Source organism: Triturus cristatus, chromosome 2_2, assembly GCF_964204655.1.
Source record: "Triturus cristatus chromosome 2_2, aTriCri1.1, whole genome shotgun sequence".
Taxonomy (NCBI): domain Eukaryota; kingdom Metazoa; phylum Chordata; class Amphibia; order Caudata; family Salamandridae; genus Triturus; species Triturus cristatus.
In genome coordinates this window covers 214188806-214477163 of record NC_140582.1, presented here as the reverse complement: position 1 = coordinate 214477163, position 288358 = coordinate 214188806, and the positions used below count along the sequence as shown (strand labels likewise).

General features: G+C 46.5%; 1 long non-coding RNA gene across 1 annotated transcript; it reads right to left on the bottom strand.

Annotated features, from left to right (window-relative positions):
- Positions 1 to 90066: 90066 nt before the first annotated feature.
- On the bottom strand, positions 90067 to 222433 carry LOC146862051 (uncharacterized). The gene is made up of 3 exons (XR_014978366.1): positions 221032 to 222433; positions 94811 to 95081; positions 90067 to 91987 (listed from the first exon to the last, which is right to left on the bottom strand). It is a non-coding gene; the product is annotated as an uncharacterized LOC146862051 (long non-coding RNA).
- Between the last annotated feature and the right edge of the window lie 65925 nt (positions 222434 to 288358).

Genomic DNA, 288358 nt, shown 5'->3' with positions numbered 1-288358 from the left:
CTGTCTGTCACCTACCGACAGACAGCAAGGTAATCCGTCGAGGTGTCTGGGTGCTCCCCTTATATACTAAACTTTGGGCTGCTTCGCACGCAACTCTTACCCAAAAATAAACCTCGTCTGCAGAATTGCACCAGACATGTCGTCATCTACCACTTAATGCTGACAATAAACTAGGTGAAAAGGTCAGTTTCTCAGGCCAATCGCTTGTCGTAAATTACACAGAACAAGCAGAAACTATAAGCAGACATTGTACGCGAAGCAGAAAATACAAACAGATATTGTGCTCGAATCGAATATATACATACATAAATCCTCTCAACTTAAGCTCTGCGGTTGCCACTTCCTGAAATGCGGGAAACCTGCCCAGGAAACAAGTGCTATGCCAGGATGCAGCTTACTGTATGTTGAAGTGTCAAGAGGATGCTGAACTTTTGGTACTGACCGGGTAGGGTGGGGGCTACCAGTTTGGAGGCAGAAGGCCTTGCAGAAAGAGGAACTGAATCTGCGTTGGGTCAGAGTTGGGTCAGACCTGCCATCAGCCTGCGATGCACAAAAATGGCAGAGCTACGGTCAATTTAACAAAGGCCTATATAACATATAAAAGGGCCTACACAGTACGGGCAAGTGGGAGGGATGTCTCAGGACAACTATATGGGACAATCAGTCCCTTTCTCATTTCCCTCCTCTTGTTCATCTTTAATGAACACCATTCGTACAGCATACTTAGCTGGCGGTGGGGGCAGTGGCCATGTGGCGTCACGAGGAGAAAGCCCTCCATCACTCCTGTTCGGGCCTGCCTCTATTTCTCCCTGTGATTCCCCTTTATCCCCAGCCATTATCTCATACGGGTGTACTAAGTCTTTCCTCGAGGGAAGTGGGGGGCTACCAGGCACCTGGGGCTGATAACACCTACTAAGGGAAGCTTGTGACGCGTTGGACCCAGGGATGGTGAGCTCTACTATGTTCAGCCTAGTCACTTCTTCCCCATCCCCCTGTTCAGTGCGTATTCCAGTGTACACCCCTGAGCTCGCGTAGTTCATACCAATTACCGTAGAACTGAATCTTTTCACACAATGTATTAGAATCTGTACACCAAAACACAACAGCAACAGCACACAAATTATAGGCATCATAAATTTTAGTACAGCAGACAGCCATGAAGGCATCCAGTCAAAACTGAACAAATTATCAAAAACGTCTGCTTCAGCACCTCCTTCCTCATGCATCTGTCTCCCCAAAGTGTCCAAGTCCTCGATGGCCTTTGTAAGTGTTCCGTTGTCCGCATCATTAGCCAAAATGAAAGTACAGCAGGACTTCCCCACTCTTGCACATACACCACCACTCATCGCAGTCAGCTGATCTAGAACATATCTGTGCTCTAGAACCATAAGTCTCAGAGGTCTCAGTTCTTCTTTCACGGCGTTGAACCCATCACGGGTGTTGTTGACGAGCTGCATCAGTTCGTATCGCGTCACTTGGAGCCAGCGAGCATTGGATTTTGTCTGGAACATGGGGACAGCGCCCCCGAAGAATAGTTCAGCTTCGTTGAAAAGGAGGAATTCTTGTGGAACCTCGTGAAATGGACCATTTGAGAAGTATTTCTGAAGGCTCCTTTTTCGGTGGTGGAGCAGGGTGACATCACCTGTCATTGGGTGGGTATGGATGCGGGAAATGTTCGATGCTGGTACAACCAGGTGTAGTTCATGCATCATGACCATAGAACAGAGTCCTTTCCAGTGGGGTGGCAGCTGCAGATAAATGTGTTCACCGCAGGCCCAATAGATGTCCATGAGGCTGGAGGTGCCGTACTGAAGGTCCGAATTAAAAATTGTGCTGCTGCAGTTTGTGTTGCGGCCCACAGAGATCGTTCCATTACCTAGGAAACAAAGGAGAGGAGACTTTAGCTTGTATGCTTTCTTTGGTTGGTATCTTGTACCCTCATTGAAAGTGTATCTTCTAGTCTCTTGTGCCCATATCTCAGCGCACTCCTCCCCTATTTTCTCATCAATACGATGTATGTCATCTTCCTCCACAATGGCATCCCCTAAGGAGGCTGCCTTACATACCAAGTCATGTGGGCCATTCCACCTGCCGTTAAAATAAATGTTGGCCTGCAGGCGCAATATTGGCCTCCACTGACAAGGGCACTGGGAATCATTATGGTTGGCTTGGCGATGCACCGGTGAGTGACATTTTGACGGGGGTGTTGGGAAGGCGAAGTACCCTAGTCTCCTAAACTGGTATCTCCAGACCTCTAACAGGCCGATGGGCATTTCCATAGCACGGTAAGCCCCTATCCTCCTTTCATACTCTGATGGATTTGTTACCACTGTAAATGTAACGTATTTGTCATCCCACTCTGTAGCATTCACAAACACACCATCTATTGTGGCTGAGTGGAGCTGTATCTGACCATGTATGCGACAAAGAAACAGATGTAGGAGACATTTGGCAGTGGGTGGTGGCACTTCTCTGGGAAATATCAACTTGTCTGCGCCTACAGCATGAGGGATGTGAGAGCACACAAAGCAGGATTCATTCGTGACCTTCCTCCCGACCTCCCTCATGTCTCTATACCACATGTTGTCAAACAGTGCATTGTGAACCCCATTATCCTCTGACATTTTATCAGCGTGCTGAGAGTGGAAACCAGGCATGAAATGCTGGTCATAGGTGTACACAACTGTGTCCTGAAGTTTACTAACCCAGTCTGCTACTGGCGGGGCCACTGCTTGCTTGCGAGTGATACGTGGCGAATACCTGGCAGGTGCCTTTATACCTCTGACAATTAATTCACTCCCAACACTTCGCTTATTCTGGCAGGCCTTTTTATGAGTATCTGGCACATGGGCATTCAGGGTGATATCCAGTACCATATCCCATTCTGTTGGGTTAGCAGGGGGTGTGGAAGGTGCCAGAGTGGGCGGTGCATAGGTGTCAGGAAGTGTCTCAGACTGGGGTTGTCCTAGGGTAGATCTAACATTGCTAGCTGTACCTCCCCTTCTCTCTGGATAAACCACAACCCAATCAAATGCAATTACTGCAATTAAAAATGCAACAAAGAGAAAACCGATTACTGTACATATCTTTTTCAGTGAAAGTTCGGTATGCGAGGAACGTCTGTTACTGTGTCTCAGTCCATAGATGGCCATGCGATCTTCATACTCCTTCTCTTGGATAGACCATGGAAACATGATGCCCTCCTCTTGTCCATAGTTCAGGCCTGGGATGGTGCCGGGTGGATCCTCACGTGGCTCCGATGTATCCATGCCTTCCTTTCGGCTATTCGGACTGCAGTGGGTGAAGAGTCTATGACCTGGTATGGTCCTTCAAATTTAGGATCTTTCCACTTCCGGACTTGTTTCTTTACGAAGATTTTTGTCCCAGGGCAAATAGGTGGAAGTTCATCAGAAATAGAGCCCTTGTTCTGCGTCCTTGATATCTGAATAGAAAGGAACTTTGCAGTACGAGTTAGTGCACACAAGTAATCAAACAGTTCAGCTTTCACAATCTCAGAAGACATTTCAGTGTCTACTTTAGGTCTGGTGGAGGGAACAACCACATTCATTGATCTGCCCGTGACAAGCTGGTGAGGTGTAAGGTGATGGTCAGAACTGGGAGCGTTTCTGAGTGTGAACAGAGCAATGGGAAGGCAATAGAGCCATTTATTTCCAATTGTGGCACTTATCTTACTGATTTTGGCTTTGAGCAGGCCGTTAAGGCGCTCACAAATACCATTGCTTTGTGGATGATAGGCTGACGTCAATTTATGTTTTTTTCCTAACATTGAGGTAATTATGGCCAAGATATCATTTGAAAAATGGCGGCCATTGTCACTTCGAATAGCATCCGGTAATCCCCAGCGACATATGACCTCACGAAGCAAAAAAGTAGCTGCGGCCTTTGCGTCACAATGGACACATGGTCCAGCTTCAATCCACCTTGAAAATGGGCATACCACTACAATGAGGTACCTGTAATTGTTGCATCTGTCAATCATGTCTATGTAATCAATGTGGAGTTCTCTAAAGGGACCTTTGGGCCTTGGTATTGTTGAGGCAACTGTCTTCATAGTTGGGTTAGGTGAATATTGTTGACAAATGAGGCACTGATGAACGAAGAGTTGTATCTGCTCATATGCATTGGGGATGAACCATTCTGTCTGCAAAGTTGTGGACATGATATCACGAGGGACATGTGCCGGAAGGTGTAATTGAGTTAGTGCTACTTGTAATAGTGCCTGTGGCATAACTGGCTTCCCTGTCATTGTCTGTCTGTAAATGAAATCTGAGACATCTTGTTGCACTCCTCTCTTCTTCCACAGCTCTTTCTCTTCAGGAGGGGCACTCTCCTGTATTTCTCGTAGGTGTAGTTGTGCAATGATATCATATTGCTGTGTGTCATCTATAGTGTATGGAAGTGTTGGATCAGTGGTATCTGAGAGCAGCGACTCACCTATGTCATCTACTGTACTTTGTGTATCTACCTGTACTATGACGGATGCATCTTGAGCAAACAGGATGGGGGCACAGGTATTTTGCTCTGTCACTTGAGATGGTTCAGGTCGGGGCCCTCTGGCAGCTGCTTTCGCAGCCCAATCCGCCATGGCATTTCCTCTGGAAACGAAATCTTGGCCATTTGTGTGTGCAGTACACTTTACTACAGCCACTTCTACTGGTAATGTTAATGAATCTATTAGTTCCTCAAGTAACTGTTTGTGCATTACAGGTGTGCCATCAGTTTTAAGGAAGCCACGCCTTTTCCATCTCAGAATGCTGGAATGTGTTGTTGTGGTGACATATGCAGAATCTGAGTATACAGTAATCCTTTTATCAGCTCCATGTTTGAGGGCTGCAATCAAAGCTATCAACTCTGCTGCCTGTGCTGAATAATGTGATGGCAATGTTATTTGCTGTACGATGTCTAGTGAGTCAGAGGAGTCATTCTGTTGTGCTCTGACCACTGCAGCTCCTGTGTATCTTATGCCTGTCTCTTGATCAATGGTAGAGGAACCGTCAACAAAGTAAATTACACTATCTGGCAATGGGTCTTCTTTCGCTGTTCCTGACTCATCTGGACAATATGTGGCACAGTCATGACTGTCATCATCAGTGGTGGCAATGGGATGAACAAAGAACGTGGCAGGATTCACAGTATGACATTTACCAACCTTCAAAGATGGTAATGACAGTATGACTTCATATCCTGACACTCTTTGTGTGGTGAGAGTTGTTTTAGCTTTTTGTATCACTGCGAATACTGCATGCTCAGTGTACAGTGTCAGAGGGGACCCCATGACTATGGGGGTGCTTTTCTCAACAGCAAATGCTGCGGTTGATAAGGCCTGCTCACAAGGATAATGGCCTTTCATTACCGAGTCTAACATGCCACTGAAGTATGCGATGGGTTTGTGGCCCATGGGGTACTTCTGGGTGAGGACTGCTGTCATGACCTGTCCATTACAGTGAGTGAATAGATAGAACTCTTTTGTGTAGTCAGGAGAGCCTAACACAGGTGCGTTTGTAATCTCATCTTTCAATTTGGCAAAGGCTGATGTCATTTCAGGTGTCCAGTCAATCTTATTATGCCTGTCTTTGGCCGTTTTGACAGCTGCCAGGAGTGGTGCAGTAATGGTGGAATAGTCAAAAACCCATTGTCTAACGTAGTTCACTAGTCCTAGGAGCTTTTGCATGTCCTTAACTGACTGGGGTTCTGGAGTGCTTCTTATTGCCTCTACTCTTCCTGGGGTAACTCTTCTCCCTGATGCTGAGATCAGCTGTCCTAGGTACTGTACTTCCTCCTGACAGTATTGGAGTTTCTGTTTGTCTACTTTGTATCCTCTCTGTGCCAATGTTGTAAGCAGAGCAACTGTATCCCGTCGGCACTGTTGCTCAGTGGTGCTACAGAGGAGTATGTCATCGACATATTGTAGCAAGGTGCTGTCACATTGGAAATTTGACAAGTCATCTTTGACAACTCTGTTGAACACACTGGGGGACTCACAGTACCCCTGGGGTAATCTTTTATATGTGAATTGCCTACCTTGGAACGAGAAAGCAAATAAGAACTGGCTGTCTATGTGTAGAGGGACACTAAAAAATGCATTTTTCAGGTCAATGACGGAAAAATATTTAGTGTCAGGTGGGATGTTGGTAAGTATCACTGAAGGGTCTGGGACGATGGGAAACTCTGGGATCACTATGCTGTTAATTGAGCGTAGGTCATGCACTAATCTCCATTGATTAGTCTTCTGTTTCCTCACCGGAAAAAGGCACGTGTTACATGGCGAGATACAGGGGTATATCACACCTTGATGTAGCAGCGCTTGTATGGTAGGGGCAATTCCCTCCTCTGCTTCCCTAGACAAAGGGTACTGGCGCACTCTGGGTAGAAGGGCACCTGGTTTCAGTGTCACTCTGAATGGTGCAGCTGATATAACGAGCCCCACATCATTGGGACCTGTTGTCCAAAGAATGCTTGGTACCTGAGCTAAGTCTGAGTCACGGGTAGCATCGAATACTTCGGGCGGAGTTGGAGTTCTAATCTCAACTGTCACTGACAAAGGTACTGGATTTTGGTAAATAATCTCCACTTTGGAATATTCCTCAGGATCTCCAAATAGTTGGTGATCTGAAATATTCCTTACTTGATGTCCAGGTTCAATGAAAATGACACAGGCCCATGTGTGGGCATTGTCGTCTAGTGCTAAGAAAGCTCCATACGTGGGTGTTATTTCAAGGCAGTGTATTCCTAGGATCATATTTTTGTCAGGCACAGGCATGTTCTGTGACTGGGGACGAAAAAGGAATTCCTTGGGAAGTTGGACACTGCGCCCATTCATCTCTGGTGTATTGGCAACAACAATGTGTACCGCTGTGGAGAATGCTTGCTCATCCATTGGGCGGGCTCTTATCTCATCTCTCAGGGAGGAATCCACAGTGACAGCCATCATCCTGCACATTGATGTACCAGGAATGGAACAAGTCATTGTACCGTTCTCTTTAAATCTAATTGTCATATTTAATTTGGCCATGAGGTCTCATCCCAAGAGATTGACTGGGGACTGTGTTGAGTAGAGCAGGCGTTGCTGAATACATTTACCTCCTATTTCCATTGGTACTGGTTTGGTAAAAGGGACCCTTATTATTGCCCCAGAGAAACCCTGTGTGTCTGCGCTCTGGTTGGAGATGGGCAGTGCTCCTTCCCTAATGCAGGAAAACGTAGCACCTGTGTCAACCATAAAACTATACGTTTTGTTGTTTATCGTGACATACACAACTGGGTCCTCTCTGATATTTGTGAGGCACGATAACACGGGACACACTAGAGTTGTCTGTGGGCTGTCCTAACTTGAATATCCTCCAGCCTGGTACTGCTGGATGGTGCCCTGTGAAAAGGGATTGGTGGTGGGCAGTATCGTGGCTCCCTGAGGCACAGGAGCTTGCGTCTGTGGCACCATTTGGTACACAGGCATCTGTGGCTGAAGTAGCTGTGGCTGTGCTTGTTGGATCTGGGGCTGCACTTGGGCCATCACAGGTGTCTGTAATTGTACCTGTTGCAGCATTGGCTGCTGTGCTGGGGAAGGATAGGAATATACTGCTTGAGGCGGCAGCGGCTGCTGCTGCTGGTAGTATTGTACTGGCACTTGAGCTTGTTGTGGATTTCCTCTACTTACTGACCTCCCCTCATCCCGCATTTTGGTATGGCATTCCCTTATAAGGTGTCCTGGTCGCTGACAGTAGTAGCACAGTCGTGCTCCTGGCTGTGGCGCAGGTCTTTGGAAGCCTAATCCTCTACCTCTCCCCCGCATCCCAGTATTTGCATACCTCATTTGCTCATTACCATAATACTGCTGTTGTTGCTCATTGGTGTATGCCTGTTGTTGCACACTATTATTGAAGGGCTGTGCCTGTAGGTTTGGTGCAGCTACTTGTGTGTTACCTCCTAGTGCAGTCTGGGCATCTTGTGGGAAATTAGTAACAGCAGTCATCTGACTCACTGGTGAAGCCACCATCATTGTATCAGGGGTCTCCCTTTTCTTAAGTTTTTGCTGCACTAATTTAGCTGCTGCATTTTCAATAGCTAATAACCTTTTCTTCTCCTGTTCCTGCTCCTTTTTGCAAAAATGAATGATGTGGTGTTGTATCTCTGGCCATGGTTTGCACTCCATGGCTACTATTCCATCTAATTTGTCCTGTACAGCAGTGGGCAGTCCCTTTTTTACTGTGTGGTAGAAGAACCTACAATTACCCCCTGTTACATCCCATTTTTCTCCCAATTCCTGATGCCATTTCTCCTTCATTCGTGAAATGTACTGTGCTGGATCTTCATTGCTTTGCATTGTCTGTGACATCAAAGAGCCAATGTCAGGAACGTCAGGAAACTTCCTACGCAATTCATTCCATAGGGGTGATCTAATCTTATTGAAGGGGTTACCATCACACCGTGTATTAGTAGTAGATAGTCTTGTGTCAATGCGTGTGAACATGTCCTCTGCATCCTCTCCAATCAAGGAGGTGAGCAGACTTTTTACATCTCCAATAGCCAATGGAACACCTGCAGTGTGTTTCTCAAAGGCCTGTATCCATTTTCCAGCACCCTCTGTGAGAGGTGGGAGTTGTTTCTTTAAATTGTCCTTGTCCATTAGTGACCAAGGAACATAGAGGGGGGGATCTTTAACATTTTTAAATAACAGGGGTAGCTGGCGTGTCACCCCTGTGGGCCTTGTGTTGTCATATCTACGTGAGTATTTCTGCCAAACTCTTAGGCCCTTGCTCATATAATCGTAATCCCAATCGTCATCTCCTGCCCCCTGCAGAATACATTCTTCAGCTGTGGCCATTTCTTCTGGATCAAATAACCCATCCCGAGGCCAGACATTCATTTGAGGTGCATTAGCTTCTGTCCAACCTGCTAAATTATCTGAGAATGGATTGACATAATAGTCAGTCCCTTCCCCAAGTATCACTATCTCATTTGGCGTCAGACCGTTGGTCATTGACGGTACTGGCCTGTTAGGGGCCATGTGATGCAGAGTCCTAGATCTTGTTGTTCTTAGCGTTGCAGTACCTGATACATCATAATCTTGTGGGATGTCATCAGGTCGCCCATGGCTACCTTGCACTGCAAGTCTCTCTCTCTCTGTCCTTCTCTGCCTTCTCCATCTTGTTTCTGCCCGTTCGAGCACACTTGGTAGATCAAGTTTATCAAGGTCCATCTGTTGTGCATCTGGCCTGCGTGGTGTGACTACTGGTGGCACTACCTGAGGTATGTGTATAGATGGGGGCGTGACAATTGTTGACAGAGCTTGCGGTGTGCTTGGGTTGATCATCAGAGGAGCTGCTGGGTTACTCTGAGGTGGGGCTGGGGCTATGCTTTGGACCTCCTGATGGAAGTCTATCCATGGCTCCTGCTGTGGGGGGATCATTGGGACCCCACCACTACGTGAACCCACCGGGCCTGCAGCTCCAGCCAATTCACTTAGTGTTGGTGGCTGCCTTCTTCTAAATTGGCCTAAGCCACCCATTAGTTCAGTGAGTTGATCCTCTACCCTGTCCACTTGTAATGATAACCGCTGTATTGTTGCGGGGTGGCCAGTGGGACTCCCTGAATGTTGCTCGTGTGACGTGTCCCCTGATTCTCTATCTGTTCTTTGGTGTAAGTTGTGCTCTGTTCTCCATCTACTAATGTCCGCCTCAGTGATTATTTCTGGGCGAGATTGTTCACTATCTCTGTTTCCTCCATTGAATTGTAGCAAGTACTCTTCCTCTTGCTTGGGACCTGTGTTAAGGGGTCGCCACCCGTTATGGTGTGCCTGTGTATTGCTGTGCTGCTGGCCAGGGGAGAGGAATTGTCCATAGTGTCTAGTCCTTGTCTCTAAGGGCTCGCCAATTTCATTGACAAATGTAGGCGCTGTACGGTTAGGCCTAGGAAACGGCAAGTGGGAGCTGTGCTGTGAATCACCAGAGGCTCCATCACTCTCTGAGCCCTCTTCCTGCTGGTGAGCTGCAGAGTTGGGTGCTGGTGTCAATTTTATTGTGAATAGCGCGTCAATCTGACCTGGCATTCCTGATGTTGCACACTGCACCCCTGGGCTTTGGGAGCTTAGGGTTATCTGGCCCTGCGCACTCCCTGGCATGCTGTTTGGTGAATCTTCTGAGGGATCTGAAGCAGAAATATCCTCATGTCCTACAGCTGCCTGATCATTTAAATTAGGCTCTAGGTCAGCCTTAACAACTCGCTCTGTATACATGCCATCTGCGTCATAGGCTGGTGGCGGTGCGGTAGGTACTGGGGCCTTTTCATCATTGTCCTTAAAGACTCTCCACAGAGCCAGGGTTTCTTTACGTTTATCTAGCTTGTTCCCAGAGTACTTCCCTTCCAGGAATGTTTGAGCATGATCTAGTACTGCCTTATCGAAGGTACCCTCTTTTGGCCAAGGGTGTAGCATAGTCTGTGTGAGCTTGTGCAGCTCTCCACAATGTTTTCTTATTCGTTTCCCCTGAGTAGTAAAGTTATTTATCACGTGTTCTAGTGGTGTTGCCATTATTCTCTAGCGTTGTGTGTATTCAGAAATAACAGTATACCTCCACTGGGTGTCACTTATCAACCTCACCTGCCACAGATTTGTTGTTATTTATTACCTAGGGTATTGTGTGGGTTGGCTTATTTCTGACCACAAATAAACAATGTTATTCTCTTGGTAACAGGCGGTTTTGTAAGTATCCCCACAGTAATGGGTAGTGCGTTATAGAAGGGCGTCCCTGTAACTGCTCTATGATACTTAATGAGGGCTGCTGCTGCAGCTGCACATGCAGCTGCTGGGCGTGATGCTCACAAACCAGGGGTAAGTTGGGGTCGTTAAGTGCCTGCAGCAATATCCTGTGCTGTTCACAGCCTAATGCGTCGCTAGTGATTTGTGACCCTTCCTGTTGTTCCAGGTGGCTGGTGCCTGGAGGAGACGGTGTGAATAGAGGGGATGGTGTAAGTGGTTCCTGGTAAGCGAGATCAGGGCTCCCCAGCTGGGTTAATACCATGGAGGAGTCTCTAGCAGCACATGGCGTCGGAGGGGACACTAGTGGCGGCTGCAGCGGTGTATCTGGAGCGTCTTCCACAGAGGGGGTGCTTTGTGGCAGCTCAAGTACAGGGTCTGGGTTCAGGGTAGTGGGTCTACAGGTTGGCACTGGGAGGCGCAGCTGCACTAGGTGTAGTGAAGATACCTTTACCTCAGTGCCATGTGCTAGTGTGACTCCCAGCAACTTCCACGCTCTGGCTATCAAGGCACTTTGTCGCCTCCCAAAGGTTGCTATAGTCTGTTCGTCAGGATTGTGCACCGCTATTATTCTGTCATTTAGTATGTGCAGAACTATCCCAACTGACTGATGTTCACTATTGCTCATCTGTATCCCTTAGTACTCTATATTTATATATATATATACTGCTCTCCTTATGTGTCAGTAGTCAGGGTGATCATATATTAGCTCGTTCCCCAATGCCTCTTTAATGGTTAAATAAAATGCCTCTTTAATATCCCGCTTATCTGGACCGTTATAGACTCCTTCTGGTGAGAAGTCAGGAAACTGCAGGGCACCAGGATGTTCACCAAGGCAGTAAAGAAGGACCTTGCTTCGCAGGGGGTTACGGGGCCAGGAGCTGGTGATCTCAGTCAGTGTTTCTAATCCTGGCACTAGCATAGAAATTTGCACATATATGGTGTCTGCGGTTTTATAAGTTCTGTAACCAAATATTCTATTCATCTGTGTACCTATGCTGTACCTCAAACCTTAGTGACACCTAATTAATGTTAGCAGCACTAGAAATGATCAATGGTTTGGGAAAAAAAAGGCAGCACTAAACAATATACTTATAACAATTGTGGCGCAAAAACATTTTAAATAAAAAACACAAAACTTTCAATAAAACGAAAACCACTACGGTTATCAGTGGCAGATCAATACATGTGGGAGTACAAAAAAACAGTTACATTCCTCCCTAGTTATTGAATCTCACTAACAAACCAATCTTCTGCATTTGGCAGTGATCTTCTGTTACAATGGTAACCCTACCTAGCAGGTCTTATCCTAATAAAACGATACAGACCAGTCAACATCAATTTAACATAACCATCATGTTCTTATACATTCAATATACAGCTGCATATCATAAAACATATCATCAAAAAACAAATAACAAATAACTGTGCACGTAAATAATATGGCCTTACTAAAATCAGCTTCTGTGTCAGCCAGTGACCCTTACTGTAGTGCCCATATAAGCACCAACCACAATAAAGTGCTACTATCACACTTAATAAACCTCTGTATGCATCATTAAACAATATCCGAAATCATACAATCCTGAAAGTCTACGTGTGGTTCAAGAAAGAAGCAAGTCGGGCACGTTTAGAGGGTTTCTATTTTCAAACAATGACTGCATACTTTGCCCTCTGAAGGACAAAAAAAACACGTGCTCCCTATTACAATGGTGCACACACAAAAGGGAAACTGACACACAAATACCCAAAAACACTTAAACATAATATCCAAAAACCATCCCGGGGAACCTCTTATAATCCTCATCAATCAGGCGATATTCGCTGTCCAGTAGCTAAGTGGTCACGAAATATCCAGCCTCTTTCCTACCTTGTACTGATGTAGGAGAGCCTCCACTGTATCCAATCAGAGGAGCACTTTTTTATTGCTGAAAGAATACAATAGTAAATCGAACCTTTCCTTCTCTTCTACCAGGCTGATCCCTGACCCCCTGATAAAGAGGCGCTCTCTGTTTCACTATATACAGAGAGACCCAACAGCAAGCTATTAAAATATGAGTAGACTGCAGACATACACAGTCTCTCCCTTATCCACTTCTTATTCTTATTCTTTTTTTTTTGTCTTTCTCTATATGTCTGTTTTCCATACAAAAAAAATAAATGTAATGAACCAAAGAAAAAATGAAGCTAAATGAGCCCGTGAAAGACGCAAGACGCAGCCTTTCCCTCCGGGCACTCAAGGCAAAAACAATAGCACACACATCTATATATAACAAAAAGGAAACAATAAACCAACAACTTCCTGACCGTACTGTCCAGCTCAGAATTCCATGCCGCACACACAAGCCTCCCCAGTTAAAAAATGTCCTTAGCGAGACCAACCAGACAGGAGACAGGAAAGAACTGAGAGCCGAGAAAAACACAGAAGCCTCACAAGCGCTCCTTTCATAAACTGTCACCAAAGCGTTACCTCACGTCAGGTAGCATAATACTCACCCGAGTGCTTGTACTCAAAGGCTTCGGCCAGAAAGGAGTCACGTGTGCTCAGTCTGCGTCCCCTCGAACCCAGCCGTTACTGCCCCCGTCTGCTGGCACTGCCAATCCGAGTCACAGCACCAAAATGTCGGAGGGAGGATTTATTACAGGACAAGGAAGCTAGGGGCGGTATTCAGAGCCCCGGGAGCCACCACAGAACTGAGCAGGAGAGTGAGTCAGGGACAAAAGGGGCACCTTAATTTGAGCAGGGGTGCCTGGGAATGCTTACTCTAAAACTGAAGAAAACAGACATGTGAGACATGGAATTTGAGGTAGATCACAATAGCAGTTTAATGAGAAGATGCAATTTCAAAGAAACTGCGAGACAAAGACATAAAAATACAAAATACAAAATTCAAATGTCACATCTCCATTCTCTCCATATCAGATTGTCTGAGAGGAAGAAAACACAGTGTATAAACGCATCAGTGTATGAGATCTCTATCACCAAGGTACTCTCATATTTACTCTAGAGCAAGCATTCCTGCAATTTTGAATAAAATGAATACATTGTGATCAGAAATAAAGAGAACAATAACTAAACATAACAGAACATTTCATGTAGGTAAAATACAACACAATGCTAAGCAGGCGCAAAAGCAAACACAAGAGCCTCTATGTGCTCTTGGGGAAGACCTACGGAATCTGTCTGTCACCTACCGACAGACAGCAAGGTAATCCGTCGAGGTGTCTGGGTGCTCCCCTTATATACTAAACTTTGGGCTGCTTCGCACGCAACTCTTGCCCAAAAATAAACCTCGTCTGCAGAATTGCACCAGACATGTCGTCATCTACCACTTAATGCTGACAATGAACTAGGTGAAAAGGTCAGTTTCTCAGGCCAATCGCTTGTCGTAAATTACACAGAACAAGCAGAAACTGTAAGCAGACATTGTACGCGAAGCAGAAAATACAAACAGATATTGTGCTCGAATCGAATATATACATACATAAATCCTCTCAACTTAAGCTCTGCGGTTGCCACTTCCTGAAATGCGGGAAACCTGCCCAGGAAACAAGTGCTATGCCAGGATGCAGCTTACTGTATGTTGAAGTGTCAAGAGGATGCTGAACTTTTGGTACCGACCGGGTAGGGTGGGGGCTACCAGTTTGGAGGCAGAAGGCCTTGCAGAAAGAGGAACTGAATCTGCGTTGGGTCAGAGTTGGGTCAGACCTGCCATCAGCCTGCGATGCACAAAAATGGCAGAGCTACGGTCAATTTAACAAAGGCCTATATAACATATAAAAGGGCCTACACAGCACGGGCAAGTGGGAGGGATGTCTCAGGACAACTATATGGGACAATCAGTCCCTTTCTCAACGGCAGCTGGGTATCCTTTCAAGTGGCATGATAGGTTTGCAACCGAAGCATTACAAGCTACGTGAAGCATAATATCCTGACAAATTAGAGACCCAAAATAACAAATTCTCATAGTCTGAACCGCTGAGAAAGACTTCATTGTCCCCATTTCTGCATCCAAATCTATGAGGTAATTCCAAAGATTCATGTATGTATTCCCTACCCAATGCTTCATACCTGCCTTCTTGATGGTACTGTAGGCAATATTGAAATTGGAATGTTGTGACTGGCCATGTAATATGGCCATCGATTAACCCTTCTGTAGAAGATGACTCAGCTACGGTGAAATGTAATTGGTCTAATTTTTCAATGTGCAGCATTGTATACTTTGCATCTCTTTGTGCCATTGTTGTCTGCCTTTCTGTTAGATTATAAGCTAAAAACAGAGACGTACTGTTGATATATCACCAGGGCACATGACCAGAGCGCAATGATTGTAGAGTCCAGCTTCATAATAGAATGTATCGCAACTGCAATTGCCCATGTTGTAGAATGGATGAATCCTGTTCTATTATATCTATCGCAGAAGACACAATGTTGCCCAGTGAAAAATTCATGGTTGTTAGTGTGGTCATGCCATTGTCGACCACTGCCTAAAGTCTTTTCTAGGTTAACCCTGTCAATTTCACGCAATCTCTCCGCAGCCTCCTATTGAGAGATTTTCCATTCTTTGTTGTAAAGAGTGTATAAGAAGCGCTTACAACATGGTTTCCCGGGACCTAACAAAAAATCCCTTAGATCCATGCCATCTGAAAGTAACAACACGTGTTGTTTCACCTGAGACAGTGTAAAGGTTCTCAGCCAGTCTAGGCATAACTTCCCTGCACTGTAGGATGTCACCACGCCTGGATGTTCTCGTTGTACATAGCGTCGGTCGGGTCTATGGATACTAAACCTTTCGGTGGTACCCTTGAATCTTAAGTGACACCTATTTGTTTTGATAGGCCAAACCAACCATCACTTCCAATTGGGGTCTGATGAATTGTGTGAACCATCATGCAGAATGTCATTCAGTGTATCCTCACTATGTTGTGTGTAATTTTGCCATCCTTCGAAGTGTGTAAGTGCAGGAATCCGAGGTGTGTTCAAGTCCTTGATCTTGGCTAGTCCAAGACAAGAAGCCTGTTGCACTGTGTTGTTCAGGAAGATAATTTTCTGTGGTATGAGGGACACTCTAAATAATGGCTCAGTTCCCTGAACTTGCCAATCTTTAGTCGCCCAGACAGATTTTGTGTCTATGGAGTCCCTCCAGAAGTCGAAACCTTTTAAAGACAGCTGGGAAATGAAGGAAGCAGAGTATATCTGTTTCGTATTAGGGAGCATATTTTTCTTTGCAGGTGTAGGTGCAACCTTATAATAGTATGAGGTCGGGTCTGAAGTATTAAACCCAGAAAAATAAGCAAACTTCAGTGCAAATGTTTGTGAACTACCTTTCAGTGGTGTTGGGCAATGTTCCCATTGATGGTAAGTAAAAACATTACGTGGGATACTTGCTTTGTGCAAGAAATTATAACCATAATGTTGGTAACAGTACATGATATCAAAATCAGATGTATCATTATATAATTCATTTTTAGAGAATGCAGCAGATTGTTCTAAATCAGACAGCATACTATTCACAGTTTCAAAGTCTCCATCATCAGAGAATGTACTGGAGGTGATGATATAATTCAAAAACATTTTAAACACATATGGTATTTTTAAAAGTTCAGTGGGACCAAATACATCATATGAAACCATATCCCAAACGATTCCTTCAAGCATCAGAACTGCTGTAATGTTCACAAAGGACAGGTCTCTTATGTTTGCCTGGATTCGATTCTCTGTTCGCCAGACGTGCATGGAGGGATCGTGCACAGCGAATATTTAGCTAGAACAGTATCAGATCATAATCCGTTGTTGTGGTCGCTGAATTTGCTGCGGGGTCGCCCCGCTATTCCCACATGGCGAGTAACGCCAGATGCATTGGAAGATCCAGTGTTCCGGACATACACAGGAAATTTGACAGTGTGTAGGCAAGATGGCGGCCGCATAGCTGCGGTCAGCAGCAGCCGGTCGCAAGGAGGGTAAAGAATGAAGAATGAAGCCTGAAAATCGGCGTGGAGGCAAGGATGTCCGTATCTGCAATGTGAATAAGCCTTGAACAAGCTTTGAAATACCAATACGGAGTGATGATTCTCTTGGTTTCCTGCCGGGGGTTAGACGGAGCTTGCATTCGCGTATTGGCTGCCACGGCTGTCCGTGTCTTCCGCTGCTGGCGTGCACCGGCGATTGGTGGGTGGACGCCGAGAAGGCATCAGAGCAGAGCAGTCTTTCGTCCGGAGCGGCTGAGTCGAATCGGAGCGAGGGACCGCAATTACGATCAAGACTGGCGCTCTGGTATCGGGAGCCCCCTCATGACAAGAAGAAGAGCCCGGCCGGCAAATTCAGCTGTTATGCCCCCAAAACAGAGTAATTCGAAGACGGCGGCAATGAAAAAGAAAACCGGAGTGGAAATGGCGACGCAGGAGGAAACAAATGTACCGGAGCAGTCTCAATCTCTTTCTGCAAGGAAGAAGGACCTTGCTGGTAAAACTCATCAGGTTACTGCTGCCACCGCTGCCAATGCCTCAATTGCTGAAATGTTTTTGAAATGCGGTAAGGAGAAAGGGGTAAAAAGCTGTCCGTTGGAATCCCGCGGGGAGGTGCAGGGGCCTATTATTATAGCAGACTGTACAGAAGATATAGGGGAGCAGGCTCTGGAAATCCCCCTACCCGATAGTAGGAGTGGGCTAACGGCTATTCCAGTTGTGGCTACTGCACCTCCGGTAGGGATAATATCTGAAGATGGCGACGCTATGGTCATTAAGGCTGGAGTCAATTCTAATATGAGCCAACAGTTCAGAAGTGCTGATAAGGGGAGTGCTCAGCTTGAGAATGGTGAGGTTCAGGGGAGTGGCGGCTGCCCTCCAGTCGTGGTTGAGACTGTCCCAGGGGGCACGCAGCGGGACTTGGTTGAAAAGGTCCCTAGTGAATGCTTTTTTTCGGTGTCTGAGAATGCGGAGTGGTCGGATGAGGATCACAGCTCTCCTTTGGAGGGTAGCATGCAAGGCACGGACAGTGATATAGAGCAAGAATCCCCTATTTCAGTGGTTAGGCCAGGGGCGGCCTCCAAGACCCAGACCAACTGCGAGCTCAGCTGGGATCATCCACTGACCACGCCACTGCAAGGGAACGCCGCAGCGGAAGTCTCTCAGGTGGCACTTCTGGAGTCTATACACCAGGAAATTATTTCTCATCGAGAGGAGACTCGCCAAGATAGCAGGAAGTCACAAGCTGCCCTGAGGAAAATGCAGGGGGCTGTGAGGAGGCTGTCAAAGGCCAGCTCGACATTGGGTGACAGAGTCACAAATTTGGAAGAGAGGATTGTGTCAACGGATGCCCAGGCCTCAGATGCAGTAAATAAAGTGGATGCCCATTGTTCACAGGTGTCTGATATCCAATGGAAACTTGAGGATATGGAAAACAGACTCAGACGGAACAACCTTAGGGTCCTGGGGATCCCGGAGGGCGCCGAAGGGTCGGATATTAGAGAGTTTATCATTAAACTTTTTGATCAAGAATTTCCGGAGCTTGCTAGCTGGAACTGGCGCTGTGAGATCCAGAGGGTACACCGTACCCCCTTTAAGATTCATGGAAATGCGAGAGTAGGGGATAAGCCTAGGGCAATCCTGATATTTTTGGGAAATTTTTTATTGCGGCAGTTAATTGCTGAGAAAGCGAGACCTGATGCAAGGAGGTCCTGTGAAGGGGTGTCTTTCTTCGTGCGCCCAGATTTCTGCCATGCTACGGTAGAAAGGAGATGGAGACTGCGTCAGCTTATCAAACCCTTCCAGGAAAAGAAACTACAAGTGTTTTTGATAAACCCTGCTCAGCTAAAAGTCATTATGGAAGGGAAGACTTTGTACTTTACTTCTGAGATAAAGGTGAAAGAGCTCCTTGACTCTTTGGGAAATTAGGCACCCGCGTGTCCAAGTGGTTCGGTTTGGGTCTCCTTTGTGTGTTAGGAATCTCATATGTGGCTATATATTGCCAGTTTCCTTGTTCCTTTCTATTCCTATTTTTTTTTTCCTTTTCCCCACCCGGTTTTTGGCTTATAGGTTTGTAGGTTTTCAGGATGTTACGGTATTTTATGGTGTTTTATCTATCCCTCACTTGCGACCACTGCATACATCACATGCACAGACTAGGTCTGAGCGCCTCGTCTAGGGGGGGGTGTAGGGGAGGGTGTAGGGGGGGTTGGGGAGTGTGTGGGGGGTGGTATGGGGTTGGGGTGGAAAAAACAAAAAGAGTTGTTTTGGTGTTGCAGGAAGATAATTGCAATGATATGTGCTGTTCTAGTGGTGCTCTTTCTGCTTATCCTGTTAATTTACTGCTATGTTCCTGGATATCTTTTTAGGTGGTTTCGATATGGCAAGGGTGCTAAGAAAATTGTATTATTATGAACATTAAAATCTGCACTGTTAATGTTAGTGGATTGAATGACTGGAAGAAGCGCCAAAGGCTGGAGTATTTTGTTAAATATAACAGGGTAGATGTAATCTGCTTGCAGGAGACCCATCTGCCTTGGGCTAAACGAAATTTGCTTAGCATAAGAGGGTTTGATCTGATAGCTTGCTCTTCTCAGACCTCTACGACCAGGGGAGTAGCTATATTGGGTAGAACATTTTTAGGGGGGGCGAAGAGGGTCAAATGTGATAAATTTGGTCGCTGGGTCATTGCAGAACTATGGTTTGGATACACAATTTGCTCGATTTATGGGTCAAACTGTGACGACCCGGATATTTTTGACTATCTCGAGGAAGAGTTAGCAGGTTGGCTGACCCCTTTGATAGTTTGCGGTGACCTAAATATATCTAATGATTGGAATAGCATATCTAAATATACAGGAAGGAAACCGAGGGTGTTTCGAGCTTTGTCATCTCTTATAAGATCTCATGGGTTAAACGATGTTTGGGGTGAAAAGGAGCCACAGGATCCTGGTTATACATACTTTTCGAACCCGTATCAAAAATATTCTAAATTAGATTATTTCTTTATTTCACAGTCCGAACTGAATAAGGTTAACATTAAGAAACTTCCTAGAACAATTTCAGACCATAATCCTCTTATTCTATTATGCAGAATAAATGTTACAGAGAAAAAGCATACTAATTGGACCTTTGAAAGAAGGCTATTATCAGATAAAAGGTTTTTGGAACATATTAAAAAATGGTCAGGGGAGTTCTTTGATGCAAATCGATATAGTACCTCAAGGAATGGCGTTTGGGAAGTTTTTAAGGCAGCCTTTAGGGGGGAAACCATAAGTTGTTCAGCAAGACTAAGGAAACTGGATATGGCAGAGGTTGGTAGGCTTATGGCTGATTTAGCAATAGCGGAGGAGTTGCATATTAGGAGATTGGTAGTGGAAGGGATGGGTCGGAGAGCCTAAGAAGCATGGTGGTTATTAAAGCCGATTTGCAAAAATTGGTCACACAAAAGGCGGTTGGTGATTATCAGGCCTCAAGGGCTTAGCGATATGAGACTGGGGAACAGGCAGGTAGGGTCCTGGCATTACGTATTAGACAGGATAGAACCAGAAATGTCATCACGAATATACAAGAGGATGGTAAGTTATATTCAGACTCCAAGGATATTTTAAAAGTATTCAAAAACCTTTATCAAAAATTATATGATGACGAGAGCCATCAAGCTCAACCACAAGATCAATTTAGGGTGGAGTATGGTGATGTGGGCCTCCGGCTCAATATACTATCAAAAGAGGAGTTGGACAGGGATCTTACGGCTAGTGAGATTAAGGACGCCCTTCGTGAATTAGCTGCAGGGAAAGCGACTGGCCCGATGGAATCCCCTTAGAGGTGTATAAAATCTTGGAACCGGAATTACTCCCTATTTTGTTAGATCTCTTTAATGGTATTCTCTGTACAGGTGTTATCCCGGACTCTTGGAAGGAGACTAACATAATTATTTTTCATAAAAAGGGTAAGCCAAAGGAGAATCCTGGGTCCTATAGGCCTATATCACTTATTAACGCAGATACTAAATTATATTAAAAAATTTGGGCTAAAAGGCTGGGGGGGATCATTGGTGGTCTTGTTTCCCCCTGGCAGCATGGGTTTGTGCCCGGGCGGGGCACTACGGATCACATTCGTCGAGCTATAGCTCTATTTGATGCCCATGCTGCCAGGGGGAGGGAGATGGCCATGATCCTCCTCGACGCAGAGAAAGCATTTGATCGTGTAGTTTGGGGATATCTGTGGGGCATTCTTGTAGCAAGGGGTTTTGGCCCCAAGGTTATTATGGCTCTCCAAGCTATGTATAGAGATCCGGTGGCCAGGGTGTCGGTAATGGGAGAGAGCTCGGACAAGATATTGATCAAGAGAGGAACGCGCCAGGGATGCCCCTGTTCTCCAATACTTTTTGCATTATATATCGACCCCCTGATCCAAAGAATTTTAGGTAGCCCTCGGATTAGCCCTGTTATATCTAATGGCCATATAACAAAATTGCTAGCATATGCAGATGATCTGGCGATCCTTACTACCGATCCACATCAGGCAATTTCTGCATTAGTGGAGTTAGCCAAGGACTTCGGTAGTAGATCCGGCTATCTGCTTAATGAGGGGAAAACCCAGATTATTTGTACCAAAAATATTATTAAGTTAGATAATAGATATGTAGATTCGGCAGTTTATTTGGGGGTCAGTATTAATGCTGCTGTTGATAAGATCATTACAGATAATTACTGTCCTCTTATGGTATCGATGGAAGCAGAGCTAAAAAGGCTAGACGTTTTACACCTTTCCCTGGTGGGAAGGGTAAACGTCCTTAAAATGACATTTTTTCCAAAGATCCTTTATCTGTTCCGTGCTATCCCTCTTTTGCTAGAGGAGAAAATTCTAAAAAATCTGGAAGTAATATTTAATAGGTTCATTTGGCAGTACGGGAAAACTAGACGCTCTATGAAGTTTATGTCTCTCCCGTTTGATAGAGGTGGTATGGCCCTTCCAAACCTTCGACTATATCACTTATCTTGTCTCTTGGCGCATATGTCAATTTTGTTTCAACGAGTTCCTAGACCAGTACCGACTCAGGGAGATAGCTCGGACCTCCGTACTATCTTTGAGCTTCTATTTGGGAAGAACACCGTAGGGTTACTCCTGAGGGAGGTTGATAGGAGATACTATAAGAAGGCTAAGATTAAGATAGCGAGCGGGGTGTGGGGGACTTGGAAAGCGACCCAAAAGTTATTGGAGATCCCTAAGTTTAATTCCTATCTCCTCCTTTGGAATTCTAACCTGTTTCCATTTCTGGGTATGAATAAAATCAGTCTGCTTTGGATTGAAAAAGGAATTAGATCTATAGGGGATATTTTGGAGGGGGGGGGAGGCTGTTGGTTTTGAAACACTCCAGAGTAAATTTGGGATCCCCTCTAGCCACTGGTTTCTGTATGGACAAGTAGTCCAATCAATGAGGGCTTTTAGACCAAGAATGTTGGCAACTACATGCTTCCCTTTGGTGGACTATCTAGGGAATGGTGGAAATAAAATAAAAATTATTTATAGTCATTTAATGGAGGGAATTCAGGATGATATAGAGAAAGCTGAATCTACACTAGCAGCTAAAGTAGGTGATCCCGATGTGGACCTAGATTTTGCTCTGAGTCTAAATAAGAAACTATTGCGCTCATCTAATCTACAGGCCCAGCACTATAAAACGCTATTTAATCTGTACCTTACTCCGGCAAAGTTGTTTGCTTGGGGTGTGGTGCTGAACGATAAATGCCCTAGATGCTCTAAAGGCCCAGCGGATCTAAAACACATTTTTCACCAGTGTGAAAAGCTGTCTGCAATTTTGAGGGAAATATCAAGTTTTTTGGAGGGGTTATTAAAATGCAGAATCCCTATTTCTCCTACACTGGTGTTAACGGGAGTTGATAGGAAAATGAAATTGGGAAGCACTGCGGAAGCTCTGGTTTTTATTTCTATTGCAGTGCTGCGTATTCTTATCTCTGCTGGCTGGAAAGATCCTACTCCCCCTACCTTTCAGATGTGGATGGCAAGGTTGCTCGGGGTACATAATATAGAGTCCTGTTTATACGAATTAAAGAGCAATAAAGTAAGGGAAATGGGGAGAAACATTTGGGCCCCACTAGCTAGCTGGAGATATCCTAGTTCTTAATTTTCTTTTTCTTTTTTTTTTTTTGTCTAGTAGTTTAATGTCTGATCACGAATGATGTAATCAGTTTGTTTTTTCTTTGGATAAATAACGTAATGTATTTTGTATATATTTTTGTATGACACCAGATAACTCAATAAAAAAAAAAAAAAAAAGGAAGATTCAGTGTTCCGGGATACAATAGGCACTGCGATTGAGGATTATTTTAGGAACAATACTGGGACTGCGTCGAGCCAACTTGTTGAATGGGACGCTTTTAAGTCGGTGATCAGAGGGCGTTGCATAGGGGAAGTGGTGGGAGTGCAGAGGGTATTGCTGCAGGATGTACAAAGTGATAAACATAGACTTAGGGATGCAGAGAAAGAGAGACTGGAACGACCTGATAAGCAGGATGACCTCCTCACGGCTCGCGAGGACCTAGCCGTACAAATAGAAAACCTACGCTGTTTTGATTATAAGGCTTACACTGCTCGGGCGCATCCCGAACAGGACAAATCTGGAGCATTGCTGGCATGGCTGGCCAACCCAGCGCATAGAGGGCTGTGGATATTAGAGCTGAGGGGGCAAGGGGATGACGTATTCCATAGGCAGCGCGACAATACTCAGTGCTTAACCTGAGTAAGCTTGGCCTAGGGGATCCCAGTGATGAGGGCTTTTTGACTGAAGTGGAACTTACCAAGATTGAGGAAGAGGCGGCAGAGGAACTTGACAGAGATATCAAGGTGGGGGAGGTGCGCAGCGCCATCAAACACATGGCTAGGAACAAAACACCGGGGACTGATGGGCACCCAGTGGAATTTTACTCTGAATACGCGGACGCCCTGGTCCCGCGCTTGGTAGAATTGTATAATAGTGCGAGACAAGAAGGTTCCCTCCCTGCCTCCACGAGAGAGGCGGTAATTGTCCCCCTTCTGAAACCGGGCAAACCTGCCTGGGATCGAACCTCCTACAGGCCTCTTGCCATGCTCAGCTTGAATTACAAGATACTGAGTCCTGTATTAGCTAGTTGATTGCTGACCCATATGCCGACCTTAATTCACGTGGACCAGGACGGATTTTTTTCAGTCTCGGAACACAGCGATGAACATTCATAAACTCTTGCGTATCCTGGGGCGGATACTTATTGCAAAGAAGACGCCTGTATCTTTACGGTCAATATTGAGAAGGCCTTTGATAGCCTGGAATGGCCGTACCTTTTTAAAGTTCTGAGGGCGTTCGGCTTGGGGAACCGCTTTGTGGAATGGACGGCGATCTTGTATAATAATTCCACTGCCAGGGTCAGAACAGGGGACTGATTTCCGATGCTTGTAAGTTGGGACGAGGCACGAGGCAGGATGTCCGCTGTCCCCTTTGTTGTTTTCCCTGGCGTTGGAGCCTATGGCTGTCCATGCCAGGACGGGTCGGTACTATCAAGGGCTTCTAGTGGAGGGGCAATTGCAGCATATAGCGCTCTATGCAGATGACCTGCTTTTGTTCCTGGCCAACTCTGGAGATGCGCTCCGGGGAGCAAAGGAATTGCTAGGCACGTTAGGGAGGATTGCGGGGCTCCGTGTGAACTGGACCAAATCGTGCCTGTTCCCCGCCAGCCCTGGTAGGGATGGTACGCAGAGCGCGGAGGGGGTTCTGTGTGAGACTAGATGCTTGCCTTATCTATGGACCCGGATTTACCGCGACCCTGTAGATCTTCTGGAGGCTAACATAGGGCGGGCGGTGCGCAGTGTTAAGAGCTGCTTTGAATTTTGGGGCACTTTCCCACTGTCTGTGGCAGGTAGAGTTGCACTGGTGAAGATGGTTACATTACCCAGGCTTCTCTATTTCTTTGGGACGCTCCCCACTTGGATCCCGCACAAGACCTTTACACAGCTCAATGCATTGATTACTGGGTTCTTACGGGGTAATGGGAGGCAGAGAGTGGCCCTTGTCACTATGCAGACACCTAGGGCGGAAGGGGGCTTTGCTTTACCTGACCTTGAGACCTATTATCACGCAGCACAGCTCCATTGGTTCACGAAGTGGGTGGCGAGACAACTCCGGCATGCGGAGAACCTGGGTGGGCCTGACCCAAGTTTGAATCTGCTGTCTCCGGTATTGCTGCGATTGCCTCTGAGAGATAGACCAATCCCCCTGACTTGCAAACGGTGCAGCAGTGCTGGAACCGCCTGGCTAGACGGGCGCGGATACGAACTCCTTATGCGCCCGAGATTCCATTACAGATGTGTGAGGTGCTGCCCCACGGGGGCGATTGGTGCAAGTTGCGCCTGTGGGAGGACACAGGGAGCATTACTATTGGAGATTTGTTTGAAGATGGCAACCTATTACCCTTTAATGATCTACTGGAGCGACATGACCTTCCACGGGGCGACTTCCTTTTCCAGGCCGCTCTGACAGCAGCCATTAGAAAGCACTGGCGAGAGGGGATGGTGGAACCTAATACGTTTTTGGCCTGTCAGTAGGTAGTGATGGCAACGCGGACTTTTAAAGCGGTTAGTTGCCTCTATAGGCGGATCGCGCAAGACTTGTGACAACCCACCTTACTCCTTAAATGGGAAGCAGACTTGGGTGAGGCCATTGAGGAGAAACCATGGGGAGAGCTCGTAGAACATGCTTGGAAGAGCACTAGGAATGCGCGCTTTCAATTAATTCAATTACATGGACATATTTAACCCCGGGCAAGATTAATGATTATTTGGGGGTCTCGTCCACCTGCCCGAGGTGTAACCTGGAGGGAGCAGGGTTTCTTCACATGTTTTGGGAATGTCCACATTTGGGAGAGTATTGGAGAGGGGTGACGGTTGGACTGGCGACAGTGACGGAGAGAGATAGCCTTGACACCTGGCTGTTGCTTGTTACATTGGTTCCCGCACACTGCCAAGACCAAAGTTACTAGTAAGTTAATTGATCTGGGGTTGGTGTTGGCAAAGAGGAAGCTCACCACTCATTGGAAAGCAAAAAATTGCCCCAACCTGCTGCGATGGAATAGGGAACTAGTGAAATGGGCGGAGAGTGAGGGGAACTGCAGACTGCGCATGGCTAAGCGTACTGGGAATGAAAAGACGATGGAAATGCCGCGAGCATGGGTGGCATTGGTGGATCTAGTGAAACACTTCAGCGAGAACGCCGATGGTACTCATGAAGAGAGGGGCGCTGCACTGGGCGACTGAGCCTGGAAGTTCTTGACAATCCTGTGATTGGCGCAGGGTCTGGGAAGAGCTTGCTGAGGGCTTCTTTCACTCCTTTCCAGGATATTACCCCCTGGGATTCGGGACATAGGGGGCATGGAGCAGGGTGGATTCATCTGATGTGCATTTCATGAGTCAGTGGCATGCTTGGGGGGTGGGGCGGGTGGCGGGAGTTTTTACGGCGAGTTGGGGGGAGGGGGCTGGGTGGCCATGCTACGAAGAACCCTGATGAGACGCTCTTTATGATGGGACGCCCTGAGTTACATACTACGCTAAGCACGAGGAGGGAGGCGGGGTGATGGAAGAGCATTCAAGTTGTCTCCCCGACAGGAGAAATTAATACTGGATAGGGATTATGGGCCTTAAGACTGTAAGAGGTGGGGTTAGCTGCACTGGATTTCGTTTGCACTTCTTGATCATTTGTAATGCCATCCGGGCTGGTTACTGTGTCTTCTTTTTGAAAACCAATAAAACTTTTGTTTAAAAAACAAAAACAAAGGACAGGTCTCTTCGTTCAAGATGAGATGATGTATGTGGTTTCAGGACCAAGTTCACATGTTGTACGATGAGGCATTCTGGGATATAATGTCCTTTAGGAGCAAGAAAAAGACAGTCACTACACCTATCCAAAGGACTAAGAAAAGTAGACCAATTGCCATCCAGAGCTGTAGCCTGGGCGAAACAAAGTTAGCCTTTTTCAGCCAAAGGTAGGGCCCGATTCACAGAACTAACTTAAGACAAAATCCTAAACTTACTACCATTTTGGTATTCACAGAAGGCACTTACTCATTTTGGTATTCACAGAAGGCACTTACTAATTTCGGTATTCACAGAAGTTAGGAGTCCTAACTTTAGGACTCCTAAATGCCTTCTGTGAATACCGAAAGTCTTAAAGTTAGGATTTTTCTCAGTTTAGGAGTAATAAAGTTAGGACTCCTAACTTTAGGACTCCTAAATGCCTTCTGTGAATACCGAAAGTCTTAAAGTTAGGATTTTTCTCAGTTTAGGAGTAGTAAAGTTAGGACTCCTAACTTTAGGACTCCTAAATGCCTTCTGTGAATACCGAAAGACTTAAAGTTAGGATTTTTCTCAGTTTAGGAGTAGTAAAGTTACTTGGTAGAGTAGAATCTTCAAATGTTATTAGTCTTTCTGTCTGAACTTCCTGCATGGTAGCAAGAGGAGATTGGCAGCTACCCAGGAGCCCACACGGCCTGCTATTCAGTATCCGCCTCATAGTGTGGTTTGATCAGATCAATGGAGACAAATCTCTTTTCTTTCTTTCCGGCAAGAGGCGTTAGAAGTACTGTTCTTGTTCGTTCGACAGCCAGGCCAGGCGCTCTGTAAGATATCCCAAATTCATTTTTGTCCACAATCTTTTCTCTGACCAGGTCCCCGATCTTCGGGACCCAGGCAGATCTTGCCGAAACAGTGGCGGTGCGTTTAACTTGGACGTTGCTTTGTAGTGCTCGGAATTCATTGAGTTCCTGCAAAACAGCCAAACGATCATTGATGTCAAATGCTTTTTAATCCACCACTGTGCGCCACAATTGAGGTCCGTTAGCCACATTCTCATCCCAAACAGGACCTCATGGAGTACGGCCTCCTAGGGAACTTCTTGGCATGTTATTAAGTGCCCTCTGGACCCCGAATAGGTAGTTGATCCAACTACCACCCGAGCCTAATACCCTTGCTGTTAAGGATTGCTTTAAGTCCTGGTTTTTCCCCTCCACAATCGAATTTCCCTCGGGATGATACGGATGCAACACCCAGACATCGCATGGCTTCTTTGAAGCCCGAGAGCTAAATGCAGGGCCACGGTCAGAATGTAATGTGAAAATTGCGTATGTCCCTATGAAAACTCACAGATCCTTTATATCAATTCGAGTATCAGCTGGGTGCTGGGGCCAAACCCATAGGAATCTAGAGCACGAATCCACTGCCACCAAGATGTACTTGTAAGTCCAATCAGATTGTAAGGGGCCCAGTAGTCCAAATAGACACATGCAAGATGTCTGTCTGATATCAATAGTGGTGTTTGTGGTGGACGTTGCCACGGTAGAGCTCTGTATCTGCTGACAAATGTCGCACTTCAGGACAAAGCCCTTGGTAAGACCTGGTTACCAATAATGTTATTTCAGCAATTAAACCTTAGCAGTGATACCTGCGTGTGCTGAGCCCAGACCCTTGTGTGCAGCTAGTATTAATCCTAATCTGCAATCCATGTTTGGTATTACTCTATCCCCCACCCTGGAATTTGAACATACAGTATGGTTTGCGCATCTAACTTATAGGAGTACTTGAGTGGTAAACCTTTTGGCAAGGCTGAGCTGTTATTACGTGTAGTGTTGATAGCTACCATTATCTGTCCATCTATCATCGTGCTAGAACAAGTGATTGCAGCAATGGTAGCAGTTCGCACTGTCACCTTGGCGGCTTCATCAGCCAATAAATTCCGTTCAACATGCACGCCAATATGCTGATTGTAGGAAGGTGGAATCTGACTGCATGGTTGCCCACATTTTTTTCCTGGTGTTTTGCTGGTTTTCGACTTAGTTTGGCTGGGATCCTGCTATTCAGGACCCCAGCCTATCTGCTTTCCCCTTTAAATTGATTACCTGTACTTTAGGTACACTCCAGATTGGATTCTGGGGTACCCTTATGAGTCCCTAGTATATGGTATACTATAAACCCAGGGCATAGGTACCCCAGAGGCCTACCAGGGGCTGCAGCATATATTGTGCCAGTCCTGGGAAGCCATTTAAAATGACACAACAGGTCTGCTACAGCAGCCCGTGTAAGGTGGTGTATGTACCCCTTACTGAGATATAGGTTCCCTATATCTCTCCATATCACTGCACATATAAACCTATCAGTCACCGCTATGGCAGGCCTTAACAATCCTGAAGGCAGGTTGCTGGGTTTTGTGTGAGAGGGTGCAACTGCATGAGCAGAGCCTCTCTGCAGCCTTAAGAACCCTTATTCCGGGGTTGTTTGTGATGCAGCCAAACCATATACTCTTAAGTGCATTATAATCTCGGGTAAATGCTAACTTTAAAACGGCTGCATGGAAACATGTTGTGTTTGGTGTTGTCCCTCCTTCTGCTCCTGTCTGACCCCTTTTTTAGCCTCTTTCTGCTCTTTTTCCACCTTTATTTGCCTCTTTCTGCTCCTTAGTGTCCTTTATTTTGCCTCTTACTGCTCCTTACTGACCTTTATACTTCTTTCAATTAATTTCAATCTTTATTTCGGTCAATTAAGATCATAAAAGACAATTTACAATAAGAAAAAGACACTCGACCTACCATTAAAAAAATACAAAATATCGATATATAAAATTAATATACAATCATTATAAAAATCCAAACATTAAACATTTTCAGATGATTTGCTAAAAAGCCTAAAAATTCATATTAGTATAAAAAGGCATAAAATGAGTCTGTAATACAATTTGCATTTCTAAGCTGGAAAAATGACCTTGGGATCCGCAACAATTGGTGGCACGAAAGATCAGGTACAGTGTTTATCAAAGGTGCACCAATTTTATACAGAGAGCGTGTGTTTGAGAATAGTAATAACGGATAACTCCACCTTGTGATATAATGACGACCATATGCCGGTATGATACTAGCCTACCCATTTCTACATCATTTATCTTCCTTCACAAACTTTAGTTTGGATATGCTTAGATAGGCATGACAACCTTTGTTGTGTTTCTTTCCCGGATTGACCACGTCCAACTCAAGAATTTGGCAACAGCTATTACACATGGTGCACTAGTGTCGGTCAGCAGTATCCTCATTGCTATAACACTGCTCCTAACCCCCATGTTCTTACATAGTGGGCGCAACCATTTTTCCGTGGTGCCTTGTATGCTGGACAGACAAATAATATATGCTAATAACTTTCCTCATATTCCAGACACAACTTACACATACTGTCATTTTCACTATGCCAATTGCGTGTAAATGCATTTCCAGGCAATGAGCCTACCCGAAATTGAAAACATAGACGTCTATTCCTTGGTTTAGTAATGGCATCCCAGTAATGCTCATATTGTGGGCAGGGCTTAAACTCTAAAAATGTACCTGTCAGTAATGTTGCCTCTGAGGTCATTATATTATTATTCATAATAATGCTGGTTGTTAGAATCCGGGGTCTCTGGTTGGCGCAGGTATGCACTTGCGACAAGCAGGGACCTTTTCCTCTAAGTCAGGGCAAAGGAATACTCGTGAAAAATAACCCCTGCTCACCCTCTAGGTAACGTGGCGCGAGCAGTCAGGCTAAATCCCAGAGTACATTAGGTTAAGCATTTAAGGCGTCCCACAATAACCACCAACCCACCACACAGAGACACAAGACTGTATTTATAAAAATAAAGGCTCTTTATATAAAGGTTCTTTACTCAAGCCGTACGGGCCGTACCTTCGTAGGTACGCGTCGTACAAGTCCGGTACACCTCTTGCTACTCCTCACGCTTCCCGCGTGAGCACTTGTACTCGGACTCAAGCCGTACGGGCCGTACCTTCGTAGGTACGCGTCGTACAAGTCCGGTACGCCTCTTGCGACTCCTCACGCTTCCCGCGTGAGCAGCGTCTATATCTTCAACGCTGTACGGGCCGTACAGGTGCAGGGACGTGCCGTACGGGCTTGGTGTGAACCGCACAAAGGCTCACGCTTCCCGCGTGAGAAGCGTAGCGGGACGACAGCGCCGTACGGTCCGTATAAAGCAAAGTACGCGTCGTACAGAGGCGCTTGGGCTCACAGTACCTTATTTCTTGGGGGCAAAGTTTGTGGCGGCCTCAGCAGTCCGTAGAAGGGCGTCCCGCGTCGCGTTGCAGTCCCACTTGGTCAGTGGACGGCGATGCTTCGTGGGGCGCCTCAGGACGTCACGGCACACCTCGGAGGTTGGAAGCAGGAGGGGCAGCTCGGGGGTGATTTTTCAGCGCACAGCGCTGTCGCGTCGGCCAGGATCGGCGAACCAGGGTGGCGTCGGTCTTTGCAGTGATCTCCACGGCCAAGGGGTCGCAGAGGCTCGGCGCTTGGAGCCAGACAGTCTCTCCTCACGTTGCGAGCTCCGGCTCGAGGGGGCAGCTGTTTACTTTGTTTAAGCCAGGCAGTGCAGGCCTTCACGGTGCTCACAGCAGCACGGTCGATCAGAGGTCACGTTGTTCAGCGAGACGGGGGCACACAGGTTCTCTGGGGTCAGCGTTGGCAATCCACCCACAGCTGCTTCCTTTTCTTCCAGGGAGGGGTAGCGCCCACTGTTCCTGGGGCGCAGTTCAGGGGGCAAGTTCACAAGCAAGCCCTTGGAGATTGTTTTTAAAGCACAAGTTGAATTCAAAGTCTTTCTCAGTCTTTTCTTCCTCTCCTTCAGCAGCAAGGCACCCACCACAGGCCAGTCTCTCAGGCTTAGAGACAGTACTCCTCCATGCAGCTTTCCCAGGTCCTTCTCTTCGGGCAGAGGTTCTTCTTGGCGCAAACAGGATCTGATTTCTTAGGAGCAGGGCTCCTTCTTTTATAGCAAGTTTCTTTTGTTCTTTGTCGCCAGGGGGCCTGTGCCTGGCTCAGTCCGGTTCTGGAGCACTTTGTTGTGGTGACTCTGCTCTTTCCTTTCAGCGCAGAGGGCAGAGACATCAGCCGCTCCACAGGGGGCGGAGCCAGCATTGTGATGGCAGAGCATAGGTCTATTCAGAGTCAAGGTGTACTCCTCCCACCCATCCTGGTGTAATCTCTTTACCCACCACCTGGCAGCCAGCCTGTCTCCTGGAATTCCCCAGCCCTGCCCCTCACTGAAACTAGGCAGCACACACACACACAGCAGAGGCGGACTGAAATGGCTAAGCAAGTAAATACTAACTTTCTAAAAGTAGTATTTACAAACACAGGATATTAAAATAAACTTTACTAAAAGAAGTATTTTATTATTCTGAGTTCTGGCATACTAAACTTGACTTTCTACCATGCTCTCTGAATGCGCTGGGATTACAGCGTGTAGTAATTCCAGCAGCCCATTCTGGCCTATGGAGAGCAGGTAGTCTTCAATAGTGAAAAACGAAAATGGCTGTAATTCACTATTAGGGCATGCCACACACATCAGGGCATGTCCTACCTTATACCTACAATGCACCCTGCCATTGGGCCTACCAGAGGGGTGACTAATATGTAGTTAAGTGAAGGTTTGGGGACTGGCAAGTAGGTGCACTTGCGCAATCAACATGACAGTACCAGACTGCACGCAGGTTCTGCAGTGGCAGACCTTAGACACATTGTGCTAGGCCGCTTCTGTGGGTGGCACAACCAGTGCTGCAAGCCCACCAGCAGTATTTGCATTTACAAGCCCTGGCACTCCTGGTGCACTTTACTAGGGGCTGATAGTAAACCAAATAAGCCAATCATGGAAACCAATCAATGTATACATTTTACCATAGGGAGAGCATATGCACCTTAGCACTGATCAGCAGTGGTAAGGTGCCCAGAGTCATAAAACACCCAACAACAGGTCAGAAAAAATACTGGAGGAAGGCAAAAAGTTTAGGGATGACCCTGCAAAAAGGGCCAAGTCCAACACTGGTTCTCTGGGTCTTCCCATAAATGTCGCAATCCCATACTAACCAGTGTAGTTTTTATATTTTGTAGCCACTTGATCTTGCATGAGGTATTGCTGGACTTGGCCCTTCTGGCAAGTTCACCCCTAGAACTTTTTGCATTATCTTAGCCTTTTTCCTATGTTGTACTAGTGGTTTCAGGCCTCAAGGCGCTTTCACACTGTGTCCCAGTGGAAAGGGCGTGCGCCCTGTGTATGTTTTAGTGAGACTGACCTGCCCTCCCATAGGAATGCATGGGGGATCTGAGTGACCGTGTTAAGTCCTGATGTGAGAGGAGTGCAGGGTCGAGTTTGGTATGTGCAAACTCGTGAGAGTGAATGCTGCGCAATGATGTGTGCGGCGTTACGGTGTCTCGTGTAGAAGTGCCACTTCTAGACGCTGGCATAAATGTGCAGTGACTGTCTGGCTAGCGATTGGCTAGTGTGTCTGGCTCCAGGAGTCAGGATGGTCTGCCCCGGTGGTGAATGGAGAGAGCTGCATGTTGATGGCAGGGAGGAGTACACCTGGGACCTGAATAGGGCTGGGCTTTCCCCACACAATGCTGGCTCCACCCCCTGTGGTGCGTCTAATGTCACTGGCCTGTCCTGTGAATAGGGAGAGGGGCTGAGCAAAACAAAGTGCTCAGGAACCAGTTGCATCTGGTTCGCCCTTTCCCTGCACCTTTGGAGACAAAGGATTCTGTGTATAAAAGAGGGGCTGTGACCCCATGAAAATGTTCTTGTGTTCTGACTTGAATCTACCAGGGGCGTGCTGCTGCTGGGGCCCAGGGGAAGGCTTGCCTCCCTGGGCCCTGCCCAGCCCCTGGATGCCCTGGATGCTGGAGGTCTTTTCTTTGCTGGGAGCTTGGTGCTCCATTTCTTTTCCCCAAGGAACTTAACCCTAGCACCTGGGGAAGCGCTATCTTTCCTCCCAAGAGGGAAGAACATGTGGGCCTTGGCAGCGCTGGGCTGCGATCTCCTTGGAGGGAATCCCCAGCATAGGGATTCCCCCGCATCGTGTCCTTTTGCGGGTGCCCACCCCGCATGGCCGCCTATTGTTGTATCTTAATCGTGGGAGCCCACCCCGCTTATTGACCGTCTAGCGCGGGTGCCCACCCCGCTCTGATGCCGTGCCGTGGTGACTCTGGAGGAGCGGTGGGTGCCCACCCCGCGTCCTGGCCGCCTTTTCTAAATTTCTTTATTTACGTTGCGGGTGCCCACCCCGTTTATTTCTTTTACGTTGCGGGTGTCCACCCCGCGATTTGCCTGTTGTCAAAATCCCTGCCGCGGCCTGAGCCGCAATGAAATCTCTTCCGAGTCGCTGCCCAACGCGACCCGGAAGGCAGGAGAGATTGCGTCCCTGTGGGCGGGGCTTCCAAGAGGGAAGAGAAGCCCCGCGAGTGAGAAGGGATCGCGGCTGATGTGAGGAAGAGGCTGCCCCCGCCATGCACCGAGAGCGCGAGAGTCCCCGAGGAGCGGGGGCTCTCCAGTGCATGCCGCGAGGGGGAAGCCCAAGCCCCGAGGGAAGAGGAGAGGTCCCGTGCACCGGCCGGACCAAGACTGCCCGCAGGGAGTAGAGTCCTACCTTCGCCCCAGCCGGTGAGTGACGAGGGCTGGGGGGGAAGAGGGGACCGAGGCACCAATGCCGGTACCTACTGCCTGAGCAGCCCCACATGGCAGAGGGCCGCACAATCGGGGGCGTCTGTCATTTTAGGAGCCAGCCTGCTCCCACGATGGCCATAATTGTTTTAGACGGGCCCGAGGGGCCCAGCCTTGCTCAAGTTGGTTCTTAGAGCCTAGATGGCTCCAACGTTTGGCGCATATTAATTTCAGGAGCCCCGTGTGGCTCCACATTACTGGGGACATGTTGTTGTAGAGCCTAGGTGGCTCCAACGTTTTGGCATTATTTCAAGGGCCATTGAGAGCCCCTGCCTCATGTGACTTCCCAGCTGCACAGCACTTAGTGCCAGCTGCAGCGTTTAGGCCCTGTTCTTGTCCCCAGCTGCCCAGCAAGTAGTGGGCAGCTGCTACGTTTAGGTTCTGGCGCAACCTGGACCCTAATGTGATTTAGGTGTTATGGCGATTTATATACTAATGCGTTGGGTGTTAGGAAATGTACTGTGTGTAGTATGTTTTGCACACCCTGTGTTTTATGCCTCTAGATATGATTTCTGCATAGGAGGTTGTTTTACCTGTTTAGGTTGATGTTAGGGAGATTATACTTCCCTGTGTGATGTACGCCCCTAGTATAGTTATACTTAGGAGGTAGGGTCTAATGCTTTAGACTTGTGAGGGATTGCATAATGTGTTTATGCCCCTGTGATGTATGCAGGATAGGTTTTATACCTGATTCTATTATGATAATGCTGAGGTCATTATTGCGCCAGTAGTTACTGGTTGTGCTCTACAGTGATAATTTGTGTTACAGTTGGTATATGTTCTACATTTACAATTGGTGATTTGTGCTAATTCTGACAGTGGTCCATGTGGCCCTGTCTTGTGTAAATAGTCCCCTGTAAAATTCTGCCCAATGCCTGTTGGCACAGTGTAAATTATGTGATTATCATCTAATGTGTTTATTATAATACAAAGGCTATTTTTTATATATAACCTTGTGTGGAGTTTCTTTTGTGGTGGGCCTAGGGTGTTGTTGGTGTGTGCGCGCGCAAATGCTTTACACATTGCCTCCGGGATAAACCTGACTGCTCGTGCCAAGCTACCAAGGGGGTGAGCAGGGGGTTATCTTTGGCGTGTAACTCCCCAGCCCTGACTTAGAGTGGTGGTTTCTGCCTGGCTTTGGCGCAAGCCCTAGCCAACCAGAAATCCCATTTCTAACAGGTATCTAAGGCCCAAACATCTTTTAGAGCAGCTACATTCTGCGATAACTCAGGAATAGTCCATAGTCTCTGCCAGTAAGCAATTGGACGAAACTTGGCAACCTCATCCATTCTGCTACAACCTAAGTCATAGAAGACTGGCCTTAATGGAGGGCTCTGTGGTAGACCAATACCACTTCCCACAAATGTATTCTGTGCTAAAACTAATGGCTTTAAATCATTAAAGCCCCAGAGTTCGGCACCATATGTTACAGAGGCTATATCTTTGGTGTAGTAGATCTTGAGTAACGGATGCATGTGTTGGGTGTATGAGGTCTTATATTCCTTCAGCAAAGTACCAGCTAGATCACAATGCTTTAGGGCCATGGTATCTATTTGGGGGTTCCAGTTGAGTTTGTTCCCCAACGTAATCCCCAGATAATTGAAAACATCAGTTTGCTCCAAAAGTTCACCATTTAAAGACACCCTACCCTTCATTGCTCTGTGTTTGTGAAGGGCCAAAAATGTTGTTTTATCTGCATTTATCACCAACCCACGATCTTTACAAAACCCCTCAAACTTATTAAGGCCCTCTGTAAACCACTCTGAGTCGTAGAAATGATTAAGGTATCGTCCGTGCGTCGGGTGGAAAATTAGAAAAATAATCTACAACCCCATTAATAAACAATGAAAATAGGGTCGGTGCCAAAACGCACACTTGACGCACCCCTTTAGATACTGGAAATGGATTTGTTTTATTACCCTGTGTACTCCAACGTACCTGGGCATAATTTCCTGCATGTAGAAGCTCCACAACAGATAGTAATTCTGCAGGCATACCCATATCCTTGCAGAGCCTCCAAAGTTTACTTTGAGATGCCAAGTCGAAAGCAGATTTTAGGTCCACAAAGGCTGCATAAATAGATAAATAGTACCACCAACCAGCACAACAACACGCCAATTATTCAGAACAAACCGAAAGACCTGATCCATCGTGCTAACATTAGTACGAAAACCTGCCTGTAGTGAGGTTAGTATATTTTTCTCAATGATCCAATCTCATATCCTATTTAATACCATTCTACCCATAATGTTTTGGATAGTGTCTTTGAGAATGATTGGTCTGTAGCAAGATATTATACTCTTGCCAGATTACTTTATCATTCTTGAACAGATCTGCCGGTACGCCGCCAGGACCAAGTGCTCTACCATTAGCAACTGATCCCAGAGCTATATCAACTTCCCCTATATCAAAACTCAATGCTGTGTCAGAAGACAAAGTGGTGTATACATCCTCAATTTCGTCCCCTGCCTCTAAAGCAAATTGTGTTGCAAAATGGGAGACCCACATCTCCGGGGCTACATGATTATGGGGCGCTGGAGCTTGCCCTCTTCCCCATTTTACCTGCTGCCAAAAAGACTGGGGGCCCGATTCACAGAACTAACTTAAGACAAAATCCTAAACTTACTACCATTTTGGTATTCACAGAAGGTACTTACTCATTTTGGTATTCACAGAAGGCACTTACTCATTTCGGTATTCACAGAAGTTAGGAGTCCTAACTTTAGGACTCCTAAATGCCTTCTGTAAATACCGAAAGTCTTAAAGTTAAAATTTTTCTCAGTTTAGGAGTAGTAAAGTTAGACTGCAGCCCTTATATCTATGAGTGTTTGTTCGCTAGACACTACTTTGTCCATTTTACCCTCCTCATGCTGCTACAAAGCTGAACCTCTCTAATTGAATGAAGCAGTGATGGAATTATTGTCTGCATTGGGCCCAAAGTTTTCATCTTTAGTGAGAGAGGGTTGTGGTCACTTTCAGGTCCCTCCAAAACCTCCATATCGCAAAATAGGGACCATTGTTCTAAGTTAATGAGTATATAATCAATCCGACTTGTACTCACACCGTTGTTATAAGTGTTGGCTCCATGCTTGTCGGAAGGTGAACGGCCATTTACTGCTCTAAGCCTCCCTCCATATACAATGCCTTAAGGTGGAGGGCTGCCTCAGTCCATCGCTTAATGGGGGTTAGCTCAAAGTCAAAGTCAAAGTTTTGCTTTATTCGGTTAAAATTTAAAACCATCAAAGCACAAAACAGCAAACAAAATAGAGGAAAATGCATTACAGAAAAATTATTAACACAAATAATAAATACAAAACAGATTGGCGCAATGTACAATAAAATAACACTTAGAGAATTCATTCCTATAGCTAAAAACGTGGTAAAATTTCATAATGACCTTAAAAAGCATTTCATCTACGACAACGTAGTGGGCACAATAATCATTATCAGGTAACTATGTCAACTGGGCCCTATTTCTGACTCTCAGGGCACCCACTATAAAGCAGGCAACCCCAAAGCAAATCAATGGAGATTCCAACATTTGTAAATAAGCCAAGGCAGGCCTAACTTGCTTAAATTGGCAATTTTTTAAAATCGGCAAGATATATTTTTTCCGCTGTACAGAGTAAAATTTACAGAAAAATATCATGTGCAACAAATTTTGTTCAGAAATATTATCACAGGGACAGGGCCCCAGAGTTCCCTCTTTAAAAAATCCTTTTGGGTATGCCAAGAGCCAGGGAAGCAAACCATGCTTAAATCTTATTAGCAAAAACATATGGAAAGGTTTATTAATGTAGGTTAGGTAGGGCTGAATCTTGTTCCCTAAACTCAACATCACAAACCTCCTCACTGTCGGTTTCCCCAGCTCATCACTTTCTCTTGACAACATTACTCTTGACAAAAATTGGGTCTTGATAGCTTTAATTTGCTCTTTACTAATCACACAAGGACTAGAGAACAATTCCGAACACCCTATTGAAGTCAATTTATTTTTTTTTTTTTTTTTTTTATTTATTTATTTTTTTTGAAACCGTTTATTGCAGTTTATAGAAGTTACAGGTATGGGCCTACAACCACCCGGCCGGCCGCTAGAGCATCAAAAGCATATTACATACATACAGCAAAAAGAAAAAATTTTTTCTCAGCGGCGCACAGTAGGAAAACAGGAGTGATCAATGGTGCAGGTCTCCAAGCTCCATGCCCACAGTACGGTTCCATTTTCTCAATACAAAACAACATAAACAAACCACAACCGCAAGGCAACCCTCGATCCAAAGTGACAACACGTGCTCCATAAGTGGGGGATCCACACCAGCGGCAAAATTCCGAGGAGGGGGACGGGAGTAGATCAGGGACTGGGGGACCGCGCGCCCGCGGCCAAGGGAGGGGCGCCATCTAGGGAGACGGAGCCGGCGAGACCGCCGGTAGCAGCGGCGGCTCACAAATACCCCCGCGGTAGGCGTTCCAGGGGCCCCAAAGTTTCATCCACGCCCCAGGTTTACCCCTCGCCACATACACCACCTTTTCACGAAACATACACCAATCCATATGCTCCTTCCAGGCCGACACCGCAGGGGGCCTCTGGGATCCCCACAATTGGGCAATATCACGCTTGGCTATCATGTATCCCAGAGTCACCCACCGCGTCTGCGGTACCGAGTAGTCATTTGGTTCCCAGACATTCAGCAAGCATCTCCTCGCTTCAGGCAGCAGCGTGACCCGCGTAACCATTCGTAGAACCTCATGCACACCACGCCAGAATCGCTCCACCTTCGGGCACTCCCACAATATATGCATGAAAGTTGCCAACGCACCACAGCCACGCTTACACATTCCATCACCGGCAAAACCCATACGTAAAAGCCTTGGCCCCGTCACGTAGACCCGGTGAAGGATCTTGAGCTGGACGAAACGAAGGCGAGCCGGGATGGCCACCTCTTTCGGAGAGGCCACCGCGGAAATCCAATCCTCGTCGTCCAGCTCCAGCCCGTCGGCAACCCAGGCCTCGCGGAGACTAGTCAGCAGACACGATCTATCGTTAATCAGTTTTTTATATATGAGGGAGATCGTGCTGTCCGGGACATGGCCATCTAGCACTCTGTCCTCCAGGGGGGAAGACTCCGGGATAGATGCAACATCCGTGAAGACGGAGCCCAGCGCATGGCGGACCTGTAGGTACCGAAAGTACTCACCGCCCTGCAGCTGAAACTCCGCCTGCAGCGTCTCAAAAGTTTTGAATCCCCCCCTCGTCCAGAGATCTCCCACCGTGCTGATTCCGATCGTGTCCCACTTCTCGAAGCCCTTCGACGTCCACAGGGAGCCCAACCTCTCAGATGCATACAGCGGAGACGCTCGGGTCAAACGGTCCTTCCACCCCATAGCTGCATTAGCCGCGTGCCAGACACGCACCATGACACGCGTCGGTCCCGTCAAACGGGAGTCGGGCGTGCCAGAGTAGAGCGCTCGATTATAATCGCCACCGGGCAGAAGCGTCCGGTCCATCTCGAATGCCGGGTTCAAGGCGGGCCCGTAAAGGCCATGATTAATTGCAGCTAGTTGGGAGGCCCAGTAATACCGTTTGATGTCCGGGAGGGCGACTCCTCCGTCATACCACGGGAGCGTCAATTTAGCCAGAGCAATACGCGGCCTCCCATCCCAGAACAGGCGCCGCTGGAGGCCCTCCACCTCGCGAAAGTAGCTTGCTGGGACCAAGTCCATGGTATTCTGGAGGGCGTAGAGGAAGCGCGGCAGGGACATCATTTTAAATAAGGCCGCTCGGCCGAGCGGCGAGAGCGGCAGACGCCGCCAGCGCACCACGTCCTCCCTCAGACGCTGGAGGGGGGGCAGCAAGTTCCGCTCATAGCGGGCCTCCGGGTCGAGAGTGATATATATACCCAGGTACCGGAACCCCTGGGAGGCAATCTGGATCGGACAGTCCCGTGGCAGGACCGGGGCCTCCCCGGAGAGCACATAGACACAGGATTTCGCCCAGTTGATGACCAGGCCTGAGTTGCGACCGAAGGAACGCAAAACATCAACCAGGACGATCAGTGACTTGCGCGGGGAGGCAAGATACAAGAGGATATCGTCAGCATAGAGAGACACGCGGTCCTCATGCTCGGGGGTCCAGCGGAGACCACGGATAGAAGGATGCCACCGCAGCCATTCCGCCAGGGGCTCCATGGCCAGGGCGAACAGGAGAGGCGACAGGGGACAACCCTGTCGCGTGCCCCGCCCCAGCGCGAATGGGGCAGATACTCGCCCATTCACCACCACCTGCGCCAGCGGGCCCGAATAGAGCAATTTGACCCAGCTGACGAAACCCGGGCCGAACCCAAACTTCGCCAGCATCGCCCAAATATATGGCCATTCGAGCGTATCAAACGCCATGGTGGCGTCCAAGGACGCCAAGACGGCCGGCTCCCGCACAAATGGGACACGCGCGAGCACCCCGTGCAAGCGCCGCAGATTAAGCGCCGTGTTGCGGTGCGGTATAAAGCCCGATTGGTCTTGGTGGACCAAGTCGCCCACCACGCCAACCAACCGGTTGGCCAACACCTTGGCGAGGATTTTGGGCTCCGCGTTCAAAAGCGAAATCGGCCGGTAGGATGTGACCCGTTCACGGGGCCTCCCCTCCTTGGGGATCACCACAATTGTAGCCAGACGCTGGTCCGGCGGGAGGGAGCCCCGCGAGTGGGCCGCAAGGAACATCGCGCGCAGGTGGGGCGCCAACACATCCGGGCGCAACTTGTATAGCTCAATGGGAATACCATTGGGGCCCATGGCCTTGCCGGATGCAACCGAGCGAATAGCCGAGGCAATTTCGTCCGAGGTGGGAGGGGCGTCCAGCGAATCCCTGTCCTCCACCGTAAGGGAGGGCAGTGCGATGTCCCGAAGCAAGGCCTGGGAATCTTCCTCCGAGCAGGGAGAAACCGGGGAGTAGACCTCGCGGAAATAATCCGCGAAGCAGGAGACAATGGCGTCCGGCTCAGTGACGCACACACCATCCACGCTCTCAATCAAAGGCACCACGCGGCTCGCTCTCTCCCTCTTGTCTAACCACGCAATCAATTTGCCAGCCTTGTCCCCCACATCATACAATCGCCCCTGCTGCTCTCTACTGAGGCCCCTGGCCGCCTCCGCGACGAGGGCCCGATAGGCCGCCTGCTTTAAATGCAAAACATGCAACTTGGCGTCTGTTACCCCGCTCCCCAGGTCACCCTCCAGTTCTGCAATCTCGGCCTCAACCCGGGTCACCTCCTCCCGCTCGCGCCGCCGGGCATTGGAAATAAAGGAGAGGGCCTCCCCTCTAAGAACCACCTTGAAAGCCTCCCACAGGGAGATGGCAGACGGGACCGACCCCACATTCTCATCGAAATAGCGCTGTAAGGATTTGATCAAGTCGGCACGAATGGTGGGGTCGCGCAAATACCATGCATTGATCGGGGCCACTCTGCCATCCCCCCTCGGGAAGACATCGAAATGCAACAACAATGGGGAGTGGTCTGAGATACCCCGTGCCAAATGGCGCACCTCCCCCACCCTCCCTGCATGGGCCGCCGGGACAAGGATGTAATCAAGCCGCGAGAGGCTACCATGGGCCCCCGAGTGGAAGGTGTACTGTTGCAATACGGGATGCTTTAAGCGCCAGCAATCCACCAGGCCCAGCGTGTCTAAAAGGCCGGGCAGCCACGCCTGTGCCCGGGGGAGGTCCCTAGGGGGATGGCGATCCATAGACCCAGAGGCAACCGCGTTAAAGTCCCCTCCAACCACCAACAGGCCACCCGGAAGGTCCAGAAGGAGGCGCCCCAGGTCCGCAAATGTAGTGGCTTGTAACCCAGGCGGGACGTACACTGATATGAAGATGAACACTCTACCCTCCATTCGTCCCACCAGAACAGTGTAACGTCCCCTCTCATCATGGCGCACCTCGTCAATCTCCAACGGGAGCGAGTTCTTGACCATAATACCCACCCCCCGCGAGCCCGAAGTGAAGCCGGAGTGGGCCGCTAAACGATATCCCCGCCGATTCATTGCATTGAAGGTGTTACCAATAAGGTGTGTCTCCTGCAAGAAGACAACATCTGGTGAAATACGTTTTAAATACTGCAGGACCACACCACGTTTAATCCTATCCCCCAGGCCGTTGACATTCCATGACAACACAATCAAATCCCTACCCCCCATGATACGTCAAAACAATCGGTCGCCCCCCACCGAGCATCTTAAAAACAACAAAACAGTTGCGGGCTTGCCTTGCGGTGTTAACAAACAACACACCCCCCCCACCCCCCGGTCCCAACAGAACTCCCCCCTCCCTGCACCCCTGCATGAGCCCAGACAGCCCCCCCAAAGTGCAGTGTGCCTGTCGCCCCGTAGCTAAGTACTAACTAGTCCCCCAGAGGAGGAGGGAAGCCCCCAGCAGACCCCACCCGACCTCCATGGGAGGGGAACATACGAAAGCAATATATGGTAAAGGAGTAATATCCCGAGCAAGGCCTATACAGTCACCCCTCAGTTCTGATCCGGCGGGCCCTCCCCGCCAGCCGCGCCCACCCCACCCCGATCTCCAGGCAAAGTATCTAACCAGTCCCCAGCCGCCTCGGGCCGGTCGAAGAAGTGCGTACGGCCATCCACCTCCACCCTCAGCTTAGCCGGAAAGAGCAGTGAGTACTTGAGGTTTAAGTCCCTTAGGCGACGCTTGATACCGAGAAAGCTCTGTCGCTGCTTCTGGACCGTCGGAGTAAAGTCTGGGTAGAAGTGTACATCCATGTTGTCCAGCCTGACCGGTCCCTGTTGCCTGGAGGTCTGAAGGATGGCGTCTCTGTCCCGGAAATTAAAAATTCGGGCAATAATAGGCCGCGGCGGGGCACCGGTCTTAGGGCGGCCCCCAGGGACCCGGTGGGCACGCTCCACCGCAAACAGCTTACTCAGCCCCCGGGGCTGGAGATGAGTCAGGATCAATTCTTCCACAAAGAGATCCGCCGCCTCCGCCTCTCGGCCCTCCGGCACACCAATAATGCGAACATTGTTCCTCCGGGCCCGACCCTCGGAGTCCTCCAGTCGCCGGTCCATCAGGGCGCTCGCCTGGCCAAGCCGGCGCACCTCCTTCTGGAGGGCCACCACGTCCGTCGTGAGGCTCGTTGTGGTGTGGGCCAGGGAGTCAACTCGGTCGTTCGTTTTTGACAAGTCTGCCCTCACAAGGCCCACATCCACCAGGACAGAGTCAATTTTTTGCGCCAAGGTATCGAAACGCTGGTCCACCGAGGCCTTCATCTCTGCGATGGCGCCCATGACGTCCCGGAGGGTCAGATCCACCGGTTGGGCAGGTGCCTCCGTCGGGCCCACCAGGGACGACCGCGCTGTCTCCGGAGAACCCTTCTGGAGCGTATAGCGATCCATACTATTGGCCTGGTGCGCCGTGCCACGGCGGGTTGTCTTCATCTTCGCCCGGTCGCCATCTTGTTTGGTGGCCATGCTGGCCCTTACACCGTCGTGCCAAGATCTTCAAAACGGGCCGCCACACCAAATCACGGGTGTCAGGGGGGGGGACGGGGGCGACCACCGGGCAGCGGGTCAACCCACCGCCGGCGGGTCAGCCGGGCACCTGGACAAGGCAACACCACCGCACCCCGCTCCGCAGCCCGACCCCGCCTGAGGCAAGGAGGGCGCAAAAGCGAAAGTGAAAGTGCGGGGTGTGCGAGTCGCTCAGCCCCGCTCGCCGTTGTTATTCACTTCGTCCCCGGATCGCCCCACTACTCCAATCCGGGGGGCCGGCGAGGAGAAGGCCGCGACCTTCAATCGATGCTCCCACCGGTATTCGGGGTCCGATTCGAGCCCAAAGAACGAGCGGCGCCTCAGCTCGGGTTCACCGACACAGTCCCCTCAACAAGGACAGGATATCGCCAGGATTAATTCAGGAGGTCGCGAAGGTCCTCGGGAGCCTCGCACCTACGCGGCCATCTTGGTTGCGCGCTAGGCTCCTCCTCCGAAGTCAATTTATTTTTGATGTAACTTAACCAAGGGATAGACAGGGCTTTTTCCAAGGACAGACAGTCCTGAATAATTTGTTGGTTTAGGTTTGGTGGCTGTTGTGCCCAAACCCTCAACCAGCCTAGTAGCGGGGCCACTGCTATTAGGTCACTGATATAACCCATCCCTAAGTCCTCATGAATATTAAAAGTAGGGGCAGAGGGGGGTAGAGACAGCAATTTCCGAAAGAAATTATTTTCAACCACTTGGATATTGGGAGAAGCCTTGTAACCCCAGACCTCGCTACCATAAAGTGCCATGGGCAAACACTTCGCTCTGTATATTTTTAATAAAGCGGGGAGTGGTTTACAGCCTAAGCGCTTTGCAAAGCCCAACAAAGCGCCTGTGGCACTAGCTAAGATATTCTTTTTTTGAGCACGTTGTGTGACCCAGGATGATCTGTCGTCAAATGCTACCCCTAGGTATGGGAACGTCTGGACTTTCGTTAATTCCTGCCCATTGCAGAAAAATGTCACCCTTTTTGCTTTCCCTGAACCAATCGACATAGAGTGTGATTTTTTAAAATTAATTAATAATTCTAAAGAGACCATAAAATCATAAAATCCATTTAAGAGCGCTTGCAATCCTCTCGCGGTTCTGGCCAACAAAACTGTATCGTCCGCGTATAGTAGAGCGGGAATCATTTTGGAACCGGCTTTCGGGGTGTCTTTACAGATCGAATTCAGAACCGGTCCCAAATTATTAATGTAAAGCGAGAAGAGTAGGGGAGCAAGAATACACCCCTGTCTTACTCCCCGCTTTACCTGCCAGGCATCAGTCTGGCTTCCATCATCCCTGTAACGGACGACTGCGGTTGTGTCGTCATGGATTACAGCCAGGAAAGAGATCAAAACCGGGTCAAGCCCCAAACCGGCTAATAATGCCCATAATTTTTGCCGATTTACAAGGTCGAAAGCGGTGGACAAATCCATAAAAGCTAAATGGAGGTCCCCCTGCTTAGCGACTGTATATTTTCCTATAATAAGGTGTAAATTGAGGCATTGGCCCACTGTGCTCCTTCCCTGTCTAAACCCATATTGTAGATCGGAAATAATGGATTGCTCCTCCAACCACACAGTTAAACGAGCAAGAACAACTTTACCCATGACTTTCATGGCAGAATCAAGGAGAGAAATAGGCCGGTAGCAAGCCGGGTCTTCTCTTGAACCTTTTTTAAAAAGTGGAACAATAACGGCTTTTGCCCATGATCTAGGGGCACCGACCACAGAAGCTGCGTTAAAAACACCGGTTAAAAGTTTCGCCCAAAGCTGTGGGTCTGCCCTATAGAGGTCCGCTGGGACACCGTCCGGACCAGGGGCTTTACCAGACGCTGTGGCCTCAATGGCCTCCCGGACTTCCTCTTCCTTAAAAAGGATTCTTGAAGCTAAAATGTAATCCACGTAATTTGTGGGATTAGCTTCTTGTATCTCTGAATAGAGACCACTGAAGTGAGCCACCCATTTGTCTGGCGGGATAAGACATTCTTTGATGGTATTCTCCGTCTCATTAAAGAGGGGACTATTTATCACCTTCCAAAACTGGCTGCTATTTTTCTGTATGCTTGCATCCGTCAAATCGTCCCATGCCTTGGACTTTAGCTCGCGTTTCCTATCCTTTATTGCTTTTTTATAACCTTTTCTTGCCTCAGTTATCTTACTGGGGGTGCTCCCAGGTTCTTTAAGTGCCAGTAAGAGAGCAGAGTGAGCACTAGAACAGGCATGGTAAAACCAGTTTTTAAACTTCCTAGGTTTAGGTTTCCCTTGGGAGGTGAGACTCCCCTGGACGTGTTTAGTGATTCTGTCGAAAGCATCCAGAATCACTTTCGGTTCCTCCCCTGAAGAAAGACACAAGCTAAAATCCTCTGTTTTGCTTTCATATAAATTGACGAGGAAGTCAGCCGGGGTAATGACATCCCATCTAAGTCGTCTGCCCTGACTTGTAGGCTCAAGATTTGAATTAGAGATCAAAGGCTGAGGAACATCTTTCCTCAAAGCCTTAACTTTGATTTCCAAAATTAGTGGGTTATGGTCACTTAGGCTATTTTCTGTAACACAAAACGTGCCCAATAGGTTCTGCATGTTACGTGGTACAAAAATATAATCGATTGTGCTACCGTGGCCATGACCAGTAAATGTGTGAACCGGGTCCGACAAGTCATGTAGAGATAATAAGACGATACTATATTCTCTAAAAAGATCCCGCCTTTAGTGTGCTCAAAGTGGGTCACTTCATTTGGGCAAAAGTCTAAATAATTATTTAAGCAACAGTTAAGATAACATAAGTGTATATTAAAATCGCCAAAAAGTAAAAGAAGATAAGGTTTTTCATTCAATGCATCAAACTCATCCAAGAAACTGAGTAGTGCTTTGAGATGTTCCAGTTCTTCCGTCCTAGTAAATGAATTGTAAAAATTCACCACCAAAAATGATGGCAGGTTAACACATTCCATTTTCACTGCTAGGATGTGAGAAGAGTTAGTTGGTAATAACTCAATATTATAACGAAGCTTTAGGCTGAATAATAACAGGAGGCCCCCTCGTGGTCTCCCCATATCCGAGGGTGTAGCATATTTAATAAAAGATTGGTAGCCATCCATAAAAAAAGGATCTTTGGCCTCCCATGTTTCTTGTAAGGCAATTATATGATATGAGGAGAGAAAAGCCAACCAATTTTGATTACCTCGTTTGGACCGAAGACCAGCTATGTTCCAAGATAGTGCAGAAATTAAATCTGCAGCTGGAAGGTCCATTATGTGCCCTTGATCCTTAGTTAAAGTGTTAACCAGGTTAGATAAACAAGGTAATGGAGCAACCTCTGCACCATTCCAAGGTAAGTCCACGCCCATGTTTTCCCCATAAAAAATGGGCGCATTTCCTTTCTCGACTGCGTCCTCAGATTGTGATGGCAAATTAACTAGTGCAGTGGAAGGGGCATTATTCGCCGTGACGGGAAACCCAGCAGATAAAGGCTCAGAAGAATTAGAAACGTCTATACTAAAAACATCATTATTTAAATAAGCTCCATTATCACTAAGTCAATCGTTAGTATCTAGAGTGCTAAGGGCTTCAAATCTATTTGATAACAACAAAGGATTACTAGTAGGGGCGTACTGAAGGGGACGCTCTCTCTGTCTGCCCTGACCTGCAGGAGATGGTGGATAAAAGAAACCCAATGGAAGAATGTTAATGTGGTCATGATGAATTCTAATAGACCCTGCTTGTCTAAAAATGTGATCAACTATATCAGGGGTACTGAAGTTCACCACAACGCAATCGCCCCTCAGAGACTTATTAGATTTCCCCACCCACGGGACCCTTCTCACCATTTTAAAACAATCATAGAGGTGACTCCCCAGGACTGTCTTTCCTGCCAAAAAATGAAGGGTTTTGTTTTTCAGAGTAGACCAATGCTCTTCTTTACCATCACTGGTCTTAGGAACGTTGGCCAAGATAACGGTGTAAGGGCAGGCTTCTGGGGGCAGATTTAATGAGCGTCCCTCATATGCCAAATGTCCCTGAACTCTTCGGCTTTCAATAATATTCCTCGGGCCTGAACTGGTACCGTTAATGCTCGGGGCAGATGGTAAGGGGATTGCTGGACTTGCAACAGTAGTTGCCATGATGTCAATCATATCCCCTACTCTAGTAGTCACTTCGCCGAGGGGTAATAAATCAGAGGGATTAGACCTTGGCACAGGGGCACTTTGAACAGCAATGCGGCGCTCAATAAGAGTAAGTCTGTTATCGATCTCACTGAGTCTATCCAAGACTGGGGATATGCACCTACTCAATCGTTCATCCAGCTGCTTAATTACATCAGCTAACATCTCTCTAAAGATAACAGCCCCCCCCTGGGCAACAAACTCCATAACACCGCTACCTGAATGAGGTGTGGCCTCGACCACCGGACTCTCTACCGGGTGAGTCGCCCCCTTAATAGGGTCATTATTTCTGGATTGTTTAGCGTAATGACGAGCTCCGTTAGGAGCGTGAATGGCTTTCCTCTTACCTTTAGAAGCTTTAACATGGGCCACAAAGGAAGTTTTTGGCTGCCTAGTACGTAAAACTGGGGGAGAAAGAGAAGGAGAAGAACTGGACACGTTCAACGATAATTGAACGCTTGGATGATAGAACTCAGGTGCGGGCCCAGGGGAAATAGAGTGAGAAGTCCCAGGGGGAGCAGCCAACAAGGGTTGAGAGAGGGACTCTAGTGACAACCTTTTTTCCACGATCTCAATTTCTTTAGAGACAACATGTTCGGCTTTTTTCAAAAAGGCGTCTAAAGTTCCAGGACCTCCCACTATCTGAGCCTTGTTGAAGTTCTTAGCCATGACTTGTGCTAAACAAACAGATCCTTGCCGTAGACTGTATATGACAGCCCCGAATCACCGTGTAACGTTCGTGCAGGATAAGGGGGGTGGCCCAGCTCAGCCCTGTCCAGCCCCGGACGGCCACAGACGGCCCGCCCTTTGCCCGGGCTTAGCCCGGCGATGCCCGCGCGCGTCCCGCGACGCGGGGGGTAAAGCTGTTTTTGTAGCGCCTTCAGGCGCGAGATGCTGTAGGTCCGCTTCCGCTTCCGGTGGGCAAAGGAGCCTGGGAAATAAAGTTTCCTGCTCCCTCCGCACTGCAGTCGCCGATGTCACCGATGCGACGGCGGGAGGGAGAGACGATCCACACAGCAACCCCCAAAGGCCAAGGTAGTGAGCAGGTAGGCACAGCGTTTTCAGACAGCCCCCGCTCTGCCGGGGGTGAAGCTGTTTTTGTAGCGCCTTCAGGCGCGAGATGCTGTAGGTCCGCTTCCGCTTCCGGTGGGCAAAGGAGCCTGGGAAATGAAGTTTCCTGCTCCCTCCGCACTGCAGTCGCCGATGTCACCGATGCGACGGCGGGAGGGAGAGACGATCCACACAGCAACCCCCAAAGGCCAAGGTAGTGAGCAGGTAGGCACAGCGTTTTCAGACAGCCCCCGCTCTGCCGGGGGTGAAGCTGTTTTTGTAGCGCCTTCAGGCGCGAGATGCTGTAGGTCCGCTTCCGCTTCCGGTGGGCAAAGGAGCCTGGGAAATGAAGTTTCCTGCTCCCTCCGCACTGCAGTCGCCGATGTCACCGATGCGACGGCGGGAGGAAGAGACGATCCACACAGCAACCCCCAAAGGCCAAGGTAGTGAGCAGGTAGGCACAGCGTTTTCAGACAGCCCCCGCTCTGCCGGGGGTGAAGCTGTTTTTGTAGCGCCTTCAGGCGCGAGATGCTGTAGGTCCGCTTCCGCTTCCGGTGGGCAAAGGAGCCTATCTGCAGGTGCAGCTGCCAGCTATTGTGCTCTGGGGAAGCTGGGTGCCCCAAAAAGGAACAGGGTCTCCACCCGAAAGGGCCTTGGTGTGTATGGGCGCCCGGCCAGTACGCCTCTGCCCAGCCCGGCTACGTTCGTACTGGGGGCCGCGGCTTCTGGGCCTTCGGATGGTGGTTGCTGTAGAGACGGGCCTCGTCTGACGGGAAGAGGCTAGGACCTGGGAGCTCTAAAGTAGGGACACTCCATAAAGCATCTTCTTCTTTCGTCAGTTCGGAATCCTCATTGCCAAGGGGTTCAAAGGTGGTATTAAAATCCCCTGCAAAGACTATTTTGGGGGTGCCCGTCAATCCACTCAATAAGTCCTCTAGGCAATCAACTGTGCTAGATTGTTTTCCCCTACTGAGACCCCTAGCATAGATATTAACGATCATTATCTTGATATTGGAGTTAGCCTGTAGGCATATGGCAATGATATCTGGACTATCTCTGGGGACTAAACACATGGTAAAACCCAAATTCTGCTTGACCCAAATAGTTAGTCCCCCTGAGGGTCTGCCCTTCTGCCCTTCGATTGCCGGTTTAAAGAAATTGAGATATCCCAATCGATATAAAGGTTTGAAAGACCACGTCTCCTGGAATACGCAGATGTCATATTGCTCTATTAATCCCTGCCAGTCCTGCGACTCTAACTTGGACTGCAGTCCCGCTACATTCCAGGAAATGTAAGATATCGGTACGGGACTTACTTGTTTTAACAAATCCATACTGCTAGAATGGTTACTTAGTGGATCGTTCTTACTCCTCTTATCTAGGTGTAGGGTTTGTAACCAACTGGCCCTTTATTGCTTTGTAAATTGGGGTGCTCTTCAGATGTTAGTCAGTCACAGGAATCTAAACCACTGAGGGGGGCAAATCTGTTCTCAATACTTACTCCCATACCACCAGGCTTGCCTTGGGCACCATGTTTAGGTCCCTTTTCCCCCATAGGCACACCAATACCACCAATTCCACTACCCCAACTATAAAGTGACTTAAAAAAGAACGCATAGGGCAATGCTCTGAGTTCGGAACCATCACATGAATTCCAACATAGTTGGTCTACGAGAAATCATGGTGTAATTCGGCTGTTAAAATTTAAAACCACACAATCTCCCCCCAATGTTTTTTGGGCTGATCCTAGCCATTCTACTCTTCTAGCCATTATAACTTGGTTACCAAGTGAATCCCCCCAAATCCTTCTCAAGTTTACTTGATGGGTTAACCAATGCAGAGATTTGTTCATTAGTTGGGCAGTAGACTCCGTCTGACCCTCTCTCAGGGGTGGGACATTTCCCAGGATCAATACAAGTGGTGAAGATGCCTCCGGCAAGTATAGTGACTGGCGCACAATGTTGGATTGCCGTGTGTCCACACCTTTCTGCAAAGCGCCAGTCTCCTTTCCCAACACCTTCGATGGTTGACCGGTATGAATGACCATGCCCGCTGGGTTGGCTACAGAGTGTGTCCCGGGGTTTGGTTTTGGATTTATATTAATATTTGTGTTTGTGTTTCCACCTGTGTTCCCATTTATGGCCGATGCGGCAGAGTTACCGACACATAAATTTTAGCCCTCTGTGGTTGATAACCCTAACAGGGGCCCTCTGATTACAGATGGTTCAGGGCCCTCAGAAACTACTGCTGGAATGGGGACTAGACATTTACATTTACAGTGGCATGTCCCTGGCCTTTCTATTTGTAACAGTTTCTCCTCGATTGACGATAATTTATTTAATAGCGGATTCAGTAAAACAGTAACCAAAGTCTCCAGTCTTTTCCACTGATCAGAGTCGCTGTCGAGGTCCGAAAGGGTATGAGTATTGCCATTGGGCCTAGTTAGAAATATTGAGCCTTGGTCGTTCTCTGATCCATTAATTCATTGTTCTTTGATTTAGTGGTCGGCTGCTTCGATCTGGCCTTATGATTTTTTGTAGTACCCCCCGACTCCGTTTAGCGGGTGGTTCGTTGGTAATTGCAATAGACTGCCTAGACAAACCCCCCCTCAAGGTCTTCTTCGATCTAGAGGAAATCTCACTACCACCACCATGATCGCATGCCACTGGCAGTATGGGAGGGACAAAAATGACAGGAGGTTTTGGAGATGCGGCCAATTGCGAGGAAATTACTTCCGAAATTGATAAAGCATCATATCCCTTCAAAACAGAGTCTGTACCAATGGATTCGTCTTTGATTGTCGCACCTAAACCTATCAATGCTGGTAGAGGGTCAGTTGGTCCCCCAGTCCCAGCCCCCATCATGCTTATGGATTTGGCCAGCATGACGCTCCACTAGGGAGGACACAGGGGTTTTAGCCGTACTTATTCCTCCTAATGAGGACCGTTTCTGAATAACAAGGGTGTACCGGGAGAGTCGCCTTTCTGTTAGCTGAATTCCTTTAGTTATGACTGACTCTGCCCTTGTTAGAAAGGTGTCTAAAGTCCATGCAATTCCCCCCCGAGGGTGTGCATATTTCTCTTTGTTTGCCCATAGGTCCGTAGTCTTAGTGACTCTGGGGTCGTACTAAATGAAAGCCCTGTACTTTGGTTATATGTATCCTGGTACCTCAATCCAGATGCCAGGGGATGTGCCCAGCCCGGCCTCTTCTGGGCTCTGACGGGCACTGGGGGCTGAAGTCCATTGCGCTGGCCGGCAAAGATGACGGGCGTTCCGCCTTGCGGGAGCCCACCGCTGTTTTTAACACGCCTCCGGGCGCAGGGAGAAGCATCACCGTTGGCCCCACTGTCTCCTGGGGGCTGAAGTCCACTGTGCTGGCCGGCAAAGATTACAGGCGCCCCCTCGTTGTGTGCCCGTCTGCCAACCTTTAAAAGCGTGGGAGCCCCCTGCAGTCGAGGAACAGGCGATGCCTTGTGTCCTTGGGGGCCGCTCAGCGCGTTTCCTCCGCAGGCTCCTGCTCACTGCTCACTACCGGGGCACTTCCTGAATCTATGTGTTATGCTGGTGGGGGAGGGCCGGATGCCATTTGAGCCTTCGTCGGCCGGACCCAAACCACCATCCCGCCAAATGGTGTACATGGGAAAGTTCCTTCGAATTGTGCAGCGTTTCTCACCTCAGATCTTGTGGGCTCATTAGTGTTCGCTCTCTCCCTCCGGGCATGGCGCTCAGCCCAGTCCTCCAGTGCCGCCGGCCGCCGGCCGTGGCCCCGCCCTCAGCAGGCACCGCCGATCCCTCCATCGCGGAGTCGGCGCCGATGTCTCCCGGGGGCACAGTGAGCGACCTCTCACCAGCCGCAACTTCACGTAGTCCAGGTAACCCGCGGCGGTGCTTAACAATGGGGGCCTCTCCCGAGTTCACAGCAGCCCATCGGAGCGAATGCTGCACCCTTTGATGACGATCCCCAAATAACAGAAGCTAGGGCTCCTTCTTATACTTCTATTCTCCCTCTTTCTGCTTGTCTCTGACTCTTTTTATCTCTTTTTGTTTGTTTCTCACCTTTAGCTTGCCTCTTTCTGCTCATTGTTGGCCTTTATTCTGCGTCTTTCTGCTTGTTTCTGACCTTCATTCTGCCTCTAACTGCTCATTGATGGCCTTTATTCAGAGTCTTTCTGCTAGTTTCTGATGTGTATTCTGCCTCTTTCTGCTTGTTTCTCACCTTTATTTTGCCTTTTTCTTCTGGTTTCTCACCTTTATTCTTCCTCTTTCTGCTTGTTTCTGACCTTTAGTCTGCCTCTTTCTGCTCATTTCCTACCTCTATTTGCCTCTCTCTGCTCATTACTGACCTTTTTTGCCTCTTACTGCTCATTGCTGACCTTTATTCTCCTATTCTCCATCTTTCTGCTCATTTCTGACCTTTTGTTGTCTCTTTCTGCTTGTTTCTCACCTTTATTTTGCCTCTTTCTGCTTGTTGCTGGCCTTTATTCTGCCGCATTCTGCTTGTTTCTGACCTTTATTCTGCTTCTTTCTGCTGGTTTCTCATCTTTATTTTGCCTCTTTCTACTCGTTTCTCACCTGTATTCTCCCTCTTTCAGCGCAATTCTAACCTTTATTCTGCCTCTTTCTGCTTGCTTCTAACCTTTTTTGCCTCTTTTTGCTAGTTTCTCACCTTTATCTTGCCTCTTTCTGCTTGTTGCTGGCCTTTTTTCTGCCCGTTTCACACCTTCATTCTGCCTATTTCTACAAGTTTCTGACCTATATTCTGCCTCTTGCTGCGTCTTTCTGACCTTTATTCTTGCTGTTTGTTTCAGACCTTTAGTCTGCCTCTTTCTGCTAATTTCACACATTTATTCTGCTCATTTCTCACCTTTATTTTTCCTCATTGTGCTCGTTCGACACCTTTATTCTGCCTTTTTCTGCTTGTATCTCACTTTATTCTGCCTCTCTGTGCTTGTTTCTGACCTTTATTCTGCCTTTAATGCTTGTTTTTGACCTTTATGCTTCCTGTTTCTGCTAGCTTCCGATCTTTTTTTGCCATTATCCTGCCTTTTTCTGCTCGTTGTTGGCCTTTTTTAGCCTCTGGCTGATTCTCTCTCTGCCTCTTTACTACGCAATTCTGACCTCTATTCTGCCACTTTCTGCTAGTTTCTCACCTTTATTCAGCCTCTTTCTGCTCGATCCTCACATTTATTTTTCTTCTTTCGGCTCGTTTCTCACCTTTATTCTGCCTCTTTCTGCTTGTTTCTGACCTTTATGCTGCCTCTTACTGCTAATTTCTGACCATTATTCTGCCTATATCTGCTGGTTTCCGATTTTTTTTTGCATGTTTCTGCTCGTTTCTCACCATTATTGGGCCTTTTTCTGCTTGTTGTTGGCATTTTTTTCCCTCCGGCTGCTCTTTTCTTACCTGTATTTTGCCTCTTTCTGTTTGTTGCTGACTCTTTCTGCTCATTGCTGGATTTTATTCTGCCTCTTACTACTCGCCCCAGGGACCGGTATATAATGGGGGCACTGGTTTTACTGGATCTGTCGGCGGCTTTCGACACGTGCCTCATGCCCTGTTACTGAACCGTCTGCTGGAGATTGGGGTTGACGGCTTAGCCTGGCATTGGTTTAAATCCTATCTGGAAGATTGAATCTAACACATTTGGATTCCTCCCTTCTGTGCCGCCCCTCAAAAATTGTACACTGGGGTACCCCATGGATCGGGTTTGGGCCACTTGCTGTTTAATATTAGCAGACAATTTCAAGGCCAACATCATCTCGTACGCATTGATACACAACTGCTTTTTTCCTGGAATAAGGGGACTGAAGCAATTTGTGCTCATGTGAAAGCTTGCCTCACCGCTGTTTTCCACTGGTTAGCTAATGCCCAATTGAAATGTAATGAGGATAAGACAGTTACTCTTCTCTTTGGGAATTTCCCTCCTCAGTCCAGTTCTCTTTTCGCCTGACAAGTCTACCCTACCGGTGCCTCAGGGTGGAGCCATAGGGATATGGTTCGATATCAAGCTGTCCTTTGGGCCTCAAAGGGAACATGCTTTGGGATTCTGAAAGCGCGAATTAAATTTCTACCGCTGCTACCTGTGCATGCTAGGAAAATGGTCATCCAAGCCCTGCTTACGCCATGCATTGACTATGGCAATGCGTTATATGCTGGTTTGCCAAGATATCTCCTCAATAAACTCTAGGTGATCCAGAATGCGGCGGCCTGGTTACTACTCAACCTCCCTAAGAGGGCTAATGTCAAGTTGCATCTCCGGGTCCTTCACTGGTTGCCTATGAAAGAAAGAGTGAAGTTCAAGACCCTGGTGATGGTACATTCCGCCTTATATGGCAAAGGACCTCCCTACTTGAGATCAAGATTCAGCTTTTACATTTCGTCTAGGCAACTGCGATCCTCAAACAAGTTGTTGGTTTGTACACCTAGGATCTTCAGACAGAGAGCTGGTGGCAGATCACGGACCTGGTTGGGTGCGGAGGCCTGGAATCAGCTCCCGACTGCCTTATAAGCTGTGAGTGATTCAGGTCTATTTAGAAAGAAGCTGAAAACATGGCTCTTTAAATAAACTGTGCCGCTTTTACTTAACTGTTCTGTAGGGAATGCGCCGGGATACTCCTTGGAGTAGCTGTGCGCTTTATAAGTGCAGTTAATAATAATAATTTTGCTTGGTGGGAACTGTTAGCTCCCACCATGCCAAAGCAAACAGCTACCTCCCAAGGGTGGGCACCATGGGAGGTAGCAGGAGCCGGCCCTGGGGGTTGGCGGTCCCCAGGGCCATCTATGGCTCCTCTAGGGGGGGCCTCGGGCCCCACCCTCCATCGTAAAAGGTAGACACGGGGAGGTGGTTGTCCCCGGGGGCGCTGATCCGCGACAGACCCCCTACCTTAATTTATTTCAGCCCCATGGAAGTGGTAGTTCCCGGGGCCTAAGGGGGGCTGCACAGGCCCCCTGCATTAATTTTAAATGTTTAGCTTGGGCAGGTGATGAGGCTGCGGGTGGGATGTGCGGGCCTCCCCATCTTAATTTTATGTTTTGCTCCTGGGAGGTGGCGGCCCCCAGGGCGCGGGAGGGCCCTGTGGGCCCGCCCACATACATATTTTTAAGTGCCCTAGGAAGGTGGCGGTGCCCGGGGCTGCAGGTGGGGACATGGGCCACTCGCATGAATTTGATCTGTTTAGCCTCGGGAGGTGGCAGTTCCTGGGGCTGCAGGGGGGCCACACGGGCCCCCCCATTTATGTATAGAGATTTGCCCCCTGCATACATTAAAAGCAGTCCCCAGGGGAGGTGGTGGTCCCTGGGGCAAAAACAGACCCTTGGAGGGGCGCCCGTGCACCCCCACCATTTTTTAAATTAACCCCACATGCCCCAGGGACCTGGCCAACCCGGGGGCTATAATTAAAACAAGCTTCGGAGGCCTTGCTTGTTTTTGTAAAAATATGTTGCTGCATATTCGCTGCAACTTTTTTTTCACAAAATGCTTTTCTGCTGTGGTGGGGTTCCAGGGGAACCCCAAGACCAAGGCTTAGGGATCAGGATATTCTTACCCTGTCCCCTTTTCTTTTTTGTAAATTTTTTTGTGAGACTCGGCTGAGACCGAGTCTCACGTTGGCTGGCATATTTTAAAAACTTGTTTGACGCTCAATTCAGCTGCTATCTTGAATGTTTCGGGATGATCCTTCAAGCGGGGGCCCAGAAAAAGGGGGGGACCCAAAATGCATTTCCCCCATGTTAATTTCCAAAGAAAAATTTAGAAAAGTCTACAGCCTGAACTGCTGAACGGAATTACACCTAATTTGGGAGAAAGGTAGCTGTTGGTCCAGAAAATGCTGTTTTTGTAAATTGGTGTAAATCTGTTCATTAGTTGCAGAGTCATTTAAAGAAATTTCTAATTGTATATATAGGGACGCAGATGATCCGCGACCCCTCCCAATCTCATGCTGAGACCTGATTGGCTGCCAACACTTCAAACCAGAAAGTGGAGTTAGCCGTCTTGGACGATGCGTCACATATCTCAACTTAAACATATAGCTCCAACTGGGGCTATTACTACGTCATGACAGGCACAAATCCCAAGAACGGCGCCGACCCTAAGGTCTGTGGGCTGTCCATGAAGTCATACGGACCCCAAGTAACAGTATCTTGGAAAATGAAGTCAACAGGCGGTGCACGGCGTCACGGAGGTGAGTTGTTGATGGACCAATTGAGGCCGGCTACATGCTGCCATAGGGGAGGCAAAGCACGAGGCGGCGAGGTGTCGAGTCCGAGCTGGTAGGAGAGGTGATGCGGCATTGGCACTGAGGCATCGGCTGCATTTGGCAATAGGGCGTTGAGGAGTTCAAGAAGTCACCCTCATCGGATATCGGCTCTGCGATGACGAAATGCAGGCGCTGTCGTGACAGATGTCAGTGCGCTGGCTTCAGGGAGGCCGATAACATGCAGCTGTCAGCAGGTGTCGCAGCTACGATGCAGGCGGGGCCGGCAGAGTGCTCTTCGCCAGCGGAACCCACAGCCTCAGAGCAGGTCACGGCATCACTGGCGACGTTGCCCACCAGTGTTGTTTTTCTTGGGTTGAAGCACCAATAACATAATTCCAAGGGCCCAGGAACTGGAATAGGCACCCTTTGGCAATCAGAAGTCCAGCAGAGGAATTGTTTAGCAAGTTGCAGGTGAAGTCTTTGTGTCCCTGAGACTTCAGAACAGGAGGCAAGCTCTACTTTAAGCACTTGGAGAATCTTCTTAAGCAGTATACCACAGCAAGGCAAAAGTCCAGTCCTTTCCACTGCCCAAAGACAGAAGCAGCACCTGCAGGCTAACCCGGCAAAGCAACACACAGCAAATGGGCAGTCCTCCTCCTGACAGCTCTTCTCCTTGTCAAGTTCGTCTTAGTCCCGAAGTAATCTAAAGTTCTGGGGTTTTAGATCTAATATTTCTACCCCATTTTCTCTTTGTAGTCTTTGTTTCAAGAGTCTCTGAGCTCAGTAAAACCCAGTTCCGTCCTCCCTGGTCCAGCTTCACTGCTGGATGTGGAGATAGCATTGTGCAGAGCAGGCACAGACTATTCAGGTGCTAGTGAAAACTCCTCCCAGCACTCTAAATGCAGAAAGATCTATTCAGCCTGGCTATGAGACACCCAGGAAAGGCAGGACACGCCTCAACCCCCCTTGTGACTGTCTAGAGTGAATGCACATCCCCAGCTCCTGTCACTCCAAAACCAGACAGTGAATACACAAACTGGCAGAGGCACACATGATGGTTAAACAAGAAGGCTATGTCCCCGGGACTTTACCTGCAAAATGTGAGGGCTGGACCACGGCCCCCCTGCAGCCCTGGGGCAGCCACCTCCCCTGGGCTTTAATTTCAATTAATGCAGGGGGGCCATGTAGACCCTGCCACAGCTCGGGGGCTTTTGTAAAATTGAATGCAGGAGGGCTGTGTGCCCCCCTCCCTTCGCAGCCCTGGGGAGCACCACCTCCCTGGGGCAAAATCAAAGAAAGGAGGGGGGCAACGCGGTCTCCCCCTCCTGAAACCATAGATGGCCCTGGGGACCACCACACCACAGGTCCTGCTCCTGCTATGTCCAGGGGGACCCACCCCCAGGACAGAGCTGTTTGCTACGGCTTGGCAGGAGATTTACCACTCTCACCAAAACATAGCAAATGCTTCGGTTCTAACGAGCAAGAGCATAAAAAATGCTTTCGCTTGCTAGAAGCAAAGCAAAATTGCTTTCACGGCGAGGGGGCTGCATGTTCAGCAGTTCCCTCTGTAAAAGTAAGGCCGGCTCCCGTAGGAGGCGAGGAGCTGGCAGGGACCTTGTGGGACTTCAGGCTCACCATGCAGCTCTCAACAAATGTAACTGGGTGCCCTGGGTGGGACCAGGGCACCCAGAATTGAGGTCGGGCCCTGGAGGATGGGTCCCCTGGGCCAAAATCCACCCAGTAGGGGGGCCGTCCAGTCCCTTCCCCTTATTTAATTTAAATAAATAAAATAAAAAGGCCGGGCCCCGGGTTGTGTGCCCGCAGCCGCAAGAGGCCCATGGAGGGGGGCTACGTGGCCCCCCCATGTAAATTAAAAAACGTTTTTAAACCCAGACGGGTAAGTTGCCGAAGCCCCACCCCCTTTCACCACCACTCTGAAAATGTGTCTCCTGGTGCACAGCTGGTTGGGGGGTGATGTTCATTTGGCTGCAGAGGATCCTTGGGGGCCAACAACCCCTCCTGTTACCTCCAGGAAGTCCCACACAGGGGTGTTGCGAGGTGATCTGAGGCCCGCTCCCTTTCTACACCAGTCTTACAAGGTTACAGGGGTGTTATAGTTAGGAAATAGAATTTAAAAACATTGGACATTTAGTGAAAAAAACAAAGGTTACAGGGTCATTATAGTTAGGCTAAAATGACACTCTTACAAAACCAGTGAAATTCAGCAGCTATAGTTACCTGAGCTAGCTATAACTTACGCCCCGTAATGCACTGCTTATGACCTTACATATTACATCACTCATGACATGGTCAGTGACATCACTGATGACATCATATGACAGATTTTTATTTTATGTAAATGGGTTACTGCTTTTAACACAGAGATCCTTTTATTCTTCACAATTACCGTAAATGCTGTAATTAACTTATTTCTAAATGTATGATTTTGTGAGTGGCACGTGAAAGCCAAACAGAACCTAAAGCCCCCTCGGAGTTCACGCAGGGGATTGTGTATCCATCTCTTGTGAGCGTTTTGCAAGAACCATCACTTAAAAATATATATATATATATTTATATCCAACCATCTTTTATTCTCTACTTATTTATAGATTACCATTAAATAATAACCGATAACATGATAAACAACTATATACAATAGATGACAATGAAATTTAGAACTTTACAGTCTCGCGAGTGTCCCGTGAGCGTTCGCGAGAGTAAAGACAACTTAAAAAAGATTTCTGGAGACATGTATTGATATCGGAGTTACAATAACTAGGCAAATAAAGAATTTCTATTGAATAGTTATCTGTTTAATACTCACAAACATTTTACAAAGATTTAGCAAACTGTGAACTATATCCTGTTTTGCTACTATAAAAAAAAATGATTTTACTAAAATAATGTCTGAATACAGCATATATTATAAAGTCATTCTACAATACATGCACCCACAAAAATAATTAATTTACTTTAAAAAGAAGCCATAGAAATTCACTGAAAAATACAAAGGATAATGTAATGTTCTAGTTAGGTGTAATAAATATATCTGTTTTCCTTTAAAAAACAACTTAGAAATTCACTGGAAAAAAAAGATTAAAATAACGTTATAGTTAGTTGAATTTCTCAGTGCCAACATTAGTGTTTTAAACTAAAAATACGCATAAAGTCAGCAGTTATAGTTAGCAGCAATAAATATAATGTGCTATAACCCTGCGCTGCTTATAACCTCACATATGACATCACTCATGACATGTTCTATGACATCATTTATGAGATCACGATCCAGGCGCAGGCTCTCCTCATGTGATCACCCTTACTACGATAGCCACTTCTGGCGTACTTGGTTGCCAATTTCTGCAGTCACAAATCCCATGCTCCTGGCCCAAAATCAGTTCACTGGTGACCCCCTCTGGAATATGAGGTTGGCGCTGTGTTGTGACATGTGGCTTCCCACCCAGCGCCTCCAATACAACTCAGAACAAGGTGGCCATCTCTAAGCATACGAGGGTCATAGACCAAATATTGAGCATGGGTAACAGCCCGATCTATGTACTTCCTCAGAACATGCTTGGTAAATCCTTGTGTAGGCTTCCCCAGTAGATCTTGCTCACTCCAATGCTCTCCTCTCTCCTTCACAGGGTACACTGGTCTTGACAAGCAGATTGCACATTTTTGGGGACTCAATCTCCCCTTCTCATAGTCCTTTACCAGGCACCAAATGTGATTTAGAATCTGAGACTTTGAAGTTTTATGTTGGGGTATTGCTTCTTTTGAAGTGGACAATTCTCTCTTTCCTCTTTCCTTGTTAAAGATGTCCGTCACAGCAAGCATGACTCTGAAGCTGATTGCCTTACATCAGAGTCCATGGGAGTGATACCTAGATGTCAACCACAGTGATATGTGCATTAATTGATTGATCCCAGATCCCAAGCCCTACTTTTTATGGTGCCCTTATGATCCCCATCTCTCTTCCTGAGATGTGCCCACCACCTTGTGATCTGTCACTGAATCAAAGAGCAGTCTTTTGAAGAGTAAAAGGAGTTTCTTGTCTCTTCCTTTTCCCTCCAGTGTGTGTCCCCCGACCTCATAGGAATGCAGCAATCCACAAATCTGTCTGAGGGGATTTCTCTCCTCCTCATGCCTTCACAGGCATGCCTTGGCTTCCCAAAATGGAACCCAGGATTCTCAAGGCAATGTTCCATTGCAGGCACACTCACTCAGTGTACATTCACAGCACACTTCTGGTCCAGCACTGTTACTTCTTATGCATTGTACCTACACATGCATTCAGTACACACACTCAGTTTGTACACCCATAGGCTTAGACATCGGAACTCTTCAGCGCAGTTTCAAAGCCCCAGCTTTAATTAGCCTTGAGGCTACACAGTATGCTAAAAATTCCTCCTCCAGCACCTTTAAAAAATATGTAAAAGTGAGAGAGAGAGAGAGAGAGAGAGAGAGAGAGAGAGAGAGAGAGAGAAAGAAAGTGGGTGTGTGTATATATGTCAAGGTATGTAGATGTGACGTTCACAATAGTAAACCTAAACTCACCTTTATTCACTTATACCCTCTATATTTTGGCCACAATATTCTAATAAACTCCATATTCTGGGAACTCAATATTCCATACTCGATATTCTAGATTACAACCCTTTTCCTGGTGCCTTTATGTAGGTGGAGGGGTTGAGATATATCAATTTAGGCATATCTTGGATATGAAATCTCACCAGAGCCACCGCTGCAAACATTGGTACCAGATTATGTTTCTGCAGGATTTTAAAGAGAAAGTGGCAATCTACTCAATTGAAGGCATATTCTGCAATCCAATGATACTAAAACTACTTAAATCAAGTTTTGTTAGGCCTTCTCAAGCAAGTGCACCACTTTCCGCAAATTATCATGGGTTTGACGCCACTTGAGAAAGCCTGATTAATCAGAATATTTTCATTTGGGAAAGAAAGTTTCCAATCTGGTTCTAAGATTTTCATAAAGAGTTTTATATCAGTGTTTATGAGTGCCATTGGTCTGTAGGAAGAGCTTAATTTAGGGTCTTCCCCCGGTTTGAGTATGTGAGACAAATTGGCCTCACTCATCTTGGGAGGGCCAATTTAATAATTCAGCAAGGCAGTTGAATAGGGGAGTAAGAATAAGGGCAAGGGTATACGCAAATGTTTTAAAACCACCTATGAACTTTTCCAGGACTGGGGACTAGCAGTTTCAGAGGTTTTTATAGACATAGCACCTCATCTACCATAATGTTGGTGTCCAACGCCTACAACTGAGCAGAGGTCTCATGGAGAAATTAAATGCTTTCCAGATATTTGTTTTGCCTCAATTCAGTCAGATATAGCACCCTATAAAAAGCGGTGTAAAGTACAGACTGGATGCTCATGTCATCAGAGCCAGAACCCCAGAGCCAAAATCATGAGAGCCAAAACTAGATATACCTGTTACTTGTGCAACTCTTTTAGTTTTCAGATCACAGCTTTTCTTAGAGCGTGGAGGGTGATCTCCTCTTTATTGGTTGTCACAGCATTAAGCTTCCCCTTCAGGGCTGTAACTGCACGGAGCAAGGCCAGCAGGGCTGTGCCTTATGCAAAGTCGCCAGCAACAGTTTTACGCTGTGGCTCGCGAGATGCCCTGGGCACTCGCCCGTCTTTATTGCTTTTAATTCATCCTACAGGTACTTGATCTCCAACGCCCCCCCGTCGTTAATGTAAGTATTGCACTAGATCAGTGTGACGTTCAACCTCCACCCTCTAACTCCATCATGCTTAGGGCAGTGGATAAGGTCGGGCCGGCTTTAGGGGGGTGCGAACGGTGTGGCTGCACTAAGCGCTGACCTGGAGGGAGGGTGCGAACCTCAGCGGAGGGCGCTGTGTTTAGCAATAACTTACCATATAAAAGCAGTTGATGCAGAGTTTCTAGTGCATCCAGATTTCAAGAAGCAATAAGTAAATCTTGTGATTAATGTTCCTGCTAGAGAGAAAAATCAGAGAATTGTCTAGTGGTAGTTTTGACTCACCATAAAGTAGCGCAGACCGTTAATATACCTGCTGCAAAGAACAGATCTGTATTTTATGTGTCTAGCTGAGTGAATTAGTAAAGCCAGCCATTACCAGCACTTTAAATTAAAACAAATTAAATGTATGTGAGAGAGGGGCTAGGGAGAGATGAGGGGCACTTTTGTCAGGTGATAGTGAGGGAATCGGTGGAGGAGACCATTAGGCGGGTTGCCAAAAAAGATTATCACACCGGGCACCATCACTGCTAAAGCTGGCCCTTGGATAAGGTCACCGGGGCAATCAAGTGTATCGGTTTTCAGTAGCGGCTGGTATTGCATGCGGGTGAGGTGGGTGGGCGTGAGGGGTCACGGTGTGGGGGATACATGGGGGTGTCGCAGGGGGTATCATGGGGAAAATGTTTACAAATTTAATTAAACTTACCTTTTTGCCGGGTTCCATGTCTTCTCGTCTCCTGCTCTCCTGGCTTCAACAGGAACAGGAAGCAGGCAGCCAGGCTCCCGTCCCTAAGTCAATCACAATATTGCAAGCAGTGTTGAGATCGGTTGGGTGCCGCCCAGCTAGAGACTAATGGAGTGGCCATGTTCTCCATGCAGGCTGCAATACAGCCTGTATGGAAAAGGGCAGAGTGCGCATGACTGGTTTGGGCCGCCTGAGGGGGCCAACCAAACAGTCTTTGCGCACTCAGGAGGTGGCAAACCACTCCTCCCCTGCCCCGTTCAAAGAGCAGAGCGGGCCCGCCCACCTGCAATGCACAAAGCAAACATAAAATGGTAATAACTTTTAGTTATTACCATTTATTGTTCTGACTTTCTCACACTGCGATAAATCAGTGGGGCGACGCTCGTCCACCCTAGAGGAGGAGCTGCCCCTGTCAGGTTAGTAAGCAGAGTGTTACTGCCCCTAAGCAGTCTGTCCTCGAATTAATTCCTTTGAGTGACAAAAAGGTCTAATCTCTAATGTCCTGGAGTCCAAGTGCTTTTTGATGGTTTAAATTTGTGTTCAACAGAGTGAGGGTGTGTGTGTGGGGGGGGGGCAGGGTCTGTTTTCAGTGGCAGCTCCTCCGCTATGGCAGGGGAGCATCGCCCCCACCAGCCAGAGGCAAAAAAAAAAAAAAACTGTTGGGCACTGAAATTCAGTCTGGCCAGCTGTCTCAGGCCGGCCAAACCGTCATGCGCACTGAAGCTCTCCCCAACCCCACCTGCATTGCCGCGTTGGAGAGAGAGAAGGCACAGGCTCCCAGTCTAACTGGGAGCGCAAATCTTCGGCGCATAGGCCAATCCTGACATTGCTTACTCTGGGACCCTGTGGCTGAAGAAGAGAGGGCGCGATGCGGCGATGCAGGTTAAAGTTTTTTTTTCCTCATCCGTCCTAACCCGTTCCCCTTCCCTCCAACCCCGCCCTGCCACTGTATCAACACACGGATCACTACTATCTGTTTTGACCTCTCCAAGTCAGGGTCCATTCAGAGTTGAAGATCCCTTGTGGACAGCGACGCTGTTGAACAAGTTGACAAAAAAGCCACACTAACATTTTTCATGTCAGTATGCTGGCATATGTCATGGCCAGTGTGACTTTTTGACGTTATAAGCATTCCCTTAACAAGGGTGAACCTGCCATCCTTATCGGTTTTACATTTTATTAAACCAAAATATAGATATCTGTGTAGGGTGATAATAACGCCATTATGTTCAGACACTAAGGGGGATATTTACTAAGATTTTGGGTGTTTGCGTCACAAAAGTGACGCAAATTGGCACAAAATCTTTTTTTGCCTATTTACTTTCCAGCGCTAAACATGGTAATAACAGAAAGGTAATGCAAAGCAGCGAATAGCGCTGCTCTGGATTACTTTGCGCCATGGGGCGTACTAAGGGTGGAGCATGGAAGTTTCCATGCAACCACCCAAGATTTGTCACGCTAAACCCAATTTACTGAATAAAGTAGATTGGGTTTAGCATGAGGAACCTGTGCCCTTTTCAAGTTGGCGCACGGAAGGAGAAATGCTTTTATTTCTCCTTCCTTTTCCGACTTTGCATGCGTGTTGCACTGTGCAGCATGCATGCAAAGTGGGAAAAACTTTGCATGTGCCTGAGCATGGTATTTTGTACAGGAAAGGTATCCTTCCTGTACAAAACTTATGCTAGACTCATGCACACACCCTAGTGCTATGGCGCTAAGGTGTGTGGGTGGCACATAGCAGCTGTAATCAGCGCCAGCACAAGGGAAAGGGGAGGAGAGAGCCATGTCTTTGAAAATATGGCGCTCTCCTGCTATCTCTCTGTTGCGCAACGCAGCAGAGCCTCGAGGGGGGCTGCCCTGCTGTGTGAATTTGTTTTAAATCTCCCCCTAAGGACAAGGGATTTGCAGTCGGATATGACGTGACTAAGGCAATGTAGTCACAAAAATCTGAAGGTAATTAAGAAATCTGCAATAGTCTATGGTGCATTTTCCTGTTGCCCTACGCGTGGCTCGTCCAGACTCTGAAACAAAATGTATCGATGAAATAATGAATTACCCTAATAAAACAGAGCTCTTCACTGCCAAAACTCGTCCCAATCGCCATCAAACATAAGCTTAGGTTTACTGGTGTACAAAGAAACAAACCAAGAACTAGCATTGGATTAGCCAATAGGTCTCGCTTTTGGGACCTTATAAGTGATAGCCATGCAACACTTGATGTTGCCTAATCTAGGATATTGTGCGGGATAACTAAATATTTATAATGTCTCCTTACATCTGTCTGCTTCTAGAATGGACCCTTTGCTGGAAGCAACAACAAGCATTAAATAAATATTTCATTCAAACGCTGGAAGATTTCTGCCATATTTGTTAAACCAACGTCTGCTACTGGCTTGAATGGTAAGCAAGCTCTTGCCTAACAGGTATTCTGTCTTCATATTATTTAAGATTACTTAGTGAGATGCTACACAGAATGTACAGTGGCATTACACTTTTCTGCAATTCTAATATTTACTTATTTAAAGGTGATTTCTAAAACACCATATGCAGTAGAGCCTCTTTAAGTGCTGAACAGTGTGTGTGTGTGTGTGGGGGGAGGGGGGCGGGAGATGTCTGAAGATGGAAATGAAAGGAAGGATAAAGGCAAGGAACCACATCCAAGGTAAGGCAGTGATGTAAGCAGGATCGAGTTTGATTTACAGCCCAAGCAGACCATTCCATAAACAGACAGTAATGTAAGGGGAGAAAGTCCTTACAATCGAAGGAAAGTCCTTACAATCGAAGGAGCAAGACTGTGACATTGCTAGAACTGTGGCTTCAATTGTAGCATCAACAATAAGCAAACAGTGACCTAGTAGACGCTGTAGGATCACACCTTCATAGTATGCTACTGAAGCAACGACACAAAAGACTTTCATGAAACACCGAGTATTCTGTGACCAAGCAGACACCGTACCTTGCCCCTTCCAGAATGTTAAGGAAGCAAACTTTTTGCTGACCTCGTGACCCTAAGCCGAATTTGAATGTCACAGTAACCGAAAGGAAAAGCGTAGCTCTTTATAACACTCCCTACTGAATAAATACATTCACCAGTTTCAATATTCAAAAAGGTGTAAGTCTGTGACATAGAAGTCACTGTGACTATATGCTTTCCCAGAGTTATATGGATGCTGTGATAACACAGGTACTGTGATTTTACAGCTTGAAAAAAGGATCAGCAAGCTGTGACATAACAAGAAAACGCTAACAATGCTGATCATTAGTTATACGATGGATAATGATCCTCCCCCTCATGTCCTTAAAGCAGAATAAATCCAAATCATTACTCTCTCCACCCCCAATTTCTCACCTTTTGTGAAATGTTGTTGAACGTGTTGACATAGCCAGCTCCCCCAAGAAGCCCCTCGTACACGATGATGGCCATGACGACGTAGATGCTTGGCAGAAACAAGTAGTAGACTGCAGCCCGGGAGTTGTGTGCACACGCGTGCTAAAAGAAAATAAAGGTTGCGAGTGGTGTGTGCGCGCAACGGTAAAAGTGAAAGCAGGCTGGCGAGTGGTGTGCGATGTGCGCGCACCATGACGAGAGAGGAAAGCCAGATGGCGCCTCTGCTCGTCATTGTGCGCGTAACCGCAAGTTCTATGCCACCCGGTCGGACTTTTGAAAGCCCACTCACTAAATGTCTCGCCAGAGCAACGCATGCGCTGGCTCAGGCAGGACCTAAAAACAAACAAGAAAAGCGGGAATGCACACCTGTTGCATCGGATTTCAGCTGCCTGAAAACATCCCTCACTCTGTAAGCACAACATCACAAAATTAAAGACAGCCTTCTAGTTGTGAACCATTTCTTTTTATCTGCTTCCCTCTCCTCCTTTTGATGTGTCTATTGGCTTCAGCAGAGCCTGTTCTGACTCTTCTCAACATATTCTCGCTCTAAAGATATTGTTATAGTCCAAAAATTGTTCATTTCATATGTGACTTTCATTGTGTGTGTAAGGACACCGAGGCTGCTAATGGAACATCCAGCGTTCATAAGCAGCTACCCCTGCCATAGCAGTAATTAGCATGAACAAGCATTTGCAATGCAATCGGTCTCGCCTTTGGGACCTTATATATGTGTAGCAATGCAGCACATTAGCCAGGGTGCTGAAACATCTACTGTTCAAAATGGAGGGAAAGTAAGCACCAAACTGCGTGACACGCCAGGTATGGGAACACATGGAGAGTAATATTGCCTTTCAGTGGGAAATGGTATAGTCCAAGCTCTGTTTTTAATATAAAATCAGGGCCTTTGGTGGTCATATCACTGAAAATACAATTTTTGAAAAAAATATATAATTGTCTACGGGAGCTTGTGGAAGACAATTTCTATGGACTGGAATCTAGATAATGCTAAAGTGATTCTGGTATTTTACTGACCTCTGCTGGTTGTTTTTGATCAAGGCAGTTGCCAGAAAAATAAAAAGAAGAAAGTCCCTCAGCAGAAAGCAATTCTGGTATTTTACTGACCTCTACTAGTTGTTTTCTAACAAAACAGTTAAATAGAGGCAGTTGAACAGAAAGAAAGTCCCTAAGCGGAATTAGACAAGTCCTAGGGCTGATCTCCAGAGCCCACAAAGTACATATAAGTATATACTAAAGTATATACTAAAGTATATACAAGAGGTCTCGAATGCTCGACCTAAAAAGCTACAGTGAGTACTGAATCCAAAATACAATGAACAAGCTTCTCAAATCCAGCAAGGGAAGAGGTGTGGTGCAGCGGCCACGGCGGCTGACTCCGGAACACAGGGGCTCACGGTTCGATCCAGGGCGTCGGCGGCAGGTTAGCCTAGCCCCATGTGACTCTGGGCAATAGCTCGCCTAATCTTCCCGACTGCCCCCAGCACCTTGACACCCTCAGGTAATTGGTTGTGCCTTATACTAGTATTAATATCCACAACACAGAGGCCATATTTACTGCAATGGATGGCATAAATGAAATGCTATTACCAGGACCTTTGTTTCTTCCAAGAGTCAAAATCAATAATGTTTTTACAGAATAAGAGAGAGTGAGAGGTAGATAGAGAAGAGTAAGAGCGAGAAAAGGAGAGAAGGGGTGCTGATAGGGTAGAATTATTGAATGGGGTACAACAGACAATATGAGCACACGTCAGTATATCACCACCAGTGCACACTTCCCTTCAATAAGGAATCATTGGCTGAATTAGAGCAGCATCATCTTCTGCCCCATGATCACACGAAGCACAGCTGCAGACTGTAAGATGATCATAGAGCACATACCAGATGTGCCTCGGTGGACATGTCATCTAGGTAGAAAGTTGGGAGATGTCCATCCTGCACTATCTGCCCATATCAGCAGTTAAACTCTGTTTCCTCTTCTCTTACTGATAAACATGGGTTCTTCCAAGGAGGATCTGATTTTATCCATGCTTTGTGCTTAAAAGGACTGCACAGACCTCAGATCAGGTCAACGTTGATTGATAAATTCAATGGCTCTGAAACATTGACAGCTTCCGAGATATCATGATCGATGTACAAAGAAATCCCTTAATGCCAGTCCCCCTCAAACAAGAATGCGGATACCTATTAGAAATGGGAACTGGGGTTGTGTCCTGGGCAGAAATTACTGCAGGAATTTTCTAATTTTCGTCCTTCCTCTGTATAGCGATATTAAACTTATTGGGTGCTAAATGGAGCACCTCAACACGCCCAGAAAATCAACCCCCCCACGAGGAAGCATGGCGATGCGTGCAAGTAGGATCCCTTTTAGTGATAATGCTATTGAAACCAACCCAAAACGAACATGTTCCCTGTGGCCATAAAGAGAATCTGGGGTAACATCCTGTGGAAAAATACTATGGCCCTAATTATGATGTTGGTCAGTAAGCCTCTGACCGCTGGTCGGAGGCTTACTGACCGACATTGTACGTTTAAAGTCCGACCGGCGTATTACAAGACAGCGGTCAGAGTTTAAACAGGCCAGTCAATCCGAAACCGTTCCGACAGAGTCGGAATGGCCTCATAATCCCTTGAGGACGGCGTATCAGCCGTCGAGATTATGATGTTGGTTTTCGACAGCCTTTACATGTCGCCCTTTCCAACATCTAAAGGCTGTTTGAAAGTTAATTTGGGGGCCCCTGGCAGGGCCCCCTGCCTCCCTGGCTCTCCGCTTAGGTGGCTCGGGGGCCTGAAAATCCCTGTACCATGTGCCAGGCAAGGTGAGGTACCTGCCACATGGTGCAGGGATTTACACAAACTCCTATTTCTCAATGGGAGCGTGTGCTGTGGGCAGTTTCCACCCGCTGCACAAACTCCCATAGCGAAATGGGAGTTTGCGACCGTACCATGGGGCATATTTAGAAGCCCCTATTGCCACCACAGCGTCACTTTTTAAGACGCTGTGGTGGCGATAGGGGCTTCACCTTATTTACAAGGCAGTGTTAAGTCACTTAATGTGGCTTATCGCTGCCTTGTACATAAGGCACCCTTTCACGCTGTAATTAGCATGAAAGAGGCGGGCAATGGGTGCTGTGGTGGGCTTTCCACTGCAAGACCCATTGATTTTGATGCTGCCCCATATTTACAAGGGGAGCGTAAATATGGGATAGCGCCAAAATTAAGACCAGGGAAAACCTGGCCTTACCCTGGCACAACAAGGAGAAATGTTTAATTTCTCCTTGTTTTTGCTTATTGCATTTGCGCTGCACTGTGCCGCACACATAGAAACAGAAAAAGGCCACTAATTGTTTATGTTCATGAAGGTGGTCCTTCCCCCACTTCCTCGTAAATATGCCCCCATGTGTGGTCGCATTGTAATGAAGTGTACGGAACCTTCGACCTATGGTTGGGAGATTCCCACACCGAAATGGTGTCAGTTGGAGGCAACTCCATCTGACATCGAAATCAGGCCCTATGTTTTTTTTTGATTATTTGACACATACACAGTTTCATCACAATATACACATCAACGAGACAAGACATTATCATTATAGGCTCTTATATAGTACACAGCTACCCAAAAAGGTTTCCTAGCGCTAGACAAAGGTAGGTAACTAGCCAGAGACAAAAGATAATCAGAACAGCCAGGTTTTTACATTTTTATGAAAAATGGTCAGCGATTGGCAGCTTCTCAGTGAACCGGGCAAAGTTTTCCAGAGCTTGGGGCCCAAGTAGGAAAATTAACGCCAACCATGCTGGCTTTTTTGACTGTGGGGAACCTACAAAGGTAGCGGTTGCTCAACCAAAAGGAATGAGTAGGGTGGTACGGTTCCACTAGCTGATGCAGGTAGAGTGGACCAGCATTTGACCTAGCTTTATGCACATAGCATAAGGCTTTAAACTGTATAAGTTTGTCCACCGTAAGTCAGTGGAGATTGCAGAGAAGACTAGACACAGAGGAGTGCTTGGGAAGATAAAATAGAAGCCTGGCAGCAGAATTCTGAATAACTTGTAGGCGTTTGACGGAAGCCTTACCAGCCTCCAGATACAGAAAGTTCCCAAAATCCAGCCTCGATAAAATCGAGGCCTGGATAATCTAATCATCCTCTGAGCCAAAAAGGGAAGCATCTAGATGATTTTTTTTAGCCATTTTAAGACTGCAAAACAGGTAGAGGCTACCTTGGCGATTTGAATTTTTATGGATTGTCATCTAGCATGAAACAGAGATTTTTAACCTTAAGAGATTGGCATACAGAGGGCTCCTAAGGAATCAGACCAGTGTTGGGGACCCCACAAAAGGGAGTTCTTACCCCTCACATCACCTCAGTCTTGTCACTGTTCAACTTTAATGAGTTGATGTTCATCCAGGTGGAAACCTTACAGAGACAATAATTCAAGGTATTGGGTTGTGGCCATATGCAGATGACAAAGAAAAGATGATCTTACTGTCATCTGCGTAGAAAAATAAGGTGAGGCCACAGCCTTCAAAAATATCAGCAAGGGGACGAACATAGATGTTGAATAACATCTACTTAAGGCTGATCCCTGAGGTACTCCAGAAGTAAAAGAGTGAGACCTTGACACAGAATTGGATGAAAAGACCGAAAAGGTTTGGTCATGCAAGAACAAGGTCATCCAAGACAAAACTGTGGATCGGAGACCCATGTTCTTCAGTCTTTCTACAAGTATTGTGTGAGACACAGTATCGAAGGCCACGCTCAAGTCAAACAGGATCAGAGCAGCCATTACACCATTATCTAGAAGCCACCTGTGATGTTCAGTAACTCCCAGAAAAGCAGATCCAGTGCTGTAGCCCGTTCTGAAGTCAGACTGCGACTGATGGAGAAAATTCTGAGATTTCACAAAGGCGGATATTTGCTGGTTGACATGTTTCTCCAAGATTTTGGAGAACAAGCGAAGTAGCGAAATTGGCCTAAAATTAGACCAGTTAGAAACATCCAGTCTGAGTTTCTTCATTAGGGGCAGGACCATAGCATGCTTCCAAGCCTGAGGAATACACCCCTCTTGCCGGGAAGAATTAAAGAGAGTGATCAGAAATTGCATAAGTTCCGGACCAAGTTTACTGATCTTGGCCGGAGCAAGTGGGTCTTGAGGGGAACCTGACTTTATGGATTGCAGTAAGTGCGAAAGAGAGGAGCATTCAGAGTAGCAAATGAATCCAGACTTTGTTTATAGTGCCAGAATTATTGCAAGCAATCAATAAGGCAGTGCCAGAGGACTTCGCAGTCAAAGCAACAGAGAGAGGGAGTTGAATATCTCTCACCCAGTGCTTAATTTGAGCCGTTGGTTTCCGGTGCTCAGCACCAGCACTTAATTGTCATCACTGCAGCCTGTGCCAGTCTGCCACAAGGTGGCGCTAACTGCCTAATTTAGAGATGACAACTGTTAATTAATAATTCAATGTACATTACAAAATGACTACTATCTGCCACCCAGGCCATTATTATAGCTTTGGGGCCAGAAATAGTCCGATTTGCTACACTTGTAGGAGTGTGATGGTTAGTAGTTGTGTTGTTACTATCGTTAGCAGTGCTGTCAGGGGCAATGGGTGGTGCAAACTGCAGTGGCCTCCTGACGAGAGCCTTAGCACTTATTTCTTTACAAATTAAGCCCTGCTGTCACCTTATTTTAAAAAAGTGTGCCAGTTCATCACACTGTGACTGTGACAGTGAAGGGGGAGATAAGTTAATAGGGTCAGGTAGTTGACTGACTACGCTGAAGAGAGTTTTCGAGCAGTTCTAAGCAGCAGTGATTTTATCGCAGTAGAACGCACCATAAGCGACTCTACATGATGTATGGTAATATTTTAGTGCTGCTCTATACTCAAGTGTCTATTCCTCGGTGTAAGATTTCGTACAGGACCTTTCCAGAAGCTTGCACCACTTTTTCTCCCCACAAACGGTCTCATTAAACCAGGGGGCAGGCGGTGAAGTCTGACTAAGGTGATAGACTTGACGGGCAAGATTAAATCGAGATGAGATCAAGGGAGTCCAGGATTCAGGCATCAACCTTAGACTGATCAAGATCGACAGACTGCACTAGACTCAGTAAAGTATCAAGGAGTCAAGAGTTAAAGGTGGAAAAATCAAGCTTGGACCAATTTCTTGGTAGAGTAGATGGGCCTGAAGCAGCAGCAGAGGCCAGCGAAGATATCTGAATAGAAAAAGGAACTGCATAATGGTCATACCAAAGTAGCGGGATAGGACGATCTGTTGTAAGGCCCTTAAGATTCGTAATTATAGGGTTGAGTAGATGTCTGGCCTTATTTATAGGAGCAGTGTTAATTAGATAAAGGTTCAAGGCTCTTAGGTCCTCTATTTTTTTGTCAAAGTTCAAATAGACAAATAACATGGGGGTCGATTACGATGGCGGGCAGACCTGAGTCCGGCCGCCATCGTTGTGGTCCCGCTAAGTTCATTACGATGTGCCCGACACTATGGCAGGCGCATCCTGGGCCCTTAACATTGCGGACAGGGCTGCTGGCTGCAGCACCGCCCGCAATGCGAAAATGACACGTAGTGCATTTTCCTGCACTACATGGCAGGCACGACGCGGTGCATGCCACTTTGTGCACGGAAATGCAGGGCGGTACCATGGGTACCCCCAGTGCACCACCACCCTCCCCCCACACAGAGGGGGCCCGCAACAGGCCCCCAAATCCATTCTCTTCCTGCCTTTCCATGGTGGTTTCCCTGCCATGGAAAGGCTGGCTGAGGCCAGCATTGTGATGTGGCAGACGATGTCTGCTAGACACCGCCACCATTCACCTCCATCTGTCTGACGATTGCTTGTGGCGAAAGCGTGGCGGGTGGTCTTTGCGCCTGCCACACTTGCGGAACGATTCACCCGCCATCGTAATGTGGCGGGGGGAAATTGCCAGTCAGATGGCGGAGGGCCCGCCACCGCACAGCTGGAGGTAGCGGCCTTCTGCCATCATAATGAGCCCCATAGTATCGCATCCGGTTCAATTCCTCCTAGAAACCACAAGCTATTTCAATGGTACAGTTTTCATAAAATGGAAGTGACCAATTGCTAGAATCAAATACTCTGCCCATAATAGAAGAATAGAAGTGAAAACACCTCAAAAACCATAAACCCCACCTTACCCCACCTGCAGAATCAACCTACGGTACATGGGTACAATACTGAAATAGGCAAAATTCAGTTCCTTGTAAGGGAACACCACATAGGGCATAAGCACATCAGGGTACTGCTCATTCCCCCACACCTTCCCCGGGCAAAAATAAGAAAAACCATTCAATGTTGGAATAAGTGCAAAGCCCTCATTCTGGTAGGGCATGCACATAGAGGCAAGCATACCGGCATATAATTCACTAGGGAGCCCCAGACATTTTCAAAGTTTTCATTGGAGTCAGAGAGAATACCTGCCATCCATTCCATTGTGACCGCCCGCCACAACCGTGCATGCCATTGTGTCAGTGTGGGTGCCTCTGTGCATTTCCAAGCAGCAGGCACTGCCATCTTTGCTGCCCCCAAACTGAGCCACATCACCAATTTATCTCCATTTGTCTAATATTTGAGGGAATCATGTCTTAATTCCAAGAGAACCACCCCAGGATCCTCAGGGATTAGATATCTTTGAGTTGGGCCAAGATTTCAGACCAGAAAGGCCAAATAATCGAACAGGCCCACCAGATGTGTTTAAAGTCTCCCAGCAGCCAACAACCTCTTCAGCAAAGATCGCATGTCTGGGGGAATATTTTTGTTTATTTAGTGGGATAAAGGTACCAGTTGAATAAAGGTTTATAATGGGCTTCCCTTACGCCCATCAATTGATTAAACTAGGGCATATCTCTTCATAAGGTACGGTAAAGCTAGGCCCCCAAAGATGTAGGTAAGCATAACAATTAGTAAGAAAGGCATGCCCTGCGATTTTGCCATAGAAAGTGAATCATTAGTGAGCGTAGGGTAGAAAACAATCCTGATCTATTTTGATCGGGAGCCCATGAAATAAATAGAGAAACTTGGGCAAAACCATCATTTTGATTGCATGAATTTGCCCTAGCCAAGACAAATACATGGGGGCCCAGCTCTTAAAATCCGCCCTCAACTGCTGTAATAAAGGTGGAGTAATTCACTTGATATAAATCAGTAAGCTTAGGTATGATCTTAATACCCAAGTATGTGATGTCGTTCTTGGCCCTTTTTTTTTTAAGTTCAGAAGGTTTTTATTGGATGAGTAAAGGTGTCAATACATGAGAAAAAAGAAAATACAAACATATCTTCAATTAGAGAAGAAAAGTAAAACACGGTAATGAAAATATACAATTGATCAGAGAATAACAGAAGTTTAAGGCTGGGTAACAAAAATCAGCACTGGTACTAAGGTGCAATAAAGTAGCTTATATAAATAGAGTAGTACAAATGAAAATCAATGTCAATCAGGGGGGCTTAGGGACCTCTTGCTGAATAGGTGAGACATGAGAGGAACGTTTAGCACAGGTATCTAGATACAAGGTTACAGGAAGCCATAAATCATGTCGTTTAGCAGCTAGACTAAGGGGGTGTACAAAAGCAGTATCTAGCCTGTGATTATAACAAACGTTGTACCACCATGCTTTAAAAGAAATATTCGTAAAGTCTTTCCAGTTGACGGTGATTTGCTGGAAAGCAACAGCTAACAACAAGTCAACAATTTGCGTGTTAAGGTCAATATTATCCCAACAAGGTGAAAGGCTTCCTAAAAAAATATTGACAAGAGAGAAGGGAAATGTGGTGTGAAATATGGCATTGATTTGGGTCCAAACTAGTGTCCAGAAATTTTGCGTGAAAGTGCAAGAGAAAAGCATGTGGAAGAGAGTGGCCTTAGGGGCAGAACAGGACCAACAAAGATCTGGTGTAGAGGAGAATCTCTTGTTCAACACCTGGGGAGAAAAGAGAAGCCTATTGTATATGAAAAAGAGGGTTTGTGTAAGAGAAGCAGCTCTAGATGTCTTGCGAAGTTTGGTCCATAGTTTATCCCAAAGGGAGGTGGGCCAAGAGATGGCAAGGTCAGACTCCCACTGTTCCTCAACTTTGGACTTCGGCCTAGGTGTGAGAATCGTGTGAAATGAGTGGTATATTGAGGAAGCTGTAGGATGAGTGCGCAAGAAGGAGTGAAGCTGCGAGGTATGATTTGGGGGATGAGCATGCGTGAGGGGGTTGGAGAGAAGAGCATAAGTGGACATGACTGCATTTTTAAGCGCAAGATACTTACAAGCAAAAGAACGAGGGAGATGGAAGTGCTGGCTGAGAGTGGAGAAGGATAAGAAATCAGAATTAGAGAAGAGTTGAGAAACCCAGATTAGACCCCTCTGTCTCCAGGTTTTCCAATAAAAGGGCTTGCGATTGATGGTAATGCTATTATTGTGCCAGATAGTGGAATTAAGAAACTCTGCTGTAGAGGAAGGGGGGTCTGGAGAGGTGGAAAGAAGCAACTTGGCTGTGAACTTGTGGATAGGGATGGAGGAAAAGTGAGGTTTACGGGAAAATGAGAGATATTCAGCAAAAGTGAAAGGGGCTAAAGAAAGCCGCTCAGTGGCAACCCATAAGGGGGATGGCTCAGCAGGGTCTTGCAACCAATGGGAAGCTTGCCGCAAAAGGAATGCTTTGTGGTAAGCGGGGAAATTCGGGAAATTAACTCCACCCTCGGATTTGGGGAGTTGCAATCTAAGCAGGGACATGCGTGCTTTTTTGCCGGACCAAAGAAAGGAGGAGAGAATGGTGTTAATTTTCTTGAAGAACTTAGCAGGGATAGGAATTGGGATGTTGGAGATGGTGTAGAGGACTAATGGGGAGAGCATCATTTTAATCGTATCAAGACGACCCCACCAGGAAAGGTATAATGGGTGCCATCTGGAAGTGAGGTCGGATAGTTTCTGGGTGCATTTGGTGAGACACAACGAAACAGTGTCGGAGAGGGAGGGAGTTATGTGTAGGCCTAGATATTTGATGTGTGAGGGGCTCCAAGTAAAATTGGACGCCATAAAGTCCGGTTTAAAAGTGAACTTAGTGAGGGGTAGAATCTCACACTTGTCATTGTTTAGCTTATAACCAGAAATCTGGGAATATTCGTGAACTTCAGCTAAAAATGCGGGAATGGAAGTTGCGGGATTAGATATGAATAATAGGATATCGTCTGCGTAGGCAGCAAGTTTAATATTAGTGTGGGAGATTTGGAAACCGTGTAAGTTGGGATTTTGACGAAGCTTTGAAAGAAAAGGTTCCAGGGCCAGATTAAAAAGAAAAGGGGAAAGAGGACAACCCTGACGAACACCCCTACCTAGATTAAAAAAAGAAGAGACTAGACCGTTGGCGCAAACCGCCGCTCTAGGACTGGAATAAAGGAAGGAGATAAAAGAAATAAAACGTGGACCAAATCCAAACCATTTGAGGGCGGAGAAGAGGAAAGTCCACTCCACCCTATCGAATGCTTTTTCTGCGTCTAGGGCAATGGCCGTTAATGAGTCTTGGAACTGTGGAGATTTGGAAAGGACATTAAACAACAGCCTGGTGTTATCAGTGATGAAGCGACCCTTAACGAAGCCAGACTGTTCAGGGCCTAGCAGTTCGGGAAGGTAAGGGTCTAATCGGATGGCGAGAGATTTGGCATACAATTTATAATCAATGTTGACCAAAGAAATTGGTCTGTAATTCTTACAATGCTGGGTGTCTTTGCCTTCTTTGGGTATAATACAAATGTGGGCGTCTGAGAATGTACCTGAGGAAGAACCGTTTAATATGAAGGAATCAATAAGGGAGTGGAGTCTGGGCAGCAACAATTTGGAGAAATGTAAGTAAAATTCAACTGTGAATCCGTCTGGCCCAGGGGCCTTATCCTTCTTGAGTGACTGAAGCGCTGTGAGTAATTCATCACCAGAAATTGGTGATTCAAGGGCAGATAAATCAACAGGGAAATTAGGAGGTGGTTGGATGGTGGCAAAAAAAGCAGCAAGAGATTGAGCAGTGGGGTGCGTCTCAGAAGAATAGAGTTTGGAATAAAACTGGGAAAATTGTTCTAAAATGTCAACATCTGTATGTTTTAAAACAGAATTTGCATCGTACACAGATTCAATATTCAGTTTGTTCTGTTTGACTTTTAAATAGTTAGCTAAAATCTTCCCCGCCTTGTTTTTACCACCATAAAATTTTGAACTGGATTTCAACAAGTACAATGAAGCATCCTCAGTGGATTGTTTGTTAAATTGCATCTTAGCAGCAATGAGGGCGGTCAGACTTTCTTGCGAATGAGATGTATAGAAAGAATGCTCTAGCTTTTTAATCGTACAGAGGAGGTCATTGGTGCGTTTGCGAGCATTCTTGCGTTTGGTGGCCACAAAGCTGATAATGAAACCTCTAGCTGCTGCTTTATAGGCATCCCAAACAACGTGGTTAGGCACAGTGGGTGTATCATTAATGGTGAAAAATTCTGTGGTGAAATCTACAAAGGAGGCGGAGAATTTAGGGTCGAGGAGTAAAGTGTTATTGAAGCGCCATCTCTTTGGTCCGGTGGCCTTGGGTAAAATGTCAAAGTTTACCAAAACGGGGGCATGATCAGAAAATAAGATGGGGCCTATATCGGCGTGGGTTAGGGATTGGGATAAATGGTGGGAGAGGAAAATATAGTCAATACGTGACTGAGAATGGTGAGTTGGGGAGTAGAAGGTGAATTCTTTAGAGGTGGGATTGCAGAGACGCCAAGCATCAATGAGTTTATGTTGGGATATCGTTTGGGCGAAAAGCTTGTGAGATTTATTAGGGACAAAAGGTACCTTGGAGTTCCTGTCTAAAAAAGGGTCGAAGGGAAGGTTACAATCACCAGCTAGGATAAAATTATCATCAATATATTCGGTGATACGGGAGGCCATTGTACGCCAAAAAAACTGATCACCACCAGTAGGGGCGTAAATATTAAGGAGGGAAAGAGGGACGCCCTTTGAGGAGAGTTTAACGTATAACCATCTACCATCAGGGTCTGATTCAGAAATCAAGAGCAAGTGAGCAAAAGATTTACGAACTAATACAACCACTCCGTTCCTCTTACCATCACCCGGAGATGAGAACACAGCACCCACCCAACCTCTCTTAAGTTTGGCAGCCTCAGCATCAGACAAATGTGTTTCTTGTAAAAAGCAACGTCTACATTCAGTTTGGCTAAATGAGAAAGGATTTTTTGTCTCTTAATAGGAGAATGCAGACCTTTAACATTCCAGGAAACAATTCGGACTGACATTAAGGATTAATCAGAAAGTGGATCAGTTGAAAGGTAGGACAGTAAGGAAATACCTCGCAACGAGCAAGGGCATAAGAGAGAAAGAGAGTGAGGCGAGAATTAACGTGAATGAACAGGAGTAGAAGAAAAAGAGAAAGAGGAACCAGTGGGATCATAGAGATAGGAAAGAGCCAAGAAAATAAGAAAAATGATAGGAAGATACAATAATTCTTAAAGATAATGATGAGAGAGATGAGAGGGAGAATCAAATAGGTGAAGAGAGATGAATACAAACAAGAGAGCCAACCAATAATGAGGAAAATAGAGAATGACGAAGGAGAAGTGGAGAAGAACCATGGAAAAGATAGTGACACCAATAAATCTGAAAGCAACGAGGAAAAAGGGGAGGTAAGGAAACATCGAACGCAAAAAAAAACATGATAAATAAGGAATGAAGAGTACTTACGAGGGGAAGCATGGGAGAAATACAGTCGGGAACTGGGAACAGACGGAAATACATGTGGAGATGAGGGAAGGGAGGTAGGGCCAACTGGGAGAGGCAGGGCAGTCGGGATGAGGGAAACGTCCAACCAGAGACAACACAACGGAACGCAGAACAATGATCTGTGAAGGGAGAAAAATAACAAGATTAGAAACTCGAACGCAGCAAAGATAAAAAAGAAAACATATGACCAACTGAGGAACTAGAACAACACTATCAGACTATAAGATGAGAAATATAATCTTAACTAGAAGTCATAAAATCAGAGGAACCTGCAAAAATGAGGGCAGAAAAAAAAGCAAACAGATTAGAGGGTCAAATTACATCTACAAAAACAAGTCATGGTGGGTGGGAAGAAGAACCAGCTATCTCCATGTCATGTTGACCACAGGAGTTCAAGAAGCTTCGAAGTCGCGCTGGATCCTCATATGTCGTTGTCTTGTTGTTATGAGTGACCTTAAAAAAACAAGGATGAAAAAGCCCATATCTGGCACCAATGGAGCGAAGGTCTGGTCTCATATCAAGGAAGGCTTTACGACGGTTTGCAGTGGCCCTGGCGTAGTCCTGTGCAAAGAACAAAGTGGAGCATGACCATGTGAGACGAGGAGATGCTTTGGCGGCTAAGAGAACTTTCAGCAAGTCTGTGTACTCTAGAAAGTACATTATTACACCTCTAGGCTTCGTTGACGTGGAAGGAGAGGAGGGAGCTCGACCAAGCCTGTGGGCACGTTGGATGTTTAGTGAGGTATCTTCAGGAAGATGGAGAAGCTTCGGGAGAAAGGATTTGAAGAAACTAATGGGATCATTTCCCTCACAACCCTCCACCAGGCCGTAAATACGGAGATTGTTGCGTCTGTTGCGATTTTCAAGATCCTCCACCTGCTTCTGAAGAGAGGAAATCTGCGTGTGCATGTGGGGGACCTTGGTGACAGAGTCCTGAAGAGAGGACACGTCACGCTCCACCGACGTAACTCTTTCCTCCATCGAAGCCCAGTTGTCAGTGAGAATCTGCAACTTAGCATTGGTCTCTTCCATGTAGGGGCGCAAGGCCCGTATCTCTTCGAGAAGTAACTCCATAGAAATGGGCGAAGAGGGCTTAGGAGGCGAAGGAGGGTCCTTTTTTAACCTCTTAGAGTTCGCTTTTGCTGAGGGTTGTGAGGGGGTGTCCGCAGTCGACGTCATCTCAGTTGAAGCTTCCAAATGGGCTAGTGCGGTGAATAACTTGGAATTTTTAATGAAATTACGCTTTTGACCTCTACTGGAGCAATCCGCCATCAGCACGCCTATGGAGCGTGAGGTCTTAAGGTATCCTATTGCTCGACTCAGAGGGGAGCAGAAAGCAGACTGAAGTCCTACAGGTGGCCGCCCTTCATGAGGAGAGGTGAAAATTCCAGTCAGAACATGCAAGATGATCTCAATGTTCAACTAAAAAGAACTCCAAAGGACAAATTAATGTATAAGTGCGTCAGACAAAGAACTGTAGACGTAGATATCTAAGGCTAAGGTCATAAAATGGCCGCCGTGGATGAGGAGAGCCAAAAAAAAAAAAATTCCAGTCAAAACCATGAAAAAGGCCACCATTTCAAAAGAAAAATAAAGAAAAGTCACCTTAGAATATTGGTCTGCCGCATTTGTGCCTCATAGGCTGCTGGGGTCATATGTGTGCGGACGAGGCATCCAGGAATCTCATGCGCGCTAGGCTGTTGAAGCATTCGCGGGCAAAAAATAAACAAAATGGCGGCCGCGGCCGATGATAAGCCGCGACCGGAGGTAAAAAGGGCTGTTAAGTCCAAAATAGCTGTGCCTCAGGAGCGGAAGGGGGACGAAAAAGTTCCTGGCATCTTCCGGTGCAAGGGGCTTCCCTCCGTTGTTGGAAACGGGTGCGCGAACCGCCGGTATCCTCCGGTTCGGACGGAGCCGTCACCCGAACGCCGCCATCTCCTTCGGGCGCCTAGCCACGCCCCCCATGCAGCCGTTCTTGGCCCTTTTGAAGGGTACAGTTCACCCTAATCTTTCTATGTCTGAGGAAGGTAACGCTAGGTTGAGTAAGTAAGATTTAGACAAATTAATGCGAACCTCACCACCTGTTCAAAACAGCGTAACTCCTCCAGAGTGGCTTCCAGAGAGGTTGGGGAGAGGTCAAGGACATCAGGATATCATCCGCGAATAATGGTATTTTATTATCTGTAGATGCAAAATTAATATTTTGGATTTGAGGAGATAACCGTATCTTGGCTGCCAGGGGTTTGATGCTTAGGGCAAATAATAAGGGCGATAGAGGACACCCTTGTCTCGTCCCCGTCCAAGAGGAAATATATTGGAGCTCACTACATTGACTAGGACTCTGGCTTTGGATGACGAATAATTGGTCCTAATCATAGTGAGAAACTTTTTGCAGAATCTGAATTTCCGCAGGGTGTGGAATAAAAAGGACCAGTCTACATGGTCAAAAGCCTTTTCTGCGTCCAACGCTGGTAATACTGCTGGTATTCACTTCTTGGAAACCTTCTCAATTAAATGTACAACACTTCTGATGTTATCGTGTGTTTGTCTGCTTTTGATAAAACCGGACAGGTCCGAATGGATCAAGTCCGGGTGTAGGTCTTCAAGTCTGTTTGTCAAGAGCTTTGAGTATAATTTGGCATCAAGTGCTATCGGGTGGTAGGAGCCACATTCCGTTAAGTCCTTGTCTTGTTTTGGTAGGACCGAAATAAGTGCTTCGCTCATGGCAGCCATTTGGTTGAAAAGGGGTAACAAGTGGGGGACAAGGTCTTCACTAAAAGTTTAATAGAACTGGGCCGTCACCCCGTCAGGCCCCGGTGATTTGTGAAGTTTAAGGCCCAAGATTGCCTGGCATACCTCTTCATCTGTAAACAGACTGTCCAGAAACTCATTCTGGGTTTCAGTGACTTTGGGCAGAGAGATGTCATTCTAATAGGCCATCTGGTCATGCTCTACAGCCTCATCAGCTGTATACAAAGACTGATAAATGTTACCAAAAATGCATGCCTTCTCTGTGTCTTGAGTTATGACCCCACCCTGTTCGCCTTGAATATCCCCTATATATTTCTTTTCTCTCTTTACCCTCAACCGCTTTGCTAAAAGGGAGCCTACTTTGTTACCCTGTTCATAGGTTGTGCATTGCAGACGAAGTATAGTAAGCTCTGCCCGGTTTGTATATATAGCATTGACTTTCCCCCTGATTGCCGTGACCCTTTTCTGGTGGGAGAGAGTTGGGTTTTCTTTATGTTTCTGCTCCGCTGATTGTAATTCCACCTCCAATGTTTATCTTTTGGTAGCCCTTAGCTTGTTTATGGCAGAGTTCAAGGTCAAGCATTGCCCTCTAGCACTAGCTTGAAGGCATCCCAGTTGTTAGACGGGGAGGTGTTCTGTGGTGTATTGTCTTGAAAGTGGTAATTTATGGCCTTCCGCAGGTTACCTTTTATCTTGAAGTAGTGACCCAGGGTAAAACCATCTCCTGTACCTAGGAGGGGGTGCCCCCCACTCAAGACTCGAGGATACCGGTGCCTGGTCTGACAGCGCTATGGGGTGAAACGTAGCTGCACACAAGGTCTGGCCCAGAACATCACTAACAAAAATGTACTCCAGACGTGAGAAGTTTTGGTGTGAGTGTGAGAAGAAGATGAAGTCCCGATCTTTCGGGGAAGTGAGCGCCGTGCATCCAGCAATCCCAAATCCACAAATGCCTTCTTTAAAGCCCTGGGGAAGTTTCCCGTAGTAGACCAATGGGGGTGGGTGCTATCGACCCCGAGTTCCATGTGAGATTAAAATACCCCATAACCACAATTTCCCCTTACGCAAATTCTCCCACTGTTGATAGGAATTTGTATAGGGATGGGGCTTGATTAGCATTAGGCGCATAGCGCACTGCAAAAGTGCATAGGCGTCCCTAAATATGATCCATAACATACCTCCCTTCCCTATCTGTCTTACAGCCCTCCAGTTTAAATTGCAAGGATGATTGAAAAACAGAGTACTACTCCATTACGTTTGGAGGTTTCAGATGACTTATACATCATCAGGTAGGACCTATGCCTCAATCGGTGGTCTTCTGAGTGCTTAAGGTGGGTTTATTGAAGCGCCACTATGTCATGACTTTGGTCAGTTACATATTTCCACATTTTATGCCTCTTGGCCAGGGAATTAAGTCCTCTTACGTTCCAAGTTAGTGTTGTGAGCACCATGTACTAGGGCAGGGTAAAACTACTGTTATCATTAGTTAACTATGCATCTTCCCCAACAGTCCCAGTTTTCTCAGTGCCCTCCCTTGCTGCTTTCATGATGCCAGTCCCCTCTGCTCCTCCCTCCATCCCCCAGATTGTAAGCAATGAGTCCCATGTACCATTATATATAACACAACAAACCTGTAACGAAAATAAAAAAAAACTAATTATTTTCCAAGTACAACATTGTCAAACGTACAATACCTCTTCTTCGGCGTCTCTGTCAAACCCTGCTATGGCATGCTAAAGATAGTTCAGTAGAGGCGGGAACAACCATGTTTTGAAGACACCGAGAGAAAGAAAGAAAACAAATGAGGATGTGGCACAGAAGAAGAAACCCTTAGTGTCCTGGGAGCCCCAATGTCCGAGCATTGTTCTTAATTGGTCACTCTGCTGCTTCGGAGAGCATTTCCTCGCCTCCAGTATTCCAAGAGAATTACAAGTGAGCCTATAGGTGTAGAACTTCAACATTTCCATTGCGATTTGGGGTGGGATTGGGTCTGCCATTGCCGTTCGCCGTTAGACCTCCGGGGAGAGCTCAATGTCTCCCCTTCTCCTCTCTCTGTTGTTTGCACCGGCGTAGGCACCAAGCCCAATAGCTACCTTGCCTCTTGATGCTCAGTAACAGGATGAAGTCTATTGTGAAGTTCGAAGGCCAGCCCAAAAGGATATGTCCAACGACATTTAATACACTCCTGTCACTTTATGTTCCTTAGTACAGACACGCTGCAGTTTGACTGTGCCCATCAGGGTGCCCAGTACGTCTGCCCTCTCTGGGGTAAAGGGAGGTCTCCTTCGTTCCGGGTCTCGGCTTCCCACGACCCACTGTGTGAACTGCTGCAGTTGTCCCGCCAGGTAGTATGCCTCCATCTCTGGGACCGCCAGACCCCCCTCGATTTGCGCTCTCATCAGCTTGCATAGGGCCACCCTCCGTCTGCTCGCTCCCCATATATAAGCTATGATATTTGAGTCCAGCTCCCAGAACCAAGCTCCCGGTATCCACACCGGCAGTGTGGTAAAGAAATATAGCAGCCTGGGGAGAGACACCATCATCAGCAAGGAAATCCTCCCTGCCACCGACAGAGGTAATCCCCCCAAAGGCGATGTTGCCCCTAAGTGATCTTAAGGCTCCCCCCACATTCCCTTCCTGCACATCTGACATGGAGTGAAAGACCTTCACTCCCAGGTATCGAACACATCGAGGCTCCCACTGCAACTCCCCTATGTCTTCAGAGGGTGGAGTGTCCACCTTCACCGGGAACAGCCGGGACTTCTGCCAATTCACAAGGCATCCCGACAGTGCGCCAAACACTCCCATCATGTTCGTGGCCCCTCTCAAGTCTTGGTCTGTATCTTTTAAAAAGAGCAGGAGATCATCAGCGTACAGCGCTATATGATGTGTTTGTCCACCCAGCTGTTGAGTTGACGCTTAAGGAGGTCCGCTGTGGTTTCCAATTGATCTGTGCATCCTTAAAATGCCTATATGTTAGATTCTAGGTCTAGGGTTCTGGTGTCCAACATGTCTACATCCTGCTGGAGGGTCAATAGACAGGTGTTAATGTCCACGCTGAGTGACTCACGAGAAGAGGTCATGTCCACCTTCAGTTCTTCTCGTAGTTCCCGCTTGAAGTCTCTTAGGGAGGCCAAGAAGTCATCCTCCAAGCTTGATTAACCTACAGCCAGTACATAGGGTATAACCACTCAGCTGAGTTGGATTAGTTTCCCTTCCCACTACGGACATCTTTGGTTAAAATGTGAGCAGGGGTCTCTGAGAAAGCACAACTAAACTACTCAGATTTGATTGTTAAAAAAGAGCCTAACCAACGTTGGTGGCGCCATGTCGTGTAGTTCCTACTAATCCTTAGGATCTGCACATTGTTTGGACAACATAAACTAGGGGCTTGGAGTCAAGACTAAATCCGGATACCTCCGCAGTATATGTCGGCCTATAGACCAGCTAGCTCACAGTACCACTGTAAGCCCGGCCAACCTATCAGGGAGCGAATGGTTTCTGGCAACTCCTGAACCTGACAACCCTGTCCCCTCAGGGATTGTGGAAACAGTACAGAATCTTTCGCTCAGTCATTCGTGCTCACCTATTCTCAGAGAAATATACAAAGAATACACAGTGGGATGTTTTCAATAATATTTATTGAACCAACATTATTCTTGCATAAAATACGTATGCTGCATTGATTAACAGACTGAAGCAGATAAACTTGATTATAAGCACCAAAAGGGTAAATAGTAGATATATATCTAGCATGGTGCTAAAACAAAGAATATAACATAAGGCAGCAATCGAGCATACTCCTACGATGCCGACTCTACTCTAAGGGGCTCTTTAGGTTGGCGGTCGTAGGCACATCCGCGGTGCTGGCAGAAAATGTCCTTTTCCGCACTCCATCAGTAGTCCTCGCGTCCGCCATATTACAATGGGCAAACAAAGCCCATTTTCCGTTCGCTGCGGAGTTACGTGATCCGCCAGAATTTAAATTCCGCAACGGAGGGAGCCAATAGAGAAACACCCCTGTGCAGAATAACGTCCCGACCGCCAGACAAATCATGATGCCCCACACCGCAGCGGAGAATCCAGCCACCCAGAGATGGCGGAAGCTCTACTGCGGAAAGCGACACTACAATCCCGGTCACCACCCCGCGATCCTGAGCACTATGGACCCAGCTCTTCAAGCCCTTCCACTGCTGTACCTTATCCACTACCTGCAAATAAGACATCGCCGCGGTCAACACCGCAGGTACGTAAAAACACAACTCTGCACACAACCACAACACACAACTGCTGTGTGGAAATTCTGTTCTGGTGGGGACAGGAACATATCCCCCAGTGTACTCACACATGTCCTGCCTGCTAGAAATCCACACCACCGCAAATGGGTCACTCATCGACCGCGAAATCACTGCAATGTCCCGGGCAAGTCACTGCAGCGGTGAAGACGCAGGTAAACCTGCAAACAATGTATTAGGCAGGGCCAGCACCAGACATGGGCAGTCTGGCCAGATTCAAAGGGCTCCACCTTCACCTTATCCACAGTACGCTTCCCACACCCATTTGGGCACATGCTGTGTGCCCCTCCTGTGCCCCCTCCACAATTTATCAGCCAGGTTTGGCTAGACCTCGCACCTCACACATCAAAGGACATGGCAGATTGACTGGGAAAGTGGGGGTAAAGATGAACACCCTGCACAGAAGGTCAGGGGCTGGACAACCCTCCTCCTCATACCTACCTTCCACTCATGTGAATCAAACTGAGTATAATTAAGAAAAGAAGACTCACACTGCTCATGAACAAGCACTGAACTGTTCACACTGCTTGTCAAGTCCCTCAGAAAGATCCCACACTGACACTCTGACACATACACATACACATACCATAGGTCAGCAGCAATGGAGGACAACACATGTGCTAGTCCAAAGTGTAGTGGACAGTGCTGGAAAGCCATGGAGCAAGCCACATAGCATGTGTACATCACATGCAAGAGGAGGAACATATCACACCACCCTTAGGCCCTTAAATCAGACATGGGTGCACAGTGTGTTAAATTTAACCACAGTGACCTCCGTGCAACAACTCAGGGATACATCAATGCAAGCCATGCATAGGCACAGGAATGATGGGAAGTGTCAGAAGTCATACAGTGACCAGCCACACATCTGTGTCAACTTACTTGACATGTGTATGCCATCAGCACAACACACATGGCTCATTGTCACACACCTCTGACTGTCAAACACACGTAGGTGCTTCCCCTCATCTACCCTCCAAACACCTGCAACACTCAACACCTGTGAGAAACACACATAATGGTGCAAATGATGTCCTGTGAGTTAATTGACAACCAATCACACACCCTGTGGTGCATCTACAAATGTCAGACTGACACTCAGGGATGCCTGAACCAATGCTGACCCCAAAACAATATCCAAACACGAATCTTACAAACAACATCCACAGAAGTCCAACAAGCCCAGCCACGTGCAGCCAAACAGTGGAAAGGCAATGTGACACTAGACAGAACAGGAATACACAACATCCAGGACCAATGCACAGACACCGTAGCTCAACACAAACAAGAACTGCCTCCTAAAAAACAATCATGAACAATAACTGGGATCAAGGGGACAAATCAACTAACACACACATAGACATCACACCAGTCATCAAGTGAACATGGTGTCATAGTGTACCACAAGCATGCACATGCGCAAACCTGACAAGTGACAGGCCAAAAATAGGAGGACAAACCACTATTGTGCACTCAAAACAAGTTCATGAACATAAATCCACATTTCTTGTGTGACATACACGCAAGAAATGCACGCTACACATGCAACACACATATGAATGTATCAAAATGCACAAACTACTCACACACAATGTCATGCAAATAGAACATCACACACACATTGCACCTGTCAGTAGAAAGAGCCAACACAGGCCAAACACTGCATACATCCACAACAAAAACAGATGCACATACCAATCCATCACATAGCAAACTCAGCTGGACATCAGGGACATCAGGGGGATGCACACCAAGCAAGAACAAGGCACCATACACTGACAGCACTGCATGCACACCAAGCTGTGTGTGCACAACTAAAAAACCAGTAGCACACATATCTGAGTGCCCTACCATGAACTCCCACAACACAAATCATCAATGCACACACATAACATCACACTCAGGAAGGGTAGCAGTACCTCAGCAAACACACATACACATAAGCCTTCACCCACATATGCACAACTCAGGGAAACCCATATGCAAACAACATGACTAGAGGACTGTGCTGCTCAGACATATGCAGAGCACATGAGCAACCTTGACTGCAAACTCGTAGAAGAAAATAACATGAAACTAATTGTGAAACTGTCCTGAGTGGCACATTGGTCCTGTACATAGATCATCCTCACACAGTATAGTGTCACACTATGAAGTGGTGGGGAGGCTCACACTCTGGCAAGCCATGGGGTGGTAGACATGAGACTGAAGTGGTGTGTACATCAGTATTGAACAGGTGAGGAGTGTACAGTCCACAAACACACAAGTGACAGCAATGCATGAGAAAACTCACAAATAATGTCAGTGTGGCTGAGCAGGTCAGCACAGTGAGCACAAACAGAAACAAGACACATGGCTGATCAACAAAACACAACACAATCTTTGCAGTCACACACTCTGCATACTCACAACTGGCAGCAACAACAAGTAGGTGTCCCCCAGGAGTGCAAGGACACACCAACCTGGGTCATACATGTGTGTAGTAGGCATTGCAGGGGCACACACACATCAACACGACTGACAATGACAGGCCATTCACACTGTATGACTACTCAAGTGCACACATTCAAATGTACCCATGTTACCAAGAACATAGGCACACACAAGATGATTACACACCAACTTTGCTGTGCACACATCAAGAAAGAGCCCACAGAAATGCCGGACCCTGGCAACCCCGCTAGTAATCCTGTGGATAGCATTCACCTCTGTACTGGTATTGCATCCTGACATGACATGTACAATTTAGCAAACCTGAGCACAGAATGATTAGAAGAGTAGACCATCACAAACAACCATCATTGCACCCTCAATCCTCAGACTGAAGAAGAACAAAAGTGCCTGTTACCTCTGGAAACCTCTGAAAAAGTAAGACAAGCAATTGGAAATGTTAAAGTGGCATACAGAGCATGTGTGACATGAACCGATACCCATACGTAAAACCTTTTATTTAGCAAAGACATTGACAAAGCAGACAACAGGAGTAACTGTCTTTATTACATAATACCCAGATAGGCATCACAAGTACAAAACCGCAAGGCCATTGGCCAGTCCAAATTCAAAGTATGCACATGTGTGCATGAGAAACTGCACAGGGAACGGGCATCTAAAGTGACAAACAGCAAGGCCATTGGCCAGTCCAAATTCTAAGTATGTACATGTGTGCATGAGAAACTGCACCGGGAATGGGCATCCAAAGTGACAAACAGCAAGGCCATTGGCCAGTCCATAGTTCCAGTGTGCACATGTGTGCATGAGAAACTGCACAGTGAATGGGCATCGAAAGTAACAAACTGCAAGGCCATTGGACAGTCCATAGTTCCAGTGTGCACATGTGTGCATGAGAAACTGCACAGGGAATGGGCACCCAAAGTGACAAACAGCAAGGTCATTGGCCAGTCCAAATTCAAAGTATGTACATGTGTGCATGAGAAACTGCACAGGGAATGGGCATTCAAAGTGACATACAGCAAGGCCATTGGCCAGTCCATGGTTCCAGTGTGTACATGTGTGCATGAGAAACTGCACAGGGAATGGGTAACACCGCCACTGCCATGGGATTCACCCCAGTTCCGGGGATACAAATGGGCAGTCCAGGCACCGCTGTGGGAGAGATGGTGTTGGGAGGGGGACTTTGCCTCAAATTTGGCTGTCAGTTGAACTGGTAGGTGGCTGATTGTCGGGGCCAGTTGGAGGACTGGACCAGGGAGAGAGAGGACCAGCAGAGGTAGAGGCATCAGTGGCTGTGGGAGCCTGAGGGCTGCTTGGATCGGGTGGCACGGGGAGGCGGAGACATGCTGCCGTGAGACACAGTGTGTGAGGGTGAATGTTGAGGGCTGGGTCTCAACTTCTTGGGGATTCAATAGCCCACAATTGTCTTGGCCGGAGTGGGAAGTGAGGCGGGCACAACAGCCTTACTCTCCACCAAAGGTGCATCAGGTGCAGGTGCCCTCCCCATGGGGATTTGCTGGATCTGGTGTTACGCTTGGATTGGCCTTGCCTTTTCCCCTCCATCCCCTGCTGTCCAGATGAACCCCCCCACTTTTCTCTCGTTTCCCAGTTTCACAGAGGTGTGGGTGGGAGTTGAGGTTGTAGGTGAATGTGCCATAGAGAAGTGTTTGTGCTGAGTCATTGCAGGCACCAGGTTCACAGCAGTCAGGGCAACTGTTTGTTTGTCTGTGGGAGCAGGTGTGGGGATGGGAGTGCCCTTGGATGGGGTGATTTGGATGAATGTGAGGTTGAGGCCTGCTTCTTGGCCTGATGCCCCTGAGTGTCCCGTGATGGGCTTTTGCATTTTCTCTCCTGCTTGCCTGTCTTGTGTTTTGGGTATGGTGTCTGCAGTCTGGGCCGCTTGGAGTGCTGCTGTTGTGTGCTGCGTGTGTCTGAGAGCTGTGGTGTGCGGGCACTCTCGTCAGGTGGTGCCACTGGCAGGGTGGTTGCTGAAGGGACAGGAGCTGTACTGGGAGCCTGTGACAGCTGAATGGTGAATGGTTGCCGTCACTGTGGAGGACAAAGACTGGACAGTTCGATGTAGCCCACCCATGTCAGAAAGAATGCCCTCAATGAAGGCAACTACATGTGCCAACTTCTTTTCATGATCCTAGAAGGCATTCATGAGAGCAGCCTGTCCCACACACAGCTGTAGCAAAAGGTCCACTGGCTCCACACTGAGGGCAGCAGGGGGGAGAGGGGCAGGAGCAGCGGTGCCTGTGGGGAAGGAGAAACCACCCTTCCTAGGGCTGCGGGCATGGACAGCACTTGTGGGAGCATCCAGGAGGGTGGGTACTAGACGATGTGTGGTGGAGGAAGAGGCAGATTTCGAACGGCCTGTGCCCGCCAACACCGAGGAGTCACCGTTGGAGTCTGATGATGTTGAAGTTGGTGTTTCTGGGCGTGATTTGTCCAGGGCACTCCTGTCCCCCTCCGAGGCGCTGGTCACATCAGTGTCAGTGATCTCATGTGTAGCAGTCATGCCAGAAGCTTCCCCACTGGTGTCGGTCCCCTGTCCTTCTGTGCCCTAGGTAGATGCTGCAAGAGACAGAGACATAGGTTCAGTATAGTGCTATACTCACAAACATCATATGCAATCAAAGCACACAAATAAAAATATTTCACCCCATGTTGCCATCCAGCATGTGCAACCTTTATGCAATCATCAGAAGATGCATGGAAACATGCATAGTTGACATCAGTGCCCCATGTGATGTTTACACAGCCAAATAGCTGGCCCGTGCCTCCTTGAAACCTAACATACTATTCTCTGTAAGCATACCTACATGCCTGTAGGTGAGATACATATACATCTCCACATGTTTCCTCAGTCACATATGGAGTCACTGAAAGGGAACACCACAGATACAGACTCCCAAACGTCCTTTTGCAATCGCCATGAGCTCCTGCTATCCACCATGTTGTGCTTTGAAGCACAACTACAGTTGCACATTGGTGTCAGCTGTTTAGTTGTCACAAATTTTAAGTTCCTTTTTCTATTTCTACTACGAGGTAGGAACCTCGCGCCAATATTTGGTCCTCCTTCTACTTCCATGACTTGAGAACTATAAAATAGGAAGTTGCAGGTATTGGCTGTTTCAACACATTTGACCGGACCGCTTTGAACTGTTCGACCGCGCAACGCAAACCCAGTAAGTTTTAGATGTTAAAATCGCGTGGCATTGCTACGTTATCGTGACAATTAGAGAGATTCCGTTACAACAATGTCTCTCTGATTTCTTATATTGCAGGGACCTATCAAAGCCCCTGTTTGTTCCCCAACTCACCTTCTCTCTGTAAGTAACATATTACGTTTTTTATAAATAATATACTAAACGTCGGATGTGTCGCTCAGCAATAAGGACTTATTTACGTGACATATAAAATTAGATTATTTTGGACCTTTGGTTCACATGCCCATCTTTGTAATAACATTTTGTCCAAACTAAGTCACTCGTTCTATTATTCTATTTCTAGCAAACATACTTATATCTGTTTTTGACACTTTTTTCCCAATTCGTTCTACTGATTTTAGAACCTTTGAAGGGGCGCTTTTCATAAATAAATACATTTCCAAATTGTCTTTGAAATAGTTTATGCAAATGACGAACGTCAGGCATATAGAACCCTTTTTTCATTTTACACTATGGTCCTACATGTCAAGCTCACTTTTTTAACTTATCTTAGGTGGCAACCTTTTAGATTCATATTTCACATGAACTAGAAATCTCGAATTGAATGATTTTGTGCTGTTGTTCATGCTTCAACACAACAAAATAACTGAGGACTAGAATCTCTCCCCTTTGTTTTACTCAGTATTTCATTTATACTTTCTGTTTGGTCCATACTATTTCTGAGAAATATGCGGTTGGATTTATTCTTTTACACTATCTCCATCGATGACTAAAATACTCCAAACACTGATCCAACTAGAGGTACTTTCTTATGCTTTTAATTCTGATGACTCATAGATTTTGGGACCTCAACGAAATAGAACATCTTAAACAAGGATGCCACTATGTGTCGTGTTTCATTTACTTTTACAGGACCTTTCAAATACTCAGATGGAACTGGTGGGAAATGGGAACCTAATTTTCCTCGTACAATAGTAGTCCACCAATACGCTTAATAAGGTATTTGACATCATATTATAGCTCTTTGGGGCACTTCTCATCTATGGACTACCGTTTTCTTCTGGTAGAATGGTTCTCTTCACTGTACATAACGAAACTTATCTCATTTCTTCTCGGTTACACGCTTTGCGGCTTTTTTCTTGGGTCACTACTCAACTAAACAACTCTTAGGTCTTCTCCTCTTTATATTTTTATATTTCTGTATTATTTTGAATTAACATGAGAACATCACTTTATGAAATCTTTTTTGAACACAGACTAATTACACAGAAATAGCTGAATGCTCTTACTGAGACACACATACCAATAAAGAACATCTAATGAGCCCTTATTTTTGCTATGTTTTGTCTACAGCCTTGATAAAGTTACTTTATAGTAACGAAACACGTGTCGGCTGTCTTTTGCTACTTCACAACTGGGCTGTCCTTGATTGTTCTCAATCGTCAACGTTTGAAAAGTTCCAGGACTGGGACTTCCTCTTTGACCTATGCATCGGCTTACAGTGTTCTCAGTGAAAAATACCATAAATCAATACTGAAAATTTGTTTTGCACTTGGAATCAAATACAATGTGTTTAGTTGTGTTTGGAAAAAGTTATACATGATAAGCTTTGTGATGTTTAAACGTATCAGTATTGTAATCTGATTCACATATAGCGATTTCTAAAAAAGAAAATCATTTTTTGGATTGTTTAATATTAAAAATTTCGTACAAGAAAATATGTGCCAGTGATGTTCGTTATTTCTGAACAATTTGTACTTTTCCCTTGCTTTCCTGTTCAATTGACAAAATAAGGAAATCACTAACATAATGGCCTAAATTAGCCATTCCTGTCATACCTACCTACTTTTCCTTGAAATTATTATTTATTTGACTTTCAGAGTGCCGAGGTACAATTCTCCTTTAAAAAAATTTAAGTTGTGCACAGCACACATCTATAAATGCACACTAACATGATGCTCACTGCTGTTCACTGCCAGGTGATGTCTATGACACTCATACTGCAGCATATGTCACCAGGCCACATCTCATTTTGCAATGTCAAAGGTCATTGTATTAAACACATGAGAAACTACATGTTGCAAAAATGCGTAACAGCTCCACTCAATACAGAGGCCACTTCGAAGCCATTGCATCACACTAGAGACATCACAGAGCTCCGCACTGGCTCAGGGTTGGGATTCATGCAGTCACTCTCACCCAAAGTCACACTTTGCACAATACTCACCGCCAACTTGCTGCTGTTGGACCCTCAAGTGTCCATCGAGCTCTGGCTGTGTCACTGCCAAGATGCGGGCCATTAGTGGTGTCATGCTCCTGCGCGCCAACCTGCCACTCCGAGAGATCACCCCCTGCATCATCTCTGCCACGTTTTTGCTCAGCCAGCAGATGTCATCCCACCTCTGGTGACAGTGTGTGTGCCGTCTGTTGGAGACAACCAGAGCCTGCACCTTGCGTGCAATTGCCCTCCATATGGCCTTACGCTGGTGGACCTTAAGCTGCAGGCATGGGAGACAAGAAGAGGAAGTTTCAGTGACACTATGTTATGTACTACTGTGTCTCAGTACAGGAGCATGAAAAAAACATAGCACACCAATACATAAATGTAGCGCAGAGGCCATACAGCATGACACGTAGTACACTTGCATTGAATAATCTCATAGAAATGTATACATGTATGATGATGGATACAGTACCTGGCCATCTCATGCAGAGTGCCAGCACAGAAACGAATGTGGAGCAGACCCTCATGTGTGATGCAGTATGTGAGTGAGCAATACACACAATACATTTGAAATGATGTGTCGGGGCAGACTCACTGTGTCCAACACTACACACCCCTCAATGTCCTTGGCCAGTGAATGGCTACCTGTGTCATGGAGGTCACATTTAGGGCCATGAACTTACATTCTCACACTCTTCTCACAAGGTGTAGGCCTGTCTTGTGCAGTCTTCAGGCCCAAGATAGATCATTGAGAAATAGGGTGGCGGACAAAACATATGTTTAACTCAGTCCATTTACTAATGGTTGCTTGTAACATTGGGCAGTTTCTGTGCAGGCCAGGGAGACTCACACTGAGGTCAAACCCGGGCCATCAGAAAATTCACATGAATGTACAATGAGAGGGCAAACAGTGCCTACACATGCAAGACAGAACACATAATGAAAACAATGGAAGGATGATATCTACAAATTACATATATCTGATGTGTCCTAGGTGAATTACCACTAAGAGTGCTACACACAGGCATTTGACTTTTGTGCATAATGAACACATATCCATGGGGGCAATATGAAAACTGTACACACATCCTTCAGTTCCCTCTGGACGAAATACATTGGTAATGTCACAAACGAACATGTGAAAACCTCATTGACTATGACATCAGATAGCACAGGCAATGTTTTTACTGACTTCGATTTTACAAACCAACAGTGTTACTGTATGGCTGCAACAACAATGCATGTCCCTCCCATCCTTCAATGCAGTCATGGATCTGTGGAAAAAAAGGCTACACACCCCCTTGACATGAAGTCAGCATGCCAGGCAGTGTATCACACATTCACATTACCCAGTCTCAGACCAACGTTTGTATTTTCCTTGCTGAAGAAGTTCCGTAGAAGTGTCCATATTGCCATCCTCCCCATATACTCAAGTGCAATTCTTACTGGGCCATGTTTGGAGCATGGTATATGGAAAATAAGGTTGCATGCACATTAACTTGCAATCACAGGCACATACTGGTGCAGAGCAATATCATGTGAGCACTCTGAGCACTATCAAACTTTCACTCTGTAACACTTACCAGTACATCAGGTGCACCATATAGCCTCCCATACTGTGAAAGCACCTTGTCCACCAGGACCTCCAGCTCCTCTGTGGTGAAAGGACAGGACCTGATGTTCTCAGTTCTTGCCATCACTGGGTCAAGGAGACAGGAACAGCAGCAGTTGGTGGTGAAGAATGGCAGGCAGCAGTGTCTGGATGCAATTGAAATGTGTGGCTCTCTCACAGACATATCTAGCCCCCTGGGGTTGTTTCAGTGGTACTCAGCTGCTGCAATTTGTGTTCCTGGTCAGCCTGTTTCAAATCTAACCAATGACCGGGACCACAGTGGCGGTGCACGCCTACCGCGGGTTTCAAAATTGTAATTCACAACCGCGATCGTGGTTCCCATTGGCTGCAATGGCATGGGCATTGGCGGTGTCACACCGCAGGGGCCAGGCGGTCGCTACTGCAATCATGCATCTTTCAATTGTACCCAATGACCAGGCCCGCGGTAGCGGAATACGCTTACCGCGGGGTTCAAAATTGTAATTCATGACCGCGATCGTGTTCCCATTTGCTGCAATGGTATGGGCATTGGTGGTGTCACACCGCAGGGCCCAGGCGGTCGCTACCACAATCGTGCATCTTTCAATTGTACCCAATGACCGGGCCTGCGGTTGCGGAACATGCCTATCGCGGGTTTCAAAATTGTAACTCACGACCAAGGTTCCCATTCGCTGCAATGAAATGGGCATTGGTGTTGTCACACTGCGGGGCCTAGGCGGTCGCTACCGCAATCGTGCATCTTTGAATTGTACCACAATGACCGGGCCCGGAGTAGCGGAGCATGCCTACCGCGGGTTTCAAAATTTTAATTCACGACCGGGATCGCGGTTCCCATTGGCTACAATGGTATGGGCATTTTGGCATTTTTTTAATTGTGGCCAATGTCCATGATTGCGGTGGCGGAGCACGCATACGGCACCTATGGACACATCATGCTGTAGCAATGGCAATGGCCACTTCTCATCATGGAACACTAGACAATTACAATGAATTATGCCACCTCATTGCTCAATTCTATACTAGTGTGATATTGAAGTCACTGATGACTACACATGCCATGTCAGTGCACAGGATTACATTCATTGGCATGTATTTCCTCACATGTCACATAGGATATGTGTGTGCTTCTACACAGATCTGTTGTGTTATGGACTCTCATATTTGTGAACATGTCAATGTGGGAGATGGCTAATCAACCCACAGTAATGCTGGACTGACTACATAATGTGCCTATCTAATTGTGTAGATTGCTGAAATCATTTTGATAGTTGATCTGCTTACACACACTGTGCTCATTGTGTTGAAAATGTGTGCTCTGTCCGACTTATGCAAGAAGGTGTGGCAGGTACAGTAGCTACGTAGAAGTCAGCAGTGTTGCTGTTTCAAACATGTGCTGTGTCAACTACTCTCAGGGCTGGTGACACAAGATGTCGGAAAGTACCATTTTCCATTCACATAGCCAGAATCTGTTTTGGAGGTACTCAGTATGTACATGCTGAACACATGTACAACTACTTGAGATCAAGGTGTCTCTGCATGTGACTTGTGCATTAAGCTGTTGTTTCAGTCCAGTCATTATTGGCGCTGTGTCAGTCAAGATGTAAGATTTTGGACACATCTCATAGGGGAATTGAATCGACATGTGTCTACTTTCATTTTATGTAGGAGACAACCAAATGTCCATCGTCCATTTACAGTGCTGACGGACATGGAAGATGAGGAATCATAAGGAAATTCCGTTTGGATCGCCTTACCCACCAAGACCTATGTGGTCTGTTGGAGCCCCATCTGAGGCCTCACAGAACCTATCCGACTGCTTTGACACCAACAGTTAAGGTGATGGCAGACCTGCATTTCTTTGCAACTGGTACGTTCAAGTACACGGTGTCCAGTGCAGGAGGGATGTCTCAACCAATGTTCAGCATGGTGCTACGTGATGTCCTGCAATGATGACATACAAAGACCGCTACATCCATTTTCCCAAAGGACATGAATTGGCAGCTGTGAAGGGTGATTTTTATGACCGTGCCAACATACTGAATGTTGTTGGCACCATTGACTGCACCCACGTTGGCCTGGTTCCACCACAGGCACGTGAGCACATATACAGGAACAGGAAGCATTTCCATTCCATTAATGTGCATGTGGTATGCCAAGCGGATATGATTATCTCCCATGTCTGTGTCAGATTTCCAGGATCAGCATGTGACTCCTACATACTGCGTAACAGCATCATACCACAGCTGATGGGAAATCTGCATCTGGAGCATGCGTGGCTTGTTGGTGAGTATGCAGAGTCAAATAGTGTGCTGTATATGTGTGACATGCTGTTCTCTGCTACTGTTTATGTTACAAAATTTGTCTGTGTATCTCACACCTAGGTGACTGCAAATCCCAACCGGCCTTGGGTGCTGAGCCCACTGTGGAATCCCAGGACCCCGGGTGAAGTCCGATACAATGATGCACATGGGAGGACACGTTGTGTGGTGGGGTGTACTTTTGGGCTTCTGAAGTCAAGATTCCGGTGTCTAGACAAGAGCAGAGGTGCACTACTCTACTCTCCCCAAAATGTGTGTCAGATCATAGTTGCATGCTGCATGCTCCACAACCGGGCCTTGCGCAAAGAGATTCCCCAGCTCCTGGATGATGATGAGCAGCAGATGCCCCACCCCGCAAACCCACACATGTCCAGTGAACACGATAGTGGAGAGGAGGAAGGTGTTGACCTGCGTCAACAGCTCATCAACAACTACTTCCCTTGAGTGTGAGTAACATTGTACAACAGTGACATTGTCTGTTGTCTTAGATGGTAGTGACAAGGCCTTGAAGAGTTTTTTGACTGCTGGCTGTTGTTGGCTCTGTGCTAATGGCTGATGTGTGTGGCACAGGGTATTTATGACCAGCTACATAATGTCTATGTTGATGTTGTTGCTCGTTGTTGTGTGTGCTGGTTTGTGTACGTTGATGACTAGTGGTGTCTTCTAGCTGTGATGGCATCACCTGACAAGTAAATGTCATTCTCTTGTGTCTTTCTAGATCCCTTTACCCTCTCAATGCCTCGTCACAATCAGAGCTTGTGGCACATGTGACTCTGAGTTGACATTGTACATACTGTGATAAACATGGAGCTGACACAAATACATAGGTGTGTAAAGAATGTTTATTTACAATCAGTATTTGTGACAGAAAAGTGAATATTTACAAAATGGTGCTAAGTGAATTTCTGAGTTGTCAGTGATGGTAAATGAGACAATAGAGTAGTCGCCACATTGATGTAGTCACACAGCCCAACAAACACCTGCCATCAACATGGCAATGTGGGTAAGGATAGTCAACAAAGGCAATGTCAAGGAGAACAGATGTGCCATCATGGCTGGCTCAGCGACTAGCGTTTGGATGGTGCATTGCCATGTGATACTCCCCTGATATTTCTTGGACTGCCCCTTGTGCGTTTGGCAGGGGGGCCACTGCTGCGGGCTAAGCGGTGTCTGAGGAGTCATTTTTGTGCAGCTCACCCCTCTCTGTGGCCGCAGCTGAGGTGTTGGGAGTATCATCCTGCGGGCCACTGGAGGGGGGTTGAGCTGTCTTTTGGGCCGAATGTCTATCCCTCAGAACACCCACTAGCTGGCCCATGAGGTCCACAATTTGGCCCATACATGTGTCCATGGACCTCAGCAGCAGGCGAAGCTCACACACTTCTTCCACAACCTGGCCCATTTGTTACTGGGTCTGCTTCTATGCCCCAAGGACTCTAGCGATGGTGGCCAGGGCTTCGGTCCCAGTGTCCTCCTGTATCTGTCCCCAGTTGCCTTCCCACCTGCCCTGCTGACCCTGACCTGTGGCGTTGTCACTCAATGCACCCGCAAACTCTCCCTGCCCCCCTCTGATTGTGTGGTGGTGTTGGTAACCACTGAGGCAGGGAGAGTGTTGCAGGCAGCAGTGGTGGTGGTGGTGGTTGAGGCCGCACAGGTCGTTGCAGCAGGGGTCAGCGATGTTGTTGTTGCTGTGGTGATTGCACTGATTGGGACAATGGGGGCCTGGGACGTGGTGCGCCCTGTCAGTCCGGATGAGCCAGGTTTTGGCTCCATGCTTTTTGAGAAGGATGGCAGGGTGCATGCACTGTTTACCTACCTGTTCTGTGACACAGTGGAGGGAAATTGCTGCCACATGGGTATGAGTGGGAGGGGTGTACATTCCTGCTGGGCTGTGAGACAAGGGTGCCAGGTGGAAGTTGTAGTGCTGGCTTCCCACCCACAAACACCCCTCCCTGTTAAGATACCTACCTGTTAGGTGAAGGTGAGTATTAGAATGGCCGCCACATGGTTGGGGTGCGTGCTCCATCCTCTTCTGCTGTGGGACAAGAGGGCCTGGTGGGAGTTGTAGTGCTGGCTTCCCACCCACAAACAGCCCTCCCTGTTAAGATGGCTACCTACCTGTTAGGTGAAGGTGAGCATTAGAATGGCTGCCACATGGTTGGGGTGAGTGCTCCATCCTGCTCTGCTGTGGGACAAGAGGGCCTGGTGGGAGTTGTTGAGCTGGCTTCCCACCCACAAACACCCGTCCCTGTTAAGATGGCTACCTACCTGTTAGGTGAAGGTGAGCAAAAGAATGGCTGCCACATGGTTGGGGGGTGAGTGCTCCATCCTGCTCTGCTGTGGGACAAGAGGGCCTGGTGGTAGTCTTAGTGCTGGCTTCCCACCCACAAAGACCCCTCCCTATTAAGATGGCTACCTACCTGTTAGGTGAAGGTGAGCAAAAGAATGACTGTCACATGGTTGGGGGGTGGGTGAGTGCTCCATCCTGCTCTGCTGTGGGACAAGAGGGCCTGGTGGGAGTTGTAGTGCTGGCTTCCCACCCACAAACACCCCTCCCTGTTAAGATGATTACCTACCTGATAGGTAAAGGTGAGCAAAAGAATGGCTGCCACATGGTTGGGGGGGGGGGTGAGTGCTCCATCCTGCTCTGCGGTGGAACAAGAGGGCTGGTGGGAGTTGTAGTGCTGGCTTCCCACCCCCAAACACACCTCCCTGTTAAGATGGCTACCTACCTTTTAGGTGAAGGTGTGCAATAGAATGGCTGCCCCATGGATGAGGGGGGGAGTGCTCTATCCTGCTCTGCTGTGGGACAAGAGGGCCTGGTGGGAGTTGTAGTGCTGGCTTCCCACCCACAAACACACCTCCCTGTTAAGATGGCTACCTACCTGTTAGGTGAAGGTGAGCAGTAGAATGGCTGCCACATGGTTGGAGGGAGGGGGGAGTGTTCCATCCTGCTCTGCTGTGGGAAAATAGGGCCTGGTGGGAAGTGTAGTGCTGGCTTCCCACCCACAAACACACCTCCCTGTTAAGATGGCTACCTACCTGTTAGGTGAAGGTGAACAATAGAATGGCTGCTACATGGTTGGGCAGGGGGGTGAGTGCTCTATCCTGCTCTGCTGTAGGACAAGAGGGCCTGGTGGGAGTTGTAGTGCTGGCTTCCTACCCATAAACATACCTCCCTGTTAGGATGGCTATCTACCTGTAAGTTTGAGGAGTGCAATGCAATGGCTGCCACATGGTTGTGGGTGTGGAGAGTGCTCCATCCTGCTCAGCTGTGGGACAAGGGGGCCTGGTGGGAGTTGTAGTGCTGGCTTCCCTCCCACAAACACACCTCCCTGTTAAGATGGCTACCTACCTGTTAGATGAAGGTGAGCATTAGAATGGCTGCCACATGGTTGGGGTGAGTGCTCCATCCTGCTCTGATGTGGGACAAGATGTCCTGGTGGGAGTTGTAGTGCTGGCTGCCTGTACAGATGCCCCCCTGGGAATGTTGCTAGCTACCTTTGGGGTGATTTAGAGGGAGTAAATGTTAGATTTGTGGGACATGTGATGGGAAGAGTGTGTTGTACATAAGTGCATTTGGGCCTATGAAGTGTGGCTTTGTAGTTGTGCAAGACAGTACATAGCAGTGTAATAGGAGACATTTTTTATAACTTACCAGCCTCCACTTCCCCAGCTATTCCTGTGAGACTCTCTGGATGCAGTATGGCAAGCACATTCTCCTCCTAATCGGTGAATGTTAGTGGTGGAATTTGAGGGCCACCACCAGTCCTCTGAGCCAGCTCATGGTTCTTGTTGACATGCTCTTTCACCCTGGTCTTGATGTCATGCCACCTCCTCCTGATCTCCCTCTGGGTGCGCGGGAAGGTCCTTACTCCATTGACTTTGTTGACTATCCTTGCCCACATTTGATTTTTTGTGGCTACTGGTGTCTGTTGGACCATGCTTTCAAACAAATGTGGTTCTACTCTGATTACCTCATCTACCATCACTGACAACTCAGTGTCAGTGAATTTGGGCATATTTTTCTGTGCCATGGTGTGTGATGTGCAAATGTGGTTAAAGTGCAGTTGTGAAGGTGGTGGTGGTGATGTGTGTGGTGTGTGTGTGGTTGTGATGGTGTGATGTGTGCTGATTTGCCTCTCCTTTGTGCTGTGGGGTTGGGCCCTTCAGTTATGGAGTTGTGCAAAGGATTCTGGTCAGGGAAGGGGCTGGTTTAATACTCAACTATGTGGGTGGGTCAAAAAGGAGTATTCATGTCAGGTGTGTTGTGTGGGCTGACCTGGGATTTTTATTTTCTAGTTGCCATGGGGATGTGTAATTGGGGTGTGTTATGTGTTTTTTGAGGCTGAGCCAGATTTATGGCCACACTTGGTAGCTTTGTTGTGTGCTTGCTTTCGACCGCCATTACTCTTCCGAAGCGACTGCGATGGTCGGAATACAACAGCCCTTCCGCTGGCTCTCCCATCAATTGTTGCGATAGCGGCAGAAGCAACTGATCGTTCTGCTGTCACAGCCATCGTATCCTAATTTCACATGTGGTCAATCTGCTAGTTGAACTGCGGTTTTGTGTCTTTCCGCAGCAAATCTGACCGCCGCGGACAGATTTTCACCTGCTCCGGGCGATACCGGCAGAGTTTTGTGTGATCCATCCGCTGCAGTCGGATTTTTCTGGCAGTTCATCATAATTTGACTGGCAATTTTCCCGCGGTGCCTGCGGATGGTTAATTTCCACTACCACGAGGGTCGGAATGCTTTTCTGACCGTTATCCTAATCGACCTCTAAGTGTACTTAGAGTGTATGTGGGGGTAAAGCCAAGAGTCCGCCCAAGGGACGGTCCAACCCCATTACCTGTTGGGATAGAGTGAAGGACCCTGTCTTGGTCATGAACTGGACACCTCTCACGAGATGTCGGACAGCTGCGTGGTGATTTCTCAGCATGCACGGAAGTGCCTCCTCTGCTAATCTATCGGAATGCTCATCTTTTATAATAGAAAGCAGCCTTGCGATGTGCGCATATATTAGTGATGTTATAGATATGTAGATGGCCCTGTCGTCCCGAGGAAGAAGATAGTGATGGCATTTGTACATAGTGAGAAACAAGACCTTGTACATGATGTTCAGAGCGTTTTGATAAGGTTCTGCAAAGCTAGATGTGTAAACATTTTTAGTTTCAGGGAAACTAACCCAGCATTGTCATGTACGCAAATATGTGCAAAAGGTCAAAGCTGAAAATTTTATTTTTTAGGACAATGTAAGAAATAAGCTGCTTCGCTACATGGGCCTTATTTGGGAATATAACACTCTTTCAATAGCCACCACATTTTTAATCAGACAGGTAGACTCACCCATAGCTCTACTAAGCTAATCTACATGAGCGGCCCTACACCCACACTTCACATAAGGCATTGAAACAAAAGATCTCCAATAAAGAACCCCCTTGTGGGTGCCCATCGGGCATTGCAGCGCTGGCCCGATGAGAAGCATGCTCTAATGAACAACATTTGAAGGTCCTTGTTCTCAGCAGTTTTATGATAACAATGTTAATAACATTTCCACGCATCATGTCTAGCATAACTTTATTCTTATATCCTTTATATCCTATATAGGGTGGCTCAACTGTAATATGAAGAATGTGAGCATATTTCCTTCATTTGAGGATATATGACAGATATTGTGCCCATGATGCAAGGTTAATTGTCCATATGTATTGTATTTTACTTAATGCCACAATAGAGCAGGGAGTACCCACATTACATGTTCTAAGTCTCCTCACTAAGTAGCCAAGCGCTCATACAATTAATAGATGTGACTCCATCTTCCAAGAATACTAGAATTTCGCTGCACGCATAGCACCGTAGTATTCGTCGTCACGGGGCTAAGTCTTTCCTCAGTTTCCACACCACCGGCACACCGATCATCCGATAGTACGATGAATCAGCGCTCCACAACGCTACGTGAAGAGCGGCAGGTCGTATTGGCGGCAACTCATGTTTATAACGAAGCGGACAACAACCACTCGTCATTATTACACCAAGAGCGCATTGTACGCTCACTTTCCTGCAGCATATCCAGGTCGCTGCAACGGCATAGGCGGAGATTGGTCCGCCCGTCTTTAATTGTAAGTACATGTGCGCACTGCCTAACAGTGCCCTTTCACTAATTCACCCTCCGTTAATTCAGCCTACATCGACCTGCTATTATTATTCCCATAGCCATTCACTGCGGTACCATCTCATTCTACACCCCTGCACGCTGAGATCGATAAGGGGAATCCAATTGCTACGGCTGTAGCAATACATCTGAGGAGCCTTTTCAGCCCTGTTTCCATTTTAAAGAGCCGGCCTCCCATTCCGTGAGGTAAACTCAGACTTTCTCTTTTCAGTCATGGTTCTTACTGTCCACAGCTAACCAATGCCGCAGTATTTACCTTCATTTCTTTGCAATTACCACTATTCTTGCAGTGCCAATAACTATACATTACCTTTTTTCCTTTGGGATTACCATTGTAGAACCCGGCTGGGTCCTCACGTGAGTTATTTATTTTTATTTGTTTCACTTTTCACGAAGGCACTTCACTCAGGCTGCGCCTTTTTCCACACCCAGGTAACCATCCTTTCATTACAGTTTCTCGCATCTGTGCCGGTACATGGGCCTCATGCTTACCTTCATTAATTTATTGTAGATGTCCCTGCATCGTTAGTCCTGAAGAGACCCCGCATTCACAGGAGGGTCGAAACGCCGTCGACAAGCACATAGAACAGACCACAATCCAGCCTGTATCATTGCATACGTAGACTGTTGAAAAATTGTATTTATATGGTCGTTCTTTCTTTTCTTCTTTTTATTTATGGAAACCCACTTTTCTAAAAAGCATTTTGGTTTTGTACAGTCACTTTTTGGTTCCAATTTTCACCTGGGGACACTATGCACAAAAATTTCTTTACGTTTGTGATTTAAAAGAAGTGTATATACTATTTACTGCTTTATATAAAATACTGTATTGATTCAACTGTGTAGAGATTTCATTTTATCCTCTGACATCACAAAGTCCTTTCAAATCTATTGCCATTGTGCGTATTGATTGCTTAAATCATTCTTTCTATTATCCACTGGAACCACTGTTCTTCCATATATAACCATTACCCTGGTTCCGTTGTGAGTAGTGTTCCCCTGTTGTTAGGAGCGACTATGGTGAACAATGACACCCATCTGGGTGTGTGGGGACTCCTGTTCCTAAGGAAGCGGAACCACCGTCCGATTCCCTAGATGCTCACCGACCACATATTCTCTCTTTTCTCTCCAAAAAGGAACTGCATACCTTTTGTTGAAACTGCATATATGCTTGCCATTGGTATGTCTTGCCTTCCCCACATTCCTTTAACTGCCACATATGTACCGTGGGGGTGCAGAGAAAGAATATAGAGGAAGAAATATTGAATTGCACAAATATTGTGGTAAAAATATCATGGGTCAGGAATATGGACAGAAAAATCCTCGTGGTCAAGAGTATCGGTTTTAGGTAAATAATATTGATTTAAAAAATATCGAAGTGTTTAATATAATTTGTAAAAATAAAGGGGGTCATTAGGATGGCGTGCGGATCGCCACCGCCAGCCCCGCGGTGGTGATCCACCCGCCATCCCAACCTGAACTACCCCCTACCATATTATTATGGCGAGGGGTATTGTGGTGGACGGAAAGTCCGTCCGCCGCTTTTCCGCTGGTCGGCAATCGTTCGTATTGCCAGCCGGGGTGAGCTGGGGCACAATATGGTGGCGGTGCCTAGAAGGCACCGTCATCCATATTATGATGCATTGGGTGAAAGGCCTTTCCATGGCGGCAGAAATGCTGGCGGGGATGTGCTTGGGGGCCCGTTGCGGGCCTCCAGGGGGGCTGGGGGTGTGGGGGGTGCACTTGGGGGGTACCGCAGTTCCATGTACTAGGGGGCAGGCACCGCGCGGTGCCTGCCACGTTGTGCATGGAAATGCACAACATGTTCATTTGGCATTGCGGCTAATCAGTGGTGCGGGACCGCTGCATGTCTGGCAGCCGGTCCCAGCACCGCGAGGCTGGCAGGTGGACTGAAGTCCGCCCGCCATCCTAATAGGCCCCATAGCTGTGAAAAATATATTTTTTTTTATTAATTTTGTGTATTTTAGTATATATTTTATGTGTGTGATGTTTTTTATTTGTATAAGAATTGTTTGTATTTTTATTATATGTGTTAAAATTTTAGTAGTTATTAATTTTTTTAAAATTTAATTTTGCGTTTCTAGTTTCGTAGCTGGTTGTGGGTTTATAGGGGAATAGGGTGGGAAGTAATTTAATTATATAAGATTTATTGATTATTTATAGTAGTTATTCATTTATTTTTAATTGAATTTAGCATTTTTAGGTCCGTAGCGGGTTGTGGATTTATAGGGGAATAGGGTGGGAAGTAATTTAATTATATAAAATGTATTGATTGTTTATAGTAGTTATTATTATTTTTTTATTTGAAATTTGCTTTTTCAGTTCCGTAGCGGGTTGTGGGTTTATAGGGGAATAGGGTGGGAAGTAATTTAATTATACAAAATGTATTGAATGATTTGTATTTATTAATATTTGTTTAATTGTGATGTTATAGTGTTAAATGTGTGCATTAATTTATTAATTGTTTAATAATTAGTTAATTAATTTAAATTAATTAATTAGTAATTAATTATGGAAATTGTGTAATTAATTTTAGGTGTGTGTTATGGTGTTTATAGGTGTAAATGGTGTGAATTGTGGGAAGTAATGTATTTTTTATTGATGAATTATCAATTAGTTGTTAATTAATTTAAATTAATTCATTAGCAATTAATGATGGTAATTGTGTAATTAATTTTAGGGGTGTGTTGTGGTTGTTTTATAGGCGTAAGGGGTGGGAAGGGTGGGAAGTAATTTATTTTTTATTAATGAATTATTAATTATTTGTTAACGAATTTAAATTAATTAATTAGTAATTAATTATGGTAATTGTAATTAATTTTAGGTGTGTGTTGTGGATATTATAGTGTTGAAGAATGTGTACTCACTGAATGTTTATTATCTTTTTTTATTAATAATATATTTTACATTCATTCTTAAAATTGGTAATCATGGAAATAAATTTAAATAGAAATGTTGATGGCTTTTTTTATTGGTGTGGTGTTCTAGGGTAGGAAATAAAATAAATACATTTATGTTTTAAATAATTTGTTTGTTTGTGAATATTTTCTCCTTTTAAATAAATATTGTTTATAAATATATTTATTATTTTTTTATATCATATTTGTAGCTTTTTGTTATATTTAATTAACATTATATGTGTTTTCTTTATATATTTAATTGTATATTTTAAAAATGTTGTTTATTTATTTTTAAGATGTTTTTTTTTTAATTGTTTAAATGTTATTAGTATTTTTTGTTTCTCTGCTATGCAATACTTTCCCTACTGTTCCACTCACTGGAGTGGTAATAGTAATTTTTACCCCTCCGCTATTCAGAATTTTCCCTACTGTTGCACTCATTAGAGTGAGAATACTAATTTTTACCCCTCCGCTATCCAATAGTTTCCCTGCTGTTGCATTCACTGGAGTGAGAAAAGTAATTTTTACCCTTCCGCTATCCAGCACTTTCCCTACTATTGCACTCACTTAAGTGGGAATAGTACTTTTTACCCCTCTGCTATCCAGCACTTCCCCTACTGTTGCACTCACTGGAAATAGTAATTTTACACCTCCACTATCCAGCTCTTTATCTGCTGTTGCACTCACTTGAGTGGGAATAGTAATTGTTACCCCTCCGCTATCCAATACTTTCCCTACTGTTGCACTCACTGGAGTGGGAATAGTAATTTTTACCCCTCCGCTATCCAACACTTTCCCTACTGTTGCACTCTTTGAAGTGTGAATAGTAATTGTTACCCCTTTGCTATCCAGCACTTTCCCTACTGTTGCAATCACTGGAGTGGGAATAGTAATTTTTACCCCTTCGTTTCCCAACACTTTCCCTACTGTTACAATCATAGGAGTAGGAATAGTAATTTTTACCTCTCAGCTATCTAACACTTTCCCTACTGTTGCACTTACTAGAATGGGAATAGTAATTTTTACCCCTCCGCTATCCAGCACGTTCCCTGCTGTTGCACTCACTGGAGTGGGAATGGTAATTTTTACCACTCCGCTATCCAACATTTACCCTACTTTTGCACTCAATGGAGTGGGAATAGTAAATTTTACCCCTCTGCTATCCAACACTTTCCCTACTGTTGCACTCTTTGGAGTGGGAATAGTAATTTTTACCCCTCCACTATCCAACACTTTCCCTAATGTTGCACTCATTGCAGTTGGAGTAGTACATTTAATTATTTTGCTATCCAACATTTTCCCTACTGTTGTATTTATTGTATTGTGAAATGTACGTTTTAATTTTGCTTTAGTAGTTTAATGTTTTAATTAATTATGGAATGTTTTTTTAAAATTATTGGTATATGTATATATTTTATTTTTATATAATTGTAAAGTTTAAAAATTAAATAAAGATAATAGTTAATACATTGTTTTAAAGTAAATATATGTACATGTATAAATTATTCTGTTTGTGTTTATATTTTTTTAATTAAGTTTAATTTTTATATTAAGTTAAAATGTATATTAAATGTAATTAATTTTGTTAAAGATAATATTAATATTTTATATATTTAATATATATTATTTTATTTTATTTATATTTATAAATCGATATTTTTTACATCTATATTTTTAATTTCAACAGATTTTCAGAAAACAGTGTACAAATAATACATACTTGCATCTATATTTTTAACTTCATTATTTTAGATTCAATATTTGTGTATTTACCTGTTTAAGTATAGGGAGTCGATATTTTTACAATCTACATATTTTTTTCGATATTTTTTACCCCCGATGTTTTTAGCATCAATATTCTATCAGTGAACCGCCGTGGGGGTCTTTCCAGGAACCCTCAATCTTGAACGGGGAAATTTTCCTATTCAGTATGGTGACTTTCTAGTATCCCATGGTGAAGCCGGTGTGCGCCAACAGTGTATAGGCTTCTCTACCCAGAAAGCTACATTGGGAACCCCTCAGGTGTGTCTCGGAGTAGGACTACATCCAGCTTGTGTCTCCTAATGTGTGTAGTTACCAGTCCATGTTTAACTTTGCAGTCTAGTTTCACGTTCCATGTCATAACAGAGCAACTTTGACTATCTAGTATTTGGTCTCCTCCCGTCTGTCTCATGTGTTCTTGTCCGGCAATCCTTATGGCCGCCACCAGTTCTATACCTTGTTGTAATTGTGTACCACTCCATATGCCATAACACAACCCCCCCAACTCAGGTGAAACACAGGGGGTGATTATGTTGGTGGGCGGATCGCCACCACCGGGTCAGCGGTGGCGATCCGCCCACCATCTCCACTTGATTTACCCCCGCCATATTATCATGGCGGGGGGTATCGCAGCGGAGGAAAGTCCGTTTGCCGCTTTTCCGCCGATCGGCAATCGTCTCGATGCAGAGCTGGGGCATAATATGGTGGCGGTGCCTGGAAGGCACCGCCATCCATATTATGATGCCTGTTTGTAAAGGCCTTTCCATCGCCGCCATGGAAAGGCGGGGTATCGCAGCGAACAGACTTTCCGTCCGCTGCGATACCCCCCGCCATGATAATATGACGGTGGTAAATCAAGAGAGGATGGGGGTGTGGGGTGCACTTGGGGGGTACCCATGATACCACCCTGCATTCCCATGCACAACATGCCTTTTTACCACTGAGGCCGATGCTGCTGTAAGCAGCACCCGCGGCAATGTTGGAAATGCGGAATGCAACCGCCAGGCTGGCAGCCGCATCCTAATCAGTGGTGTGGAACCGGCGCACGTCTGGCGGCTGGTCCCAGCACCGCTAGGGTGGCATGTGGACGAAAGTCCGCCCGTGATCCTAATCAGCCCGTTAGTATCTTACTCTCCCCCACACCCCTATTGTCCTCTGCGAGTACGGTTCTCCATAAACATAACAAAAGCTTCTAACCAGAGGAATCAGAGAAGTCTTTCGCACACCACCCCCACCCACTAACCCCTCAACTCAATAACACCTTGTCAGAGCCTACCGCCTTGTGTAGGGTGGCTCTGTGCTGCTTACTATTCCCATTCTAGTAAGTGCAACAGTAGGGAAAGTGTTAGATAGCTGAGAGGTAAAAATTACTATTCCTACTCCTATGATTGTAACAGTAGGGAAAGTGTTGGAAAACGAAGGGGTAAAAATTACTATTCCCACTCCAGTGATTGCAACAGTAGGGAAAGTGCTGGATAGCAAAGGGGTAACAATTACTATTCACACTTCAAAGAGTGCAACAGTAGGGAAAGTGTTGGATAGCGGAGGGGTAAAAATTACTATTCCCACTCCAGTGAGTGCAACAGTAGGGAAAGTATTGGATAGCGGAGGGGTAACAATTACTATTCCCACTCAAGTGAGTGCAACAGCAGATAAAGAGCTGGATAGTGGAGGTGTAAAATTACTATTTCCAGTGAGTGCAACAGTAGGGGAAGTGCTGGATAGCAGAGGGGTAAAAAGTACTATTCCCACTTAAGTGAGTGCAATAGTAGGGAAAGTGCTGGATAGCGGAAGGGTAAAAATTACTTTTCTCACTCCAGTGAATGCAACAGCAGGGAAACTATTGGATAGCGGAGGGGTAAAAATTAGTATTCTCACTCTAATGAGTGCAACAGTAGGGAAAATTCTGAATAGCGGAGGGGTAAAAATTACTATTACCACTCCAGTGAGTGGAACAGTAGGGAAAGTATTGCATAGCAGAGAAACAAAAAATACTAATAACATTTAAACAATTAAAAAAAAAACATCTTAAAAATAAATAAACAACATTTTTAAAATATACAATTAAATATATAAAGAAAACACATATAATGTTAATTAAATATAACAAAAAGCTACAAATATGATATAAAAAAATAATAAATATATTTATAAACAATATTTATTTAAAAGGAGAAAATATTCACAAACAAACAAATTATTTAAAACATAAATGTATTTATTTTATTTCCTACCCTAGAACACCACACCAATAAAAAAAGCCATCAACATTTCTATTTAAATTTATTTCCATAATTACCAATTTTAATAATGAATGTAAAATATATTATTAATAAAAAAAGATAATAAACATTCAGTGAGTACACATTCTTCAACACTATAATATCCACAACACACACCTAAAATTAATTACAATTACCATAATTAATTACTAATTAATTAATTTAAATTCGTTAACAAATAATTAATAATTCATTAATAAAAAATAAATTACTTCCCACCCTTCCCACCCCTTACGCCTATAAAACAACCACAACACACCCCTAAAATTAATTACACAATTACCATCATTAATTGCTAATGAATTAATTTAAATTAATTAACAACTAATTGATAATTCATCAATAAAAAATACAGGTGCCAGTGTCACTGTGGTGGGGGCTAGATTGGTTTCCCCAGACCGAATGATACCTGGTGCTAGTCACCAAGTCACCAATGCTGACAATGAGACTAAGAAGCATCCAATGGCCTTTGTAAGCTTAGGGTGGCGAGGAGTTACTGTCTAAAAGAAGGTGGATGTGTCCCCTGCCATCCCTAGGAATTATCTGTTGGTAAATGATCTGGGAACTTCTGCTTGGACAGAAGTGGAAAGGAAGGCTCATGCAGAAATGTTGGGTCTCCCTGAGTGGTTGTGTGTGGCAACCAGAGCAGAGACAGCGCAACAGTGAAGTCATGGGAGTTTGGAACCTGGAATAATGGCTGAAACATTTCAAACCAAGAGAAAGGACAAGAAGTCTGACCAGTCAGCTTCAAAGAGGTCACAAGACCAGTGGAAGAGTTCTCCTAAGTAAGATGCCGTAGTTCCTGAGGAGGGAACTACACCTGCGGGAGACTTGACTGACCTGGCAGAGCTCCTGGGTGCAGGGGGACCATCTAGAGAGGACCTATGCCAAGGACAAATGACTTGCCTTACTCTTGAAGGCCTTAGGCAGCAGGCAACGCGGCCAGAAGAGGGCTCCCCTCCCACAAGAGCCTATTGGGAAGATGAGCTCCTGTACACTGAGGCCAGGGACCCCACACCAAGGGCAGCCAGGAGAAGGGTGGTCCCCCAGTTGTACAGAGAGTTAATTTTGACTTTAGACCATGACATCTTCCTGGCTGGAAATCTGGGACAAGCCAAAACCTGAGACCAGTTGTTTGCCCATTTTTATTGGCCACAGATGTCTAAAAAAGTAAAGGAGTTCTGTCACGTCTGTGTCCACTGTCAGTCCAGTGTCAAGACAGGTGGACAGCTAAAGGCTCCCTTAGTTCCACTTCCAGTGGTTGGGACTCCCTTTGAGAAGGTAGGGATTGGCATTGTTGGTCCCCTTGACCCTCAAACTGAATCTGGGAACAGATTTATTCTAGTAGTAGTGGACCATTCTAATAGGTACCCAGAGGCAATTCCCCATAAGTCTGCCATTGCCCCTGCAGTAGCAAAGGCCCTTCTTGATATTTTCACAAGAGTGGGATTTCCTAAGTAGGTGGTTGCTCATAGAGGGACAAACTTAATGTCTGGATACCTAAAAGCTATGTGGAATGAATATATGGCATGACCTAAGAGTTCACTACCCCTATCACCCCAGACAAATGGTTTAGTTGTGAGATTCAACAAAACCAAAAAAGGCAAGTTAATGGGCTTACCTGAAAAACTGAGAAGGAGATGGGATGTCCTATTACTTTACCTCTTCTTTGCATATAGAGATGCCGATTACGATCCGGTAAAAAATTTCCCCGTGCGACTCGTATCCGGTCTTTTTACCGTACGAATCGTACAAGTGCCGTACGAACTGGCAATCACGATTCGCATGGTAAAAAGTCCATACGAACCGCATTGGGAATCATTCCCCACACGTCCTCGGGTCGGAAAATGTGTCCGACACGTCCTCGTACGATTTACCGTACAAATGTGAAAGGTGAAGTCCGACCGAGGAATCACGATCCATCCCGTGCGTCTGAGGTTACAACCGGATGGAAAAAACACCGTCCGCACCGAACTCCCATAGCAACCATGGAGACGTGCCCGCATACGCGCCGACCCCCCCCAGCCCCCGTACGTACGCGCCGACCCCCCCAGCCCCCGTACGTATGCGCCGACACCCCCCCCAGCCCCCGTACGTACGCGCCGCCCCCCCCAGCCCCCGTACGTACGCGCCGAACCCCCCTGTATGTACACCCGTGTACGTGTCGAACCCCCCGTGTACGTTCGAGTCGAACCCCCCGTGTACGTTCGAGTCGTACCCCCACCCGTGTACGTTCGAGTCGAACCCCCCCGTGTACGTTCGAGTCGTACCCCCACCCGTGTATGTACGGTGCGTACCCCCAGCGCGTAGCGCTGGGGGTACGCACCGTACATACACGGATGGGGGTACGACTCGAACGTACACGGGGGGGTTCGACTCGAACGTACACGGGGGGTTCGACTCGAACGTACACGGGGGGGTTCGACTCGAACGTACACGGGGGGTACGCACCGTACATACACGGGTGGGGGTTCGACTCGAACGTACACGGGTGGGGGTACGACTCGAACGTACACGGATGGGGGTACGACTCGAACGTACACGGGGGGGTTCGACTCGAACGTACACGGGGGGTTCGACTCGAACGTACACGGGGGGGTTCGACTCGAACGTACACGGGGGGTACGCACCGTACATACACGGGTGGGGGTTCGACTCGAATGTACACGGGTGGGGGTACGACTCGAACGTACACGGGGGGGTTCGACTCGAACGTACACGGGGGGGTTCGACACGTACACGGGTGTACATACAGGGGGGTTCGGCGTGTACGTACGGGGGCTGGGGGGGGTTCGGCGCGTACGTACGGGGGCTGGGGGGGGGTCGGCGCGTACGTACGGGGGCTGGGGGGGGTCGGCGCGTACGTACGGGGGCTGGGGGGGGTCGGCGCGTACGTACGGGGGCTGGGGGGGGTACGGTGCGTACCGGGCCACCTGCTCTGGTCGATTCGCGCCGTACTTCGCTTTTCTGGCACTTTTTGGGTGCCGTGAAAATATTGCCGTCCGGACTGCTGTCGGTTCGAATCGTAATTCCTGGGTCGTGAAACGCTGCCTGCCCCCATTTACCCTACTTTTGCACTCAATGGAGTGGGAATAGTAAATTTTACCCCTCTGCTATCCAACACTTTCCCTACTGTTGCACTCTTTGGAGTGGGAATAGTAATTTTTACCCCTCCACTATCCAACACTTTCCCTAATGTTGCACTCATTGCAGTTGGAGTAGTACATTTAATTATTTTGCTATCCAACATTTTCCCTACTGTTGTATTTATTGTATTGTGAAATGTACGTTTTAATTTTGCTTTAGTAGTTTAATGTTTTAATTAATTATGGAATGTTTTTTTAAAATTATTGGTATATGTATATATTTTATTTTTATATAATTGTAAAGTTTAAAAATTAAATAAAGATAATAGTTAATACATTGTTTTAAAGTAAATATATGTACATGTATAAATTATTCTGTTTGTGTTTATATTTTTTTAATTAAGTTTAATTTTTATATTAAGTTAAAATGTATATTAAATGTAATTAATTTTGTTAAAGATAATATTAATATTTTATATATTTAATATATATTATTTTATTTTATTTATATTTATAAATCGATATTTTTTACATCTATATTTTTAATTTCAACAGATTTTCAGAAAACAGTGTACAAATAATACATACTTGCATCTATATTTTTAACTTCATTATTTTAGATTCAATATTTGTGTATTTACCTGTTTAAGTATAGGGAGTCGATATTTTTACAATCTACATATTTTTTTCGATATTTTTTACCCCCGATGTTTTTAGCATCAATATTCTATCAGTGAACCGCCGTGGGGGTCTTTCCAGGAACCCTCAATCTTGAACGGGGAAATTTTCCTATTCAGTATGGTGACTTTCTAGTATCCCATGGTGAAGCCGGTGTGCGCCAACAGTGTATAGGCTTCTCTACCCAGAAAGCTACATTGGGAACCCCTCAGGTGTGTCTCGGAGTAGGACTACATCCAGCTTGTGTCTCCTAATGTGTGTAGTTACCAGTCCATGTTTAACTTTGCAGTCTAGTTTCACGTTCCATGTCATAACAGAGCAACTTTGACTATCTAGTATTTGGTCTCCTCCCGTCTGTCTCATGTGTTCTTGTCCGGCAATCCTTATGGCCGCCACCAGTTCTATACCTTGTTGTAATTGTGTACCACTCCATATGCCATAACACAACCCCCCCAACTCAGGTGAAACACAGGGGGTGATTATGTTGGTGGGCGGATCGCCACCACCGGGTCAGCGGTGGCGATCCGCCCACCATCTCCACTTGATTTACCCCCGCCATATTATCATGGCGGGGGGTATCGCAGCGGAGGAAAGTCCGTTTGCCGCTTTTCCGCCGATCGGCAATCGTCTCGATGCAGAGCTGGGGCATAATATGGTGGCGGTGCCTGGAAGGCACCGCCATCCATATTATGATGCCTGTTTGTAAAGGCCTTTCCATCGCCGCCATGGAAAGGCGGGGTATCGCAGCGAACAGACTTTCCGTCCGCTGCGATACCCCCCGCCATGATAATATGACGGTGGTAAATCAAGAGAGGATGGGGGTGTGGGGTGCACTTGGGGGGTACCCATGATACCACCCTGCATTCCCATGCACAACATGCCTTTTTACCACTGAGGCCGATGCTGCTGTAAGCAGCACCCGCGGCAATGTTGGAAATGCGGAATGCAACCGCCAGGCTGGCAGCCGCATCCTAATCAGTGGTGTGGAACCGGCGCACATCTGGCGGCTGGTCCCAGCACCGCTAGGGTGGCATGTGGACGAAAGTCCGCCCGTGATCCTAATCAGCCCGTTAGTATCTTACTCTCCCCCACACCCCTATTGTCCTCTGCGAGTACGGTTCTCCATAAACATAACAAAAGCTTCTAACCAGAGGAATCAGAGAAGTCTTTCGCACACCACCCCCACCCACTAACCCCTCAACTCAATAACACCTTGTCAGAGCCTACCGCCCTGTGTAGGGTGGCTCTGTGCTGCTTGGTTAGATGTATTCTGCTCTGACACGATGAGCCGGGTCTATCGGGGTCAGGAGGTTCTCGCCCCTTCGCCCCTAGTTCATCATCAGTCCCATCGCTATAGCGTCGCTCTCGGTCCAAAGGATTAATCGTTGGTAGGGAGGGCTGCAGGAACTTCAGGATCTTGCTCCAAATAGACTATGGCTGCTACCAAAGGGTGTATGGAGTCCGATTCAGTCTCTTGCTCCTCTATGGATTGTCTGTATGCAGATTTCCCCTTCGTATCCATTATTTTACATTTTTTTCGTGGTCTTCGACCGGTCCCCCTCCGATTCCGAGGACATCTCGGGGGCCTCTCTGTGCTGTTAAGCCGCCACTGTGTTGCCCCCTACTCCTAAGTGTAGTGTTGGTTCTCCTCCTAGGTCGCTGTTTGTCCTTGGGTCGGGCCTCCAAAGGTTTGCTTTCCTTTTTCAGATACTCAGCAATGCGGGAACACAGGCCCTGTACATAGTCCAATATGTCGGTTTTGGGCTCTTTGAGGGGTTTCTCCCAACCATTCCCTCACCAAACTTAATGGACCTCTTACAAGATGGCCAAACAGAAGGTGCTAAAGCCAATCCCTCCTATGGCACCACACTCTGGTGCCGATTACGATCCGGTAAAAACCGGGTACGAACCGTCGGTCGGAGCGTTTTCCCCGTCCGACTCGTACCCGGTCGTAAAACTGTACAAACATGGAATTACGATTCGCACGGAAACACCATTTCCGTACGAATCGTAAAAAACACCGACCGACGAAAATATACATACGAATGTGATCCGGGAATGCTGCGACGTGACGTCGGTACGCTTTCAGGCAGCGTTTCACGACCCAGGAATTACGATTCGAACCGACAGCAGTCCGGACGGCAATATTTTCACGGCACCCAAAAAGTGCCAGAAAAGCGAAGTACGGCGCGAATCGACCAGAGCAGGTGGCCCGGTACGCACCGTACCCCCCCCAGCCCCCGTACGTACGCGCCGCCCCCCCCCCAGCCCCCGTACGTACGCGCCGACCCCCCCAGCCCCCGTACGTACGCGCCGACCCCCCCCAGCCCCCGTACGTACGCGCCGAACCCCCCCAGCCCCCGTACGTACGCGCCGAACCCCCCTGTATGTACACCCGTGTACGTGTCGAACCCCCCCGTGTACGTTCGAGTCGAACCCCCCCCCGTGTACGTTCGAGTCGTACCCCCACCCGTGTACGTTCGAGTCGAACCCCCACCCGTGTATGTACGGTGCGTACCCCCCGTGTACGTTCGAGTCGAACCCCCCGTGTACGTTCGAGTCGAACCCCCCGTGTACGTTCGAGTCGAACCCCCCCGTGTACGTTCGAGTCGTACCCCCATCCGTGTATGTACGGTGCGTACCCCCAGCGCTACGCGCTGGGGGTACGCACCGTACATACACGGGTGGGGGTACGACTCGAACGTACACGGGGGGGTTCGACTCGAACGTACACGGGTGGGGGTACGACTCGAACGTACACGGGGGGGTTCGACTCGAACGTACACGGGGGGGTTCGACACGTACACGGGTGTACATACAGGGGGGTTCGGCGCGTACGTACGGGGGCTGGGGGGGGTCGGCGCGTACGTACGGGGGCTGGGGGGGGTGTCGGCACGTACGTACGGGGGCTGGGGGGGTCGGCGCGTACGTACGGGGGCTGGGGGGGGTTGGCGCGTATGCGGGCACGTCTCCATGGTTGCTATGGGAGTTCGGTGCGGACGGTGTTTTTTCCATCCGGTTGTAACCTCAGACGCACGGGATGGATCGTGATTCCTCGGTCGGACTTCACCTTTCCCATTTGTACGGTAAATCGTACGAGGACGTGTCGGACACATTTTCCGACCCGAGGACGTGTGGGGAATGATTCCCAATGCGGTTCGTATGGACTTTTTACCATGCGAATCGTGATTGCCAGTTCGTACGGCACTTGTACGATTCGTACGGTAAAAAGACCGGATACGAGTCGCACGGGGAAATTTTTTACCGGATCGTAATCGGCATCTCTATATGCAAAGAAGAGGTAAAGTAATAGGACATCCCATCTCCTTCTCAGTTTTTCAGGTAAGCCCATTAACTTGCCTTTTATGGTTTTGTTGAATCTCACAACTAAACCATTTGTCTGGGGTGATAGGGGTAGTGAACTCTTAGGTCATGCCATATATTCATTCCACATAGCTTTTAGGTATCCAGACATTAAGTTTGACCCTCTATGAGCAACCACCTACTTAGGAAATCCCACTCTTGTGAAAATATCAAGAAGGGCCTTTGCTACTGCAGGGGCAATGGCAGACTTATGGGGAATTGCCTCTGGGTACCTATTAGAATGGTCCACTACTACTAGAATAAATCTGTTCCCAGATTCAGTTTGAGGGTCAAGGGGACCAACAATGCCAATCCCTACCCTCTCAAAGGGAGTCCCAACCACTGGAAGTGGAACTAAGGGAGCCTTTAGCTGTCCACCTGTCTTGACACTGGACTGACAGTGGACACAGAAGTGACAGAACTCCTTTACTTTTTTAGACATCTGTGGCCAATAAAAATGGGCAAACAACTGGTCTCAGGTTTTGGCTTGTCCCAGATTTCCAGCCAGGAAGATGTCATGGTCTAAAGTCAAAATGAACTCTGTAAAACTGGGGGACCACCCTTCTCCTGGCTGCCCTTGGTGTGGGGTCCCTGGCCTCAGTGTACAGGAGCTCATCTTCCCAATAGGCCCTTGTGGGAGCCCTCTTCTGGCCTCGTTGCCTGCTGCCTAAGGCCTTCAAGAGTAAGGCAAGTCATTTGTCCTTGGCATAGGTCCTCTCTAGATGGTCCCCCTGCACCCAGGAGCTCTGCCAGGTCAGTCAAGTCTCCCGCAGGTGTAGTTCCCTCCTCAGGAACTACGGCATCTTACTTAGGAGAACTCTTCCACTGGTCTTGTGACCTCTTTGAAGCTGACTGGTCAGACTTCTTGTCCTTTCTCTTGGTTTGAAATGTTTCAGCCATTATTCCAGGTTCCAAACTCCCATGACTTCACTGTTGCGCTGTCTCTGCTCTGGTTGCCACACACAACCACTCAGGGAGACCCAACATTTCTGCATGAGCCTTCCTTTCCACTTCTGTCCAAGCAGAAGTTCCCAGATCATTTACCAACAGATAATTCCTAGGGATGGCAGGGGGCACATCCACCTTCTTTTAGACAGTAACTCCTCGCCACCCTAAGCTTACAAAGGCCATTGGATGCTTCTTAGTCTCATTGTCAGCATTGGTGACTTGGTGACTAGCACCAGGTATCATTCGGTCTGGGGAAACCAATCTAGCCCCCACCACAGTGACACTGGCACCTGTATCCCTCAGAGCTTGTACCTCAGTCCCATTGATCTTTGGCCTGTGTCTGTACTTCTCCATGCTTGGAGGAAAGACTGCCAGGGTTTCAATAACGCCACCCACAGACACTAAGATAGCCTCTTTGTAACCTCTGGCATCTTCAGGGTACACTTCCATCCCCACTCCTATGCTGGTTAGTCCTTTGGACTGTTCACCACTGGGGGATGTTTTGGAACATACTGAATCTCCTCTTTTTTGCCCATAGTGATGACAGTCACAGCATATCCCAGCAGCCTTTGTAGGGTTCCAATTCTTTCCCTGATACCCCTTACGTTTAGACTGGGATGAGCCTCAGGACCCACCTTCTTGAGAATAATTTTGAGGGCTTTTAGAGAACTCCTTTGTTTTATCCTTGTATTTGCTCACATCTCCCCCCTTCTAGAAAGTCTGAGCACCCTTTTTCTGGTCACTCTCACCATAGGCCTTTCTGGACATCCTGGTTCTTACCCATGTGTCAGCTGTCTTCCCCAGCTGTCTGGGAGAAGACAACTTAGAATCCACCATTTGCTGATGAAATTTCTCTGTGCTACAATTAATTAAAATGTGCTCTTTCATAATCAATATATATCGCCTACCATAAGTGTACTCCTCACTGCCTTTTTTCCAGCCATCTATTGTTTTGACAGAGGAGTCTACAAAGTCCACCCAGACTGTTTTGACCTTTATGGGTGTCCCTAAACTTCACACTGCACTCTTCTGTGAGGAGTCCCAACCTTTCTATTAAAGTTTCCTTCATATGCTTGTAGGACTCAGCCATGTCCTCATTAAGAGACAGAAGTCTATCTCTGTCCTTCACCGATAACTCCCATAGAAGAACGCCCCAGTGCTGGTGACTTATACTCATTTTGAAGGCCCACTGAAAGGCTACAAAGCATTTTTTAATTTAATCACCCTCACTTTACTTGGGGACGATCCCCTTGGGGATCTTAGGGTCAAAATTTCCCCTTTATCCCTATTTGTATTGCTGCCTCCATCATCTTTAGGCTTTAAGCCAATCTTGACTTTTTTTAGGGCTAATCTCCTTTCCTCGAGTTCAATCTTTTTCTCCTCTAATGAGAGAAGGTCAAGTTCTTCCTCAAGGGTAACTACCACCTTACCAGTAGGAGGTTGCTAGGGTGACTTCTATCACTTCCCACTGGTGAAGGGGGCCTGAGAAAGGGTAGAGAGTTGTGGTCTTCACCTTCTTCCCCGTCATCTTCTGTCTGAGCCAAGGCATCATCCTCATCCTCTTCAGGATCTTCTTCAGAGAAATGACCTTCCATCTCTAGATTTCCGTTCCCATAAGAGTTAAATACTTTCTCAAGCTCCTCCTTTTTGGCTGCCTTTGGGGATCTGTTAGACCTCACATCCTTAGGGTGGTCTTCTTTCAAATATTTTGCCTGCTTGTCTCATATTTGTGCTGTTTCTTTGTGTTGGCCTTAGGACTCTGGGCATGTGCTTCTCCCTAAAAACATGGTTTAATTGATGTACCCACAATTAGCACATTTAATGTACCTATAAGTCCCTAGTACAGTGTACTACATGTGCGCCGGGCCTATAAACTAAATGCTACTAGTGGGCATGCAGCACTGATTGTGCCACCCACACAAGTCACACTTTAAAGATGCCTCAGACCTGCCCCGGTAGAGCCTGTGTGTCTAGTTTACAATGCCATATTGACTAGGCATTTAAAATCCCTTGCCAAGCCTTAAACTCCACTTTTACTACATATCAGGCACCCCTAAGGTAGGGCCTAGGTAGCCCCTAGGGAAGGGTACTATGTAACTGAAAGGAACTAAATGTACTTTTACGTTTTGCATGTCCTGGTAGTGAAAAGCTCCCAAATTTGTTTTTAACTACTGAGAGACCCACTCCCCTCATAAGTTGACATTGGGGATTCTTTATTATACTTAATACACTGTAACTCCTAATTGAGAGAAAGTAGAGTTGTCATGTTTAGTACCTCTGGAATGGTAATTACAAATCCTATTTAATGGTAAAGTTGAATTTGAAGTTGTCATTCTGAAAATGATTTTTTTTAAGTTGGGCATTTTCCTGCTCTTAGCCATTTGGAGTCGGCTGCCTGTCTCTAATGACTGGCTGGGTGTCAGTTAGCTTTGTGTATTCCCCCTAGACAGTCCCACACAAAGGAAGACTGGGTGTGACTTCATGCATCTACCTGGGAGGAAAGGGGAGTAGCTGGGCACAGTCTCACACTTACAACTGAATAGGCTGGCCCTGCCCACACACACACATGGCTGCATATCGTCCTGTAGTGAGTCTGGAGCCAGGGCAGGAAGAAAGGAACTCTGTGCACTTCAAAGACCCTTCTTTGAAGTCACCCTCACATTAAAGGCACAACTGGGTATAAGTACTGGGCCTTTGACCCTACCATCTTAGTACAATTATGGACCTGAAACCAACTTTCCCTAAAAACCTACTGTGCTGAAGACTGCTACATTGCTGGACTGCTGCTCCGAAAGACTGCTTCCTTGCTGTACTCTCTGCTGGCTGCTGCTCCCTCTGACTGGACCCATATCACCTGACCCAGAGTGACTCCAAGGGCTGGCTGACTAGCCTCCTGTCCTTCAAAGTCTCAGGGACATCAAAGCCTTTAACCATGTTCCTGTGCCTGGTTCATTGGTAGTGAACCCAGGTGCTTGCTCCTGTGGAAAGAACACATCTTTTGCTGTGATGAGCAGAACTAATGCATCGCCGCTGTTATGGGAACAGAACCGGCGCATCGCACTTGGAACCAGCGCATCGGAACAGCTGCATCGCCAGCACTGGTGAAGGACAATCAACACATCTCTTTGATTCTATGGACAAACCCGGGGCATTAGTTTCAGAACCAACGCGTCTCAGAACGGGCATTTCATCTTCTGAACCAACGCATCGCCATCCTTGCTTGAGGAAAATTAACGCATCTCGTGTTGCAACCATGATTAAGGTACTTTGCTCATTGGGCCCTGCGTGAGTCCTGTACGAGGCCTGCTCTCCTTCATGGTTGGCTTGAACTCTTGACTTTGTCTTGGTCCAGTGCGACCAATTAACTTTAGGTGCTAATTGCTTCTAAGCGCTATTTTTGCCATTAGTCTTTAAAAATTTAAATCTCAACATCTATTTATTGGATCTTGTTGTTGTTTTGGCCTTGTTTTATTCATTAAAACATAATATATTTTCCAAACTGGTGTGAAGTATTTTTGTTGTATTTTTACTGCGTGACTGTTTGATATTTTGCACAAATACTTTACATATTGCCTCTTATGTTAAGCCTGCCTGCTCTATGCCAAGCTACCAGAGGGTGAGCACAGGTTAATTTTTATTGTGTATCTGACTTACCCTGAGTAGGTTCCTGATTGGACAGGGTGCATACATCTGGCAAACACAAACCCAATTTCTAACAGTGGCCACTGCTCTTCAGAGCTAGGAGGATGTACTGGTCAAGGTTCTTGTCAGCCTCCATTGCGCACTAACCTTTTATTTGGAAGTTGGAACCTTTGTAACATTTCAGAAACGTTCAAAATGTTGTCCTAGTTTTCTAACTTGTTATGTACTTTGAAATGGGGGTGTCAGGGCCCTAAAAATTCCAATGAAAACTTTTTTTAGAAATTTCTGAAAAAATAATTTGAGTCTAATGTTAATAGTGGATTTCTCGTGCAAAGTCGCTTATGACCAAGTGGTACTGCGAAACCCAAGTTCAGGATCCCACTGCTGTAACACCACAGAAGAAGGTTGGATTTAGCCCTTTCGAACTTCTGTATGATCAACCTGTAAGGCAGAGGTCTTCAATCTGTGGGGCGCGACCCCCAGGGGGGGCCTGGAGTCTTGGGAAGGGGGTCGCGCATTTCCAGGCCTAACTTCTGCCTGGAATGCAAAACGTGCTTTTGGACAAACACAACTGCGCTCCTTAAAATGCTTCAGCTGATGTGAATTGAGTCTCATGTGCTGTCAACTAAGAGGCCTAGCAGAAAGGTAAAACAATCCTTCAAACACGCCTTCATGCCAGTGTGCCTGTGTGACTGAATGAAGTGCAAATGGACCCTAGGAGTCAATTTACAAATGTAAAGGATGCTTGGGAGTGGTTCTGGCTTTAATTGCTTGAATCACTTCAAGCATTGTGATGGCAAAGATGTGTTTTTTTTGTGTGGCGGTTAGCAACTGGGCTGTGAAGTGTGTGCTTTTAATGATAACTGAATTTACACAGCGCTTAGTACCCCTGAAAAGGTGCTGAAGGGACAGTTATGCAAAAATAAACGCATTACTTACAGTCTGAAATTACACTAATCTACATTTTGGAAGCAAGTATAAAATAATGACTTACACATTCACAGTGCTTTCTGTCACAGGCTGTGACCTCAAAGCACTAAAAATACCCAAGTCACTATTTTCCACTGCACCAACCAATTTTAATTCTGTGGCTCTCTGGTTACACACAGACCTATGCAGTGCATTAAATAATAGAGGTTATATAATGTACTGTATAGTGTATTTCCCACTGAATAACAACTTTTTACATTTATATTTCTTATAAGCTACCCATTATTTTATATGTAGCTACCTGATGGTGAAAGACCTAAAAAGGAACAAAATATTTTAGGCCTGATTTAAGAGAGGCTTGCGCCACTGAAGCGTCAATTGTTTTAGCTTCGGCGGCACAAGCATCTAAATCATATCTATGAGGTGAGGCAAAGTCACCCTGCGTGGCTTTGCATGACCTCATAGATATGGAGTAAGACAAACCAGCGCAAGTTGCTGCGTTGCCTTACTCTATGTCAAGTAGGCATTCCATAGGAGTTGCGTTGGGTGTTCCCACACAACGCCCATGGATTTTGACGCTGCCCCAGATTTACAAAACCATGTAAACCTGGGGCAGTGCCAATCCTTACGCCTCCCACAGTAGGCGTAACAAGAGTAAATGTTTTCATTTCTCCTTGTTTTTTCCTCTTTCCATGTGTGCTGCATTCTGCAGCACACATGGAAAGAGGAAAACCCCTCTCAGGATTGTTTTTGTCCAGCAAGGTGCCCCTTCCTGCACAAAAACCATCCAGCTCATGTTGGCTCTAGGCAGCAATTTGTGTGCCAACATCGGGGGAAATTTCATAAATAAGGTGCATTCCTGCCCTCACACATTGGCGTAGGGCAGCGCTGCAAGAGGACTTGCGGCGCTGCCCTACGCCAGTGCCTCATAAATGAGGCCCTTTGTTTTTAGCCACACCTTTGACCACGCACCCAACCACTGACCATTGGTTTGCTAAATACAGTTTAATTTATTTCCCCAATGTATAAATGATTTGCTGTGGTAATTAGAGGCGTTTATGGTTGTCGATAGTTAGCAATAATGAGGAGGCTCAAGTTCTGGAGATTTTCGTCAGGAGGGGGTCCTTACGCCTAAATTTTTTTACAGGGGGTCTCGGCATCAGAAAGTTTGAAGACCTCTGCTGTAAGGGGACCTCTCAGTCTAGTGGGAAAAAATGATGGGAGCAAGCTTCAAAGAAACTTTCCCAGGATGTAGTTTGCTTCATGCTGGCCTTCAGAAACCAGATGGCCAAGTTGTAGAAGCAAGCTTCTGACAACGTAGAGGCCAGCCAGGAGGTAATGAAGCAGTGGTATGACCAAACGGATAGACTTGTAGAATTACAACCTGGACTGAAAGTGTGGGTGATGGAACTCTTGAAGCCCAGCGCCCTCCAAGACCGTTGGACTGGGCCCTATGAGATTGTTGAGAGGAAGGGTGAGGTCACCTACCTGGTGGACTTCAAGACCCCCAAAGGGTGCTCCATATATACCATCTCTAACCACACTTTGGGACGGCTGGCGTCACCATGCTGCTGGTGGCAGCTAGAGGGGTGGAAGAGAAGAGTGATCCTCTCCCTGATCTCTTAGCCCCCAAGGAGAAGGATGAGACAGTGGAAGGTGTGAACCTCTCCTATATATTGACTTCTGAAAAGCAGAGGGACATCTTCCAGTTGCTGGGACATTTCTCCCCTCTGTTTTCCCTTACTCCTGGGACTACCCACCTGTGTATCCATGATATGGAACACGAGACAGCCTCCCTTTCAAGAATAAATCTTACGGTCTGTCTGATAAGGTGAGGGCCAGCATCAAAGATGATTTCTAAAATGCTGGAATTGGGGGTGATAGAACCCTCTAGTAGCCTTGTGGAGCTGGTACTAAAAGCTGCCCCATCGGGCACTAGACATGAATCCAGGTTCTATGTAGATTACAGGGGCCTCAATTCAGTCACCAAGACTGATGCTCATCCTATCCCCTTGGCTGATGAGCTGATGGATCGATTAGAAGCAGCCCAGTTCCTGAGTACCTTTGACCTTACTTCAGGGTAATAGCAGATTGCCTTAACTGATGGAGCCAAAGAGAAGTCTTCTCCATTCCAGAGGGCATTTATCAATTCAGGGTAATGCCCTTTGGCTTAAAGAATGTCCCTGCAACCTTCCAGAGGCTGGTGAACCAGGTCTTAGCTGGTGTGGAGGGCTTCAGTGCTGCTTACTTGGATGACATAGCTGTCTTCAGTAGCAGCTGGAAGGATCACCTTTTCCACCTGCAGGAAGTGCATATGACTCTGCAACAGGCAGGCTTGACTATCAAGGCCAGTAAGTGTCAGATAGGGCAGGGGTCTGTGGTGTACTTAGGACATCTGGTGGGGCGGGGTAAGGTGCAGCCCCTCCAGGCCAAGATAGGCACTATCTTGGCCTGGGAGCCCCCAAAACCCAAACTGATGTGAGAGCCTTCTTATGCCTCACTAGGAACTATATGCAGTGGCGGCTGGTATCAGGGCAGAGTGGCGGGGTGGGGGAAACAAATACGGACGACAACACAAAAAAGAAAAGGGAAAGCCACTTACCTGGAGCTCGCCGCATCGCTGACGAGGTGCTCTTCTGCTGCACTGCCCTGGCTCCCAGACTACCCTGCGGCCAATCCTGATGTTGATCTCATGAGAGCAGCATCAGGATTGGCCTGAGCGCCCTCAATTTGCACTCCCAGTGAGACTGGGAGCCTGTGTCTGCTGTCTCTAACCCAGCAACACAGCTCGATTTGGAGACAGCTTCAGTGCATGTGTCGGTTTGGCCATCCTGAAATGGCCTGCCAAACCAACATGCACACTGACAGCAGTGCTCAACGCTCCTCCTCCAGTCTGTCATTGTCTGGCCCCATCCCAAGACTCATTCATGTTAAAAATAAAATGATAATAAACCTGAGTTATTATCATTTTATTTTTCGAGCTTTGGGGTTGCTGGCAGGGGAGGTGACACTCCTCCACCATAGAGGAGGAGCCGCCGCTGACTATATGAGGTTTGTCAAGGGATATGGCACCATTGTTGACCCCTTGACAGAGCTGACTTTGAAGAAGCAGCCCAGAAATGTGATTTGGATAGGGGCACGCCAAAAAGCATTTGACTTCCTGAAGCAGGCCATGTGCCAAGTCGCTGAGCTCATGGCCCCTGACTTCGCAAAGGAATTCATTGTACAAACAGATGCCTCACCACATGGCATAGGGGCAGTTTTATCACAGCTAAAGGAAGAGGGCCTAGACCAACCTGTAGCCTTAAATCTCCATCCCAGGGAACAAAGGTGGAGTGCTATTGAAAGGGAAGCAGAACAGTTAGGCTTTACTTATTGTCCATGTTCGTACTCTGAAATGCTTAACAAGTGTTCCTCTAATAAAGACTGACTGTTCTGTGCCACACTCCCAGGGCTGAGCTATGAATTTATTAGTGTAAATCCAAAGTATCTATTGGGGGTTACATGAAGGTATTGCATAGTGAAGCCAAATCAGCCTCACTACATAATACCCCACTTTCCTGCAGGATTGAAGTGTACCTTCCTTTGCACGGAGTAACTCCTACGTGTTGATGCTGGCAAAGTACAAAGAGACAATTGCTCCTCTTGTTGGATTTTCATGCTCATGTATGTAGATATGGGGGATTTGTTCAGAGTACCTATCAGTCATATTGACACAGGCCTTCATCTTTTTTTATTATGGGCATTGACTACCAGAGTATGTCGGCATCTACCCCACTTCCCTCTCAGAACTTAAAACGTTTAGGTATCCTATAAACCGGAATATGCCAGATGTCATTAATCTTGTAATGATTGACCAAGGAAGGATTTATTTTCAAGCACTGAAAACCAAACGTCTCGTGTGTTACTGTTGTAAATAGTAAATGTGATTTTACAGTAGAGAATTTATTTTTCAAATTATTTCTTTTGAGTACCGTCATCCTCAAGGACTGTTGTTTCATAAGTGCCAACAGCAAGGAGGTCATGCCTATTTCATTTGCAGGTCAAGAGCCTGTAATGTGGGTTGATAGGGCCCTTTCACAAACACTTACATTTTATATGTTTTTTTATGGTTAAACAGTGACTTATATCACATTTGGCATGTGTGTGATAACCAGTGGCGTAGCTAGGCCTACTGCCACCCAGGGCGGACCCAAAGATTGACGCCCGGTGCAGGTAAGGGGGGGAGGATGGTGGCCGATGAACGACTTGTTCCGGGGGAGCAGCTGGCAGGGCCGATGGACGAATAGTTTGCGGGGGGATGATGGTAGTCAACAGACACAACTTGCGCACCTCCGCACCCCCCAAAAACAGTGCCGCCCACCCCTAGCTGCGCCACTGGGATGGAGTGAGCTTCTGTGCACATAACGGTTTGGCCGGCCTGAGACAGCTGGCCTAACAGTCATGCGCACTGATAGCAGAGCAACCACTCCCCGTCGTTGCCTGTCATCCACCTGGCCCCGCCTCCAAGACATGTGTGGGGAAACAAAATACGATAATAAACCCTGGATTATCGTTTAATTGTTCTTTTTTTACGCTGCTGGCGGGGGGGGGGGGCGACGCTCAGCGGAGGATCTGCCCCATACCTCAAATTAGTATTGACATAATGTTACAAGTCCTACTGTGATGCCGGTGTCCAAGCTATTCTGTCAAATGAAAAATAGAAAATGCCATAGCAGCTCCTACATTGCCAAACATGTAAAGCCCACTTTACAAGCAGTGGCACTGCCAATCCCAAGTGCTGAACACAACTGTCAGACAAGAATCAGATTTCCTAGGTAGGTACAGCCCCACTTTTCATGCCACACTCTACGTTTCACTGGTAAGTAAAGCACCATTGATGCAAGCATGCGCGTTACCCTGCTCTGTGCTGCACCATGCCCAAATCACCATTAACAGAGTCATGCTCAATACATAAAGCCCTGGTGCAGTGCTCAGTATGCAGATTGCTTCTTCCTCTGCTGTTCTTCTGCTCTAGCAGGGAGTCAGAGTCGGTCTTCTGCTTGGAGCATGCATAGATGAAACCTGCAGTGTGCATGTGCCAAGCACCACTTTACAGGCTGCTTGCGCTGGCCCACTAACACTATCTACACGTAATGGGGGCAGTTTTTGTCAGCGAAAACTTCTGCACCCTCCCAGGAGCAAAGAAAAACACATGGCACAGCGGTTGCTCAGGAACAAAATGAAATGCATTTGTTGGTACCAATGCTTGTTGGCAGTTTTGATTCAGGAACAAGCGAATCACAGGCACTTTCAGGATTTGATGATGGCAGCCCGCCCACTCTAAAAACCGGTTCCTAGCTTCCAGGCGCTGGGAAATAGCAAGGTCCCCAGCTTGGCCATATCCATCGCGAGTCATAGTGATGATTTGCCGGACAGCTGAACTATATCATATGAAGGTTCAAGCATCTGGGGAAATGTAGATATTGCAGTCCATAAAACACCTCAAAATGCAATCCTGCAGCTCAGGGTATGCTTTGGTGTCTCTCCAAACCTGGACACAAAGTGAACACTACAGAAAAAGATCATTGAACACTACTAAAGATGTTAGGGACGCAAATACAGAACATGGGTGTCAGGTTCTTTAACAGTCCTGATAATGTCAGAGGGGTATGGGGGGTGAGGGGTAGCAGGGTAGGAGGAAGCGCAGATATGCAGAAAGCTTCATGTGCATCCAGTACACACTTAGTTCATTTGTTTTTGCACGTTTGCATAAGAGGCTAGACAAATCATTTCCTGGATATAGAGAATTAAAGTTTCAATTCTATGAAGAATACAGAGGCTAGGATTATGCAAAAGCTTTCCTTTTTTATTAAGCTCAGCTGCCATTTCAAAACCAAAATTAATGAGAATTAATGAAATTACATTTCCTATGGATCCATAAAATTAGAGAGGTCAAGTGAAACACATCAGCCATCAATTTCTTAAAGAAAGGCTTCATTTCCTCTTTTTTCGCACCAAGTTCAACTCATTATGCTGTTTCCCAAGGTCTAATTTCTTTGCTTTGAAACAAGCAACCAAAAAGGAAGAAACAATATACTCAATATTCAATGATGAACCCAGATCCAGATACCAATGTGGGCGTCGTCGGGTGGGAGGTTTAATAGTGATGAATTATACCACTCGCTCAAGCTTTCCACACAAAGGAGGCGGCTAGAAACACGGACTGTCCAACAGCTCCTGTAATTTTCCTGATCAGGAGACCAAAAAAGCCTTCATTCGCTAACTTATGTGACGTGACCTGCCCTTATGTTCTCGAATAAGACTCGGACAATCCTAAGAAAGTTCCAGATAAAATTAGAAATCATCCAGACAACATCCATGGAGGCGTGACCAGAACCAAATTTGTCCCAAGCCATCACCCTAGTGATCCTTGCAAACTGAGGCCAGACCCGGTTGCAGTGGTTGTGGATACATTCTTACAGGATTGAGTGACAGATCAACTACGCCTTTTCCCAAACTGAAATATTTTGGAAACCGGGTGTTGAGCCTGGAGGTAAAGAGATACGTCCCCCATTTGTCCATCAGAGCCAAGAATATCCTTGAATCGAGGTTTCAGTTGTTCTCATCCTGCAGATGTCTGGAATGACAATCTTCAACACAGTTCTGTTTGCTCAAGACATACTCGTGACAGATATCGGTCTGTCCAATCAAAAGTGTCAAACATCCTTGGCCAGTTGCATAATGTTATGTTATGTTATGTTAAATATTTTTATAACGCGCAATAGTTACTCCGTAGAGTGTCCCAGCGCGAAGCCAAGGGGGGGAGAGCCAAAGTAAAGAGCAAGAGGAGACTTATGGAAACAGATAGGTTTTAAGGAGACGCCTAAAACAGCCTGGGTCCTGGGTATTCCGCAGGAAAAATGGGAGAGCATTCCAGGCAACGGCAGCTTTGACAGCAAGCGAGCTTCCCCCAATCCTAGACCGGGAGAAGCGCGGAACCCTCGCAAGTAAAAGAGCTGATGAGCGAAGGGCTCTAGTCGGAACATAAAAGGCGAACCGCCTCTGCAGATAGATGGGACCCAAATTATGTAGGGCCTTGTGGGCGATGACCAAAGTCTTGAACTTAACCCTCTCAATCAGGGGCAGCCAATGCAAGGCCTGAAGATGAACGCGGACACTACAACTTCTAGCGATACCAAGAAGGAGCCAAGCGGCCGCATTCTGGATCACTTGTAGTTTGTTCAAGGAGTAGCCAGGCAGGCCAACATAGAGGGCATTGGCATAGTCCAGGCGGGACAAAACCAAAGCCCGAACAACCGTTTCCTTAGCCGGTCTAGGGAGAAGAGGGAGAAAACTCCTGAGAACCTTAAGAAGGCCAAAACAACCACCCGAGATCTTCTTCACCTGGACCGAGAAAGACAGATTGTCCTCGAACCACACTCCAAGGTTTTTAACGGAGCTCCCATTGGAAGAGGGAGGGGAAAAGTCCGGGGGCCAAATCTTACATCTAAAGTCCGAGGGGAAGTTACCATAAAGAAGGATCTCCGATTTGTCTTCATTGCATTTGAGTTGAGCCCTGGCAAGTCAACCAAATACCGAAGACAAACACTTCTGTACAGGCAGCACGGAATCATCCCCCTTGCTCCAGGTGAAAAGAAGCTGGGTGTCATCAGCATAGGCTATCACCTTAGCCCCCAACTTCTCGGCCAAAAAGACCAGCGGTGTAACATAGATGTTAAAGAGAAGGGGGCTAAGGGACGAGCCCTGGGGGACACCAGTAGAGACCTCCTGCTGGGGTGAGGCTGCGGGAGGCAGCCAAACCTGTTGGGTACGACCCTCTAGAAAGGACCTCAGCCAGGCTAAAGCCAAGCCAGAGACCCCAATCTTGGAGAGGCGGGAAAGCAGTCTGGCATGTGGCACCATATCAAATGCAGCTGACAGATCAAGCATCACCAAAGCTGCTCTGCCAAACGCATCTAAACCGAATAGCCTCCGAGATCTCAACTAGCGCTGACTCTGTGCTATAAGAAGCCCGAAACCCAGACTGGGCTGGGTGCAGGGCCTCAGATCCTTCCACAAATTCGGAGAGTTGTCTAGTCACTGCCTTCTCACATACCTTAGCAAGGCTGGGCAGAAGGGAGATAGGACGGTAGTTACAGGGCAGTGAGGGGTCAAGGGACGGTTTCTTCAATAAAGGAAGAATTTTGGCCTGTTTCCATTCCGGTGGAACCCAAGCCTCCCCAAGTGAGAGGTTAATAATGACTTTGACCTCCGAATTAATGGTCTCTGCGACTGCTGGCAGCAATCTAGCTGGGCAGCAATCTGCGGGGGAGCCGGACTTGAGGCCCTTAAGCAATTTGAGAGTGCTAGCAAGATCAACCGGCGAGAAGACCGACAGGACGTGGTTCGAGGCCCCCTGAAGAGGCACAGTCCGTCCATCTTCCATCCAGGGAGCTACACATTCCGGTAGGGACTGCTGTATCAAACAGATTTTATCCGAGAAGAAACAGGAGAGGGTATTGCACCAGTCATCCGTGGCAGGGCCCGAACACTTAAGAGCGGCAGGGGATGTAAAGCTCTGGACTATGTGGAAGATCTCCTTTGAATTATTACCAGCCTGCTCAATATGGTCAGTAAAGTATTGTTTTTTAGCCAGGAGGATGGCAGAGTAATAGATCTTTTGCCTGGCCCTCAGAGCGGCCTTGGCCAAAGGACAATACTTTTGACGACGCCAAATCCGTTCCAGCTTCTTGCAATCTTGTTTGAGCAGGCGTAGATCATGCGAAAACCAAGGTTTAGATGGCGAAACTCTCGAAAACCGGGAAGAGGTGGGAGTGGCAAGCAAGGACATAGACTTGTCTAGCCAGTTAGTAAAGGTAGCAAGACTCTCCACAAGATCACCAGTAAGGGACGGCCTGGAAGCCGCCAAGGCCACAGCCAGAGAAGCGGGATCCACCTTTTTGAAGGTTGGTTTCCGCGAGATAGATTCAGCAACAAGGGGAGGGCCAGCCTTCCAGGAGAAAAAAGTGATGAAATGGTCAGACCACACAAGGGGAAGAGGATCCTCTGCAAGAATATTGAAATTAGAGCAAATAGGATCAAGGATGTGTCCAGCCTGATGTGTTGGGAGAAGAACCCATTGGGATAGCTGGGCAAGCTGAAGCATATCTTTTAGGAGCATAGCATCTGTACCCGACCCCTGATCCAAATGGATATTCAAGTCACCGAGGAATAGGAAATGGGGGAAACGAAGCGCCCTAGAAATTAGCTTATCACCCCACTCCTGAATGGTGGCATTGACAGAGCCAGGGGGGCGATAGACCAGCGACCCCCCTAAAAGAAAATGGGGGGAAAGCCTGATGCTAAAGTCTAACGCTTCTCCAGACCCCCAATCATAAGACTCACCCCTAATAAGCTCCCACTTTTCTCTGAAAATAACCGCAACACCGCCCCCCTTCCATCTAATCGGTCAGCCCTAGCAACTTTGTACCCCGGAGGGATAGCCAGAGTGATAAAAGGGTCAGAACTGGAATCGAGCCACGTTTCCGTAAGAAACAGAAGATCAACAGGGTGATCAGAAAGGAGCTCAAAGATGTCGGAGTGATGTTTTTTAAATGAGCGTACATTGATTAAGGCGGCAGAGATGGACGGTGCCGTATCCTGCTTTGGCCGACTGCCTGGGGCGAATGAAACAGTAGAGGAGGAGTCCGGGAGACAAAAGCCACATATAGTACAGACATGCTCCTGAGCATCCGACAAATCGAACTGAGGGTGTGAGGAGCATAAAGGTAAAAACAAATTACATAGCTCATCCCTACCGTACATCAGCGCTGCACGAGTTCCCCCCGTCCGTGGAACAGAGTGGCAGGCCACGGCCACAGCCGGGACGCGGACGGGCGCAGACGGGCTTGCCTTAGGCGCGCCGCCAGCGACGCGTCCGCTGCGCGTGTCCGCTGCGCGTTCACGCAGCGCACATGCTAAATAGCGTGTTGCCTACAGACCCCAGGTGTTGCTGCTCAAGCGTGCCTGACCCAAGATGGCGGCCGGGCAGGACAAAATGCCTCGAGCTAGTGTGGGCTGCAGTGATAGTGCGGGTAAGCGGATACAATTTTAAACTAACGCAAGGTTTTTAAAAGCTCCCTAATGTCCCAACAGAGATTACATAATGACAGCAGGATAAAAACCAAATTTTAAAACCAGGTAAAAGTAATTCTAAAAAGGGACGAAAGTAAAAACAGAGCAAGCAGTGCAAAAACAGAAAGATCACAAGCCCAGGAGAGATAAAACTTTTGCTCTCTCCCTCTACTTAGGCGAAGGCGTTCGCGCAGTGCGCATGCTAAATAGCGTGTTGCCTACTAAGTGCAGCATCAACACAACACGGCTTCCACCAGCACCAATAAATATACACTGATGCGGGCTCAACCAAACTACTAATAAATCTTTACTTACACATGAACTCAGCCTGCTTAATTCTACTTCTGCACTGGAGTGATGTGGTGGAACGCTTTACCGAATGCTGCAAATATGTTTGACAGATGCTCAGTCTCTTTGCACAGCTGGGAAAGGGACCACTGTCCACAGTGAAGTGAACGCACCAAAGTTCACCTGTCTGAGGAGGGGCTACGCGACTTGTTGTCGCTAAGATTCAGAACATCTGATTGCAAAGAGGGTTTGGCTCTTATATGCTTCTTGTGTTCTCTGTGCAATGTTTTAGTGTACTATGACTGGGCATGGTGTCCCACCACACCAGTCAAGAGGAAACCATGACTGTGCATCTACGGTGCCTTGAGATTCAAAGCCAAAAAGGGAGAGACTTGGCATTCAGCGAGCTTGTGGTAGTATAGGATTCCTCTGGCTCCAGTAATAATACCAGGAATCTACTGTTACATGGATTGCTAAATACCCCCCAGGTCCCTAGGACCCAAGGAACTAGTATGGTAATGGTAGTTTAGAGACGGTATTTCCTTACAAAGACTGCCATTTTACCTTTGAGACAAACTGACATTAAATGGTTATGCTAACCTGGCAAACATTTGAGAGTAGAAAGGCAGCATTTCCAGAAACTTGTAGTAAGTACTTTCTTTGCAGCAGCCACAGATGCCCGACCTCCCTGAGCCAGTCAACCCCATAATTTGCAATGCAGTCTGAGCTAGAGTCATGTGTATGAATAAAGTTTGGGACACGGGCAACCTGACAAGTTTAAACCTGGGGTTCTTCAACTAAATGACGTTACCCCAGCTTTAAAGAATACTTCACACTAGGGTACAGCCCATGCAAAAGCTCTCCTACATTTGGGAAACAAGAGTAGTGAATATACTGCAAGGCAGAACCCTGGAGACCAGATTCCACAGATGGAAATCTGCTTCTGGCACCGTCGGATGGTTGCATGAAGAGGAAGAGCAGCCATGGCACGAGTGCACAGGTGCATCCTTCCAGCGCAAAGCAATGGGTGAGGGACGAGAAGAAGTAAGGCGCCGTATATAGTGTCCACATGAAAGGCAACCATCACTGTGGAACACAGGTCTGGGAGAAGGATAGCAAGAGGGAGCTGAATTGTTATTGCACCAACTGAGTATTTTAAGATCTTTTAGATCCTGATGAAACTGGTGGAAATCAAATGGTTGTGAAGCTGGCGTAGTCTTCCTGTAACTGGACATGCTGCCAACTAACCATTAGGCAGCAGTACATGTAACTTCATGAGCTGATTGGTATGAAACTAGCAAATCACACAAGAAGACTGGGGAACACAGCAACACATTAGAGATGTCCGAGCTCCAGGCCCCCCTGCAGAGCAACGCTCGACAAAACCAAACTGCTAGACAGCTGGCAGAGAGACTCGCCATTTACAACAACCCCATTTTTCAAAATCTGAATTGTATAGACCTGCATTGCAAGTTAGTATTTGAAAACTGTGGGCCCGATTCACAGAACTAACTTAAGACAAAATCCTAAACTTACTTCCATTTTCGTATTCACAGAAGGCACTTACTCATTTATGTATTCACAGAAGACACTTACTCACTTCGGTATTCACAGAAGTTAGGAGTCCTAACGTTAGGACTCCTAAATGCCTTCTGTGAATACCGAAAGTCTTAAAGTTGACTTAAGATGACCCAGGGTGAAGGAGAATTAGCTTTCCCACAATATGGTTCAAGTGTTGAAATCTGTGATGGCGGCTTTACGACCTTTGCCAAGACCAACACAGTTTGAGGCGTTGCATGCATGGATTAGAGCAGCGCATGACAGGAAAAGAGACCGAAATCAAGAAAGGGTGAAAAAGTCGATTAAGGCATTTCAGAATGCGAGATGGGATGCGGAAGAGAAAAGATGGAGAGTACAAACAATAGAAGGAGACAGGTTGTATCCCTTATTGGTAAAGACTGATGGTTCGAAGGTAAAGAGTGTGGATGAGGATGATGGCAGTGATACAGATGATAACCTATTAGAAAGGTTATTGTCTGAAAGACCACCTCCATACAATCCAGATCCCTATGAAGGGAAGTCGGCTCAAGTAGAAGGGACTAGTGGAGTACCAACTCAGTCAGAAGTGAGAGTAGAAGGGAAGATCTCGACAATAGCTGAGGGTACTAGAAATCAGCCTGTAGTCAGCACAGATGTTGGGAGAGGTGTGAGGTTACCGGATGCTCTAAAGGTACCGGTTACCATTTGACCCATTGTATCTGTTTATGACCCAGACCAAGAAAAGGTTGGGAGTTCAGTACAGTCAGTTGTAGGAGCGAGGAGTGTGGTCGAGGGAAGTGGGTCAGTGAGCGGAATGGAGCAAACTCCAAAGCCTATAGAATGGAGTACGCCATTACCAGCTACAGCAGACTCCTCTAGGGGACAGGGAGAGTCGAGACCAGCGAGGCCGAAATCTTTGGTCGAATCAAGATCAGACTTGCGGATGTGGGCACCGCCAGTGAGGAATCAGAATCAGAGTGTGAGAACAGCAGAAAGCGAACGAGGCACAATAGTGAATCGTTCCGTTCCTATGAGTATGTCGGAAGAGAGTAGGTCTCAGGAACGGGAATGTGATTATGATGAGAGGGATGGTGCAGCTTGTCGAGAAGTACTGAAGGGAGCCCTGAAAGGGAGAATGTTAGACGTTGTAAGGTTGAAGGCAGAAGTAGATGAGATAATAAGTGGAAGCTTGCCCCTGGAAAGGACATTAATGTACGAACAAGATGAGTTACTCTTCGTAGCGAAAGATGTGACTCGCAAAGCACGAACTGCACATGAGAAGTTGTCAGAATTGGCCAAAAAGTATGATGTGGACTTGTCTAAAGCGAAATCATTGCAAGGAAATCATAGATTGCAGTATAGCGATCAGGAATTGGAAGAGAAAAGGGTCATGGGATTGAGAGCCCATATCAAGGATTTGATCATAGCAATGCGTGCATGGATCATGCTTGATAAGTGGGACGAAAGATGGTCCAAGAAGAAAAGCTCTAGGAGAACAATAGGAGAAACGCCACCTCCGGGTGGGGGAATGACGGAGGTAGGGAATTACCCTTTACGAGAGGTACAGAATGGAGGATATGTGCATGTGCCTTGGAGTAGGGGTGACTTGGCTGCCTTTACGAATGATTTTCCCCGGCTAAGGGAGAAGTCTGTGGAGTGGTACTAGCAAGTTGATCGCTTTGTCAAAATCTCAAAAGTATTGTGGGTTGATTTGAACACATTGTTTGACATTGTGGTTCCGAGTGACTTGTGGTCGGCATGTGAAATTGCTGTCGAGTGGCCAACCTCAGAGCCTGACAGGGACCCAATCTTGAATGGTCCGTCGCCCATAGTGATGAAAAAGTTCTAACAAGTGATTACATGGTTGAAGTCGAAAATCTCACCTCAGGACATTGACTGGGTGAAGATAGACAGGACAGTGCAAGAGCCGAAGGAAATGGTGCATGAATTCTATGAGAGACTTTTGCAGGCTTTTAAGCAGTACAGTGGACTAGACGTGATGGATACGAAAGATATGGGACAGTTTGTTTCGAAGTTTGTGTTGGGATTGAGACCAGAAGTTAGCCTCATGATACAGCAGCATTTAATTTGTTGGCAGAACAAGCCTGTGGATGAGATCTTACGGTATGCCAGGTACTGTAGTGATGAAATAGAATCGAAGCACTGGAAGTTGAAAGACAAATTGATGCTTGTTCAGATGCATACAGCTCAGGGACAGTCTAATGGGGGGACTTTAGGAAGAAAACAGGGAAATAATCAAGGAGGAAATCAGAATGCCCAAGGTCAGGGAAGACCAAAATCAATCAATCCGAACACAGGAATGGATGTGGCGACATTGAAAAAGACCACAGCATGTCATCTTTGTCACCAGGTCGGACATTGGAAACGCGAGTGTCCTTTGAACCCGTTGAATCAGATACAGCAGGAAGGAGAGATAGTTCAGGTTCCTGTGGCAGACGTGGTCCCTACAGTGACTCGACCTAAGATGGTCAAAGGGGGGACGGGTGTTCCGCAGGTGCAGTTTCCTCAACCACCTAGAATACAGAATATGCAACTGGGAGTCCGAACTTACCTACAGATGCCTATGTTTGAGGGGAGTGAGGAATATGGCCCAGATCCGTTGGCATGACCGAGATTGAGAGGGGAAGAGGACTGTGCGCTTGGAGCAGTCTTAGAGGTAGATCAGAGAGGACCATTTGTGGAAGCAGACATTGATGGTCACCCTACAACCTTTTTGGTTGACACTGGTGCTACCCGGTCTACTGTACGATCTGCAGTAGTCCCTGACCTACCTCTCTCGGGACAATCAATCCAGGTCATTGGCGTAGCGAATAAGAAACTGACTAGCCCATTGACAGAACCAATTCCGGTGAGGATAGGGAATTTCAGAGATCGGCACCAGTTTGTGGTGTGCGACTCAAGTCCGGTTTGCCTGTTAGGTAGAGATCTGTTGTGCAAGCTGAACTGCACTATCTATTGTACCCCAAAGGGAGTGGAAGTACAGACGAGGGATGATGATGCGACCTTTAAGGTTGCGAATCAGCATGTGTGCATAGAAATGTATCCAGCATTGACAGTGGAGGAACTTCCACTCGATCTGAGGGATTCCGTGTCAATTGACGTGTGGGACGTCAGTGGAGAGGAGATCGGATTGGTCAATGGTGTAGACCCAGTGAAAATCCAGATTAAGCCAAATGTAGAATTCCCTAGGACGCCCCAGTATAATTTTTCACCTGAAACAATTGCAGGGATTAAGCCTGTATTCGAGTCTATGATTAAGCTGGGAATTTTGAAGGAGATCATGGGTAGCCCATGCAATTCGCCCATTATGGGACTACAGAAACCAAGTGGGAAATTCAGGATTGTGCAAGATTTGCGGAAAATTAATGAGATAGTCATCCCATGTTGTCCAGTGGTACCGAATCCGTCTGTGATCCTGTTTCAGATCCCATGTGAAGCTGAATGGTTCACAGTGATTGACCTGTGTCAAGCATTCTTCTCGATTCCTCTGCTTGAGAAGAGCCAATTACTTTTTGCTTTCCGGCTGGAGAATCGTGTGTTAACGTGGTGTCGTATCCCACAGGGGTATACAGAGAGCCCGTCTATCTTTGATCAGATTTTCAAGAAGAATCTTGAAGGTCTTGTGTTGCCGCAGAACTCTGTTCTGGTGCAATACATTGATGATCTGCTTGTAGCGTCAGAAACTGAAGACGCTTGCAGGATCGATACCATTGCCTTGCTGAATTATCTGGCAGAAAACGGACACAAGGTGTCTCCGAATAAACTGCAATATTGTGTGAGTGAAGTGCAATATTTGGGCCACAGAATTGAGAAAGGCAGGAGAAAGGTGTCACCCGATCGTATTGAGGCTATTATGAACATTTTTGTATGAGTAACCGAGAGAGACCCCTTGTCTTTTGAAGGGAATGGGGTACTAATCACACTTAAGAAAACACGATCCCTATGCTATGACACAATGGTACCACACTTAAGAATCTAACACTCATTAATATGAAAAGGCATCAAATGTTCATTACATTTATTTTTTAAAAAGTATACATGAAATTCATAAAATCAATAATGCAATTACATAAACTTAAAAACACAGAAAGTAACCTATACAGATTTTCACATTGATATAATTCACAAACTGTTATGAGCCCGCATAACAGAAAAAAATTTGGAAGACAATACACTTTGTCATAAATTACGCATCCTAACGGGTCTTATATATACGGCTGTGGTTGGTGATATGTATGCACCGTTATATCTACTCGCAGTCAACCACAGTTCTCCCTTGGATTGCGTTATTTTAGATGCGTCGACGCGTTTCGATGGTTATTCTTGTAATTCCATCTTTATCAAGACAGGTGATAGGCTTCAGGTCCTCTTCTATTTTACAGGGACCTACATCAAGGAAATAAATACTATTAGACTCATCTTTATAATATGTGTTCCCAGGGAGCTTTTATTGTTGTCTCTAATTGACTCTCTTTAAGGAGTATTGTTTAGAGTACACATCTACTCTTGTTGTAAGTATTCATAACCATTAAAAGTAAGGTGGCGCTTCACCTGGTTTATTCACTTCGATATTCCGATTTTTATTCAGTTTTCACTTGTGGGTCCACGTAGTGGAACGCTGCAGGTTTTAAATGTTTTGTGCTGCAACATAGGTAATAATAACATCATGGCGTTATTTAAAAGGCATGCAGACACTCATTCACACTAAATCAGGAAAACGCTCGATATAACTCTCTACTTACTGAATGTATTTTTTAATTATCCTGACACTGATTCTTATATTGGTAGCCGTGGGTACGTGGCATTTCCCCTTCAATACTCCTCACCTATTGTTTATAGAAAGAAAAATAATAAATGCGCTCATATTAGCGCCGCTAGCATTTGTCTCATATTTGAAGCGTGGTGTAACCACGCCGGTGTCTGTCAATGTTTACAGCAACTATTCCTATCGGTGAACAAAGTGGTCTCACCTTATGGCCGAATCGTCAGTTTCATACAAGGTGACGGAGGTCCGAGTTACTCCTCCCTTACTGTTCGTCACCTATTTTTAAAAGGGGAAAATAGAAGCGCTCGTATTAGCGCCACTGACATATTTACTCCTAACTGAAATGGGATCTAAATATCACCATTTCTGTCGAATGCTGACGGAGAGTATAAGCTAGCTTGGCAATCTCACCTTGTGGCCTCAAACAGTCGGCTTCGTACGCGGAAGTGCTTCTCAAGTCGCTTCCCTAATTCTTGTGAAAGGTGTCTGCTTATTTGTGCGTAAAGACACCAATCCTGATTGGTTGAATTTTACACATGGTCCGTAGACCATGTGATGTTGATGTTACCCACGGGGTTTTTTTCAAAAAGAAAACTTTATCGTTAAGTTTATTGAGAACCTGATTACTGGCGATATATTTCCATATTATCCCCGTATTATATATTTATCAATCAATCTACTCATGGTATGCTGTTGAGTACACTTCACGATTTGAATTCGGTGCATATTCGACCAACCGAATAGAATATTTTCCTAACTGAGGACATCATGATAACATACATTATGGCAGACTTATAAATTCTTACTTAACATGATTTTACATCGTCGATTTTATTGTTGCAGTATCACCAAATAGCATCAAATCATTATACTGGTATTCTATACAATCATTTCATCTACACTTGGTCGTTTTACATGTACTCACCCCTGTCTAGTATACATTTAATTATCCCCAGGTCAACATAATAGCTTTGATATAATGGCTTTGATATCATTCAAACCTTATCTGTTAATCTTATTTTACGTCATGTGTTGTGTATCTACATAATAAACTTCACCATTTAACAGGGATAGAAGGATTCATGTAAATACAATAACCACAAACATCGTTTCGAAGATGTTACTAGGATGCCGTATGTTATTCTTGTGGTATCAGATTTTTTATATAAGTTATCCTATTTATACCCAACATATAGTGCCCAAAAGTAAGCCACCATTTAAATGTTGTTGAAGTGAGGGTTATAATAATCTCTTTCTCAGAATAACACAAGAGCATACGTAATCTCAGCAAAATCTATAGTATACTGGGTCATTACAGAAAGGAAATACTGTTCATTGGGTCTGCCAATTCTTTTACGGACCAATGATACTCATCCAGTCCTCTTTTGTATTAAGACCTCTCTCCACAGTATTGAAAAAACATATGAACCATTGTTCCCTCTTTTTTCTCTTGATGTCCAAGTCACCCCCTCTTCTGTTTACTGTCACTTTTTCCAGAATAAACCACCGGATTGAATCCCAACTGTGGTTTGCTTCTAGAAAGTGATCTGTTAAGGGGGCATTGGTTCTTTTAGTTTTAATTGCAGATTTGTGCTCCAACAGGCGGATCCGTAGTTCCCTACTAGTTTCTCCCACGTACGCCAGGCCGCAGGGACAGATTAAAAAGTAAACTACATTTCTGCTTCTACAGTTGTTAAAGCTGCTAGCCCAAATTGTTTTGTTGTTGTGGCTAAGGTTTTTCGCCTCAAGGCATTGGGGACAAATGGAACAAGTTCCACATTTGTTGTTGCCTATAGCTTTATCACCCTTCATGGTGGTTTGGGATTCTTGTTTATTTTCATATGTTCTTACCAACGCATTGCGTAAGGTTTTGTTACGTCTGAATGAGAACAATGGCTTCTCAAGTGGAGTTTCTGATCCATAGTTCAATATCTTCCAATTTTTATTGACTATGTTTTTGATCCGATTGCTAAGATTGGAGAATTGGGAAACGAAAGCTAAACGTCCTGTTGCTTTGTCATTGTTTTTCTTCATATTTTGTTCCAACAAATGGTCGCGATTATAAAATCTCGGTCTTTTGAAGGAGTGTTTGATTAATTTCTTGGGGTAGCCTCTTGCAGCTAATTTTTTCTTCAATAATTCAGAATGGTAATAAAAATCGGAAAGAGCTGTGCAGTTGCGCCTTAATCTTAAAAATTCCCCGAAGGGAATATTGTCCTTTTGGGAACGCGGATGGTTGCTACCGTATAAAAGAAGTGTGTTTTTATCCGTTGGTTTCGAATATAATTCTACATTAAGGACGTTTCCCACATTTTTGATTTTTATATCAAGAAACGCCACATCCGATGGCTGTAATGAGCCGTGAATCTCAGGTTAGGATCACCCAGATTAATCCATTCGAGAAAATGTTCTAAATCATGACTGGCACCGTTCCAGACAAAGATGATATCGTCTATGTAACGGTGCCAGCAAGTTACATTTTCAAAAAACGGAGCCATCTCATTGTAGATATGTTTTACTTCAAAGTCACCAACATAGAGGCATGCCAGGCTAGGAGCACAGGCAGCCCCCATGCTGGTGCCTTTGATCTGGATGTAGGCCTCATCTTTGAATAAAAAGATGTTATTTTTCAGTACTTTTTCAATGCATGACATTATAAATTCTTTGTTGGCTCCCTCTAGGTCTTCAGAATCTAAAATGTTAGAGATAACTCTTATGGTGTCGTTCTGGGGGATGTTCGTATATAATGCCTCTATGTCGAGGGTCACCAAAATCTGGGTAACCCTGTTGAAGCTCTGACCCTCAAACACAGAGATGGCATGTGCTGTATCTTTAAGATAAGATCTTTGTTTTTGTACAATTGGTTTTAAGAAGTGATCTACATATTTGCTGAGGGGCTCCAAGATGGATCCCACACTACTGACAATAGGTCTCATAGGTGGGTCAGAGATGTTTTTATGAATTTTTGGGAGTCTATAAATGGCCGGTGTCATTGGATGTAAGTTCAGAAGGAATCTATACTCGTTTTCACATATCCACCCTTGTTCTCTTCCTAGGTTTAAGAGTGATATCACCTCTTTTTTAAGAGCATCAATCGCTGTGAGACGGATGGGTTTATAATGTTCCCTCACATTTAAGAGGTCCCTCATTCTTTTGTCATAGTCCGTTGTATCAAATACAACTACACCTCCGCCTTTATCGGCTGGTTTTATGGTAATTAAATTGCAATTTTGTAAGTTCTTTAATGCTTGTTTCTGATTCCAAGGGAGATTATTATTTTGGTATTTAGAGACAGCTTGTCTCATATTTTTAATTTCCATTTCTACCACTTTCTCAAATAACTCAACATTTTTGTCCACTTGACCCAGATTAGGAGTAAATGTGGACTTTGGTTTAAAACCAGATACATTTGGTGTTGGTACATAAGCTTTGTCTTCAAAAAATTTATTGAGCCTAATCTTTCTAAAAAAGTTCTTTAAATCACTCTCTAGTTCATATGAGTTATGGGGAGCACTAGGTGCAAAACTGAAGCCTTTTTTTAAAATTTCAATTTCATTTTGGGTTAGAATCCTTTTCGATAGATTGATAATGGGTAGTTCTTCTACCTCCAATATTGTCTGCTCCGAGTTGCTACATATTCCTGTCCCATCTGAGGTTGATGGTTTCTCGGGGGTTCTTGTCGGTTGTAACCCCTGTGTCCCCTGTGGCCCCGATTCTGGCGCCTGCCTAAAAAAGACTCACGTTCGAACGTGGGAGCTCCTCTACCATTTCTTTCTCCATCATGTTCATCTTCACTGCTAGAACCTGACGTTTCGGAGAAGGTAACTCGTTTGATGCCCCCTCGTGAATACAGTGGTCTAACATTTTGCGGTCTGTCCCCTCTATAATCATTTTTATTGTTAAAGTAGTCTTTGCTTAGATACGGATAAACTATCTCAATGTTGTATTTATCAACGTCTTTTCTTAATTTTTTCAATTTTTTGTTGATAAGATATTCCATATATCCTTTTGCTTCCAACTCAAGTTCTTCCAATTTACTTTTAGCCTCCTCTAAGGCGGTATTCTGTTTTAGATGGGCTTCTAGTTCGTTAATTTCTTTTTTCTCAATATCCAATAGTTCTTGAGCTGTTTCGATAATGAGAATAAGCCAGTCTCTGCTACAGCGATTGGCTATATGTGTCCATGTCTCTAAAAATTTAGGATTTTCCACAAACAGCCCAGGTTCATTTCTGACTTGCAAACCTATTGGGATGACACCTGCTTTCAAATATTCAATTAAGAATTCCGCATGTAGTTCGGTGCGGATTAATTTCTTTTTTGCATTTAAGATCTTTATAAGTTGTTCATGGCTACTATTATTGAGGGCATTGGAACTATTGCTTCGAGGATTTTGATTTATAAGTCTATTAAATTGATCCTCCGAGAAGCCAAAGGTTTTTAGTTTATCCATTCCTTGATAAAAATATCCGCCTTTACAAAATAATAGGTCGGTTTTACAAACGTTGTCACTACCAAACAACCTCTCCAGCCAACTGGCTGTGCTTATGTATTTTTGTATGAGTAACCGAGAGAGACCCCTTGTCTTTTGAAGGGAATGGGGTACTAATCACACTTAAGAAAACACGATCCCTATGCTATGACACAATGGTACCACACTTAAGAATCTAACACTCATTAATATGAAAAGGCATCAAATGTTCATTACATTTATTTTTTAAAAAGTATACATGAAATTCATAAAATCAATAATGCAATTACATAAACTTAAAAACACAGAAAGTAACCTATACAGATTTTCACATTGATATAATTCACAAACTGTTATGAGCCCGCATAACAGAAAAAAATTTGGAAGACAATACACTTTGTCATAAATTACGCATCCTAACGGGTCTTATATATACGGCTGTGGTTGGTGATATGTATGCACCGTTATATCTACTCGCAGTCAACCACAGTTCTCCCTTGGATTGCGTTATTTTAGATGCGTCGACGCGTTTCGATGGTTATTCTTGCAATTCCATCTTTATCAAGACAGGTGATAGGCTTCAGGTCCTCTTCTATTTTACAGGGACCTACATCAAGGAAATAAATACTATTAGACTCATCTTTATAATATGTGTTCCCAGGGAGCTTTTATTGTTGTCTCTAATTGACTCTCTTTAAGGAGTATTGTTTAGAGTACACATCTACTCTTGTTGTAAGTATTCATAGCCATTAAAAGTAAGGTGGCGCTTCACCTGGTTTATTCACTTCGATATTCCGATTTTTATTTAGTTTTCACTTGTGGGTCCACGTAGTGGAACGCTGCAGGTTTTAAATGTTTTGTGCTGCAACATAGATAATAATAACATCATGGCGTTATTTAAAAGGCATGCAGACACTCATTCACACTAAATCAGGAAAACGCTCGATATAACTCTCTACTTACTGAATGTATTTTTTAATTATCCTGACACTGATTCTTATATTGGTAGCCGTGGGTACGTGGCATTTCCCCTTCAATACTCCTCACCTATTGTTTATAGAAAGAAAAATAATAAATGCGCTCATATTAGCGCCGCTAGCATTTGTCTCATATTTGAAGCGTGGTGTAACCACGCCGGTGTCTGTCAATGTTTACAGCAACTATTCCTATCGGTGAACAAAGTGGTCTCACCTTATGGCCGAATCGTCAGTTTCATACAAGGTGACGGAGGTCCGAGTTACTCCTCCCTTACTGTTCGTCACCTATTTTTAAAAGGGGAAAATAGAAGCGCTCGTATTAGCGCCACTGACATATTTACTCCTAACTGAAATGGGATCTAAATATCACCATTTCTGTCGAATGCTGACGGAGAGTATAAGCTAGCTTGGCAATCTCACCTTGTGGCCTCAAACAGTCGGCTTCGTACGCGGAAGTGCTTCTCAAGTCGCTTCCCTAATTCTTGTGAAAGGTGTCTGCTTATTTGTGCGTAAAGACACCAATCCTGATTGGTTGAATTTTACACATGGTCCGTAGACCATGTGATGTTGATGTTACCCACGGGGTTTTTTTCAAAAAGCAAACTTTATCGTTAAGTTTATTGAGAACCTGATTACTGGCGATATATTTCCATATTATCCCCGTATTATATATTTATCAATCAATCTACTCATGGTATGCTGTTGAGTACACTTCACGATTTGAATTCGGTGCATATTCGACCAACCGAATAGAATATTTTCCTAACTGAGGACATCATGATAACATACATTATGGCAGACTTATAAATTCTTACTTAACATGATTTTACATCGTCGATTATATTGTTGCAGTATCACCAAATAGCATCAAATCATTATACTGGTATTCTATACAATCATTTCATCTACACTTGGTCGTTTTACATGTACTCACCCCTGTCTAGTATACATTTAATTATCCCCAGGTCAACATAATAGCTTTGATATAATGGCTTTGATATCATTCAAACCTTATCTGTTAATCTTATTTTACGTCATGTGTTGTGTATCTACATAATAAACTTCACCATTTAACAGGGATAGAAGGATTCATGTAAATACAATAACCACAAACATCGTTTCGAAGATGTTACTAGGATGCCGTATGTTATTCTTGTGGTATCAGATTTTTTATATAAGTTATCCTATTTATACCCAACATATAGTGCCCAAAAGTAAGCCACCATTTAAATGTTGTTGAAGTGAGGGTTATAATAATCTCTTTCTCAGAATAACACAAGAGCATACGTAATCTCAGCAAAATCTATAGTATACTGGGTCATTACAGAAAGGAAATACTGTTCATTGGGTCTGCCAATTCTTTTACGGACCAATGATACTCATCCAGTCCTCTTTTGTATTAAGACCTCTCTCCACAGTATTGAAAAAACATATGAACCATTGTTCCCTCTTTTTTGTCTTGATGTCCAAGTCACCCCCTCTTCTGTTTACTGTCACTTTTTCCAGAATAAACCACCGGATTGAATCCCAACTGTGGTTTGCTTCTAGAAAGTGATCTGTTAAGGGGGCATTGGTTTTTGTAGTTTTAATTGCAGATTTGTGCTCCAACAGGCGGATCCGTAGTTCCCTACTAGTTTCTCCCACGTACGCCAGGCCGCAGGGACAGATTAAAAAGTAAACTACATTTCTGCTTCTACAGTTGTTAAAGCTGCTAGCCCAAATTGTTTTGTTGTTGTGGCTAAGGTTTTTCGCCTCAAGGCATTGGGGACAAATGGAACAAGTTCCACATTTGTAGTTGCCTATAGCTTTATCACCCTTCATGGTGGTTTGGGATTCTTGTTTATTTTCATATGTTCTTACCAACGCATTGCGTAAGGTTTTGTTACGTCTGAATGAGAACAATGGCTTCTCAAGTGGAGTTTCTGATCCATAGTTCAATATCTTCCAATTTTTATTGACTATGTTTTTGATACGATTGCTAAGATTGGAGAATTGGGAAACGAAAGCTAAACGTCCTGTTGCTTTGTCATTGTTTTTATTCTTATTTTGTTCCAACAAATGGTCGCGATTATAAAATCTCGCTCTTTTGAAGGAGTGTTTGATTAATTTCTTGGGGTAGCCTCTTGCAGCTAATTTTTTCTTCAATAATTCAGAATGGTAATAAAAATCGGAAAGAGCTGTGCAGTTGCGCCTTAATCTTAAAAATTCCCCAAAGGGAATATTGTCCTTTTGGGAACGCGGATGGTTGCTACCGTATAAAAGAAGTGTGTTTTTATCCGTTGGTTTCGAATATAATTCTACATTAAGGACGTTTCCCACATTTTTGATTTTTATATCAAGAAACGCCACATCCGAATGGCTGTAATGAGCCGTGAATCTCAGGTTAGGATCACCCAGATTAATCCATTCGAGAAAATCTTCTAAATCATGACTGGCACCGTTCCAGACAAAGATGATATCGTCTATGTAACGGTGCCAGCAAGTTACATTTTCAAAAAACGGAGCCATCTCATTGTAGATATGTTTTACTTCAAAGTCACCAACATAGAGGCATGCCAGGCTAGGAGCACAGGCAGCCCCCATGAAACTGACGATTCGGCCATAAGGTGAGACCACTTTGTTCACCGATAGGAATAGTTGCTGTAAACATTGACAGACACCGGCGTGGTTACACCACGCTTCAAATATGAGACAAATGCTAGCGGCGCTAATATGAGCGCATTTATTATTTTTCTTTCTATAAACAATAGGTGAGGAGTATTGAAGGGGAAATGCCACGTACCCACGGCTACCAATATAAGAATCAGTGTCAGGATAATTAAAAAATACATTCAGTAAGTAGAGAGTTATATCGAGCGTTTTCCTGATTTAGTGTGAATGAGTGTCTGCATGCCTTTTAAATAACGCCATGATGTTATTATTATCTATGTTGCAGCACAAAACATTTAAAACCTGCAGCGTTCCACTACGTGGACCCACAAGTGAAAACTGAATAAAAGTCGGAATATCGAAGTGAATAAACCAGGTGAAGCGCCACCTTACTTTTAATGGTTATGAATACTTACAACAAGAGTAGATGTGTACTCTAAACAATACTCCTTAAAGAGAGTCAATTAGAGACAACAATAAAAGCTCCCTGGGAAGACATATTATAAAGATGAGTCTAATAGTATTTATTTCCTTGATGTAGGTCCCTGTAAAATAGAAGAGGACCTGAAGCCTATCACCTGTCTTGATAAAGATGGAATTACAAGAATAACCATCGAAACGCGTCGACGCATCTAAAATAACGCAATCCAAGGGAGAACTGTGGTTGACTGCGAGTAGATATAACGGTGCATACATATCACCAACCACAGCCGTATATATAAGACCCGTTAGGATGCGTAATTTATGACAAAGTGTATTGTCTTCCAAAAATTTTTTTCTGTTATGCGGGCTCATAACAGTTTGTGAATTATATCAATGTGAAAATCTGTATAGGTTACTTTCTGTGTTTTTAAGTTTATGTAATTGCATTATTGATTTTATGAATTTCATGTATACTTTTTAAAAAATAAATGTAATGAACATTTGATGCCTTTTCATATTAATGAGTGTTAGATTCTAAAGTGTGGTACCATTGTGTCATAGCATAGGGATCGTGTTTTCTTAAGCTATTATGAACATGCCTGTGCCTACCACTCAGAGAGAAGTTAGAATGTTCTTGGGAATGGTTGGCTATTGTCGCCAATGGTTCCCAAACTTTTCCTTTGAAGCAAAGCCTCTGCAGCGGCTGACGTGTAAAGATGTGAGTGATCCGGTATCATGGGACGAAGACTGTTTAAGGTCCTTTTTGAGGCTGAGAGAAGCTTTGTGTTGTGCTCCAGCTTTGGGAATGCCGGATTACAACAAGGCATCCGCATTATTCTGCTGCGAAAGGGAAGGTTGCGCATTGGCAGTATTGACTCAGAATCATGGAGGTGTCCGTAGACCAGTTGCCTACTTCTCAGCTACTTTAGATCCAGTAGCTTCTGCGTTGCCCGGATGTCTCAAATCCGTTGCTGCAACAGGTGTCAGTATCGAAAGATGTGAGAGCATTGTAATGGGTCATCCGCTTACAGTTTATGAACCGCACTCTGTTGAATTGTTGATGACAAGGACTAAAACTCAGCACCTCACTAACAACAGGTTGACGCGTTATGAGCAAGTCATCCTTGCTGCAGAAAATGTGACTTTGAAGAGGTGTTCTGTTTTAAATCCTGCCACATTGTTGCCTATTCCAAATGTAGATGATGAAGATTGTGAGGACCATGATTGTCTCGATGTGACTGAATTGTGCATCAAACCGAGACCAGACATTGTTGATGAGCCGCTCCTTAACCCTGATGAAATTTTCTTTGTGGACGGTTCATGTTTAAGAGACAGTGCTGGTCTACTGAGAGCAGCGTTTGCTGTATGTACCATCACAGGAGTGGTTGAAGCTGCTTGTTTGCTCTGACTCGTGCCTGTTTGGCTGCTGACAAGATTCGGGTAACAATCTATACCGATAGTCAATACGGGTTTGGTGTCGTTCATGACTTTGGACAGTTATGAATCTAAAAGTACAAAGGTATGCTGTTCCTAAGAAGGCTGTCAATGATTATGGAGATGTATGAGTCAGGAGGAGATTCCTCCTTCAGGAAAGAGACCATCACACATCCGGCAAACTAGCTGTCATATATCGTCAGCATGTGGCCCAGATGTCATGTTTCATCATAAGGTCTGCTCCGAATCGGGGCGGCGCTGCAATCCCCGATCGGCGACCTTAATGGCGCCTTTTAGTGGAGATCTTTATTCCATTCTTTGCCGGTAGGTGAGTGCAAGTGAGGGCCCTACAGTGAAGTGCGTGTGAGACTAAGTGTGTTAAAAGTAAGTAGTGGAGATCCTAAATAACAAATTTTAATGAGAGAGGTCCCACTCTTAATTAAAAACAATAACATGCGTAATCTTCCAGTGAGGGTGTCTGAATTACGCTCTAGTGAATAGTGGTCAACATGTTTCTTGCATAGGTCAAATTGGCCGCAATTCTTCAGGACCAAAAAGTTCACACACTTATTGGTAGTGGTAGCAACTAATACTTACCACTGATACAGCACCCTAATAAGTGGTTACTTTAAAATCTAAGATAATTACGCCTGTATAGAAAAAAAAGAAGACAGGGGGACAAACATACAAGTCACATAGACATATTCGCTACGAACAATCTTAAGTCAAATCGCCTAATAAACTGCACCCACAAAGTGTCATGCAGTGTTTGTGATGTGAGGGTACATAATATGATACGGAGTGACAAACAAACTTCTCAGTGACTGAAGTAAATAGTTACTTATGTCTGATAAGTGCTACTGCAGAAATGGTGTATATTAAAATATTAGTACATAATAGGTGTAAAAAATATAGAGAGAAACCTGATCGGTAAGTACAACTCACCCTGATGTTAAGGGCGTCATGTTCCAGCGAGAAGGCGCTGAGCAATAACACTGAATAGTGCAGTGTTCTGTTGACACAAAACCCAGGAAAGGGAATATATTTACATAAATCTGGTATGTGTAATGTTGACTTACACATAGTTGTCTTGAAATAGTAGTCCTCCCAAGATTATTTTACTAAACAATAATTTTCAGTCTCACCCAAGGGGGAAACTAAGTCTCAGTAGGATATCTTAAAGGTAATGAGATATCAATCAGAATAGTCGTATTCTCAATATTGGATAGTCATAACCACCGCGCTTTTACCCTATCCTCAGTACAAGTTAGTAAGAAACTAAACGGAGTCTGTGGTGCCCCAAGGACAGTGGTATTTACTCACGACAGTCCGCAATGTGGAATGGCTCAGCTCCTACCCTTCGTCCGCGCCAGCTCGGTGGACAACACTGGTCACTGGCGGGGGGAATACATAAGGGCCGGGAGCCAATCAGCGGTGTGGGCTCATCTACAAACGCCCAGGAGGAGCAGTGTGCGGGATGTATAACCGCTGTGGTAGGCTCTCGTATATCCGGAGAAGTAGTAGTGAGTCATAGGGAGTATGACGTCGACGTCCTATCAACGCTCGGGGACGCGGATGTAAACCAATGGGTAATGGTTTACTTGGTCCTGTCTCGTGGCAACAGTCACTTAGCAACAGGGTGACGTGACTAAAACATCGACATTAAAGAAACCAGCTGTACAAAGGTAATCGGAAGAGCGTTGTACTAATGCTGGTTACACAAATCTCGATAAAATTAAATATGAGAGTACAGGGATACAAGTAAGCACCCAAGCGTCACCTGTATTGCAATAATAATCTGGTAACGCGGTGACGTGATAAGGCAGTCTCAGTATTCGAGAACTAGGTTATTCGCATGAAATCTAAGTAGCGTTAATACACTACAGTTATGGTCACAGAGAGGGTTCATGACATCTTCTGATTCACCCATCAGAAATGGGGTATATGTGAGACAATTGTTGGAAGCATTGCAATGTCCGGAGGAAACTGCAGTTGTCAAATGTTCTGCGCACAGCAAGGGAAATGATTTTGTGTCACTGGGTAACAGCTACGTGGATGAAGTTGCTCGGTTTTGTGCAGAACAGGGATGCATATTCACTGAAGGGCATGTTGAAGAAAGCCAAGAAGGACCCGATTTCAACGTGATGTTAGCCATGGTTGATACATGGGTGGAACTAAAACGGTTGCAGGATGAAGTTTCGGATCAAGAGCGGGATAGTTGGATATGAGCTGAATGTGAGAAGGGAGATGTGGATATATTTATTTTGAACGATGGACGAGCTGTCTTGCCAGAATGTCAGTTGAACCCGATGGCAAGATTGATACATGGTGCTGTACATCTTGGAAGAGATGCGATGATGCGAGTGTTTCGACAGACGTGGTACAATCCGAAGTTTCGTGCAGTAGCTGAAGCTGTGTGTCAGAGGTGTGTTACATTTCAGCAGATGAATGCAGGAAAGAGAACTGCTGTGACTTTGAGTCACATTGGGAGGTCAGGTGGACCTTTCAATAGAATGCAGTTAGATTTCATTGAGATGCCAAAGTGCAATGGGTTGAGGTACATTTTAGTTGTAGTATGTGTCTTTTCAAGCTGGGTGGAGGCTTACCCAACACATAGATGTGACACACTTACTGTAGCTAAACTGTTACTGAGAGAGCTTATCCCAAGTTTCGGTTTTTCAACCTCTTTGGAATCAGATGGAGGGACACACTTCCATAGTGAGATCATGAAATTGCTCTGTGCTGCCTTAAATGTGGATCAGAGGTTGCATTGCAGTTATCGACCAGAGGCTTCTGGGATTGTGGAACAAGTTAATGCGACTTTAAAAGCACGGATGGCAAAAGTGTGTTCTTCGACATCTCTGAAATGGCCTGACGCACTACCATTAGTTCTCATGAGTCTCCGTAGTGTTACCGATAGGAGGACTGGGTTGTCGCCCCACGAGATACTCATGGGGAGAGCGATGCGATTGCCAGCGATACCTGCCACTGCTTTGATTAACATCACTGATGACTTGATTCTCGACTACTGTAAGGGTCTGGCTGACGTCGTCCGTTCTGTGTCTCAGCAGGTGCAAGCAGCAGCTGTTCCAGCCGCAAGTGACCTGTGCCACGACTTGTGCCCAGGGGATTGGGTACTTGTGCAGAAACACGTGAGGAAGAGTTGCCTGGATGCTCGTTGGCGTGGCCCGTACCAGGTGATACTGGTCACGAACAAAGCAGTGAAGTGGGGGGGACTGCCGAACTGGGTGCATGCCTCCCATACCCGCAGAGTTCCAGCACCCTTGGAAGATACAGCTCCTCTCGTGAATGAAAATCCAGCTGAGGTGGCAGAGCCATCTGACAGGGCAAGCCAAGCTGTGAGGGTTGCTGATGCAGTTGGTTGTGCACTAGATCGAGCTGAAAGGGGATGTGCAAATCGAAGCCCCGAAGTTGACTCAGACAGAGATAGTGTTGCTGTGGGTGGAGTAGAGTCAAATTCTCCTGAAGAAGGAAGTAGTGCACAGGGGACTCGAAGGGAGAGCAGAAGGGCCGCAGAAGCAGAAGGAGTTTGGCCCGTGAGTTAGAGACGGGTAAACTTGAGATTGGCACCGGGAAGAGATCTTGCCCCAGTGTCTGAAACGTCTGAATCTTAGCAGAGTGACGAAGAGCAAGCTCGGATCAACCTGAGAAGGTCAAGGAGAGTACGAGTGCCGTGTCAAAGGTACGCCTCACCAGAGTGTACATCCACTGTGGCTTCTGCCAGGCATACCGAGCACGGGGAGGCTGAGATCCTTGACATTGATCAGCAATTCTCCGAACTTGAAAATAGAAGTGTTGCTGAGAATTCCAGGGTTGGAGATCGAAGGAATATTAACCCTCAATATTCCGAATCCACCGCTTCTGAGTAAAGTTCGTGAGTTGATTTTGGAGACGCTGGTTTTTCCGACTTTTGCAGTTATACCATCACCTCAGGAGTTGGGAATACTTCGTCTTGAAATTTTGCAAGGGATCTTAGAACTTTTAGGACCGAATATTGTTCTGGACTGAAAGCGAACTTTTGTTGTATATAAGTCCGAAAGATGATAACCTAGGTCCGAGTTGAAGAAGAAAATAATTAGGGACTTTCCGCTAGAGGCAACGACGGAGGGCTAGGGAAGTCTTTGAGGACTCTGTAAATAAGGAACTGAAAACTGCTAGGGGATTTCCAGTTTCAAGGCGGTGATTGAACTGATTCAACAAGCAATACTCGGATGAGAAAGAGACTTTTACCCGTTGCTGTTGAACTGAATCCTGAGAACCCTATAAAAATGGCAGATACTGGAAATACTCACCGTAGAGCTAAATTAGTGATAGGTACACTTTTAGGGGTAGTGATAGCTGCTATAGTTGTGATAATTGTAGCCTCATATATAGTTTCACATGAGCAGGAGGTGGAGGTACAGGCGACACCTACACCTACCACCTCTAGCCAAAAAGGGGTTACCATAGGAGCTCAAAGGGCTAGGAGCTCAAAGGGCGTTGATACTTGAAGAGAGTCGTAGATTTCACATAGATCTGTCTAGAAGTGATTTTAAGGTTAATGCTTATGCAAAGCTGTTGTATGAGTATGTGGATACAATGGATGCGAAAGATTGTTATGTGTGCATGCAGCTACCTTCTTCTGTAGATGAGGGTATTAGATACCATCATCTTCCACTAACCTATGGGATTTCTTGCAGCTTATTGCTTAGCATCTTCTATGAGAGGAGACAGTTTGAGTATTTCGTTTCTAATTACGATGCAGTACTTTCTGAAGTTCCGGCCTATAAGCATTTGAATAAGTATGACTACTATAAGTCAGAGGTCAGACTTCGGAAGTATTTCATACCGACTCTGAGTAATTTGACATGTTTATTGTCGGAAACTGAAAAGAAGTTTATTGGTCAAATTGAGGATAGATATAGAAAACTAACTCAAACACGAAATACAGGAGAGAGTCCAGTAGACTGGACTGATGAGGAGAGACTGCACAGATCTAAGGGAAGTTATGGACCTATAGCATTAGATCAGACACAGAAAGGGAAGTTGTGTGTGAGACGTCCTCAGACCTATTATGAAAAGGTTTCGGTAGGACATGCAATCATACCTTTACTATGGAGGACTCTGCTAAGAACTTTTTGCAAGGTCCGGTACAAGTGATTCCAACTGTGTATTTTGTGTGTGGAAGGAACGCCTATGTGAGGTTGCCTGCGAATTGGTATGGTACATGTTACTTGGCTATCATTTTCCCGAAGATTTATCATGCGGAAGATTTGAATCTTTTGGAGCCAGGACATCATTCTAAAGTACGGCGAGCTGCAAGTGCAGGAGCAGTGATTGGTGATATCTTTGGAGCAATGATACCGAGTTTGGGCGTGGCTTTGAATGATGTGAAGATAAGAAAGTTGGCGACTGTGGTTGATGAATTGTCAATGAATACTGCGAGATCTTTGCTGTTTATGGATGGAGAGATGTTGTCGATAAGGACGATGGTTTTGTAAAATCGTCTTGCTTTAGACGTATTATTGGCAAAAGAGGGCGGAGTCTGTAAATTGTTGAAAGTTCAGGAATGTTGTACGTATATTCCAGACAATGGCAAGGATCTGGAGAAATATATAGACAACATTACCACGATTCATCAAGAGATTGTGGATCTGACTGAGGTAGGTGTGTGGGAAAAGATTGGTAAAGTATTTGGTCGTGTGGGAAGTTGGTTTGCGAATTTGGGAAAGGGATTCCTTGGATTTGTGTTGAAGCCACTCATTATTGTTGTGGTTTGTGTGATCTGCTTGTGGGGACTTATTAGAGCCTGCAAGTGGTACAGGGGAAATCAGATTGAAAGAGCTCTTAGAGCGAGTGAGAGGCGAATGGCGAGACTGCAGGGCAGTCAATATCAGAATCTTAAGAGAATGGAGAGTTTCCGACAGAGTAGAATGGCAACAAGCACTGTTTAGGTCGGTTCTTTCTCCAAGGGAATAAGGTTGTGATGGTGTGATGACAATTGTCATCAAAGGGGGGAACTGATAGAGCGTCATGAGATTCTGAAATTTGTAGGGGTGCATCATATTCACCGTTAGTCAGCACCCACATATTAATCGATATATGTTTAGAAGTGTCGTAGAAATGTATTTGCGGTAATCGTTTAACATAGAAGTGGTTAGAAATGTAATAACGCTTTTGTGAAGATCAACGTTAGAATTTATTGTGAATGTATTCAGTAAAAACATAATCATTAGGTTTGCATAATGTAATGTGTTAGGTTAAACGCGTGCCATGTTAAAGTTATACGTGTAGTTTGCTTATTTGTGCACATAAGAGTAATGAATTAATGTTTAGAGTGTGATTTAATAGTGTGTTTAATTTTGTAAAGGCCTAACTGCATATACGTTAGAAGCGAGGGCCTGTTCATTTTCTTATGTTAGCTAATGTTCTAGGCCGAAAATGATTCCCTTGGTAAAGGCTTTGGGTTGCAGGAAAATGTGAAATGTTACAGAGACGAGATGGTTTCTTGTTCCCATGTTTCTGTTGCAGGTGCAAGGACATTTAGCTCGTTAGAGAGAATAAGTCTTTGTTTTAGGAGTTGAGATGTTGTGAGAGGCCAACAGGGGAGTGCATTGGAATGTGCAAAAGTTACTTGGAGGGAGAAAGGTGCCTGAGACGCAAGGTCAAGCTAACGGACGTTGGACGACAGACAACTCTCGATGGAAAACTACCGAAAGAAGACCTGGCAGAAGAGGTGTGTCGAAGGGCGTGTTCTACGATTTTGGGGTTTTGTATTAGGGACAGTGCCCCATGGGTTGTGCAGATGAGGTTTAGATGGGAAGCTAGAAGGAGCATCTTAGATCGAGCTCTTACTAAGTGAATGTACTTCTTAGGAAGTCTTCACTTCTGACACCTTTTTCTTGATTCTCTTGCCTGGGATGGGAATGCTATGTGGGGATGTCACCTTAGAGTTAGTGTAGGGATAGATTAATGTTTTCTTCTTTTGACTTATGATTCCTAATGTAGATATAGGACTGACTATTGCATTTTTGATGATTTTGGAATTAGTAATTCTCTTAGTTTTAAGTCGCTTGAGAATCTTGCGTAGATTGGCTCTTGTATTAGTGCCTATTTACGTTTTGCACCTCGTATTGAGGTGTCTGTATGTTCAGCTATTTTTGAATGTAATAAAATCTTACAAATTCTAGATTCGGAGTCATTGGTCCTTTCCAAATGATGTCTAATTTTAGTAGATATATTTTGATAATTGTGTTCATCCCCTCTAAGCTAGTTGGCAAATAAAAAGATCCTGGCGACCTGTGAGGATTCTTGGAGATAACCAGGTAGGCAAGAATCCGGCCTTAGCACCCCAGACAGCTAAGTATGCATCCAAAGAGATCACTGCGGCCAAGAAGTCATTGCAGTTATGTATATACAAATGTTCTTTGCCAAGGTCATGTACTGAACAGAAGTCCGCTTTCGTTAATAGACAACCCAAATCCATCCATCCATCTCTAGGGATCCCTGAAAAAAACAACTTGTCTTGTCCCAGGGACTAAAATATGAGAACAGGTCTCCCATGCTGTTAGACAGACATGCTCCCCACAAATGCTACAAAGAAATCATATGCACTTTTACACAGCATGCATTATATATGAAAATATCCTCTAAACAGATACTTTACTCGATGATTGCACAGTGAGCACACAATGACTTTAATATGCAAGATGGTTTTAGATATCTTTAGCTATGTTTACTGCTAGATTGTATGCCCTCATGAGCTTTTATCAACATACAATTACGTTTGTTACTATTATGCAATAAGATTTGTTAATTTGATGTGACATTAGGAAGACCGGTCAAAAAGGTAGGACTCGCACAAAAAAATTTCAAAAGAATGCAATTGTAAAGAAGAGTAGAAATCAGATGTACGTTTATAAGTTGTTTTAGGTAATGTAAATAAGGGAGTTCTCCTGGTTTGTCTGGAGGAGGCACAAATCGGTGAGACAAAACACATGACCAGTATATATCGTGAAAAGTTCCCAACACCTTGAAAGGTCGGAAAACTTGGATGGATTCAAAATGAACTGAGAGGACTGAAAATGTTTACAAAAGTGCTACATTTTGGCCCACACCAGGAAATCTGGTACTACCTTTGGGCAGACTTTGAAAGATTAATTTTAAAGAAGGAAACATGTTAAAAAAAAGTGATTACAAGGACTACGACAGAACTAGAGCAACTTTTGTACAATACATGTGTTTTGAATGCTTGCATCCTTATATTGAATTATAGACATGTGTAGGGACGTGAAACCTACAGAAGAAAAATGTGTTAACGTATGATGAAATGATAATGCATCTGACCAATAGTGAGCCGAGCGACTATTGTGCTCATTAAAGGCAGTTTATTTGTCCTTCTAGGGGACCCAATCCCCTTTTGCACTATTGATTTATTAGCCCAGTTTTGGACAGGTTCTTCGGCCTGTCCCTGATTTACCCTGGCATGCGAGGTGGACCTTTAGGGGTATCCACGTGTCAACCTCCAGTTGCACTACAAAGATGTGCGTTATTTCCCTTGGGAGTAACGTCCCCAACTGTGCACTCCTTAAATGTGCTTCAACTGTTTTCAATAAGTTTATATAAAGTTTCATACAAATTTGTTCGATGGTTTCTTCTTTTTATGTCATATTATTAATTTCTTTTCTCAATTTTGAATAGTTTTATACTATTGCATTCATAGTATAACATTAATTCCACCCAATGCATTTCGGGCTTTGCCCTTCTTCAGGGGACTTACATTCTGAAAGTACAAGAGAGGTATAATTTGCATGATGTTTACAAGACTCAATTCACAATTGTTATCTACTCGAAATTTAAAAAAACTTTAAAGAAGTAGATGAACGGAAGCCCGTTTTAGATTTACAAACCTCCAGTTACACACAGACCACTGCAGCAGAACTCAAACCAGAAAGACAGTAAACTATTCACTAGGACAGCACTTAGGTGTGCCTCTCTCCCATACCTATGGTCAAACCCAGAGCAAGCGACGTTGTCACTTGCACTCCAACCTCACTAAGAAAGCTCCAGTCTTGGTCCTCAGAAGAACCCTTCAGCTTCTGTGTGAAGAGGAATCTATTGGAGACAGCTTGAGGCTGAGGTGGCCGGATGTCAAGCCTGTAAAAGTGCTAGTGTTCTAGTGAATCTGCCCGAGGCCTTTTGCCAGTCACCGCACATGGTACGAAAGGTCCAGATATTGGGATTTCAAGAGCAAGGCCATGGCTTAGAACCATGACAGCAGGGGAGATCCAGACACATTATTTAATAGAGCCACTCCCATTCAGGCAGATGCCCAACAACGACCATCTATGACAGGGTCTGGGCGGAGACATCCCGACCAATCAACGCTGGATTAGGTTAGGACGAACTATTGTTTACTAAGCAGTAGCCGGCCAAGATGTCAGACAATGGAGTAATGACAATTTACTAGTTAGAACAGGTGCATGCTTGAAAGAGCAAAAATGTAGACATTCACAGAAGAGAAACTGCTTTAAGCCCCAATAATTACCAATATACTAGTGAACGAAGGAAATCTTGCACTTACAGCGAGCTAACTTTGAGATTCCATGTACATTTTAGATAACAAGGTTCAAATTGTTCACAAATTTAAGGAGGAGATGAAATTTTTTATCAAAATACAAAGCAGTGGGCCTGTGCCGGAATGCCAGTGAGCTGCACACCAACGAAAGGAAAACATCTTTTACATAAACCACAAGTGGTGCTAAAGAAAGGAGCTGGACCTTCACTCCCAAACCTGCAAAATGCAAAGTCAAGGAGTCATCCCGCTACACTATGGAAGTCCGTACCCACTTCTACCAACAGCCGTGCCAAGTTTCCCAGGTCGGTGTGCTGCCCCAGTCACTGGCGTAGCTAGACCTAGGGCCGCCAGTGGCGGCCACTGCATCTGCTGCCCGTGGCCTAATCGAAGATTGGAGGAGAGGGAGATGCTGGCGCTTCATGCGACCGCTACGGCCGCACAAAAGAACAGGGGCTGGGGGGGGGCTTAATGCCGACTCTTACAGCCAGAAGTAAGTGACGGGGAAGGGGGGCTGGCTGCCACCCCAAAACCACTGCCGCCTGGGGCGGTCCGCCCACCCAGCTACGCCACTGGTGATAACATACTCAGAAAGTGTTCTGCTTACAAGCACATTTCTTCGTAGGCATATTATAACAGCACTGTACGTTCTGTTAATGATAAAGTACACTGAACACGCTGCCCTTGCATGTTGTTGCTCATTAGGAGACAGCTCTAAGTAGGTAAGACAAACTATGACATAGGCATTTGAACTCAGACACAGTGCGAATGGATCCAGTTTTTATTATATAAACTGCTTCTGAGCCATAGGTCGGCAGAGGAGTACTTCAATAGATTATCCTGGACGTTGGCCCGTGAGTGATTTCCAGCCCTGCTGACTCTCATCACTATCCTGCACAGGACGGCAACCTGTTCTACACCAGACTGGCTGCTGGATGAATCACACACAGGTAAATGGGGAGTTAGAACACTTCAAGTGATCTGACAGAAATGCATTTACACTATGCTCTCTAGGATAGGTAGTGCTAGGTAGGAGCATAATTATGATATATAAATTCATATAATCACTGCAATAGTTATAGTGGTTGAACTCTTCATCTTTTTCACCATTATTGTAATGCTGGTAACAATGCTTTCTTTCCTTCTTCTAATATTGCAGGTCACATATTTTTCACAAGAATCCCATTGCTTCAATAAATGTTTGAAATGCCAATTTGTTTATTTCGTGTGTCTCCCTTTGGGCATGCCTGAGATGACAATGAAAGGGTAGATCTGTTTCCACCATTTACTTGGGGAATTAGGGTTGTCATGTCCTGAGGTTGTAGACACCATCCGGTACCCTGTCAGGTTTAGGGGTCCAGATGGCGCACTGTGAGCTAGCCAGGAATTGGGCCAATATATTCTGATTGCATGTGTGGACTCAGTCCCCATATATTTCATGTATATGTTGTCCAAACGCACAGTCTTATTGAATTAGTAGGAACCGTATGACAGGGCACCACCAATGTTATCGGTCAGGTACTTATTTACCGGTTCCAAGCAGAGGACAGAACGGTTCCATCCCTCTGGATTTCCTTTTTTATTTTTTAGCAGCTGCTTGAGGTATTTCTTTTTAAATGTAATGACGGTCGGTGCGTCAACATCATTACATTGAAAGTGAAATGTGCCCATCTTCGCTTCTTCGGTGCTCGTGGGGCTATCTCAACCACCCGAGCACCGAGACACACCTGAGAGATATCGTTAGAAAGGGGAGAATCTCCCCTTTCCAATGATACCCTTCCCTAGTGGAGCCCTGTTTGGGGATCACCGCAGGATGGCAATCCCCAAGCAGGGGTCCACACTAGACACCAGGGAGAGGGTTGCGGCCCCTTGGGCAAGGGCCTTTGCTCCCCCCAAATGTTTATGGGCATATTCAGTCTTTCTGCCCCCCTGGGGGGCAGAGGGGGCAGTAGCCCTGATCTGCTTCCCCAGAAGGAGTAGAAAGCCCACTAGGCAATAGGAATTGTTTTTGAATATGTAGGGGCGTGGCTGTCCAAAAGGGGCATGCCAATGCCCCAATGCCCCAAACACAAATGGGACAGTCTTTCTGCCCCCGGGGGGCAGATGGGTGTTATTACCCCCGATCTGCCCCTTCTAGATTTTTGTTTTGAAAGGGGGATGGTAGCTGCCCATAATGGGCATGGCCATGCACCCACCCCACATAAATGGGGACCGAAGTCTTTCTGCCTTACCTGGGGGCAGGTGAGGCAATGCAGAAAGCAGAAAGCCTTTTAGGCACCAGGGATTATTTATTTTTCTTAGTATAGGGTTGGGGGCTGCCCAGAATGGGCATGACAGTGCCCCCACTCTCCCCAAAAAATAGGAACAGTATTTCTGCTACCGGGGGCATATTGTTATGCTCCCCGATGTACCCCAATATAAGCCTAGGTAGATGCACAACCTTTTACCTAGATTTGTTCTACCTTGCTCTACATAATGGTTTGGTGCTGACCTTTTGCCTAGGTATGTACCGAATAAATGTTGTGTGGTTTTCTTCAAAAAATGCACACTAGTCCCAGACTCGCTGGGGAAGGGAACTAGAGGATCACCAGGGTAATAGGAGACGGCCTGCCTCCAACACAAATTGTTAAACACAAATGGGGCCGCTCCTATTAGAATGACCTAAAATATGCTCAGTAGTGTTATGTGAATGTGAGTGTGGACATCTCACAAAAAGTTTAGGACTGGCCTCACACACCACCTGGTGTCATGCTTCATCATTGGCCAGTCCTCGCCCTCTAAAAACTCGGTTTGATAGAGGGCGGGCATACACCTGACGACAGAGATGCACTTCTAACTAAGTGGGGGCCCAAAGTGAGTGAGTGAAGTTAAAAACCACTACAGTAACCTCATTTACTTTTTAATGATCTAGGAGACTGCATGGTATATAAAAACAGGTGAACGGCGAAATTGGGAAAGTTATTACCCCCTCGCCGTATGAAATTGGGTCGACATGTTTCTGCCTTGTGTCAACAGAGGTACTCTGCATTCATCAGGACCTTGGTACTTAAATATATACAGGGCTCCACTCTTACCAACACTGTGGTTAGAGAAAATCTGCGGTGGGGTGACCTTAGTCACTCTCTGCTGTTTTATGGGTCATAAGTACCCTACAGCCTTAACCCTATGTACTTCATGGGAGGAGGAAGTAAAGGAGAACCCCTGTAGTCAAACCTCACGAGGTTTGACTACAGGGGTTCTACTTTACTTCCTCCTCCCATGAAGTACATAGGGTTAAGGCTGTAGGGTACTTATGACCCATAAAACAGCAGAGAGTGACTAAGGTCACCCCACCGCAGATTTTCTCTAACCACAGTGTTGGTAAGAGTGGAGCCCTGTATATATTTAAGTACCAAGGTCCTGATGAATGCAGAGTACCTCTGTTGACACAAGGCAGAAACATGTCGACCCAATTTCATACGGCGAGGGGGTAATAACTTTCCCAATTTCGCCGTTCACCTGTTTTTATATACCATGCAGTCTCCTAGATCATTAAAAAGTAAATGAGGTTACTGTAGTGGTTTTTAACTTCACTCACTCACTTTGGGCCCCCACTTAGTTAGAAGTGCATCCCTGTCGTCAGGTGTATACCCGCCCTCTATCAAACCGAGTTTTTAGAGGGCGAGGACTGGCCAATGATGAAGCATGACACCAGGTGGTGTGTGAGGCCAGTCCTAAACTTTTTGTGAGATGTCCACACATTCACATAACACTACTGAGCATATTTTAGGTCATTCTAATAGGCGCGGCCCCGTTTGTGTTTTCTTCAAAAAGCCAGCCTCATTTATTATGCATGAGGATTTTTAGTATCACAGCAGGATTACCATCATCTGTATTATAACTCTGTATAAGGATCATCACTATCGTCATCTTTGAACGACAGGCCTACAGTACCATTTTAGGTAGATTCCCTGAAGGCACCTCTGGGTATATAAGCACCACATCTTCACTTGCCAAACCAGAGGAGAAACTTCTATGCTGATGTGAGACGCCGAGGCCCTGCACGCAGCTCAAGCATGCCGTGGTCTGACATCCCTTGCGGAGTATCCTACTCTAGACCAAAGACGGGGTCCTTCATTCTCTCCCATCAGGTAATGGGGCTTGCTCTTTCCTAGGGGGATTCTTGGCTTTCCACCCACATACATGCTAAATACACTTAGGTAGGATTATCATCTTAGGCGTATGCTCGATTACTGGCATGTATCGATATGCCTGCATATATTCACTGTTTTAGAACCATGGTAGGATTCTACCTTTTATTTGCTTTGTCGGTGCTTGTAATCTCATACATATGTGTCTGTCTAATGATTGTTGCAGAAAATACATTTCACACTAGAATGACGCTGGTTCAGTAAAAATATATTGAAAATGTCCCCATCTTTTGTTCTGTGTAACACTCTGAGAATAAGTAAACACGATGACTGAGCGAAAAGTCCTCACTGTTTCCATGATCCCTGAGGGGTTCGAGAGTTGTCATGTTCAGTGGTTCCCAGAAAACGATTCGCTCCTTGGTCAGGGTCATGGACTTATAGAGGCACTGCGAGCTAGCTAATCTATAGGCTAACACATCCTAAGTAGGGGTGGGCGGAATTTGCGAAATTCACTTTCGCAAACTATCACGAAAATGTTAAAAATCTCCACAAACACGCAGAAATATCGCGAAGACGCAGAAGTTTTTTTCCCGCCCGTTCGCGGTATTTTCTGCGTGATCGCGGCTCGCCAACTTACCCATGCGGTTGTTCACGGACACGGCCATCTTATTTTCACTTGTCTCGCGATGCTTGATCGCTTGAAGAAAGACGTGATCGCACGACGAATGACGTGATCGCGCGACGAATGACGTTAATGCTGGCGCGAACTGTCGCGAGACAGCGCAAATGGCTACCAACAATCCAACATCTCGTGGAGAACGCGACCGGATCGGGAAAACTTGTCGGCGAACGCGGGGATTCAGGTAAGGCGATCGCGCGCACGCGAGAATGTATTTTTTTACAGCACGAGAAAGAAAAAAATTTCCGGTAAGATGCGGATTGCGGAAATTTTGACATTTTCGTGCTCTCCGCGGAACGCGTAAATGTCAAATTATCACAATTTCCGCGAGCGGAACGGAATTTTCGCCCAGGCCTAATCCTAAAGGGGTGTCTGAAGTCAGTTTAGACACCAAGGACCAGATGTACGACCCATTTTTGCATGCGCAAACGGGTTCGCAAACCCGTTTGCGCATGCAAAAACCTATTGAGCTTTGTACATAGCCTATTTAGCGAGTCACAATTTTTTGCGACTCGCTAGATAGGTTTTGCGACACGCTATTTGGAAGGGGCGTTCCTTTCCAAATAGCGAGTCTCAAAACCATGTACAAATGATTTGCGACCGCAATTGTAGTAGCAAAACACTCGCAATTACCACCTACTTCAAGATGGTGGTAATGCACTCGCAAAGGGGAAGGGGTCCCCAGGGGACCCCTTCCACTTTGCAAATGCATGCAAAATTATTTTTTAAGGGCAGGCAGTGGTCCCAGGGCTGCATTATTTAAAAAAAAAAAAAACCTGCTTTATTTAAAAGCAGTCCCAGACATGGTGGTCTGCTGAGCCCAGCAGGCCACCATCCATGGGAGGGCTGGCATTCCCAATGGGCTTACAACTTGCGAGAGGCTCATTAATATTAATGAGCCTCACAATTTGCGACCCCATTGGGAATCGCAAACAGTGTTAAGCACACTGTTGTACATTTCATTTAGAGCCTTGCAATTTGCAACCTCGCAATGTGTCGCAAATTGCGAGGCGCTAAAGGAAATGTTCGTACATCTGGCCCCAAGCCCTTAGTTTATACTATCTAAACCAAACGCAGATCCTGTAGACTTGTAGGAAAAGCACGACAATATGGGGGCAATAACCCCCGATCCGCCCCCGTGGGACAGAAAGTCCATTCAGCTCAAGGGATTATTTTTTCCTTGTGCAGTGATGGCAGCTGCCCTGAAGTGGCATGCAGATGCCCCCACTGACCCCAAATAATGGTCACACTCTTTCAGCCCCCCTGGGTGCAGATATGTGCAACAGCCTCTGATCTGCCCCACTGGGGGGCAGAAAACCCAGTTGATACCAGGGACTATTTTAAATTTGTGTAGGAGTAGGGGCTGCCCAGAATGGGCCAGCTGATGCCCCCCCAAAAAATGGGCACAGTCTTTCTGACCCCCCAGGGGAGCAGATGGTGGTTATTACATCCGGTATGCCCCCCGAGAGGGGGCAGAAAGCCCACTATGCACCAGGGCTATGTTTATGGGCATGTTAGGGAGAAGTCCCATAGTCAAGGGTCGCTCCACTTTTTTTTAGGCACACATTTTAGCTGTTTCTACCCTCTGATGCTTGGCTGGCAGTGTGCATTAGATGGTGCTTGGATGGCGGTGTGTGGGGACTGCCGCTTGGCAGGCGGTGTGGCTTGTCTGGATCCCCCAGCATTTTTTTACCCAGAATCCTATGCAAACCTCAAATTTAGCTAACAAGTCAAATTTTACTCACATGTTTTTGTGGGAACGTTGAAGGATCGTAGCCGGCACATATTTCCTACCACACAGCGTTGCCCTTGATCTCCTGATATAATTATACCTCACTTGTGTGGGTGCCAAAAGCAGTCAGCCTAAAAACGTATACAAAAAACTACCCTTATGGATACGTTTTGGCACCCCTTCAATCTCTACACGTTTTTGGCTCTTCCTTGTTGCAGGCACTTGGCCCACCCACACAAGTGAAGTATCAGTTTTATTGGAAGATCAAGGGGAATGCTGGGTGGTAGGAAATTTGTGCCGGTGCGCTGATCCCGCACAGAAATGTGAGAAAAACGTGATTTTTTGTAGCTAAATTTGAGGTTTGCAGGGGATTCTGGGTAAGAAAACATTGGGGGAATCCACTCAAGCCACACCTCCTTGGACACCCCCGGGTGTCTTGTTTTCAGAAATGTTTGGGTTTGGTAGGTTTCTCTAGATGGCTACAGAGTCAGGGACCTAAGGACCAAAAACATAGGTGACCCACTTGCAAACCCAGGTAATTTTGTGATTGATATATTTGATTCCTCCACAATATGTTTTGTGCCCTTCCCTGTCTCCAGCACTTGGTCCACCAACACAAGTGAGGTAGAATTTTTATCGGGAGATCTGGGGGAATGCTGAGTGGTAGAAAACTTGTGCCGGTACGATGTTCCCACAACTTTCCTAAAGACAAATGTGAGGAAAATGTGATTTTTTTAGCTGAATTTGAGGTTTTCAGGGAATTCTGGGTAAGAAAATGCTAGGAGATCCATATAAGCCACACCTCCTTGGACTCCCTCAGGTGTCTAGTTTTCAATAATGTCTGGATTTTGTAGGTTTCCCCATATGGCCGCTGAGACCGGGACCACAAACACAGGATTCCCCCTTGCAAAATCAGGTTGTTTCATGATAGCTGATTTTGATATCTCCATAATCCGTTTTGAGCCGTCTTCTGTCGCGGGCACTCGGCCTACCCACACAAGTGAGGTACATTTTTATTGGAAGACTTGTGCGAATGCTGAGTGGGTGGAAGCTTATGGCCACCCGCAGATTTCAGGACTTTCCATCACAGCAATGAGAAGACATTTTTTGGGGACAAAGTGTGAGGTTTGCAAGGGATCCTGGATAACAGAACCTGGTGAGAGGCACACAATTCACCCCATCCTGGATTCCCCAGGGTGTCTATTTTTCAAAATATATAGGTTGCCTACGTTTCCCTAGGTGCCGGCTGAGATAGGGTTCAAAATCCACAGCTAGGCACATTGCAAAAAAAAGGGTCAGTTTTCAGTTGTCTACGTCTACGTTGTTTTTTGGGCCGTTTCCTGTCATGAGCACTAGGCCTACCACACAAGTGAGGTACCATTTTTATCAGGAGTCTTAGGGGAACACAGAATAGTAGAACAAGTGTTATTACCAATTGACTTTCTATGCATTTCTGCCTTACAAAGTAAGACAGTCTGTAAAAAAGAAGTCATTTTGAAAAAATGCCCTCTAATTCACATGCTAGTATGGGTACCCACAAATTCGGAGATGTGCAAATAACCACTGCTTCGAACCTACATATATTGTTTCCATTTCAGAAATACATTGGGTACCTTGATACCTATTTTTCACTCTTTATATACTGCCAAATGAATTGATGTATACCCTGTACACAATGAAAAATCATTACAAGGGGCAGCTCAGTTATTGGCTCTGGGTACCTTGGGTTCTTGATGAACCTACAAATCCTACATATCCCCGCAACCAGAAGCATCCATCAGACGTAATGGTATATTGCTTTTAAAAATCTGCCAGGTGAAATAGCTGTTTTTTTCAACTCAATTTCAATATGTTTTTATTCCAACTGTTACTTTCTATAGGAAAACCTTGAAGTATCTACACAAATGACCTCTTGCTAAATTTAAACTTTTATATACTTTCAGAAATGTATAACTTTCTGAGACCCATTATAGGCTTCACACCCATTTCTACCACTGGAAGGAGGTTGAAAGCACAAAAATAGGAAAAATGGATATTTCCCAGTAAAATATCCAAACTGTATAAAATGTTGGTTTTCTGACAAAAGTCTGCCTGTTGGAATATTACATTATATATGTTCAGTGACCAGAACTTTATTTAAGTTAATTTAGTTTTGAGTGGGAAAAATATTTTATAAATGTTTACTGTGCAGGACCTTCCCTGAGTTTTTGTACCTTGGAGTGGGAATAGTATATTTTATATGTTTTTTGTCCATCACTTTTCGTGAGTTAATATAGTTTGGAGTGTGAATAGTAAATTATATATGTTTAGTGTCCAGCACCTTCCCTGAGTTTTTGTAGTTTGGAGTGGGAATAGAAAATTATATATGTTTAGTGTCCAGCCCCTTCCCTGAGTTTTTGTAGTTTGGAGTGGGAATAGTATAGTTTATCTGTTTATTGTACAGCACTTTCCCTGAGTTAATATAGTTTGGAGTGGTAATAGTAAATTATATATATTTAGTGTCGAGCACATTCCCTGAGTTTTTGTAGTTTGGAGTGGTAATAGTATATTTTATATGTTTATTATCCAGTACTTTCCCTGAGTTAATGTAGTTTGGGGTGGAAATTGTAAATTTTATATGTTTAGTGTCCAGCCCCTTCCCTGAGTTTTTGTAGTTTGGAGTGGGAATAGTATATTTTATATGTTTATTGTCCAGCACTTTCCCTGACTTAATATAGTTTGGAGTGGGAATAGTAAAATATATATGTTTAATGTGCAGCACCTTCCCTGAGATTTTGTAGTTTGGAGTGGGAATAGTATATTTTATATGTTTAGTGTCCAGCACTTTCCCTCAGTTAATATAGTTTGGAGTGGGAGTAGTAAATTATATATGTTTAGTGTCCAGCACCTTCCCTGAGTTTTTGTAGTTTGGAGTGGGAATAGTATATTTTATATGTTTATTGTCCATCACTTTCCCTCAGTTAATATAGTTTGGAGCGGGAATAGTATATTATATATGTTTATCGTCCAGCACATTCCTGAGTTAATAAAGTTTGGAGTTGGAATATAATTTTAAATATGTTTAGTGAACAGTGCATTTTTTGATTTAATGTAGTTTGGAATGAGAATAGTAAAATAAAGTTATTTAGGGGGTCATTACGATGGCGGACGGAAAAGCCCTCCGACTGCCGTGCTTCCTGAAAAAACGCCTGCATGTTCCGTGACAAAACTGGTGGTGACATTATGATGCAATGAATGTAAAATCATACCGCAGTGTTGGGATTTCACAATAATCTGTCCGCCACGTCCAAAAAACCAGAAAATCTGAACGCGGCGGACGGAAATGCCGATCCTCACATGGAAGGACCGCAAGTGAAATTATGATAAGATGGCGGAGCAGGCAGAGCGATCATTGCGTTCCGACCGTTGCGGTCGCGTGAAAAGATGAATGGCGGTCAAATGCAACTACACAACAATGCCTCCAAGAGTGCCTGTTCTTTCCGCTACCCTCAAACACACCTGGCACACCCCAATGATACAGCCCAAGGTATTGAAAACCAATGAAATCCCAGGTCAACATGGAGAACACACCTGACAGGCATCCCTAGATGGCTGCCGACCCCGGGACTAAAAACGCAGATGCCCTCTATGTATACAAAAACGACTTTGTTTTGCAAAGGGGAGTCCCATGAGTTTTTGGTCCCGGGCTTGGCGGCCTTCTAGGGAAACCTACGAAACCCACACATTTATGAAAACTAGACACCGGGTGAGTCCAGGGAAGTATGGCTTGCGTAGATCCCCCAATCTTACCCTGCCCAGAATCCCCTGCAAACCTCAAATTTTTCTGAAAAAATATTTTTTTTCTCAAATTTCTGTGTGGGAAAGTTGTAGGACCACCAGGCTGACACACATTTCCTCCCACCCAGGGTCCCCCAAGGTCTCTTGATAAAAATGGCACCGCACTTGTGTGGATAGGCATAGTGGTTGCACCAGGAAAATTACCTATCACAAAACTACCTGGTTTTGCGAGGGGGGCACTTGGTTTTTCGGCTACGGGCTCGCGGCCATCTAGGGAACCCTACCAAACCCGCACATTTCTGAAAACTAGACACTCTAGGGAGTACAATGAGGTATAACTTGCGTGGATCCCCAACATTTCCCTACCCAGAATTCCCTGCAAACCTCAAATTTAGCTGAAAAAACACTTTTTCCATTTTTTGCGTGGAGTCACCCTGCCGGCACAAATGTCCTGCCACCCAGCGTTCCCCTTGTTCTCCCGAGTACAATGATACCTCACTTGTGTAGGTGGGCCAAAGGCCTCTGACTGGGAAGAGCCCAAAACATAGCGATTAAGGGTATGGCACCAAGAATTCTAAGCGCTACATTTAAAAAAAAAGTTTTTAGCTGATTCTGCGTTGGGCAGCCACATAAGTGAGGTATCATTGTGCTTGGGAGACCAAGCAGAACGCTAGGTGGTAGGACATTTGTGCCGGCATGGTGATCCAACGAAAAATGTATGGAAAAAGTGTTTTTTCAACTAAATATGAGGTTTGCAGGGGATTCTGGGTAGGGAAACGTTGGGGGATCCACGCATGCCATACATCATTGAACTCCCCAGGGTTTCTAGTTTTCAGAAATGTGTGGGTTTGGTAGGTTTCCCTAGATGGCCACGAGCCCGTGGCCAAAAAAATAGGTTTCCCCGCAAAACCAGGTAGTTTTGTGATAGGTAATTTGGAAGTCTCCACAGTGCGATTTGGCCCATTTCCTGTTGAAGCCACTATGCCTACCCACACAAGTGAGGTACCATTTTTATCGGGAGACCTAGGGTAACACTGGTTGGGAGGAAATTTGTGTCAGCATGGTGATCGTACAACTTTCCCACACAGAAATGTGAGAAAAATTTGATTTTTTCAGCAAAATGTGAGTTTTGTAGGGGATTCTGGGTAGGGAAACATTGGGGGATCAGCGCAAGCCATACCTCATTGGACTCCCCAGGGTGTCTAGTTTTCAGAAATTTGTGGGTTTGGTAGGTTTCCCTAGATGGTCGCCAAGCCCGGGACCAAAAACTCATCTGACCCCACTTGCTAAACCAGGTTATTTTCGGCTACATAGGGGGCATCTGCGTTTTTGGTCCTGGGGTCGCAGCCATCGAGGGAAACCTACCAAACCCAAACATTTCTGAAAACTAGAGACCCGGGGAGTCCAGGGAGGTATGGCTTGCATGGATCCCCCAATGTTTCCCTATCCAGAATCCCCTGCAAACATCAAATTTTGATGAAAAAAATCTACTTTTTCTCAAATGTGTGTGTGGGAAAGTTGTAGGATCACCAGGCTGGCACAAATTTCCTACCACCCAGCGTTCCCGAAAAAAATGGTACCTCACTTGTGTGGGTGGGTCAAGTACCTGCGATAGGCAAGGGCCCAAAACGTATTGACATCAAAATTACCTATCACAAAACAACCTGGTTTTGCAAAGGGGGTCACCTGGGTTTTTGGCCCCGGGCTCGGCGGCCATCTTGGGAAACTACCAAACCTACACATTTCTGAAAACTAGACACGCGGGGGAGCCCAGCGAGGTATGGGTCAGTTTTCACTGTGAAAATGTGGTGTGTCCACGTTGCGTTTTGGGCCATTTCCTGTCACGGGCACTAGGCCTATCCACACGAGTGAGGTACCATTTTTCTTGGAAGACTTTGGGAAATGCGGGGTGGGTGGAATTGTTTGGATCCACGCAGATTCCAGAACTTTCCATCACAGAAATGTGAGGAAAATGTGTTTTTTTTTACAAAGTTTGAGGTTTGCAAGGCATTCTGGGTAACAGAACCTGGTGAGAGCCAGAGAAGTCACCTCATCCTGTTTTCCCCTGGGTGTCCAGTTTTCAAAAATGTATAGGTTTGCTAGGTTTCCCTAGGTGCCGGCAGAGCTAGGGTTCAAAATCTGCAGCTAGGCACTTTGCAAAAAAAGGGTCAGTTTTCACTGTGAAAATATGGTGTGCCCACATTGTGTTTTGGGCCGTTTCCTGTCACGGACACTAGGCCTATCCACACGAGTGAGGTACCATTTTTCTTGGAAGACTTTGGGAAATGCGGGGTGGGTGGAATTGTTTGGATCCACGCAGATTCCAGAACTTTCCATCACAGAAATGTGTGGAAAATGTGGTTTTTTTTACAAAGTTTGAGGTTTGCAAGGGATTCTGGGTAACAGAACCTGGTGAGAGCCAGAGAAGTCACCCCATCCTAGATTTCCCTGGGTGTCTAATTTTCAAAAATGTATAGGTTTGCTAGGTTTCCCTAGGTGTCGGTCGAGCTAGGGCTCAAAATCCACGGCTAGCCACTTTGCAAAAAAAGGGTCAGTTTTCACTGTGAAAATATGGTGTGCCCACATTGTGTTTTGGGCCGTTTCCTAACACGAGCACTAGGCCTACCCACACAAGTGAGGTAGCATTTTTCTTGGAAGACTTTGGGGAATGCGGGGTGGGTGGAATTTTGTGGATCCACACAGATTCCAGAACTTTCCACCACAGAAATGTGAGGAAAATGTGCCTTTTTTTGTTTTTACAAAGTTTGAGGGTTGCAAGGGATTCTGGGTAACAGAACCTGGTGAGAGCCAGACAAGTCACTCCATCCTGGATTCCCCTCGGTGTCTAGTTTTCAAAAATGTATAGGTTTGCTAGGTTTCCCTTGGTGCCGGCAAAGCTAGGGTTCAAAATCTACAGCTAAGAACTTTGCAAAAAAAAAGGCTCCGTTTTCACTGTGAAAAAGTGGTGTGTCCACGTTGCGTTTTGGGCCATTTCCTGTCACGGGCACTAGGCCTATCCACACGAGTGAGGTACCATTTTTCTTGGAAGACCTTGGGAAATGCGGGGTGGGTGGAATTTTGTGGATCCACGCAGATTCCAGAACTTTCCATCACATAAATGTGAGGATAATGTGTTTTCTTTACAAAGTTTGAGGTTTGCAAGGGATTCTGGGTAACAAAACCTGGTGAGAGCCAGAGAAGTCACCTCATCCTGTATTCCCCTGGGTGTCCAGTTTTAAAAAATGTATAGGTTTGCTAGGTTTCCCTAGGTGCCAGCAGAGCTAGGGTTCAAAATCTACAGCTAGGCACTTTACAAAAAAAGGGTCAGTTTTCACTGTGAAAATGTGGTGTGTCCACATTGCGGTTTGGGCCATTTCCTGTCACGGGCAATAGGAATACCCACACAAGTGAGGTACCATTTTTTCCTGAAGACTTGTGGGAATGCAGGGTGGATCTAATTTTGTGGATCCATGCAGATTCTAGAACTTTCCACCAAAGAAATGTGAGGAAAATGTTTTTTTTTTTTTACAGATTTTGAGGTTTGCAAGGGATTCTGGGTAACAGAACCTGGTGAGAGCCAGACAAGTCACCCCATCATAGATTTCCCTGGGTGTCTAATTTTCAAAAATGTATAGGTTTGCTAGGTTTCCCTAGGTGCCGGCAGAGCTAGGGCTCAAAATCCACGGCTAGGCACTTTGCAAAAAAAGGGTCAGTTTTCACTGTGAAAATGTGGTGTGTCCACGTTGCATTTTGGGCCATTTCCTGTCATGGGCACTAGGCCTATCCACACGAGTGAGGAACCATTTTTCTTGGAAGACTTTGGGAAATGCGGGGTGGGTGCAATTTTGTGGTTCCACGCAGATTCCAAAACTTTACATCACCGAAATATGAGGAAAATTAGTTTTTTTTTACAAAGTTTGAGATTTTCAAGGGATTCTGGGTAACAGAACCTGGTGAGAGCCAGAGAAGTCACCTCATCCTGTATTCCCCTGGGTGTCCAGTTTTAAAAAATGTATAGGTTTGCTAGGTTTCCCTAGGTGCCGGCTGAGCTAGGGTTCAAAATCTACAGCTAGGCACTTTGCAAAAAAAGGGTCAGTTTTCACTGTGAAAATGTGGTGTGTCCACGTTGCGTTTTGGGCCGTTTCCTGTCACGGGCACTAGGCCTATCCACACGAGTGAGGTACCATTTTTCATGGAAGACTTTGGGAAATGCGGGGTGGGTGGAATTTTGTGGATCCACGCAGATTCCAGAACTTTCCATCACAGAAATGTGAGGAAAATGTGGTTTTTTTTACAAAGTTTGAGGTTTGCAAGGGATTCTGGGTAACAGAACCTGGTGAGAGCCAGACAAGTCACCCCATCCTGTATTCCCCTGGGTGTCTAGTTTAAAAAAATGTATAGGTTTGCTGGGTTTCCCTAGGTGCCGGCAGAGCTAGGGCTCAAAATCCACGGCTAAGCACCTTGCAAAAAAGGGTCAGTTTTCACTGCGAAAATATGGTGTGCTCACATTGTATTTTGGGCCGTTTTCTGTTGCGGGCACTAGGCCTACCCGCACAAGTGAGGTAGCATTTTTCTTGGAAGACTTTGGGGAATGCGGGGTGGGTGGAACTTTGTGGATCCACGCAGATTCCAGAACTTTCCACCACAGAAATGTGAGGAAAATGTACTTTTATTTTACAAAGTTTGAGGGTTGCAAGGGATTCTGGGTAACAGAACCTGGTGAGAGCCAGACAAGTTACCCCATCCTGGATTCCCCTCGGTGTCTAGTTTAAAAAAATGTCTAGGTTTGCTAGGTTTCCCTTGGTGCTGGCAAAGCTAGCGTTCAAAATCTACAGCTAGGAACTTTGCAAAAAAAAGGCTCAGTTTTCACTGTGAAAAAGTGGTGTGTCCCCGTTGCGGTTTGGGCCGTTCCCTGTCGCGGGCACTAAGCCTACCCACACAAGTGAGGTACCGTTTTTCTCAGAAGACTTTGGGGAATGCAGGGTAGGTGGAATTTTATGGATACATGCAGATTCCAGAACTTTCAACAACAGGGAAATGTGAGGAAAATGTATATATATTTGTTTACAAAGTTTGAGGTTTGCAAGGGATTCTGGGTAACAGAAACTGGTGAGAGCCAAACAAGTCACCCCATCCTGTATTCCCCTGGGTGTCTAGTTAAAAAAAAATGTATAGGTTTGCTAGGTTTCCCTAGGTGCCGGCAGAGCTAGGGTTCAAAATCTATAGCTAGGCACTTTGCAAAAAAAAGGGTCAGTTTTCACTGTGAAAATGTGGTGTGTCCACGTTGCGTTTTGGGCCATTTCCTGTCACGGGCACTAGGCCTATCCACACAAGTTAAGTACCATTATTTTTAAAGACTTTTGGGAATGCAGCGTGGGTCTAATTTTGTGGATCCATGCAGATTCTAGAACTTTCCACCAAAGAAATGTGAGGAAAATGTGTTTTTGTTTTTACAAATTTTCAGGTTTGCAAGGGATTCTGGGTAACAGAACCTGGTGAGAGCCAGACAAGTCACCCCATCCTAGATTTCCCTGGGTGTCTAATTTTCAAAAATGTATAGGTTTGCTAGGTTTCCCTAGGTGCAGGAAGAGCTAGGGCTCAAAATCCACGGCTAGGCACTTTGCAAAAAAAGGGTCAGTTTTCACTGTGAAAAAGTGGTGTATCCACATTGCGTTTTAGGCCGTTTCCTGTCGTGGGCACTAAGCCTACCCACAAAAGTAAGGTACCATTTTTCTATGAAGACTTTGTGGAATGCGGGGTGGGTGGAATTTTGTGGATCCACGCATATTCCAGAACTTTCCACCACAGAAATGTGAAGAAAATGTTTTTTATTTTACAAAGTTTGAGGTTTGCAAGGGATTCTGGGTAACAGAACCTGGTGAGAGCCAGACAAGTCACCCCATCCTGTATTCCCCTTGGTGTCTAGTTTAAAAAAATGTATAGGTTTGCTGGGTATCCCTAGGTGCCGGCAGAGCTAGGGCTCAAAATCCACGGCTAAGCACTTTGCAAAAAAGGGTCAGTTTTCACTGTGAAAATATGGTGTGCTCACATTGTGTTTTGGGCCGTTTCCTGTTGCGGGCACTAGGCCTACCCACACAAGTGAGGTAGCATTTTTCTTGGAAGACTTTGGGGAATGCGGGGTGGGTGGAACTTTGTGGATCCACGCAGATTCCAGAACTTTCCACCACAGAAATGTGAGGAAAATGTACTTTTATTTTACAAAGTTTGAGGGTTGCAAGGGATTCTGGGTAACAGAACCTGGTGAGAGCCAGAGAAGTCACCTCATCCTGTATTCCCCTGGGTGTCTAGTTTTCAAAAATGTATAGGTTTGCTAGGTTTCCCTAGGTGACAGCAGAGCTGGGGTTCAAAATCTACAGCTAGGCACTTTGCAAAAAAAGGGTCAGTTTTCACTGTGAAAATGTGGTGTGTCCGCGGTGCGTTTTGGGCCGTTTCCTGTCACGGGCACTAGGCCTACCCACACAAGTTAAGTACCATTTTTTTTTAAAGACTTTTGGGAATGCAGCGTGGGTCTAATTTTGTGGATCCATCCAGATTCTAGAACTTTCCACCAAAGAAATGTGAGGAAAATGTGTTTTTGTTTTTACACAAATTTTCAGGTTTGCAAGGGATTCTGGGTAACAGAACCTGGTGAGAGCCAGACAAGTCACCCCATCCTAGATTTCCCTGGGTGTCTAATTTTCAAAAAATGTATAGGTTTGCTAGGTTTCCCTAGGTGCAGGAAGAGCTAGGGCTCAAAATCCAAGGCTAGGCACTTTGCAAAAAAAGGGTCAGTTTTCACTGTGAAAAAGTGGTGTGTCCACATTGCGTTTTAGGCCGTTTCCTGTCGCGGGCACTAAGCCTACCCACAAAAGTAAGGTACCATTTTTCTATGAAGACTTTGTGGAATGCGGGGTGGGTGGAATTTTGTGGATCCACGCATATTCCAGAACTTTCCACCACAGAAATGTGAGGAAAATGTTTTTTATTTTACAAAGTTTGAGGTTTGCAAGGGATTCTGGGTAACAGAACCTGGTGAGAGCCAGACAAGTCACCCCATCCTGTATTCCCCTGGGTGTCCAGTTTAAAAAAATGTATAGGTTTGCTAGGTTTCCCTAGGTGCCGGCAGAGCTAGGGCTCAAAATCCACGGCTAGGCACTTTGCAAAAAAAGGGTCAGTTTTCACTGTGAAAATATGGTGTGCCCACATTGTGTTTTGGGCCGTTTCCTGTCGCGGGCACTAGGCCTACCCACACAATTGAGGTAGCATTTTTCTTGGAAGACTTTGTGGAATGCGGGGTGGGTGGAATTTTGTGGATCCACGCAGATTCCAGAACTTTCCACCACAGAAATATGAGGAAAATGTGCTTTTATTTTACGAAGTTTGAGGGTTTTAAGGGATTCTGGGTAACAGAACCTGGTGAGAGCCAGACAAGTCACTCCATCCTGGATTCCCCTTGGTGTCTAGTTTTGAAAAATGTCTAGGTTTGCTAGGTTTCCCTTGGTGCCGGCAAAGCTAGGGTTCAAAAACTACAGCTAGGAACTTTGCAAAAAAAAGGCTCAGTTTTCACTGTGAAAAAGTGGTGTGTCCACGTTGCGTTTTGGGCTGCTTCCTGTCGCGGGCACTGAGCCTACCCACAAAAGTAAGGTACCATTTTTCTATGAAGACTTTGGGGAATGCGGGGAGGGTGGAATTTTGTGGATCCACGCATATTCCAGAACTTTCCACCACAGAAATGTGAGGAAAATGTTTTTTTTTTTTTACAACGTTTGAGGTTTACAAGGGATTCTGGGAAACAGAACCTGGTGAGAGCCAGACAAGGCACCCCATCCTGTATTCCCCTGGGTGTCTAGTTTAAAAAAATGTATAGGGGCGCTAGGTTTCCCTAGGTGCCAGCATAGCTAGGGTTCAAAATCTATAGCTAGGCACGTTGCAAAAAAAGGGTCCGTTTTCACATTGAAATTGTGGTGTGTCCACGCTGCGGTTTGGGCCGTTTCCTGTCACGGGCACTAGGCCTACCCACACAAGTGAGGAACCATATTTTTCTGAAGGCTTTTGGGAATGCAGGGTGGGTCTAACTTTGTGGATCCATGCAGATTCTAGAACGTTCCACCAAAGAAATGTGAGGAAAATGTGTTTTTTGTGTTTTTTTTTACAAATTTTGAGGTTTGCAAGGGATTCTGGGTAACAGAACCTGGTGAGAGCCAGACAAGTCACCCCATCCTAGATTTCCCTGGGTGTCTAATTTTCAAAAATGTATAGGTTTGCTAGGTTTCCCTAGGTGCCGGCAGAGCTAGGGCTCAAAATCCACGGCTAGGCACTTTGCAAAAAAAGGGTCAGTTTTCACTGTGAAAATATGCTGTGCCCACATTGTGTTTTGGGCCGTTTCCTGTCACGGGCACTAGGCCTACCCACACAAGTGAGGTAGCATTTTTCTTGGAAGACTTTGGGGAATGCGGGGTGGGTGGATGTTAGAAATGGGATTTTCTGGTTGGCTAAGGCTTGCGCCCAAGCCAGGCAGAAACCGCCACTCTAGTCAGGGCTGGGGAGTTACACGCCAAAGATAACCCCTGCTCACCCCCTTGGTAGCTTGGCACGAGCAGTCAGGCTTATCTCTGAGGCAATGTGTAAAGCGTTTGCGCGCGCACCCAGCAACAACACCCAAGGCCCACCACAAAGGAAACTCCACACAAGGTATTCTATAAAAATAACCTTTGTATTATACACAACACATTAGATAAAAACACACACTTTACAATGTGCCAACAGGCACGGGCAGAATTTACAAGGGATTATGTACAAGACAGGGCCACCTGGACCACTGTCAGGAATTAGCACTTTTTAGATATTTAGCACATAAAATATATAAAATCACTGTAGCACAAAAATAATCTGTATAGCACACAACCAGTACTTACTGGTATCGGGGAAGTACCACCTACGTAACCCTAACTACATTAGGAGACTGTCACGCAGGGAACTAGAACCTCACTAGCACCACCTGTACTAGGAGAAAGCAAACAACCACCTACGCATCACAATACCTGTAGGGGTAATAGAACGTTACACATGATGCATCACATTCAGAGGTGTAGGGAAGGAAAACACATGATGCCTAAAACATTCAGAGGTGTAGAGCAATGGCACATGACGCATCAAAACACATTCAGAGGTGCACGGAAGGAACACACATGATGCATAAAACATTCAGAGGTGTAAAAGCAATGGCACATGATGCATCAACACACATTCAGAGGTGCAAGTAGGAACAATTGCGCAAGACTCCACATGAGCCACCACCTGTGGCAGTCCCTGGGCCAACTGGCCTGGTAGGGGCTAGGACGCCCTGCGTTAGTCAAGCTGCGCCAGCTGCGCAAGCTGAAACGAAAATGGTCCCCCACCTAAACGTGGCAGCTGCCCACTAAGTGCTGGGCAGCTGGAAAACGAACTTCAGGCACTCTGCGTGCCTCTGGAGCCCTCTCTGGGCTCTGTTCACTCAAAAATGTCCCCTAGAGCCCTCGTGGCTCGGAACAGTCGTGCTCCCCTTCGTTGGAGCGCTCCGGGCGCTCTGAACACCAGACAATGCCCTCTAGAGCCCTCGTGGCTCTGCACAACGTTGGAGCCTCACTGGGCTCAAGAAGCGATACTGCCCCACACGTGGGAGTCCCTCTGGACTCTGCGCCACTTGAAATGCCCCCTAGAGCCTCACGGGGCTCTAAATCAATAGTGGCACCGTCGTTGGAGCCTTCTAGGCTCGAGTGAACAACACTTTGCCCCTCCGTTGGAGCCACGGGGCTCAGAAACCCACACGCCCCGTTTTGGAGCCTCACAGGACTCGTGAGCGATGCGGCGTTGTTGGAGCGCCACGCGCTCACACCTTCGGCAATGTCTCTGGCCCAACAGAGTCCCACACATACGGAGTCCCCCAGCCCTTCACCACTTACCGGGCTCTCCTCTGGGGACTCCGGCGTCAGGACGGCTCTCTCTCGCGGCGGGGCAGGCACCGACAATGTGCCTCGGGGCCCTGCCGCCTCAGCAGTCCTTCTCTCCTGGGGGAAGCGCGGGGTAGGCTCCCGCCCGCTTCCTCCCACGACGTCCTCCTTCACCCGGGCACTCCTCACTGCACAGGAGCGCGGGGTAGGCTCCCGTCCGCTTCCTGTTTCAAAGTCCCGCCCCCGTCCTCCACGAAGGTTGCCTGACTTCCGGGTTTCCCCGGACCGGGCTGCAGCGGTGATTATTCCGGCCGTAAGAGGGGTAGGCTCCCTCGAAATACACGCAAATAAGCGGGGTGGGCACCCGCAAGCTGAATCCAAACACGGCAGAATCGCGGGGTGGGCACCCGCTATCAGGATCACAGCGCCTAGCGCTATAAAGCAAACCAGCGCTCCCAGCGCTATAAAGGTGGCTAAGTCCAGGAAGACAGCGCGCACAGTGCTACGAAGTCCAGGAAGCGCTCCCAGGCGCTATAAGCAAGGTCCAGCACCCAAAAAGGTCCTTCAGAGAGCAGGGGGCAAAGGCTGGGCCTAGAGCCAGCTCACAGGGCCCTCCAGCAGGGAGGCAGTCCCCAGTGGCGGTCTCTCCTGGCGCCCAGCAGCAGCAGGCCCCCCCCTCAAGTGGATCCTGGAAGAGAACAACATGTAAGGGGACACAGCCCCTTTTTATACAGTACAAGGCTTTGTCTAAGGTGCAGGGAAGGGGCGAACCAGTTTCAACAGGTTCCTGAGCACTTTGTTTTGCTCAGCCCCTCTCCCTATTCACTGGCAGGGCTAGGGTCATTAGACGCACCACAGGGGCCGGCGCCAGCATTGTGTGGGGGAAGCCCTGTCCTATTCAGGACCCAGGTGTACTCCTCCCACCCATCTAGCTGCTGATCTCCCCATTCACCACTGGGTGACTCATCCTGACTCTGGGGAATCCCTAGCCCGTCACATGACACGACCAGCCAATCACGCGACAGACACACTGCACACAGAAGTGCCCACTTCTAGAAGTGGCACTTCCACACTAGGTACATGCACGCCGCACACATCATCGCGCAGCATTCACTCCCACGAGTCCGCACATACCAAACTCGGGCCTGCACACCCCACGCATCAGGAACTACTAGGGACACATACATTCCCCATGCATTCCTATGGGAGGGCAGGCCTATCTCACCACATGCACTCAGAGCACGCACGCACTTTACCCTGGGACACAGGGAAAGTGCGCAGAAACCAAAAAAATCACCACACCAAGTCACCAATAAAGAGTAAAAAGTTCAGGGGTGAACCTGCCAGAAGGGCCAAGTCCAACACAACCCCCTTCCAGCCAAAACGCAGGGCAGACCAATCACCACCGTGATGGACTTCCCTGCTTGGGGCGATAGAACACGGACGCGGGCCCGCAACTGCAGGGACACCCTCCGGTTCTACGCCACGGTGAACCCATGGAATTCTTTCTAACACCACTGTCTGGACCAACTGGGCTACCCCACTGGTACTCCCAAGCTGTCCGCGGCCAAGACCAGGCCCTAGGCCACCCAGGTGCCACCGGTCTTTGCCTAACCATAGAGTGGGGGGTAGTAACCCCTGGCACATAGCGGCCATTCTCCACTCTTCCTCTCTGAAAGACAGGACTAGACTGCCACTGGTTCTCCAGCCTAGGGTCTACACCCTCAGGCGGACCAGGAGTCTCAGGGAAGGCTCTCCTCCCCCTACCTCTTCTCCTAGGGTTCCTCCTCCTCTGGCGAGGGGTACACCTAGATCGCCATTCCAACCCAGGGTTTAATCCCTCAGGTTGTACCGGGGGCAGAGGTGGGCTCTCCCACCCTCTGCACCCCCTTCCAGAGCCCTGCTCCCTACCAACTGGGGCGGTACCTCTGGAAGAAGAACTGGTCGGGACGCTGGTTACAGACGTCCCACCCTTCAGGTCAGGCTGATCCTGAACCTGGCCTCCCAACCTCCGGCCTAGAACCTTTGGTGGAATAATCGCCTGGCACTCCAGGACTTCTGGGGATTTCCACTCCATCCCCCTGAGGCTATCAAAGGACACATATGTCGAGCGACTGTCTGTCTGGCGCTGATCTCCCGTCCCCTGTCCACCTGACAGTGCGCGGAGATCCCCCAGAACAGAAGTGGTGCCACCCTGGTCACTACACGGGATCCTAGCCCAACTGGGTAGTCCCTGACCCACAGGCTCTTCCACTGGGAAACTCATCCCCCAATCACTCCTCACACTGGACTCCTGTACCCTCCCTACCGGAGCGGTACTGCCAGACTCTAGAACCACAGGAGCCCTGGTTACAGGTGCTCCAGGTCCTCTACTCACCAGGAGATCTTCCTCAAATGGGCTAACAGGACAGCCTAGGTCCCCAACTTGGTGTTCCCTCATGAAACCATCCAAGTCCTGAGGCAGGGTTTCGGGCGTCTGGGGACCCTCGGTCACCCCCTCACTCCTGCTCCACTGAGCCAGGCAGTGAGCCCCTACACCCTCCTCGCTATCCTGGGACCTAGCTGGGCTACACTGAGCCTCTTCCACCACGCTGGGCTGGAAGATACCTGACCCACTATTGTTGGAGTCACTCCCTAATGACTCTAGAGAACCTCTAGCCCTTTCCCAGCGCTCTGCCTCATCCGCAAGGTCAAATGGCTCAGACAATCCACACCCCAACAGGTGTTGGCGCAGCCCCGGCACACAACAACTGAGCAGGTGTTCTTTGAGAACCAGATTACACAGTATATCAAAATCACTTGCTGTGGAAATCCAATCAAACATTGCATCCTCACATCCATCCACAAACTCCTCCCAAGTCTGGTGAGACAGTTTCCTACTGCCCCTGAATTTCAACCTTAACTCCTCCTCCTGGGGAACAGGTACCAGACTGGGGGAACTGGGACTGGGATTTCCTACACTGGAATCTATCTGGCTGCTACCACTGGACTCAACCCTCCCTGGGGAGTCCAGAAAATTAAAACTGCGCGCAGGGGATAGTCTACCCTCCAGAGCTACTTTGCCTCTGGTGGAGGCCCTCTCAGCCTCCTCTACCCTCTCCTGCGCCAAGACCCAGTCAGTCTCTCGCTGTTGCTTCCTGGCCTCCAGCTGCGCCATAGCCTGAGCATGCTCTAACCTGAACTTCTCTAACGCCAGCTGGTGCTCCCTTTCTTTCCTCCTATCTTCCCACTCCTCTGGGGACAGGGAAAGGGATGAGGCGCTGCCTCCTACGCTGGACCCAGCAAGGGACGCCCTACCTATGGGGTCCTCACTCTCTACTGGCGTCCAGGTATTGTCATCCTCTACCTCCTCTTCTGAATCTTCAGGGCTCCCCACAGACCCACCACCCTCCAGGTGTGAGGCCCGGGCCCTTTCCATACTGTGCTCAAGATCCCATGGACCCTTTTGCCATAGGACCAGGTGGTCCTGAAGTTCGTACAGGGTGTCGGACTCTCCCTCTGTAAAGTACCCTTCTAACTCCTGCCTCTGGCGCCAAGCTAGCTCATAGGGATCACAAGCAGGCTCCATTCTGGCAGACGTTATGGTAAAAATTATACAGGGAACCTAGGGGTCTGAGTTTCACACAGGAGCACACAATTCACAAAAAGATTCAGCAAGCTCTCTATCCCAGAGAACTCACACTCACTTGCCTAGTGCCACACACCATTCATCCACACACACAACCCTCCCCTCGGACTGGTAAGGCAGTTTCTACCACCCCTGATTCCTCAACCTGACCACCACGTGACACAGGTACCAACTCTGGGCGCAGGGCGGGGGACAAATGTACTGGACACTATTACGCTGCCACCACTGGATCCCACCCTCTGGTGAATCCAGAAAACACAATGCACTAAGGGGGATGATCTACCCTCCCGAGCTAGGGACACCTAACTCACAGTGCACAAAAACACATTTCCAAAGAAATTACAATTAAAAACAATCTTAGAACAATAATCCCTATACCATGTGATTTATCTAAATGCAGAGTTTTGTAGTGCGGCCAGTTGCTGCTGCGGTACAGCGCAAACGCAAGTCCAAATCCCACCGCTGATCACCAATGTTAGAAATGGGATTTTCTGGTTGGCTAAGGCTTGCGCCCAAGCCAGGCAGAAACCGCCACTCTATGCGAAGTGGGTCGCACACCGCTCGTCATACTAGCAAATAGCCCCATAGGATTCTGGAGAATGTAGTGACAGCGGCGGGTACACCTATGCCACGAGTGTAAAGTTTAAAATGCCATCCCTGGACACGTGTTTCGAGGTAATTGCCTCTCGTCAGCAGGGAGCAGGACCGTATGCGGGGTGCCAAGTAGACTGCCAAAAAATAAAATCAGGTATAGTACCTCTCAAGGCGCGCGGGTGCGGGATCCGGGCTCGTCAACCCAATAGCTCAGGGAGCTTTAAATACAAAATGCGAAGTGGGTCGCACACCGCTCGTCATACTAGCAAATAGCCCCATAGGATTCTGTAGAATGTAGTGACAGCGGCGGGTACACCTATGCCACGAGTGTAAAGTTTAAAATGCCATCCCTGGACACGTGTTTCGAGGTAATTGCCTCTCGTCAGCAGGGAGCAGGACCGTATGCGGGGTGCCAAGTAGACTGCCAAAAAATAAAATCAGGTATAGTACCTCACAAGGCGCGCGGGTGCGGGATCCGGGCTCGTCAACCCAATAGCTCAGGGAGCTTTAAATACAAAATGCGAAGTGGGTCGCACACCGCTCGTCATACTAGCAAATAGCCCCATAGGATTCTGGAGAATGTAGTGACAGCGGCGGGTACACCTATGCCACGAGTGTAAAGTTTAAAATGCCATCCCTGGACACGTGTTTCGAGGTAATTGCCTCTCGTCAGCAGGGAGCAGGACCGTATGCGGGGTGCCAAGTAGACTGCCAAAAAATAAAATCAGGTATAGTACCTCTCAAGGCGCACGGGTGCGGGATCCGGGCTCGTCAACCCAATAGCTCAGGGAGCTTTAAATACAAAATGCGAAGTGGGTCGCACACCGCTCGTCATACTAGCAAATAGCCCCATAGGATTCTGGAGAATGTAGTGACAGCGGCGGGTACACCTATGCCACGAGTGTAAAGTTTAAAATGCCATCCCTGGACACGTGTTTCGAGGTAATTGCCTCTCGTCAGCAGGGAGCAGGACCGTATGCGGGGTGCCAAGTAGACTGCCAAAAAATAAAATCAGGTATAGTACCTCTCAAGGCGCGCGGGTGCGGGATCCGGGCTCGTCAACCCAATAGCTCAGGGAGCTTTAAATACAAAATGCGAAGTGGGTCGCACACCGCTCGTCATACTAGCAAATAGCCCCATAGGATTCTGGAGAATGTAGTGACAGCGGCGGGTACACCTATGCCACGAGTGTAAAGTTTAAAATGCCATCCCTGGACACGTGTTTCGAGGTAATTGCCTCTCGTCAGCAGGGAGCAGGACCGTATGCGGGGTGCCAAGTAGACTGCCAAAAAATAAAATCAGGTATAGTACCTCTCAAGGCGCGCGGGTGCGGGATCCGGGCTCGTCAACCCAATAGCTCAGGGAGCTTTAAATACAAAATGCGAAGTGGGTCGCACACCGCTCGTCATACTAGCAAATAGCCCCATAGGATTCTGGAGAATGTAGTGACAGCGGCGGGTACACCTATGCCACGAGTGTAAAGTTTAAAATGCCATCCCTGGACACGTGTTTCGAGGTAATTGCCTCTCGTCAGCAGGGAGCAGGACCGTATGCGGGGTGCCAAGTAGACTGCCAAAAAATAAAATCAGGTATAGTACCTCTCAAGGCGCGCGGGTGCGGGATCCGGGCTCGTCAACCCAATAGCTCAGGGAGCTTTAAATACAAAATGCGAAGTGGGTCGCACACCGCTCGTCATACTAGCAAATAGCCCCATAGGATTCTGGAGAATGTAGTGACAGCGGCGGGTACACCTATGCCACGAGTGTAAAGTTTAAAATGCCATCCCTGGACACGTGTTTCGAGGTAATTGCCTCTCGTCAGCAGGGAGCAGGACCGTATGCGGGGTGCCAAGTAGACTGCCAAAAAATAAAATCAGGTATAGTACCTCTCAAGGCGCGCGGGTGCGGGATCCGGGCTCGTCAACCCAATAGCTCAGGGAGCTTTAAATACAAAATGCGAAGTGGGTCGCACACCGCTCGTCATACTAGCAAATAGCCCCATAGGATTCTGGAGAATGTAGTGACAGCGGCGGGTACACCTATGCCACGAGTGTAAAGTTTAAAATGCCATCCCTGGACACGTGTTTCGAGGTAATTGCCTCTCGTCAGCAGGGAGCAGGACCGTATGCGGGGTGCCAAGTAGACTGCCAAAAAATAAAATCAGGTATAGTACCTCTCAAGGCGCGTGGGTGCGGGATCCGGGCTCGTCAACCCAATAGCTCAGGGAGCTTTAAATACAAAATGCGAAGTGGGTCGCACACCGCTCGTCATACTAGCAAATAGCCCCATAGGATTCTGGAGAATGTAGTGACAGCGGCGGGTACACCTATGCCACGAGTGTAAAGTTTAAAATGCCATCCCTGGACACGTGTTTCGAGGTAATTGCCTCTCGTCAGCAGGGAGCAGGACCGTATGCGGGGTGCCAAGTAGACTGCCAAAAAATAAAATCAGGTATAGTACCTCTCAAGGCGCGCGGGTGCGGGATCCGGGCTCGTCAACCCAATAGCTCAGGGAGCTTTAAATACAAAATGCGAAGTGGGTCGCACACCGCTCGTCATACTAGCAAATAGCCCCATAGGATTCTGGAGAATGTAGTGACAGCGGCGGGTACACCTATGCCACGAGTGTAAAGTTTAAAATGCCATCCCTGGACACTTGTTTCGAGGTAATTGCCTCTCGTCAGCAGGGAGCAGGACCGTATGCGGGGTGCCAAGTAGACTGCCAAAAAATAAAATCAGGTATAGTACCTCTCAAGGCGCGCGGGTGCGGGATCCGGGCTCGTCAACCCAATAGCTCAGGGAGCTTTAAATACAAAATGCGAAGTGGGTCGCACACCGCTCGTCATACTAGCAAATAGCCCCATAGGATTCTGGAGAATGTAGTGACAGCGGCGGGTACACCTATGCCACGAGTGTAAAGTTTAAAATGCCATCCCTGGACACGTGTTTCGAGGTAATTGCCTCTCGTCAGCAGGGAGCAGGACCGTATGCGGGGTGCCAAGTAGACTGCCAAAAAATAAAATCAGGTATAGTACCTCTCAAGGCGCGCGGGTGCGGGATCCGGGCTCGTCGAAACACGTGTCCAGGGATGGCATTTTAAACTTTACACTCGTGGCATAGGTGTACCCGCCGCTGTCACTACATTCTCCAGAATCCTATGGGGCTATTTGCTAGTATGACGAGCGGTGTGCGACCCACTTCGCATTTTGTATTTAAAGCTCCCTGAGCTATTGGGTTGACGAGCCCGGATCCCGCACCCGCGCGCCTTGAGAGGTACTATACCTGATTTTATTTTTTGGCAGTCTACTTGGCACCCCGCATACGGTCCTGCTCCCTGCTGACGAGAGGCAATTACCTCGAAACACGTGTCCAGGGATGGCATTTTAAACTTTACACTCGTGGCATAGGTGTACCCGCCGCTGTCACTACATTCTCCAGAATCCTATGGGGCTATTTGCTAGTATGACGAGCGGTGTGCGACCCACTTCGCATTTTGTATTTAAAGCTCCCTGAGCTATTGGGTTGACGAGCCCGGATCCCGCACCCGCGCGCCTTGAGAGGTACTATACCTGATTTTATTTTTTGGCAGTCTACTTGGCACCCCGCATACGGTCCTGCTCCCTGCTGACGAGAGGCAATTACCTCGAAACACGTGTCCAGGGATGGCATTTTAAACTTTACACTCGTGGCATAGGTGTACCCGCCGCTGTCACTACATTCTCCAGAATCCTATGGGGCTATTTGCTAGTATGACGAGCGGTGTGCGACCCACTTCGCATTTTGTATTTAAAGCTCCCTGAGCTATTGGGTTGACGAGCCCGGATCCCGCACCCGCGCGCCTTGAGAGGTACTATACCTGATTTTATTTTTTGGCAGTCTACTTGGCACCCCGCATACGGTCCTGCTCCCTGCTGACGAGAGGCAATTACCTCGAAACACGTGTCCAGGGATGGCATTTTAAACTTTACACTCGTGGCATAGGTGTACCCGCCGCTGTCACTACATTCTCCAGAATCCTATGGGGCTATTTGCTAGTATGACGAGCGGTGTGCGACCCACTTCGCATTTTGTATTTAAAGCTCCCTGAGCTATTGGGTTGACGAGCCCGGATCCCGCACCCGCGCGCCTTGAGAGGTACTATACCTGATTTTATTTTTTGGCAGTCTACTTGGCACCCCGCATACGGTCCTGCTCCCTGCTGACGAGAGGCAATTACCTCGAAACACGTGTCCAGGGATGGCATTTTAAACTTTACACTCGTGGCATAGGTGTACCCGCCGCTGTCACTACATTCTCCAGAATCCTATGGGGCTATTTGCTAGTATGACGAGCGGTGTGCGACCCACTTCGCATTTTGTATTTAAAGCTCCCTGAGCTATTGGGTTGACGAGCCCGGATCCCGCACCCGCGCGCCTTGAGAGGTACTATACCTGATTTTATTTTTTGGCAGTCTACTTGGCACCCCGCATACGGTCCTGCTCCCTGCTGACGAGAGGCAATTACCTCGAAACACGTGTCCAGGGATGGCATTTTAAACTTTACACTCGTGGCATAGGTGTACCCGCCGCTGTCACTACATTCTCCAGAATCCTATGGGGCTATTTGCTAGTATGACGAGCGGTGTGCGACCCACTTCGCATTTTGTATTTAAAGCTCCCTGAGCTATTGGGTTGACGAGCCCGGATCCCGCACCCGCGCGCCTTGAGAGGTACTATACCTGATTTTATTTTTTGGCAGTCTACTTGGCACCCCGCATACGGTCCTGCTCCCTGCTGACGAGAGGCAATTACCTCGAAACACGTGTCCAGGGATGGCATTTTAAACTTTACACTCGTGGCATAGGTGTACCCGCCGCTGTCACTACATTCTCCAGAATCCTATGGGGCTATTTGCTAGTATGACGAGCGGTGTGCGACCCACTTCGCATTTTGTATTTAAAGCTCCCTGAGCTATTGGGTTGACGAGCCCGGATCCCGCACCCGCGCGCCTTGAGAGGTACTATACCTGATTTTATTTTTTGGCAGTCTACTTGGCACCCCGCATACGGTCCTGCTCCCTGCTGACGAGAGGCAATTACCTCGAAACACGTGTCCAGGGATGGCATTTTAAACTTTACACTCGTGGCATAGGTGTACCCGCCGCTGTCACTACATTCTCCAGAATCCTATGGGGCTATTTGCTAGTATGACGAGCGGTGTGCGACCCACTTCGCATTTTGTATTTAAAGCTCCCTGAGCTATTGGGTTGACGAGCCCGGATCCCGCACCCGCGCGCCTTGAGAGGTACTATACCTGATTTTATTTTTTGGCAGTCTACTTGGCACCCCGCATACGGTCCTGCTCCCTGCTGACGAGAGGCAATTACCTCGAAACACGTATCCAGGGATGGCATTTTAAACTTTACACTCGTGGCATAGGTGTACCCGCCGCTGTCACTACATTCTCCAGAATCCTATGGGGCTATTTGCTAGTATGACGAGCGGTGTGCGACCCACTTCGCATTTTGTATTTAAAGCTCCCTGAGCTATTGGGTTGACGAGCCCGGATCCCGCACCCGCGCGCCTTGAGAGGTACTATACCTGATTTTATTTTTTGGCAGTCTACTTGGCACCCCGCATACGGTCCTGCTCCCTGCTGACGAGAGGCAATTACCTCGAAACACGTGTCCAGGGATGGCATTTTAAACTTTACACTTGTGGCATAGGTGTACCCGCCGCTGTCACTACATTCTCCAGAATCCTATGGGGCTATTTGCTAGTATGACGAGCGGTGTGCGACCCACTTCGCATTTTGTATTTAAAGCTCCCTGAGCTATTGGGTTGACGAGCCCGGATCCCGCACCCGCGCGCCTTGAGAGGTACTATACCTGATTTTATTTTTTGGCAGTCTACTTGGCACCCCGCATACAGTCCTGCTCCCTGCTGACGAGAGGCAATTACCTCGAAACACGTGTCAAGGGATGGCATTTTAAACTTTACACTCGTGGCATAGGTGTACCCGCCGCTGTCACTACATTCTCCAGAATCCTATGGGGCTATTTGCTAGTATGACGAGCGGTGTGCGACCCACTTCGCATTTTGTATTTAAAGCTCCCTGAGCTATTGGGTTGACGAGCCCGGATCCCGCACCCGCGCGCCTTGAGAGGTACTATACCTGATTTTATTTTTTGAAAGTCTACTTGGCACCCCGCATACGGTCCTGCTCCCTGCTGACGAGAGGCAATTACCTCGAAACACGTGTCCAGGGATGGCATTTTAAACTTTACACTCGTGGCATAGGTGTACCCGCCGCTGTCACTACATTCTCCAGAATCCTATGGGGCTATTTGCTAGTATGACGAGCGGTGTGCGACCCACTTCGCATTTTGTATTTAAAGCTCCCTGAGCTATTGGGTTGACGAGCCCGGATCCCGCACCCGCGCGCCTTGAGAGGTACTATACCTGATTTTATTTTTTGGCAGTCTACTTGGCACCCCGCATACGGTCCTGCTCCCTGCTGACGAGAGGCAATTACCTCGAAACACGTGTCCAGGGATGGCATTTTAAACTTTACACTCGTGGCATAGGTGTACCCGCCGCTGTCACTACATTCTCCAGAATCCTATGGGGCTATTTGCTAGTATGACGAGCGGTGTGCGACCCACTTCGCATTTTGTATTTAAAGCTCCCTGAGCTATTGGGTTGACGAGCCCGGATCCCGCACCCGCGCGCCTTGAGAGGTACTATACCTGATTTTATTTTTTGGCAGTCTACTTGGCACCCCGCATACGGTCCTGCTCCCTGCTGACGAGAGGCAATTACCTCGAAACACGTGTCCAGGGATGGCATTTTAAACTTTACACTCGTGGCATAGGTGTACCCGCCGCTGTCACTACATTCTCCAGAATCCTATGGGGCTATTTGCTAGTATGACGAGCGGTGTGCGACCCACTTCGCATTTTGTATTTAAAGCTCCCTGAGCTATTGGGTTGACGAGCCCGGATCCCGCACCCGCGCGCCTTGAGAGGTACTATACCTGATTTTATTTTTTGGCAGTCTACTTGGCACCCCGCATACGGTCCTGCTCCCTGCTGACGAGAGGCAATTACCTCGAAACACGTGTCCAGGGATGGCATTTTAAACTTTACACTCGTGGCATAGGTGTACCCGCCGCTGTCACTACATTCTCCAGAATCCTATGGGGCTATTTGCTAGTATGACGAGCGGTGTGCGACCCACTTCGCATTTTGTATTTAAAGCTCCCTGAGCTATTGGGTTGACGAGCCCGGATCCCGCACCCGCGCGCCTTGAGAGGTACTATACCTGATTTTATTTTTTGGCAGTCTACTTGGCACCCCGCATACGGTCCTGCTCCCTGCTGACGAGAGGCAATTACCTCGAAACACGTGTCCAGGGATGGCATTTTAAACTTTACACTCGTGGCATAGGTGTACCCGCCGCTGTCACTACATTCTCCAGAATCCTATGGGGCTATTTGCTAGTATGACGAGCGGTGTGCGACCCACTTCGCATTTTGTATTTAAAGCTCCCTGAGCTATTGGGTTGACGAGCCCGGATCCCGCACCCGCGCGCCTTGAGAGGTACTATACCTGATTTTATTTTTTGGCAGTCTACTTGGCACCCCGCATACGGTCCTGCTCCCTGCTGACGAGAGGCAATTACCTCGAAACACGTGTCCAGGGATGGCATTTTAAACTTTACACTCGTGGCATAGGTGTACCCGCCGCTGTCACTACATTCTCCAGAATCCTATGGGGCTATTTGCTAGTATGACGAGCGGTGTGCGACCCACTTCGCATTTTGTATTTAAAGCTCCCTGAGCTATTGGGTTGACGAGCCCGGATCCCGCACCCGCGCGCCTTGAGAGGTACTATACCTGATGTTATTTTTTGGCAGTCTACTTGGCACCCCGCATACGGTCCTGCTCCCTGCTGACGAGAGGCAATTACCTCGAAACACGTGTCCAGGGATGGCATTTTAAACTTTACACTCGTGGCATAGGTGTACCCGCCGCTGTCACTACATTCTCCAGAATCCTATGGGGCTATTTGCTAGTATGACGAGCGGTGTGCGACCCACTTCGCATTTTGTATTTAAAGCTCCCTGAGCTATTGGGTTGACGAGCCCGGATCCCGCACCCGCGCGCCTTGAGAGGTACTATACCTGATTTTATTTTTTGGCAGTCTACTTGGCACCCCGCATACGGTCCTGCTCCCTGCTGACGAGAGGCAATTACCTCGAAACACGTGTCCAGGGATGGCATTTTAAACTTTACACTCGTGGCATAGGTGTACCCGCCGCTGTCACTACATTCTCCAGAATCCTATGGGGCTATTTGCTAGTATGACGAGCGGTGTGCGACCCACTTCGCATTTTGTATTTAAAGCTCCCTGAGCTATTGGGTTGACGAGCCCGGATCCCGCACCCGCGCGCCTTGAGAGGTACTATACCTGATTTTATTTTTTGGCAGTCTACTTGGCACCCCGCATACGGTCCTGCTCCCTGCTGACGAGAGGCAATTACCTCGAAACACGTATCCAGGGATGGCATTTTAAACTTTACACTCGTGGCATAGGTGTACCCGCCGCTGTCACTACATTCTCCAGAATCCTATGGGGCTATTTGCTAGTATGACGAGCGGTGTGCGACCCACTTCGCATTTTGTATTTAAAGCTCCCTGAGCTATTGGGTTGACGAGCCCGGATCCCGCACCCGCGCGCCTTGAGAGGTACTATACCTGATTTTATTTTTTGGCAGTCTACTTGGCACCCCGCATACGGTCCTGCTCCCTGCTGACGAGAGGCAATTACCTCGAAACACGTGTCCAGGGATGGCATTTTAAACTTTACACTTGTGGCATAGGTGTACCCGCCGCTGTCACTACATTCTCCAGAATCCTATGGGGCTATTTGCTAGTATGACGAGCGGTGTGCGACCCACTTCGCATTTTGTATTTAAAGCTCCCTGAGCTATTGGGTTGACGAGCCCGGATCCCGCACCCGCGCGCCTTGAGAGGTACTATACCTGATTTTATTTTTTGGCAGTCTACTTGGCACCCCGCATACAGTCCTGCTCCCTGCTGACGAGAGGCAATTACCTCGAAACACGTGTCAAGGGATGGCATTTTAAACTTTACACTCGTGGCATAGGTGTACCCGCCGCTGTCACTACATTCTCCAGAATCCTATGGGGCTATTTGCTAGTATGACGAGCGGTGTGCGACCCACTTCGCATTTTGTATTTAAAGCTCCCTGAGCTATTGGGTTGACGAGCCCGGATCCCGCACCCGCGCGCCTTGAGAGGTACTATACCTGATTTTATTTTTTGAAAGTCTACTTGGCACCCCGCATACGGTCCTGCTCCCTGCTGACGAGAGGCAATTACCTCGAAACACGTGTCCAGGGATGGCATTTTAAACTTTACACTCGTGGCATAGGTGTACCCGCCGCTGTCACTACATTCTCCAGAATCCTATGGGGCTATTTGCTAGTATGACGAGCGGTGTGCGACCCACTTCGCATTTTGTATTTAAAGCTCCCTGAGCTATTGGGTTGACGAGCCCGGATCCCGCACCCGCGCGCCTTGAGAGGTACTATACCTGATTTTATTTTTTGGCAGTCTACTTGGCACCCCGCATACGGTCCTGCTCCCTGCTGACGAGAGGCAATTACCTCGAAACACGTGTCCAGGGATGGCATTTTAAACTTTACACTCGTGGCATAGGTGTACCCGCCGCTGTCACTACATTCTCCAGAATCCTATGGGGCTATTTGCTAGTATGACGAGCGGTGTGCGACCCACTTCGCATTTTGTATTTAAAGCTCCCTGAGCTATTGGGTTGACGAGCCCGGATCCCGCACCCGCGCGCCTTGAGAGGTACTATACCTGATTTTATTTTTTGGCAGTCTACTTGGCACCCCGCATACGGTCCTGCTCCCTGCTGACGAGAGGCAATTACCTCGAAACACGTGTCCAGGGATGGCATTTTAAACTTTACACTCGTGGCATAGGTGTACCCGCCGCTGTCACTACATTCTCCAGAATCCTATGGGGCTATTTGCTAGTATGACGAGCGGTGTGCGACCCACTTCGCATTTTGTATTTAAAGCTCCCTGAGCTATTGGGTTGACGAGCCCGGATCCCGCACCCGCGCGCCTTGAGAGGTACTATACCTGATTTTATTTTTTGGCAGTCTACTTGGCACCCCGCATACGGTCCTGCTCCCTGCTGACGAGAGGCAATTACCTCGAAACACGTGTCCAGGGATGGCATTTTAAACTTTACACTCGTGGCATAGGTGTACCCGCCGCTGTCACTACATTCTCCAGAATCCTATGGGGCTATTTGCTAGTATGACGAGCGGTGTGCGACCCACTTCGCATTTTGTATTTAAAGCTCCCTGAGCTATTGGGTTGACGAGCCCGGATCCCGCACCCGCGCGCCTTGAGAGGTACTATACCTGATTTTATTTTTTGGCAGTCTACTTGGCACCCCGCATACGGTCCTGCTCCCTGCTGACGAGAGGCAATTACCTCGAAACACGTGTCCAGGGATGGCATTTTAAACTTTACACTCGTGGCATAGGTGTACCCGCCGCTGTCACTACATTCTCCAGAATCCTATGGGGCTATTTGCTAGTATGACGAGCGGTGTGCGACCCACTTCGCATTTTGTATTTAAAGCTCCCTGAGCTATTGGGTTGACGAGCCCGGATCCCGCACCCGCGCGCCTTGAGAGGTACTATACCTGATTTTATTTTTTGGCAGTCTACTTGGCACCCCGCATACGGTCCTGCTCCCTGCTGACGAGAGGCAATTACCTCGAAACACGTGTCCAGGGATGGTATTTTAAACTTTACACTCGTGGCATAGGTGTACCCGCCGCTGTCACTACATTCTCCAGAATCCTATGGGGCTATTTGCTAGTATGACGAGCGGTGTGCGACCCACTTCGCATTTTGTATTTAAAGCTCCCTGAGCTATTGGGTTGACGAGCCCGGATCCCGCACCCGCGCGCCTTGAGAGGTACTATACCTGATTTTATTTTTTGGCAGTCTACTTGGCACCCCGCATACGGTCCTGCTCCCTGCTGACGAGAGGCAATTACCTCGAAACACGTGTCCAGGGATGGCATTTTAAACTTTACACTCGTGGCATAGGTGTACCCGCCGCTGTCACTACATTCTCCAGAATCCTATGGGGCTATTTGCTAGTATGACGAGCGGTGTGCGACCCACTTCGCATTTTGTATTTAAAGCTCCCTGAGCTATTGGGTTGACGAGCCCGGATCCCGCACCCGCGCGCCTTGAGAGGTACTATACCTGATTTTATTTTTTGGCAGTCTACTTGGCACCCCGCATACGGTCCTGCTCCCTGCTGACGAGAGGCAATTACCTCGAAACACGTGTCCAGGGATTGCATTTTAAACTTTACACTCGTGGCATAGGTGTACCCGCCGCTGTCACTACATTCTCCAGAATCCTATGGGGCTATTTGCTAGTATGACGAGCGGTGTGCGACCCACTTCGCATTTTGTATTTAAAGCTCCCTGAGCTATTGGGTTGACGAGCCCGGATCCCGCACCCGCGCGCCTTGAGAGGTACTATACCTGATTTTATTTTTTGGCAGTCTACTTGGCACCCCGCATACGGTCCTGCTCCCTGCTGACGAGAGGCAATTACCACGAAACACGTGTCCAGGGATGGCTTTTTAAACTTTACACTCGTGGCATAGGTGTACCCGCCGCTGTCACTACATTCTCCAGAATCCTATGGGGCTATTTGCTAGTATGACGAGCGGTGTGCGACCCACTTCGCATTTTGAAACCGCCACTCTAGTCAGGGCTGGGGAGTTACACGCCAAAGATAACCCCTGCTCACCCCCTTGGTAGCTTGGCACGAGCAGTCAGGCTTATCTCTGAGGCAATGTGTAAAGCGTTTGCGCGCGCACCCAGCAACAACACCCAAGGCCCACCACAAAGGAAACTCCACACAAGGTATTCTATAAAAATAACCTTTGTATTATACACAACACATTAGATAAAAACACACACTTTACAATGTGCCAACAGGCACGGGCAGAATTTACAAGGGATTATGTACAAGACAGGGCCACCTGGACCACTGTCAGGAATTAGCACTTTTTAGATATTTAGCACATAAAATATATAAAATCACTGTAGCACAAAAATAATCTGTATAGCACACAACCAGTACTTACTGGTATCGGGGAAGTACCACCTACGTAACCCTAACTACTTTAGGAGACTGTCACGCAGGGAACTAGAACCTCACTAGCACCACCTGTACTAGGAGAAAGCAAACAACCACCTACGCATCACAATACCTGTAGGGGTAATAGAACGTTACACATGATGCATCACATTCAGAGGTGTAGGGAAGGAAAACACATGATGCCTAAAACATTCAGAGGTGTAGAGCAATGGCACATGACGCATCAAAACACATTCAGAGGTGCACGGAAGGAACACACATGATGCATAAAACATTCAGAGGTGTAAAAGCAATGGCACATGATGCATCAACACACATTCAGAGGTGCAAGTAGGAACAATTGCGCAAGACTCCACATGAGCCACCACCTGTGGCAGTCCCTGGGCCAACTGGCCTGGTAGGGGCTAGGACGCCCTGCGTTAGTCAAGCTGCGCCAGCTGCGCAAGCTGAAACGAAAATGGTCCCCCACCTAAACGTGGCAGCTGCCCACTAAGTGCTGGGCAGCTGGAAAACGAACTTCAGGCACTCTGCGTGCCTCTGGAGCCCTCTCTGGGCTCTGTTCACTCAAAAATGTCCCCTAGAGCCCTCGTGGCTCGGAACAGTCGTGCTCCCCTTCGTTGGAGCGCTCCGGGCGCTCTGAACACCAGACAATGCCCTCTAGAGCCCTCGTGGCTCTGCACAACGTTGGAGCCTCACTGGGCTCAAGAAGCGATACTGCCCCACACGTGGGAGTCCCTCTGGACTCTGCGCCACTTGAAATGCCCCCTAGAGCCTCACGGGGCTCTAAATCAATAGTGGCACCGTCGTTGGAGCCTTCTAGGCTCGAGTGAACAACACTTTGCCCCTCCGTTGGAGCCACGGGGCTCAGAAACCCATACGCCCCGTTTTGGAGCCTCACAGGGCTCGTGAGCGATGCGGCGTTGTTGGAGCGCCACGCGCTCAAACCTTCGGCAATGTCTCTGGCCCAACAGAGTCCCACACATACGGAGTCCCCCAGCCCTTCACCACTTACCGGGCTCTCCTCTGGGGACTCCGGCGTCAGGACGGCTCTCTCTCGCGGCGGGGCAGGCACCGACAATGTGCCTCGGGGCCCCGCCGCCTCAGCAGTCCTTCTCTCCTGGGGGAAGCGCGGGGTAGGCTCCCGCCCGCTTCCTCCCACGACGTCCTCCTTCACCCGGGCACTCCTCACTGCACAGGAGTGCGGGGTAGGCTCCCGTCCGCTTCCTGTTTCAAAGTCCCGCCCCCGTCCTCCACGAAGGTTGCCTGACTTCCGGGTTTCCCCGGACCGGGCTGCAGCGGTGATTATTCCGGCTGTAAGAGGGGTAGGCTCCCTCGAAATACACGCAAATAAGCGGGGTGGGCACCCGCAAGCTGAATCCAAACACGGCAGAATCGCGGGGTGGGCACCCGCTATCAGGATCACAACGCCTAGCGCTATAAAGCAAACCAGCGCTCCCAGCGCTATAAAGGTGGCTAAGTCCAGGAAGACAGCGCGCACAGTGCTACGAAGTCCAGGAAGCGCTCCCAGGCGCTATAAGCAAGGTCCAGCACCCAAAAAGGTCCTTCAGAGAGCAGGGGGCAAAGGCTGGGCCCAGAGCCAGCTCACAGGGCCCTCCAGCAGGGAGGCAGTCCCCAGTGGCGGTCTCTCCTGGCGCCCAGCAGCAGCAGGCCCCCCCCTCAAGTGGATCCTGGAAGAGAACAACATGTAAGGGGACACAGCCCCTTTTTATACAGTACAAGGCTTTGTCTAAGGTGCAGGGAAGGGGCGAACCAGTTCCAACAGGTTCCTGAGCACTTTGTTTTGCTCAGCCTCTCTCCCTATTCACTGGCAGGGCTAGGGTCATTAGACGCACCACAGGGGCCGGCGCCAGCATTGTGTGGGGGAAGCCCTGTCCTATTCAGGACCCAGGTGTACTCCTCCCACCCATCTAGCTGCTGATCTCCCCATTCACCACTGGGTGACTCATCCTGACTCTGGGGAATCCCTAGCCCGTCACATGACACGACCAGCCAATCACGCGACAGACACACTGCACACAGAAGTGCCCACTTCTAGAAGTGGCACTTCCACACTAGGTACATGCACGCCGCACACATCATCGCGCAGCATTCACTCCCACGAGTCCGCACATACCAAACTCGGGCCTGCACACCCCACACATCAGGAACTACTAGGGACACATACATTCCCCATGCATTCCTATGGGAGGGCAGGCCTATCTCACCACATGCACTCAGAGCACGCACGCACTTTACCCTGGGACACAGGAAAAGTGCGCAGAAACCAAAAAAATCACCACACCAAGTCACCAATAAAGAGCAAAAAGTTCAGGGGTGAACCTGCCAGAAGGGCCAAGTCCAACAGTGGAACTTTGTGGATCCACACAGATTCCAGAACTTTCCACCACAAAAATGTGAGGAAAATGTGCTTTTTTGTTTTACAAAGTTTGAGGGTTGCAAGGGATTCTGGGTAACAGAACCTGGTGAGATCCAGACAAGTCACTCTATCCTGGATTCCCCTCGGTGTCTAGTTTTAAAAAATGTATAGGTTTGCTAGGTTTCCCTTGGTGCCGGCAAAGCTAGGGTTCAAAATCTACAGCTAAGAACTTTGCAAAAAAAAAGCCTCTTTTTTCACTGTGAAAAAGTGGTGTGTCCACGTTGCGTTTTGGGCCATTTCCTGTCACGGGCACTAGGCCTATCCACACGAGTGAGGTACCATTTTTCATGGAAGACTTTGGGAAATGCGGGGTGGGTGGAATTTTGTGGATCCACGTAGATTCCAGAACTTTCCATCACAGAAATGTGAGGAAAATGTTTTTTTTTTTTTTTAACAAATGTTGAGGTTTGAAAGGGATTCTGGGTACCAGAACCTGGTGAGTGCCAGACAAGTCACCCCATCCTAGATTTCCCTGGGTGTTTTATTTTCAAAGATGTATAGGTTTTCTAGGTTTCCCTAGGTGTCGGCAGAGCTAGGGCTCAAAATCCACGGCTAGGCACTTTGCAAAAAATGGGTTAGTTTTCACTGTGAAAATATGGTGTGCCCACATTGTGTTTTGGGCCGTTTCCTGTCGCGGGCACTAGGCCTACCCACACAAGTGTGGTAGCATTTTTCTTGGAAGACTTTGGGGAATGTGGGGTGGGTGGAATTTTGTGGATCCAGAACTTTCCACCACAGAAAATGTGCTTTTTTTTTTTTACAAAGTTTGAGGGTTGCAAGGGATTCTGGGTAACAGAACCTGGTGAGAGCCAGACAAGTCACCCCATCCTAGATTTCCCTGGGTGTCTAATTTTCAAAGATGTATAGGTTTACTAGGTTTCCCTTGATGCCGGCAAAGCTAGGGTTCAAAATCTACAGCTAAGAACTTTGCAAAACAAAGGCTCAGTTTTCACTGTGAAAAAGTGGTGTGTCCACGTTGCGTTTTGGGCCGTTTCCTGTCGCGGGCACTAAGCCTACCCACAAAAGTAATGTACCGTTTTTCTATGAAGACTTTGGGGAATGAGGAGTGGGTGGAATTTTGTGGATCCACGCATATTCCAGAACTTTCCACCACAGAAATGTGAGGAAAGGTTTTTTTTTTTACAAAAGTTTGAGGTTTGCAAGGGATTCTGGGTAACAGAACCTGGTGAGAGCCAGAGAAGTCACCTCATCCTGTATTCCCCTGTATGTCCAGTGTTCAAAAATGTATAGGTGTGCTAGGTTTCCCTAGGTGCCGGCAGAGCTAGGGTGCAAAATCTACAGCTAGGCACTTTGCAAAAAAAGGGTCAGTTTTCCCTGTGAAATGTGGTGTGTCCACGTTGCGTTTTGGGCCGTTTCCTGTCACGAGCACTAGGCCTACCCACACAAGTGAGGTACCATTTTTTTCTGAAGACTTTTGGGAATGCAGGGTGGGTCTAATTTTGTGGATTCATGCAGATTCTAGAAGTTTCCACCAAAGAAATGTGAGGAAAATGTGTTTTTTCCCTTTTTTTTTTTTACAAATCTTGAGGTTTGCAAAGGATTCTGGGTAACAGAACCTGGTGAGAGCCAGACAAGTCACCCCATCCTAAATTTCACTGGGTGTCTAATTTTCAAAAATGTATAGTTTTGCTAGGTTTCCCTAGGTTCCGGCAGAGCTGGGGCTCAAAATCCACGGCTAGGCACTTTGCAAAAAAAGGGTCACTTTTCACTGTGAAAATATGGTGTGCCCACATTGTGTTTTGGGCCGTTTCCTGTCGTGGGCACTAGGCCTACCCACACAAGTGAGGTAGCATTTTTCTTGGAAGACTTTGGGGAATGCGGGGAGGGTGGAATTTTGTGGATCCACGCAGATTCCAGAATTTTCCACCACAGAAATGTGAGGAAAATGTGCCTTTAATTTTACAAAGTTTGAGGGTTGCAAGGGATCCTGGGTAACAGAATCTGGTGAGAGTCAGAAAATGTATAGGTTTGCTAGGTTTCCCTAGGTGCCGGCATAGCTAGGGTTCAAAATCTATAGCTAGGAACTTTACAAAAAAAAGGGTCCGTTTTCACATTGAAAATGTGGTGTGTCCACGTTGCGGTTTGGTTCGTTTTCTGTCACGGGCAATAGGCCTACCCACACAAGTGAGGTACTATTTTTTTCTGAAGACTTTTGGGAATGCAGGGTGGGTCTACTTTTGTGGATCCATGCAGATTCTTGAACTTTCCACCAAAGAAATGTGAGGAAAATGTGTTGTTTTTTTTTTTTTTACAAATTTTGAGGTTTGGAAGGGATTCTGGGTAACAGAACCTGGTGAGAGCCAGACAAGTCACCCCATCCTAGATTTCCCTGGGTGTCTAATTTTCAAAAATGTATAGGTTTGCTAGGTTTCCCTAGGTGCCGGCAGAGCTAGGGCTCAAAATCCACAGCTAGACACTTTGCAAAAAAAGGGTCAGTTTTCACTGTGAAAAAGTGGTGTGTCCACATTGCGTTTTAGGCCGTTTCCTGTCGCGGGCACTAAGCCTACCCACAAAAGTAAGGTACCATTTTTCTATGAAGACTTTGGGGAATGCGGGGTGGGTGGAATTTTCTGGATCCACGCATATTCCAGAACTTTCCACCACAGAAATGTGAGGAAAATGGGTTTTTGTTTTTTACAAAGTATGAGGTTTGCAAGGGATTCTGGGTAACAGAACCTGGTGAGATCCAGACAAGTCACCCCATCCTGTATTCCCCTGGGTGTCTAGTTTAAAAAAAATTATAGGTTTGCTAGGTTTCCCTTGGTGCCGGCAGAGCTAGGGTTCAAAATCTATAGCTAGGCACTTTGCAAAAAAAGGGTCAGTTTTCACATTGAAAATGAGGTGTGTCCACGTTGCGGTTTGGGCCGTTCCCTGTCGCGGGCTATAAGCCTACCCACACAAGTGAGTTACCGTTTTTCTCGGAAGACTTTGGGGAATGCAGGGTAGGTGGAATTTTATGGATATACGCAGATTCCAGAACTTTCAACAACAGGGAAATGTGAGGAAAATGTATATATTGTTTTTTTACAAATTTTTGAGGTTTGCAAGGGATTCTGGGTAACAGAACCTGGTGAGACCCAAACAAGTCACCCCATCCTGTATTCCCCTGGGTGTCTAGTTTTAAAAAATGTATAGGTTTGCTAGGTTTCCATAAGTGCCGGCAGAGCTAGGGATCAAAATCTATAGCTGGGCACTTTGCAAAAAAAAGGGTCAGTTTTCACTGTGAAAATGTGGTGTGTCCACGTTGGGTTTTGGGCCATTTCCTGTCACGGGCACTAGGCCTATCCACACAAGTGAGGTACCATTTTTCTTGGAAGACTTTGGGAAATGCGGGGTGGGTGGAATTTTGTGGATCCACGCAGATTCCAGAACTTTCCATCACAGAAATGTGAGGAAAATGTGTTTTTTTTTTACAAAGTTTGAGGTTTGCAAGGGATTCTTGGTAACAGAACCTGGTGAGAGCCAGAGAAGTCACCTCATCCTGTATTCCCCTGGATGTCCAGTGTTCAAAAATGTATAGGTGTGCTAGGTTTCCCTAGGTGCCGGCAGAGCTAGGGCTCAAAATCCACGGCTAGGCACTTTGCAAAAAAAGGGTCACTTTTCACTGTGAAAATATGGTGTGCCCACATTGTGTTTTGGGCCGTTTCCTGTCGTGGGCACTAGGCCTACCCACACAAGTGAGGTAGCATTTTTCTTGGAAGACTTTGGGGAATGCGGGGAGGGTGGAATTTTGTGGATCCACGCAGATTCCAGAATTTTCCACCACAGAAATGTGAGGAAAATGTGCCTTTAATTTTACAAAGTTTGAGGGTTGCAAGGGATCCTGGGTAACAGAATCTGGTGAGAGTCAGAAAATGTATAGGTTTGCTAGGTTTCCCTAGGTGCCGGCATAGCTAGGGTTCAAAATCTATAGCTAGGAACTTTACAAAAAAAAGGGTCCGTTTTCACATTGAAAATGTGGTGTGTCCACGTTGCGGTTTGGTTCGTTTTCTGTCACGGGCAATAGGCCTACCTACACAAGTGAGGTACTATTTTTTTCTGAAGACTTTTGGGAATGCAGGGTGGGTCTACTTTTGTGGATCCATGCAGATTCTTGAACTTTCCACCAAAGAAATGTGAGGAAAATGTGTTGTTTTTTTTTTTTTTTTACAAATTTTGAGGTTTGGAAGGGATTCTGGGTAACAGAACCTGGTGAGAGCCAGACAAGTCACCCCATCCTAGATTTCCCTGGGTGTCTAATTTTCAAAAATGTATAGGTTTGCTAGGTTTCCCTAGGTGCCGGCAGAGCTAGGGCTCAAAATCCACAGCTAGTCACTTTGCAAAAAAAGGGTCAGTTTTCACTGTGAAAAAGTGGTGTGTCCACATTGCGTTTTAGGCCGTTTCCTGTCGCGGGCACTAAGCCTACCCACAAAAGTAAGGTACCATTTTTCTATGAAGACTTTGGGGAATGCGGGGTGGGTGGAATTTTCTGGATCCACGCATATTCCAGAACTTTCCACCACAGAAATGTGAGGAAAATGGGTTTTTGTTTTTTACAAAGTATGAGGTTTGCAAGGGATTCTGGGTAACAGAACCTGGTGAGATCCAGACAAGTCACCCCATCCTGTATTCCCCTGGGTGTCTAGTTTAAAAAAAATTATAGGTTTGCTAGGTTTCCCTTGGTGCCGGAAGAGCTAGGGTTCAAAATCTATAGCTAGGCACTTTGCAAAAAAGGGGTCAGTTTTCACATTGAAAATGAGGTGTGTCCACGTTGCGGTTTGGGCCGTTCCCTGTCGCGGGCTATAAGCCTACCCACACAAGTGAGTTACCGTTTTTCTCGGAAGACTTTGGGGAATGCAGGGTAGGTGGAATTTTATGGATATACGCAGATTCCAGAACTTTCAACAACAGGGAAATGTGAGGAAAATGTATATATTGTTTTTTTACAAATTTTTGAGGTTTGCAAGGGATTCTGGGTAACAGAACCTGGTGAGACCCAAACAAGTCACCCCATCCTGTATTCCCCTGGGTGTCTAGTTTTAAAAAATGTATAGGTTTGCTAGGTTTCCATAAGTGCCGGCAGAGCTAGGGATCAAAATCTATAGCTGGGCACTTTGCAAAAAAAAGGGTCAGTTTTCACTGTGAAAATGTGGTGTGTCCACGTTGGGTTTTGGGCCATTTCCTGTCACGGGCACTAGGCCTATCCACACAAGTGAGGTACCATTTTTCTTGGAAGACTTTGGGAAATGCGGGGTGGGTGGAATTTTGTGGATCCACGCAGATTCCAGAACTTTCCATCACAGAAATGTGAGGAAAATGTGTTTTTTTTTTACAAAGTTTGAGGTTTGCAAGGGATTCTTGGTAACAGAACCTGGTGAGAGCCAGAGAAGTCACCTCATCCTGTATTCCCCTGGATGTCCAGTGTTCAAAAATGTATAGGTGTGCTAGGTTTCCCTAGGTGCCGGCAGAGCTAGGGCTCAAAATCCACGGCTAGGCACTTTGCAAAAAAAGGGTCACTTTTCACTGTGAAAATATGGTGTGCCCACATTGTGTTTTGGGCCGTTTCCTGTCGTGGGCACTAGGCCTACCCACACAAGTGAGGTAGCATTTTTCTTGGAAGACTTTGGGGAATGCGGGGAGGGTGGAATTTTGTGGATCCACGCAGATTCCAGAATTTTCCACCACAGAAATGTGAGGAAAATGTGCCTTTAATTTTACAAAGTTTGAGGGTTGCAAGGGATCCTGGGTAACAGAATCTGGTGAGAGTCAGAAAATGTATAGGTTTGCTAGGTTTCCCTAGGTGCCGGCATAGCTAGGGTTCAAAATCTATAGCTAGGAACTTTACAAAAAAAAGGGTCCGTTTTCACATTGAAAATGTGGTGTGTCCACGTTGCGGTTTGGTTCGTTTTCTGTCACGGGCAATAGGCCTACCTACACAAGTGAGGTACTATTTTTTTCTGAAGACTTTTGGGAATGCAGGGTGGGTCTACTTTTGTGGATCCATGCAGATTCTTGAACTTTCCACCAAAGAAATGTGAGGAAAATGTGTTGTTTTTTTTTTTTTTTTACAAATTTTGAGGTTTGGAAGGGATTCTGGGTAACAGAACCTGGTGAGAGCCAGACAAGTCACCCCATCCTAGATTTCCCTGGGTGTCTAATTTTCAAAAATGTATAGGTTTGCTAGGTTTCCCTAGGTGCCGGCAGAGCTAGGGCTCAAAATCCACAGCTAGTCACTTTGCAAAAAAAGGGTCAGTTTTCACTGTGAAAAAGTGGTGTGTCCACATTGCGTTTTAGGCCGTTTCCTGTCGCGGGCACTAAGCCTACCCACAAAAGTAAGGTACCATTTTTCTATGAAGACTTTGGGGAATGCGGGGTGGGTGGAATTTTCTGGATCCACGCATATTCCAGAACTTTCCACCACAGAAATGTGAGGAAAATGGGTTTTTGTTTTTTACAAAGTATGAGGTTTGCAAGGGATTCTGGGTAACAGAACCTGGTGAGATCCAGACAAGTCACCCCATCCTGTATTCCCCTGGGTGTCTAGTTTAAAAAAAATTATAGGTTTGCTAGGTTTCCCTTGGTGCCGGAAGAGCTAGGGTTCAAAATCTATAGCTAGGCACTTTGCAAAAAAGGGGTCAGTTTTCACATTGAAAATGAGGTGTGTCCACGTTGCGGTTTGGGCCGTTCCCTGTCGCGGGCTATAAGCCTACCCACACAAGTGAGTTACCGTTTTTCTCGGAAGACTTTGGGGAATGCAGGGTAGGTGGAATTTTATGGATATACGCAGATTCCAGAACTTTCAACAACAGGGAAATGTGAGGAAAATGTATATATTGTTTTTTTACAAATTTTTGAGGTTTGCAAGGGATTCTGGGTAACAGAACCTGGTGAGACCCAAACAAGTCACCCCATCCTGTATTCCCCTGGGTGTCTAGTTTTAAAAAATGTATAGGTTTGCTAGGTTTCCATAAGTGCCGGCAGAGCTAGGGATCAAAATCTATAGCGGGGCACTTTGCAAAAAAAAGGGTCAGTTTTCACTGTGAAAATGTGGTGTGTCCACGTTGGGTTTTGGGCCATTTCCTGTCACGGGCACTAGGCCTATCCACACAAGTGAGGTACCATTTTTCTTGGAAGACTTTGGGAAATGCGGGGTGGGTGGAATTTTGTGGATCCACGCAGATTCCAGAACTTTCCATCACAGAAATGTGAGGAAAATGTGTTTTTTTTTAATAAAGTTTGAGGTTTGCAAGGGATTCTTGGTAACAGAACCTGGTGAGAGCCAGAGAAGTCACCTCATACTGTATTCCCCTGGGTGTCCAGTTTTCAAAAATGTATAGGTTTGCTAGGTTTCCCTAGGTGCCGGCAGAGCTAGGGTTCAAAATCTACAGCTAGGCACTTTGCAAAAAAAGGGTCAGTTTTCACTGTGAAAATGTGGTGTGTCCACGGTGCGTTTTGGGCCATTTCCTGTCACGGGCACTAGGCCTACCCACACAAGTTAAGTACCATTTTTTTTAAAGACTTTTGGGAATGCAGGGTGGGTCTAATTTTGTGGATCCATGCAGATTCTAGAACTTTCCACCAAAGAAATGTGAGGAAAATGTGTTTTTGTTTTTACAAATTTTCAGGTTTGCAAGGGATTCTGGGTAACAGAACCTGGTGAGAGCCAGACAAGTCACCCCATCCTAGATTTCCCTGGGTGTCTAATTTTCAAAAATGTATAGGTTTGCTAGATTTCTTGTTAGAAATGGGATTTCTGGTTGGCTAGGGCTTGCGCCAAAGCCAGACAGGAACCACCACTCTAGTCAGGGCTGGGGAGTTACACGCCAAAGATAACCCCTGCTCACCCCCTTGGTAGCTTGGCACGAGCAGTCAGGCTTATCTCTGAGGCGATGTGTAAAGCGTTTGCGCGCGCACCCAGCAACAACACCCAAGGCCCACCACAAAGGAAACTCCACACAAGGTATTCTATAAAAATAGCCTTTGTATTATACACAACACATTAGATAAAAACACACACTCTACAATGTGCCAACAGGCACGGGCAGAATTTACAAGGGATTATATATACAGGGGACAGGGCCACATGGACCACTGTCAGGAATTAGCACTTTGTAGGAATAGCAATTAGAACGTAGGAATAATATTTTAGAACATAGCACATACAATCACTGTAGCACTAAATTACACCTAGCACACAACCAGTCACTACTAGTATCAGGTAAGTACCACCTACGCAACCCTAACCACCTTAGGAAAATATTGCGCAGGGAATCAGGACCTCACTAGCACCACCTGTACTAGGGAGAAAACAACCACCTAAGTATCACAATACCTGTAGGGGTCTAAGCACATAAACACATGATGCAGAACATTCAGAGGTGTAAAGCAAGGGAAACACATGATGCATAAAATAACACATTCAGAGGTGTAGAGCAAAGCACATGACGCATAAACACATTCAGAGGTGCAGGAAAGGAACACTAGCGCAAAAACTCACATTAGCCACTATCTGTGGCAGTCCCCAGGCCAACTGGCCTGGTCGGGGCTAGGACGCCCTATGTCCAGAGAAGTTAGGGCACGGCTGCGCCAGCTGCGCCAGCCAAGCGCACAACCAAACGCAGAGGTCACAACCTAACCGTTGCAGCTGCCCACTAAGTGCTGGGCAGCTGGGAAAAGGAACGTGGGCACCACTGTGCCCTCTGAACACAGGTCACAGTCACGTGGGGCCCTTCTGGGCTCTAAGAAAACACTTGTGGCCCCCTGAGCCTCCCAGGCTCTACACAAGAAATGCCCCTGAGCCTCGCAGGCTCTGATCGATAATGCGCTCCTTCGTTGGAGCCTCACGGGGCTCGTGGTCGCCAAGGAGATGCCCCCGGACTTCGGTGGAGCCTCGTGGGCTCTGAAAACAATAGGCTCCAAACAAACGATCTGGGGGACGTTGGAGCCCTCTAGGCTCTTTAACCTCTCTGCCCCCTTCGTTGGAGTCCCTCTCGGGGGACTGGTGAGCCTCGCAGGCTCGTGCAGCAAATGGGAGAGGGCGAACCCGGTTCCCCCCTCAGCCCCCACTCACCCGGGCTTCCCCGGACTGCTCCGGTCTGGCGATGGGGACAGCTGCCAGGATCTCGCAGCGCTCCTACCTCCTCGGTGGCTGCGGGGCTCTCCTTTCTTGTCTGCCGCTTCTTTCTTGGGCAGAGTGCCTCGGGGCGCAGGGTAGGCTCCTGCCTGCTCCGGGGCTCTGATCAGCCGCGACGCTCGGTAGGAGGCGGGGTAGGCTCCCGCCCTCCTTCTTAAGTTCCGGTTGTCCCGGAGGCCCGCCCTCGGCCCGCCTGACTTCCGGCTGAAGCCCGGCTGCGGCGGTGATTTCTGGATTGCGGTGATGCGGGGTGGGCACCCGCGAAGGCTGGCAATACGGGGTGGCACCCGCGTTCGTTGTCAAGGCCAAAGGCACGCAATGAAGCGGGATGGGCACCCGCTATGGAGGTAACAATGCCGGGTGGGCACCGGCTTCCAGAAATACAGCGCTCCTAGCGCTAGGGAGAAAACGTGAAAGCGCTCTGAGCGCTAAAAGGCAATTACAAGCGCTTCCAGGCGCTTGAGGGACAAATAAAGCGCTCCCAGCGCTTTGGCAAATTAAAGCGCTCCCAGGTGCTTTGGGGAGCAGGAAAGTACCAAAGTCCAGCAATGTTCTTCCCTGCATGCAGCAGGGCAGGGGTGGGGGGCAAGGCTGGACCCAGAGCCAGCTCACTGGGCCTCCAGGCAGGGAGGTAGTCCAGGTGGCGGTCCTCTGGTCCAGCAGCAGCAGCAGCCCCCCTCAGGTAAGATCCTGGCAGAGAACAGTTTCTGTGGGGACACAGCCCCATTTTTATACAGGCAAACCCTTTGTTCTGGGTTCAGGGTGAGGGGGAAAACCAGTCGCAGCTGGTTGGGGAGCACCCTTGATGTGCTCAGCCCCTCACTCTATTCACTGGCAGGGCTAGGGTCGTCAGTCGCACCACAAGGGGCGGGGCCAGCATTGTGTGTGGAAAACCCTGTCCTATTCAGGACCCAGGTGTACTCCTCCCACCCATCTAGCTGCTGATCTCCCCATTCACCACCGGGTGACTCATCCTGACTCTGGGGAATCCCTAGCCCGTCACATGACACGACCAGCCAATCACGCGACAGACACACTGCACACAGAAGTGCCCACTTCTAGAAGTGGCACTTCCACACTAGGTACATGCACGCCGCACACATCATCGCGCAGCATTCACTCCCACGAGTCTGCACATACCAAACTCGGGCCTGCACACCCCACGCATCAGGAACTACTAGGGACACATACATTCCCCATGCATTCCTATGGGAGGGCAGGCCTATCTCACCACATGCACTCAGAGCACGCACGCACTTTACCCTGGGACACAGGGAAAGTGCGCAGAGACCAAACAATCACCATACCAAGTCACCAATAAAAAGCCAAAAAGTCCAGGGGTGAACCTGCCAGAAGGGCCAAGTCCAACATTTCTCTAGGTGCAGGAAGAGCTGGGGCTCAAAATCCACGGCTAGGCACTTTGCAAAAAAAGGGTCAGTTTTCACTGTGAAAAAGTGGTGTGTCCACATTGCGTTTTAGGCCGTTTCCTGTCGCGGACACTAAGCCTACCCACAAAAGTAAGGTACCATTTTTCTATGAAGACTTTGTGGAATGCGGGGTGGGTGGAATTTTGTGGATCCACGCATATTCAAGAACTTTCCACCACAGAAATGTGAGGAAAATGTTTTTGTTTTACAAAGTTTGAGGTTTGCAAGGGATTCTGGGTAACAGAACCTGGTGAGAGCCAGACAAGTCACCCCATCCTGTATTCCCCTGGGTGTCTAGTTTAAAAAAATGTATAGGTTTGCTGGGTTTCCCTAGGTGCCGGCAGAGCTAGGACTCAAAATCCACGGCTAGGCACTTTGCAAAAAAAGGGTCAGTTTTCACTATGGAAATATGCTGTGCCCACATCGTGTTTTGGGCCGTTTCCTGTCACGGGCACTAGGCCTACCCACACAAGTGAGGTAGCATATTTCTTGGAAGACTTTGGGGAATGCGGGGTGGGTGGAACTTTGTGGATCCACACAGATTCCAGAACTTTCCACCACAGAAATGTGAGGAAAATGTGCTTTTTTGTTTTACAAAGTTTGAGACTTGCAAGGGATTCTGGGTAACAGAACCTGGTGAGAGCCAGACAAGTCACTCCATCCTGGATTCCCCTTGGTGTCTAGTTTTCAAAAATGTCTAGGTTTGCTAGGTTTCCCTTGGTGCCGGCAAAGCTAGGGTTCAAAAACTACAGTTAGGAACTTTGCAAAAAAAGGCTCAGTTTTCACTGTGAAAAAGTGGTGTGTCCACGTTGCGTTTTGGGCCGCTTCCTGTCGCGGGCACTGAGCCTACCCACAAAAGTAAGGTACCATTTTTCTATGAAGACTTTGGGGAATGCGGGGAGGGTGGAATTTTGTGGATCCACGCATATTCCAGAACTTTCCACCACAGAAATGTGAGGAAAATGGTTTTTTTTTCACAAAGTTTGAGGTTTACGATTGATTCTGGGAAACAGAACCTGGTGAGAGCCAGACAAGGCACCCCACCCTGTATTCCCCTGGGTGTCTAGTTTAAAAAAATGTATAGATTCGCTAGGTTTCCCCAGGTGCCGGCATAGCTGGGGTTCAAAATCTATAGCTAGGCACGTTGCAAAAAAAGGGTCAGTTTTCACATTGAAAATGTGGTGTGTCCATGCTGCGGTTTGGGACGTTTCCTGTCACGGGCACTAGGCCTACCCACACAAGTGAGGTACCATTTTTTTCTGAAGGCTTTTGGGAATGCAGGGTGGGTCTAACTTTGTGGATCCATGCAGATTCTAGAACTTTCCACCAAAGAAATGTGAGGAAAATGTGTTTTTTTTTTTTTTTTACAAATTTTGAGGTTTGCAAAGGATTCTGGGTAACAGAACCTGGTGAAAGTCAGACAAGTCACCCCATCCTAGATTTCCCTGGGTGTCTAATTTTCAAAAATGTATAGGTTTGCTAGGTTTCCCTAGGTGCCGGCAGAGCTAGGGCTCAAAATCCACGGCTAGGCACTTTGCAAAAAAAGGGTCAGTTTTCACTGTGAAAATATGCTGTGCCCACATTGTGTTTTGGGCCGTTTCCTGTCACGGGCACTAGGCCTACCCACACAAGTGAGGTAGCATTTTTCTTGGAAGACTTTGGGGAATGCGGGGTGGGTGGAACTTTGTGGATCCACACAGATTCCAGAACTTTCCACCACAAAAATGTGAGGAAAATGTGCTTTTTTGTTTTACAAAGTTTGAGGGTTGCAAGGGATTCTGGGTAACAGAACCTGGTTAGATCCAGACAAGTCACTCCATCCTGGATTCCCCTCGGTGTCTAGTTTAAAAAATGTATAGGTTTGCTAGGTTTCCCTTGGTGCCGGCAAAGCTAGGGTTCAAAATCTACAGCTAAGAACTTTGCAAAAAAAAGCCTCAGTTTTCACTGTGCAAAAGTGGTGTGTCCACGTTGCGTTTTGGGCCATTTCCTGTCACGGGCACTAGGCCTATCCACACGAGTGAGCTACCATTTTTCCTGGATGACTTTGGGAAATGCGGGGTGGGTGGAATTTTGTGGATCCACGCAGATTCCAGAACTTTCCATCACAGAAATGTGAGGAAAATGTGTTTTCTTTTCAAAGTTTGAGGTTTGCAAGGGATTCTTGGTAACAGAACCTGGTGAGAGCCAGAGAAGTCACCTCATCCTGTATTCCCCTGGGTGTCCAGTTTTCAAAAATGTATAGGTTTGCTAGGTTTCCCTAGGTGCCGGCAGAGCTAGGGTTCAAAATCTACAGCTAGGCACTTTGCAAAAAAACGGTCAGTTTTCACTGTGAAAATGTGGTGTGTCCACGGTGCGTTTTGGGCCATTTCCTGTCACGGGCACTAGGCCTACCCACACAAGTTAAGTACCATTTTTTTTTAAGACTTTTGGGAATGCAGGGTGGGTCTAATTTTGTGGATCCATGCAGATTCTAGAACTTTCCACCAAAGAAATGTGAGGAAAATGTGTTTTTGTTTTTACAAATTTTCAGGTTTGCAAGGGATTCTGGGTAACAGAACCTGGTGAGAGCCAGACAAGTCACCCCATCCTAGATTTCCCTCGGTGTCTAATTTTCAAAAATGTATAGGTTTGCTAGATTTCTCTAGGTGCAGGAAGAGCTGGGGCTCAAAATCCACGGCTAGGCACTTTGCAAAAAAAGGGTCAGTTTTCACTGTGAAAAAGTGGTGTGTCCACATTGCGTTTTAGGCCGTTTCCTGTCGCGGGCACTAAGCCTACCCACAAAAGTAAGGTACCATTTTTCTATGAAGACTTTGTGGAGAGCGGGGTGGGTGGAATTTTGTGGATCCACGCATATTCAAGAACTTTCCACCACAGAAATGTGAGGAAAATGTGCTTTTATTTTACAAAGTTTGAGGGTTGCAAGGGATTCTGGGTAACAGAACCTGGTGAGAGCCAGACAAGTCACTCCATCCTGGATTCCCCTTGGTGTCTAGTTTTCAAAAATGTCTAGGTTTGCTAGGTTTCCCTTGGTGCCGGCAAAGCTAGGGTTCAAAAACTACAGTTAGGAACTTTGCAAAAAAAAGGCTCAGTTTTCACTGTGAAAAAGTGGTGTGTCCACGTTGCGTTTTGGGCCGCTTCCTGTCGCGGGAACTGAGCCTACCCACAAAAGTAAGGTACCATTTTTCTATGAAGACTTTGGGGAATGCGGGGAGGGTGGAATTTTGTGGATCCACGCATATTACAGAACTTTCCACCACAGAAATGTGAGGAAAATGTTTTTTTTTTCACAAAGTTTGAGGTTTACAAGGGATTCTGGGAAACAGAACCTGGTGAGAGCCAGACAAGGCACCCCATCCTGTATTCCCCTGGGTGTCTAGTTTAAAAAAATGTATAGATTCGCTAGGTTTCCCCAGGTGCCGGCATAGCTGGGGTTCAAAATCTATAGCTAGGCACGTTGCAAAAAAAGGGTCAGTTTTCACATTGAAAATGTGGTGTGTCCATGCTGCGGTTTGGGACGTCTCCTGTCATGGGCACTAGGCCTACCCACACAAGTGAGGTACCATTTTTTTCTGAAGGCTTTTGGGAATGCAGGGTGGGTCTAACTTTGTGGATCCATGCAGATTCTAGAACTTTCCACCAAAGAAATGTGAGGAAAATGTGTTTTTTTTTTGTTTTGTTTTTTTTTACAAATTTTGAGGTTTGCAAAGGATTCTGGGTAACAGAACCTGGTGAGAGTCAGACAAGTCACCCCATCCTAGATTTCCCTGGGTGTCTAATTTTCAAAAATGTATAGGTTTGCTAGGTTTCCCTAGGTGCCGGCAGAGCTAGGGCTCAAAATCCACGGCTAGGCACTTTGCAAAAAAAGGGTCAGTTTTCACTGTGAAAATATGCTGTGCCCACATTGTGTTTTGGGCCGTTTCCTGTCACCTGCACTAGGCCTACCCACACAAGTGAGGTAGCATTTTTCTTGGAAGACTTTGGGGAATGCGGGGTGGGTGGAACTTTGTGGATCCACAGAGATTCCAGAACTTTCCACCACAAAAATGTGAGGAAAATGTGCTTTTTTGTTTTACAAAGTTTGAGGGTTGCAAGGGATTCTGGGTAACAGAACCTGGTTAGATCCAGACAAGTCACTCCATCCTGGATTCCCCTTGGTGTCTAGTTTTAAAAAATGTATAGGTTTGCTAGGTTTCCCTTGGTGCCGGCAAAGCTAGGGTTCAAAATCTACAGCTAAGAACTTTGCAAAAAAAAGCCTCAGTTTTCACTATGAAAAAGTGGTGTGTCCACGTTGCGTTTTGGGCGATTTCCTGTCACGGGCACTAGGCCTCTCCACACGAGTGAGGTACCATTTTTCATGGATGACTTTGGGAAATGCGGGGTGGGTGGAATTTTGTGGATCCACGCAGATTCCAGAACTTTCCATCACAGAAATGTGAGGAAAATGTGTTTTCTTTTCAAAGTTTGAGGTTTGCAAGGGATTCTGGGTAACAGAACCTGGTGAGAGCCAGATAAGTAACCTCATCCTGTATTCCCCTGGGTGTCCAGTTTTCAAAAATGTATAGGTTTGCTAGGTTTCCCTAGGTTCCGGCAGAGCTAGGGGTCAAAATCTACAGCTAGGCATTTTGCAAAAAAAGAGTCAGTTTTCACTGTGAAATTGTGGTGTGTCCACATTGCGTTTTGGGACATTTCCTGTCACGGGCAATAGGCCTACCCACACAAGTGAGATACTATTTTTTTCTGAAGACTTTTGGGAATGCAGGGTGGGTCTACTTTTGTGGATCCATGCAGATTCTAGAACTTTCCACCAAAGAAATGTGAGGAAAATGTGTTGGTTTTTTTTTTGTTACAGATTTTGAGGTTTACAAGGGATTCTGGGTAACAGAACCTGGTGAGAGCCAGACAAGTTACCCCATCCAATATTTCCCTGGGTGTCTAATTTTCAAAAATGTATAGGTTTGCTAGGTTTCCCTAGGTGCCGGCAGAGCTAGGGATCAAAATCCACGGCTAGGCACTTTGCAAAAAAAGGGTCAGTTTTCACTGTGAAAATATGGTGTGCCCACATTGTGTTTTGGGCCGCTTCCTGTCGCGGGAACTAGGCCTACCCACACAAGTGAGGTAGCATTTTTCTTGGAAGACTTTGGGGAATGCGGGGTGGGTGGAATTTTGTGGATCCACGCAGATTCCAGAACTTTCCACCACAGATATGTGAGGAAAATGTGCTTTTTTTTAACAAAGTTTGAGGGTTGCAAGGGATTCTAGGTAACAGAACCTGGTGAGAGCCAGAGAAGTCACCTCATCCTGTATTCCCCTGGGTGTCCAGCTTTTAAAAATGTATAGGTTTTCTAGGTTTCCCTGGGTGCCGGCAGAGCTAGGGTTCAAAATCTACAGCTAGGCACTTTGCAAAAAAAGGGTCAGTTTTCATTGTGAGAATTTGGTGTGTCCAAGTTGAGTTTTGGGCCCTTTCCTGTCACGGGCACTAGACCTACCCACACAAGTGAGGTACCATTTTTTTGTGAAGACTTTTGGGAATGCAGGGTGGGTCTAATTTTGTGGATCCATGCAGATTCTAGAACTTTCCACCAAAGAAATGTGAGGAAAATGTTTTTTTTTTTTTTTTAACAAATGTTGAGGTTTGAAAGGGATTCTGGGTAACAGAACCTGGTGAGAGCCAGACAAGTCACCCCATCCTAGATTTCCCTGGGTGTTTTATTTTCAAAGATGTATAGGTTTTCTAGGTTTCCCTAGGTGTCGGCAGAGCTAGGGCTCAAAATCCACGGCTAGGCACTTTGCAAAAAATGGGTTAGTTTTCACTGTGAAAATATGGTGTGCCCACATTGTGTTTTGGGCCGTTTCCTGACGCGGGCACTAGGCCTACCCACACAAGTGTGGTAGCATTTTTCTTGGAAGACTTTGGGGAATGTGGGGTGGGTGGAATTTTGTGGATCCAGAACTTTCCACCACAGAAAATATGCTTTTTTTTTACAAAGTTTGAGGGTTGCAAGGGATTCTGGGTAACAGAACCTGGTGAGAGCCAGACAAGTCACCCCATCCTAGATTTCCCTGGGTGTCTAATTTTCAAAGATGTATAGGTTTACTAGGTTTCCCTTGGTGCCGGCAAAGCTAGGGTTCAAAATCTACAGCTAAGAACTTTGCAAAACAAAGGCTCAGTTTTCACTGTGAAAAAGTGGTGTGTCCACGTTTCGTTTTGAGCCGTTTCCTGTCGCGGGCACTAAGCCTACCCACAAAAGTAATGTACCGTTTTTCTATGAAGACTTTGGGGAATGAGGAGTGGATGGAATTTTGTGGATCCATGCATATTCCAGAACTTTCCACCACAGAAATGTGAGGAAAGTTTTTTTTTTACAAAGTTTGAGGTTTGCAAGGGATTCTGGGTAACAGAACCTGGTGAGAGCCAGACAAGTCACCCCATCCTGTATTCCCCTGGGTGTCTAGTTTTAAAAAATGTATAGGTTTGCTAGGTTTCCCTAGGTGCCGGCAGAGCTAGGGTTCAAAATCTATAGCTAGGCACTTTGCAAAAAAAGGGTTCGTTTTCACATTGAAAATGTGGTGTGTCCACTTTGTGGTTTGGGCCGTTCCCTGTCGCGGGCACTAAGCCTACCCACACAAGTGAGGTACCGTTTTTCTCAGAAGACTTTGGGGAATGCGGGGTGGGTGGAATTTTGTGGATCCACGCAGGTTCCAGAACTTTCCATCACAGAAATATGAGGAAAATGTGGGTTTTTTTTTACAAAGTTTGAGGTTTGCAAGGGATTCTGGGTAACAGAACCTGGTGAGAGCCAGAGAAGTCACCTCATCCTGTATTCCCCTGGATGTCCAGTGTTCAAAAATGTATAGGTGTGCTAGGTTTCCCTAGGTGCCGGCAGAGCTAGGGTTCAAAATCTACAGCTAGGCACTTTGCAAAAAAAGTGTCAGTTTTCCCTGTGAAAATGTGGTGTGTCCACGTTGCGTTTTGGGCCGTTTCCTGTCACGAGCACTAGGCCTACCCACACAAGTGAGGTACCATTTTTTTCTGAAAACTTTTGGGAATGCAGGGTGGGTCTAATTTTGTGGATTCATGCAGATTCTAGAAGTTTCCACCAAAGAAATGTGAGGAAAATTTGTTTTTCCCCTTTTTTTTTTTACAAATTTTGAGGTTTGCAAAGGATTCTGGGTAACAGAACCTGGTGAGAGCCAGACAAGTCACCCCATCCTAAATTTCACTGGGTGTCTAATTTTCAAAAATGTATAGGTTTGCTAGGTTTCCCTAGGTTCCGGCAGAGCTAGGGCTCAAAATCCACGGCTAGGCACTTTGCAAAAAAAGGGTCAGTTTTCACTGTGAAAATATGGTGTGCCCACATTGTGTTTTGGGCCGTTTCCTGTCGTGGGCACTAGGCCTACCCACACAAGTGAGGTAGCATTTTTCTTGGAAGACTTTGGGGAATGCGGGGAGGGTGTAATTTTGTGGATCCACGCAGATTCCAGAATTTTCCACCACAGAAATGTGAGGAAAATGTGCCTTTAATTTTACAAAGTTTGAGGGTTGCAAGGGATCCTGGGTAACAGAACCTGGTGAGAGTCAGAAAATGTATAGGTTTGCTAGGTTTCCCTAGGTGCCGGCATAGCTAGGGTTCAAAATCTATAGCTAGGAACTTTACAAAAAAAAGGGTCCGTTTTCACATTGAAAATGTGGTGTGTCCACGTTGCGGTTTGGTCCGTTTTCTGTCACGGGCAATAGGCCTACCCACACAAGTGAGGTACTATTTTTTTCTGAAGACTTTTGGGAATGCAGGGTGGGTCTACTTTTGTGGATCCATGCAGATTCTAGAACTTTCCACCAAAGCAATGTGAGGAAAATGTGTTGTTTTTTTTTTTTTTACAAATTTTGAGGTTTGGAAGGGATTCTGGGTAACAGAACCTGATGAGAGCCAGACAAGTCACCCCATCCTAGATTACCCTGGGTGTCTAATTTAAAAAAATGTATAGGTTTGCTAGGTTTCCCTAGGTGCCGGCAGAGCTAGGGCTCAAAATCCACAGCTAGACACTTTGCAAAAAAAGGGTCAGTTTTCACTGTGAAAAAGTGGTGTGTCCACATTGCGTTTTAGGCCGTTTCCTGTCGCGGGCACTAAGCCTACCCACAAAAGTAAGGTACCATTTTTCTATGAAGACTTTGGGGAATGCGGGGTGGGTGGAATTTTGTGGATCCACGCATATTCCAGAACTTTCCACCACAGAAATGTGAGGAAAATGGGTTTTTGTTTTTTACAAAGTATCAGGTTTGCAAGGGATTCTGGGTAACAGAACCTGGTGAGAGCCAGACAAGTCACCCCATCCTGTATTCCCCTGGGTGACTAGTTTAAAAAAAATTATAGGTTTGCTAGGTTTCCCTTGGTGCCGGCAGAGCTAGGGTTCAAAATCTATAGCTAGGCACTTTGCAAAAAAAGGGTCAGTTTTCACATTGAAAATGAGGTGTGTCCACGTTGCGGTTTGGGCCGTTCCCTGTCGCGGGCTATAAGCCTACCCACACAAGTGAGGTACCGTTTTTCTCGGAAGACTTTGGGGAATGCAGGGTAGGTGGAATTTTATGGATATACGCAGATTCCAGAACTTTCAACAACAGGGAAATGTGAGGAAAATGTATATATATTTTTTTACAAATTTTTGAGGTTTGCAAGGGATTCTGGGTAACAGAACCTGGTGAGACCCAAACAAGTTACCCCATCCTGTATTCCCCTGGGTGTCTAGTTTTAAAAAATGTATAGGTTTGCTAGGTTTCCCTAAGTGCCGGCAGAGCTAGGGATCAAAATCTATAGCTGGGCACTTTGCAAAAAAAAGGGTCAGTTTTCACTGTGAAAATGTGGTGTGTCCACGTTGGGTTTTAGGCCATTTCCTGTCACGGGCACTAGGCCTATCCACACGAGTGAGGTACCAGTTTTTCTTGGATGACTTTGGGAAATGCGGGGTGGGTGGAATTTGGTGGATCCACGCAGATTCCAGAACTTTCCATCACAGAAATGTGAGGAAAATGTGTTTTTTTTTTACAAAGTTTGAGGTTTGCAAGGGATTCTTGGTAACAGAACCTGGTGAGAGCCAGAGAAGTCACCTCATCCTGTATTCCCCTGGGTGTCCAGTTTTCAAAAATGTATAGGTTTGCTAGGTTTCCCTAGGTGCCGGCAGAGCTAGGGTTCAAAATCTACAGCTAGGCACTTTGCAAAAAAAGGGTCAGTTTTCACTGTGAAAATGTGGTGTGTCCACGGTGCGTTTTGGGCCGTTTCCTGTCACGGGCACTAGGCCTACCCACACAAGTTAAGTACCATTTTTTTTTAAGACTTTTGGGAATGCAGGGTGGGTCTAATTTTGTGGATCCATGCAGATTCTAGAACTTTCCACCCAAGAAATGTGAGGAAAATGTGTTTTTGTTTTTACAAATTTTCAGGTTTGCAAGGGATTCTGGGTAACAGAACCTGGTGAGAGCCAGACAAGTCACCCCATCCTAGATTTCCCTGGGTGTCTAATTTTCAAAAATGTATAGGTTTGCTAGGTTTCTCTAGGTGCAGGAAGAGCTGGGGCTCAAAATCCACGGCTAGGCACTTTGCAAAAAAAGGGTCAGTTTTCACTGTGAAAAAGTGGTGTGTCCACATTGCGTTTTAGGCCGTTTCCTGTCGCGGGCAGTAAGCCTACTGTTAGAATCCGGGGTCTCTGGTTGGCGCAGGTATGCACTTGCGACAAGCAGGGACCCTTTTCATCTAAGTCAGGGCAAAGGATCACCTCTTTAAAAATAACCCCTGCTCACCCTCTAGGTAACGTGGCGCGAGCAGTCAGGCTAAATTTCCAGAGGGCATATAGGTTAAGCGTTCAAGTTGTCCCACACAATAATCACCACCCCACCACACAAAGACACAAGGCTGTATTTATGTCCAAAATATAATTCTTTATATAAAAGGTTTTCTTTCAGGCAGGTTGCATAAATACAGTTCTCTTGGTAAAATAATCCAGTTACTCTCAAAATGCTTTACGGGCAGTCCACAGTTGTAAAAATGGCACAGTTCTCTTTAAAATAGGTTTCTTAGGTCTTCTGGGCACTTCGTAGCGCCTTTGGGGTGCCTTTGGCAAGGTTTTTACAGTGCCTTGCCGTTTCCCACGCTTCTCGCGTGAGCCGGAGTACGCTTGCCGAGTCTCACTCTTCTCGAGTGAGCACCGGTAATGCTTTTCAATGCAGTACGGTTAAAACGTAGGTACGGTTCGAACCTTGCTGTTCCCAGGGTAAGTACGGGTCGAACCAAGGCTGTTACGGCTCGAACTCAGCCAAAAGGAGCACTTTTCAAAGCGCCATTATTTCAGCTGGCAGTACGGTGCGAACCAGGCACAAGTATTTACAAGGCGGGTACGAACCAAGGCACTTCACAGGCAGTACGGTGCGAACCAGGCACAAGTATTTACAAGGCGGGTACGAACCAAGGCACTTCACAGGCAGTACGGTGCGAACCAGGCACCCGTAGTTACAGGGCAGGTACGGTTCGTACAAAGGCAAGTACGGGCCGTACTTTTCACGCGCTGGCACAATACCTTGCAGATTTCACGGGGAAGGTTCGTGGCGGCCTCGCGGTCCAGTCCAGGGGTGTCCCACGTCGCGCTGGTGTCCCCAGTGTCCAGGGGACGGCGGAGCTTCGTGGGGCGCTCGGGCAGGATGCAGGTTGCCACGAAGGGGGTCAGAAGCAGGAGGGCAGCCTCGGGGTGAGATCACAGCGCCGCGCGCTGTTAGCTTCGGCCGGAGACGCGAACCAGGGCACTTTAGTCCTTTGCAGAAGCCTCTACAACCCGGCAGGGGTCACAGGGACTCGGCGCTCAGGCGCGGAGATCTCCACCTTACTTTGCGAGCTACGGCTCGAGGGGGCAACTGTTCACGGTGCTCGGGCTGTCAGGCCTTTACGTTGTTTGCAGCCACGCCAGCAGCAGAAGTCGCGTTGCTCAGCGAGATCAGGGGATGCACAGGTTCTCCGGGGTCAGCTTGCTGAATTACTTCAAGGCACTTCTCCTCTTCTTTCAGGATGGTAGCGCCCACTGTTCCTGGGGCGCAGGTCAGGGGGCAAGTTCACACGCAAGCCCTTGGAGATTGTTTTAAAGGCACAAGTTGAATCAAAGTCCTTTTCTTCAGGCTTTCCCTCTCCTTCCAGCAGACAGGCACCCACTGCAGGCCAGTCTCTCAGGCAGAGAGACAGTATTCCTCCTTCAGCTTCTCCAGGTCCTTCTCCTTCAGGCAGAGTTTCTTCTTGGCGCAAACAGGATCTGATTTCTTAGGAGCCAGGCTCCTACTTTTATAGTGCAATTCTTTTGTTCTTTAGCGCCAGGGGGCCTGGGCCTGGCTCAGTCCAGTTCTGGAGCACTTTGTTGTGGTGACTCTGCGCTTTCCTTTCAGCAGCAGGGCAGAGACATCAGCCGCTCCACAGGGGGCGGCGCCGGCTTTGTGCTGTCAGAGCACAGGTCTATTCAGAGTCAAGGGTGGACTCCTCCCACCCATCCTGGTGTAATCTCTCTACCCACCACCTGGCAGCCAGCCTGTCTCTGGGGATTCCCCAGCCCTGCTCCTTACTGTTGCTAGGCAGAACACACACACACACAGCGCAGAGGCGGACTGAATGGCCAGATCAGTAAATACTAACTTTCTAAAAGTAGTATTTACAAACACAGGATATTAAAATAAACTTTACTAAAAGAAGTATTTTATTATTCTGAGTCCAGGCATACTAAACATGACTTTCTACCATGCTCTATGAGTCCACTGGGGTCACAGCGTGTAGTGACTCCAGCAGCCCATTCTGGCCTATGGAGAGCAGGTAGCCTTCAATAGTGAAAAACGAAAATGGCTGTAATTCACTATTAAGACATGCCACACACATCAGGGCATGTCCTACCTTATGCCTACAATGCACCCTGCCCTTGGGCCTACCAGAGGGGTGACTAATATGTAGTTAAGGGAAGGTTTAGGGACTGGCAAGTGGGTGCACTTGCGCAGTCAGCGCGACGGTACCAGACCGCACGCAGGTTCTGCAGTGGCAGATCCTAGACACATTTTACTAGGCCGCTTCTGTGGGTGGCACAACCAGTGCTGCAAGCCCACTAGCGGCATTTGTATTTACAAGCCCTGGCACTCCTGGTGCACTCTACTAGGGGCTGACAGTAAACCAAATGAACCAATCATGGACACCAATCAATGTATACATTTTACCATAGGGAGAGCATATGCACCTTAGCACTGGTCAGCAGTGGTAAGGTGCCCAGAGTCATAAATCAGCCAACACCAGGTCAGAAAAAATACAGGAGGAAGGCAAAAAGTTTAGGGATGACCCTTCAAAAAGGGCCAGGTCCAACACAACCCCCTTCCAGCCAAAACGCAGGGTAGACCAATCACCACCGTGATGGTCTTCCCTGCTTGGGGCGATAGAACAAGGACCTGGCCCGCAACTGCAGGGGCAGACTCCAGTTCTACGCCAATCTGAACCTATTGGACTCCCTCTGTCCATACTCTCAGGGCCCACCAAGCCAATCCATGGGGAACCCTTCTCCTCACCTGTGGACACCACCTGTGCAGCACCTAACCTTAACTGGCCCACAGGTGTGTCCCACCAGAGAGACAGCAAAATGCTACAGTGGCCACTGACAGTAGTCAGGGATGAGACCCAGACCGTATGCCTCTCAGGGCTCTCAATCCTCTGTGGTGCCAGGGAGCAGGGGCCAGTAGCCCCAGGTGCTTGGCACCCTTTGTCCATTCTCCCCCTTGTCAGGTCAGGTATGACATCCTGGCACTGACCCACCAGCCCCGGGACTGTACCCAGCGGCTGGACCAAAGACTGGGGTGGCCTCTCCCACACCCGGTCCTCCTCCTTGGGGCTCTGTACCCTCCCACCTGGAGTGGCACCCCCTTCCAGAATTGCCACGGCACCTGTGGCAGGTGTCCTGCGCAATTCGCCCACCAGTTCAGGGGTTCTATCCTGCAACTGGGTGCCCAGGTCAGGGGGGACACCCTGAACCTGGCCCTTCAACCTAGGGTCTAAACCCTTCAGTTGAGCCGGGGTCAGAGGCGAGGACTCCCTCCCTCTGCACCCCCTTCCAGAGTACTGCCCACTCCCAACTGGCGTGGTACCCCTAGAAGCAACATGGGTCAGGACACTGATTACAGTGGTCCCACCCTCCAGGTCAGACAACACCTGAACCTGGCTTCCCAACCCTGGGTCCAACCCATGCGGTTGAACGCTCGCCTGGCGCACCAGGACTTCCCGGGGAGCACGCATGCCCCCCCTGAGGGTGACACATAACTCATGTGTCGTGTGACAGTCTGCCTGGCGCTGATCTCCAGACCCCTGTCCATCTGACAGTGCCTGAAGATCCCCCAGGACAGAAGTGGTGTCACCATGGTCACTCACGGGGGACGCAGCCCTTCTGGCTGGCCCCTGACCCACTGGTTCTTCCACTGGGGACTCTTTCCCCCTCTCACCCCTCAATCTGGACCTCTGCACCCTCCCAACTGGAGCGGTACTGCCAGACACCAGAACTGATGGAGGCCTGCTTACAGACACTCCCAGCTCACCAGACACTAGGGGATCCCCCTCAACGGGTGGCCCATCAGGACAGCCTAGGCTCCCCGCCTGGTGTTCCCTTAAAGAACCATCCAGGCTCTGAGACTGGGTTTCGGGCACCTGGGGGCACGCAGCCCCACACTCACTCCTTCTCCACTGAGACAGGACGTGAGCCCCTACACCCCTCCCACTACCATGGGACCTAGCGGGGCTACTCTGCACCACTTCCACCACTCTGGGTTGGAAGATACCTGAGCCACTCCCCACAGGGTCATTCCCCAATGCCTCTCCAGACCCTCTGGAATCCACCAAAAGGTCTACCTCCAATGTGAGCTCTCTGCGGTCAGAGAACTCGGTCTCCAACAGGTGTTGACATAGCTCTGGAAAACAGGGACTTAAAATATGCTCTCCCACAATTGGATCACACAGCCCCCTAGCAGGGTTAACCAAACTAGCCTTCACCTTACCATCCAGTGCCTCACACACGTACTCCACACCACTCTCCTGAGACTGGCAAGACAGTATCTGACTGTCTCTGTCACACAACCCACACTCTTCTGGGCGGTCTTCACACTCACCTACCAGGACTTCAATGTTGGGGGAACCCCTCTCCCTGCGCCTCTCATCTAGAGCCAGTAGAGTGTCCCTCCCGCCACTAGGACTATGAACCCCTGCGCCAGTTACCCTATTCCCTTCAGGGATACTGCGCACTACTGGAGCTACCTCATGCCCTTGAACCTCCTGGTGTGTGTTAACCCCCTCCTTCAAGCCAGGCGCCACATCTCTGGGTGTGCGTACTACTCTTTCAGCACTAGAGAATTCTATACTGCTGCCACCATCTGAGCTGGATTCCTCCTCCCACTCAGAAAAGCTCAATCTCTGAGCTACGCACCTTTCTTGCTGCTGGGATGAGACACTCATGGCCTCAAGCCTCTCGAGCTCCATATCATATTTCTTCATTAAAAAGTCATGCTCCATTTGCATTTTCTTTTCTTCAAGAGCCAGCTTCTTCTCTTCCAGAGCCAGCTTTTTGCTTTCCAGCTCCAATTGACCATCTATTTTCAGTTTTGCCAAAGTGACTTGTTGCTCTCTTGCGGCCTGTCTGTCTGCCAGCTCCTCTGGTGACAGACACCTGCCCGCACTGTGGATGCTCTCCGCTGGTTCCACTAGGTCAATCTCCTCAGGTACAACATCCTCAGCTGCACTCCTTGATTCCATCCAGGCTTTCAGCGCCTTGTAGATCTGTGGTTTGAGCTTGCACCCCACATGTGGAACCTTGAACTTCTTGCAGAAGTACTTGAGTTGCCTTCTTGTGTAGTCGTTCAGTTTTGACGCATCCCATTCCCATTCCATCTCAGAGGCTTCAGATGCTGTGCTGGTTGAGCCCGGCATGGCTTCAAACGCAAGGGATCTTCTTTTTCCTTGGCAAGCGAAAATTAAAACTTGAAAAAGTTCTGTGGTTTAAGCTACTGGACTGTCCACTGTGCAATGGTTAGTAATCACTGCGCAGACACCAAGAACGCAAATCCGTAAATCCGCACCGCTGCCACCAATGTTAGAATCCGGGGTCTCTGGTTGGCGCAGGTATGCACTTGCGACAAGCAGGGACCCTTTTCATCTAAGTCAGGGCAAAGGATCACCTCTTTAAAAATAACCCCTGCTCACCCTCTAGGTAACGTGGCGCGAGCAGTCAGGCTAAATTTCCAGAGGGCATATAGGTTAAGCGTTCAAGTTGTCCCACACAATAATCACCACCCCACCACACAAAGACACAAGGCTGTATTTATGTCCAAAATATAATTCTTTATATAAAAGGTTTTCTTTCAGGCAGGTTGCATAAATACAGTTCTCTTGGTAAAATAATCCAGTTACTCTCAAAATGCTTTACGGGCAGTCCACAGTTGTAAAAATGGCACAGTTCTCTTTAAAATAGGTTTCTTAGGTCTTCTGGGCACTTCGTAGCGCCTTTGGGGTGCCTTTGGCAAGGTTTTTACAGTGCCTTGCCGTTTCCCACGCTTCTCGCGTGAGCCGGAGTACGCTTGCCGAGTCTCACTCTTCTCGAGTGAGCACCGGTAATGCTTTTCAATGCAGTACGGTTAAAACGTAGGTACGGTTCGAACCTTGCTGTTCCCAGGGTAAGTACGGGTCGAACCAAGGCTGTTACGGCTCGAACTCAGCCAAAAGGAGCACTTTTCAAAGCGCCATTATTTCAGCTGGCAGTACGGTGCGAACCAGGCACAAGTATTTACAAGGCGGGTACGAACCAAGGCACTTCACAGGCAGTACGGTGCGAACCAGGCACAAGTATTTACAAGGCGGGTACGAACCAAGGCACTTCACAGGCAGTACGGTGCGAACCAGGCACCCGTAGTTACAGGGCAGGTACGGTTCGTACAAAGGCAAGTACGGGCCGTACTTTTCACGCGCTGGCACAATACCTTGCAGATTTCACGGGGAAGGTTCGTGGCGGCCTCGCGGTCCAGTCCAGGGGTGTCCCACGTCGCGCTGGTGTCCCCAGTGTCCAGGGGACGGCGGAGCTTCGTGGGGCGCTCGGGCAGGATGCAGGTTGCCACGAAGGGGGTCAGAAGCAGGAGGGCAGCCTCGGGGTGAGATCACAGCGCCGCGCGCTGTTAGCTTCGGCCGGAGACGCGAACCAGGGCACTTTAGTCCTTTGCAGAAGCCTCTACAACCCGGCAGGGGTCACAGGGACTCGGCGCTCAGGCGCGGAGATCTCCACCTTACTTTGCGAGCTACGGCTCGAGGGGGCAACTGTTCACGGTGCTCGGGCTGTCAGGCCTTTACGTTGTTTGCAGCCACGCCAGCAGCAGAAGTCGCGTTGCTCAGCGAGATCAGGGGATGCACAGGTTCTCCGGGGTCAGCTTGCTGAATTACTTCAAGGCACTTCTCCTCTTCTTTCAGGATGGTAGCGCCCACTGTTCCTGGGGCGCAGGTCAGGGGGCAAGTTCACACGCAAGCCCTTGGAGATTGTTTTAAAGGCACAAGTTGAATCAAAGTCCTTTTCTTCAGGCTTTCCCTCTCCTTCCAGCAGACAGGCACCCACTGCAGGCCAGTCTCTCAGGCAGAGAGACAGTATTCCTCCTTCAGCTTCTCCAGGTCCTTCTCCTTCAGGCAGAGTTTCTTCTTGGCGCAAACAGGATCTGATTTCTTAGGAGCCAGGCTCCTACTTTTATAGTGCAATTCTTTTGTTCTTTAGCGCCAGGGGGCCTGGGCCTGGCTCAGTCCAGTTCTGGAGCACTTTGTTGTGGTGACTCTGCGCTTTCCTTTCAGCAGCAGGGCAGAGACATCAGCCGCTCCACAGGGGGCGGCGCCGGCTTTGTGCTGTCAGAGCACAGGTCTATTCAGAGTCAAGGGTGGACTCCTCCCACCCATCCTGGTGTAATCTCTCTACCCACCACCTGGCAGCCAGCCTGTCTCTGGGGATTCCCCAGCCCTGCTCCTTACTGTTGCTAGGCAGAACACACACACACACAGCGCAGAGGCGGACTGAATGGCCAGATCAGTAAATACTAACTTTCTAAAAGTAGTATTTACAAACACAGGATATTAAAATAAACTTTACTAAAAGAAGTATTTTATTATTCTGAGTCCAGGCATACTAAACATGACTTTCTACCATGCTCTATGAGTCCACTGGGGTCACAGCGTGTAGTGACTCCAGCAGCCCATTCTGGCCTATGGAGAGCAGGTAGCCTTCAATAGTGAAAAACGAAAATGGCTGTAATTCACTATTAAGACATGCCACACACATCAGGGCATGTCCTACCTTATGCCTACAATGCACCCTGCCCTTGGGCCTACCAGAGGGGTGACTAATATGTAGTTAAGGGAAGGTTTAGGGACTGGCAAGTGGGTGCACTTGCGCAGTCAGCGCGACGGTACCAGACCGCACGCAGGTTCTGCAGTGGCAGATCCTAGACACATTTTACTAGGCCGCTTCTGTGGGTGGCACAACCAGTGCTGCAAGCCCACTAGCGGCATTTGTATTTACAAGCCCTGGCACTCCTGGTGCACTCTACTAGGGGCTGACAGTAAACCAAATGAACCAATCATGGACACCAATCAATGTATACATTTTACCATAGGGAGAGCATATGCACCTTAGCACTGGTCAGCAGTGGTAAGGTGCCCAGAGTCATAAATCAGCCAACACCAGGTCAGAAAAAATACAGGAGGAAGGCAAAAAGTTTAGGGATGACCCTTCAAAAAGGGCCAGGTCCAACACCTACCCACAAAAGTAAGGTACCATTTTTCTATGAAGACTTTGTGGAATGCGGGGTGGGTGAAATTTGTGGATCCACGCAGATTCCAGAACTTTCCACCACAGAAATGTGAGGAAAATGTGCTTTTATTTTACAAAGTTTGAGGGTTGCAAGGGATTCTGGGTAACAGAACCTGGTGAGAGCCAGACAAGTCACTCCATCCTGGATTCCCCTTGGTGTCTAGTTTTAAAAAATGTCTAGGTTTGCTAGGTTTCCCTTGGTGCCGGCAAAGCTAGGGTTCAAAAACTACAGCTAGGAACTTTGCAAAAAAAAGGCTCAGTTTTCACTGTGAAAAAGTGGTGTGTCCACGTTGCGTTTTGGGCCGCTTCCTGTCGCGGGCACTGAGCCTACCCACAAAAGTAAAGTACCATTTTTCTATGAAGACTTTGGGGAATGCGGGGAGGGTGGATTTTTGTGGATCCACGCATATTCCAGAACTTTCCACCACAGAAATGTGAGGAAAATGTTTTTTTTTTCACAAGGTTTGAGGTTTACAAGGGATTCTGGGAAACAGAACCTGGTGAGAGCCAGACAAGGCACCCCATCCTGTATTCCCCTGGGTGTCTAGTTTAAAAAAATGTATAGATTCGCTAGGTTTCCCTAGGTGCCGGCATAGCTGGGGTTCAAAATCTATAGCTAGGCACGTTGCAAAAAAAGGGTCCGTTTTCACATTGAAAATGTGGTGTGTCCACGCTGCGGTTTGGGACGTTTCCTGTCACGGGCACTAGGCCTACCCACACAAGTGAGGTAGCATTTTTCTTGGAAGACTTTGGGGAATGCGGGGTGGGTGGAACTTTGTGGATCCACACAGATTCCAGAACTTTCCACCACAAAAAATGTGAGGAAAATATGCTTTTTTGTTTTACAAAGTTTGAGGGTTGCAAGGGATTCTGGGTAACAGAACCTGGTGAGATCCAGACAAGTCACTCCATCCTGGATTCCCCTCGGTGTCTAGTTTTAAAAAATGTATAGGTTTGCTAGGTTTCCCTTGGTGCAGGCAAAGCTAGGGTTCAAAATCTACAGCTAAGAACTTTGCAAAAAAAAAGCCTCAGTTTTCACTGTGAAAAAGTGGTGTGTCCACGTTGCGTTTTGGGCCATTTCCTGTCACGGGCACTAGGCCTATCCACACGAGTGAGGTACCATTTTTCATGGAAGACTTTGGGAAATGCGGGGTGGGTGGACTTTTGTGGATTCCAGAACTTTCCATCACAGAAATGTGAGGAAAATGTGTTTTCTTTTCAAAGTTTGAGGTTTGCAAGGGATTCTGGGTAACAGAACCTGGTGAGAGCCAGAGAAGTAACCTCATCCTGTATTCCCCTGGGTGTCCAGTTTTAAAAAATGTATAGGTTTGCTAGGTTTCCCTAGGTTCCGGCAGAGCTAGGGTTCAAAATCTACAGCTAGGCATTTTGCAAAAAAAGGGTCAGTTTTCACTGTGAAAATGTGGTGTGTCCACATTGCGTTTTGGGACATTTCCTGTCACGGGCAATAGGCCTACCCACACAAGTGAGGTACTATTTTTTTCTGAAGACTTTAGGGAATGCAGGGTGGGTCTACTTTTGTGGATCCATGCAGATTCCAGAACTTTCCACCAAAGAAATGTTAGGAAAATGTGTTGTTTTTTTTTGTTACAGATTTTGAGGTTTACAAGGGAATCTGGGTAACAGAACCTGGTGAGAGCCAGACAAGTTACCCCATCCTAGATTTCCCTGGGTGTCTAATTTTCAAAAATGTATAGGTTTGCTAGGTTTCCCTAGGTGCCAGCAGAGCTAGGGATCAAAATCCACGGCTAGGCACTTTGCAAAAAAAGGGTCAGTTTTCACTGTAAAAATAGGGTGTGCCCACATTGTGTTTTGGGCCGTTTCCTGTCGCGGGCACTAGGCCTACCCACACAAGTGAGGTAGCATTTTTCTTGGAAGACTTTGGGGAATGCGGGGTGGGTGGAATTTTGTGGATCCACGCAGATTCCAGAACTTTCCACCACAGATATGTGAGGAAAATGTGCTTTTTTTAACAAAGTTTGAGGGTTGCAAGGGATTCTAGGTAACAGAACCTGGTGAGAGCCAGAGAAGTCACCTCATCCTGTATTCCCCTGGGTGTCCAGTTTTTAAAAATGTATAGGTTTGCTAGGTTTCCCTGGGTGCCGGCAGAGCTAGGGTTCAAAATCTACAGCTAGGCACTTTGCAAAAAAAGGGTCAGTTTTCACTGTGAGAATTTGGTGTGTCCAAGTTGCGTTTTGGGCCCTTTCCTGTCACGGGCACTAGGCCTACCCACACAAGTTAAGTACCATTTTTTTCTGAAGACTTTGGGAAATGCGGGGTGGGTGGACTTTTGTGGATCCACACAGATTCCAGAACTTTCCATCACAGAAATGTGAGGAAAATGTGTTTTCTTTTCAAAGTTTGAGGTTTGCAAGGGATTCTGGGTAACAGAACCTGGTGAGAGCCAGAGAAGTAACCTCATCCTGTATTCCCCTGGGTGTCCAGTTTTCAAAAATGTATAGGTTTGCTAGGTTTCCCTAGGTTCCGGCAGAGCTAGGGTTCAAAATCTACAGCTAGGCATTTTGCAAAAAAAGGGTCAGTTTTCACTGTGAAAATGTGGTGTGTCCACATTGCGTTTTGGGACATTTCCTGTCACGGGCAATAGGCCTACCCACACAAGTGAGGTACTATTTTTTTCTGAAGACTTTTGGGAATGCAGGGTGGGTCTACTTTTGTGGATCCATGCAGATTCTAGAACTTTCCACCAAAGAAATGTGAGGAAAATGTGTTGTTTTTTTTTGTTACAGATTTTGAGGTTTACAAGGGATTCTGGGTAACAGAACCTGGTGAGAGCCAGACAAGTTACCCCATCCTAGATTTCCCTGGGTGTCTAATTTTCAAAAATGTATAGGTTTGCTAGGTTTCCCTAGGTGCCAGCAGAGCTAGGGATCAAAATCCACGGCTAGGCACTTTGCAAAAAAAGGGTCAGTTTTCACTGTGAAAATATGGTGTGCCCACATTGTGTTTTTGGCCGTTTCCTGTCGCGGGCACTAGGCCTACCCACACAAGTGAGGTAGCATTTATCTTGGGTGACTTTGGGGAATGCGGGGTGGGTGGAATTTTGTGGATCCACGCAGATTCCAGAACTTTCCACCACAGATATGTGAGGAAAATGTGCTTTTTTTAACACAGTTTGAGGGTTGCAAGGGATTCTAGGTAACAGAACCTGGTGAGAGCCAGAGAAGTCACCTCATCCTGTATTCCCCTGGGTGTCCAGTTTTTAAAAATGTATAGGTTTGCTAGGTTTCCCTGGGTGCCGGCAGAGCTAGGGTTCAAAATCTACAGCTAGGCACTTTGCAAAAAAAGGGTCAGTTTTCACTGTGAGAATTTGGTGTGTCCAAGTTGCGTTTTGGGCCCTTTCCTGTCACGGGCACTAGGCCTACCCACACAAGTTAAGTACCATTTTTTTCTGAAGACTTTTGGGAATGCAGGGTGGGTCTAATTTTGTGGATCCATGCAGATTCTAGATCTTTCCACCAAAGAAATGTGAGGAAAATGTGTTTTTGTTTTTACAAATTTTCAGGTTTGCAAGGGATTCTGGGTAACAGAACCTGGTGAGAGCCAGACAAGTCACCCCATCCTAGATTTCACTGGGTGTCTAATTGTCAAACATGTATAGGTTTGCTAGGTTTCTCTAGGTGCAGGAAGAGCTGGGGCTCAAAATCCACGGCTAGGCACTTCGCAAAAAAAGGGTCAGTTTTCACTGTGAAAAAGTGGTGTGTCCACATTGCGTTTTAGGCCGTTTCCTGTCGCGGGCAGTAAGCCTACCCACAAAAGTAAGGTACCATTTTTCTATGAAGACTTTGTGGAATGCGGGGTGGGTGAAATTTTGTGGATCCACGCAGATTCCAGAACTTTCCACCACAGAAATGTGAGGAAAATGTGCTTTTATTTTACAAAGTTTGAGGGTTGCAAGGGATTCTGGGTAACAGAACCTGGTGAGAGCCAGACAAGTCACTCCATCCTGGATTCCCCTTGGTGTCTAGTTTTAAAAAATGTCTAGGTTTGCTAGGTTTCCCTTGGTGCCGGCAAAGCTAGGGTTCAAAAACTACAGCTAGGAACTTTGCAAAAAAAAGGCTCAGTTTTCACTGTGAAAAAGTGGTGTGTCCACGTTGCGTTTTGGGCCGCTTCCTGTCGCGGGCACTGAGCCTACCCACAAAAGTAAAGTACCATTTTTCTATGAAGACTTTGGGGAATGCGGGGAGGGTGGATTTTTGTGGATCCACGCATATTCCAGAACTTTCCACCACAGAAATGTGAGGAAAATGTTTTTTTTTCCACAAGGTTTGAGGTTTACAAGGGATTCTGGGAAACAGAACCTGGTGAGAGCCAGACAAGGCACCCCATCCTGTATTCCCCTGGGTGTCTAGTTTAAAAAAATGTATAGATTCGCTAGGTTTCCCTAGGTGCTGGCATAGCTGGGGTTCAAAATCTATAGCTAGGCACGTTGCAAAAAAAGGGTCCGTTTTCACAAAGGGTCCGGTTTGGGACGTTTCCTGTCACGGGCACTAGGCCTACCCACACAAGTGAGGTAGCATTTTTCTTGGAAGACTTTGGGGAATGCGGGGTGGGTGGAACTTTGTGGATCCACACAGATTCCAGAACTTTCCACCACAAAAAATGTGAGGAAAATGTGCTTTTTTGTTTTACAAAGTTTGAGGGTTGCAAGGGATTCTGGGTAACAGAACCTGGTGAGATCCAGACAAGTCACTCCATCCTGGATTCCCCTCGGTGTCTAGTTTTAAAAAATGTATAGGTTTGCTAGGTTTCCCTTGGTGCAGGCAAAGCCAGGGTTCAAAATCTACAGCTAAGAACTTTGCAAAAAAAAAGCCTCAGTTTTCACTGTGAAAAAGTGGTGTGTCCACGTTGCGTTTTGGGCCATTTCCTGTCACGGGCACTAGGCCTATCCACACGAGTGAGGTACCATTTTTCATGGAAGACTTTGGGAAATGCGGGGTGGGTGGACTTTTGTGGATCCACGCAGATTCCAGAACTTTCCATCACAGAAATGTGAGGAAAATGTGTTTTCTTTTCAAAGTTTGAGGTTTGCAAGGGATTCTGGGTAACAGAACCTGGTGAGAGCCAGAGAAGTAACCTCATCCTGTATTCCCCTGGGTGTCCAGTTTTCAAAAATGTATAGGTTTGCTAGGTTTCCCTAGGTTCCGGCAGAGCTAGGGTTCAAAATCTACAGCAAGGCATTTTGCAAAAAAAGGGTCAGTTTTCACTGTGAAAATGTGGTGTGTCCACATTGCGTTTTGGGACATTTCCTGTCACGGGCAATAGGCCTACCCACACAAGTGAGGTACTATTTTTTTCTGAAGACTTTTGGGAATGCAGGGTGGGTCTACTTTTGTGGATCCATGCAGATTCTAGAACTTTCCACCAAAGAAATGTGAGGAAAATGTGTTGTTTTTTTTTTGTTACAGATTTTGAGGTTTACAAGGGATTCTGGGTAACAGAACCTGGTGAGAGCCAGACACGTTACCCCATCCTAGATTTCCCTGGGTGTCTAATTTTCAAAAATGTATAGGTTTGCTAGGTTTCCCTAGGTGCCAGCAGAGCTAGGGATCAAAATCCACGGCTAGGCACTTTGCAAAAAAAGGGTCAGTTTTCACTGTGAAAATATGGTGTGCCCACATTGTGTTTTGGGCCGTTTCCTGTCGCGGGCACTAGGCCTACCCACACAAGTGAGGTAGCATTTTTCTTGGAAGACTTTGGGGAATGCGGGGTGGGTGGAATTTTGTGGATCCACGCAGATTCCAGAACTTTCCACCACAGATATGTGAGTAAAATGTGCTTTTTTTAACAAAGTTTGAGGGTTGCAAGGGATTCTAGGTAACAGAACCTGGTGAGAGCCAGAGAAGTCACCTCATCCTGTATTCCCCTGGGTGTCCAGTTTTTAAAAATGTATAGGTTTGCTAGGTTTCCCTGGGTGCCGGCAGAGCTAGGGTTCAAAATCTACAGCTAGGCACTTTGCAAAAAAAGGGTCAGTTTTCACTGTGAGAATTTGGTGTGTCCAAGTTGCGTTTTGGGCCCTTTCCTGTCACGGGCACTAGGCCTACCCACACAAGTTAAGTACCATTTTTTTCTGAAGACTTTTGGGAATGCAGGGTGGGTCTAATTTTGTGGATCCATGCAGATTCTAGAACTTTCCACCAAAGAAATGTGAGGAAAATGTGTTTTTGTTTTTACAAATTTTCAGGTTTGCAAGGGATTCTGGGTAACAGAACCTGGTGAGAGCCAGACAAGTCACCCCATCCTAGATTTCACTGGGTGTCTAATTGTCAAACATGTATAGGTTTGCTAGGTTTCTCTAGGTGCAGGAAGAGCTGGGGCTCAAAATCCACGGATAGGCACTTTGCAAAAAAAGGGTCAGTTTTCACTGTGAAAAAGTGGTGTGTCCACATTGCGTTTCAGGCCGTTTCCTGTCGCGGGCACTAAGCCTAACAACAAAAGTAAGGTACCATTTTTCTATGAAGACTTTGTGGAATGCGGGGTGGGTGGAATTTTGTGGATCCACGCAGATTCCAGAACTTTCCACCACAGAAATGTGAGGAAAATGTTTTTTTTTTACAAAGTTTGAGGTTTGCAAGGGATTCTGGGTAATAGAACCTGGTGAGAGCCAGACAAGTCACCCCATCCTGTATTCGCCTGGGTGTCTAGTTTTAAAAAATGTATAGGTTTGCTGGGTTTCCCTAGGTGCCGGCAGAGCTAGGGCTCAAAATCCACGGCTAGGCACTTTGCAAAAAAAGGGTCAGTTTTCACTGTGAAAATATGGTGTGCCCACATTGTGTTTTGGGCCGTTTCCTGTCGCGGGCACTAGGCCTACCCACACAAGTGAGGTAGCATTTTTCTTGGAAGACTTTGGGGAATGAGGGGTGGGTGGAATTTTGTGGATCCACGCAGATTCCAGAACTTTCCACCACAGAAATGTGAGGAAAATGTGCTTTTATTTTACAAAGTTTGAGGGTTGCAAGGGATTCTGGGTAACAGAACCTGGTGAGAGCCAGACAAGTCACTCCATCCTGGATTCCCCTTGGTGTCTAGTTTTCAAAAATGTCTAGGTTTGCTAGGTTTCCCTTGGTGCCGGCAAAGCTAGGGTTAAAAAACTACAGCTAGGAACTTTGCAAAAAAAAGGCTCAGTTTTCACTGTGAAAAAGTGGTGTGTCCACGTTGCGTTTTGGGCCGCTTCCTGTCGCGGGCAGTGAGCCTACCCACAAAAGTAAGGTACCATTTTTCTATGAAGACTTTGGGGAATGCGGGGAGGGTGGAATTTTGTGGATCCATGCATATTCCAGAACTTTCCACCACAGAAATGTGAGGAAAATTGATTTTTTTTCACAAAGTTTGAGGTTTACAATGGATTCTGGGAAACAGAACCTGGTGAGAGCCAGACAAGGCACCCCATCCTGTATTCCCCTGGGTGTCTAGTTTAAAAATATGTATAGGTTCGCTAGATTTCCCTAGGTGCCGGCATAGCTAGGGTTCAAAATCTATAGCTAGGCACGTTGCAAAAAAAGGGTCCGTTTTCACATTGAAAATGTGGTGTGTCCACGCTGCGGTTTGGGCCGTTTCCTGTCACGGGCACTAGGCCTACCCACACAAGTGAGGTACCATTTTTTTCTGAAGGCTTTTGGGAATGCAGGGTGGGTGGAAGTTTGTGGATCCACGCATATTCCAGAACTTTCCACCACAGAAATGTGAGGAAAGTTTTTTTTTTACAAAGTTTGAGGTTTGCAAGGGATTCTGGGTAACAGAACCTGGTGAGAGCCAGAGAAGTCACCTCATCCTGTATTCCCCTGGATGTCCAGTGTTCAAAAATGTATAGGTGTGCTAGGTTTCCCTAGGTGCCGGCAGAGCTAGGGTTCAAAATCTACAGCTAGGCACTTTGCAAAAAAAGGGTCAGTTTTCCCTGTGAAAATGTGGTGTGTCCACGTTGCGTTTTGGGCCGTTTCCTGTCACGAGCACTAGGCCTACCCACACAAGTGAGGTACCATTTTTTTCTGAAGACTTTTGGGAATGCAGGGTGGGTCTAATTTTGTGGATTCATGCAGATTCTAGAAGTTTCCACCAAAGAAATGTGAGGAAAATGTGTTTTTTCCCCTTTTTTTTTTACAAATTTTGAGGTTTGCAAAGGATTCTGGGTAGCAGAACCTGGTGAGAGCCAGACAAGTCACCCCATCCTAGATTTCCCTGGGTGTCTAATTTTCAAAAATGTATAGGTTTGCTAGGTTTCCCTAGGTGCCGGCAGAGCTAGGGCTCAAAATCCACGGCTAGGCACTTTGCAAAAAAAGGGTCAGTTTTCACTATGAAAATATGCTGTGCCCACATCGTGTTTTGGGCCGTTTCCTGTCACGGGCACTAGGCCTACCCACACAAGTGAGGTAACATATTTCTTGGAAGACTTTGGGGAATGCGGGGTGGGTGGAACTTTGTGGATCCACACAGATTCCAGAACTTTCCACCACAGAAATGTGAGGAAAATGTGCTTTTTTGTTTTACAAAGTTTGAGGGTTGCAAGGGATTCTGGGTAACAGAACCTGGTGAGATCCAGACAAGTCACTCCATCCTGGATTCCCCCTCGGTGTCTAGGTTTAAAAACATGTATAGGTTTGCTAGGTTTCCCTTGGTGCCGGCAAAGCTAGGGTTCAAAATCTACAGCTATGAACTTTGCAAAAAAAAAGCCTCAGTTTTCACTTTGAAAAAGTGGTGTGTCCACGTTGCGTTTTGGGCCGTTTCCTGTCACGGGCACTAGGCCTATCCATACGAGTGAGGTACCATTTTTCATGGAAGACTTTGGCAAATGCGGGGTGGGTGGAATTTTGTGGATCCACGCAGATTCCAGAACTTTCCATCACAGAAATGTGAGGAAAATGTGTTTTCTTTTCAAAGTTTGAGGTTTGCAAGGGATTCTGGGTAACAGAACCTGGTGAGAGCCAGAGAAGTAACCTCATCCTGTATTCCCCTGGGTGTCCAGTTTTCAAAAATGTATAGGTTTGCTAGGTTTCCCTAAGTTCCGGCAGAGCTAGGGTTCAAAATCTACAGCTAGGCATTTTGCAAAAAAAGGGTCCGTTTTCACTGTGAAAATGTGGTGTGTCCACATTGCGTTTTGGGACATTTCCTGTCACGGGCAATAGGCCTACCTACACAAGTGAGGTACTATTGTTTTCCGAAGACTTTTGGGAATGCAGGGTGGGTCTACTTTTGTGGATCCATGCAGATTCTAGAACTTTCCACCAAAGAAATGTGAGTAAAATGTGTTGGGTTTTTTTTTGTTACAGATTTTGAGGTTTGCAAGGGATTCTGGGTAACAGAACCTGGTGAGAGCCAGACAAGTTACCCCATTCTAGATTTCCCTGGGTGTCTAATTTTCAAAAATGTATAGGTTTGCTAGGTTTCCCTAGGTGCCGGCAGAGCTAGGGATCAAAATCCACGGCTAGGCACTTTGCAAAAAAAGGGTCAGTTTTCACTGTGAAAATATGGTGTGCCCACATTGTGTTTTGGGCCGTTTCCTGTCGCGGGCACTAGGCCTACCCACACAAGTGAGGTAGCATTTTTCTTGGAAGACTTTGGGGAATGCGGGGTGGGTGGAATTTTGTGGATCCACGCAGATTCCAGAACTTTCCACCACAGATATGTGAGGAAAATGTGCTTTTTTTAACAATCTTTGAGGGTTGCAAGGGATTCTAGGTAACAGAACCTGGTGAGAGCCAGAGAAGTCACCTCATCCTGTATTCCCCTGGGTGTCCAGTTTTCAAAAATGTATAGGTTTGCTATGTTTCCCTGGGTGCCGGCAGAGCTAGGGTTCAAAATCTACAGCTAGGCACTTTGCAAAAAAAGGGTCAGTTTTCACTGTGAGAATTTGGTGTGTCCACGTTGCGTTTTGGGCCCTTTCCTGTCACGGGCACTAGGCCTACCCACACAAGTGAGGTACTATTTTTTTCTGAAAAGTTTTGGGAATGCAGGGTGGGTCTAATTTTGTGGATCCATGCAGATTCTAGAACTTTCCACCAAAGAAATGTGAGGAAATTATTATTTTTTTTTTTAACAAATGTTGAGGTTTGAAAGGGATTCTGGGTAACAGAACCTGGTGAGAGCCAGACAAGTCACCCCATCCTAGATTTCCCTGGGTGTCTAATTTTCAAAGATGTATAGGTTTTCTAGGTTTCCCTAGGTGTCGGCAGAGCTAGGGCTCAAAATCCACGGCTAGGCACTTTGCAAAAAATGGGTTAGTTTTCGCTGTGAAAATATGGTGTGCCCACATTGTGTTTTGGGCCGTTTCCTGTACCGGGCACTAGGCCTACCCACACAAGTGTGGTAGCATTTTTCTTGGAAGACTTTGGGGAATGTGGGGTGTGTGAAATTTTGTGGATCCAGAACTTTCCACCACAGAAAATGTGCTTTTTTTCTACAAAGGTTGAGGGTTGCAAGGGATTCTTGGTAACAAAACCTGGTGAGAGCCAGACAAGTCACCCCATCCTAGATTTCCCTGGGTGTCTAATTTTCAAAGATGTATAGGATTACTAGGTTTCCCTTGGTGCCGGCAAAGCTAGGGTTCAAAATCTACAGCTAAGAACTTTGCAAAACAAAGGCTCAGTTTTCACTGTGAAAAAGTGGTGTGTCCACGTTGCGTTTTGGGCCGTTTCCTGTCGCGGGCACTAAGCCTACCCACACAAGTGAGGTACCGTTTTTCTCAGAAGACTTTGGGGAATGCGGGGTGGGTGGAATTTTGTGGATCCACGCATATTCCAGAACTTTCCATCACAGAAATGTGAGGAAAATGTGTTTTTTTTTACAAAGTTTGAGGTTTGCAAGGGATTCTGGGTAACAGAACCTGGTGAGAGCCAGAGAAGTCACCTCATCCTGTATTCCCCTGGATGTCCAGTGTTCAAAAATGTATAGGTGTGCTAGGTTTCCCTAGGTGCCGGCAGAGCTAGGGTTCAAAATCTACAGCTAGGCACTTTGCAAAAAAAGGGTCAGTTTTCCCTGTGAAAATGTGGTGTGTCCACGTTGCGTTTTGGGCCGTTTCCTGTCACGAGCACTAGGCCTACCCACACAAGTGAGGTACCATTTTTTTCTGAAGACTTTTGGGAATGCAGGGTGGGTCTAATTTTGTGGATTCATGCAGATTCTAGAAGTTTCCACCAAAGAAATGTGAGGAAAATGTGTTTTTCCCCCTTTTTTGTACACATTTTGAGGTTTGCAAAGGATTCTGGGTAACAGAACCTGGTGAGAGCCAGACAAGTCACCCCATCCTAAATTTCACTGGGTGTCTAATTTTCAAAAATGTATAGGTTTGCTAAGTTTCCCTGGGTTCCGGCAGAGCTAGGGCTCAAAATCCACGGCTAGGCACTTTGCAAAAAAAGGGTCAGTTTTCACTGTGAAAATATGGTGTGCCCACATTGTGTTTTGGGCCGTTTCCTGTCGTGGGCACTAGGCCTACCCACACAAGTGACGTAGCATTTTTCTTGGAAGACTTTGGGGAATGCGGGGTGGGTGGAATTTTGTGGATCCACGCAGATTTCAGAATTTTCCACCACAGAAATGTGAGGAAAATGTGCCTTTAATTTTACAAAGTTTGAGGGTTGCAAGGGATCCTGGGTAACAGAACCTGGTGAGAGTCAGAAAATGTATAGGTTTGCTAGGTTTCCCTAGGTGCCGGCATAGCTAGGGTTCAAAATCTATAGCTAGGCACTTTACAAAAAAAAGGGTCAGTTTTCACATTGAAAATGTGGTGTGTCCACGTTGCGGTTTGGTCCGTTTTCTGTCACGGGCACTAGGCCTACCCTCACAAGTGAGGTACCAATTTTTTTCTGAAGGCTTTTGGGAATGCAGGGTGGGTCTAATTTTGTGGATCCATGTAGATTCAAGAACTTTCCACCAAAGAAATGTGAGGAAAATGTGTTGTATTGTTTTTTTTTTACAAATTTTGAGGTTTGGAAGGGATTCTGGGTAACAGAACCTGGTGAGAGCCAGACAAGTCACCCCATCCTAGATTTCCCCGGGTGTCTAATTTTCAAAAATGTATAGGTTTGCTAGGTTTTCCTAGGTGCCGGCAGAGCTAGGGCTCAAAATCCACGGCTAGACACTGCAAAAAAAGGGTCAGTTTTCACTGTGAAAACGTGGTGTGTCCACATTGCGTTTTAGGCCGTTTCCTGCCGCGGGCTCTAAGCCTACCCACAAAAGTAAGGTACCATTTTTCTATGAAGACTTTGGGGAATGCGGGGTGGGTGGATCTTTGTGGATCCACGCATATTCCAGAACTTTCCACCACAGAAATGTGAGGAAAATGGGTTTTTGTCTTTTACAAAGTATGAGGTTTGCAAGGGATTCTGGGTAACAGAACCTGGTGAGAGCCAAACAAGTCACCCCATCCTGTATTCCCCTGGGTGTCTAGTTTTAAAAAATGTATAGGTTTGCTAGGTTTCCCTAAGTGCCGGGAGAGCTAGGGATCAAAATCTATAGCTGGGCACTTTGCAAAAAAAAGGGTCAGTTTTCACTGTGAAAATGTGGTGTGTCCATGTTGGGTTTTGGGCCATTTCCTGTCACGGGCACTAGGCCTATCCACACAAGTGAGGTACCATTTTTCTTGGAAGACTTTGGGAAATGCGGGGTGGGTGGAATTTTGTGGATCCACGCAGATTCCAGAACTTTCCATCACAGAAAAGTGAGGAAAATGTGTGTTTTTTTTTTTACAAAGTTTGAGGTTTGCAAGGGATTCTGGGTAACAGAACCTGGTGAGAGCCAGAGAAGTAACCTCATCCTGTATTCCCCTGGGTGCCCAGTTTTCAAAAATGTATAGGTTTGCTAGGTTTCCCTAGGTGCCGGCAGAGGTAGGGTTCAAAATCTACAGCTAGGCACTTTGCAAAAATAGGGTCAGTTTTCACTGTGAAAATGTGGTGTGTCCACGTTGCGTTCCGGGCCGTTTCCTGTCATGGGCACTAGGCCTACCCACACAAGTGAGGTACCATTTTTTTCTGAAGACTTTTGGGAATGCAGGGTGGGTCTAATTTTGTGGATCAATACAGATTCTAGAACTTTCCACCAAAGAAATGCGAGGAAAATGTTTTTTTCCCCCACAAATTTTGAGGTTTGCAAGGGATTCTGGGTAACAGAACCTGGTGAGAGCCAGACAAGTCACCCCATCCTAGACTTCCCTGGGTGTCTAATTTTCAAAAATGTATAGGTTTGCTAGGTTTCTCTAGGTGCCGGCAGAGCTAGGGCTCAAAATCCACGGCTAGGCACTTTGCAAAAACGGGTCAGTTTTCACTGTGAAAATATGGTGTGCTCACATTGTGTTTTGGGCCGTTTCCTGTCGCGGGCACCAGGCCTACCCACAAAAGTAAGGTACCATTTTTTTATGAAGACTTTGGGGAATGCGGAGTGGGTGGAATTTTGCGGATCCACGCATATTTCAGAACTTTCCACCACAGAAATGTGAGGAAAATGTGCTTTTATTTTACACAGTTTGAGGGTTGCAAGGGAGTCTGGGTAACAGAACCTGGTGAGAGCCAGACAAGTCACTCCATCCTGGATTCCCCTTGGTGTCTAGTTTTCAAAAATGTCTAGGTTTGCTAGGTTTCCCTTGGTGCCGGCAAAGCTAGGGTTCAAAAACTACAGCTAGGAACTTTGCAAAAATAAGGCTCAGTTTTCACTGTGAAAAAGTGGTGTGTCCACGTTGCGTTTTGGGCCGCTTCCTGTCGCGGGCACTGAGCCTACCCACAAAAGTAAGGTACCATTTTTCTATGAAGACTTTGGGGAATGCGGGGAGGGTGGAATTTTGTGGATCCACGCATATTCCAGAACTTTCCACCACAGAAATGTGAGGAAAATGTTTTTTTTTCTCAAAGTTTGAGGTTTACAAGGGATTCTGGGAAACAGAACCTGGTGAGAGCCAGACAAGGCACCCCATCCTGTATTCCCCTGGGTGTCTAGTTTAAAAAACATGTAAAGATTCGCTAGGTTTCCCTAGGTGCCGGCATAGCTGGGGTTCAAAATCTATAGCTAGGCATGTTGCAAAAAAAGGGTCAGTTTTCACATTGAAAATGTGGTGTGTCCACGCTGCGGTTTGGGACGTTTTCTGTCACGGGCACTAGGCCTACCCACACAAGTGAGGTACCATTTTTTTCTGAAGGCTTTTGGGAATGCAGGGTGGGTCTAACTTTTTGGATCCATGCAGATTCTAGAACTTTCCACCAAAGAAATGTGAGGAAAATGTGTTTTTTTTTCTTTTACAAATTTTGAAGTTTGCAAGGGATTCTGGGTAACAGAACCTGGTGAGAGCCAGACAAGTCACCCCATCCTAGATTTCCCTGGGTGTCTAATTTTCAAAAATGTATAGGTTTGCTAGGTTTCCCTAGGTGCCGGCAGAGCTAGGGCTCAAAATCCACGGCTAGGCACTTTGCAAAAAAAGGGTCAGTTTTCACTGTGAAAATATGCTGTGCCCACATTGTGTTTTGGGCCGTTTCCTGTCACGGGCACTAGGCCTATCCACATGAGTGAGGTACCATTTTTCATGGATGACTTTGGGAAATGCGGGGTGGGTGGAATTTTGTGGATCCACGCAGATTCCAGAACTTTCCATCACAGAAATGTGAGGAAAATGTGTTTTCTTTTCAAAGTTGGAGGTTTGCAAGGGATTCTGGGTAACAGAACCTGGTGAGAGCCAGATAAGTAACCTCATCCTGTATTCCCCTGGGTGTCCAGTTTTCAAAAATGTATAGGTTTGCTAGGTTTCCCTAGGTTCCGGCAGAGCTAGGGTTCAAAATCTACAGCTAGGCATTTTGCAAAAAAAGGGTCAGTTTTCACTGTGAAATTGTGGTGTGTCCACATTGCGTTTTGGGACATTTCCTGTCACGGGCAATAGGCCTACCCACACAAGTGAGATACTATTTTTTTCTGAAGACTTTTGGGAATGCAGGGTGGGTCTACTTTTGTGGATCCATGCAGATTCTAGAACTTTCCACCAAAGAAATGTGAGGAAAATGTGTTTTTTTTTTTTTGTTACAGATTTTGAGGTTTACAAGGGATTCTGGGTAACAGAACCTGGTGAGAGCCAGACAAGTTACCCCATCCTAGATTTCCCTGGGTGTCTAATTTTCAAAAATGTATAGGTTTGCTAGGTTTCCCTAGGTGCCGGCAGAGCTAGGGATCAAAATCCACGGCTAGGCACTTTGCAAAAAAAGGGTCAGTTTTCACTGTGAAAATATGGTGTGCCCACATTGTGTTTTGGGCCGTTTCCTGTCGCGGGAACTAGGCCTACCCACACAAGTGAGGTAGCATTTTTCTTGGAAGACTTTGGGGAATGCGGGGTGGGTGGAATTTTGTGGATCCACGCAGATTCCAGAACTTTCCACCACAGATATGTGAGGAAAATGTGCTTTTTTAAACAAAGTTTGAGGGTTGCAAGGCATTCTAGGTAACAGAACCTGGTGAGAGCCAGAGAAGTCACCTCATCCTGTATTCCCCTGGGTGTCCAGTTTTTAAAAATGTATAGGTTTGCTGGGTTTCCCTGGGTGCCGGCAGAGCTAGGGTTCAAAATCTACAGCTAGGCACTTTGCAAAAAAAGGGTCAGTTTTCACTGTGAGAATTTGGTGTGTCCAAGTTGAGTTTTGGGCCCTTTCCTGTCACGGGCACTAGACCTACCCACACAAGTGAGGTACCATTTTTTTGTGAAGACTTTTGGGAATGCAGGGTGGGTCTAATTTTGTGGATCCTTGCAGATTCTAGAACTTTCCACCAAAGAAATGTGAGGAAAATGTTTTTTTTTTTTTTTAACAAATGTTGAGGTTTGAAAGGGATTCTGGGTAACATAACCTGGTTAGAGCCAGACAAGTCACCCCATCCTAGATTACCCTGGGTGTTTTATTTTCAAAGATGTATAGGTTTTCTAGGTTTCCCTAGGTGTCGTCAGAGCTAGGGCCCAAAATCCACGGCTAGGCACTTTGCAAAAAATGGGTTAGTTTTCACTGTGAACATATGGTGTGCCCACATTGTGTTTTGGGCCGTTTCCTGACGCGGGCACTAGGCCTACCCACACAAGTGTGGTAGCATTTTCTTGGAAGACTTTGGGGAATGTGGGGTGGGTGGAATTTTGTGGATTCAGAACTTTCCACCACAGAAAATATGCTTTTTTTTTAGGGTTGCAAGGGATTCTGGGTAACAGAACCTGGTGAGAGCCAGACAAGTCACCCCATCCTATATATCCCTGGGTGTCTAATTTTCAAAGATGTATGGGTTTACTAGGTTTCCCTTGGTGCTGGCAAAGCTAGGGTTCAAAATCTACAGCTAAGAACTTTGCAAAACAAAGGCACAGTTTTCACTGTGAAAAAGTGGTGTGTCCACGTTTCGTTTTGGGCCGTTTCCTGTCGCGGGCACTAAGCCTACCCACAAAAGTAATGTACCGTTTTTCTATGAAGACTTTGGGGAATGAGGAGTGGGTGGAATTTTGTGGATCCACGCATATTCCAGAACTTTCCACCACAGAAATGTGAGGAAAGTTTTTTTTTTACAAAGTTTGAGGTTTGCAAGGGATTCTGGGTAACAGAACCTGGTGAGAGCCAGACAAGTCACCCCATCCTGTATTCCCCTGGGTGTCTAGTTTTAAAAAATGTATAGGTTTGCTAGGTTTCCCTAGGTGCCGGCAGAGCTAGGGTTCAAAATCTATAGCTAGGCACTTTGCGAAAAAATGGTCAGTTTTCACATTGAAAATGTGGTGTGTCCACGTTGCGGTTTGGGCCGTTCCCTTTCGCGGGCACTAAGCCTACCCACACAAGTGAGGTACCGTTTTTCTCAGAAGACTTTGGGGAATGCAGGGTAGGTGGAATTTTATGGATACATGCAGATTCCAGAACTTTTAACAACAGGGAAATGTGAGGAAAATGTATATATATTTTTTTACAAAGTTTGAGGTTTGCAAGGGATTCTGGGTAACAGAACCTGGTAAGAGCCAAACAAGTCCCCCCATCCTGTATTCCCCTGGGTGTCTAGTTTTAAAAATTGTATAGGTTTGCTAGGTTTCCCTAGGTGCCGGCAGAGCTAGGGTTCAAAATCTATAGCTAGGCACTTTGCAGAAAAAAGGGTCAGTTTTCACTGTGAAAATGTGGTGTGTCCACGTTGCGTTTTGGGCCATTTCCTGTCACGGGCACTAGGCCTTTCCACACAAGTGAGGAACCATTTTCTTGGAAGATTTTGGGAAATGCGGGGTGGGTGGAATTTTGTGGATCCACGCAGATTCCAAAACTTTACATCACAGAAATGTGAGGAAAATTAGTTTTTTTTTTACAAAGTTTGAGATTTTCAAGGGATTATGGGTAACAGAACCTGGTGAGAGCCAGAGAAGTCACCTCATCCTGTATTCCCCTGGGTGTCCAGTTTTCAAAAATGTATAGGTTTGCTAGGTTTCCCTAGGTGCCGGCTGAGCTAGGGTCCAAAACATGCAGCTAGGCACTTTGCAAAAAAAGGGTCAGTTTTCACTGTGAAAAAGTGGTGTGTCCACATTGCGTTTTAGGCCGTTTCCTGTCGCGGGCAGTAAGCCTACCCACACAAGTGAGGTAGCATTTTTCTTGGAAGACTTTGGGGAATGCGGGGTGGGTGGAATTTTGTGGATCCACGCAGATTCCAGAACTTTCCACCACAGATATGTGAGGAAAATGTGCTTTTTTTAACAAAGTTTGAGGGTTGCAAGGGATTCTGGGTAACAGAACCTGGTGAGAGCCAGACAAGTCACTCCATCCTGGATTCCCCTTGGTGTCTAGTTTTAAAAAATGTCTAGGTTTGCTAGGTTTCCCTTGGTGCCGGCAAAGCTAGGGTTCAAAAACTACAGCTAGGAACTTTGCAAAAAAAAGGCTCAGTTTTCACTGTGAAAAAGTGGTGTGTCCACGTTGCGTTTTGGGCCGCTTCCTGTCACGGGCACTGAGCCTACCCACAAAAGTAAAGTACCATTTTTCTATGAAGACTTTGGGGAATGCGGGGAGGGTGGATTTTTGTGGATCCACGCATATTCCAGAACTTTCCACCACAGAAATGTGAGGAAAATGTTTTTTTTTTCACAAGGTTTGAGGTTTACAAGGGATTCTGGGAAACAGAACCTGGTGAGAGCCAGACAAGGCACCCCATCCTGTATTCCCCTGGGTGTCTAGTTTAAAAAAATGTATAGATTCGCTAGGTTTCCCTAGGTGCCGGCATAGCTGGGGTTCAAAATCTATAGCTAGGCACGTTGCAAAAAAAGGGTCCGTTTTCACATTGAAAATGTGGTGTGTCCACGCTGCGGTTTGGGACGTTTCCTGTCACGGGCACTAGGCCTACCCACACAAGTGAGGTAGCATTTTTCTTGGAAGACTTTGGGGAATGCGGGGTGGGTGGAACTTTGTGGATCCACACAGATTCCAGAACTTTCCACCACAAAAAATGTGAGGAAAATGTGCTTTTTTGTTTTACAAAGTTTGAGGGTTGCAAGGGATTCTGGGTAACAGAACCTGGTGAGATCCAGACAAGTCACTCCATCCTGGATTCCCCTCGGTGTCTAGTTTTAAAAAATGTATAGGTTTGCTAGGTTTCCCTTGATGCAGGCAAAGCCAGGGTTCAAAATCTACAGCTAAGAACTTTGCAAAAAAAAAGCCTCAGTTTTCACTGTGAAAAAGTGGTGTGTCCACGTTGCGTTTTGGGCCATTTCCTGTCACGGGCACTAGGCCTATCCACACGAGTGAGGTACCATTTTTCATGGAAGACTTTGGGAAATGCGGGGTGGGTGGACTTTTGTGGATCCACGCAGATTCCAGAACTTTCCATCACAGAAATGTGAGGAAAATGTGTTTTCTTTTCAAAGTTTGAGGTTTGCAAGGGATTCTGGGTAACAGAACCTGGTGAGAGCCAGAGAAGTAACCTCATCCTGTATTCCCCTGGGTGTCCAGTTTTCAAAAATGTATAGGTTTGCTAGGTTTCCCTAGGTTCCGGCAGAGCTAGGGTTCAAAATCTACAGCTAGGCATTTTGCAAAAAAAGGGTCAGTTTTCACTGTGAAAATGTGGTGTGTCCACATTGCGTTTTGGGACATTTCCTGTCACGGGCAATAGGCCTACCCACACAAGTGAGGTACTATTTTTTTCTGAAGACTTTTGGGAATGCAGGGTGGGTCTACTTTTGTGGATCCATGCAGATTCTAGAACTTTCCACGAAAGAAATGTGAGGAAAATGTGTTGTTTTTTTTTTGTTACAGATTTTGAGGTTTACAAGGGATTCTGGGTAACAGAACCTGGTGAGAGCCAGACACGTTACCCCATCCTAGATTTCCCTGGGTGTCTAATTTTCAAAAATGTATAGGTTTGCTAGGTTTCCCTAGGTGCCAGCAGAGCTAGGGATCAAAATCCATGGCTAGGCACTTTGCAAAAAAAGGGTCAGTTTTCACTGTGAAAATATGGTGTGCCCACATTGTGTTTTGGGCCGTTTCCTGTCGCGGGCACTAGGCCTACCCACACAAGTGAGGTAGCATTTTTCTTGGAAGACTTTGGGGAATGCGGGGTGGGTGGAATTTTGTGGATCCACGCAGATTCCAGAACTTTCCACCACAGATATGTGAGTAAAATGTGCTTTTTTTAACAAAGTTTGAGGGTTGCAAGGGATTCTAGGTAACAGAACCTGGTGAGAGCCAGAGAAGTCACCTCATCCTGTATTCCCCTGGGTGTCCAGTTTTTAAAAATGTATAGGTTTGCTAGGTTTCCCTGGGTGCCGGCAGAGCTAGGGTTCAAAATCTACAGCTAGGCACTTTGCAAAAAAAGGGTCAGTTTTCACTGTGAGAATTTGGTGTGTCCAAGTTGCGTTTTGGGCCCTTTCCTGTCACGGGCACTAGGCCTACCCACACAAGTTAAGTACCATTTTTTTCTGAAGACTTTTGGGAATGCAGGGTGGGTCTAATTTTGTGGATCCATGCAGATTCTAGAACTTTCCACCAAAGAAATGTGAGGAAAATGTGTTTTTGTTTTTACAAATTTTCAGGTTTGCAAGGGATTCTGGGTAACAGAACCTGGTGAGAGCCAGACAAGTCACCCCATCCTAGATTTCACTGGGTGTCTAATTGTCAAACATGTATAGGTTTGCTAGGTTTCTCTAGGTGCAGGAAGAGCTGGGGCTCAAAATCCACGGCTAGGCACTTTGCAAAAAAAGGGTCAGTTTTCACTGTGAAAAAGTGGTGTGTCCACATTGCGTTTTAGGCCGTTTCCTGTCGCGGGCACTAAGCCTAACAACAAAAGTAAGGTACCATTTTTCTATGAAGACTTTGTGGAATGCGGGGTGGGTGGAATTTTGTGGATCCACGCAGATTCCAGAACTTTCCACCACAGAAATGTGAGGAAAATGTTTTTTTTTACAAAGTTTGAGGTTTGCAAGGGATTCTGGGTAATAGAACCTGGTGAGAGCCAGACAAGTCACCCCATCCTGTATTCGCCTGGGTGTCTAGTTTTAAAAAATGTATAGGTTTGCTGGGTTTCCCTAGGTGCCGGCAGAGCTAGGGCTCAAAATCCACGGCTAGGCACTTTGCAAAAAAAGGGTCAGTTTTCACTGTGAAAATATGGTGTGCCCACATTGTGTTTTGGGCCGTTTCCTGTCGCGGGCACTAGGCCTACCCACACAAGTGAGGTAGCATTTTTCTTGGAAGACTTTGGGGAATGAGGGGTGGGTGGAATTTTGTGGATCCACGCAGATTCCAGAACTTTCCACCACAGAAATGTGAGGAAAATGTGCTTTTATTTTACAAAGTTTGAGGGTTGCAAGGGATTCTGGGTAACAGAACCTGGTGAGAGCCAGACAAGTCACTCCATCCTGGATTCCCCTTGGTGTCTAGTTTTCAAAAATGTCTAGGTTTGCTAGGTTTCCCTTGGTGCCGGCAAAGCTAGGGTTAAAAAACTACAGCTAGGAACTTTGCAAAAAAAAGGCTCAGTTTTCACTGTGAAAAAGTGGTGTGTCCACGTTGCGTTTTGGGCCGCTTCCTGTCGCGGGCAGTGAGCCTACCCACAAAAGTAAGGTACCATTTTTCTATGAAGACTTTGGGGAATGCGGGGAGGGTGGAATTTTGTGGATCCATGCATATTCCAGAACTTTCCACCACAGAAATGTGAGGAAAATGGATTTTTTTTCACAAAGTTTGAGGTTTACAATGGATTCTGGGAAACAGAACCTGGTGAGAGCCAGACAAGGCACCCCATCCTGTATTCCCCTGGGTGTCTAGTTTAAAAATATGTATAGGTTCGCTAGATTTCCCTAGGTGCCGGCATAGCTAGGGTTCAAAATCTATAGCTAGGCACGTTGCAAAAAAAGGGTCCGTTTTCACATTGAAAATGTGGTGTGTCCACGCTGCGGTTTGGGCCGTTTCCTGTCACGGGCACTAGGCCTACCCACACAAGTGAGGTACCATTTTTTTCTGAAGGCTTTTGGGAATGCAGGGTGGGTGGAATTTTGTGGATCCACGCATATTCCAGAACTTTCCACCACAGAAATGTGAGGAAAGTTTTTTTTTTACAAAGTTTGAGGTTTGCAAGGGATTCTGGGTAACAGAACCTGGTGAGAGCCAGAGAAGTCACCTCATCCTGTATTCCCCTGGATGTCCAGTGTTCAAAAATGTATAGGTGTGCTAGGTTTCCCTAGGTGCCGGCAGAGCTAGGGTTCAAAATCTACAGCTAGGCACTTTGCAAAAAAAGGGTCAGTTTTCCCTGTGAAAATGTGGTGTGTCCACGTTGCGTTTTGGGCCGTTTCCTGTCACGAGCACTAGGCCTACCCACACAAGTGAGGTACCATTTTTTTCTGAAGACTTTTGGGAATGCAGGGTGGGTCTAATTTTGTGGGTTCATGCAGATTCTAGAAGTTTCCACCAAAGAAATGTGAGGAAAATGTGTTTTTTCCCCTTTTTTTTAATAAATTTTGAGGTTTGCAAAGGATTCTGGGTAGCAGAACCTGGTGAGAGCCAGACAAGTCACCCCATCCTAGATTTCCCTGGGTGTCTAATTTTCAAAAATGTATAGGTTTGCTAGGTTTCCCTAGGTGCCGGCAGAGCTAGGGCTCAAAATCCACGGCTAGGCACTTTGCAAAAAAAGGGTCAGTTTTCACTATGAAAATATGCTGTGCCCACATCGTGTTTTGGGCCGTTTCCTGTCACGGGCACTAGGCCTACCCACACAAGTGAGGTAGCATATTTCTTGGAAGACTTTGGGGAATGCGGGGTTGGTGGAACTTTGTGGATCCACACAGATTCCAGAACTTTCCACCACAGAAATGTGAGGAAAATGTGCTTTTTTGTTTTACAAAGTTTGAGGGTTGCAAGGGATTCTGGGTAACAGAACCTGGTGAGATCCAGACAAGTCACTCCATCCTGGATTCCCCCTCGGTGTCTAGGTTTAAAAACATGTATAGGTTTGCTAGGTTTCCCTTGGTGCCGGCAAAGCTAGGGTTCAAAATCTACAGCTATGAACTTTGCAAAAAAAAAGCCTCAGTTTTCACTTTGAAAAAGTGGTGTGTCCACGTTGCGTTTTGGGCCGTTTCCTGTCACGGGCACTAGGCCTATCCATACGAGTGAGGTACCATTTTTCATGGAAGACTTTGGCAAATGCGGGGTGGGTGGAATTTTGTGGATCCACGCAGATTCCAGAACTTTCCATCACAGAAATGTGAGGAAAATGTGTTTTCTTTTCAAAGTTTGAGGTTTGCAAGGGATTCTGGGTAACAGAACCTGGTGAGAGCCAGAGAAGTAACCTCATCCTGTATTCCCCTGGGTGTCCAGTTTTCAAAAATGTATAGGTTTGCTAGGTTTCCCTAAGTTCCGGCAGAGCTAGGGTTCAAAATCTACAGCTAGGCATTTTGCAAAAAAAGGGTCCGTTTTCACTGTGAAAATGTGGTGTGTCCACATTGCGTTTTGGGACATTTCCTGTCACGGGCAATAGGCCTACCCACACAAGTGAGGTACTATTGTTTTCCGAAGACTTTTGGGAATGCAGGGTGGGTCTACTTTTGTGGATCCATGCAGATTCTAGAACTTTCCACCAAAGAAATGTGAGTAAAATGTGTTGGGTTTTTTTTTGTTACAGATTTTGAGGTTTGCAAGGGATTCTGGGTAACAGAACCTGGTGAGAGCCAGACAAGTTACCCCATCCTAGATTTCCCTGGGTGTCTAATTTTCAAAAATGTATAGGTTTGCTAGGTTTCCCTAGGTGCCGGCAGAGCTAGGGATCAAAATCCACGGCTAGGCACTTTGCAAAAAAAGGGTCAGTTTTCACTGTGAAAATATGGTGTGCCCACATTGTGTTTTGGGCCGTTTCCTGTCGCGGGCACTAGGCCTACCCACACAAGTGAGGTAGCATTTTTCTTGGAAGACTTTGGGGAATGCGGGGTGGGTGGAATTTTGTGGATCCACGCAGATTCCAGAACTTTCCACCACAGATATGTGAGGAAAATGTGCTTTTTTTAACAAAGTTTGAGGGTTGCAAGGGATTCTAGGTAACAGAACCTGGTGAGAGCCAGAGAAGTCACCTCATCCTGTATTCCCCTGGGTGTCCAGTTTTCAAAAATGTATAGGTTTGCTATGTTTCCCTGGGTGCCGGCAGAGCTAGGGTTCAAAATCTACAGCTAGGCACTTTGCAAAAAAAGGGTCAGTTTTCACTGTGAGAATTTGGTGTGTCCACGTTGCGTTTTGGGCCCTTTCCTGTCGTGGGCACTAGGTCTACCCACACAAGTGACGTAGCATTTTTCTTGGAAGACTTTGGGGAATGCGGGGTGGGTGGAATTTTGTGGATCCACGCAGATTTCAGAATTTTCCACCACAGAAATGTGAGGAAAATGTGCCTTTAATTTTACAAAGTTTGAGGGTTGCAAGGGATCCTGGGTAACAGAACCTGGTGAGAGTCAGAAAATGTATAGGTTTGCTAGGTTTCCCTAGGTGCCGGCATAGCTAGGGTTCAAAATCTATAGCTAGGCACTTTACAAAAAAAAGGGTCAGTTTTCACATTGAAAATGTGGTGTGTCCACGTTGCGGTTTGGTCCGTTTTCTGTCACGGGCACTAGGCCTACCCTCACAAGTGAGGTACCAATTTTTTTCTGAAGGCTTTTGGGAATGCAGGGTGGGTCTAATTTTGTGGATCCATGTAGATTCAAGAACTTTCCACCAAAGAAATGTGAGGAAAATGTGTTGTATTGTTTTTTTTTTTACAAATTTTGAGGTTTGGAAGGGATTCTGGGTAACAGAACCTGGTGAGAGCCAGACAAGTCACCCCATCCTAGATTTCCCCGGGTGTCTAATTTTCAAAAATGTATAGGTTTGCTAGGTTTTCCTAGGTGCCGGCAGAGCTAGGGCTCAAAATCCACGGCTAGACACTGCAAAAAAAGGGTCAGTTTTCACTGTGAAAACGTGGTGTGTCCACATTGCGTTTTAGGCCGTTTCCTGCCGCGGGCTCTAAGCCTACCCACAAAAGTAAGGTACCATTTTTCTATGAAGACTTTGGGGAATGCGGGGTGGGTGGATCTTTGTGGATCCACGCATATTCCAGAACTTTCCACCACAGAAATGTGAGGAAAATGGGTTTTTGTCTTTTACAAAGTATGAGGTTTGCAAGGGATTCTGGGTAACAGAACCTGGTGAGAGCCAAACAAGTCACCCCATCCTGTATTCCCCTGGGTGTCTAGTTTTAAAAAATGTATAGGTTTGCTAGGTTTCCCTAAGTGCCGGGAGAGCTAGGGATCAAAATCTATAGCTGGGCACTTTGCAAAAAAAAGGGTCAGTTTTCACTGTGAAAATGTGGTGTGTCCATGTTGGGTTTTGGGCCATTTCCTGTCACGGGCACTAGGCCTATCCACACAAGTGAGGTACCATTTTTCTTGGAAGACTTTGGGAAATGCGGGGTGGGTGGAATTTTGTGGATCCACGCAGATTCCAGAACTTTCCATCACAGAAAAGTGAGGAAAATGTGTGTTTTTTTTTTACAAAGTTTGAGGTTTGCAAGGGATTCTGGGTAACAGAACCTGGTGAGAGCCAGAGAAGTAACCTCATCCTGTATTCCCCTGGGTGCCCAGTTTTCAAAAATGTATAGGTTTGCTAGGTTTCCCTAGGTGCCGGCAGAGGTAGGGTTCAAAATCTACAGCTAGGCACTTTGCAAAAATAGGGTCAGTTTTCACTGTGAAAATGTGGTGTGTCCACGTTGCGTTCCGGGCCGTTTCCTGTCATGGGCACTAGGCCTACCCACACAAGTGAGGTACCATTTTTTTCTGAAGACTTTTGGGAATGCAGGGTGGGTCTAATTTTGTGGATCAATACAGATTCTAGAACTTTCCACCAAAGAAATGCGAGGAAAATGTTTTTTTTCCCCACAAATTTTGAAGTTTGCAAGGGATTCTGGGTAACAGAACCTGGTGAGAGCCAGACAAGTCACCCCATCCTAGACTTCCCTGGGTGTCTAATTTTCAAAAATGTATAGGTTTGCTAGGTTTCTCTAGGTGCCGGCAGAGCTAGGGCTCAAAATCCACGGCTAGGCACTTTGCAAAAACGGGTCAGTTTTCACTGTGAAAATATGGTGTGCTCACATTGTGTTTTGGGCCGTTTCCTGTCGCGGGCACCAGGCCTACCCACAAAAGTAAGGTACCATTTTTTTATGAAGACTTTGGGGAATGCGGAGTGGGTGGAATTTTGCGGATCCACGCATATTTCAGAACTTTCCACCACAGAAATGTGAGGAAAATGTGCTTTTATTTTACAAAGTTTGAGGGTTGCAAGGGAGTCTGGGTAACAGAACCTGGTGAGAGCCAGACAAGTCACTCCATCCTGGATTCCCCTTGGTGTCTAGTTTTCAAAAATGTCTAGGTTTGCTAGGTTTCCCTTGGTGCCGGCAAAGCTAGGGTTCAAAAACTACAGCTAGGAACTTTGCAAAAATAAGGCTCAGTTTTCACTGTGAAAAAGTGGTGTGTCCACGTTGCGTTTTGGGCCGCTTCCTGTCGCGGGCACTGAGCCTACCCACAAAAGTAAGGTACCATTTTTCTATGAAGACTTTGGGGAATGCGGGGAGGGTGGAATTTTGTGGATCCACGCATATTCCAGAACTTTCCACCACAGAAATGTGAGGAAAATGTTTTTTTTTCTCAAAGTTTGAGGTTTACAAGGGATTCTGGGAAACAGAACCTGGTGAGAGCCAGACAAGGCACCCCATCCTGTATTCCCCTGGGTGTCTAGTTTAAAAAACATGTAAAGATTCGCTAGGTTTCCCTAGGTGCCGGCATAGCTGGGGTTCAAAATCTATAGCTAGGCATGTTGCAAAAAAAGGGTCAGTTTTCACATTGAAAATGTGGTGTGTCCACGCTGCGGTTTGGGACGTTTTCTGTCACGGGCACTAGGCCTACCCACACAAGTGAGGTACCATTTTTTTCTGAAGGCTTTTGGGAATGCAGGGTGGGTCTAACTTTTTGGATCCATGCAGATTCTAGAACTTTCCACCAAAGAAATGTGAGGAAAATGTGTTTTTTTTTCTTTTACAAATTTTGAAGTTTGCAAGGGATTCTGGGTAACAGAACCTGGTGAGAGCCAGACAAGTCACCCCATCCTAGATTTCCCTGGGTGTCTAATTTTCAAAAATGTATAGGTTTGCTAGGTTTCCCTAGGTGCCGGCAGAGCTAGGGCTCAAAATCCACGGCTAGGCACTTTGCAAAAAAAGGGTCAGTTTTCACTGTGAAAATATGCTGTGCCCACATTGTGTTTTGGGCCGTTTCCTGTCACGGGCACTAGGCCTACCCACACAAGTGAGGTAGCATTTTTCTTGGAAGACTTTGGGGAATGCGGGGTGGGTGGAACTTTGTGGATCCACACAGATTCCAGAACTTTCCACCACAAAAATGTGAGAAAATGTGCTTTTTTGTTTTACAAAGTTTGAGGGTTGCAAGGGATTCTGGGTAACAGAACCTGGTTAGATCCAGACAAGTCACTCCATCCTGGATTCCCCTCGGTGTCTAGTTTTAAAAAATGTATAGGTTTGCTAGGTTTCCCTTGGTGCCGGCAAAGCTAGGGTTCAAAATCTACAGCTAAGAACTTTGCAAAAAAAAGCCTCAGTTTTCACTGTGAAAAAGTGGTGTGTCCACGTTGCGTTTTGGGCCATTTCCTGTCACGGGCACTAGGCCTATCCACATGAGTGAGGTACCATTTTTCATGGATGACTTTGGGAAATGCGGGGTGGGTGGAATTTTGTGGATCCACGCAGATTCCAGAACTTTCCATCACAGAAATGTGAGGAAAATGTGTTTTCTTTTCAAAGTTGGAGGTTTGCAAGGGATTCTGGGTAACAGAACCTGGTGAGAGCCAGATAAGTAACCTCATCCTGTATTCCCCTGGGTGTCCAGTTTTCAAAAATGTATAGGTTTGCTAGGTTTCCCTAGGTTCCGGCAGAGCTAGGGTTCAAAATCTACAGCTAGGCATTTTGCAAAAAAAGGGTCAGTTTTCACTGTGAAATTGTGGTGTGTCCACATTGCGTTTTGGGACATTTCCTGTCACGGGCAATAGGCCTACCCACACAAGTGAGATACTATTTTTTTCTGAAGACTTTTGGGAATGCAGGGTGGGTCTACTTTTGTGGATCCATGCAGATTCTAGAACTTTCCACCAAAGAAATGTGAGGAAAATGTGTTTTTTTTTTGTTACAGATTTTGAGGTTTACAAGGGATTCTGGGTAACAGAACCTGGTGAGAGCCAGACAAGTTACCCCATCCTAGATTTCCCTGGGTGTCTAATTTTCAAAAATGTATAGGTTTGCTAGGTTTCCCTAGGTGCCGGCAGAGCTAGGGATCAAAATCCACGGCTAGGCACTTTGCAAAAAAAGGGTCAGTTTTCACTGTGAAAATATGGTGTGCCCACATTGTGTTTTGGGCCGTTTCCTGTCACGGCAACTAGGCCTACCCACACAAGTGAGGTAGCATTTTTCTTGGAAGACTTTGGGGAATGCGGGGTGGGTGGAATTTTGTGGATCCACGCAGATTCCAGAACTTTCCACCACAGATATGTGAGGAAAATGTGCTTTTTTAAACAAAGTTTGAGGGTTGCAAGGCATTCTAGGTAACAGAACCTGGTGAGAGCCAGAGAAGTCACCTCATCCTGTATTCCCCTGGGTGTCCAGTTTTTAAAAATGTATAGGTTTGCTGGGTTTCCCTGGGTGCCGGCAGAGCTAGGGTTCAAAATCTACAGCTAGGCACTTTGCAAAAAAAGGGTTAGTTTTCACTGTGAGAATTTGGTGTGTCCAAGTTGAGTTTTGGGCCCTTTCCTGTCACGGGCACTAGACCTACCCACACAAGTGAGGTACCATTTTTTTGTGAAGACTTTTGGGAATGCAGGGTGGGTCTAATTTTGTGGATCCTTGCAGATTCTAGAACTTTCCACCAAAGAAATGTGAGGAAAATGTTTTTTTTTTTTTTAACAAATGTTGAGGTTTGAAAGGGATTCTGGGTAACATAACCTGGTTAGAGCCAGACAAGTCACCCCATCCTAGATTACCCTGGGTGTTTTATTTTCAAAGATGTATAGGTTTTCTAGGTTTCCCTAGGTGTCGTCAGAGCTAGGGCCCAAAATCCACGGCTAGGCACTTTGCAAAAAATGGGTTAGTTTTCACTGTGAACATATGGTGTGCCCACATTGTGTTTTGGGCCGTTTCCTGACGCGGGCACTAGGCCTACCCACACAAGTGTGGTAGCATTTTTCTTGGAAGACTTTGGGGAATGTGGGGTGGGTGGAATTTTGTGGATTCAGAACTTTCCACCACAGAAAATATGCTTTTTTTTTTACAAAGTTTGAGGGTTGCAAGGGATTCTGGGTAACAGAACCTGGTGAGAGCCAGACAAGTCACCCCATCCTAGATATCCCTGGGTGTCTAATTTTCAAAGATGTATGGGTTTACTAGGTTTCCCTTGGTGCTGGCAAAGCTAGGGTTCAAAATCTACAGCTAAGAACTTTGCAAAACAAAGGCTCAGTTTTCACTGTGAAAAAGTGGTGTGTCCACGTTTCGTTTTGGGCCGTTTCCTGTCGCGGGCACTAAGCCTACCCACAAAAGTAATGTACCGTTTTTCTATGAAGACTTTGAGGAATGAGGAGTGGGTGGAATTTTGTGGATCCACGCATATTCCAGCACTTTCCACCACAGAAATGTGAGGAAAGTTTTTTTTTTACAAAGTTTGAGGTTTGCAAGGGATTCTGGGTAACAGAACCTGGTGAGAGCCAGACAAGTCACCCCATCCTGTATTCCCCTGGGTGTCTAGTTTTAAAAAATGTATAGGTTTGCTAGGTTTCCCTAGGTGCCGGCAGAGCTAGGGTTCAAAATCTATAGCTAGGCACTTTGCGAAAAAATGGTCAGTTTTCACATTGAAAATGTGGTGTGTCCACGTTGCGGTTTGGGCCGTTCCCTTTCGCGGGCACTAAGCCTACCCACACAAGTGAGGTACCGTTTTTCTCAGAAGACTTTGGGGAATGCAGGGTAGGTGGAATTTTATGGATACATGCAGATTCCAGAACTTTTAACAACAGGGAAATGTGAGGAAAATGTATATATATTTTTTTACAAAGTTTGAGGTTTGCAAGGGATTCTGGGTAACAGAACCTGGTAAGAGCCAAACAAGTCCCCCCATCCTGTATTCCCCTGGGTGTCTAGTTTTAAAAATTGTATAGGTTTGCTAGGTTTCCCTAGGTGCCGGCAGAGCTAGGGTTCAAAATCTATAGCTAGGCACTTTGCAGAAAAAAGGGTCAGTTTTCACTGTGAAAATGTGGTGTGTCCACGTTGCGTTTTGGGCCATTTCCTGTCACGGGCACTAGGCCTTTCCACACAAGTGAGGAACCATTTTCTTGGAAGATTTTGGGAAATGCGGGGTGGGTGGAATTTTGTGGATCCACGCAGATTCCAAAACTTTACTTCACAGAAATGTGAGGAAAATTAGTTTTTTTTTACAAAGTTTGAGATTTTCAAGGGATTATGGGTAACAGAACCTGGTGAGAGCCAGAGAAGTCACCTCATCCTGTATTCCCCTGGGTGTCCAGTTTTCAAAAATGTATAGGTTTGCTAGGTTTCCCTAGGTGCCGGCTGAGCTAGGGTCCAAAACATGCAGCTAGGCACTTTGCAAAAAAAGGGTCAGTTTTCACTGTGAAAATGTGGTGTGTACACGTTGCGTTTTGGGCCGTTTCCTGTCACAGGCACTAGGCGTATCCACACGAGTGAGGTACCATTTTTCTTGGAAGACTTTGGGAAATGCGGGGTGGGTGGAAATTTGTGGATCCACGCAGATTCCAGAACTTTCCATCACAGAAATGTGAGGAAAATGTGTTTTTTTTTACAAAGTTTGAGGTTTGCAAGGGATTCTTGGTAACAGAACCTGATGAGAGCCAGAGAAGTCACCTCATCCTGTATTCCCCTGGGTGTCCGGTTTTCAAAAATGTATAGTTTTGCTAGGTTTCCCTAGGTGCCGGCAGAGCTAGGGTTCAAAATCTAAAGCTAGGCACTTTGCAAAAAAAAGGGTCAGTTTTCACTGCGAAAATGTGGTGTGTCCACGTTGCGTTTTGGGCCATTTCCTGTCACGGGCACTAGGCCTATCCACACGAGTGAGGAAGCATTTTTCTTGGAAGATTTTGGGAAATGCGGGGTGGGTGGAATTTTGTGGATCCACGCAGATTCCAAAACTTTACATCACAGAAATGTGAGGAAAATGTGCTTTTTTTTTACAAAGTTTGAGGTTTGCAAGGGATTCTGGGTAACAGAACCTGGTAAGAGCCAAACAAGTCACCTCATCCTGTATTCCCCTGGGTGTCTAGTTTTAAAAATTGTATAGGTTTGCTAGGTTTCTCTAGGTGCTGGCAGAGCTAGGGTTCAAAATCTATAGCTAGGCACTTTGCAAAAAAAAGGGTCAGTTTTCACTGTGAAAATGTGGTGTGTCCACGTTGCGTTTTGGGCCATTTCCTGTCACGGGCACTAGGCCTATCCACACGAGTGAGGAACCATTTTTCTTGGAAGATTTTGGGAAATGCGGGGTGGGTGGAATTTTGTGGATCCACGCAGATCCCAAAACTTTACATCACAGAAATGTGAGGAAAATTAGTTTTTTTTTACAAAGTTTGAGATTTTCAAGGGATTATGGGTAACAGAACCTGGTGAGAGCCAGAGAAGTCACCTCATCCTGTATTCCCCTGGGTGTCCAGTTTTAAAAAATGTATAGGTTTGCTAGGTTTCCCTAGGTGCCGGCTGAGCTACGGTCCAAAATCTGCAGCTAGGCACTTTGCAAAAAAAGGGTCAGTTTTCACTGTGAAAATGTGGTGTGTCCACGTTGTGTTTTGGGCCGTTTCCTGTCACAGGCACTAGGCCTATCCACACGAGTGAGGTACCATTTTTCTTGGAAGACTTTGGGAAATGCGGGGTGGGTGGAATTTTGTGGATCCACGCAGATTCCAGAACTTTCCATCACTGAAATGTGAGGAAAATGTGTTTTTTTTATAAAGTTTGAGGTTTGCAAGGGATTCTTGGTAACAGAACCTGATGAGAGCCAGAGAAGTCACCTCATCCTGTATTCCCCTGGTTGTCCAGTTTTCAAAAATGTATAGTTTTGCTAGGTTTCCCTAGGTGCCGGCAGAGCCTGGGTTCAAAATCTACAGCTAGGCACTTTGCAAAAAAAGGGTCAGTTTTCACTGTGGAAATGTGGTGTGTCCATGTTGCGTTTTGGGCTGTTTCCTGTCACGGGCACTAGGCCTACCCACACAAGTTAAGTACCATTTGTTTTGAAGACTTTTGGGAATGCAGGGTAGGTCTTATTTTGTGGATCCATGCAGATTCTAGAACTTTCCACCAAAGAAATGTGAGGAAAATGTGTTTTTGTTTTTACAAATTTTGAGGTTTGCAAGGGATTCTGGGTAACAGAACCTGGTAAGAGCCAAACAAGTCACCTCATCCTGTATTCCCCTGGGTGTCTAGTTTTAAAAATTGTATAGGTTTGCTAGGTTTCTCTAGGTGCTGGCAGAGCTAGGGTTCAAAATCTATAGCTAGGCACTTTGCAAAAAAAAGGGTCAGTTTTCACTGTGAAAATGTGGTGTGTCCACGTTGCGTTTTGGGCCATTTCCTGTCACGGGCACTAGGCCTATCCACACGAGTGAGGAACCATTTTTCTTGGAAGATTTTGGGAAATGCGGGGTGGGTGGAATTTTGTGGATCCACGCAGATCCCAAAACTTTACATCACAGAAATGTGAGGAAAATTAGTTTTTTTTTACAAAGTTTGAGATTTTCAAGGGATTATGGGTAACAGAACCTGGTGAGAGCCAGAGAAGTCACCTCATCCTGTATTCCCCTGGGTGTCCAGTTTTAAAAAATGTATAGGTTTGCTAGGTTTCCCTAGCTGCCGGCTGAGCTACGGTCCAAAATCTGCAGCTAGGCACTTTGCAAAAAAAGGGTCAGTTTTCACTGTGAAAATGTGGTGTGTCCACGTTGTGTTTTGGGCCGTTTCCTGTCACAGGCACTAGGCCTATCCACACGAGTGAGGTACCATTTTTCTTGGAAGACTTTGGGAAATGCGGGGTGGGTGGAATTTTGTGGATCCACGCAGATTCCAGAACTTTCCATCACTGAAATGTGAGGAAAATGTGTTTTTTTTTATAAAGTTTGAGGTTTGCAAGGGATTCTTGGTAACAGAACCTGATGAGAGCCAGAGAAGTCACCTCATCCTGTATTCCCCTGGTTGTCCAGTTTTCAAAAATGTATAGTTTTGCTAGGTTTCCCTAGGTGCCGGCAGAGCCTGGGTTCAAAATCTACAGCTAGGCACTTTGCAAAAAAAGGGTCAGTTTTCACTGTGGAAATGTGGTGTGTCCATGTTGCGTTTTGGGCTGTTTCCTGTCACGGGCACTAGGCCTACCCACACAAGTTAAGTACCATTTGTTTTGAAGACTTTTGGGAATGCAGGGTAGGTCTTATTTTGTGGATCCATGCAGATTCTAGAACTTTCCACCAAAGAAATGTGAGGAAAATGTGTTTTTGTTTTTACAAATTTTGAGGTTTGCAAGGGATTCTGGGTAACAGAACCTGGTGAGAGCCAGACAAGTCACCTCATCCTGTATTCCCCTGGATGTCCAGTGTTCAAAAATGTATAGGTGTGCTAGGTTTCCCTAGGTGCCGGCAGAGCTAGGGTTCAAAATCTACAGCTAGGCACTTTGCAAAAAAAGGGTCAGTTTTCCCTGTGAAAATGTGGTGTTTCCACGTTGCGTTTTGGGCCGTTTCCTGTCACGAGCACTAGGCCTACCCACACAAGTGAGGTACCATTTTTTTCTGAAGACTTTTGGGAATGCAGGGTGGGTCTAATTTTGTGGATTCATGCAGATTCTAGAAGTTTCCACCAAAGAAATGTGAGGAAAATGTGTTTTTTCCCCTTTTTTTTACACATTTTGAGGTTTGCAAAGGATTCTGGGTAACAGAACCTGGTGAGAGCCAGACAAGTCACCCCATCCTAAATTTCACTGGGTGTCTAATTTTCAGAAATGTATAGGTTTGCTAAGTTTCCCTAGGTTCCGGCAGAGCTAGGGCTCAAAATCCACGGCTAGGCACTTTGCAAAAAAAGGGTCAGTTTTCACTGTGAAAATATGGTGTGCCCACATTGTGTTTTGGGCCGTTTCCTGTCGTGGGCACTAGGCCTACCCACACAAGTGACGTAGCATTTTTCTTGGAAGACTTTGGGGAATGCGGGGTGGGTGGAATTTTGTGGATCCACGCAGATTTCAGAATTTTCCACCACAGAAATGTGAGGAAAATGTGCCTTTAATTTTACAAAGTTTGAGGGTTGCAAGGGATCCTGGGTAACAGAACCTGGTGAGAGTCAGAAAATGTATAGGTTTGCTAGGTTTCCCTAGGTGCCGGCATAGCTAGGGTTCAAAATCTATAGCTAGGCACTTTACAAAAAAAAGGGTCAGTTTTCACATTGAAAATGTGGTGTGTCCACGTTGCGGTTTGGTCCGTTTTCTGTCACGGGCACTAGACCTACCCACACAAGTGAGGTACCATTTTTTTCTGAAGGCTTTTGGGAATGCAGGGTGGGTCTAATTTTGTGGATCCATGTAGATTCAAGAACTTTCCACCAAAGAAATGTGAGGAAAATGTGTTGTTTTTTTTTTTTTTTTACAAATTTTGAGGTTTGGAAGGGATTCTGGGTTACAGAACCTGGTGAGAGCCAGACAAGTCACCCCATCCTAGATTTCCCCGGGTGTCTAATTTTCAAAAATGTATAGGTTTGCTAGGTTTTCCTAGGTGCCGGCAGAGCTAGGGCTCAAAATCCACAGCTAGACACTGCAAAAAAAGGGTCAGTTTTCACTGTGAAAACGTGGTGTGTCCACATTGCGTTTTAGGCCGTTTCCTGCCGCGGGCTCTAAGCCTACCCACAAAAGTAAGGTACCATTTTTCTATGAAGACTTTGGGGAATGCGGGGTGGGTGGAATTTTGTGGATCCACGCATATTCCAGAACTTTCCACCACAGAAATGTGAGGAAAATGGGTTTTTGTCTTTTACAAAGTATGAGGTTTGCAAGGGATTCTGGGTAACAGAACCTGGTGAGAGCCAAACAAGTCACCCCATCCTGTATTCCCCTGGGTGTCTAGTTTTAAAAAATGTATAGGTTTGCTAGGTTTCCCTAAGTGCCGGGAGAGCTAGGGATCAAAATCTATAGCTGGGCACTTTGCAAAAAAAAGGGTCAGTTTTCACTGTGAAAATGTGGTGTGTCCATGTTGGGTTTTGGGCCATTTCCTGTCACGGGCACTAGGCCTATCCACACAAGTGAGGTACCATTTTTCTTGGAAGACTTTGGGAAATGCGGGGTGGGTGGAATTTTGTGGATCCACGCAGATTCCAGAACTTTCCATCACAGAAAAGTGAGGAAAATGTGTGTTTTTTTTTTACAAAGTTTGAGGTTTGCAAGGGATTCTGGGTAACAGAACCTGTTGAGAGCCAGAGAAGTAACCTCATCCTGTATTCCCCTGGGTGCCCAGTTTTAAAAAATGTATAGGTTTGCTAGGTTTCCCTAGGTGCCGGCAGAGGTAGGGTTCAAAATCTACAGCTAGGCACTTTGCAAAAATAGGGTCAGTTTTCACTGTGAAAATGTCGTGTGTCCACGTTGCGTTCCGGGCCGTTTCCTGTCATGGGCACTAGGCCTACCCACACAAGTGAGGTACCATTTTTTTCTGAAGACTTTTGGGAATGCAGGGTGGGTCTAATTTTGTGGATCAATACAGATTCTAGAACTTTCCACCAAAGAAATGTGAGGAAAATGTTTTTTTTTCCCACAAATTTTGAGGTTTGCAAGGGATTCTGGGTAACAGAACCTGGTGAGAGCCAGACAAGTCACCCCATCCTAGACTTCCCTGGGTGTCTAATTTTCAAAAATGTATAGGTTTGCTAGGTTTCTCTAGGTGCCGGCAGAGCTAGGGCTCAAAATCCAAGGCTAGGCACTTTGCAAAAACGGGTCAGTTTTCACTGTGAAAATATGGTGTGCTCACATTGTGTTTTGGGCCGTTTCCTGTCGCGGGCACCAGGCCTACCCACAAAAGTAAGGTACCATTTTTTTATGAAGACTTTGGGGAATGCGGAGTGGGTGGAATTTTGCGGATCCACGCATATTTCAGAACTTTCCACCACAGAAATGTGAGGAAAATGTGCTTTTATTTTACAAAGTTTGAGGGTTGCAAGGGAGTCTGGGTAACAGAACCTGGTGAGAGCCAGACAAGTCACTCCATCCTGGATTCCCCTTGGTAAAGTTTTCAAAAATGTCTAGGTTTGCTAGGTTTCCCTTGGTGCCGGCAAAGCTAGGGTTCAAAAACTACAGCTAGGAACTTTGCAAAAAAAAGGCTCAGTTTTCACTGTGAAAAAGTGGTGTGTCCATGTTGCGTTTTGGGCCGCTTCCTGTCGCGGGCACTGAGCCTACCCACAAAAGTAAGGTACCATTTTTCTATGAAGACTTTGGGGAATGCGGGGAGGGTGGAATTTTGTGGATCCACGCATATTCCAGAACTTTCCACCACAGAAATGTGAGGAAAATGTTTTTTTTCTCAAAGTTTGAGGTTTACAAGGGATTCTGGGAAACAGAACCTGGTGAGAGCCAGACAAGGCACCCCATCCTGTATTCCCCTGGGTGTCTAGTTTAAAAAACATGTAAAGATTCGCTAGGTTTCCCTAGGTGCCGGCATAGCTGGGGTTCAAAATCTATAGCTAGGCATGTTGCAAAAAAAGGGTCAGTTTTCACATTGAAAATGTGGTGTGTCCACGCTGCGGTTTGGGACGTTTTCTGTCACGGGCACTAGGCCTACCCACACAAGTGAGGTACCATTTTTTTCTGAAGGCTTTTGGGAATGCAGGGTGGGTCTAACTTTTTGGATCCATGCAGATTCTAGAACTTTCCACCAAAGAAATGTGAGGAAAATGTGTTTTTTTTTTTTTACAAATTTTGAAGTTTGCAAGGGATTCTGGGTAACAGAATCTGGTGAGAGCCAGACAAGTCACCCCATCCTAGATTTCCCTGGGTGTCTAATTTTCAAAAATGTATAGGTTTGCTAGGTTTCCCTAGGTGCCGGCAGAGCTAGGGCTCAAAATCCACGGCTAGGCACTTTGCAAAAAAAGGGTCAGTTTTCACTGTGAAAATATGCTGTGCCCACATTGTGTTTTGGGCCGTTTCCTGTCACGGGCACTAGGCCTACCCACACAAGTGAGGTAGCATTTTTCTTGGAAGACTTTGGGGAATGCGGGGTGGGTGGAACTTTGTGGATCCACACAGATTCCAGAACTTTCCACCACAAAAATGTGAGAAAATGTGCTTTTTGTTTTACAAAGTTTGAGGGTTGCAAGGGATTCTGGGTAACAGAACCTGGTTAGATCCAGACAAGTCACTCCATCATGGATTCCCCTCGGTGTCTAGTTTTAAAAAATGTATAGGTTTGCTAGGTTTCCCTTGGTGCCGGCAAAGCTAGGGTTCAAAATCTACAGCTAAGAACTTTGCAAAAAAAAGCCTCAGTTTTCACTGTGAAAAAGTGGTGTGTCCACGTTGCGTTTTGGGCCATTTCCTGTCACGGGCACTAGGCCTATCCACATGAGTGAGGTACCATTTTTCATGGATGACTTTGGGAAATGCGGGGTGGGTGGAATTTTGTGGATCCACGCAGATTCCAGAACTTTCCATCACAGAAATGTGAGGAAAATGTGTTTTCTTTTCAAAGTTGGAGGTTTGCAAGGGATTCTGGGTAACAGAACCTGGTGAGAGCCAGATAAGTAACCTCATCCTGTATTCCCCTGGGTGTCCAGTTTTCAAAAATGTATAGGTTTGTTAGGTTTCCCTAGGTTCCGGCAGAGCTAGGGTTCAAAATCTACAGCTAGGAATTTTGCAAAAAAAGGGTCAGTTTTCACTGTGAAATTGTGGTGTGTCCACATTGCGTTTTGGGACATTTCCTGTCACGGGCAATAGGCCTACCCACACAAGTGAGATACTATTTTTTTCTGAAGACTTTTGGGAATGCAGGGTTGGTCTACTTTTGTGGATCCGTGCAGATTCTAGAACTTTCCACCAAAGAAATGTGAGGAAAATGTGTTGTTTTTTTTTTTGTTACAGATTTTGAGGTTTACAAGGGATTCTGGGTAACAGAACCTGGTGAGAGCCAGCCAAGTTACCCCATCCTAGATTTCCCTGGGTGTCTAATTTTCAAAAATGTATAGGTTTGCTAGGTTTCCCTAGGTGCCGGCAGAGCTAGGGATCAAAATCCACGGCTAGGCACTTTGCAAAAAAAGGGTCAGTTTTCACTGTGAAAATATGGTGTGCCCACATTGTGTTTTGGGCCGTTTCCTGTCGCGGGAACTAGGCCTACCCACACAAGTGAGGTAGCATTTTTCTTGGAAGACTTTGGGGAATGCGGGGTGGGTGGAATTTTGTGGATCCACGCAGATTCCAGAACTTTCCTCCACAGATATGTGAGGAAAATGTGCTTTTTTAAACAAAGTTTGAGGGTTGCAAGGCATTCTAGGTAACAGAACCTGGTGAGAGCCAGAGAAGTCACCTCATCCTGTATTCCCTGGGTGTCCAGTTTTTAAAAATGTATAGGTTTGCTGGGTTTCCCTGGGTGCCGGCAGAGCTAGGGTTCAAAATCTACAGCTAGGCACTTTGCAAAAAAAGGGTCAGTTTTCACTGTGAGAATTTGGTGTGTCCAAGTTGAGTTTTGGGCCCTTTCCTGTCACGGGCACTAGACCTACCCACACAAGTGAGGTACCATTTTTTTGTGAAGACTTTTGGGAATGCAGGGTGGGTCTAATTTTGTGGATCCTTGCAGATTCTAGAACTTTCCACCAAAGAAATGTGAGGAAAATATATATATATTTTTTTTAACAAATGTTGAGGTTTGAAAGGGATTCTGGGTAACATAACCTGGTGAGAGCCAGACAAGTCACCCCATCCTAGATTACCCTGGGTGTTTTATTTTCAAAGATGTATAGGTTTTCTAGGTTTCCCTAGGTGTCGTCAGAGCTAGGGCTCAAAATCCACGGCTAGGCACTTTGCAAAAAATGGGTTAGTTTTCACTGTGAACATATGGTGTGCCCACATTGTGTTTTGGGCCGTTTCCTGACGCGGGCACTAGGCCTACCGACACAAGTGTGGTAGCATTTTTCTTGGAAGACTTTGGGGAATGTGGGGTGGGTGGGAATTTTGTGGATCCAGAACTTTCCACCACAGAAAATATGCTTTTTTTTAGAAAGTTTGAGGGTTGCAAGGGATTCTGGGTAACAGAACCTGGTGAGAGCCAGACAAGTCACCCCATCCTAGATATCCCTGGGTGTCTAATTTTCAAAGATGTATAGGTTTACTAGGTTTCCCTTGGTGCTGGCAAAGCTAGGGTTCAAAATCTACAGCTAAGAACTTTGCAAAACAAAGGCTCAGTTTTCACTGTGAAAAAGTGGTGTGTCCACGTTTCGTTTTGGGCCGTTTCCTGTCGCGGGCACTAAGCCTACCCACAAAAGTAATGTACCGTTTTTCTATGAAGACTTTGGGGAATGAGGAGTGGGTGGAATTTTGTGGATCCACGCATATTCCAGAACTTTCCACCACAGGAATGTGAGGAAAGTTTTTTTTTTTACAAAGTTTGAGGTTTGCAAGGGATTCTGGGTAACAGAACCTGGTGAGAGCCAGACAAGTCACCCCATCCTGTATTCCCCTGGGTGTCTAGTTTTAAAAAATGTATAGGTTTGCTAGGTTTCCCTAGGTGCTGGCAGAGCTAGGGTTCAAAATCTATAGCTAGGCACTTTGCGAAAAAAGGGTCAGTTTTCACATTGAAAATGTGGTGTGTCCACGTTGCGGTTTGGGCCGTTCCCTTTCGCGGGCACTAAGCCTACCCACACAAGTGAGGTACCGTTTTTCTCAGAAGACTTTGGGGAATGCAGGGTAGGTGGAATTTTATGGATACATGCAGATTCCAGAACTTTTAACAACAGGGAAATGTGAGGAAAATGTATATATATTTTTTTACAAAGTTTGAGGTTTGCAAGGGATTCTGGGTAACAGAACCTGGTAAGAGCCAAACAAGTCCCCCCATCCTGTATTCCCCTGGGTGTCTAGTTTTAAAAATTGTATAGGTTTGCTAGGTTTCCCTAGGTGCCGGCAGAGCTAGGGTTCAAAATCTATAGCTAGGCACTTTGCAGAAAAAAGGGTCAGTTTTCACTGTGAAAATGTGGTGTGTCCACGTTGCGTTTTGGGCCATTTCCTGTCACGGGCACTAGGCCTTTCCACACGAGTGAGGAACCATTTTCTTGGAAGATTTTGGGAAATGCGGGGTGGGTGGAATTTTGTGGATCCACGCAGATTCCAAAACTTTACATCACAGAAATGTGAGGAAAATTAGTTTTTTTTTACAAAGTTTGAGATTTTCAAAGGATTATGGGTAACAGAACCTGGTAAGAGCCAAACAAGTCACCCCATCCTGTATTCCCCTGGGTGTCTAGTTTTAAAAATTGTATAGGTTTGCTAGGGTTCTCTAGGTGCCGGCAGAGCTAGGGTTCAAAATCTATAGCTAGGCACTTTGCAAAAAAAAGGGTCAGTTTTCACTGTGAAAATGTGGTGTGTCCACGTTGCGTTTTGGGCCATTTCCTGTCACGGGCACTAGGCCTATCCACACGAGTGAGGAACCATTTTTCTTGGAAGATTTTGGGAAATGCGGGGTGGGTGGAATTTTGTGGATCCACGCAGATCCCAAAACTTTACATCACAGAAATGTGAGGAAAATTGGTTTTTTTTTACAAAGTTTGAGATTTTCAAGGGATTATGGGTAACAGAACCTGGTGAGAGCCAGAGAAGTCACCTCATCCTGTATTCCCCTGGGTGTCCAGTTTTAAAAAATGTATAGGTTTGCTAGGTTTCCCTAGGTGCCGGCTGAGCTAGGGTCCAAAATCTGCAGCTAGGCACTTTGCAAAAAAAGGGTCAGTTTTCACTGTGAAAATGTGGTGTGTCCACGTTGTGTTTTGGGCCGTTTCCTGTCACAGGCACTAGGCCTATCCACACGAGTGAGGTACCATTTTTCTTGGAAGACTTTGGGAAATGCGGGGTGGGTGGAATTTTGTGTATCCACGCAGATTCCAGAACTTTCCATCACAGAAATGTGAGGAAAATGTGTTTTTTTTATAAAGTTTGAGGTTTGCAAGGGATTCTTGGTAACAGAACCTGATGAGAGCCAGAGAAGTCACCTCATCCTGTATTCCCCTGGTTGTCCAGTTTTCAAAAATGTATAGTTTTGCTAGGTTTCCCTAGGTGCCGGCAGAGCTAGGGTTCAAAATCTACAGCTAGGCACTTTGCAAAAAAAGGGTCAGTTTTCACTGTGGAAATGTGGTGTGTCCATGTTGCGTTTTGGGCTGTTTCCTGTCACGGGCACTAGGCCTACCCACACAAGTTAAGTACCATTTGTTTTGAAGACTTTTGGGAATGCAGGGTAGGTCTAATTTTGTGGATCCATGCAGATTCTAGAACTTTCCACCAAAGAAATGTGAGGAAAATGTGTTATTGTTTTTACAAATTTTGAGGTTTGCAAGGGATTCTGGGTAACAGAACCTGGTGAGAGCCAGACAAGTCACCCCATCCTAGATTTCCCTGGGTGTCTAATTTTCAAAAATGTATAGGTTTGCTAGGTTTCCCTAAGTGCCGGAAGAGCTAGGGCTCAAAATCCACGGCTAGGCACTTTGCAAAAAAAGGGTCAGTTTTCACTGTGAAAATATGGTGTGCCCACATTCTGTTTTGGGCCGTTTCCTGTTGCGGGCACTAGGCCTACCCACACAAGTGAGGTAGCATTTTTCTTGGAAGAGTTTGGGGAATGCGGGGTGGGTGGAATTTTGTGGATCCATGCAGATTCCAGAACTTTCCACCACAGAAATGTGAGGAAAATGTGCTTTGTTTTTCCAAAGTTTGAGGGTTGCAAGGGATTCTGGGTAACAGAACCTGGTGAGAGCCAGACAAGTCACTCCATCCTGGATTCCCCTAGGTGTATAATTTTCAAAAATGTATAGGTTTGCTAGGTTTCCCTCGGTGCCGGCAAAGCTAGGGTTCAAAATCTACAGCTAGGAACTTTGCAAAAAAAAAAAGGCTCAGTTTTCACTGTGAAAAAGTGGTGTGTCCACATTGCGTTTTAGGCCGTTTCCTGTCGCGGGCACTAAGCCTACCCACAAAAGTAAGGTACCATTTTTCTATGAAGACTTTGGGGAATGCGAGGTGGGTGGAATTTTGTGGATCCACGCATATTCCAGAACTTTCCACCACAGAAATGTGAGGAAAATGTTTTGTTTTTTACAAATTTTGAGGTTTGCAAGGGATTCTGGGTAACAGAACCTGGTGAGAGCCAGACACGTCACCCCATCCTGTATTACCCTGGGTGTCTAGTTTTAAAAAATGTATAGGTTTGCTAGGTTTCCCTTGGTGCCGGCAGAGCTAGGGTTCAAAATCTATAGCTAGGCACTTTGCAAAAAAAGGGTCAATTTTCACATTGAAAATTAGGTGTGTCCACGTTGCGGTTTGGGCCGTTCCCTGTCGCGGGCACTAAACCTACCCACACAAGTGAGGTACCGTTTTTCTCGGAAGACTTTGGGGAATGCAGGGTAGGTGGAATTTTTATGGATCCATGCAGATTCCAGAACTTTCAACAACACGGAAATGTGAGGAACATGTATATATTTTTTTTTACAAAGCTTGAGGTTTGCAAGGGATTCTGGGTAACAGAACCTGTTGAGAGCCAAACAAGTCATTGCATCCTGTATTCCCCCGGGTGTCTAGTTAAAAAAAATGTATAGGTTTGCTAGGTTTCCCTAGGTGCCGGCAGAGCTAGGGTTCAAAATCTATAGCTAGGCACTTTGCAAAAAAAAAGGTCAGTTTTCACTTTGAAAATGTGGTGTGTCCACGTTGCGTTTTGGGCCATTTCCTGTCACGGGCACTAGGCCTATCCACACGAGTGAGGTACCATTTTTCTTGGAAGACTTTGGGAAATGCGGGGTGGGTGGAATTTTGTGGATCCACGCAGATTCCAAAACTTTACATCACAGAAATGTGAGGAAAATTAGTTTGTTTTTTACAAAGTTTGAGATTTTCAAGGGATTCTGGGTAACAGAACCTGGTGAGAGCCAGACAAGTCACCCCATCCTGTATTCCCCTAGGTGTCTAGTTTTAAAAAATGTATAGGTTTGCTAGGTTTCCCTAGGTGCCCGCAGAGCTAGAGTTCCAAATCTATAGCTAGGTACTTTGCAAAAAAAGGGTCAGTTTTCACATTGAAAATGAGGTGTGTCCACGTTGCGGTTTGGGCCGTTCCCTTTCGCGGGCACTAAGCCTACCCACACAAGTGAGGTACCGTTTTTCTCGGAAGACTTTGGGGAATGCAGGGTAGGTGGAATTTTATGGGTACATGCAGATTCCAGAACTTTTAACAACAGGAAAATGTGAGGAAAATGTATATATATTTTTTTACAAAGTTTGAGGTTTGCAAGGGATTCTGGGTAACAGAACCTGGTAAGAGCCAAACAAGTCCCCCCATCCTGTATTCCCCTGGGTGTCTAGTTTTAAAAATTGTATAGGTTTGCTAGGTTTCCCTAGGTGCCGGCAGAGCTAGGGTTCAAAATCTATAGCTAGGCACTTTGCAGAAAAAAGGGTCAGTTTTCACTGTGAAAATGTGGTGTGTCCACGTTGCGTTTTGGGCCATTTCCTGTCACGGGCACTAGGCCTTTCCACACGAGTGAGGAACCATTTTCTTGGAAGATTTTGGGAAATGCGGGGTGGGTGGAATTTTGTGGATCCACGCAGATTCCAAAACTTTACATCACAGAAATGTGAGGAAAATTAGTTTTTTTTTACAAAGTTTGAGATTTTCAAAGGATTATGGGTAACAGAACCTGGTAAGAGCCAAACAAGTCACCCCATCCTGTATTCCCCTGGGTGTCTAGTTTTAAAAATTGTATAGGTTTGCTAGGGTTCTCTAGGTGCCGGCAGAGCTAGGGTTCAAAATCTATAGCTAGGCACTTTGCAAAAAAAAGGGTCAGTTTTCACTGTGAAAATGTGGTGTGTCCACGTTGCGTTTTGGGCCATTTCCTGTCACGGGCACTAGGCCTATCCACACGAGTGAGGAACCATTTTTCTTGGAAGATTTTGGGAAATGCGGGGTGGGTGGAATTTTGTGGATCCACGCAGATCCCAAAACTTTACATCACAGAAATGTGAGGAAAATTGGTTTTTTTTTACAAAGTTTGAGATTTTCAAGGGATTATGGGTAACAGAACCTGGTGAGAGCCAGAGAAGTCACCTCATCCTGTATTCCCCTGGGTGTCCAGTTTTAAAAAATGTATAGGTTTGCTAGGTTTCCCTAGGTGCCGGCTGAGCTAGGGTCCAAAATCTGCAGCTAGGCACTTTGCAAAAAAAGGGTCAGTTTTCACTGTGAAAATGTGGTGTGTCCACGTTGTGTTTTGGGCCGTTTCCTGTCACAGGCACTAGGCCTATCCACACGAGTGAGGTACCATTTTTCTTGGAAGACTTTGGGAAATGCGGGGTGGGTGGAATTTTGTGTATCCACGCAGATTCCAGAACTTTCCATCACAGAAATGTGAGGAAAATGTGTTTTTTTTATAAAGTTTGAGGTTTGCAAGGGATTCTTGGTAACAGAACCTGATGAGAGCCAGAGAAGTCACCTCATCCTGTATTCCCCTGGTTGTCCAGTTTTCAAAAATGTATAGTTTTGCTAGGTTTCCCTAGGTGCCGGCAGAGCTAGGGTTCAAAATCTACAGCTAGGCACTTTGCAAAAAAAGGGTCAGTTTTCACTGTGGAAATGTGGTGTGTCCATGTTGCGTTTTGGGCTGTTTCCTGTCACGGGCACTAGGCCTACCCACACAAGTTAAGTACCATTTGTTTTGAAGACTTTTGGGAATGCAGGGTAGGTCTAATTTTGTGGATCCATGCAGATTCTAGAACTTTCCACCAAAGAAATGTGAGGAAAATGTGTTATTGTTTTTACAAATTTTGAGGTTTGTAAGGGATTCTGGGTAACAGAACCTGGTGAGAGCCAGACAAGTCACCCCATCCTAGATTTCCCTGGGTGTCTAATTTTCAAAAATGTATAGGTTTGCTAGGTTTCCCTAAGTGCCGGAAGAGCTAGGGCTCAAAATCCACGGCTAGGCACTTTGCAAAAAAAGGGTCAGTTTTCACTGTGAAAATATGGTGTGCCCACATTCTGTTTTGGGCCGTTTCCTGTCGCGGGCACTAGGCCTACCCACACAAGTGAGGTAGCATTTTTCTTGGAAGAGTTTGGGGAATGCGGGGTGGGTGGAATTTTGTGGATCCATGCAGATTCCAGAACTTTCCACCACAGAAATGTGAGGAAAATGTGCTTTGTTTTTCCAAAGTTTGAGGGTTGCAAGGGATTCTGGGTAACAGAACCTGGTGAGAGCCAGACAAGTCACTCCATCCTGGATTCCCCTAGGTGTATAATTTTCAAAAATGTATAGGTTTGCTAGGTTTCCCTCGGTGCCGGCAAAGCTAGGGTTCAAAATCTACAGCTAGGAACTTTGCAAAAAAAAAAAGGCTCAGTTTTCACTGTGAAAAAGTGGTGTGTCCACATTGCGTTTTAGGCCGTTTCCTGTCGCGGGCACTAAGCCTACCCACAAAAGTAAGGTACCATTTTTCTATGAAGACTTTGGGGAATGCGAGGTGGGTGGAATTTTGTGGATCCACGCATATTCCAGAACTTTCCACCACAGAAATGTGAGGAAAATGTTTTGTTTTTTACAAATTTTGAGGTTTGCAAGGGATTCTGGGTAACAGAACCTGGTGAGAGCCAGACACGTCACCCCATCCTGTATTACCCTGGGTGTCTAGTTTTAAAAAATGTATAGGTTTGCTAGGTTTCCCTTGGTGCCGGCAGAGCTAGGGTTCAAAATCTATAGCTAGGCACTTTGCAAAAAAAGGGTCAATTTTCACATTGAAAATTAGGTGTGTCCACGTTGCGGTTTGGGCCGTTCCCTGTCGCGGGCACTAAACCTACCCACACAAGTGAGGTACCGTTTTTCTCGGAAGACTTTGGGGAATGCAGGGTAGGTGGAATTTTTATGGATCCATGCAGATTCCAGAACTTTCAACAACACGGAAATGTGAGGAACATGTATATATTTTTTTTTACAAAGCTTGAGGTTTGCAAGGGATTCTGGGTAACAGAACCTGTTGAGAGCCAAACAAGTCATTGCATCCTGTATTCCCCCGGGTGTCTAGTTAAAAAAAATGTATAGGTTTGCTAGGTTTCCCTAGGTGCCGGCAGAGCTAGGGTTCAAAATCTATAGCTAGGCACTTTGCAAAAAAAAAGGTCAGTTTTCACTTTGAAAATGTGGTGTGTCCACGTTGCGTTTTGGGCCATTTCCTGTCACGGGCACTAGGCCTATCCACACGAGTGAGGTACCATTTTTCTTGGAAGACTTTGGGAAATGCGGGGTGGGTGGAATTTTGTGGATCCACGCAGATTCCAAAACTTTACATCACAGAAATGTGAGGAAAATTAGTTTGTTTTTTACAAAGTTTGAGATTTTCAAGGGATTCTGGGTAACAGAACCTGGTGAGAGCCAGACAAGTCACCCCATCCTGTATTCCCCTAGGTGTCTAGTTTTAAAAAATGTATAGGTTTGCTAGGTTTCCCTAGGTGCCCGCAGAGCTAGAGTTCCAAATCTATAGCTAGGTACTTTGCAAAAAAAGGGTCAGTTTTCACATTGAAAATGAGGTGTGTCCACGTTGCGGTTTGGGCCGTTCCCTTTCGCGGGCACTAAGCCTACCCACACAAGTGAGGTACCGTTTTTCTCGGAAGACTTTGGGGAATGCAGGGTAGGTGGAATTTTATGGGTACATGCAGATTCCAGAACTTTTAACAACAGGAAAATGTGAGGAAAATGTATATATATTTTTTTACAAAGTTTGAGGTTTGCAAGGGATTCTGGGTAACAGAACCTGGTAAGAGCCAAACAAGTCCCCCCATCCTGTATTCCCCTGGGTGTCTAGTTTTAAAAATTGTATAGGTTTGCTAGGTTTCCTGTTGGACTTGGCCCTTCTGGCAGGTTCACCCCTGGACTTTTTGGCTTTTTATTGGTGACTGGGTATGGTGATTGTTTGGTCTCTGCGCACTTTCCCTGTGTCCCAGGGTAAAGTGCGTGCGTGCTCTGAGTGCATGTGGTGAGATAGGCCTGCCCTCCCATAGGAATGCATGGGGAATGTATGTGTCCCTAGTAGTTCCTGATGCGTGGGGTGTGCAGGCCCGAGTTTGGTATGTGCGGACTCGTGGGAGTGAATGCTGCGCGATGATGTGTGCGGCGTGCATGTACCTAGTGTGGAAGTGCCACTTCTAGAAGTGGGCACTTCTGTGTGCAGTGTGTCTGTCGCGTGATTGGCTGGTCGTGTCATGTGACGGGCTAGGGATTCCCCAGTGTCAGGATGGGTCACCCAGTGGTGAATGGGGAGATCAGCAGCTAGATGGGTGGGAGGAGTCCACCTGGGTCCTGAATAGGACAGGGTTTTCCAAACACAATGCTGGCCCCGCCCCCTGTGGTGCGACTGACGACCCTAGCCCTGCCAGTGAATAGAGTGAGGGGCTGAGCACATCAAGGGTGCTCCCCAACCAGCTGCGACTGGTTTTCCCCCTCACCCTGAACCCAGAACAAAGGGTTTGCCTGTATAAAAATGGGGCTGTGTCCCCACAGAAACTGTTCTTTGCCAGGATCCTGCCTGAGGGGGGCTGCTGCTGCTGCTGGACCAGAGGACCGCCACTTGGACTACCTCCCTGCCTGGAGGCCCAGTGAGCTGGCTCTGGGTCCATCCTTGCCCCCCACCCCTGCCCTGCTGCATGCAGGGGAGAACTTGCCTGGACTTTTGCTGTTGTGTGCCTTAAAGCGCTGGGAGCGCTCTATTTTCCTCTAAGTGCCTGGAAGCGCTTCTCCCTGCCCTGCAGCGCTAGGAGATCTCGGGTTGGCCTCTAGCGCAAGGAGCGCTTTATTTCAACAAGCCGGTGCCCACCCGGCGTTGGCCCCGTGTTCGCTGACATTCACGTCCCCTGGCAGGTGCCCACCCTGCCAGGGACATTGGCGTTCATTGGCGGGTGTCCACCCCGCCGCATATTACGTATTTCGAGGGAGCCTACCCCTCTCATTTGCAAAATCACTGCCGCGACCCGGCGACCAGGAAGTCAGGCAGCCGTGGGGACGACGTGGGCGTGCCCTTGAATCAGGAAGCGACGGGAGCCCACCCCACGCTCCTGCGACGGCAACCCGGAAGAGAAGCAGGAGTCCGGACGGAGGGCGGGAGCCTACCCCGTCTCCGTCGGCGAAGGAGAGCCTGCCGAAAATAAGAAGTCCCGGAGCGAGCAGGAGCCTACCCTGCGCCCTGGGAGAAGCACCGAGACCGGAGACGACGCGGGAGTCCCCGGAGAGCGCCCGGTAAGTACCAAGGGCTGGGGGACTCCGCGCCGGTGTGAGGGTCTCCGCCGGTAGACGGCATCTCTGTGCGCCTGCTCGCACCGAGGCACTACAAGTGCCGGGCGGCCCCGAAAGGCAGTGGGCCGCCCCCACGACATTGGGGGCATTGTTGTTTCGAGCACTAGGCGCCCCGACCACGGGGGCAGTGTTTTCAGAGCCGAGTGAGGCTCCAACAAAGGGGGCAGAGTCCTTGAGCCCTCGAGAGGCTCCAACGGAGGGGCCCATTGTTTCGAGAGCCCACGAGGCCCCCACGCTTGCGGGGGAATTATTTGTTAACGAGTCCCCCGAGCGGGACTCCAAGGAACGGGGCACCAGTTCTTCCATGATAGAGCGGCCCCCGGTGGCAGCGGGCCGCTCCCCCCTTGCCCCACAAAGTTGTTTAGAGCCCTGACAGGCTCTAGGGGGCATTTCATTTGCTTAGAGCCCAGAGAGGCTCCAAGGGCGACAGATTGATTTAAAAGGCACAGTGGTGCCCACGCTCCCTGTTCACAGTTGCCCAGCACTTAGTGGGCAACTGCTACGTTTAGGTTGTGACCCCCTGAGTTTGGGACTGTGCCTCCTGCGCAGTCTTGCCCCTGACTTTGCTGGACACAGGGCGTCCTAGCCCCCTACTAGGCCAGTTGGCCCAGGGACTGCCACAGGTGGTGGCTAATGTGAGTTTTGGCGCCATTGTACCTGTTCTGCACCTCTGAATGTGGTTTTGCGTCATGTGCTTTGCTTTACACCTCTGAATGTTATGCATCATGTGTTTATGTGCTTAGACCCCTACAGGTATTGTGATACTTAGGTGGTTGTTTTCTCCCTAGTACAGGTGGTGCTAGTGAGGTCCTGATTCCCTGCGCAATATTTTCCTAAGGTGGTTAGGGTTGCGTAGGTGGTACTTACCTGATTCCAGTAGTGACTGGTTGTGTGCTAGGTGTAATTTAGTGCTACAGTGATTGTATGTGCTATGTTCTAAAAATATTATTCCTATGTTCTAAGAGTGCTAATTCCGGACAGCGGTCAAGGTGGCCCTGCCCCCTGTCTTGTACATAATCCCTTGTAAATTCTGCCCGTGCCTGTTGGCACATTGTAGAGTGTGTGTTTTTATCTAATGTGTTGTGTATAATACAAAGGCTATTTTTATAGAATACCTTGTGTGGAGTTTCCTTTGTTGTGGGCCTTGGGTGTTGTTGCTGGGTGCGCGCGCAAACGCTTTACACATCGCCTCAGAGATAAGCCTGACTGCTCGTGCCAAGCTACCAAGGGGGTGAGCAGGGGTTATCTTTGGCGTGTAACTTCCTTGCCCTGACTAGAGTGGTGGTTTCTGCCTGGCTTTGGCGCAAGCCTCAGCCAACCAGAAATCCCATTTCTAACATTTCCCTAGGTGCCGGCAGAGCTAGGGTTCAAAATCTATAGCTAGGCACTTTGCAAAAAAAAGGGTCAGTTTTCACTGTGAAAATGTGGTGTGTCCACGTTGCGTTTTGGGCCATTTCCTGTCACGGGCACTAGGCCTATCCACACGAGTGAGGAACCATTTTCTTGGAAGATTTTGGGAAATGCGGGGTGGGTGGAATTTTGTGGATCCACGCAGATTCCAAAACTTTACATCACAGAAATGTGAGGAAAATTAGTTTTTTTTTACAAAGTTTGAGATTTTCAAGGGATTATGGGTAACAGAACCTGGTGAGAGCCAGAGAAGTCACCTCATCCTGTATTCCCCTGGGTGTCCAGTTTTAAAAAATGTATAGGTTTGCTAGGTTTCCCTAGGTGCCGGCTGAGCTAGGGTCCAAAATCTGCAGCTAGGCACTTTGCAAAAAAAGGGTCAGTTTTCACTGTGAAAATGTGGTGTGTATACGTTGCGTTTTGGGCCGTTTCCTGTCACAGGCACTAGGCCTATCCACACGAGTGAGGTACCATTTTTCTTGGAAGACTTTGGGAAATGCGGGGTGGGTGGAATTTTGTGGATCCACGCAGATTCCAGAACTTTCCATCACAGAAATGTGAGGAAAATGTGTTTTTTTTACAAAGTTTGAGGTTTGCAAGGGATTCTTGGTAACAGAACCTGATGAGAGCCAAAGATGTCACCTCATCCTGTATTCCCCTGGGTGTCCAGTTTTCAAAAATGTATAGTTTTGCTAGGTTTCCCTAGGTGCCGGCAGAGCTAGGGTTCAAAATCTATAGCTAGGCACTTTGCAAAAAAAAGGGTCAGTTTTCACTGTGAAAATGTCGTGTGTCCACGTTGCATTTTGGGCCATTTCCTGTCACGGGCACTAGGCCTATCCACACGAGTGAGGAACCATTTTTCTTGGAAGATTTTGGGAAATGCGGGGTGGGTGGAATTTTGTGGATCCACGCAGATTCCAAAACTTTACATCACAGAAATGTGAGGAAAATGTGTTTTTTTTTACAAAGTTTGAGGTTTGCAAGGGATTCTGGGTAACAGAACCTGGTAAGAGCCAAACAAGTCACCCCATCCTGTATTCCCCTGGGTGTCTAGTTTTAAAAATTGTATAGGTTTGCTAGGTTTCCCTAGGTGCCGGCAGAGCTAGGGTTCAAAATCTATAGCTAGGCACTTTGCAAAAAAAGGGTCAGTTTTCACTGTGAAAATGTGGTGTGTCCACATGGCGTTTTAGGCCATTTCCTGTCGCGGGCACTAAGCCTACCCACAAAAGTAAGGTACCATTTTTCTATGAAGACTTTGGGGAATGCGGGGTGGGTGGAATTTTGTGGATCCATGCATATTCCAGAACTTTCCACCACAGAAATGTGTGGAAAATGTTGTTTTTTTTACAAAGTTTGAAGTTTGCAAGGAATTCTGAGTAACAGAACCTGGTGAGAGCCAGACAAGTCACCCCATCCTGTATTCCCCTAGGTGTCTAGTTTTAAAAAATGTATAGGTTTGCTAGGTTTCCCTAGGTGCCGGCAGAGCTGGGGTTCAAAATCTATAGCTAGGCACTTTGCAAAAAAAGGGTCAGTTTTCACATTGAAAATGAGGTGTGTCCACGTTGCGGTTTGGGCCGTTCCCTTTCGCGGGCACTAAGCCTACCCACACAAGTGAGGTACCGTTTTTCTCGGAAGACTTTGGGGAATGCAGGGTAGGTGGAATTTTATGGATACATGCAGATTCCAGAACTTTCAACAACAGGGAAATGTGAGGAAAATGTATATATATTGTTTTACAAAGTTTGAGGTTTGCAAGGGATTCTGGGTAACAGAACCTGGTAAGAGCCAAACAAGTCACCCCATCCTGTATTCCCCTGGGTGTCTAGTTTTAAAAATTGTATAGGTTTGCTAGGTTTCCCTAGGTGCCGGCAGAGCTAGGGTTTAAAATCTATAGCTAGGCACTTTGTAAAAAAAAGGGTCTGTTTTCACTGTGAAAATGTGGTGTGTCCACGTTGCGTTTTGGGCCATTTCCTGTCACGGACACTAGGCCTATCCACACGAGTGAGGAACCATTTTTCTTGGAAGACTTTGGGAAATGCGGGGTGGGTGGAATTTTGTGGATCCACGCAGATTCCAAAACTTTACATCACAGAAATTTTAGCAAAATTAGTTTATTTTTTACAAAGTTTGAGATTTTCAAGGGATTCTGGGTAACAGAACCTGGTGAGAGCCAGAGAAGTCACCTCATCCTGTATTCCACTGGGTGTCCAGTTTTCAAAAATGTATAGGTTTGCTAGGTTTCCCTAGGTGCCGGCTGAGCTAGGGTTCAAAATCGACAGCTAGTCACTTTGCCAAAAAAGGGTCAGATTTCACTGTGAAAATGTGGTGTGTCCACGTTGCGTTTTGGTCCGTTTCCTGTCACAGGCACTAGGCCTATCCACACGAGTGAGGTACCATTTTTCTTGGAAGACTTTGGGAAATGCGGGGTGGGTGGAATTTTGTGGATCCACGCAGATTCCAGAACTTTCCATCACAGAAATGTGAGGAAAATGTGGTTTTTTTTTTTACAAAGTTTGAGGTTTGCAAGGGATTCTGGGTAACAGAACCTGGTGAGAGCCAGAGAAGTCACCCCATCCTGTATTCCCCTAGGTGTCTAGTTTTAAAAAATGTATAGGTTTGCTAGGTTTCCCTAGGTGCCGGCAGAGGTAGGGTTCAAAATCTACAGCTAGGCACTTTGCAAAAAAAGGGTCAGTTTTCACTGTGAAAAAGTGGTGTGTCCACATTGCGTTTTAGGCCGTTTCCTGTCGCGGGCACTAAGCCTACCCACAAAAGTAAGGTACCATTTTTCTATGAAGACTTTGGGGAATGCGAGGTGGGTGGAATTTTGTGGATCCACGCATATTCCAGAACTTTCCACCACAGAAATGTGAGGAAAATGTTTTGTTTTTTACAAATTTTGAGGTTTGCAAGGGATTCTGGGTAACAGAACCTGGTGAGAGCCAGACACGTCACCCCATCCTGTATTACCCTGGGTGTCTAGTTTTAAAAAATGTATAGGTTTGCTAGGTTTCCCATGGTGCCGGCAGAGCTAGGGTTCAAAATCTATAGCTAGGCACTTTGCAAAAAAAGGGTCAATTTTCACATTGAAAATTAGGTGTGTCCACGTTGCGGTTTGGGCCGTTCCCTGTCGCGGGCACTAAACCTACCCACACAAGTGAGGTACCGTTTTTCTCGGAAGACTTTGGGGAATGCAGGGTAGGTGGAATTTTTATGGATCCATGCAGATTCCAGAACTTTCAACAACACGGAAATGTGAGGAACATGTATATATTTTTTTTTACAAAGCTTGAGGTTTGCAAGGGATTCTGGGTAACAGAACCTGTTGAGAGCCAAACAAGTCATTGCATCCTGTATTCCCCCGGGTGTCTAGTTAAAAAAAATGTATAGGTTTGCTAGGTTTCCCTAGGTGCCGGCAGAGCTAGGGTTCAAAATCTATAGCTAGGCACTTTGCAAAAAAAAAGGTCAGTTTTCACTTTGAAAATGTGGTGTGTCCACGTTGCGTTTTGGGCCATTTCCTGTCACGGGCACTAGGCCTATCCACACGAGTGAGGTACCATTTTTCTTGGAAGACTTTGGGAAATGCGGGGTGGGTGGAATTTTGTGGATCCACGCAGATTCCAAAACTTTACATCACAGAAATGTGAGGAAAATTAGTTTGTTTTTTACAAAGTTTGAGATTTTCAAGGGATTCTGGGTAACAGAACCTGGTGAGAGCCAGACAAGTCACCCCATCCTGTATTCCCCTAGGTGTCTAGTTTTAAAAAATGTATAGGTTTGCTAGGTTTCCCTAGGTGCCCGCAGAGCTAGAGTTCCAAATCTATAGCTAGGTACTTTGCAAAAAAAGGGTCAGTTTTCACATTGAAAATGAGGTGTGTCCACGTTGCGGTTTGGGCCGTTCCCTTTCGCGGGCACTAAGCCTACCCACACAAGTGAGGTAACGTTTTTCTCGGAAGACTTTGGGGAATGCAGGGTAGGTGGAATTTTATGGGTACATGCAGATTCCAGAACTTTTAACAACAGGAAAATGTGAGGAAAATGTATATATATTTTTTTACAAAGTTTGAGGTTTGCAAGGGATTCTGGGTAACAGAACCTGGTAAGAGCCAAACAAGTCACCCCATCCTGTATTCCCCTGGGTGTCTAGTTTTAAAAATTGTATAGGTTTGCTAGGGTTCTCTAGGTGCCGGCAGAGCTAGGGTTCAAAATCTATAGCTAGGCACTTTGCAAAAAAAAGGGTCAGTTTTCACTGTGAAAATGTGGTGTGTCCACGTTGCGTTTTGGGCCATTTCCTGTCACGGGCACTAGGCCTATCCACACGAGTGAGGAACCATTTTTCTTGGAAGATTTTGGGAAATGCGGGGTGGGTGGAATTTTGTGGATCCACGCAGATCCCAAAACTTTACATCACAGAAATGTGAGGAAAATTGGGTTTTTTTTACAAAGTTTGAGATTTTCAAGGGATTATGGGTAACAGAACCTGGTGAGAGCCAGAGAAGTCACCTCATCCTGTATTCCCCTGGGTGTCCAGTTTTAAAAAATGTATAGGTTTGCTAGGTTTCCCTAGGTGCCGGCTGAGCTAGGGTCCAAAATCTGCAGCTAGGCACTTTGCAAAAAAAGGGTCAGTTTTCACTGTGAAAATGTGGTGTGTCCACGTTGTGTTTTGGGCCGTTTCCTGTCACAGGCACTAGGCCTATCCACACGAGTGAGGTACCATTTTTCTTGGAAGACTTTGGGAAATGCGGGGTGGGTGGAATTTTGTGTATCCACGCAGATTCCAGAACTTTCCATCACAGAAATGTGAGGAAAATGTGTTTTTTTTATAAAGTTTGAGGTTTGCAAGGGATTCTTGGTAACAGAACCTGATGAGAGCCAGAGAAGTCACCTCATCCTGTATTCCCCTGGTTGTCCAGTTTTCAAAAATGTATAGTTTTGCTAGGTTTCCCTAGGTGCCGGCAGAGCTAGGGTTCAAAATCTACAGCTAGGCACTTTGCAAAAAAAGGGTCAGTTTTCACTGTGGAAATGTGGTGTGTCCATGTTGCGTTTTGGGCTGTTTCCTGTCACGGGCACTAGGCCTACCCACACAAGTTAAGTACCATTTGTTTTGAAGACTTTTGGGAATGCAGGGTAGGTCTAATTTTGTGGATCCATGCAGATTCTAGAACTTTCCACCAAAGAAATGTGAGGAAAATGTGTTATTGTTTTTACAAATTTTGAGGTTTGCAAGGGATTCTGGGTAACAGAACCTGGTGAGAGCCAGACAAGTCACCCCATCCTAGATTTCCCTGGGTGTCTAATTTTCAAAAATGTATAGGTTTGCTAGGTTTCCCTAAGTGCCGGAAGAGCTAGGGCTCAAAATCCACGGCTAGGCACTTTGCAAAAAAAGGGTCAGTTTTCACTGTGAAAATATGGTGTGCCCACATTCTGTTTTGGGCCGTTTCCTGTCGCGGGCACTAGGCCTACCCACACAAGTGAGGTAGCATTTTTCTTGGAAGAGTTTGGGGAATGCGGGGTGGGTGGAATTTTGTGGATCCATGCAGATTCCAGAACTTTCCACCACAGAAATGTGAGGAAAATGTGCTTTGTTTTTCCAAAGTTTGAGGGTTGCAAGGGATTCTGGGTAACAGAACCTGGTGAGAGCCAGACGAGTCACTCCATCCTGGATTCCCCTAGGTGTATAATTTTCAAAAATGTATAGGTTTGCTAGGTTTCCCTCGGTGCCGGCAAAGCTAGGGTTCAAAATCTACAGCTAGGAACTTTGCAAAAAAAAAAAGGCTCAGTTTTCACTGTGAAAAAGTGGTGTGTCCACATTGCGTTTTAGGCCGTTTCCTGTCGCGGGCACTAAGCCTACCCACAAAAGTAAGGTACCATTTTTCTATGAAGACTTTGGGGAATGCGAGGTGGGTGGAATTTTGTGGATCCACGCATATTCCAGAACTTTCCACCACAGAAATGTGAGGAAAATTAGTTTGTTTTTTACAAAGTTTGAGATTTTCAAGGGATTCTGGGTAACAGAACCTGGTGAGAGCCAGACAAGTCACCCCATCCTGTATTCCCCTAGGTGTCTAGTTTTAAAAAATGTATAGGTTTGCTAGGTTTCCCTAGGTGCCCGCAGAGCTAGAGTTCCAAATCTATAGCTAGGTACTTTGCAAAAAAAGGGTCAGTTTTCACATTGAAAATGAGGTGTGTCCACGTTGCGGTTTGGGCCGTTCCCTGTCGCGGGCACTAAACCTACCCACACAAGTGAGGTACCGTTTTTCTCGGAAGACTTTGGGGAATGCAGGGTAGGTGGAATTTTTATGGATCCATGCAGATTCCAGAACTTTCAACAACACGGAAATGTGAGGAACATGTATATATTTTTTTTTACAAAGCTTGAGGTTTGCAAGGGATTCTGGGTAACAGAACCTGTTGAGAGCCAAACAAGTCATTGCATCCTGTATTCCCCCGGGTGTCTAGTTAAAAAAAATGTATAGGTTTGCTAGGTTTCCCTAGGTGCCGGCAGAGCTAGGGTTCAAAATCTATAGCTAGGCACTTTGCAAAAAAAAAGGTCAGTTTTCACTTTGAAAATGTGGTGTGTCCACGTTGCGTTTTGGGCCATTTCCTGTCACGGGCACTAGGCCTATCCACACGAGTGAGGTACCATTTTTCTTGGAAGACTTTGGGAAATGCGGGGTGGGTGGAATTTTGTGGATCCACGCAGATTCCAAAACTTTACATCACAGAAATGTGAGGAAAATTAGTTTGTTTTTTACAAAGTTTGAGATTTTCAAGGGATTCTGGGTAACAGAACCTGGTGAGAGCCAGACAAGTCACCCCATCCTGTATTCCCCTAGGTGTCTAGTTTTAAAAAATGTATAGGTTTGCTAGGTTTCCCTAGGTGCCCGCAGAGCTAGAGTTCCAAATCTATAGCTAGGTACTTTGCAAAAAAAGGGTCAGTTTTCACATTGAAAATGAGGTGTGTCCACGTTGCGGTTTGGGCCGTTCCCTTTCGCGGGCACTAAGCCTACCCACACAAGTGAGGTACCGTTTTTCTCGGAAGACTTTGGGGAATGCAGGGTAGGTGGAATTTTATGGGTACATGCAGATTCCAGAACTTTTAACAACAGGAAAATGTGAGGAAAATGTATATATATTTTTTTACAAAGTTTGAGGTTTGCAAGGGATTCTGGGTAACAGAACCTGGTAAGAGCCAAACAAGTCCCCCCATCCTGTATTCCCCTGGGTGTCTAGTTTTAAAAATTGTATAGGTTTGCTAGGTTTCCCTAGGTGCCGGCAGAGCTAGGGTTCAAAATCTATAGCTAGGCACTTTGCAAAAAAAAGGGTCAGTTTTCACTGTGAAAATGTGGTGTGTCCACGTTGCGTTTTGGGCCATTTCCTGTCACGGGCACTAGGCCTATCCACACGAGTGAGGAACCATTTTCTTGGAAGATTTTGGGAAATGCGGGGTGGGTGGAATTTTGTGGATCCACGCAGATTCCAAAACTTTACATCACAGAAATGTGAGGAAAATTAGTTTTTTTTTACAAAGTTTGAGATTTTCAAGGGATTATGGGTAACAGAACCTGGTGAGAGCCAGAGAAGTCACCTCATCCTGTATTCCCCTGGGTGTCCAGTTTTAAAAAATGTATAGGTTTGCTAGGTTTCCCTAGGTGCCGGCTGAGCTAGGGTCCAAAATCTGCAGCTAGGCACTTTGCAAAAAAAGGGTCAGTTTTCACTGTGAAAATGTGGTGTGTATACGTTGCGTTTTGGGCCGTTTCCTGTCACAGGCACTAGGCCTATCCACACGAGTGAGGTACCATTTTTCTTGGAAGACTTTGGGAAATGCGGGGTGGGTGGAATTTTGTGGATCCACGCAGATTCCAGAACTTTCCATCACAGAAATGTGAGGAAAATGTGTTTTTTTTACAAAGTTTGAGGTTTGCAAGGGATTCTTGGTAACAGAACCTGATGAGAGCCAGAGATGTCACCTCATCCTGTATTCCCCTGGGTGTCCAGTTTTCAAAAATGTATAGTTTTGCTAGGTTTCCCTAGGTGCCGGCAGAGCTAGGGTTCAAAATCTATAGCTAGGCACTTTGCAAAAAAAAGGGTCAGTTTTCACTGTGTAAATGTGGTGTGTCCACGTTGCATTTTGGGCCATTTCCTGTCACGGGCACTAGGCCTATCCACACGAGTGAGGAACCATTTTTCTTGGAAGATTTTGGGAAATGCGGGGTGGGTGGAATTTTGTGGATCCACGCAGATTCCAAAACTTTACATCACAGAAATGTGAGGAAAATGTGTTTTTTTTTACAAAGTTTGAGGTTTGCAAGGGATTCTGGGTAACAGAACCTGGTAAGAGCCAAACAAGTCACCCCATCCTGTATTCCCCTGGGTGTCTAGTTTTAAAAATTGTATAGGTTTGCTAGGTTTCCCTAGGTGCCGGCAGAGCTAGGGTTCAAAATCTATAGCTAGGCACTTTGCAAAAAAAGGGTCAGTTTTCACTGTGAAAATGTGGTGTGTCCACATGGCGTTTTAGGCCATTTCCTGTCGCGGGCACTAAGCCTACCCACAAAAGTAAGGTACCATTTTTCTATGAAGACTTTGGGGAATGCGGGGTGGGTGGAATTTTGTGGATCCATGCATATTCCAGAACTTTCCACCACAGAAATGTGTGGAAAATGTTGTTTTTTTTACAAAGTTTGAAGTTTGCAAGGAATTCTGAGTAACAGAACCTGGTGAGAGCCAGACAAGTCACCCCATCCTGTATTCCCCTAGGTGTCTAGTTTTAAAAAATGTATAGGTTTGCTAGGTTTCCCTAGGTGCCGGCAGAGCTGGGGTTCAAAATCTATAGCTAGGCACTTTGCAAAAAAAGGGTCAGTTTTCACATTGAAAATGAGGTGTGTCCACGTTGCGGTTTGGGCCGTTCCCTTTCGCGGGCACTAAGCCTACCCACACAAGTGAGGTACCGTTTTTCTCGGAAGACTTTGGGGAATGCAGGGTAGGTGGAATTTTATGGATACATGCAGATTCCAGAACTTTCAACAACAGGGAAATGTGAGGAAAATGTATATATATTGTTTTACAAAGTTTGAGGTTTGCAAGGGATTCTGGGTAACAGAACCTGGTAAGAGCCAAACAAGTCACCCCATCCTGTATTCCCCTGGGTGTCTAGTTTTAAAAATTGTATAGGTTTGCTAGGTTTCCCTTGGTGCCGGCAGAGCTAGGGTTTAAAATCTATAGCTAGGCACTTTGTAAAAAAAAGGGTCAGTTTTCACTGTGAAAATGTGGTGTGTCCACGTTGCGTTTTGGGCCATTTCCTGTCACGGACACTAGGCCTATCCACACGAGTGAGGAACCATTTTTCTTGGAAGACTTTGGGAAATGCGGGGTGGGTGGAATTTTGTGGATCCACGCAGATTCCAAAACTTTACATCACAGAAATTTTAGCAAAATTAGTTTATTTTTTACAAAGTTTGAGATTTTCAAGGGATTCTGGGTAACAGAACCTGGTGAGAGCCAGAGAAGTCACCTCATCCTGTATTCCACTGGGTGTCCAGTTTTCAAAAATGTATAGGTTTGCTAGGTTTCCCTAGGTGCCGGCTGAGCTAGGGTTCAAAATCGACAGCTAGTCACTTTGCCAAAAAAGGGTCAGATTTCACTGTGAAAATGTGGTGTGTCCACGTTGCGTTTTGGTCCGTTTCCTGTCACAGGCACTAGGCCTATCCACACGAGTGAGGTACCATTTTTCTTGGAAGACTTTGGGAAATGCGGGGTGGGTGGAATTTTGTGGATCCACGCAGATTCCAGAACTTTCCATCACAGAAATGTGAGGAAAATGTGGTTTTTGTTTTACAAAGTTTGAGGTTTGCAAGGGATTCTGGGTAACAGAACCTGGTGAGAGCCAGAGAAGTCACCCCATCCTGTATTCCCCTAGGTGTCTAGTTTTAAAAAATGTATAGGTTTGCTAGGTTTCCCTAGGTGCCGGCAGAGGTAGGGTTCAAAATCTACAGCTAGGCACTTTGCAAAAAAAGGGTCAGTTTTCACTGTGAAAATGTGGTGTGTCCACGTTGCGTTTCGGGCCGTTTCCTGTCATGGGCACTAGGCCTACCCACACAAGTGAGGTACCATTTTTTTCTGAAGACTTTTGGGAATGCAGGGTGTGTCTAATTTTGTGGATCCATACAGATTCTAGAACTTTCCACCAAAGAAATTTGAGGAAAATGCTTTTTTTTCCCACAAATTTTGAGGTTTGCAAGGGATTCTGGGTAACAGAACCTGGTGAGAGCCAGACAAGTCACCCCATCCTAGACTTCCCTGGGTGTCTAATTTTCAAAAATGTATAGGTTTGCTAGGTTTCCCATGGTGCTGGCAAAGCTAGCGTTCAAAATCTACAGCTAGGAACTTTGCAAAAAAAGGCTGTTTTCACTGTGAAAAAGTGGTGTGTCCATGTTGCGTTTTGGGCCGTTTCCTGTCGCGGGCACTAAGCCTACCTACAAAAGTAAGGTACCATTTTTCTATGAAGACTTTGGGGAATGCGGGGTGGGTGGAATTTTGTGGATCCACGCATATTTCAGAACTTTCCACCACAGAAATGTGAGGAAAA